At 37.7% G+C, this 230,141-nt stretch overlaps 3 protein-coding genes and 1 non-coding gene across 5 annotated transcripts in view; 2 read left to right on the forward strand and 2 right to left on the reverse strand.

Annotated features, from left to right (window-relative positions):
- Positions 1 to 40,907: 40,907 nt before the first annotated feature.
- Positions 40,908 to 84,093, reverse strand: SLTM (SAFB like transcription modulator). Of its 2 annotated transcripts, none has more exons than XM_068963894.1 (21): positions 83,932 to 84,093; positions 82,879 to 82,966; positions 71,998 to 72,062; positions 69,183 to 69,380; positions 68,215 to 68,262; positions 60,530 to 60,557; positions 58,750 to 59,164; positions 58,083 to 58,132; positions 55,833 to 55,951; positions 53,891 to 54,040; positions 53,402 to 53,505; positions 53,138 to 53,304; positions 52,584 to 52,669; positions 52,207 to 52,370; positions 49,346 to 49,526; positions 48,504 to 48,628; positions 47,474 to 47,644; positions 46,419 to 46,724; positions 46,167 to 46,311; positions 43,984 to 44,144; positions 40,908 to 41,920 (listed from the first exon to the last, which is right to left on the reverse strand). In XM_068963894.1, the coding sequence occupies exons 1-21, from the start codon at positions 84,091 to 84,093 to the stop codon at positions 41,812 to 41,814; spliced, it is 3,042 nt and encodes a 1,013-aa protein (XP_068819995.1). In that variant the 3' UTR covers positions 40,908 to 41,811. The 2 variants fall into 2 exon arrangements, with proteins under 2 accessions (XP_068819995.1, XP_068819994.1); XM_068963893.1 differs by having other exon boundaries at positions 58,750 to 59,218.
- A 13,023-nt stretch (positions 84,094 to 97,116) lies between these two features.
- On the reverse strand, positions 97,117 to 97,178 carry LOC138074721 (U7 small nuclear RNA). Its single transcript, XR_011144534.1, has one exon. It is a non-coding gene; the product is annotated as a U7 small nuclear RNA (small nuclear RNA).
- A 14,924-nt stretch (positions 97,179 to 112,102) lies between these two features.
- On the forward strand, positions 112,103 to 196,128 carry RNF111 (ring finger protein 111). Its single transcript, XM_068964871.1, has 14 exons — positions 112,103 to 112,391; positions 144,453 to 145,351; positions 159,889 to 160,015; positions 162,669 to 162,832; positions 165,953 to 166,147; positions 173,182 to 173,501; positions 177,065 to 177,326; positions 182,185 to 182,533; positions 183,921 to 184,046; positions 185,262 to 185,388; positions 189,553 to 189,645; positions 191,571 to 191,666; positions 192,681 to 192,808; positions 194,532 to 196,128. The coding sequence occupies exons 2-14, from the start codon at positions 144,472 to 144,474 to the stop codon at positions 194,647 to 194,649; spliced, it is 2,985 nt and encodes a 994-aa protein (XP_068820972.1). The 5' UTR covers positions 112,103 to 112,391; positions 144,453 to 144,471; the 3' UTR covers positions 194,650 to 196,128.
- A 14,488-nt stretch (positions 196,129 to 210,616) lies between these two features.
- Positions 210,617 to 230,141, forward strand: part of CCNB2 (cyclin B2) — a 23,383-nt gene continuing 3,858 nt past the window's right edge. The window contains exons 1-7 of the mRNA XM_068965565.1: positions 210,617 to 210,671; positions 212,526 to 212,654; positions 212,760 to 212,873; positions 222,130 to 222,300; positions 222,596 to 222,754; positions 224,586 to 224,822; positions 225,119 to 225,259. Coding sequence (XP_068821666.1) covers positions 210,648 to 210,671; positions 212,526 to 212,654; positions 212,760 to 212,873; positions 222,130 to 222,300; positions 222,596 to 222,754; positions 224,586 to 224,822; positions 225,119 to 225,259 — 975 coding nt within the window. The 5' untranslated portion in view covers positions 210,617 to 210,647. The remainder of the gene's footprint in view (positions 210,672 to 212,525; positions 212,655 to 212,759; positions 212,874 to 222,129; positions 222,301 to 222,595; positions 222,755 to 224,585; positions 224,823 to 225,118; positions 225,260 to 230,141) is intronic.

The following is a 230,141-nucleotide window of genomic DNA, read 5'->3' on the forward strand; positions in this document are numbered from 1 at the left end:
GCTTGAATTCCAGTTGTAGAATAATAAATAGCAGCCCTAGAGGTTGATAGAAAAGAGCACTGAAATACAGTTTTGGAATGAAAACACTTAAAAGCATCTCCCCAGCTTAGGGTTGAACTGAATTTTTAAGAAAATTATTGTTTTATATGCTAATTATGCTAAAACTTTTTGAATTTAAAAACTAAGTCTTAAGTTTCAGAAGTTTCACTTTTGGAGGATACTCCTATAAGGGGCATATTGAACAAAGATGAGAAAGTATAAAATATTTCTGAAGGAATTATTCAGTATTATTCAACTTTTAATTTCATGTTTGTTATTGTACCACAAAGATAGTGTCATTTTTGGATTAAAATGTTAGATTTTTGTTAATATACTTAAATCTGTAACCAGTGGTAACACTATTAGTATTTTTTATTATAGATTATATTTTATTTCAATAAACTTTGATATTTAGACCCAAAAGTATTTCTGCTATGTATATTCATCTCATTAAGCTACTTCTTATAAACTTAAAATAAGTGGGAAAATGGGAAATTAACATTAATTCACATTTACCTAGGATTGGCTCTTAACATACTTGGACCAACTCTTTTTTTAAAACTTTTTTTTTTTTTTAATCTTTTCCAATGTGTCTATTTTTGTGCCAGTACCATACTGTGTTGATTACTATGGTTTTGTAGTATAGTTTGAAATCTGGAAGGGTAATACCTCCACCTTGTTCTTATTTCTCTGGATTTCTTTGGCTATTCAGGGTGTTAGGATTGTTTTCCTATTTCTGTGAAGAAGGTCATTAGCATATTGGTGGGTAATGCATTGAATCTGTGAATGGCTTTGGGTAGTATGGCCATTTTAACAGTATTAATTCTTCCAATTGTAAGCATGGGTTATCATTTCATTTGTTTTTCTTCTTCAATTTCTGTGAAGTTTTATAGTTTTCATTATACAGATATTTCACTTACTTGGTTACATTTATTTCTAAGTATTTTACTGTTTCTGATGCCATTTAAATGAGATAAGTTCATTTCTTCTTCAAATACTTCATTGATTTGGTATGTTGATGTTTAGCATAGCAAGGCAGCCATGCTCATTACTATACTCCAGTGCTGCACTGTATATTGATTTATATATCCTGCCACTTTACTGAAATTATTGACTAATTCCAAGATTTTTTAGTTAGTTGGGAATTTTGAATTCTTGAGATTTTCTATATATAGGATCATGATCCTATATGACATTTTAACTTCTTTCTTTCTTTCTGATTTGGATGCCTTTTATTTCTTTATCTTGACTAATTGCTCTAGTGAGGATTTCCAGAACTGTACTGAAAAGGTGTGATGAAACTGGGCATCTTTGGCTTATTCCTGATTTTAGGGAAACATTTTCACTTTCTTTCCATTCTGTATAATATTAGCTACGGGTTTGTTGTATATGGCCTTTATTATGTTGAGACATGTTCCATCTATATCCAGTATGCAGTAAAATGATACTGCATTTTATCAAATGCTTTTTCTGCATCTATTGAGATGAGCAGGTGATTTTTACCTTTCATTTTATTGGTGTGATGTATTACAGAAGTCCTAAATCTTTTTAGCACCAGGGACCAGTTTCATGGAATACAGTTTTTTCATGGTCCAGTGTGGGGGAGGATGGTTGCCAGATGATTAAAGCACATTATATTTATTGTGTACTTTATTTCTATTATTACATTGTGATATACAGTGAAATAATTATACAAATCACCATAATGCAGAATCAGTGGGAGCCCTGAGCTTGTTTTTCTGCAACTAGACAATTCCCTGTGGGAGTGATGGGAGACAGTGACACCTTAATTATATTGCTTATGTCCAGTCTACTCTGTAATCTCATTTGGTCACTGTCACTACAGAAAACCCTGCTTTATAAAGATAGGATGTGGGGAAATGGAAGGATTTTCAGTCCTTTTGTGGCAGTATCAGGATATTCCACCTTGACTTTAATCCAAAATGTATGGAGAGTTGAAGTTGTCACAAATGTAATTTTAAGGCCACCGTCATATGCATTCTCAAACAGTGGATCCTCTTCTAGCACAAAGTTAATTCACCTGGCTTATTAAAAAATGGGTCATAGACCCATTCTTTCCCAGCTTGGGGGTCTTTTGTAGTTGGAAAGTAATGCTCAAACTCTTTTGAAAGCTGAGATGGGTGATCATGCACCAGCTGAGAGAAAGAAGGCCCTGGCTCAGTCTCTTTCTAAATCTCTGGTAATGTTTGAAATGTCAAAAATCCCAATGTTCATTTGTCTCCTCCACAGTTCCAGGTTGGCTTTGAATGTACCTTGAAAAAAGTTGTTGCTCTCCCCTAAAGTGACAGATCGAGTTTGTTGAGCAGGTTGAATATGTCACACAAGTAAGCAGGTTTTGCGACCTATTCTATGTCACTGAAATGTGCTGCCAGTGATAACTGGTTTTCTAGAAGAAATCTCTGGAGAGGCTCTCATAACTCAAAAACTCTGGCCAGTGATCTACCTTTAGAAAGCCATCTCACTGCTGTGTATAAGAAATGTATGTGTCCATCTCCTTTTAGAGCTGTGCAAACAGACATGAGTTAGGGCATGTACTTTCACATGCTTGACAGTTTTAATCACATCCTGCAAAACACTGTGAAGTTCAGGTGACATTTTTCAGCTTGCTAGCATTTCTCTATGGATGACACTGTGTGTAGATTCACATTCAGAAATAGTGAAACCAGAAAGCCATCCAGTCACAGCAGCCGCTCCATCTGTGCATATACCGACACAAAATGACCAACTCAATTTTCCTGATATGTAATCATTCAAAGACTTGAATAGTTCTACAGCTGTGATGTTGGTTGGCAACAGAAGTGCACACAACCTATTCTCATGCACATTCTCCTGAAAAACAGATCACACGAAAACCAGCATTGTGGCCTCCTTGTCAACATTGAGACACTCATCAACCTGGATTGCACACCACAGTGACTCATTAATCCTTTCTAACTTTTGTGCCTCAATATCCTCTGCTATTTTATCAGTTTGTCTAGTTACGGTGCTAGCCAAAAGAGGAGCGTGTGCCACCGTTTCAACTGCAGTCTCTTCTAAAAATTCATAACAAATGTCCTTAGCAGCAGGCAGGATCAACTCTTCAATAGTAAAGGGCTTCTTAGCTTTACCAATGTGGTTAGACACTAAGAAGGATGCTTTTGGCAGACACATTTGATTAAGTGGTGGCCTTCAATAATTGCTTCTGTTCTTTGTGTTCACAGTTTTTTCTTTTGAAAAACTCCAAAGGCTAGTCTTTTGATGGAGAGTGCTTGGTCTCCATGTGGTGAAGCAGTTTTAAAGGTTTCATGGCTTTGTTCAATAGCTGGTCACCACAGATTATACAAAGCAGACTTGGAGAAGTGAATCACCTGTTGCAGTGAGCCCATAATTTAAGTAGCACTCTTAGTATTTTCTTTTAAATGCAGCTTTCTTTTCTCAGCTTTTCTTTTGGCAGTCTTAGACTGTTCTGCTGTCTCAACATTGGGCCTTTCCACCTTTTCAAAGAAGTTCTTTGGCAACATTAGTTTTTCATTCATTTTGGCTAGGGTTAGCTTGTGGGCTTGTGGGCTTCAATTTCCCAGGTAGCTCAAATGGTAAAGAATCTGCCTGCAGTGCAGAGGACCTGGATTTGCTCCCTGGGTTGGGAAGATCATGGCAATCCACTCCAGTATTGTTGCCTGGAGAATTCCATGGACAGAGGAGGCTGGTGGGCTACAATCCATGGGGTTGCAAAGAGTCGGAGATGACTGAGTGACTAACACACACAGCTTTTGGACTTACCAATACTGTGGCTGAGACAAGTATACAGTGCAGGAAAGAGGCACGGACTGAAGTGGCAAACAGAATAATGGGAGGGCCATGCATGGACTAAAATAATTGTTGGATCTGATTTCAAGTCAGAATCATCATCTGCCTATGACCAGATGCAGCTGTCTAGTTGAAGTACATCAACTCAGTTGCCACTATAAAGCCTGCTACCAGATATAATTTAATTGTCACTTGTCACTCACTGATAGGGTTTTGATATGAGTCTGCAACCAGTTCATTTCTTGTGGTCTCTGTGTAGTCAAACTTTTCTGCTAATGATTATCTGTATTTGCTAATGATAATCTGAATTTCCAACTTCAGGGTAAATTTTAATGCCATTTATAATTTAGTTGCTTAGTATATAGTTACATTATCACTCTAGCTCTGAGATTTTATTTATATGCTGAGATACATATCAATCAAATAGACAAAAATTTTTTTTTAATATTAAAAGCAACAATAGAAAAGCAGCAAATAACATCAAAGGGACTCTTGATAAGGTTATGCTGATTTTTCACCAGAAAAAGCTCAAGCTCAATAGATACAGATAAACCTTTTGATAAAATTCACTATCATTTATAATAAAAACTCTCTGGAAAGTGTAACCTACCTCAACACAATAAAGGCCATATATGACAAACCAACAGCTAACATATTCAATGGTAAAAAGCTCAAAGCATTTCCTCTAAAATCAGAAACAAGACAAGGATGTCCTCTCTCTACTTTTACCCAACATAGTTTTGGAAGTCCTAGCCACGACATTCAGAGAAGAAAAAGAAATAAAAGGAATCCAAACCGAAAAAAGAAGTAAAACTAACTGTTTTTAGGAAATCTTAAAGATACTACCAGAAAAGTACTAGAGCTCATCAATGAGTTCGGTAAAGTTGCAGGATACAAAATTAATACAAAGAAATCCCTTCCATTTCTATTCACTAACGATAAAGGATCAGAAAGAGAAATTAAGGAAACAATCCCATTTTCCATTGCATCAAAAATAGTAAAAATAACCTACCTAAGGACGCTAAAGACCTGTATTCTGAAAACTGTAAGACACTGATGAAAGAAATCAAAGATAACACAAAGAGATGGAAAGATATACCAAGTTCTTGCATTGGAAGAATCAGTATTGTCAAATGAATATACTACTCAAGACAATCTGTAGATTCAATGTAATCTCTATTAAATTACCAGTGTAGTTCCCTCCCATACCCACCCCCTCTAAGTCACTGTGGTTTCTCTTTTTTTTTTTTCTTTTTTGCTGTGATCTCTCTTTGGAGAGAGCAGCTAGTCACTAGAGCCACTCACCCACTCACTGCCTTCAACCTCCTCCTCCTCTGGTCCCCAGTGAACCAACTTCTACCTTCTCTGCCATAACCACCTCTGCCACTGCTGGCTCCACCAGCACTTCCCTCACTCCACGGCCTCCTCTCTGTTCCAGTCAGGCACACACATGGATGGATCTCTCAGATGTCCTGCTATGCAGTGGTTTTTTTTCATGGATATCCAATTTGTGGTTCAGAGGGTAAAGCGTCTGCCTGCAATGTGGGAGACCTGGGTTTAATCCTTGGGTCAGGAAGATCCCCTGGAGAAGGAAATGGCAACCCACTGCAGTACTCTTGCCTGGAAAATTCCATGGACGGAGGAGCCTGATAAGCTATAGTCCATGGGATTGTAAAGAGTCACACACGACTGAGCAACTTCACTTCAAAAGGGAAGGAAAAAGGGAACAACTCACACTGCCATGAGGCTAACTTCCCTCAAGTTAATTTTTCTATGTGGTGTGAAGTAAAGATCAACTTATTTTTTGCATACAACCATTCCATTATTTCAGCGTTACTTGTGGAAAAGATGATCCTTTCCCCATTTTCTTGTATTGGTACCTTTGTCAAAATCATTAACCATGAATGTTTGAAGTTTTATTTTCTTGATTCCATTAATCTATTATTCTATCTTTATGTAAATATCATAACATCTTGATTTGGCTGTACAAAAAGTCTTGAAATAAGGTAGGAGGTGTAATTGAATTTTTCTCTGCCATTTTCAGGTTGTTCTGACCTTTATAGATTCTATATAGTTGCATTTTTATATAATTTAAAAAATCATTTAAAATCAATCTGCCAATTTCTACAAGAAAAGCCCTATAGAATTTTTATTTGGATTGTATTGAATCCATAGAATAATTTCTGAAGCAATGACATCTTAATATTTAATCTCTTAGTCTGTGGACATCATTGTAAATAAATTAGACTTCATCAAAACTTAAAACTTTTGCTCTGCTAGGGTTACTTAAGAAAATGAAAAAGCAAGTGAAATACTGAGAGAAAATATTTTCAAAGCGTATACTGTCAAAGACTTGGATTAATAGATAAACTTTTACAACTCAAGAGAAGGCAAAAAAAAAAATTTTACGTTGGCAAAAGTTTGAATAGACACTTCACAAAAGAAAATAAACAGATGGTAAGTTAAGTACATAAAAAGAGACTCAACATCTTTAGTCATAAGAAATTTCAAGTTAAATCATAATGAGATACAACTACACACGCACTAGAATGGGTTAAATTAAATAGACTGATAATACTAAGTGTTCATAAGGATGTGAAACAGTTAGAACTCTTAGACTGCTTGTATGAATATAAAACAGTATCACTTTGGAAAAAAGTTTGGCAGTTTCTTAAAACATTAAAAATATACCTACCATGCAACCTACCTATTTCGCTCTTACTTAACAAAGAGAAGTGAAAGCATATGTGCGCATAAAGATTTGTACACAGATATTCAGAATAACTTCATTTGAAAGAGCATAAAATTAAAAATAACCCAGATGCCCATTACCAGCTGAATGCATAAACAATGTCATTCATCCATACAGTGAAGCACTGCTCGTCACTAAGGAATGAACTATTGATATATGCAACAATGTAAATGAATCTCTAAGTATGCTGAGTAAAAAAAGCTAGATAAAAGTCTAATTTGGTCTTATTAGACCTAAGTGATGAATGAGTTTTTATTCCCACTGATTTTCCATTTGACAGCCCAGTTTTTCCTGTTCTTAAACCTAGAAAAAATCATGATGTCTCAGAGTGGCTTACAGCAGTCTTAATTCTTGTGGTCCTATCCATTAAGGCCTGCATACCCAGTACTGAATATTACTTAAATTACTAATGCCATCCAGAGGGAGAAGGCAATGGCAACCCACTCCAGTACTCTTGCCTAGGAAACCCCATGGGCGGAGGAGCCTGGTAGGCTGCAGTCCATGGGGTCACTAAGAGTCGGACATGACTGAGCAACTTCACTTTCACTTTTCACTTTCATGCATTGGAGAAGGAAATGGCAACCCACTCCAGTGTGCTTGCCTGGAGAATCCCAGGGACGGGGGAGCCTGGTGGGCTGCCATCTATGGGGTCGCACAGAGTCAGACATGACTGAAGCAACTTAGCAGCAGTAGCAATAGCAGCCATCCAGAGACTGGTAATTTAGCTACTAAAGATTTGACTAGCATGTTCTGTTTGGTGCCTATTTACACAACTTCTCAACCACAATTCACCTTCACCTTTGAAGGAACATAATACACCTTTACTGGGCTACCCATGAGGTCCCTCAACATCTTTGCCATCATACAAAATCTTTTCAAATATCTTAATTGCATTCACCTTTCCCCAGGAGCATCAGTATTAAATACATTGATGATGTCCTCCTTTCAGGAGTTTCACTTGATAGATTCATTAAGGACACACAAGTCCAACATCTTTTAGTCCTTTTGGAGCTCTAAAGACGTTGTATTACTTAATTTCAAGTTTTACTTAATCTCACTGATGCCACTATTTATAAATCAGGCCATCTTAAACGGGGCTCCCTTCAACAAAAGGCTCTAAAATCTGTCCAAACTAAAATCAAGGGCGCTTCCATCAGTGCCTTTAGAGACTCCTTTGCTGTAGAGGCTTTGACAGCTCCCCACATGCCCCCTGGGGTCTCTGGACCACCTATGATGACCATAAATTACCCACAGGCTAACCTCAGATTCATGCTAGATATCATTAGAGCAGAAATTGCTGGTCACATGCTGGGATATCCTGGAAATACAGGGTCTCAGATCCCAAGCCTGTGACTCTCTGTACCCATCTGCCAATTATGCCTTGAGCCTATGGAAGCAGCACGGCACAAGCCTGGCACTGCTACTGAGGCCTCCTTGATGCAGGGTGGATCCAAACCTGGGCCAGTGGGCATGTTCTGCCTCAAAGAGAATTGGCCTCCTTTGCTCTTAGTTCCTTGCCAGATGTCACGACCCCTCCAGATCCCTTGACCCCCTGAGAAGCCATTTGGGATTAACTGAGTGAACAGCAGTGGGGGAGCTCATAAGAGTGTATGGCGTTGCCTCCATCGTAAGTGAGGGAGCTCAGGGCAATGTTGCTGCTTTGTCTGAGATGTCCTTGATGAAGGATGGTATACAAGGGTCAGCAAAATTGGCCAAACTGCGGGTAGTTATCTTAGCACCAAATGCCCTAGTCAGCAAATTGCCCCATCTGCACATTTTTATAAACATTTGTAGTCTTGTTGAGCAAAGAACTGTTACAGGTATCTTTTATAGTCTTCCAGGGAATTGAATTTTTTTTCCATTAAGAGAATTTTGTAAAGACTAAAATAAATGGAAATCCAAAGATGCAGTGTTTGGTGAGGATGATGGAGGAATCAGAACTTCCCAGCCAAGCTATAAGTTTTTGCCAGGTCATCAAAGAAACATGCAGTCTCCTGTTACCCTGTTGGAAGACTATGCATTTTCTGTTGACTAATTCCAGATGCTTTTTGTGCTTTCACTTGGTCTAACTGAGAGCAAGACTTGTTGGAATTAATCATTTGGTTTTCCAGAAGGAGTTCATAATAGAAGACTCCCTTCCAGTCCTTCTATATACACCTCACCTTCTTTGGATGAAGAATGGCCTTTGCTGTGGTTGGTTCATTTCACTTATCCCATGATCTCTTCTGTTCCAAATTATTGTACAGTATCCACTCTTCATTGTGTATCACAGCTTGTTTTAAAAATGGGACATTTTTGTTAACATTTCAGTGGAGAATTGCATGTGGGAATACAGTCAACACTTATTTTGTTTTGTTTTGGTTTTTGCTTAACTTATATGGAAACCAAACATCAAAACGATTAACATAACCAAGCTGGTACAAATGACTTTTAATGCTTGATTGGGATATTTTGAGTATGGTGGCTATCTCCTATGTGGTATAATGTTGATTGTTCTCAATTAATGTCTCAGTTTGATCACTATCAACTTCAACTTGTCTGCCCAGCTGTGGAGCATCGTCCAGCGAGGAATCTCGGGCATGAAACTTCGCAAACCACTTTTGACACATTCAATCAGTCACAGCATCTTTTCCATATACCACACAAATCTTTTTTTGCATTTCAGTTGTATTTTTTCCTTTCTTGAAGTAATAAATAAAGCATAATATGCCCAAAATGTTACTTTTTCCTTCCATCTTCTATATTAAAATGGCTACACAAAAATCACCAATTTTGATAAGTTTTTTAAAAAAATGCACAGATATGACAGCTATCACAATACAATCTAACAAAATTGTTTCAAATGAAGTTAAAGACAACTAAGTGCTACTGGAGCCATCTTAATGGGAAAAAATGAACTTTCTGTCCAACTCAATACATAAAATGATGGTTCAGTTCAGTTCAGTTCAGTCTCTCAGTCGTGTCTGACTCTTTGCAACCCCATGAATCGCAGCACGCCAGGCCTCCCTGTCCATCACCATCTTCCGGAGTTCACTCAGACTCACCTCCATCGAGTCCGTGATTTTCATTTTATTGTCTTATGTACTAAAGTAATAAAGTCCATGTTTTTCAAAGCCTTGTATCATGTTAAATATCAAATTTTCCTTAATGATTAAATTCCTCCTGATCTTTTAAACAAACAAAAATATTTAACTGCCACAAAGTCCTAACCACCATCTGAGCCTTCACTGGGTTGTAGTAGCAACATCAAAGATCATTCATCACAGATAACCATAACAAATATAATAATGAAAAAGTCTGAAATATTGTAAGAATTACCAAAATGTGACAGAGACATAAAGTAAGCAAATGCTGTTGGAAAAATAGCACCCACAGACTTGCTCAATGCACAGTTGCCATGAACCTTTAACCTGTAAAAAAGCAGTATCTATGAAGCATGATAAAATGAGGCATGCCTTATGTAATAAAAGTATAAATATTATATCCTTGGAGAAGGAAATGGCATCCCATTCCAGCTTTCTTGCCTTGAAAATCCCATGCACAGAGCAGCCTCGTGGGCTACAGTCTCTGGAATTGCAAAAGAATTGGACATAACTTAGTGACCAAACAACAGCAAATATATATGTTCCCACCAATTCCACTCCTACATATTTACTCCAGAGAAATGAAAATGTGCACAGAGAATTGTACACAAATATTCATATGTTTTATTCATAGTAGCCAAAATCTCAACAACTCAAATTTTCATCAATAGGTGAATGCATAAAAAATTATAGTCCACCCATACAGTGCAATACTATACAGCAACAATAAGGAACGACAAAACAACATAGATGAATAGCAGAAACATTACACTGAACAAAAGGAGCCAGATACAAAATCAGACATTATTGTGTGATTTTTTTATATGAAACTAGGAAACAACATCTCCAGGTGACAGGAAGATCAACAACTGTCTAGGGCTGAAGATGTGACTTGTGATGACCAGAAAAGGGCGCAAGGAAGACCTTTAGTGATGAAAATATTCTGCATCTTGACCATGGTAGCGGTTACTTGGGTGTATAATGTGTCAAAACTCATTATACTGTACACTTCAAATGTGTGCATAATATTATTTCTAAATTTTACTTTAAAATTTTAAAAAACATTATTTCTATATACTAGCAACAAATGATTGAATATTGAAATTTTAAAATTCCATGTATAATTTATCAAACATACTAAATATAAATTTGACAAAATATGTATAAGACCTATTCACTGAAAACGTAACCTTGAGTTACCTCATTTCTGTCTTTGTCCATGTCCACCTTGAGATTTTACATTTAAATTTTTAAAGTTAGTTACACAGAGTGAGAATTGTAAAGTATAATATTTTTGTTTCTTAAGTACAAATTTTAGTTACTGCAAAAAATACTGAACTGTAGTAATATCTTGTAAATTGAAAATTCATTTTTAATCACTATTTTAAAACAAAGAATAAAGGAAATGCTTATTACAGAAAATAATTTTGTCATACAGAGGAGGAAGTGTTTAGAAATTATTTGCTTTGTGGTATCAAATATATTACATATTAAGTCACTGGTCTTATCTCCCCTACATGGATGAAATGACTGGAACTGATCTTTTTAGTACGTGCCTATGTTTGAATCTTGGTTCTACCACTTGCTATCTTGGACAAACTGTTCCTTAGCTTCCACACATTAAAATGGGAATAATATTAGTACCGAGATCTAACCCATAAGCCTGTTTCTGGAAATTAAATGAATTAATGCATGTTAATTAGGTCCATACCGGTTCTAAAATGTTATTGTACCAGAAATTACATCTTTTGTAACTATTTGAGTTTATGGTGAACATTTTGAGATGTCAACTTTAAAATATATGCAGGGTTTGTAGTTTTTCAAAATTCTTTGTAAGCAGTTGAAGAGTCTGTAAACCACTGTCCTAGACTTCTGTGTGTGTGTCTTCCCAAGTGATGTGCCCAGAATCACTGAAAGAGTTCATGGGGGGTAGAGTGGGGAGTGTGTAGTGAAGCAGCTAGAGGAGCTTCTGTCATTGCCCTTGAAGAATCTTGGGAAATAAAGGAAAATCAAAACTGGTGACTTTATAGGTTAAAAACATGAGTGGAGCTCACTGCAGTTCCAAATGGATGAATGCTGAGATCTCCAGCATCTTGATTCAGTAGTTTCCCATCCCCCAAATTCTGTGGATGCCGAGTCAGTGGCTCCATTGCCATCTCCCTCTCCACTTCTTTTTAGCCAAGCAGTGCAGCATGCAGGCTCTTAGTCACCCGACCCAGGGACCAAACCTGTGCCCCCTGCAGTGGAAGCTTGGAGTCCCAACTGATGGACCACTAGGGAATTCCCTCATCTCTCCTTTCATATTTACTTGGTTTTCTAAATATCATCTCCTCAAGTTCTAAGTGTTAAATTTACTCTGGAATCAACATAGCTATAGGGAAAAAAAAAAAGCCAAAAACTCATTCTGCTTTACCAGGAAGGCATTAAGCCTTTCTCTTCTAGGGAACCAAATGAACATTCTAGTATAAGCTTCATGGTACACTGAGGATACAATACGAGCTGGGAGCTAGTTCTAAGACTGGGCTGATGGACTAGTTGCAGAGGTGAGGCAGTGAACAGTGGCAACAGAAAACCTCCCTGATGCAGGAAAAAGGTGCTTGGTAACTTATCCAAACTGATTTTCACAATCCATCAAACTCATGAGCTGTAACTTAATGTTTCCTCTTTTAGAAGACAATATTCTGTACTTCACAGGGATAAACACAGTAGTTCTGTGATCTCTCTGGAATCTAATCTTCCCAAGAGTGAGTTAAGAAAGCTGAAACAGGTTGTTAGAATGTAGTCTGGTTGATAGCTCATAAGTTGCAAAAGTGCTTCTCAAGACTGGTAGAAGGACCACTTCACTTTTTCAGCTATCTTTTCCTCCAAATGTTGTTTATGCTAACAGGAGGCAAGGTAGGGAAAACTTTAATAAATAATGTTTCTTGGTCTATGAAATATGATGAAAGTCACTCAGTTGTGTCCAACTCTTTGCGACCCCGTGGAATAAACAGTCCATGGAATTCTCCAGGTCAGAATGCTGGAGTCAGTAACCATTCCCGTCTCCAGGGGATCTTCCTAACCCTGGGATCAAATCCAGGTCTCCTACCTTGCAGGCAGATTCTTTACCAGCTGAGCCACCAGGGAAGCCCAAGAATACTGGAGTGGGTAGCCTATCCCTTCTCCAGGGGATCTTCCTGACCCAGGAATCTATCTAGGGTCTCCTGCATTGCAGGCGGATTCTTTACCAGCTGAGCTACCAGGAAAGCCCATTTCTTGCAATGATTCCTTTCAAAAATTAGTTCATTTACTTATTTGGCTGTGCCAGGTCTTAGTTGTGGCATATGAACTCTTAGTTGTGGCACGTGGAATCTAGTTCAATGACCAGGAATTGAATCCAGGCCCCCTGCCTTGGGAGTGCAGAGCCTTAACCACTGGACCATCACTTACAAGCTGTGAAGCTTGGCCAGTGCGGAGTAGTGGTGACACTTCCTCCTCACAGAACTGCTGTGAAGAATCAGCAACGTCATGAGGACAAAGAGCTCAAGACATTGGGACACAATAAATGATGGTCAGTATTATCAGGATCATCACTCTCCTTTTGATTTGTAATTTGATTTCTAGATCGACTGCAGGAAAAAACCTATGTAGAAGACTGATACAAGTCTTTGGGTTATTTTTCTCTAGTTAGTCATGAGAAATTGATATACTGGTTTCAAATCACTACTGATAATTTAGTTACTGAGATCATTTCATCTGTTTGATTAATTATTTGTATGGAAAACATTAATAAGCATAATATCATTTAATTCACATAAAAACCTATGAATCAATCAAAATGAATACTATTAATTTTTTTCCCATTTAGGGAAGGGAAAAGGCAGATGGAGAGATATTAAATAGCTCATTTTTACTCTCCTTTTTTCTCTCTAGGAACTGCTCTAATCCCACTTCTATACACTAAAATACCATGCATTCATTGGAACCCATTTTAAGCTTTCCTTTCCCCTTTTCAGAAAAGAACTCCATCTTTTCTGACCTTCTCTAGCACTCAAAGTGTGAACCATATAATTTAGCACTGTATGCAGTGCAGTTCAGTTCAGTTGCTCGTCATGTCTGACTCTTTGAGACCCCATGAATTGCAGCACGACAGGCCTCCCTGTCCATCACCAACTCCCAGAGTTCACTCAAACTCATGTCCATCGAGTCGGTGATCCCATCCAGCCATCTCATCCTCTGTTGTCCGCTTTTCCTCCTGCCTGGAATCCCTCCCGGCATCAGAGTCTTTTCCAGTAAGTCAACTCTTTGCATCAGGCAGCCAAGGTACTGGAGTTTCAGCTTTAGCATCATTCCTTCCAAAGAACACGCAGGACTGATCTCCTTTAGGATGGACTGGTTGAATCTCCTTGCAGTCCAGGGGACTCTCAAGAGTCTTCTCCAACACCACAGTTCAAAAGCATCAATTCTTCGGCGCTCAGTTTTCTTCACAGTCCAACTCTCACATCCATACATGATTACTGGAAAAACCATAGCCTTGACTAGATGGACCTTTGTTGGCAAGGTAATGTCTCTGCTTTTGAATATGCTATCTAGGTTGGTCATAACTTTCCTTCCAAGGAGTAAGCATCTTTTAATTTCATGGCTGCAATCACCATCTGCAGTGATTTTGGAGCCCCAAAAAATAAAGTCTGACACTGTTTCCACTGTTTCCCCATCTACTTAACATGAAGTGATGGGACCAGATGCCGTGATCTTCGTTTTCTGAATGTTGAGCTTTAAGCCAACCTTTTCACTCTCCTCTTTCGCTTTCATGAAGAGGCTCCTTAACTCCTCTTCATTTTCTGCCATAGGGTGGTGTCATCTGCATATCTGAGGTTATTGATATCCCTTCCGGCAGTCTTGATTCCAGCTTGTGTTTCTTCCAGCCCAGCGTTTCTCATGATGAACACTGCATATAAGTTAAATAAGCAGGGTGACAATATACAGCCTTGACGTACTCCTTTTCCTATTTGGAACCAGTCTGTTGTTCCATGTCCAGTTCTAACTCTTGCTTCCTGACCTGCTTATAGGTTTCGCAAGAGGCAGGTCAGGTGGTCTGGTAGTCCCATCTCTTGAAGAATTTTCCACAGTTGATTGTGATCCACACAGTCCAAGGCTTTGGCATAGTCAATAAACCAGAAATAGACGTTTTTCTGGAACTCTCTTGCTTTTTCCATGATTCAGCAGATGTTGGCAATTTGATCTCTGGTTCCTCTGCCCTTTCTAAAACCCACTTGAAAATCTGGAAGTTCACAATTCACATATTGCTGAAGCCTGGCTTGGAGAATTTTGAGCATTACTTTACTAGCGTGTGAGATGAGAGCAATTGTACAGTAGTTTCAGCATTCTTTGGCATTGCCTTCTTTGGGATTGGAATGAAAACTGACCTTTTCCAGTCCTGTGGCCACTGGTGAGTTTTCCAAATTTGCTGGCATATTGAGTGCACCACTTTCACAGCATCATCTTTCAGGATTTAAAATAGCTTAACTGGAATTTCATCACCTCCACTAGCTTTGTTTGTAGTGATGCTTTCTAAGGCCCACTTGACTTCACATTCCAGGATGTCTGGCTCTAGGTGAGTGATCACACCATTGTGATTATCTGGGTGGTGAAGCTCTTTTTTTACAGTTCTTCTATGTATTCTTGCCACCTCTTCTTAATATCTTCTGCTTCTATTAGGTCCATACCATTTCTGTCCTTTATGGAGCCCATCTTTGCATGAAATGTTCCCTTGGTATCTCTAATTTTCTTGAAGAGATCTCTAGTCTTTCCCATTCCGTTGTTTTCCTCTATTTCTTTGCATTGATCTCTGAGGAAAGCTTTCTTATCTCTCCTTGCTATTCTTTGGAACTCTGCATTCAGAAGCTTATATCTTTCCTTTTCTCCTTTGCTTTTCACTTCTCTCCTTTCCACAGCTATTTGTAAGGCCTCCTCAGACAGCCATGTTGCTTTTTTGCATTTCTTTTCCATGGGGATGGTCTTGATCCCTGACTCCTGTACAATGTCACGAACCTCCGTCCATAGTTCATCAGGCACTCTATCTATCAGATCTAGTCCCTTAAATCTATTTCTCACCACTGTATAATCTTAAGGGATTTGATTTAGGTCATACCTGAAAAGTCTAGTGGTTTTCTCCATTTTCTTCCATTTCAGTCTGAATTTAGCAATAAGGAGTTTATGATCTGAGCCACAGTCAGCTCCTGGTCTTGTTTTTGTTGACTGTATAGAGCTTCTCCATCTTTAGCTGCAAAGAATATAATCAGTCTGATTTCAGTGTTGACAGTCTGGTGATGTCCATGTGTAGGGTCTTCTCTTGTGTTGTTGGAATAGGGTGTTTGCTATGACCAGTGCATTCTCTTGGCAAAACTCTATTAGTCTTTGCCCTGCTTCATTCCATATTCCAAGGCCAAATTTGCCTGTTACTCCAGGTGTTTCTTGACTTCCTACGTTTGTATTCCAGTCCCCTATAATGAAAAGGACATCTTTTTTGGCTGTTGGTTCTAGAAGGTACTGTAGGTCTACAGCTTCTTCAGCATTACTGGTTAGGGCATAGACTTGGATTGCTGTGATATTGAATGGTTTGCCTTGGAAACGAAGAGAGATCATTCTTTTGTTTTTGAGATTGCATCCAAGTACTGCTTTCGGACTCTTTTGTTGACCATGATGGTCCATTTCTTCTAAGGGATTCCTGCCAGCAGTAGTAGATATAATGGTCATGTGAGTTAAATTCACCCATTCCAGTCCATTTTAGTTCATTGATTCCTAGAATGTCATCCCCTGTTTGACCACTTCCAATTTGCCTTGATTCATGGACCTAACATTCCAGGTTCCTATGCAATATTGCTCTTTACAGCATCGGACCTTGCTTCTATCACAGCCTTGTCTAACTCAATGAAACTAAGCCATGCTGTGTTGGGCCACCCAAGACGGGCAGGTCATGGTGGAGAGGTCTGAGAGAAGGTGGTCCACTGGAGAAAGGAATGGCAAACCACTTCAGTATTCTTGCCTTGAGAACCCCATGAACAGTATGAAAAGGCAAAATGATAGGGTACTGAAAGGGACTCCCCAGGTTGGTAGGTGCCCAATATGCTACTGGAGATCAGTGAAATAACTCCAGAAAGAATGAAGGGATGGAGCCAAAGTGAAAACAACACCCAGTTGTGGATGTGACTGGTGATAGAAGCACTGTATTACTCTCTTTCATTTCTTCCCAGTGGTTTCTGGGTTTTTTTGTTTGTGTCATTGTGTGTGTGTGTGTGTGTGTGCGTGTGTGTGTGTGTGTGTGTGTGTGTATCTTTTTTATTTTAACTCAAGCCAGCAAGACAAGAAACCTGTCAAGGCTAGGAATCGAGGAACTTAAACACACTTTGAGTCTCACTCCCCAATTCGCTTCCCCTCACCCCTTCACACTCCCCAGCCTGGAACTGGACTCAGAGCAAGTGCCTGGTGCATATTTGATTGATTCACAGAGAGTTTCCCTGAAATGATGACCTAGAAAATCCATTGCAAGATAAAAATGGAGCATCACTCCTTGGGGACTGGCATCTAAGAAACAGGACAAAAATGCTCCTGCTGGGAAACTGAAATGCAAAAAGCAAACACAAGCAGCAAACACATCACTTTATACAACTTCTGATTCTGATTCTGGCAATCCCCATCATATCCCTCTAAGTTTATATGACCAGAACATGCCCTTAGTCACAGTGTCCCCTTCTTATAGCACTGTAACCGTGTGTAAGTAGGGACATCCTTCTGTGACTTTATGACACTCTGTTCTCCCTTCTGTGGTGATGAGAATCAACTCAATTGTCTATAGAAAAATTAAACAACTCTTAACCAAGGGAGGCTAAATAGCAACTGATATTTTTGGAGAGTCTCTTAAATTAGTACAGCTGAGTTTAATGGAAAAATAAGCATGTTTCGTACTGAATATCTGTTGCATATTGTTGCATGCTGAATATCAGCCTAGAGAGAATTTTCCCATTTGTTTCTTCCTTTTAATCACGTCTTCCTGGTGGTTTATATGAGTTATTATATAATCAAATAGATATTCCTTATAAATTCCAAATGACAAGACATCACTAGGATTCTTTTTGAACACAAAATTCTAGATTTTTTTCCAGTGGTTCCAATGACCAGGGTTCCTGCCTCTTGAACCACTGTTTCTTATCCAGGGGAAAAAACAAAGGTCTTCAAAAGTCTGATTCTGGTGGAGTCATGTTTGCCAGACAAATGCTTCTCAGTGTTTGAGATACACGTGAATCAACTGGAATCTTGTAAAGATGCAGATTCAGTTTGATAGGCTTGCGGATCTCCATTCTAACACAGAAATGGTGCTGGTGCTCCTGGTGCACAGACCACACTTTGGGTAGCAATGTTCTAAACAGAGTTAGGTCTCTGTGGAGAGGCAGTCCTTGAAAGCTTGACTGAAGTTGCTTGTGTGCAAGCAGATGTGGTCCCTAGGACTGGAGGTCAGAAAGGTCCTTAAGTTTTAGATGACCCAGTTTTTTTTGTTGTTGTTGTTAATTACCATTAAAAAAAATGGAGTATAGCTGTTTTACACTGCTGTGTCACTTTCTGCTATACAGCAAAGTAAATCAGTCATGCTTATACATATATTCCCTCTTCCGTGGATTTCCTTCCCATTTAAGGATAGCCCTGTACTGAAAGCAGAACAAGCTGAGGAAGACCTGAGTTTCTGGAGGAAAATGGGTAGCTTGTTCTTAGTAGGCAGAAATGCCTACTGGCTGGGAGCTCTCCCTGGTGCTGCTTGAGACTTCTCCCCAGTCTCCTTTCCTTGCAGGATCCCCTCCTGAATTTTAGCTCTTATCCAAAACATCAATCTAAATCCTTGTTTGAAAATGTGCCCTTCTTGGACTTTGATGCTTGACTATTCCTTGTGTTTATTTCTAGCTAACATCTGGAGCCTTTGGTCCTGCCTGGGAAAAAATATTGAGGTCTTTAAGCTCTTTCTTTGGGGATAGACTCTCTAAACCACGAAACCCTGATCATTTGTCTGTCTCTTGTCTATCTATCTTGTACTCATCCATCTACCCATCTATCCACCAATTTTCATCCATCTCTGCTTTAATTTGATGTTCTTGACCAACAAAGGAAAAGAAAGTTCTTTGTGGCTTTTCAAGGGGACCTTCCTGACTCAGGGATCAAACCTGGGTCTCCTGCATTGCAGGCAGTACCATCTCAAGCAGTACCATCTAAGGCACCACCAGGGAAGCCCACATTGTGGCTATATTTTCATGAACAAAATAAGATAGAGGCACATACACATAGTATGTGCTTTGCATATAGGAGGTATTCATTGCACACTTTTAAAAAATTGAGGTAAAATTCATGAAAATAAAATCAAGCATTTGCAAGTGTGTGATTCATGTATTAAAGTGTACAGTATACACTCATGTATTAAAGTATACAGTATACACTCATGCTTGGTGCAAGCATCTCTGTCTAGTCCCCAAAACAATTAACACTTACCTTTTCAAAGCTGTATGAAAGTAAAGATTACTTGGGTGATTCAGAAAAAAATTTCTGTCACTTATTGAATTTATCAGGCAAATTATTAACTCTGAAAATTGTAAATATTTTAACTACATGAATATTTTTAAATTTTGTTTATTTGCTTAGGTGGTAATGATAATATTAGCTGTTATTTATGGAATGCCTACTACATGCCAGACACTTTTCATATAGCTGCTTATTTAAGCTCAGAATAACCTAATGAACTAGGTATTATTATTAAGGATAGAAAATACCCCCAAAGCTCAGAGATTTTCGTTAACGCGTGTCAAGGCCACACAACTACCAGGTGGCAGTGCTGTGTTGTGCTTAGTGGCTCAGTTGTGTCCGACTCTTTGTGACCCCAGGCACTGTAGCCGGCCAGGCTCCTCTTTCTACGAAGTGGCAGAGCTGAGGCTTAATCCAAGCCAATCTGCAGCCAGGACTCGATCTCTTAATCACAACAAAATAATACCTCATGTGGACACAGACTTATTATCTGTGACAAATATGGATTATAAAGAAAGTTAAACTCTCAGAAAGCAAAAAAACTAGATACGTGTAAACTCAAGTTTAAATGCTTAAAAACAAGGGATGAGAAAAAGCTAAAAAAAACAACAGAAATTTTCGTGCGTGCATGTGATTACTCAGTCATGTCTGACTCTTTGCCACCCTTTTGGACTGTAGCCCTCCAGGCTCCCCTCTCTGTGGGAATTTTCAGGCAGGAATACTGGAGTAGGTTGCCATATCCTCCTCCAGGAGATCATCCCAACCCAGAGAGCAAACCTGAGTCTCCTGTGTCTCCTGCATTGCAGGTGGATTCTTTACCCAGAGAGACATCAGGGAAGCCCCAGAAATCTTCATAAAACTGTTCAAAGTTAGGGAGTTTTGCTGGAAGTTTTTCATGTAATTTAATGGACTTCTATTTAATTATTCAACTGTTAGGAGTCTTTTTTTTTTTTTTTTTTTTACTTTTTTTTAGTTGTACCCCATAGCATGTGGGATCTTAATTCCCCAACCAGGGATTGATCCCACACTTGCGTTGGGAAATGGTTAAGCTGGACTACGAGGGAAGTCCTGTCAGGATTTTAAAATCATGATTCTCTTACATCACCCAGGTGATCTTTTCCTGGATCACCACTATCAGAAAGGAAACTTGTTCTAATGTCTTCTGTTTTAAAAAAGAAAATAAGTCATTCTGGTTACTTTCCTGTTTTTCTGCTCCTCTTCACTGCAAGCCTCCTTGAAAGCATTGTCTGTGGTCACTCCTTCAATTATCTCCCATCTTTTCATCAACTTATTCAAATAGATTCCATCCCCACGACTCCATTGAAACAGCCCTCATCAAGGTCTCCTTTGAACTCCATACATCATTCTCTTTTGGGACCTTCTGAAACTTTTTGGCAGCTTTGACCCTGCTAACTGCAAGGTCAACACCCTCCTTGAAACTCCTCTGCCTTCTGCATCACCATACTTCCTTGACTGTCTTTCATCTACACAGGCTTCTCCTCAGTCTCCTTTCTGGATTCTTGGTTGTTGATTCCAGCATATAGTTTGTTTTTGTCTCAGGGCTTGGTTCCAGGACACAGACTATTCCTCATCTGCCTGTTAGTATTCCCTATATGATCTTATCTTGTCCCTTGACTGGAAGAACCAACCATATGCTAATGCTAATCCAATTATATCTTCTGCACAAACGCTCCCCCAGAGTTCAAACTCATAGTTCCAGCATAGTTCTTTCTTGGAGGTCTAATAGGCATGTCATACTTAACATGACTAAAACTGAACTCCTGATTTCTACCCCTAAACTTGATCCTCCCACAGAGATATCCATCTTATTAGCTCAGTTCAGTTCACTTGCTCTGTTGTGTCTGACTCTTTGCGAGCCCATGAATCGCAGCACGCCAGGCATCCCTGTCCATCACCAATTCCCAGAGTTTACTCAAACTCATGTCCATCGAGTGGTGATGCCACCCAGCCATCTCATCCTCTGTCTCACCTTCTCCTTCTGCCCCCAATCCCTCCCAGCATCAGGGTCTTTTCCAGTGAGTCAACTCTTCGCATCAGGTGGCCAAAGTATTGGAGTTTCAGCTTCAACATCAGTCCTTCCAATGAACACCCAGGAGTGATCTCCTTTAGAATGGACTGGTTGGATCACCTTGCAGTCCCAGGGACTCTCAAGAGTCTTCTCCAACACCACAGTTCAAAAGCATCAATTCTTCAGTGCTCAGCTTTCTTCACAGTGCAACTCTCACATCCATACATGACCACTGGAAAAACCATAGCCTTGACTAGATGGACCTTTGTTGAAAAGTAATGTCTCTGCTTTCAATATGCTATCTAGGTTGGTCATAACTTTCCTTCCAAGGAGTAAGCATCTTTTAATTTCATGGCTGCAGTCACCATCTGCAGTGATTTTGGAGCCCAAAAAAATAAACTCTGACACTGCTTCCACTGTTTCCCCATCTACTTCCCATGAAGTGATGGGACCAGATGGCAAGATCTTAGTTTTCTGAATGTTGAGCTGTAAGGCAACTTTTCCACTCTCCTCTTTTGCTTTCATGAAGAAGCTCCTTAGCTCCTCTTCACTTTCTGCCATAAGTGTGGTGTCATCTGCATATCTGAGGTTATTGATATTTCTCCCGGCAATCTTGATTCCAGCTTGTGTTTCTTCCAGCCCAGTGTTTCTCATGATGTACTCTGCATATAAGTAAAATAAGCAGGGTGACAATGTACTGCCTTGACATACTCCTTTTCCTATTTAGAACCAGTCTGTTGTTCCATGTCCAGTTCTAACTGCTGCTTCCTGACCTGCATACAGATTTCTCAAGAGGCAGGTCAGGTGGTCTGGTAGTCCCATCTCTTGAAGAATTTTCCACAGTTTATTGTGATCCACACAGTCAAAGGCTTTGGCATAGTCAATAAACCAGAAATAGACGTTTTTCTGGAACTCTCTTGCTTTTTCCATGATTCAGCGGATGTTGGCAATTTGATCTCTGGTTCCTCTGCCCTTTCTAAAACCCGCTTGAAAATCTGGAAGTTCACAATTCACATATTGCTGAAGCCTGGCTTGGAGAATTTTGAGCATTACTTTACTAGCGTGTGAGATGAGAGCAATTGTACAGTAGTTTCAGCATTCTTTGGCATTGCCTTCTTTGGGATTGGAATGAAAACTGACCTTTTCCAGTCCTGTGGCCACTGGTGAGTTTTCCAAATTTGCTGGCATATTGAGTGCACCACTTTCACAGCATCATCTTTCAGGATTTAAAATAGCTTAACTGGAATTTCATCACCTCCACTAGCTTTGTTTGTAGTGATGCTTTCTAAGGCCCACTTGACTTCACATTCCAGGATGTCTGGCTCTAGGTGAGTGATCACACCATTGTGATTATCTGGGTGGTGAAGCTCTTTTTTTACAGTTCTTCTATGTATTCTTGCCACCTCTTCTTAATATCTTCTGCTTCTATTAGGTCCATACCATTTCTGTCCTTTATGGAGCCCATCTTTGCATGAAATGTTCCCTTGGTATCTCTAATTTTCTTGAAGAGATCTCTAGTCTTTCCCATTCCGTTGTTTTCCTCTATTTCTTTGCATTGATCTCTGAGGAAAGCTTTCTTATCTCTCCTTGCTATTCTTTGGAACTCTGCATTCAGAAGCTTATATCTTTCCTTTTCTCCTTTGCTTTTCACTTCTCTTCTTTCCACAGCTACTTGTAAGGCCTCCTCAGACAGCCATGTTGCTTTTTTGCATTTCTTTTCCATGGGGATGGTCTTGATCCCTGTCTCCTGTACAATGTCATGAACCTCCGTCCATAGTTCATCAGGCACTCTGTCAGATCTAGTCCCTTAAATTTATTTCTCACTTCCACTGTATCATCATAAGGGATTTGATTTAGGTCATACCTGAATGGTCTAGTGGTTTTTCCCTACTCTCTTCAATTTAAGTCTGAATTTGCCAATAAGGAGTTCATGATCTGAGTGATAACGTCATAATTTACCCATTTGCTCAGATTTGGAAAAAAAAAAAAAAAACCTTAATTTTTTTTTTTTCTTCAGGATTAAAAGATGCTTGCTTTTTGGAAGATAAGCTATGACCAACCTATTAAAAAGCAGAGACATTACTTTGCTAACAAAGGTCTGTCTAGTAAAAGCTGTGGTTTTTCCAGTAGTCATGTATGGATGTGAGAGTTGGACCATAAGGAAAGATGAGCACTGAAGAATTGATGCTTTTGAACTGTGGTGTTGGAGAAGACTCTTGAGAGTCTCTTGGACTGAAAGAAGATCCAACCAGTCCATCCTAAAGGAAATCAGTCCTGAATATTCATTGGGAGGACTGATGCTGAAGCTGAAACTCCAATACATTGGTCACCTGATATGAAGAACTGACTCATTGAAAAAGACCCTGATGCTGGGAAAGACTGAATGCAGCAGAAGGGGCTGACAGAGGATGAGATGGTTGGATGGCATCACCAACTCGATGGACATGAGTATAAGCAAGCTCTGGAAGTTTGTGATGGACAGGGAGCCCTGGCAGTCCATGGGATCACAAAGAGTCGGACATGACTGAGTGACTGAACTGAATTGTTCTTTCCCTTATCCCTAACTAATTCATGATAAGTTTAACTCTATCTTTATATTATATTCCAAATCAGTAAAGTCCTATCTCCATTTCCCCGGCAACCATTGTAATCCACCCATCATCATCAATTCAGTTCAGTCGCTCAGTCGTGTCCGACTCTTTGCGACCCCATGAATCACAGCATGCCAGGACTCACTGTATCACCAACTCCCGGAGTTCACTCAGACTCACGTCCATCGAGTCAGTGATGCCATCCAGCCATCTCATCCTCAGTCATCCCCTTCACCTCCTGCCTCCAATCCTTCCCAGCATCAGAGTTTTTTCCAATGAGTCAACTCTTCACATGAGGTGGCCAAAGTACTGGAGTTTCAGCTTTAGCATCATTCCCCCCAAAGAAATCCCCGGGTTGATCTCCTTTAGCATGGACTGGTTGGATCTCCTTGCAGTACAAGGGACTCTCAAGAGTCTTCTCCAACACCACAGTTCAAAAGCAACAATTCTTCGGCGCTCAGCCTTCTTTACAGTCCAGCTCTAACGTCCATACATGACTACTGGAAAAACCATAGCCTTGACTAGACGGACCTTAGTCGGCAAAGTAATGTCTCTGCTTTGAATATGCTATCTAGGTTGCTCATAACTTTCCTTCCAAGGAGTAAGCATCTTTTAATTTCATGGCTGCAGTCACCATCTGCAGTGATTTTGGAGCCCCAAAAAATAAACTCTGACACTGTTTCCCCATCTATTTCCCATGAAGTGATGGGACCAGATGCCATAATCTTCGTTTTCTGAATGTTGAGCTTTAAGCCAACTTTTTCACTGTCCTCTTTCACTTTCATCAAGAGGCTTTTTAGTTCCTCTTCACTTTCTGCCATAAGGGTGGTGTCATCTGCATATCTGAGGTTATTGATATTTCTCCCGGCAATCTTGATTCCAGCTTGTGCTTCTTCCAGTCCAGCGTTTCTCATGATGTACTCTGCATATAAGTTAAATAAGCAGGGTGACAATGTACAGCCTTGACTTACTCCTTTTCCTATTTGGAACCAGTCTGTTGTTCCATGTCGAGTTCTAACTCCTGTTGCCTGGCCTGCATACAGATTTCTCAAGAGGCAGGTTAGGTGGTCTGGTATTCCCATCTCTTTTAGAATTTTCCACAGTTTATTGTGATCCACACAGTCAAAGGCTTTGGCACAGTCAATAAAGCAGAAATAGGTATTTTCTTGGAACTCCCTTGCTTTTTCCATGATCTAGCGGATGTTGGCAATTTGATCTCTGGTTCCTCTGCCGTTTCTAAAACCAGCTTGAACATCAGGAAGTTCACGGTTCATGTATTGTTGAAGCCTGACTTGGAGAATTTTGAGAATTACTTTACTAGCGTGTGTGATGAGTGCAATTGTGTGGTAGTTTGAGCATTCTTTGGCATTTCCTTTCTTTGGGATTGCAATGAAAACTGACCTTTTCCAGTCCTGTGGCCACTGCTGAGTGTTGCAAGAGGGCATCAGAGGGTAGACACGCTGAAACCATACTCACAGAAATCTAGTCAATCTAATCACACTAGGACCACAGCCTTGTCTAACTCAATGAAACTAAGCCATGCCCGCGAGGCAACCCAAGACAGGTGGGTCATGGTGGAGAGGTCTGACAGATTGTGGTCCACTGGAGAAGGGAATGGCAAACCACTTCAGTATTCTTGCCTTGAGAACTCCATGAACAGTATGAAAAGGCAAAATGATAGGGTACTGAAAGAGGTACTCCCCAGCTCGGTAGGTGCCCAATATGCTACTGGAGGTCAGTGGAGAAATAACTCCAGAAAGAATGAAGGATTGGAGCCAAAGCAAAAACAGTACCCAGCTGTGGATGTGACTGGTGATAGAAGCAAGGTCTGATGCTGTAAAGAGCAATATTGCATAGGAACCTGGAATGTCAGGTCCATGAATCAAGGCAAATTGGAGGTGGTCAAACAGGAGATGGCAACAGTGAATGTCGACATTCTAGGAATCAGTGAACTAAAATGGACTGGAATGGGTGAATTTAACTCACATGACCATTATATCTACTACTGTGGACAGGAATCCCTCAGAAGAAATGGAGTAGCCATTATGGTCAGCAAAAGAGTCTGAAATGCAGTACTTGGATGCAGTCTCAAAAATGACAGAATGAAAAAAAAAAACAAAACACGACAGAATGATCTCTGTTCGTTTCCAAGGCAAACCATTCAATATCACCATAATCCAAGTCTATGTCCCAACCGGTAATGCTGAAGAAGCTGAAGTTGAACGATTCTATGAAGACCTACAAGACCTTTTAGAACTAACACCCAAAAAAGATGTCCTTTTCATTATAGGGGACTGGAATACAAAAGTAGGAAGTCAAGAAACACCTGGAGTAACAGGCAAATTTGGCCTTGAATATGGAATGAAGCAGGGCAAAGACTAATAGAGTTTTGCCAAGAAAATGCACTGGTCATAGCAAACACCCTCTTCCAACAACACAAGAGAAGACTCTACACATGGACATCACCAGATGGTCAACACCGAAATCAGATTGATTATATTCTCTGCAGCCAAAGATGGAGAAGCTCTATACAGTCAACAAAAACAAGACCAGGAGCTGACTGTGGCTCAGATCATGAACTCCTTATTGCCAAATTCAGACTGAAATTGAAGAAAACAGGGAAAACCGCTAGACCATTCAGGTATAACCTCAATCAGATCCCTTATGATTATACAATGGAATTGAGAAATAGATTTAAGGGCCTAGATCTGATAGATAGAGTGCCTGATGAACTATGGAATGAGGTTTGTGACATTGTACAGGAGACATGGATCAAGACCATCCCCATGGAAAAGAAATGCAAAAAAGCAAAATGGCTGTCTGGGGAAGCATTACAAATAGCTGTGAAAAGAGAAGCGAAAAGCAAAGGAGAAAAGGAAAGATATAAGCATCTGAATGCAGAGTTCAAAGAATAGCAAGAAGAGATAAGAAAGCCTTCTTCAGCGATCAATGCAAAGAAATACAGGAAAAGAACAGAATGGGAAAGACTAGAGATCTCTTCAAGGAAATTAGAGATACCAAGGGAACATTTCATGGAAAGATGGGCTCGATAAAGGGCAGAAATGGTATGGACCTAACAGAAGCAGAAGATATTAAGAAGAGGTGGCAAGAATACACAGAAGAACTGTACAAAAAAGATCTTCATGACCCGGATAATCACGATGGTGTGATCACTCATCTAGAGCCAGACATCCTGGAATGTGAAGTCAAGTGGGCCTTAGAAAGAATCACCCATCATCATACCTCATTACAATATACACAATAGGTTAAAACTAGTTTCTCTGCTTTCTCTTTTGCCCTCTTGTAATTCATTTTCAGAACAGCCATCAGAGCAAATCAGATCAGGTTATTCCCTTACTTAAAACCATCCTTTGTTTCTCTTCTCAGATTAAACTCAAACTCTTTGCTGTGGCTTTCAAACTCCTGCACACAATGCCCTCTGAATTCATTCAGTAAACAACCCTCCATGTCCCCGCCCCTATTCTGCATTTAAGCCACACCAGTTTTCTCTTAGCCCCAAGCACAGCAAGCCCCTTCTGGACTGGCTGTCGTTCTGCCTGGAAATCTCTTCCCCTAGATCCTCACATACAGAGTCGGACACAACTGACACGACTTAGCAGCAGCAACAGCAGATCTTCACATAGCAGACTTTGGATTATCCAAGTGTCAAATACCAGCTTCTCAGAGAAGTCCATGCTAGCCCTATTTCTAAAATTGGCTGACATTGCTTCCCATTGGTCACTATCCTATGGGTCTTTAAAAAATGCATATCTATATATTTGGGTGCACAGGGTCTTAGTTGCAGTATGTTGGATTTTTAGTTGTGGCATGTGGAATCTTTTTTTTTTTTTCAGTTGAGGTATGTGGGATCTACTTCCCTGACCTACATTGGGAGTGCAGAGTTTTAGACTCTAGACTTCCAGGGAAGTCCCCCTATGGCTCTTTTAATTTTCTCCAGGAGCCTCATTACTCTAATATTGCTTTGCTTGCTTAGTATCTTCCCCATTTAAAATATGAACTTCGTGAGGGCTTAGACTACACATGACTACTGTACCCCCATGCTTAAAATAGTGCCTGTTACAGTCTAGGTTCTCAACAGATGAAGCAATTAAGAATCAAAAAAATTAAATGATGTGTCCAAAATCATCCAGTAAGAGATGAAGCCAAAATTTGAACCCAAGTCTTTCACATTGAATTCTGGAGCCCTTCTATTACATGATAATGCTTGTAATATACATTCAGAACGCAATTATTTTCATTATCTAAGTAATCGATAAAAGTCCCCTGGCTTTTTGTTATTTGTAAAGCTTATAAAAAGCTAACTAAAATAACTTTCTTCTTTTTCCTTGCTGTAAAACATTATTATATTCACACATACACAGACCTTAAATGAATACTCTTATGTATCTGGAAAATGTTTTGTGTTAATAAAATAGGCCTTACCTTGACTATCCTATTTTTAATGGGCTAAAACTGATAGGAAAAGCCATATACTGATTTGTCAGAAAGTTATTAAAACAAATTTAGAACAATTTACTATGCAGTCAATGAGTTTATGTTCTTTTGAACAAAATTGGCTTTTAACTTAGTGTCTTATGTCCTCTGAAAAAGGTTTCATAATGCCATTCTCAAAGGGAAGAATTGTGGTTGGCTAACCACACATTTTGAGTGTCTGAAATAGAAATACAGAAATTATGTCCTAGGAAGAAAGGCGGTAGTAAGACAAATAAATAACCTGAGGATTTTCAAAATAATAGGTACATGTATTTTTAAAATACTCTGTAATTTTCTCCTCATAACTCTGGATTTTTTCCTTTAACTTTTTTGCATCAAACAAATATATGTACTTAGTTTATAAAGTCAAAGATGCTTCAGCAACATAAATGGACTTAGAGATTGTCAGGCTGGATGATATCGCTTATATATGGAATCTTTAAAAATGGTACAAATGAACTTATTTACATAACAGAACAGAGTCACAGATGTAGAAAACAATCTTTTGGTTACCAGGAGGGGAAGGGAGAGAGGGATAAATTGGGAGCTTGGGATTGGTGTATACACACTGCTGCTGCTGCTGGTGCTAAGTCGCTTCAGTCGTGTCTGACTCTGTGTGACCCCATAGATGGCAGCCCACCAGGCTCCCCCGTCCCTGGGATTCTCAAGGCAAGAACACTGGAGTGGGCTGCCATTTCCTTCCCCAATGCATAAAAGTGAAAAGTGAAAAGTGAAAGTGAAGTCGCTCACTCCTGTCCAACTCTTAGTGACCCCATGGACTGTAGCCCACCAGGCTCCTCCATCCATGGGATTTTCCAGGCGAGAATATTGGAGTGGGGTGCCATTGCCTTCTCTACTATACACACTACTATATATAAAATATATAATAAGGACCTACTGTATACCACAGGGAACTCTACTCAATACTCTATAATGATATATATAGGAAAACAATTTAAAGAAGAGGGGATATATGTATATGCATAACTGATTCACTTTGCTGTACACCTGAAACTGCCACAACATTGTAAATCAACTACATTCCAATAAAAATAATTTTTTAAGTTGCTTATATGATGTTTCTTGGTCTTTCACAGTTGCCTATGGACTTTCTGCCACATATGCTTTTCCTCCAATCTTCCCAATTTGGCAATGTACCAGCTTTTGATTAAACTGGTAATCAATGTTTATATTATGTCTGTTGTTCACAGCTGAGCTATGTATGGTTGTACAACTTTTTTTCTTCTCTTCATATTAATAATTGCCTTCTTTGGCCACTGCTTTAGTTCTTTTTGCACTTCTCACTAATTCATCTATAAACTTTTTGATAGAATTATAACTCCCTTCACTGTGGTACAAACATACTAGGTAAGCTGTTTTGTCTTTCTCTCACACATTCTCTCTAGCTCTCTTTCATTTTCTTGGGAATATCTTCCCTGTAATGTTCTATTTCTTGCTTCAGTCTGCACTAATTGCTCTCCATAAGACCCGCTGGATATCAGTCCTGGGATAACTTTTGTCATAATCCTAAGAATTTTCTTTTGGAGTGGATTTTCTATTTCTTGGACCCATGTCTATTTCTTTTTGGGTTACTTTCTTTTAAAATTATTTTTATTTATTTAATTAACTTTTTAGGTGTACAATGAAGGGATTCAGTTACAGATACATATATGTGTGTGTATATATGTATATATATATACTTAGATTCCTTTCCCATATAAGTTATTACAAGATATTGAATACAGGTCTCTGTGCTGCATAGTAAATCCTTGTTGTTTATCTATTTTGTACATAGTGTGACCTTTTGGTTTACTTCTCACATGGTTTACATTTCTAAGTAAATTCCTTAGGACGTGTGCAGATGGGGTACATCTGTGGGAAGAAGCAGGTATGACAATGTCTTTGTTTCGCCCTCAGACTCAATGGATAGCTCATCTGCATGCGGAAGTTTAGAGTGGAAACACGCATCTCTCAGGATTTCACAGGTACCGGTCTTGCTTCCAGTGTTACTGCAGTGGTGGCTTCCTCAGCCTGAACCCAGATGCGATGGCCTTTCCCTGCTCCCGCCCTGGTACCAGTCTCAGTGTTCTGCTGAGGCAGGAGCTGCTGACCCGCTCCACCTAGCCCACTAGGCCAACCTGCTCCCACCACCCACCCACTAGGCAAGCGGGCAGGTGGGAGCTCTGCTCCAGGGCACCAGCTTCCAGGCCTCCTCGTTGGCACAAGCTGACTGCTGGGGCCAGTGGTGAGCTGATCCCATGGCACCCGCAGCCTCAGACAGTGATCCTGGTTAATAGGCATGTCCGCTGCCTCTGCATGGCCACTGTGGTCTCTGCCGCTTGTGTGCCTCTCTCCATGGAGGGCTGGAGGAGGACATTCTGCAAAAGCAGGGTCCTTCAGACCAGCCGCTTTCTGGAGATGCACCTTTCTGCTTGTCCTGCAGAGGCACTCAGCAATTGGTTGGTGCCCTTAGCGGTACTGCTCAGCCATTGGTTGGCGCCATAGTGGGCCTCACCCCTTCCCCTCCTGTATGTAAAAGTTGCCTGAATTCAGACTGAGGGAAGATGGTTTTTTGAGCTGCTGTCTGCCATCTTCTCCATCTCAGTTCAGTTCAGTCGCTCAGTCATGTCCGTCTCTTTGCGACCCCATGAATCGCAGCACACCAGGCCTCCCTGTTCATCACCAACTCCGAGTTCACTCAAACTCACGTCCATCAAGTCAGTGATGCCATCCAGCCATCTCATCCTCTGTCATCCCCTTCAACTCCTGCCCCCAATCCCTCCCAGCATCAGAGTCTTTTCCAGTGAGTCAACTCTTTGCATCAGGTGGCCAAAGTACTGGAGTTTCAGCTTTAGCATCAGTCCTTCCAAAGAACACCTAGGATTGGTCTCCTTTAGGATGGACTGGTTGGATCTCCTTGTAGTCCAAGGGACTCTCAAGAGTCTTCTCCAACACCACAGTTCAAAAGCATCAATTCTTCGGCGCTCAGCTTTCTTCACAGTCCAACTCTCACATCAATACATGACCACTGGAAAAACCATAGCCTTAACTAGGTGGACATTTGTTGGCAAGGTAATGTCTCTGCTTTTGAATATGCTATCTAGGTTGGTCATAACTTTCCTTCCAAGGAGTAAGTGTCTTTTAATTTCATGGCTGCAATCACCATCTGCAGTCGTTTTGGACCCCAAAGAAATAAAGTCTGACACTGTTTCCACTGTTTCCCCATCTACTTCCCATGAAGTGATGGGACCAGATGCCATGATCTTCGTTTTCTGAATGTTGAGCTTTAAGCCAACTTTTTCACTCTCCTCTTTCACTTTCATCAAGAGGCTTTTAAGTTCCTCTTCACTTTCTGCCATAAGGGTGGATACCTGAGGTTCTTGATATTTCTCCCGGCAATCTTGATTCCAGCTTGTGTTTCTTCCAGCCCAGCATTTCTCATGATGTACTCTGCATATAAGTAAAATAAGCAGGGTGACAATGTACAGCCCTGACGTACTCCTTTTCCTATTTGGAGCCAGTCTGTTGTTCCATGTCCAGTTGCTTCCTGACATGCATATAGGTTTCTCCAAAAAACATCTATTTCTGCTTTATTGACTATGCCAAGGCCTTTGACTGTTTGGATCACAATAAACTGTGGAAAATTCTTCTCCATCTGCTAGATATTTCTCATTAAAGTCATTATTTCCTTGTTCCAATAACAGAGTCTCCCAGTTTATTGGCCTGTCATGTGGTGAGCAGAATGAGCTTGGGCTTGGTAATATTACTACCAAAATGTGCTTCTGACTTCGGATTCTTTGTATGTGGTTCTTACAGCCTAAAAGGTTTTAGGATCTTCTATCTTTGGTGGCCTGATATTTCAAAATGAATTGCCTTGATATGAGTCTTTTTTATTCACTGTTCCAGGGACTTGATGAAAGTTGCTCAGTTATGTCCAACTCTTTGCGATATCATGGACTATATACAGTCCATGGGATTCTCCAGGCCAGAATACTGGAGTGGGTAGCCTTTCCCTTCTCCAGGGGATTTTCCCAACCCAGGGACTGAACCCAGGTCTCCTGCATTGCAGGCGGATTCTTTACTATTGAGCCACAAGGGAAACCGTTGAAGAGACTTGGTGACTCTTTTCAATCTAAATGATCATGTCCTTCAGTTATGAGACATTTTCTTGTGTAATTTCTGCAACTTTAAAGGGCTTGCTATGGGATATCTGGCTGGCCTGTCATCCAATACTAGTCATAAAAATGCCTGTGTTGAAGTTTTTTTAAAGATTTACTTATAATTTTCTCTCTTTCAATTTAATAAAAGGAAAGATGGTACTTCTTGTGAAAAATTTTCTACAGATATCATTATTTTCTCTCCTTGGAAAGAGAGTAAGCTCTTCTTTTGAACAAGAAATGTCAAACTTATTATATTAAGATTAGGTAATATGTTGAGAAGTAAATGGCAACCCACTCCAGTATTCTTGCCTGGAAAAGTCCATTGACAGAGGAGCCTGGTGGGCTGCAGTCCATGGGGTTACATGACTGAGCATGTGTGCATGGGGGTGGGAGATGGGTTGGTAGCAATAAACTGGGAGAACTCAAAAAAAGGATTATATACTATGTATGCTTGTGTTTTAAACTTATAATGAATTAGCAAGAAATTCGTATTTGTCAACTCCTCAGCCATTGCTGGCTACATTCAGCCTCAGCCATGTCCATTTTGAGCAGAATGACTTCAATCTGCAGTGGGAGAAAGGATGGACTAGTGATGCCATTTGCACATTTCCCACGGCACCAAATACATAGGCCTCTTTCCGTTTTTCAGGGCCTGGGTGTGTGCTTAATTTGGTCATATAGGTGGGACAGGAAGGATTCAGATAAATAAGGCAGAAGCTGTACTGTGACAATCTCACTCATTGTTCTTAGAGGAGACCTTGGCATTTGTATTAGGTGCAGCCAAAAATGATCTAGGATGTTGGAAATGTACATCCACTTGACTAGGACTTGATAGTTTCATGCAAGGGAGAGATGGTTTGGGATGTGGCTGACACCAGAAGGATAACTTAGAATTGTTCCAAGACAAGCAACATCAGAAAACAGTGTGGGGTGTGAGTCAACCAGATTAATTACCAACTTCTGTCTGCATATGTAAGATAAAATAGTTGAGCCAATATTAATTAGACTTCCACTCCTCTGACTGGGTCCTTGGAAAAAACAGTAATAATAAAACATATCATATTAAGTAGAATAAACATTAAAATAGTAACTTAAATGTTCTAAATTTTTTTACATGAATTAGTGCTTTTGCTCTCAATTAGAACCCAATGAAGTAAGCACAACATTACCCCCATTTTACAGATGATGCAACTGAGTCAAAGAGAGGTTAAGTAACTAGTCTAAACACATACCAGTAGTGTTCAGGAAGTTCAAAGCATGAATCCTCATAAAGAAAATAAAGTGTCTTCTTCAGCGATCAATGCAAAGAAATAAGAGGAAAACAACGGAATGGGAAAGACTAGAGATCTCTTCAAGAAAATCAGAGATAACAAGGGAACATTTCATGCAAAGATGGGCTCCATAAAGGACAGAAATCATATGGACCTAACAGAAGCAGAAGATATTAAGAAGAGGTGGCAAGAATACACAGAAGAACTGTACAAAAAGGATCTTCACGGCCCGGATAATCACAATAGTGTGATCACTAATCTAAAGCCAGACATCTTGGAAAGTGAAGTCAAGTGGGCCTTAGAAAGCATCACTATGAACAAAGCTAGTGGAGGTGATGGAATTCCAGTTGAGCTCTTTCAAATCCTGAAAGATGATGCTGTGAAAGTGGTGCACTCAATATGCCAGCAAATTTGGAAAACTCAGCAGTAGCCACAGGACTGGAAAAGGTCAGTTTTCATTCCAATCCCAAAGAAAGGCAATGCCAAAGAATGCTCAAACTACCGCACAATTGCACTCATCTCACATGCTAGTAAAGTAATGCTCAAAATTTCCAATCCAGGCTTCAGCAGTATGTGAACTGTGAACTCCCTGATGTTCAAGCTGATTTTAGAAAAGGCAGAGGAACCAGAAATCAAATTGCCAACATCCGCTGGATCATCGAAAAAGCAAGAGAGTTCCAGAAAAACATCTATTTTTGCTTTATTGACTATGCCAAAGCCTTTGACTGTGTGGATCACAATAAACTGTGGAAAATTCTTCAAGAGATGGGACTACCAGACCACCTAACCAGCCACTTGAGAAATCTGTATGCAGGCCAGGAAGCAAGAGTTAGAACTTGACATGGAACAACAGACTGGTTACAAATAGGAAAAGGAGTACATCAAGGCTGTATATTGTCACCCTGCTTATTTAACTTATATGCAGAGTACATCATGAGAAACGCTGGGCTGGAAGAAACACAAGCTGGAATCAAGATTGCCGGGAGAAATATCAATAACCTCAGATATGCAGATGATACCACCCTTATGGCAGAAAGTGAAGAGGAACTAAAAAGCCTCTTGATGAAAGTGAAAGAGGAGAGTGAAAAAGTTGGCTTAAAGCTCAACATTCAGAAAACCAAGATCATGCCATCTGGTCCCGTCACTTCTTGGGAAATAGATGGGGAAACAACAGAAACAGTGTCAGACTTAATCTTTGGGGTGTCCAAAATCACTGCAGATGGTGATTGCAGCCATGAAATTAAGACACTTACTCCTTGGAAGGAAAGTTATGGCCAACCTAGATAGCATATTCAAAAGCAGAGACATTACTTTGCCAACAAAGGTCCATCTAGTCAAGGCTATGGTTTTTCCAGTAGTCCTGTATGGATGTGAGAGTTGGACTGTGAAGAAAGCTGAGTGCCGAAGAATTGATGCTTTTGAACTGTGGTGGTGAAGACTCTTTGAGAGTCCCTTGTACTGCAAGGAGATTCAACCAGTCCATCCTAAAGGAGATCAGCCCTGGGATTTCTTTGGAAGGACTGATGCTAAAGCTGAAACTCCAATACTTTGGCCACTTCATGCAAAGAACTGACTCATTGGAAAAGACTCTGATGCTGGGAGAGATTGGGGGCAGGAGTTGAAGGGGATGACAGAGGATGAGATGCCTGGATGGCACCACTGACTCGATGGACGTGAGTTTGAGTGACTCCGGGAATTGGTGATGGACAGGGAGGCCTGGTGTCCTGCAATTCATGGGGTCGCAAAGAGACGGACACGACTGAGCGACTGAACTGAATTACTTAGTACAATGCTTAGTACATGGTAAGTGCTCAATAAATATAAACTTCTGTGATGACAAGCAAGGTTTGTAACATGCCCTATGATGTTACCCTTTAGTCTCCTGTGATTCGGTAGAATGAATAGAGTTGCCTATATTTGAATTTTTTTTAAGTTAGAGAGGAATCATAAAGGTCATAAATCTGTAGATAAAGAAAGTGGGGTCCATAAAAGTTAGATTATATGCTTCAGCTAGTAGGATCAGAACCAGACTCCAAGACTTCTAACTCTGGATCTAGTCTCTTACCCTTGGTATCAATCTATAATCCTTTTAAAAGGTGACTCTCCCAGTTAATATACTAAATATAAAGTACTGCTTATCTAAATAATATGCAGAATTAGTATTTCACAGCTTAACCAAGACAGTTTTAAAGCCCTAGACACAAGTTCCCAATGCTGAAGTTAACCTCCCCTATCCCACGTGGTTCAACGATATGAAATTATTATTCATCAGTTAACTGGAAAATTACATTATTCAGAGCATCTCATCCCACTGGCAAGATGGTGTTTCTAAAACTAAAATGACATGTTGGAGCAGTGATGAGGAAAACTCTACTAATAAAATTGGCAGCTGCTCTTCAAAGAACATTTGGTTCTTCCTACTCTGAGCTGTATCTCCATAATGATTCTCAACCCAGGCTGCACACGTGGATCCTTTGGGGAAGCTTTGGCAGACAAATATGCTAAAGTGCTGCCCTGAATGTCTTGGAGTAGGGTCCAGGCTTGAGAAGTATTTACTGCCTTATCTCACCAAATTAGACCTAAGATTTCATCAGCAACAGCTATACTATTTCAATTCTTATGTAACCAGCAACATTTACAGATGAAATTTTTTTATCATCAGAGAGCACAAGTTTGCTGCAAGAGAATGAGTGAGAATTAGTTCAGTATTCCATGCATGTTTTGACCGTTTAAATCCTTACAACAGCCCTGCAAGGTAAGCCAAGTTCATCATAGCATCTTGGACTTACAGATAAGCTGCCCATAATTGTACCCACCTAGTAAATGGCAAACTGCCACTTGAACTCCTAATTCCTGCATATCCCCTAAGTCTTTAGACTGGACAGTCCTGTAGGTTGTCCAGAAACGAGGGCCTTTCCTATGGTACAGTCTGGCCCAAGTGTGATTTGTTAAGAGTGGTTCTGTGGTAGTGAAATGTACACAAGGTGAAGCAGACCCAGTCAGGGTGCTTTTCCTGAAGCCAGAAAGCCAAGAACAAGAGGAACCAAGGATTGCAGATCATTTGGGAAATAGAGTAAAAGTAATTTTAAAAGCTCATAGGTATATGATAATTTTAAAAAAACTGGGATACTTCAGGGTTTTTATCTTACAGGATGTTTTAGAATTTTTAGTCTATCGTATACTTAAGAAATGTACTATATATCTTACTTCTCATGGTAACTGATCTGTCTCCTGTCCACTCCATCTCCCAAATGCCTGCCTGGTAGACCATAATGAGTAAAGTAATGAAGTTAATATATGTTGACAGAAATTTGAGACAGAAAACAGTCTTTATCCAAATGACTGGTTATTGTTTGAGCTTTTGATGTAAGCATTTTCTTAATAAATCAATAAAAATTTAACCACTGAGCAGATTTCATATTCTTGCTTCCTAACCCAGATGTCAAATCCAAGTGGGAAGTAAATATATGATTTGGTGAGCTTGGAACTGGAGCAAAGATGATTTGATGGTTAATATTCATGCCTAAGAGGCTTCTCAGGTGGCTCAGTAGTAGAGTCTGCCTGCAATGCAGGTGCAGGAGATGCCATGGGCTCAGTAACCTGGTTCAGGAAGATTGCCTGGAGGAGGGCATGGCAACCCACTCCAATATTCTTGCCTCAAAGAATCCCAAGGACAGAGGAGCCTGGCCGGGCACAGTTCACAGGGTTGCACAGAGTCGGGCACAACTGAAGCAACTCAGCACACACATCCTGCCTAAGGCAGGCATCTACTCTTTGTTTGGCTTAAGTCTGATGGTCCGGGCAACCTGTCTCTAAACAGTCCCATTTCTTGCTGCCGCAAAGGGAGCAGATGCTCGCCCTCCTCAAGTGCTTACCTCAATTTTCACCAGATACTCTCAAAGTTACAAGTATTCAATCTTAGAAAATGTGTTCAGTCAGTCAGTTCAGACGCTCAGTCATGTCTGATTCTGCGACGTGGACTGCAGTATGCCAGGCTTCCCCGTCGATCACCAACTCCCAAAGCTTTTGCAAACTCAGGTCTATCAAGTCGGTGATGCCATCCAACCATCTCATCCTCTGTCATCCCCTCCTCCTCCTGCCTTCAATCCTTCCCACTATCAGGGTCTTTTCAAGTGAGTCAGTTCTTTGCATCAGGTGGCCAAAGTATTGGAGTTTCAGCTTCAGCATCAGTCCTTCCAATGAATATTCAGGACTGATTTCCTTTAGGATGGACTGTTTTGATCACCTTGCCATCCAAGGGACTCTCAAAGAGTCTTCTCCAATACCACAGTTCAAAAGCATCAATTCTTCGCACTCAGCTTTCTTTATGGTCCAATTCTCACATCCATACACTGGAAAAACCATAGCTTTGACTAGATGGACCTTTGTTGGCAAAGTAATGTCTCTGCTTTTTAATATGCTGTCTAGGTTGGTCATAGCTTTTCTTCCAAGAAGCAAGTGTCTTTTAATTTCTTCTAATTAGAAAACCGTGTTGGTTACACCAATTCATTTGTACCAAGCCCAGACCCCCACCCCAACCGCTATTCCTACCAAACTGCAGCCCCTAAGTACCTTCTAGAAAAATTCTGAATTCTCCATATAGGTATTTACTTGACAATTCTTTATTGAGTAGCTACTAAGTGTGAGGTGCTCAGGATATGGAAGTGAAAACTAAACAAAAAAAACTGCAGACAAAACTGCTGCCCTCCTGGAGTGTACATCTAAGCTGGAAGAAATATATGATAAATGTCAGATGGGAAGGGGGAGGGAGAATATTGAGAATGGATAAAAGTATTATAAAAGTTATAAATACTAGGGAAGGCATCACTGAGAAAGTGACATTTCCACAAAGTGGATGTGGCGGGGGAGTGTATTCCAGATCAAGGCAAAAGGCCAGAGATGGGAGACTGTATTCAAGAAACAGGAAGAGGCTGATGTGGCGGAAACAAAGTTTGCAAGGAGAAGCAGGAAACAAGGTGATCAGAAGTAGCGCAATTCCAAAGGCTGGGTTTATTCCAAGGGAGATACGGCAATATTTGAAGGTTTAGAACAGAAAAAAGAAAAACATCTGCCATTTGGTGGGGGAGACATAAAAGTAATTGGTACAGAATACATACGTGAAAATTAACTGTTTGGAAGCTTACTCTTAAGCCTGGTTAGAAGCACCAAGTATAACAAAGAGAGAGGAAGGAAAGACAGAACCTTATTTTGCAGGAAGCACTTAAGGACTTCAGAAAACAGTTTTTTTCAGGTAAAAATAAGCTGATGCAGTTTGACTGATCTGTTTACATGATGCAATTTGACTGATGCAGTTTACATGATGTAGAAAAGAAAATTTTATGTATGAGCCTTATTGATTTTGAAGAGAGTGGCTTAACATTTGTGAGGATTAGCTAGTTTGTTGGGGGGTGGTGGTGACTGAAATGTTAAATTAGAGACACTGAGAGGAAAGCTAATTAAGCAGTTAGAGGTGTTGGAAAAGATTCATCTTTAGGTAACAAGCTAGATTAGATGAGGTTTGAAAGAATGCAAAAGTAATTTGACATTTTTGTAGTTTAAGGATTCAGTAAGTGTTTAATTGTTGGAACCGGCTTAAATATGGAGGAATTCAATACAGGGGATTCAATACAGACAGAAGGGTTTCTAAATGTTTCTATGCAATTCTGAAGTTTTTACATCTCTTTTACAATTATTTTGGGCAATTATTTGAAACTATAATTATTTGAAGTTTCTGACTTCAGTGTCTTGTCCAAGCTTATTAAGACTGGCTCTTTCAAAAAAAAAAAAAAAGACTGGCTCTTTCTTCTTTTTTAAAAACCACATCTTTCCTGAACCACTGTAAGCTGTCTGTTACTCCTCAATCACTGAAACCTTCTAACATAATGCTGAAACAGTTTTGGATTGTTTGATAAGTATATGGAGAGTAACAAAATTTTCTCTTTTCTCTTGGTTTTGAGGAACTCATCCTCGGATTTCACTACTGATCCTTAGCCAGCCAGATATCTAGTAACTGATGCCCCTGAACCCTGAGGGTTACTTCCAAACCCAGTGCCAAAACTTCAGAAGGCAGTTCTGTTAGGTTTTTTCAACTTAAAAATGCTATACTATGGCAACTTTGAGGAAAAAAATAACTACCTACCAGTCTGGACAGTTGTGCCATTCAGTGTTAGGTGTAGAAAAGATTATAACAAATCAAAGATCTAATATTTTAAGAGATTACTTCTCAGATCCATATCTGAAAATGGATAGAACAATAATCGTTACTTACAGCTAGTAGGATTCTTTTTGAGTATTAGGCAAGCAATGCATTTAAAATGCTTAGTACATTGCCCAGCAAATAAAGTGCTTAGCAATGTTAGCAACTGGGTAATCCATTATTGTAAGCATAGCTCCACTCTACCAGTAGGGAAAAAGATCAAAAGTGACCTAAAGACCCAAAGTTTACGAAGAGGCAAAGCAGAAAAGTAAGTTAGTTCACTGCAATACATAACTGAGACTTCTGTTGTACCATTGTACAATGTGCAGAGGGGATCAGGAAATGAAGAAGTAGACTTCTACACACAGACAGACCCCTGCTCCAAAACTACAGGGTTAGGAAAGGAAGAAAAGGGTATGAAATCCAGAACAATAGAAAAAGTGCCAGTTCCCCAAAGAGTCAAAGACAAAGGTACCCTGGCTGCCTTCAATAAAGAACTTCTATAAAGACTCCTCAAATCAAAAGGTGGCCTCTGGGCAATCCCTTGGCACCCATCTTTTACTTTGTACACGCTGCTGAGTTTTCTAAGAATCTAGACCATCTGAACTACTGATTCACATGAAGGAATATGGGAGGCTTTAAGAGGTGGTATTCAGAATTTTCCTTGAAGGACTTCCCTGGAAAAGATGCTTTAAAAAAATAAAAAGTCATAAGGTTAGTGCTTAAGTTTCCAACACTTCAGTAAAAGTGAAGAGTCAGTCAAACTTATATCTTAGGAAGAAGACCAAAACGCTGTCGTTAAAGCTCTAAACTTAGTCAATTACTTGGAGTAAGGAAAAGGGCTGGAGGACCAATACCTAAAACGCTGGAAACAAAGACACATACACTTCCAGGTGTGGATTTTTATTTTCACAAAGAGACAACAATGCCTTCCCACATACAAGTATTTACAAAACCCAACTGATTCACCAATCTAGAACCTGGGTTTTTGTTTTTTGTTTTTCCACTTCTCAACATAGTTGGGAATATGGAAACATTAATACCAACACAATTCCCAGAGATGGAATTTATCCATCAAACAGTGCAGATTACCTAAAAGTGCACTTACCTGCACAACTCAGTCTAAGAACCTCAGTGATACAAACCTCATGGCCAAGGTTTCATTAATCTATTTGGTTTCATACCATGCAAACCTGAACAAGTGTGCTGCTACACTAAACTGAAAATCGGTTTTCATTTTACAATTAAAAAGGTTCTCAACGCTTTAGCAACTATACAGAATATGAAGGTTTATTTCAAAAAAGAGTACATTTCTTAAAACCAGGATACACAGATGCACTTAATGTAACAGTACCTTCTGCAAAAATAGGTTACATAATACTCAGAAATGCAAGGAACAATCTTATTTTCTAAAAATTAAACAGCAGACTTCTTAAGCTTAAACAGCCTTCAAAATGGAGGCTGAAAATTCTTGTTGATAAGAAGTAACTCTAGAGCCTGACACCACAGAGCTAATGCTGCAAATTAAACCACTACCACACACCTGCAAACTACTCTTTATATTCACACAGCGTTAAACAAAATGGTTTTGATTCCTATCCTTTCCAATGTGTCTTGGTGCTGCAAGAAAAAAAGTTGAATGATACACAAAACTATTAAAAGTTACAACGGAACTATTTAAACATCTTCTCCAAAATTGAGAAAAGCAATCATGTTAAATTTTAAAAAAAGAGAAAAAGGAAAAGTCTGACAACTCTCAAGCAAGTCAGAGGTCCTCTTCATAAGTAGTCAAGTAAAGTTTACAGGAGATTTCAATAAATTATCTTGAAACCATGGCAGCAAGTAATTTTCAGAATCGTCGTGGAGGTCCACCCTTAAATGGCTTAAATCCAGAGCCACTTCCTCTTGGCATGGAATTGCCACTGATTTGTACAATTCTATTAATTGGGGATGCATTACTGAAAAAAGGTTTAAAAGAAAAAAATGTCAGAGAAGAAAATAACTACAGCTAATACCTAAAAAGTGATTATCATTTAACAGACACTGTTCATTGTACTTTACTCATATTAAATAATTTACTTTTTTCTACAGTTCTGTGAGGTATGTACCATTACTAACCCCGCTTTCCTGATGAAGAGTGATACAGCATTTAAGTTACCTGCCTAAGATCACAATGATTATCTGATAATAAACAGTGGTGTAAGGATTTCAGCTCTAACAGTCTTGTGTTAAACCCCTGCCTCTTAGTAAGCCATGTCATGGTCTGCATATGAATGGACTTCTCAAAGTGTGGTCCCCAGAGCTGCATCAGCATCAACTAGGAACTTGAACCTCTGAACTACAGGACATCATTTAAGAAATACTTTTGGAATTTCTTTTATATGAATAATGCAAAGTAGGTATGAATAAATAATATAGGAATAAAAACCCACCCCAAAAAAACAAATTTGGAAGATAAAAATCCATGGTGAAATGGTTTAAGGATAAAACCTGATTAAAGAAAGGCTTGGATGCCAGGCTAAGTAATCTAAAGAAGCTGCTTGTAGTTCTGCAGCAAGTAAATGGTGTACAAAAACAGTCTCACCAGTTAAATTTAGAAATAATGTGAAAAAATGGAGGAGAGAAAAATATTGGGAAGATCGACAGGAGCTGAAATGAAAAAGACAAAGCTACCACAAATTTTTTTTTTTAACTGAACCATACTTAGAAGTTTATGCTAGACAAGAAGAAAAATAAAGATGAGGCCCATATTTTTTCCAGTCCGGTACTGGCAAATTAAAAGAAGTTGGAGACAGAACATAAAGATCTGAAACAGGAGGGAAATGAGTTTCCTTGTGACCTTGAATTTATTGACTCATCCAAGCATCTACATGGTGATCACAATATAAAACAATAAAGAATACTGTCTAAAATCCAACCATGTGAAGGAGCCAATAAAATAAATAAAAATAAAATTATGGTACATTAGAAAACAGAGGAATGTTTCAAAAAAGGAAAATCAAAAGGGTTTAATCACCAAAGAGCGCAAGAACTAAAAATAAAATAAAGGAATCTGTATTTATCAAGAAAAAAGGTATGGGTGACCTTTAAAAACTAAGGATAGGGGAAGGAGAGGGTGGGAAAAATCTGACATATATACACTACCATGTGTAAGAGAGAGAGCTAGTGGGAACCTGCTCTACGGCACAGGGAGCTCAGCTAGGTGCTCTGTAAACACCTAGATGGATGGACAGAGGTAGGGGGTGGGAGGGAAGTTCAAGAGGGAGAGGATATATGTATACATATACCTGATTCATTTCCTTGTACAGCAGAAACTAACACAATATTGTAAAACAATTATCTTCCACTTTAAAAAAAAAGAATGAGTGATGAGGCTGGGCAGGCACAACTATAACACTCACTTAAATCTGATGGTGGAAGCAACCAATAGAATAGTAGTAATGTTACCAGGTCAGTGAGCTAAGCCAATGTCCCTTCTAAGATAGATGAATGGGAAAGAATGAATTGTATAGAAGAGATAAGCCAAATACTTGTCAGCTGAAGGGTCACAATGGATATTGGTATGAAGAGAAAATAAAGCTCATCTCTTAGCATCTGAACAGGGTTTGGAGTAAATGTCCAAAAATTCTGATACAGCTATTTGAGAAAGGAGGAAGCAGAACATACTTTCAGTTTCTTCTTCCTTTCTAAAAATTTTTGTAATGATAGTGAACAAGAAGATTGTTCCAATATGAAATTAATATTCCTGTCTGCTGGATTCTGACATGTATACATACCTATATCAAGATCTATGCCAAAATATCGATTAATTAACTTATAATGAGGAATATTAACATCAGAGCTTGAGCACAAACCCTGCATATAATCTCCTGGAGACTTTGAGTTAATATGAAGAAATATTCTGGGCAGACCTACGGTTGTTATTCATTATAATTCAATCTCTCAGAAACCATAACGACTTTTAAAGAAAAAAGGTTTGGTTGTATGCTGGCAGAAAAACTTGAACTGATTAATTACTTACCTCGTATGTTGCGTTATCATGCCTGCTCCTGTCCGGCCATCGCCCATTCGCCTTGTATCATGGTAGCCAGGCCCTTGGGAAGGTGGACCATGCCATTCTTTCCTTGGTCCACTTGTGTCCCGTCCATGGCGTTCAACTACATGTCGTTCTTCAGGATAGTGCTAAAGAATAACATATTAAAAGAAAACCTCAGCTTCAGGCCAATTTACTTATGCTGGTATACTTCTCATGTCAGAAAGAAATTAAGATGTCTGAGAAGATCAAAGAACGAATAATATGAGAAAAGGTTCCCATCTACTTTGAACTGGGAAGCTACTCAGGCTACAAGGGTAGAAAAGTAGAAAATGATTCAACATTGTTATTTCTATACCTTCTAACACCCATGTACTTTTTGACCCTTGAGTATTTCTGGATCTATATATAATGCCTAGATCTCTACATGTGTTAAGAAGGCATACTGAGAGATCAGAACCTTAAGACAATCAGGGTAGGGTATACGATCCACATGCAAGTACCACACAGAAATAGGAGCTGTCATCTTATTTTACATAGTAGTAGTTACTGTTATGGCTCTTACAAGGCCTTACATCCATGACTATTAAAAAAAAGAATTCTGAACATAAAGAAACAAAGAAAACTAAGGATCTGAGGGAGGAAAAAAAAAAAAAGTCAAAAGTTATGAAAGCCTACAGAAATCTGAAGGTGCTCTATAGATACATACTGCTGTCAGAACAGCTTACAGACCCAACACCATGAAAACGAAATTTCCAAGGGAGGAATAAGATCTTTTCCCTAAAGATACCTTTTGCAAAAAGGGTAACTGAATGCACAGGGGCTAGTCTATGAGACTGCATTAAACTTTAAATAAGGCAGAATATCTGGATTATATTAACCAAATTTTAAAAGGTTCTATTCAGGGTATATAGCTCAATGAATTGATCTACTGACTATTTCTACTTACTAGAAACACTGAAACTTATAAATCCCAGCAGGCCCAAATGTGTTTCAAAAATGTTTTATATGAAATGGAAAACACAAAGTGGTATTAACTAGAATGCCTAGAGATTAAAAAGTTTTCTGGTAAAAAGTTGTTACAAAACCACAGAGCACCAGAGGATAATAGAGGTTGAAGGATGGATACACACACATATATACACTTCCAAATTCTTTTCTGTAATTTAAGAATATTCTATCTTCACTACTGTCAACCTGTATCATGCCAGTTATTTCATCAACAAATCAGGTAAAAGGTTTTTGCTCATTTGAATTGCAAACAGATGTCCTCTGTTCATTAACTTACAAAATACTCAGTCAATGAAGTGTTGCAGGAGTAAAAAGCAATTAAAAAACACAAAATATTCCATTTACCTACCTCTAAAAATAAAAGAACAAAAAAGAGACAAGTGTTTTATTTCAGTTCTACACTTTATTTAATTAAGCAGGAGGAAAGAGAGAGTATTACTTAAAGGAAAAAAAAAAAGGAAAACGATGACAGAAACACACATACAGGTCAAAGATTTTCCACCCAGTTTGAAAATCTCAATTTCTTAAAAAAGAAATAAAGCCAAAGTCATCATTAAGAAGGTTCATCTACCAAATACAACAATTCTCAAATTTCAGCAGGAATTTAAATAAAAACTTTAGAGATTAAATCAAATTATTATGTTGTACACTTTAAACTTACATGGTTTTGTTTGTCAATTATATTTTTAAAAACTAGAATAAAAAAAAAAACTTCAGGGCTAGTATCCTGCTTCTCTGGACTACTATGTTCAACTACTGTCTTGAAAATACGAAAGGGACTCCCTGGTAGTCCAGTGATTGAGAATCTGCCATCCAATGCAGAGTACTCAAGTTCTATCCCTGGTGAGGGAACTAAGATCCCCCTTGCCACAGGGAAACTAAGCCCATGCACAGCAACTTCTCAGCCCGCCTACTCTGGAGCCTGCACACAACTAGAGAGGCCCACACGCTGCAGGCTTCAACTAAGACCTGATGCAGGGAAACAAGTAAATATTTTTTTAAAAAATACAAGGCGCATTAAGACCTTTCGTGAGAAACGAGTCTGCCAATCATGCCAATCTAACGAGGTCATGCCCAAATGATACTATAAATACAATGTCTCAATGAGTCCTCTAAATTTATTTCTGGAGAGTTGACAATAAACTCTCATAAGCACTTACCTGTGCTCCACTTCCTCGGTCAGTGATTACTGCTCTGTCTCCCTCCCTGTTTCCATAGCCAGAAGCATTACTGCGAGTTCCGGGAGGAGCCCCTCTTACACTGTGCCCTGATACTTCTCTCCCAGATCGTTCTGGCCTTTCAACTCTGTTAAACAAAATTCAAGAACATATACAATCAAACTCTAACCTTTTTTGAAAAACCCAAGTGCTTTATTACCACCATTAGCTAGGCATTAGAAACTATACAAATACCTTGTTTCCCGTTTGTCAGTGGACATGCCTCCTTCAGCCTTCCAGGAGGTTGGTCTAGATGGATTGGGCCCTCCTTCTCGAGGATGTCTAGGGTGGGTGGTATCAGGTCTGTCATGAATGATCACTGTTCTCCTCTCATCTCGTTCCCCTCGTCTGTCTGTTTCTCGAAGTTCGTTTCTTGGTGGTGGAGGCTCATTTCTTCTGGAATCACTGAAATTTTTGGGATACCTTTCAAAACCTAGATCTTCTCTTCGTGCAGAAGGACGTGGTTTTTTCCCTTCACTTTGACCAACAAAACGTTCTCTCCTGTTATCCAAAACAAAGAAAACAGGTTTTGAGAAGTACTTGGTCTGATTCTTCTTAACTTTATTTACATAACCTACAGTAAGAACACCTTCTTTAAAAAATAACTTAAGGCAAAGAACAAAATAGCCATAATTACTGATTGTAATGGGGCTTCCCAGGTAGCTCAGTGGTAAAGAATCTCCCTATCAATGCAAGAGAAATGGGTTTGATCCCTGGGTTGGAAAGATTCCTTGGAGGAGAAAATGGCAACCCACTCCACTATTCTTGCCTGGAAAGCCCCATGGACAGCGGAGCCTGGCGGGCTACAGTCCACAGGGCTGCAAAGAGTCAGACATGCCTGAGCACAATGATGACTGAGCATAATAACCTATGTTCTTTTAAACTGAACTAAATGTCTGGCATGAAGGGTGGTTTTTTGGCATACAAGGGAAATTACATCAAACACTCAAGTCACTACCAACCTGAAGGATATTTTACTATCCTTCACAAGTGAGACACATCCTAAGGTAACAATACTTTCACTTAGTTTTAAAGGTTAAGAAGATAAAGCCTACCTACTTAAGCATGTTATAGTGGCCTATAAAACTAATTTTGAATACAGAATCACATTCTCATTAACAAATAGAAAAACCAAACATGATTTGTTCTGAATACGCAGTTATGACCTGTACTTAAGATTTTAAGAGAACCAAACTATCACTAACAAGGCTCATACACCAAATACAGTAATTTTCAACATATTCATTTACCTATCAAAAGATGAAGACTGAATTGATGAACTCTCAGGAAACCTGCCCCTCTCTCGGTGGTCAAAGTCATTAAATCTATTCTGTTGCCGAGAGTAGTCAGATCCATGGCCGAATCGTGCATCTGTATCTAGAGACAACTTTTTATTCTCGCTCCAGTAAGGATCATCCCGCCTTGAAGAGAAATATTTGCTCGTTTATATAAATTAGTTTTACAGCAACAAAATAACACTTATTGGAGTCATACATACCACATGCTAGGAACTGTGGATACAGAGGGCTAATAAACTCAAGACAAAACATTCTTTTGTAAGAACAAGCTAGCAAAAAATTATCAAATTATATAAAGTTATATAGTATTAGAGGAATTTGACAGAAAATAATTGAAAAACTGTTTTCAAATTACTAAATGAAAAAGGCAAATAAGACAAATACTTGATACCATTCTAAAATAAAATTCTAACCAGGAGAATACAACACTTGTGGTTATACTTAACTGTGGAAAGGATAGAGAGGTTAGTCCCAAGCACAATTCATTCACTCCGCTCCACTTATTTCTCAACACAATCAACTAAATCTCACAGAATTTATATTAAGAAAATTAAATTACTATATTATATTTTGAAGTCTATTAAGAACTATGAATGCAAACAAATTACAGAATCTACATTTTAGTGTTCCCAAGTTTGTGACTTTGATTTCTGTACTGTCTGTACTACCCTGTAAGAATTTTCAAAATGGGTCCGAGTTTGAGAGCCATTATTAAAGTCTACCATGTATTCAGTACTTCAAGTCACAGTGGAAAACATTTGGCAAAGAAAGGAAAAAGGAGGGGGGCCAGTGGGTAGAATGGGGAAGAATTTGGTTCTACTTGAAAATCCACTGATGTCCAGTTCACTGCTGCAATCATTCCTATCCCTCGTGATCATGACCTTGTATTCCAGTGACAGGTGCCTGTACTTTCTAATTCTAAAGTCTTAGCATGAAAGGAATAAGACAGCAAGGTTAACTGTTAAAGAAAGCAAGCAACTACCTATGATCTACATCACGTGGGCGTTTCAAAGAATTCCTTTTTTCTTGTTCATAACGAAGCTGCTGCTGTTGCCTTCTCAGTTCCTCTCGTTCTCGAGCAATACGTTCAGCTTCCTTACGACGTTCCTTCAGACAACATAGAAGGAAGAACCAACCAATGCAAAATGAAAACATAAGGTAAGTATATGTGCAACCTTGCTTTAATCCTATCATTAAGAAAACATTATAAGCAAGCACCAGGCAAAAGACAAACCTGGGACAAAAAAAATTTGACTTCAGTAATTGCAATCTAAGCTATGACTACTGTTCTGTAGTAAAAATAACAGAGACTGGGTGGTGAAAGCTGGCAAGTAATATGGAAGGTCAGATTTAGTTTAATAATTTGAAACAAAAGCACCTAAAAGTAATTAGAGATGAAGTTATTAATAAGACCAAGTGTCCTAAAACCCTGGATGCAATTCTGCAGAGAGGCATTGTTTCCTTCCAGCCTTGGGGAATCATTCCCACTATAGTCAGTAAGGAAATAGTTATTATTTTCTAAGAATGGGATAGTGACAGAGCCTGGATTACAACTACTCTGGACTCATAGTCCTATGCTCAGACTATTAGGCTGCCATGATATCGCAGAGTTCAAGTTATTACCAATTGGCTAGAACAAAGTCATGACTAAATGTAGTTTTAATTAGCACCTAATTCACTGTTATCTCAGGGACACTTAATAGATGCTCATTAGCTGAACTTATTCTATAAAAGCTTTACAGCATGTAAAGCAAATTTTAGGGCAAAAATCACAGGGTTTGAAAAAGGTCAGTTATTTAAGATGAAAAGATTTTCTGACTGCACCTGTTCAATACGAATGCGTTCCCTTTCCAAGCGTTCGCGTTCCATTCTCTCTCTCTCTAGTTTTTGCCTTTCAATTTCTAGGCGCTCTCTCTCCCTCTGTAAGCGTTCCCGTTCTTCCCGTTCACGAATTATTCTAATGCGTTCTCGCTCTCGACGCTCTCTTTCTGCAATCTCTCTTCGTCTAACAAAAATCAGTATTTAGAAATACTTAAATTATGCTAGCACTGTGTGAAAGAGAATAGCTTTTGAATTTCTATTTTTCCCTGAGGTTGGCAATTTTATACTTCGACTCATTCTAAATAGTTTTAATGTAACTGGAAAGAGAACTCAAAATAAAACTTTAAACAGATTTCAATACTGTCACTTATTTAAGACTGTCAACTGAACAATTTTACAGAGTAGTTGCCGCTTAGATGATTCCTGTTTAAATAAAAATCCCACTATAACAGCCCATTAATTAGTCAACATCTTTAAAAGGATAGTCTACATAAATGAATTTACTGAACTACAAACTTCTGTTTTTGATAGAAAAATTTCAGGTATCTAGGATATATTCTATCTCCTTAAATGAAGTAAGCCTTAGTTTTGTTGAACTGGGATCATAGCCACCAACATGAATTACAGCAAATGCTATACTAAATGGCTGCCCTCATGGCCTCTTTTGGAGTGTTCACAACCCATAATAGATGGCTCTAAATAACACGCTTCTTTGAGTTCAAATATGTGCTCAACTAAATTATTATATCAAGACTTTTAAAAGTGGGTTATTTTTCTGTTTGTTTTTAATCATTTCCTCACTTTAAGGCACCCAGTGTGTTCTGTCAATCAGCACGTCTTCTCCTAGTAACCCAGTGGTTCTCAATGGTTCAGTACAGCCCCCGTGGAAAGGCATTTCTAATTATAACAATGACCAAGGGGGCTGTTACCAGCAATTAGTTAAAGGGACCAAGGATTCTACATATCTTTTGATGCATGACATAGTCAAGATAGTCCTGCATCACAAAGAACCATCCAACACTCCAAATACCTTTCAAATGCCATAATGTACTTCATGTCATCAAAACAAAATCATGTCTAGAAAAAAAAAAAATCTGGCCCTAGCATTTAACTCATTTTTAATAAATGCTAGTTTCATTTCCTTTGGCCTTTTATGTACACTAAAGTTCCCAGGAATGCAGCTCCATATAAAAAAAGGAAAAATTACACCTTCTTGAGAACTTTACCAAGAGTTGTTCACCATTTCAGAAGTCATTCCATAACATCAACACTACTCCTGGTATTTGACTCACCAATATGACAAACCGGTATCAATCTGTGTTTGTAGCTGTCACATTCTCACTGAGCCTTAAGAGAGGTGCAAACATCTGACTACTTCATTAGATCTTGTAGAGCGTCATGCCTAAACATTCATATCTGGAATATATGCTTCATTATAAATTACTTTATGTTTTCTTCATATTAGAGTCAAGGCTTTATATTGTTCTTTTTTGTATATTTGTATAGTAAGTATGTTACATATCAATTTCATTTCAGATTAGTAAAGAAGGTGCTACAATTTTTTTTGTTTTATTACTATGAAACGGGTGCTGGTCTGAAAGGTTTGAGAAGTGCTGCCTAATAACTCCCACTTTCACTCTTCTCTCAGCTGTGGTCATCTGAACAGGAAGCCAAGCATACTGAGACTTCATCAAAACAAAAAAAGTTCTGAGTATGCAAGAATTGGAGAAGACAACAGCAACCCACTCCAGTACTCTTGCCTGGGAAATCCCATGAATGGAGGAGCCTGGTAGGCTGCAGTCCATGGGGTCACGAAGAGTCGGACATGACTGAGTGACTCCGATTTCATTTTTCACTTTCATGCACTGGAGAAGGAAATGGCAACCCACTCCAGTATTCTTGCCTGGAGAATCCCAGGGAAGGGAGCCTGGTGGGCTGCCGTCTATGGGGTCGCACACAGTCGGACACAACTGACATAACTTAGCAGCAGCAGCAGCAGCATGCAAGAATTATTTCCTTTTAGTAAACTGTGTGGCAATCATAGTATTATTTAAGTTGCTAAAAGTATCTCTGGTAGTTCCTAGCACCCTTCTGAATGAATAGATGAAACTCCATAAGTGGCCATTCAACAATACAGGTTAATATTTGGAAATTTATATTTTGAAACACTTTCACAAGAAAATTTTAAGTGGCATCCAAAAATCGACAGCAAACTGGCAACTCATGATGAACTTGAGATACGGCCACTAAAAGTAGAAATGTTTTGTTCTCATTTTGTTTTAAAGAGGATGCCTGCTCTAGGACAGAGTTTGAACACAATAAGGTTCACAGGTTAAATCTTCCTTTACTTGGGCTCCAATTCAAAGTACAATAAATTTTCCCTAAAATGTCAATGTATTATTTGGCCACTACAGCTTACATTCAGACTATCTTATATCAAAATCAAAATTTGCCTTCAAAGTCATGTTTTTTTATGGCAGCAGCTTTGAAGTAGAGGAAAGAGCATTGGACTTGGAGTCAGAAGACTTGGGTCTGAGTCCCGACTCTGCCACTCATTAGCCATGTGGCATTGGAAGAGCCATTTAGCCTCTCTGGGCCTCCATTTTTTTCATTTATATAATGGACATAACTAACCTTATAGAACTGTTGAGATAGAGATAATAGATGCCAAGGTACTTTTTAAATTGTAAAATATTATGCAAACTAAAGAAATCATTAGGTTTTACTTCTTAGAAGTGACAAATATCTTTCTATAGAAATACAATTTCCAGAACTCTGGTTTATAACTAATGTTAAAGATACACCTATAGTTAAAAACATACCTATATAGTTAAAAACAGGTATAAAACAGACTCTTTCCCTACCTTCGAAGTTCCATTGCTCGCCGCAATCTTTCAAAACGAACTAAATGTTCTCTCAACCTTTGTTCCTTCATCTTTTCAAAAGGCAAGATGTCTTTCCTCCTGTAGTCTTTGTCCCTTTTTTTATCTAAGCTAGCCCTCTCCTTTTCCATGCTTCTTCCATGAATCTACAGGGAAATAAAAAATTGTTAACAGGACTAGAAGTTAAAATAATTCTCTTTTCAAGTTAAGCTGGTAATTTAAAAAGCTTAAATGAATAATGACATTCCCCTTTTCTTAGGTTTTCTATCATGGACACATGCAAAATGGTTAGAGATAACTGAATTATCTTCTTTTGGAAACAGGCAAAATAGTATACAACATCCCTATCAGGGACTTACTTTCTCATATCTTCCTCTTCTTGATGGCCTACAATGATCGCCTTTAGTTTGGTCTAGTATCACCATATGTCCTGGACTCTTTGAACCTAAGAGAAAAAAAATTAGATAAGCAAATGTCTAAAACTATTCCCATCAAAAAGAAAATATAATGTAAGTATGCTGAATTCTTAAGACAACCAAATATTTACAAACCAATACATGGTATAAAAAACTTATTCTATGAGAAATATAAAGAGTTATTAAAACTTGATCCCCTAATGTAAATGCTTTCAAAGATACCAAAAGATCAATTCTTCTATTCTTCTATTCTTCAATAATTCTTCTGTTATTCAATGACCATTTTCAGTCAGCCCAGATTTAACAGTAAATGGGCTTAGGTGGAAGAAGACAGCTGTTTCCCCAGTCCTATCAGATCTCATTTTCGACCACAGTGACATCTAACAACAAAGTTTAAATATTTATCTAGATTGTATTCTCAAGTTTCCCCTTTCACTGTAAAAATTAAGCTGTAGGATGCATTAGAAATGGACTGAGAAGAAAGACACATAGCATACTTATTCGTTTCTTTTCTTCACTTTTTTTAATCGATTCTGAAGTCTGGCCACTTGATCCATTATCATTCTTCTCATCTTTACCTTCTATTTTCTTAGTATCCTTGCCTTCTTTTTTTTCAGTTTTCTCAGACAACCTTTTCTCTTCTTTTTTGACCGAGGCTTGTGTCCTGACGATACCACCCCACACAAGAAAACAGCAAAATGAGAACTACTTCATCAATGTACCAAAAAGTCTATAGGCTAATTGACAAAATAAATCCTTACTTGCTACTTCTATCACTCATATTTTTTTTGTCTCCAGAACTTCTTGAACTACTCTTTTCATCAATTTCTTTCTTTAGTTCTTTCTTAGAAGGATCACCTTTAACCTGAAAAGTTTAAACAGGAAGAAAAAAAATATTAATTTTATTTTTTTTTCTGGAGTGCATGGGCTCTCTAGTTGAGATTCGTAGGCCCAGTAGTTGCAGCTTAGCTGCCCTGAGGCATGTGGAATCCTAGTTCCCAACCAGGGGTCAAACCCACATCCCATGCACTGGAAGGCGGAGTCTCCACCAGGGAAGTCCCAAATATGTAAGTTTTAAAGTTACATTTTTATGTTTGTAACAAGTATGTGGACGGTAAAAAAAAAAAAGGAAAACAGAAGGAAAATAATTAAAATGAATATATAAAAATAAAAGTCATTCCCAATTCTACTCCTTACTAGTGTAATACTGTTAAATTGAGAATTACTATCCTTCAGTTAAGCAAGCTTACTTTTTCAACAGAAATTAGCTGTCCATGCAGCTCAGTGCGATGAAGATGTGCAATACATCTGGACACCTCTGTGCTTGAAGACATAGTTACAATGCCATAGCACTTGGCCCCAGGACTTCGAGCATTTGTGACTACCTTTGCACTCAGAACCTATAAAAATGAGATTATCCTTTAGTTTTACAGTTTCACATACATTTCTAAGATAAAACTTCAGAATGCAGACTATTCAAATTAAAGGATATGTTCAGGATGTATAAATTGAGGACAATATATATTATTGTTTCATATTCTGGCACTCACCCACTACCTTGCCTATAATATTCAGGGGAACAATTTAAAATGTTAAAAATCAATATAACCTACTTTTTTACTTTTCTTTTTTTTTAAATACATTGCCAAAACACAGTCAGTCACATCAAGGAAGTAATGGCACAATTAACAAAAGCAAAGAAACAATATTTTCAATTAGATTTGGACCAAATTAATAGGGCCTTCCTATCAAAGGCCCATCCCTAGTCTCTTAAAGATATTAAAACGAAAAGGGTCTGGGTAAGTGTTAACACTCTTCTATAATGAGTCTCTCAAAAATAGTCTAATAGTCTCCCACACATGAAAAAGCAGCCTTAAAAATATACTCCACAAAACACACTCTAAAAAGACATATTTTCCATTTATGTACTTTTAAAATGTATACTAATATAAAAGTGACAAATACTTCAGCTCAATAAAATGAACAGCTAAGAGAGACAAGGCAGGGATGGTTGAGTGAGAAGAAAAATGGGAAAGAACAATCTAGTGCTGAACAAATAGGAACACAGACACAATGTCAGGAAGAGGAACAGAGGGAATCTGGTGTGAGTAGCTGGAAACTTATCAGCTTGTATCTCAACTCTGGGAAAGCATGACTTGCCCCAACAGCAATTTCATGTTATAAGTACAAGGTTTCCTTATATAGTTTTAGCCCTAATTAAATTGCTGGAAACAGAATCAAAAATATACCACAAACTGATCATGGGACCACAATTCTCAGTGTTTTGTATCTGACATCTACACAGAATCCTTACTGTGTAGGCAATTCTCCAATTAGAAGGAAAAAAAACAATTTCTAAAATCAACAGGATAGATTTTTATAACATTCATTAATGGCTATTTACTGATATTGGTGGTCATTAATTAAATAAACATTTGAAAGCCTATCATGTGCATACAAAGTATAGTAGTTAAGACCCCTGTTATCAAACAGTTGACAGCAGAGGAGGTTACATATATGATGCATACTGAAAACTACAATGTAAAGAGAAAATAGTGAGTGCCCTAAGGGATGCAGATCAACTACAATTTAATTCAACAGCTATTAATTGAATATTCAATTAATTTAATTATCAACTAGTTTTCTTTTTCATTAGGTCTCCCCTTATATGCCAGAAAAACTTCTGATCAACCAATCATAGTAAAGCCTCCTTTTCTGCTCTCTAAACCCTGCACTCTTCCTTCACAGCACATATCAAAACTTCTGATTAAGTCCATTTTACCAGTTTTACATTCTTCTGCACCACTGTACTAGAGTCTGTATAATAAAAGGGACCACATTAGTTTTGGGGTTCCACCCCATATTCTATATCCCAGTGCTTCTATTTTTCAGATGACCAGATCAGCCTCAGCAATTTTAGGTCCAAGATAAATCATGATGAATGTGATGAAACAAACTCAGTCCTTCCTTGGCTTTAATGGGCTCAAAAAAATGAACTTTTAATACAAAGATTCCCAGGGCTCAGTGAGATTATATGATATAGTAAAACTCATGATTACCACAGAACTAAATAATTATGCCTATAACAGTCCTGAGAGAGACAAGAAATTAGATTTTATATGTATTGTTTTGAATACCACCTCTGTTTAAAATGGACATAGAAATATGGATAAAAAGATAAAAAGAATGTACCTTTCCATATTTGCCAAAGAGGTTCTTCAAATCAGCAGCTTTGGTATTAGAGGAAAGTCCACTAACCCAGATATTTTTAGTTGAGCTTCCACTGCTACCACTAGCACTAATTGTACTTCCTAGAATAGATTTAATATCAGAAGTTTAAGTTTCTCAATTGGAAATTTTTTAAACAAAATTATTAGGGCTATAAACTTCCAAAATTATAAAACCCTCTAATTTTGACAGCATGACTTCACTACAGCAAAATCCTACACATCTACTATAACTAAAATTGAACACAATAACATAACACAAACATGTCTGAATTTGTACATTTTCTACTGCAAGAGTTTTAAGACAAAGTGGGTAAAAAAATCAATTATATGTCTTGGACTTCTGTTGTTTAAATTCATTCATTTATGTTCAACCACCGCACTATATTCAAGAAACCAGGAAGCAGCGGTATAGGAACGCACAGACTGCTTAATTACCTACACCTGTCGTGGGCTTTCGCTCCTGAGACATTGAGAGCACAAACAGAAAAGTCAAACAAAGGGATAAACTGTTTTCAAAAATTTAAATGTTTAGTAACAAAGACTAGCCACAGTTCATCTTCATTTTGTATTAGAGAAAGGGTAAGAGAAAGTGGAAATTACATGCAACTAGAAAACTCTGGATTTAAAAAAAAAAGTCTTCTAAAGCAAATCAGTTACAAAGATCAGAGACCCCAAAATTCTTTAGAAAAGGTAAATGGTTATATGAACTATTTCTGCACTATTTCCATACACAAATTATTGTTTCATACAGATAAATGCCATTTCTTAAAACACATTCCTGGTCAGTCACCCTTCAGTATTTTACTTCCAATGTGCTATTATAAAAAAGGAATTTTCATTTCATTATTTGGAAAACAATTCTTACCCACTTTAAGAGAAACAGTATCTAAGCAATAAAAGTAACAATTTTTATAATTTCACGGTATCAAATATAGAAAGAGTAAAATGTTTAATGCTTTAAAAACTACAAGCCACAAGTTTTAAAGAACTTCTATCAGTGTACTTATGAGAAGACAACACACATCTAACTCAAATATTTTAACTATTAATGACTACTGCATTTCTGTTCTTAACAAACATAATTATCAAAGGAAATGTTTTATCTTATGAAATGTTAACCAGAAGTTCGTGTATCTTTTATATTTTACCAGGAACACCTGGGCCCACATACTCCTCTTAACTTGAGAAAAAAAATTTTAATGATAGGAAGTTAATATTTAATTAAGACTACACTAAGCTTCTAAATTTAAAGGATAATATTTAATAAATTTATTATATCTTATCCATTAACCAAAACTGTAAGGGATATAGGTAATGCAATTAATTGTCAATTACTAAGTCAATCACTAAAATTTCTAATTATTAAACTATGCCAACAAAATATACTAAAAAAAGGTAAGGGACACATAACATTCCTTTTTTAGGCACTCAAGAGGCATTTTCGATTCTGTAGTACCCAAATGGCATTATTCTTCCCTTAGAATGCTTTTTTAAAACACTAGAAATATTTTTCACGTATACAGCACATAATAAGATGAAACTAAAGCACGTGACCAGGAGATAAGCAGAGACTTCCCAGTAACAAAAGACTAATCAAATAATGCACCTTTAAACTTACAAAATTTAAAAATAAAACTACTTTTCTACCTAAAACTCTCATCAATGCAAAGTAAGTCAATTAGGAAGTAAATTCTGAAGAATTAAAATCCTATAAACTGGCTATATTAACAGTTGTGTGCCCTGATTTAAAGAATCAAAAAAGTAAAACCAAATGTCAAGGCTAACTTGCTTTCAGCTCCACAAATACTATTTATATCATATCTCCTACTAGCCAGAACAAGAAAAAGATTGTGGTAGTGTGTGGGGGTTACAAGTGATAATTAAAGGTGAAATACTTCAGAAATTTTAAGAAATGAAATGTCTATTATATGAATATTCAATACAGATACTTAAAACACAATGTAAAAAATACATAGCAAATATATTTGACTCAAATTCATACCAGTTTATAAATTAAATAATTAAGAAAGTAATGCTTCAATCACACTTCAGAATTTGCTGTAATCTAACTCCACTGTTCACACAAAAGCCACCAAAAAATTTACTATGTCAGTTTTTAAGGACTAATTGTCAAAAGAAACCCTAGACAATTACTACTTTTTAAAGAAAACATTCAAAGTATCACTGAAATAAGCAGGAAAAAATACATTACCTTTGTCATCTTTGGATGATGTCTTGCTGTCTTTAGATTCCTTTGAAGAGCTACAGAAGCAAATCACCAGAAGAAAATTGAAAACAAAAAAGCAAAAACAGAAAGAACAAAAAGAACAAAAATCGAACAGCTTGATATTGACTATATTTCAAACCAGTGCTATCCATACAAATTAACAATTCCAAAAGCCTAGATTAGGTTATTTGAACAAATGATTCCCTTAGGATTCTTGCACTGATTTTCCCCAAGATTCCTGAAGATCTAGATTTTCTGACAATTCTATTCAGTGGATATATGGCCATCTTCTCCAGATTTCAGGACTGGGACTTGACTTCATTTGTGTTCTTAGGACTGATAGTTGTTCATTAACCATCATCACAAGGATTTTTAAAAATGAAACACAAAAAAATTGTCAATTTGAAAAAAAAAAAACAAAAAAAACCAAATATATGCTGACAATTCGACAATGCAATCAGTAGGACACACTGCATATTACGAAGATCTTGAAATTTTTTTTTTAAAGTAACTTATGACGGTCAAAAATATTATAGGCAGGATCATAAGTACTAATTACTGTACATGGTCTTGAAGCCACCCCCTTAATGTAGAGTGATCTTATTGAATGCTGGAATTCAGTATCGTAAAGAACTGACATAGAAAAACAAACCTCTTTGCTTGACCAGAGGCCCCAGTAGACGAGGGCCCTTTCTTCAAAGTATCCTTTTCTTTGTCTCCAGATTCTGCTTTCTTAGAACCTTCTCTGGCTTCCTTCTCGACAGGATCACCCTTCACGCAGTCTTCCTTCTTACCATCTTTATGGTTCGCATTCATCTCATAATCCTTGCTTTCCTTCTCCGGGCTCTGTGCAATGACGTCCTGCCCATCTTTTGGCTTACTTGCTTCAGAATCTGTAATTTTCACATTTTTACCTGTTTCTAGGAGGTCATCACCATCAAAATCCAGAGTGATGGCATCTTCAGCCTGGATTGTAACCGAGATGTTGTCATCCTCAGCTTCTTTCACAGTCGCATTAGCTTCCATCTCTTCATGAGCTGTGTGATCAGCCTCAGCTAGGTTCCCTTCTGAAGGAAGAGGTTTAGATACTTCTTGTGTACCATCACCAGAACCTGCTATATCTAAGAGGATTTAACAGGAATAAATATGGCAAAACAAGAAGTTTAAACAATTTTCATATTCATAAGCTAGAATAGGACCTAGAAAATATAAACCCAGTTATTAGCACTGATGGAAGGTTAGGAAGAAAAACACAAGGGTATTAACTAACATAAACAATCCTTTACCCAGGATCACTTATTCTTCATGGAAAAAATGATCTCTAAATACAAATACCAAACAATAAAAGTGAGGAGAGAGTTCCATCCTGAGGATACCAGCTCTTCATTTCTGGTTATAAGTTAATGGCATATGGAAGGTGTTTTTCCTCCATGAGAGAGAGACAAATGAGCAGAGTTGTTATTCAATGTTCAAATTATCTTGGGATTTAACCCTTGTGACCTTCAGAACTCCCATGGTGACGTCTTGAAAGGTCACAGTCTGAGGATACCAATCAGTCTTCAAAGTATTCAGGGCCTCATCTTTTTCACTCTTCTTCTTCTTGTGTAGTCCGAAAACTGCTACAAGAGGCTCCAAAGATGGCCTGCTCCATAATGTTTAAGAAAGTGGTCATTTCCAGGCTTCATCCTGTCCAGTCAGTCCTGCAATTACCATTTTCAAAGACGTCTTGCATTCACCCAAAAGCGAAAGGCCTCGAGCATCTGAGATTTTCAGTCGGTAGCTTTGCTTCATTCATTGCTTCTAGGTTTTTTATTCTGCCTGTTCCATGTCCTTTCTAGTCCAAAGTAGGAGGATCCTTGGACATCCTTCCAAGAGCTCTTCTATAACCTCAGACCAACCACATATATTGCTACTGATGTCCCTGTAATTGTATTGGATAAGATAGGTCTCCAGAACTACTGAAACTATCAGAAGACTGTACAAAATTTCTCCAAGCAGCAAACAAAAAGTCAGTCTCCTGGTCACCCAACAATTTTAGAACTAGTTATAAAATTAATTATCCATTCCATACTAGGATTACCAGTAAGCACGTATGAGTTACTGCAGTGCCAGTCTTAAGGATAATATCAACTTACCGTATGCTAGAAGTTGGTTTTAAAAATAAAACTTAAATTAGGTTAAACAAAAATGGCATTGTCCACCACAGTAACTGATATGTACCATTAAGTTAGAACATGTCTTCAAAGTGTTAAAAAGAAAATTAAACCAATTAAAAAATAAAATCAAGGTGCTGACTTAACTCACTAAATTGATAAATTTGAAAATAAACTCATTTCAAAAATAAGATTTTGAATAAGGAATGCTTTATTTTCACAGTTTACTGTTTTTCTAAATGTCACCAATTTTTAAACTCTACTTAGCATCAAACATACCTTTCTCATTTTCTTCTTCCTCAGCATCCTGAAAGTCAAAGAATAATCAAATGTAAAATGAATTCATTTAAAACTGGATTTCAGTAACAGTACAAGATCTATCAAGTTAAATTGTAGAGTAATATTAATTAGAGACACCTATTACTAACAAACACAAGATATTCCAATCAGAACCAAAACACAAAGAAATGTAGCATATGTCTAATATACATGACTTAGACAAGAAAACAGGCAAATGTATCAACAGTTATATCAACAATAAACTGGAATATTTAGTTTCACTACTCAAAGCTGGTTTTAATTACCCAAATCTTACTCATATCAAAAAGTTGCTAGGAATTCCCTGCCAGGCCGGGGTTCAATCTCTGGTCTAGGAACCAAGATTCCACAAGCCATGGGGCATGGCCAAAAAAAAAAAAAGAGAGAGAGAGATGCAAAAAGCCACCAATAAAAAGCCTGCTGTGATTATTCCGCATGACTCCGTTCGAAAGCAATTTTAGGACATACTATTCAAAATGTACCAGAAAATATAACACGAAGACATACTTTTTCAAGGGCTGAAATGCATATTAATAAACTAAGAACATTCCCCATTTAGGCATCTCAGAAGTAAGAAGAATGACAAGAGTAGTTTCAAATTCTTCATTCCTTTCTATCTGTTAACAGTGAATTCATATACTGTTTCATATATACACTGGTGGTCAGCCACTTTAAAAACAGTATTTGTGCTACAAGTAATCAAAACAAGTTAATAATTTTATTAAATTACTGATTTTAATTTTAAATATGTGCTATTTTAATTTTTATATATGTGACATCATGTAATCTAAAATTAAGCACGTAATGGCTTGAAAACAGGAATATCACAAGGAAGAAACTATTAACACCAAGCAAAATTCTGCAAAAATGACTGAAATTATAACAAGATAGAAACAACATTTCCCAAAATTAAAGATCATAACAAATATACATAGAATTCAGGTATGTTTTAACTTACAACTTTTAAAATAAAAGCTGAGTATAAGTAGATCATATTTAGTCAAGGTGGTGTGAAGCTACCAAATGCAAAGCCTTACAGTAGTGATTCTCAAACTTTGATTTAGTATCAGAATCTCCTGGAGTGACTGTTAAAACAGACTGCTGAGCACCAACCCCACAGTTTCCGATTTAAGACTGGAGTAGAGCCTGGAAATTTGCATCTCTGCAAGTTTTAGTGATGCTGATGCTTTTGGTCCAGAGACTACAAATTAAGAACTATGCCTGAGAGTGACAGCCTAGCAGTGAAATTAGACTTAGGGCAAAATTTAACTGTAAACAAAATTTTAAATGCCATATGTATCTCCTAACACAATTTTAGGTTCATGTAAGTCCAGATTTCTTAAATATAACACATATTTTATCATACGCTCAGTTACATTTGGATAACAAACATATTTCTAAGAAATCATTTAAAATAATTTTTCAACTTCAAGTTGACATATATGTGCCCCATTTAAGGAAAGACCAATTGTTTTACAAACTAAAGTAATATGAAGGAAACTGAAAGCACTGAAACAATTAAGCCACAAGCTTAGTATGTAGACTAGTACAAAAGAAGATTACTAATTGGTAGCAATGTGACTCCTATTGTATATGTCCATTATACTGTGCTCTAATAATCTCCTAATTGTTATACTGGAATTTAGTTTTAATCATTATATTTCTATTGTGCAACATTTGGAAAGGAAAGAAAAATGATTTGACAGGGTGGACTGGCAGGCAGTGGCAGCAAAGAAAGGATGAGTTATGCTGGAATTACTGAGAAGATCTTTTTCTCCCAAATTCTCTTTTAGTTTAGTAATTTATCTTAAAGGGATAAATAAACTGGAATATCTTCACTTTTACTTAAAAGAAGAACAAAAGAACTTAAAGAATGTAACTTGCTTCTTCATCTACTTGTAATTAAACAGCACACCACTTCTAAGTTATTCTTTTAGAGATTCAGTATCAATAAGATTCAAGAAAAAAAAGAAATAGTCAAAGTATTTGCTATTTTAAAAACAAAATGTTTTTAAATACTGTGATGTAAAAAACAAAATCTTTCTGCTGTACTTTCTGACAAGTAGAAATGTTATTTCTAGCTGCTAAAACCATCAGTAAGGTTTGCCTTACTTTTGCTGATTTTTAGATATCTATCCTAATCACTCAACAGGTCTTCTGAAGGGTTTCGTAACTTTAGTTTCTAAACGAATGGTAACACTAACCTTATTACATACATTTAAATGCCCCAAGGAAAAGAATCTGAGCCAATTTCTAGAAAACAAACTGATTACAATGGGGATGGAGCGCAAAAACAACTAGGGTTAGTAGAAAAGATGAGCCACACATCAGTGCATATTTGCATTATATTTCTATGTGTAATAAACATAGAACTACTAAGGTTAAATCACTTCTTGCAATAAAAAAACAAACCAAGAATACTGGGAAAATTCCCTGAATATGCACAGACATGATATGTGCCTTATTTCAAAATAATCTTCCTCCACTGAAAACATGTTTTTTCAGAATGAGGAATATGGTAAATAAGTAACCACCATGAAAAAGCATCCTTTTAATTAACTACTTTTTTAGTTTATCTTGAAAAAATATAATATTTCACATATGAAAATGAAGCAAACGCTTTATAATGTTCATGTTGTTTATCTTTGTAATGGGATTTACAACCCTTAAGTGCCAAAAATCATACAGGGGCGTATAGTTCAGAGGTAGAGCATTTGAATGCAAAAATCATACAGAAAGCTTCTCTATTTTTATTTCATTCTAGGAACAGCAATGACTAATGATAAAGACAAACCTAGGAGTTACTTTCAGTTAACAGAGTGTTAACTTTCTACCCATTCTAGTACCTTTCCCAAAGGTTAATCTTGCGATACATGTACAAGTGCTAAGTAAGAAGACGTATTCTGGAAGGCCTCCTCTCCCTTGACTTGTACATAAACACTGTATTCAGTCTCACTAATTTACAATAAACTGTCAAAATAACCCTAAACCACCAATTGCCTATTACCTTCCTGGAAATATGCTGAAGACCATAGGAAAGAAGAAGTACTGGCACATAATAAGTACTTAATAAATATTTGTTGAATGAGTTTACTGAATAAATGTACTGTAAGACACTGCTGTTTTTAAGTGGAGGGACTTAACTAACTGCTCATTTTATGTAGGCAGAGGGTTTAACTGCAGCACTGTGTAAGTACAATGGAATTCAGAAAACATTTACTAATGCAGAGTTACTTGTGAAAAGAATACAGACTAGGCACCAAGATATGTAGGTATTTATTCTATCTTTACCACTGAAACAGTTTTACTCTGTGATATTGTGATCTTCCTGGGTCAATAACATCCCCTGGAGAAAGAAACGGCAATCCACTCCAGTATTCTCATCTGGGAAATCCCATGGACAGAGGAGCGTGGTGAGCTATAGACCATGCGGTCGCAGAGAGTCAGACTGAGCGACTAGACAACAACACTGTCATCTACCTAGGTGAACTTTACCTATAAATTAGAGATAACATATGACCTAAATAGGATATACAGGATTATTTAACACAGTGGGTGTAAAAAGTTCTCTGTAAACAGTAAAACACTATGTAAGGGAAAGCTTTATGGAAGAGACAGAGATAAATCTGGCTTTGAGAGTTACACAGACTTCATATGGCAAAAAAGGGAAGGTACTTCAAGTTGATGAAACATTGGGGCAAAGGCAAATAGAAAAAATAATACATGATGCACTCATAGAACATTGACAAGACTGAAACTAGAGGAAATTTTTAAGAATTAAAGCATTACCGCAGTAAGACTTACAATGTTCATTTTACAGACACAGAAATGGACTAAGAGAACACACTTTGAAGTCACAATATTTTAAGTAACTAACAGAAGTAGAATGTGAACCAAATTCTACCTGTTTAAAAGCTAAAGCTCTAAGCTTCAAGTCAAAGCCTGAAGACTGGCTTTAAATGAATAGAATACCTATATAAATGCACTTGCCTATTTACTTAATTTTTAAAGACAAGGAATAAAACAATTAATCCTGAATTTTAAAAAATTCACCAATAAGGGGATGGGTAAAGGGGACTTTTTTGAATGTATCCTTTCTTAGATTTGACTTTGGAATCATGTAAATATTTTTAAAAATTATAAAACTTAAATATCTAACTATTTTGAAATAATTATAGATTCACAAGATGTTACAGATTAAAATTTAAAAAACTATATTGAACCTAAATATGTATTAGTTGATGATCATATAGAAAACTAATCTAAAACACACTGATTTGTTCATTCCTAGAGGGTATATCCTTTTAAGAGAGAGAACTTGAGTGGAAAAAACCTTACTTTCAGAAATCACACTGGTGATGGTGTTGTATTATCATCCTAGGACTACTGTACATATACTGTGAGATAAAGGAAATAATTAACTTAGAAGTATCCCTTATGAACTCAAAATCTATTTTATCTTAAAAGTAAGAAACCAACAAAAACAAATAAAAAACACATTCTTTAGCACTGTACATTGAAAAGGTCTAGAAAATACGAACAACCCAGAGGCAATGAACACCCCACTCCTACCATCAAGATTACTGTCTCAAAATACCATTTACCACTAAAAGGAAGAAGTGGCTAATTACAGGTCCAGAGCAGGAAACAGAAATCTGAACCAGACAGCAAGGAAGTAAAGACTACTTGGATCACGTTGAAAGGATTAAAGAGACAACCTGAAGAGACTCTCACTGGCTACAGACAGGACAGTCTGAGCATTAATAAGGATAGTAACTACAATGGCTTGAAATACACTAAAAATATTTAAATCCATGAGTTCAAAATGAAACAGAGGGACAAAAAGAAAAAAAAAATCAGTCATAATCAGTCTGATAGTGAAAATTGGTAAATAAAGGAAAAATAATCAAACATATATCCTGGCTTTTCTTTGTAAATGATACCACAAGGTAACCAAATAATAGATGAGAAGGTTTTTTCCCAAGGAACATTCCAGCTAATAAATAAAGAAAATAAAAGAATACCACCACTTTGATTCATTAAATCAGTGCAGTACAGATCATCAATGACTGGTACCATCACCAAAAAGATACAGTCAGACATTATGTGTATCCAAATAGAATACAACACTACCTATGAATTAGTTGTATCTCTTAGGGGGATAGGGATAGGGGTGTCGGAATCAGATAGCAAGCCTCAGGATCCTATAAACAACAACTTAAAGGAAAAATACTAAACAGAGAAACATGTTGACTAAATTCACAGGAACATAATCAGCAAAATACAGACGTTGGAAGCTCTATGAATGACAGGGGTGTCAAACTATGTAAGATGCTCTTTCTGTAGCTATTTTTATTGAAATAGCCATGTCCATTCATTTACCTAATGCCTGTAAGCTGCTTTTACACTTAGTGGCAGAGCTGAATAGTTGTAACAAGTCGCTCAGTCGTGTCTGACTCTTTGCAACCCCATGGACTGTAGCCTCTTTGCAACCCCATGGACTGTAGCCTAACGAGGTTCCTCCGTCCATGGGATTTTCCAGGTAAGAATACTGGAGTGGGTTGCCATTTCCTTCTCCAGGAGATCTTCCCGACCAAAGGATTGAACCCAGGTCTCCTGCATTGAAGGCAGATGCTTTACCATCTGAGCCACCAGGGAAGATCCCAGGCCCACACAGCTAACATATTTTCCACCTAGCCTTTAATGAAAAACTTTGCCACCTCTTGCTCTAAAAGATAAACAACTCAATTTCTTTAACAAATAAAGTGGAGGGGGGAGGAGATGAACAGAAAACCTATAGATTGAAAGAGGCCTAAAAGACATTTCAATCAATCACAATATCTCGATCTTATCTGCATCACACAAATAAAGATTCAAATAAAACTTTCTTAAAAAAAAAAAAGGATAACTGAGCATTTGAAGATATTTTTTAAAAATCATATATTAGGAATAAAATAATGTAAAAAATAAAATAGCTCTCTTTCAGAGATATACACTGGATTTTTAAGGCAAAATATGTCTGGAATTTGTTTAAAAATAGTGTAGAAAAGAAAAAGTGAATGGAGGAATAGATGAAACAATACTGCCCTTGAACTGCTAAAGCAGAAGCTGTGTAACTGGTATACTCTGTGCAGTATTCCTTAACATGCACAATAAGACAAGACATTCATTAGTCATGCTTAGAAGCATCAAAATCATGATGAAATGGAGTTATGTTCATATATATTTCTACATATTTCACCATACATCATTAAGGAAGAGGAAAAAAGGTCATTTTACTTCTTTGAAGATGTAACCTCCCTGACACAATAAGCAAAACCTGCCCTTTGATAAAAAGTAAATAAAGGTTCTTTCACTCTCATGATGGAATAGGAGAGCAAGGCCAAATCTAGCCCACAAAAATTTGTAAAAATTAAAAAAGGCACTCATTCCTTAAGATACTTCTGTTAGATTTTTATAATACATACATTATCTATTATGAGAATGGGGACATTCAGATGTAATCCTTCACACATTCCAACTTGTGCAACGGAAGGAGAGGCCTTTGATGAAAATTTTAAAACCTTTTGCCAATGAATATGAAGAGTTCAACTCTACCTTTTTGCAAATTAGTAATATCCAGAAAAGGTACTTCTCCAATTTGGGAGTTAATCTTCCTCATCTATTTTTTATCATTCAAAAATGAACATACCTGAGGATAGTATGGGGGGAAGTCTACAGACTTTCACTGTCCTAACATTTCCTTCCTGAATATTCCAAACTACCAAAAACATTTCCCCCAGAAATGCAATTTCTCCCATTACAATGAACACAGAGAACCAATATACAGCTTCACCAGCATTCCAAATGTAAGAGAGCTGGGGTAAAGAAGGAGTGACCAGAGGCAATCAGCTAAGCAGGCTATGAATATACACCGCATTATATACCCTTGCAGTAAATATTACAGTGAGGAAACAGCACACCTGATCACTATTTTTCCTAAATCTAGTAAACAGAGGGAATGGGAACCCCTATCTCTATTTGAAAGTATGCTATTTAAAGAGGGTACATGAACAAGGTACTCTTGGGTACACAAATGGGAAAAAGACAAAGGCTAATTTTTAATACAGAAATTGAGCTATAAATGTCTGTTTATAGCATCTGTACATCATGCTTTAAAATGTACACTATGCATATCACATAGACCAAAAACAAAATCTAATACACAACAGAAATCATTTTCTACACATACACACACACCCACATGTATACACATATCCCAAGTAAATTACTTAAAACAGATTTTTATCATTCTTATACTATATTTATCATAGGGGTGTTAAATTAACAAAATTTTAAAGCTTTAAAAGGCTATTAGTACTTTTAAATGATTTATTTCATACCAAAGTGACCACAAAAAAAAAAAAAATCAAGGAGTGTGAAGGCTTCCCAAAAAACTGATAACTAGACTTATGTATTAGAAAAAGGATAGACTTTTTATTTTTGAGAATGGTAGGAACCTTATTTTAATAACTTCCAATTATCTCCACAGCAAGAAAAATTTCAACCACCAATTTAAAGTATTTTGTATATACCATGTAACTCAGTATTATATTAAGCCCTTCCACCCAACAATATCATATTCATAGGACTAAATGTAAACTTACTTGGGCTGTTAGAAAGGTATCATCTTCACCTTCTTGAGCTTCAATTTCCTAAGTAAAAGGGTATACAATAGCTTTGCTTTACAAAATATCTGGGTAACACGAGAATGCTTTTATGCTACACCCGATTATCACTTGCCTCATGTTCTGTGCAGTGTCTATGGATACCATGGGTATTAAGCCAATGCTTAATAATTCAGACTATATTTTTATGCCAACATAAAAGCTTAGTCACACTGATAAAAGAATTAGAAACCAAAAAAAGAATTAGAAACAAGTCTTTCATGAGCCCTTCATTTATTGAGCTAGGTAGAACATAGGGTTCTAAGCATAAATACTGACCCCCTATTCCACTGATTTTCTTAAGTAGTACTAACATGCTTCAAAGCAGGACAAATGGTCTATTTCATTCAAAGTAAAGATTTAAAAATTATATCTTTAAAGCTTTTAAGTTAAACTTTCTTAAGTAATTTCCCCACCCTTGATAATAACCAAATAAATGCAAATTAATGTTTTTACATCTACTAAAGTGGGGAAAAAAAACTTACTATCTGGTAATGTTGGCAAGGTCAGTGTTAAATTGGTACACTCTTTCATAGTGGGATAGTAAACAACTTAAAACTTAAATATCCCAAATTAAAAGAGTAGCTATTGGACACCCAGAAAACAGTCTAGTAAATTACGATGTAATGTATGAATTTTGAAGTCATTATATATTATGTGAAAATATATAGACTAAATAGCAATTTGTAACATGATAACTACTAGGTAGAAACATATACATGTGTGGAAAATAATAAGCAAAAATTGAAAGGTCATCTTAGATTGCAGGATTCTGAGTGATTTATAAGTAACTTTAAATATGTATTTTTTGAAAGTTCTGTGACTTCCACATTGAACTAGAAAAATACTTTTTTATTATTTAGTACTTAGTTTAACTGTATCACGTTTTAAAAAAACTGGCTAAAGACCTGACTTTCGATGTCCTCTTTTTCTATATCTTCTACTGCTTCTGCCTCTATTAATTCATGGGCTGTCTTGTTCTCTTCTGCAGAAAGCAACTCCTTGGAATGCACGTTTTCTTCTTCATTTTCACCAAATTCTTCAGAGTCCTTCAGTTCGTCATTTCCATCTTGTTCATGTGCCTCTTGATTCTCCAATTCACAGTCCTTTTAATGGTAAGAAAATTTGATACAATTCGAGGCAAAGTACTGCAGGCTATCCACCAAACCTTTTTGTAATTTACATCTCTAACTGCTTTCACTTCTATCATATTTTGACATTACTCCCAAAGTCAAAGTTCAATAATTTTATATTACATACTAACTGTGCCTTTAAAATCAGAGGGGGGTCTAATACCAAGGTCATTATACTGTGCATCTGAGTTCCCAAATCACTTACACTGAAATAAATATATGCTAATTGGATTGCTCTCAAGTTCCAGTTATAATATTTACCAAGTCACATCCTATGAGCTTTCCTATAAGACATGGCTTCAAAGAAATGACTTTTTTCTACACGCCACAGTTTGGCTTACCTTCAAAGACTGTGGACATCTTATACGTGATAATATAAACTTTATTTCTAATTTATAATAAGGAATCCCAACTGTTACACCAATGTCTGTTCTTACAAATATGCAAATAACTAATCAGTTTTGAAATCTACCACCATGCCACAAAGCCAATTAAACAGGGGAACATAGATTAGGATTCTCTCTGTGAAGCAAAGAATATTGGTTAGCCTCTTAAAGTTTATGGATATAAGGGTACCTCAGTAGAAATAAAGAAAGGCAACAATCAGCCTAGTTCCCTCTCTCATTAACTGCAGACAAAGGGTTAAAAGCAATGGACATTCTTCCTCCTTTCCTACTCTCATGGTGAGATTTAAAGGAGTTAAACAACAGATTTAAAGGTTTCTGGGTTAAAAGGGGAAAAGTGTAGGGGTATAACTATTAATTATTCATAGAGGAACTGCAATGAGGGACTAGAAATTTCTGGGAAGGTAGGCACAGAGAAGAAACATGACTGTGTGGAATGTGCAGTGCTTGGGGAGCAGGTCATTGCTGGGACAGCAGGTCTAACCAGCTCATTATCTGCCTATGAGTGGGGGGACACTGGGAACTGACAGTGGAGGAGGTGGTTGGTTATATGATGCTACAAGAATTGGTACAGAACAAAAAACAAAACAAGGCAAGTCACTGAGGGAATTTCACCTACTTTCAAGTGACAATTTTGACTATTCTCCTTACCTACAGGTAGAAGTAATTTCTATAGTATTCACATATCTAAGCAATAGGTGATATTTACCCACCATCATCACTGTATAAATTCCAAAATTAACAACTCTGAGAAACAAGGCAAGTATATCCACTTTCTTTCTATCATATTTACCACAAATGAGGATACCTCCACAGGGAAAAAGGAATATAAAAGTAACGATACATTTAAATAGAATTTTGTAAAAGTTCTTTTGTTCTTTTAGACATTATGACCAGGTTCATTTAATAATTACAAAAAGGCATCCTTTGTGGTACATATAAGACAGCAATATTACATCTCCTCGTAACATTTTAAATGACTGAAACATTTTTGTGCACTGAAGAGCTGAAAGGAAGTTAGAAATTTGCAAACTAAAAGGGTTTTTACTAAGTCACAATGTTTTTCCAGCTTATGGATAGTTTTGACTTAATCATACACTCACTAGTGAAGACAACTAGAGAAAATGAGAGCAAAGGAATAAACCTAGTGGAAGATATACCACAAGGATAACAAAATACAAAGACTGAACACCCCTTAAAGGCTCAAAAAAAGCCGGTTACAGGCATGTAATCACCCATTTTAATGGATCCCTGAGCACATATTTCCTGAATTACCTGACTTCAGAGCTAACTCCTCAACCAAACATCTCTTTCTCTCTGTGCATGCCGTCAAAGTGCAAGATACAAAGAGTGAGGTACATGGTGCCTGTGCAGCCTGTGTGTGGGGGGAGGGTAGAGAGTTAGATGGTAGGAAATGAGTGAGTGAAGGGACATGAGCTGACTTCATGGCGGACCACACAGACATCCGAGATGTTATGGCAATATGACCTAACTGTACACAGAAAACAGAATACATGTGGTGTAAATGTATGTAATTTAAAACGAACTATGCTCATTAAATAATTTCTGCAAATGCCACACTACTTAAGACCTAATGATCAGTCAATAGATCACATTTCATTAAAATGAGAACAACAACAATAAAAACTATGATTAAAAGTAACAGTATATTGACCTGCCACAACCTCAATTAAAATTACATACTCTGTTCTCCTAGTTGGACATTCTTAAAATAAAATATATTTTAAACCAATAAAGACCTGGCTTATTTATCTTTAATGGGCAAAACACATTTCTTAATCTGATCTTCACTAAGTAGCAATATATCAGCAACTTTCTCCATTTTAAAGACTATATTAATCTGATTTCTGTATATTATTAATATATACAAAAGCTAAATGTGATGGGCAGTACCTTTTCCAGGAACTAAGGTATCAATTGTCCTGTACCTGTTCCTCTGGCCCCTATGTCTCCCCAAACAAACATTCTTTGCTTTGTCTCATTTAACTAAAGTTATTTACTATATTTCTCAACTATGAGAATTAGTAAGACTGACAATATTATTTTTCTCTATACCTATTTACCAACATATTTCAGTGTCTACTGTTAAAGCAAAATGCATGAATTCCTCATGCAAAATACTAGGCTCAAAACAGACATCTTAACCTGTGTAATTAACACTTTACCTTGACAAAAGCATCATCTTCCACAGAAGCATCTCCACTCAACTCATCTGCTTCCTGTTTTTTACCTGCGAAAGAAGGAAAATGGGCTAACAACCAATATTTTATTACTTTAAGAGCAAAAAAACATTCAGACACGTTTACCCCGAGGTATCACTCTCCACTCCCAATCATCTGACAAAGCAAATGCCAACTGCTATAAACCACCTGGCCCTAGCTGTCCCAAACCAAAAAAGAGAAGCTTTATGAACAATGTCATGCTGTTGTTGCATTTCACTGAAATAAACTGTGCAAATAATTAATCCTGCATACGAACCCATCACCTTCACTGACTTGACATGAGATCCATTTTTCTTTACACCAGTCAAATTCTCTACCTTCAATTCTCCCAGAAGTAGCATCAACTTTCAACAGTACTCTACTAACTGTATATATAACCAGACATCTGATAGCTAAATTCAAGACTCAGATCCCCCATAAAGCCTTCCCAAGTTCTTCTTGTCAACAAGCTTTCTCTAAAATAAAATTCTCACACTTGACACCTCACAATCCATGATCAGCTGATGATATACTGCCTTGTTCTGTCGGGTACCTCTTGCTCACCATTTAAAGAAATACCTTAAGTACAGTGACTGCTTTTATGCTTATTTTGTGTTTCTCCAAAGGCCTAAATATTAAGTAGTGCTTTAACATGATGACTGATTTAACTGATTTAAGACAAGTAGAAATTACTTCAGACCAAAAACTGTTAACAGCTTCCAGATAGACTACAGGCCTCCCTGACCCAACTCTCAACTTCAAAACTTTGAAAATTGGTGGTTGGAATTCTTTAAATGTTTTACACATACACACATACATTTTCCACAGATCCAAGGCTAAAAGTGCCTCACACACACACGTTTTCCACAAATCCAAGGCTAAACATGCCACACACACACAGATTTTCCACAGATCCAAGGCCAAAAGTTTGTGTTTTCAAGCAAGTCCATAAAAATCTACTTAGATAACCCATAATGTATGAGAAATGCTGTTTTAAAAAAATCACAGCTGTTAAAATTTTACTATTTTTTAAAAATTTATTTATTTTGAGATGCTAATGGATGTCTTCTCCTGAAGCCAACTAATCAACCTTTCCTTGGCCTAGAACAGGAACTGCCACATACCTATCTCAAGCTTCCATGACCCCAGAGGAGAGAGAGTTTGGCTGCGAGGTAACTCTAAAAAAAAAAGTTAGGTTAACTCCCTTTCCCATGTCTCCTCACCAGCTCCTATCTTCCATCTAATCCCAATTGGAAATCCTTTCCATGAATGAGAGATAAAAAGGGAACAAGATACTGGTTCTTCCAGATATGTGAAACGATGAAGAGTAAAGAGTTTTCTTTTATCCACTGAGGTAAAAGAGGTCTTCATATCCCTGAGGGCTTGAAACAAAAGAGAAACAAAATGTGGAACTTAGTGGCATTTGTATTTTAGAGAAAACACAAATTAGAAGTTACTACAAGGGCAATGAGGGAGATGTTCCTTCCTTAAAAAATGAAACAGTATCAGGTGAGAAAGAGCTTACTAAACTGTTCTATCACAGATCATAGTAAAAGCAAGAGAATTCCAGAAAAACATCTGCTTCTGCTTCACTGACTATGCTAAAGCCTTTGACTATGTGGATCACAATAAACTGTGGAAAATTCTTAAAGAGATGGGCATACCAGACCATCTTACCTGCCTCCTGAGAAACCTGTATGCAGGTCAAGAAGCAACAGTTAGAACTGGACATGGAACAACAGTCTGGTTCCAAATTGGGAAAGGAGTACGTCAAGGCTGCATATTGTCACCCTGGTTATTTATGCAGAGTACATCATGCGAAATGCTGGGCTGGGTGAAGCACAAGCTGGAATCAAGACTGCAGAGAGAAACATCAATAACCTCAGATATGCAGATGACACCACCCTTATGGCAGAAAGTGAAGAAGGATTAAAATAGAGCCTCTTGATGAAACTGAAAGAGGAGAGTGAAAAAGTTGGCTTAAAACTCAACATTCAGAAAACATGGTCCTATCACTTCATGGCAAATAGATGGGGAAACAATGGAAACAGTGACAGACTTTATTTTCTTGGGCTCCAAAGTCACTGCAGACGGTGACTGTAGTCATGAAATTAAAAGACACTTGCTTCTTGGGAAAAAGGCTATGACAAACCTAGACAGCATATTAAAAAGCAGAGACATTACTTTGCCGACAAAGGTCTATATAGTCAAAGCTATGGTTTTTCCACTAGTCATGTATGGATGTGAGAGCTGGACCATAAAGAAGGCTGAGTGTCAAAGAATTGATGCTTTTGAACTGTGGTTTTGGAGAAGACTCTTTAGAGTTCCTTGAACTGCAAGGAGATCAAACCAGTCAATCCTAGAAGAAATCAGTCCTGAATATTCATTGGAAGGAGTGGTGCTGAAGTTGAAACTCCAGTACTTGGCCACCTGATGCGAAGAGCCAACTCATTAGCAAAGACCCTGATGTTGGGAAAGATTGAAAACAGGAGGAGAAGGGGACGGCAGAAAATGAGATGCCTGGATGGCACCACCGAATAGATGGACGCAAGTTTGAGCAACTCTGGGAGTCTGTGATGGACAGGGAAGTCTGGCGTGCTGCAGTCCATGGAGTTTCAAAGAGCTGGACATGACTGAGGACTGAAATGAACTGAACTGATGCTAGGAAAGATTGAAGGCAGGAGAAGAAGAGGACGACAAAGGATGAGATGGTTGGATGGCATCACCAACTCAATGCACATGAGTTTGAGCATGCTCCAGGAGATGGACAGGGAAGCCTGACATGCTGTAGCCCATGGGGTTGCAAAGTCAGAAACGAATGAGTGACTGAACAACAACCACCACAATATAAAACCTTAAAGCTTTGAGAAGAAATAAGCTTTTTAAAGCTACAGGATTCCACCACCCACCCCCAACACCCACACCACCAAATAACCTATAGAGCAGAGCTTTTGAGTGATATTCCTTCAGATCATTTGCAAATACTATTTACTCTTTATAAATATAAAATGCATTACAATTTGCAAAGCACTTTAAAAAAAGTTCAGGTGATATTTTTCTAACACCCCACAGTACATAGGGCAAGTAATCACAACTTTACAAAACAGAAAATGAACCAAGGTTACACAGCCTGCCCAAGGCTAGTAAATGGCACTGTCAGACCGAGAAGCCAAGGCTTCTTCATTTCCAGGACTAAAATTCTTTCCACTTCATCTTACTATGACCTACTTAAAAGATATTATTTTAGTAAGAAGTGGTTAACTCAATGTACAGACACCATCTTTGAAATGGAAGCCCTCAGCATAACAACAAGCTACATATACTATGCACACTCCATGGCGAGTCTCACTTGCTTTCATTTACTTAAAGGAAAACTAAATTACACCACATCAACAAAAACAACAGACGCAGTCACTACCGCTGCTTAAGCAGCTTCCACAGTGCAGGCCCTAGGACACATGCTCCATATGTATCAATGCATGTCTTTTATCCTCTTAACTAGCCCCATTCTACAAAATAGTGAAAAGTTAATCAGATTACAAAGCTAGTAAGGGCAGTGCTTCAGTTTAAACCCGGCTCTACTCCACTCCTCAAAAATGACAAAAGCATTAGCTACAAGGTGCCAGCAGTTAAAAATGTCATCTCTTTTAGCATGAACAGAGGCTCCACAAGCCACATCTGTAAAATTTTAAAATGAGAGTCACAGAGATTATGTAACTTGTCCTATGACAAACAGGCAGCAAGAGGCAGAGATACAGAGAAAGGTCCAAATTGCTATCCTTTATTGTTTTTAACAATTGTATCACATGAAAGCACTGGACACAATGTGTCAGCAGCTTATAAACATAAAAACTAAAAGGACGAGATTTTTCAAACATACATTAATGAAACTAGTAATACTAACCTGACAGGCACATAATAAACTGACATTTTACACACTAATTTTTGACTGCTCTCATAATCTGTAACTGCATTTATTTACACATGCTCAATTAGCAACTATATTGTAATTTCTTCCTTTATAAAAAGTATCATCCCTCCCCCATACAAAGATAATTCACCTCTGAGACAGCTACTATGCTCATCATCCAGCCCAGAACCTACTACAGTGCTGTATAACAAGCATCATATAGGTCTTGAACGGCAATGATGCAGTTTCTAAGCTGGTCGCTAGCAGTAAACAGAGTTCAGACTTTTATTCAGCCCTCACTGTGACATGCCAATCAAATCAGCATCATGTACAACCCTGTATTGTCACTAAGGACTATAAACTTGGAGTTGAATGATACCACAAAGTATATCTACAGATTCCTAACTTTTATGATGTCACAGACAAGAAATAACTTAAAAATCAAATCCCACTTAATTCAACAAGCACCACCAGCTTAGACACATCTTTGTACAGTCAGTAACCATTTATACCTCATCTCCCATGTAAGCCTGTGCTATGAAATGTCCTATAACAAACTAATAAATGAATCTTTTGTTCTTCAGGGAATCTGGCATGTACCAAAGAAATACGAGCTGGTCCAAAGGAAAGCAGCACCACCAGGATGAGGAAGCTAACTGAAAGCGCAATGTAAACAGACACCTAACTAATGCTTTGAGGAACAAAACTAAAAAAGAAATTGAGTAAAAAGATAGTCTGAATAGCAAAATAAAAAATGGAAGCAAAATTACTTATCACATCTCAAACTATCATAACATACAGCTATCTTGAAATTACATAAAATACACTGCAATGTTCTTTGCACGATTATAGAGTCAAAAGTAAAAATACACCAAAGGAAGAAGATGCTAAAACACCTCCTTATTTATGCATCATAAGTTTGTATAGGTCCACAAACCCTTAATGAAACCACTGGGGCCAGACATGTTTTAGAACTGTCAGATTTTAAAAGAGTACAATAGTGTATATACCAATTATTAATTTAAACCTCCCAATGGCTTCTGGACCAGTCTCTCAATTAACCACGGAAATAACATTATAAATAGCTTCACTTTTGCCAAACTTTTCAGAATACTTGTGTTTCAGAATTAAGAATATAGATTTCAAGATAAAAATTTGGTTTTCTCCTTATGTTCTTAAAAGGGTTGGTAATTTTCCTCTTCAAGTTCAGAAATACCTCCAAAAACAAAAACAAAACAAAAAATCTACTTAGTAAGTAGAGTTTAAAGTAATTTGCCAAAAAACTTTGTGGCTGAGTAACTTTTCCACTAAATATTAACGAAAGTTATGAAACGCAGAAAAGGTTCAGTCACAAAATTTCTGTTAGAGAAGAGGGAATAAGACTCAGACCAGGCCAAACAGAACAACATTAACGTTTCCAGCAACAGCCTCTCCCCAACTGCACAGAATCTTAAAATAATCATGTACTACTGTCTTCTGTTAACTGTTTGCATATGTGTTTTAGCCTCTCTTGTATTAAAGAAATCAGATTTCTGATTTGCATATTGTCTTAAACATAGCAGTCATCCCATAGGTCATTTTATTATTTTTAAAAAGTCTACCATAAAGATAGTTCATATTCATATAATAAAATAAATCTGAAAAATACCAAACATATTTTAAAAATCTCTTAACTTTATCATCTAAAGACAACCAAACTGAACATCTACACACACCTGTGAACATTTGCACAAGATTTTCAAAGGCAGCAAAAATGTAACTGAGTTCTTAGTGGATTACTTTTCTATCCTATCAATTAGAAGAAAGTAGTACTGCTTAACTCTCAGCATTTTTGTGCAAATCAAGTAAAGCAATATGAAAGTTTTCTGAAAACTGTATAGAGAATTAATCACATATATATGCAAATAGAGACTAATTGTGTAAGGTATAGAGAACTAACCAACAGGCAGAAAGGGATGAATGAAAATGACGCTAAGTTTCAATGAGGCTAGAACACCCAGTGGTTCTTTAGCTGCTTGAGAATCACCTGGGGAACTTTTAGAAAATACTGATTCCTGGGGCCCCCAAAGAGTAAACAAAACCAACTCTCTGGGGGGGCAGGAGCCTGGTATCCGTTTTTAAAACTTAAATGACTCAAATGTAGGTTAGATTGAGTGTAACCAAAGAAGATGGAATAAGACTATGAGGAAGGTTACTATTTTCAGATTCTCCAGACTAGAGAAAATTTAAATTCTGCCTACCTTCCACAAAACAACTAGAGTAGATATAAACTTATATTAGTTCTCAAAAAGGTAAAAAACAAAAACAAACAAATCCTTAAACATAAACCTCTTACAAGTACATGCACATGTACATATACAGCTTAGATCAATAAAATGTAACTTCTGATAAAGTCAGAGTGGTGGAATTATGGGCCAATTTTCACTTTTTTGTACTTTTCTGGATTACCTAGTTTTTAAAATGAAAACATTTCACTTTTATGATCTGGAAAACAATTCTGTAAAGCCATAAGACAAACTATTCCAGGATACCAGAACTAGAGGCTAACTGGGACTGTGGAGTTTATGGTGTGAACAGTTAACTCCTGGAACTGCACCACACTGAGGCCCTTTTACTGTCATATGTGAGATATTAAATAAATCAGTAGATTTCAGCCTTAAATCCTAAGCCATTATTCAACCTCTTCATTAAAGTCATTTCTGATGCCACCAACTGGTAATAATGATTGCTTTTTCCTCTTAATTCCTAGACAATTCACACTTCATTTTACATGAGTTCATGAAAGAGAAAGTCAGAATCTTCTACCCTTGATTCAAAATGCCTGGAAGATGAATGACATGGGAGAAAGACATTTTCTTAAAGTACTAGAAAATTTTACCTCTCTCTCCACCAAGATTGTTGATACACACCATATTTGACACAATAAAATAAAAGTAAAAAAGTACTTTGATAATAAACATAATCTACCATATACAACTGCATAGTTCAAATGCTGGTTTTAAGAACAGAGGTAAAACTGCCTGATTTTGTGAAATGAAAATGACATACACAACTTTTGAGGTCAGACAATATTCTAGCAAAAGTTATGAGGCTTTCCAACACAGCAACAACTTGGTAAGGGAGAAAAGGCAGGTGCCCGTGATTCATGTGTTCTAAAAGTAACTGTATTTCACATATCAGTGTTTAAGGAGAAGCCACTAGTGTTTTTGAGAAAGGCACCTTAAAAAGAAAAATCATATAGAAGATAGTAAAGACTATTAATCTCTGATACGGTGCTTCCTACAAAGAAATATGCAGTTAAAGTAATCACCAAAAGACATATTTTTCAAAGCAGTTGTTAAGAAAGTCATCATATGACCCTTGGTATTCATTCAACAAGTATTTTCTGAGCACCTCTTGTGCGCAAAGCGAGCTGCTAGGCATTACAGAAACTAATGTAAATAAAAGACTGTCCTTACCCTCACAGAGCTTCTAGCCCAGTAGGTACCAAAAAAAATTTGACACTTTTGGCCTCAGAATGCTTCTCAATGCCACAGTTCTGATTACAATTTCTTTAACATCCAAACATACTACAGTTAAAAAAAGTTACAGTTTACTATGATACTATATTAAATTCATTTTATGTGGTTGATCACTGTATTTTTACTTGGCATACAAATTTTAGAAAGCTTAACAGAGTAAACATGTAATTAATTATACTGATTGTGTATACTGAGTATGGTACTTTACACACATTAATCAGGCATTATGTCTGGATAAACCTGTAACCCAAAAATATACTCTATAGTGGGAACAAATCAGATTTTAAAAAACTTAAAAGTATTGTGAATTTCAATTCAGTTAAATACTGACTATATATACTTCTGAATACTGCACTGATTAACTACTTTAAGTAACTTTTGCCAAAGTTTAGGTGACTCTAAAGGTTGAAAATCCGAAAGAATGATATGCTATTTACAAGTGAACCAAAAGAAAGTTTACATCTATCATCTCTAAAAGAGGCTAATGAGGAGTTAGTTCTACCTGTTTAACTGCTTTCTAACACACACCCAAATAATGACCATAAATCTCACTGGTGAAGCTTTCTTCTACATAGCAAAGAGAATGAGCAAAGGTTCAGAAGTGAGAACCAATCTAAGCTACAAATTTCACCATAACAACTACAAGTAGATAGATTTTTACAAATATGTTAGTCATAAATATTTGGACTCACTATAACATTATCAACATTTGTTACAAATTTGTGAGTTTGTGCTTATAATAACAGTATTTTTTAAATATCCCACAAAATACTTAAGAATGCAGATTCCTTTTCCTTTAATCTGTCAAAACACAATCATTTTGACACAAAAAATTTTCTTAAGAAACAGGGACTCTGCACTTGTAAGAGAACAAGCTTAATATTTCACCTAAGAAATGTTAAGACCCAGGAAGCTTCTCTCACCTTATCATTCAACACCATTTAACTTTTACTTGCTACATTAAGCCACATCATCATAAGAATTATTTATTTTGTCTAACAAGCTATTAAATGTTTTATCTTGGTCTTGTCTACATGACTGCCTCTAAGTAAACCCTTTTTTATTCTTTTCTTATTTTATTTTAGTATGCTCAGCTGAAGAAATCTATACAAACTGAGGAACAATGAGCTTTCCTGTTCCTTCCTTATATATCTATTTTAGCTCAACAGAAAGAATTTTTCTTCTGGATCCTGGTTACATATTATTATTAAATTTCAGAATTAAGAGACACTTACAGATGGTCTAGTAAATTTTCCACTTTTATAAGAAAGAAGTAGACCCACTGAAAGAAAAGTAATATGATCAAGATAAAATTATTTTCAAGACAGATACTAAGTGAAATAAGATGTGGCACAAAGAACCTTATTTTAGAATATTTCATTTAAAAAATCTGTTAATTACTGATATATTTAAAGTTTCCCTATTCAAATTTGATGCCTAAAAAGTTATTTCTAAACTTAAAATTTAAAATAATCTTATTTATAAGCATCTTAACTGTAAATTAATTCAAACCAGGTTCTTAAGTTTGCGGTTTACATTTTATTCTTTGTAATTCATAGGATTTTGAGAACAATGATAAATGGAACTCAAGGAGACAAGAACTATTTATCACACATGTCCCAGAATGAGTCTGATGAAGTCCTCAGTTGTAGTCTGCTGCAGACAAATAATTAATATTGCAACTCCTAACTAAATAACACAAGATATCTTAACATCAGGGTTATGGAAAAATTAAATTTCAAGTATCCTTATAATCTATACAAGAGGGAAAAATTAACATACTTATTTTATACACATACACATATATACGTATGTACATATGTATACTGAAAAACTTCTTAAAATGGTTTATTGCTGAATTTATTTCTAACAGTAAGATGAAGTTCCTAATGACTGAAAAAGGAAGGGATACACACAGAAATTAAAAGTAGGTGAAAATAAATAAATGAGATTTACTTTACATGCTAAGTCATTAATCAGCTTTAATAACTTGGGACCATAGTGAACATACAAATGACATGAATCAAAATCATTGTAAGAAATCACTATAAGAAACAGGGTTAATTCCTGATGTACTTATTCCTGAATTTTTTTATGCTTCCTCATTTTGAAATTGCCTCTGGGTTTGTCGGCAGAGGCTTCTCAACATGCTTCTCTAAGCACAGGGAAATGTATCTCTCTAACTGATATACTGAGCAAGAATTAATGGAAAGCCACATATCTTCAAGGTAATTTTCTAACTCCTGTAAACTCCATTTCCACCAGTCATTCCCATCCTATCCTGGAAATGCTTCTTAGCCCTTTTTAATTTCCTTTGGCACAAACAGGAGACTCTTGCAAAGGTAGGAAAACTCACATAGAGAGATACCATCAAGATGTCCCTGGTTCCGATACTCACACAGATTGTTTAAGCTCAAACTTGACTATTCCCTTCTTTTCCACGTTATTCCATTCAACCATTTTACTGCAGTTGTAATCAGTCTGGTCTACAGCAGAGAGTAGCAAATCGATCACTTCAAGCAGTAAAGAGTGTTAGGTTTTTAAAATGCTGCAGCTGCAAGGAAATTGTAGGTAGGTACCAGGATTCAGATACCCACACAATGCCCACCCTTTAACACTGTCCCTTATGGGACAAAGGAAGAAATCCATAGTCATTCAAATAAGGATTTCACCAGCTAGAACCTTTTAAACATATCTAAGCCCCACTTACATTGTTAAAATGTTAATTTAAAACCACCTTTACCTATTCACTAAATCACCATATCCCAGAAATATATTCTGGCCTAGTTTAAAAGTTAGAAAATTGACATCTTTAACATATATATCCCTGTGAGTTAAAACTTTTTTTAAAAGCTGATTAGTCATGGATTTTTGGGTTCTTTTTCCCCTACCTTGTTAGTATGATTGGAGAGGTCTTTTTGAGTTTTACTGAAAATTAGAATGTATAATGGCCTAAATGCAAATTAAGTTCACCAAGACAAACAAAATAGTAAACACAAAGGTTATAAAATTTTAATATACTAGAGGAAACAGCAAGGAGCCAAGGTGAAAGATTTGGTAGGAATTCCATCAATACTCTGCCAATTGTGGGGCAAGGTAGACATGTTTTAAACCATATTTTACTCTTCAGGTCTTCACACTATGAAGGAAGAAATATTATGAAACTTGACTTTGTAATTTATTCGGAAGCAATAAAGAACTGGTTTCACTTTCAGGACAACTTCAGCCAAATCTTAAGGGCTACTAGTCACCCAAAGCCTGGCAAGAGTACTTTTCTTCCTTGACCCAACAAGGCAGAGTGCCAGAGGGAAATAGCAAAGAGTAGCACTATATCAACAGGGCAAGTGGCATAAGAGCAGAGGCAAGTTATATAACCAAAATATATTTTAAAATATGTTTATAACTCGTAACAACCTTTGCCTTTGGTTGGTTTCTTGTTTGGAGTATCAGTTGAAACAGTTAATTCAATATTATCTGGATCGCCTCCTTCCTCTTCAATAGCCTACATTAGAAAGAGAAGTTAATATGCTACACAGTCTATCTAAACTTATTTTATAAAAACGAAATGAAAAAAAAAAAGCAAACCTCAAGCCTCAAGACATTAGAATTGCCAGTCATTTCATAAACCAACTTCACAAAGGAGCAATTAAACTAAACAAGTGAGATAAACTTTCAGGAGGAAATATCATTAGGTAGAAAAATCACATGGAGCTTTACACTTTACCTAGTCGAGAAAATTAACTATCACATATTATCATACTGAACAAAACTCTAAATATTCTCAATTGCAAAAAACTTGCTGGCTACGAAAGTAAAGAACGAAAAGGAGCTTCCCTAATGTCTATAATGCAAACTAAGTTCTCCTCTACTATAATTCCAACGCTCACTCAAACCAAAAAGATAATCAGGGGAGAAAAAGCAAATTATTGTGCTAATGCAAAAACTGAAAACCCAGCGGACAAACCTTTCTCTTACCCACCCATCAAATCCCACTACCAATTCCCCGCTAGTATGGGGAGAAAACGGTTGGGCACAATTAAACGGTAACTTTGCAGAAGTCACCAAAGTAACCAGTCCCTACGAGGCCAAGAAATGCACGCGCTCACCATCTCTAAAGACTGGGGACCGAGCGCCTCCCGGGTCTCCACGATCGCCCTTGGGAGGCCGCGCCGGCCGGCCGCAGCCCTCGGGAGCTTGGCGGGGACGTCCCGGGGGAGGCAGAGGCGCGCTCGGCTACGGCGGCCAGTCCCGGGCGGCTCGCGGGCCCCTGGCAGGCCCGGCCCGGCGCGCGGGGGCGGGGGTGCTGCGGGAGGGTCCTCACTCTCCCCGCGCGCGCGGGCGACGCCCGGGACTTCCCCACAGCACCGCACCGTGGGCCCCGGAGGCTGAGCGGCCAGGGGCTGCGGCGGTAGTCGGGGCTCCGAGGCGCGGCCTAAGCTCGCCTTCCCGGACCTCGCCGGGCCTCACCTGCTTGAGTCGGGAAACGAGCACGGTCTTGACTCCGGTGATATCCAGGTTTCGCCGTTTCAACTCGGACTTGAGATCGATGACCCGCAGATCGGTGATCTTTTTACCTTCTGCCTGACCTGAAGCGGCCGAGGCTGCCACAGCACCGGTAGCGGCAGCCATTTTAGAAGAGCGGCGCGCTGCCAAGGCAGCGAGTGAACTGCAGGGCGGCGGCAGCGGCTCCAACTTCGACTCAGGCCTCGCCGGCTGCCGGCGCCGCGCAGCGCTGCGCACAATGAGCCGCAGGCCCCGCCCCCTGTTCGCCACCCCGGCGCAACCTGCAGCCGCCACCAGCACCCGGATGACAGGCGCGCGTGCGCATTAACGGGGTGGAGAAGGGAAGGCGCTCGGCGCGCGCTGGGGAACGGATCGCGGCCACCTGGGCGGTGCGACCCCTTGCTAGGACTGGGAGATCGGGCGCGTTCAACCGCACCAACGTCTGCCGTGCCGCCGTTCCTCCGCCGCTTCGTTACACATTTTCTGGCAACGTCTCGAGTCTTGAGCAATAGCAGTGCGCCGGGCACTTTCGTCATAGATAGTTCGCGCGTTACTCAACCCGAACCAAGGGGCGTGTCCTTGCCCTAAACCTTTTCCAGGGAAATACTTTACCGGCCCTGCTGAATAATCGGAAAAATGTGGCCACCGTACGCGAAAGAACTAGGTTACCAGAGTTCCATTCAAAGGCAAGAAAGGAACTCGAGAGCGGTTAATATAAAGAATATATAGGGCTGGCCTGTGTAACAAGTCCCACTCTTGGGACGTCTCATGGGAAAACATGCCTTTTTTTTCCAAGGAGGTTTAGTTTATTCCAGGGCTGCCCATCTCACTGAAAACACAAAACAAAACAGGACACCTTCCCATCTGCGCTAGCCTTAGTTTGTTGTCATCTCCAGAGGTCCTGGCGGCTCAACACAAAGTTGATTACTGAAGAATGAATTTGGTTTGTAAGTACTTGTTACCGTTCTCGTATACCCTGTTCACTGTTTTCTCCCGTCAAATTTGGGCTTCCAGGAACAATGACCATCTTATGAGGGACTACGCTGTACAAGTAACTTTAGCCAATATGACTAATAATCAAATCAAAAGCATTTATGGATTAAAACTATTCTACAAACTCCATAAACAGAATATGACGCTTAGTTCTTAATTCTTCGCATTTCCTGGTTTTAAAAATTCAAATTGATGAAGTCTGGGTCGCTTTAGATTGCCTTTTCTCATTAGCTAATTAGAGCAAAAAGAGGAAAACTGGACATTATACAATAATACTTGTCAGGTAAGTATTTATGGTTTATATGACTTGTAATAACCCCTAATCCTTCTGATCCCTGTGAGGAAAATCTCTGTAAGGCTTAGAGAGATTAAGTGGTTTGTACATTTTCACATAGCTGGTATGTGGCTGAACTGGTGCTGAAATCCGGTCTCCTGATTCAAAAATCCACCTCTGTCTCTATTACAAGTTGACCCACAGTCATAGAATATTAGAATTCAAAGGATCTTTAGGAATCTTTTGGCTCAATCCTCTCTTTTTAATAGATGAAGTTTTTTGAAGTTTAACCTAAGGACCCACAATTAATTACTGACGGAATTGGCTCTAAACCTCAGTTCTCACGCCAGTGTCTTTTCCACTCACCACATTGCTTTCACCTTCTGTGGACACTTGTAAAGGGGGGGGTTACATTTGTGGTTGTTCAGTAACTCAGTTGTGTTCCACTCTGGGACCCCATGGACTATAGCACACCCAGGCTTCGCTGTCCTTCACTGCCTCCTGGAGTTTGCTCAAGCTCATGTGAGTTGATGACGCCGTCTAACCATCTCATTCTCTGTCACCCTCTTCTCTTCATGTCCTCAGTCTTTCCCAGCATCAGGGTCTTTTCCAATAAGTCTGCTGTTGGCATCAGGTGGCCAGAGTATTGGAGCTTCAGCTTCAGCATCCATCCTTCCAATGACTATTACATGTTGATTTCCTTTAGGATTGACTGGTTGGATCTCCTTTGCAGTCCAAGGGACTCTCAAGAGTCTTCTCCAACACCACAGTTCAAAAGCATCAATTCTTCGGTGCTCAGCTTTCTTTGTAGTCTAACTCTCACATCTATACATGACCACTGGAAAACCATAGCTTTGACTAGACAGGCTTTTGTCTGCGAAGTGGTGTCTCTGGTTTTTAATACACTCTCTAGGCTATATTAACCCAAAGATCATGTTATCTGTTGAATAAACGAGTTTTTGTCTTTTAAAAAATCTGACAGTGGAGTTATCTTAAAATGGAGACCTGTACTTTCAGATCTGAATCACTGGAGGACACATCACCTGCCAAATTGTCAAGAATGTTTAACTTCATTATGAGAAAACAATCAGACAAATCTAGCAGTAGAACATTGCACAGAATAACTCATCTGGATTCTCAAAGCAGTGCAGTTGTCTGTTGGTATCAGTGGGGGACTGGCTCCAGGAACTCCTCAGATACTCAGATCTGCAGATGCTCAAATCCTTTATATAAAATGGTATCATGTTGGGCTTAGTCATGTCTTACTCTTCGCGACCGACCCTATGGATCTTGCCTGCCAGGGTCTTCTGTCCATGGGGATTCTCTAGGCAAGAATATTGGAGTGGGTTGCCATTCACTTCTCCAGAGGATCTTCCCAACCCAAGGATCAAACCCAGGTTTCCCAGATTGCAAGCAGATTCTTTACTGTCTGAGCCACCAGGGAAGCCCAAGCATACTGGAGTGGGTAGCCTATCCCTTCACTGCAGGATCTTCCCAACCCAGGAATTGAACCCGTGTCGCCTGCATTTGAAGTGAATTCTTTACCATTTGAATCTGTATTTGTGTATTTGCGCTTTCTAGGTGATTCAGTGGTAAAGAATCTGCCAATACAGGCAGGAGGAGCCGCAGGAGACATCAGTTAGATCCCTGGGTAGGGAAGATCCCCTCAAGCAGGGAATGGCTATCCACCCCAGTATTCTTGCCTGGGAAATACCATGGAAAGAGGAGCCTGGCAGGCTACAGTCCATGGGGCCACAAAGAGTTGGACTCAACACACGCACATTTGCATATAACCTGTGCACATCCTCCTGCAGCTCTTACATCATCTTTAGATTACTTATAATATCTATGACAACGCAAATGATGTATACATAATTTTAAATACAATGTGAATGCTATATAAAGAGTTATCAGTACATGTAAAATTCAAGTTTTGCTTTTTGGAAATTTCTGGAGTTTGGGGGGGAATGTTTTTGATCCAGCATTGGTTGAATCCATGGCTATGGAGGTTCTGACTGTATCGTGAAAGTAAAAATAGTAGGGCACTTCTTGAATAAAGATAGCTAAAGAAATACGGTAACTAAATTTTATCTATCACTGTTGTTTGGATCCTGGATCAAAGACTGAAAAAGCTGCTAAATGGACAACTGGAAATTTTGGTTTTGTGTTGGATTATGTTATGGTATCAATGATAAATATCTGGAGTGTTATATCATGGTTACTTTTTAGAATGTCCAAGTTCTTGGGAGATACTTGCTAAAGTTCTTAGAAGTGAAGTGTAGTTCTGTCTGCAATTTATTTTCAAATGGAAAAGGTGGGCGGGAGTGCATTGTGAGAGAGAAGAAGAGAGAGAACATACAAATAAGTTACAATAACTGTGGCAAGATGTTAATAATTGGGGAGACGAATGTGACAAAATTAGGCAAAATAACAATTAGGAAATCTAGATGCAGGGCAGAAGGTTGTTCACTGTATACTGTTTATATTTTTTGTAAGTTTGAAATAATTCAAATTAAGTTGGGGGAAACCCATGTTGTTGTTATTCAGTTGGAAAGTCATGTCCAACTCTTTGTGACTCCATGGACGGCATGCAGCACACCAGGTTTCCCTGTCCTTCACTGTCTCCAGGAGTTTGCTCAGATTCATGTCCCATTGATTTGGTGATGCTATCTAACCATCTCATCCTCTGTTGCCCCCTTCTCCTCCTTCCCTCAATCTTTCCCAACATCAGGGTCCTTTTCAATGAGTCCACTCTTCACATTAGGTGGCCACAGTCTTGGAGCTGCAGCTTCAGCATCACTCCTTCCAGTGAATATTAAGGGTTGATTTCCTTTAGGATTGACTGTTTGATCTCCTTGCTGTCCAAGGAGTACCACAATTCTCCAGTACCACAATTCGAAAGCATCAATTCTTTGGCACTCAGCCTTTTAAGGCATAATCTTTTATTGATGATGTCTTTTTAAAGACATAATCTATCATGAAAACACATCTAAAATTGCAAATGTAGCTACGGGGATGAAAGAAATATACAGTGTTCTGAGAGCCTATAGTAGGAAAAGCTAACCCTTGTAGGGAAGATAGAATGATCCTTATATTATGAAAGAGAATACTGAGGTTCAAAAATGTTGATAAGGGACTTCTCTGTTGGTCCAGTTGTTAAAACTCCAGCTTCCAATGCAGCGGGCCTGGGTTTGATCCCTGGTTAGGGAACTAAGATCCCATGTGCTGTGCAGTCAAAAAAAAATGTTTTAATTTAAAGAAAAATGTCACTAAGTAGTCTAAAACATAGAGTTACTAAATAGAAAATCTAGGATGATGCCAAACCTATTGCAATTTTTTCTGTAACATCTGTTTTCCATCCAAGTTTATTTGCATTCCCTGAAAAGAGTGTTTTTTCCTTCCTCCTAATGCTAAGCCCCAATTAATCCTATTCACTGTTTTTTTTTTTTTTTTGGAGACATCTTACTCTCTGTTTACCATCTTCCTGCCCAAAGTCAATTGTTCCTTACTCCTACTTTCAAGTAGGCCTTTGTGGTGGTGGTTTAGTTGCAAAGTCATGCCCAAGTCTCCTCGACCTCATGGACTGTCTCCTACCAGGCTCCTCGTGGGATTTCCCAGGCCAAGAATACTGGAGTGGGTTGCCATTTCCTTCTCCAGGGCATCTCCCAACCCAGGGATTGAACATGGGTCTCCTGCATTGCAGGCAGATTCTTCACAAACTGAGCCACCAGGGAAGCCCTCAGGTAGGCCTTAAAACCTTTTGTATCATGAAATATCCTTGCTTGACCTCCATATTTACTGTTGGCTATAGTTGTATCATTGTATCCTTCTAATGGAGCTCTTCAGGTAATGACAGAGGAAGTAAATCAGATGTGTCCCCTCTGAAAATAATAAAAATGCTTGTTCCATACAAATACATAGTTTCAGTTCAGTTTAGTTGCTCAGTAATGTCCGACTTTGCAACCCCATGAATTGCAGCACGTCAGCCCTCCCTGTCCATCACCAACTCCCAGAGTCTACTCAAACTCACATCCATTGAGTCCGTGATGCCATCCAGCCATCTCATCCTCGGTCGTCCCCTTCTCCTCCTGCCCCCAATCCCTCCCAGCATCAGAGTCTTTTCCAATGAGTCAACTCTTCTCATGAGGTGGCCAAAGTACTGGAGTTTCAGCTTTAGCATCATTCCCTCCAAAGAAATCCCAGGGCTGATCTCCTTTAGGATGGACTGGTTGGACCTCCTGCAGTCCAAAGGACTCTCAAGAGTCTTCTCCAACACCACAGTTCAAAAGCATCAATTCTTCGGCACTCAGCTTTCTTCATATTCCAACTCTCACATCCATACGTGACTACTGGAAAAACCACAGCCTTGACTAGACGGACCTTTGTTGGCAAAGTAATGTCTCTGCTTTTAAATGTGCTGTCTAGGTTGGTCATAACTTTTCTTCCAAGGTGTAAGCGTCTTTTAATTTCATGGCTGCAGTCACCATCTGCAGTGATTTTGGAGCCCCCAAAAATAAAGTCTGACACTGTTTCCACTGTTTCCCCACCTATTTCCCATGAAGTGATGGGACCGGATGCCATGATCTTCGTTTTCTGAATGTTGAGCTTTAAGCCAACTTTTTCACTGTCCTCTTTCACTTTCATCAAGAGGCTTTTTAGTTCCTCTTCACTTTCTGCCTTAAGGGTGGTGTCATCCGCATATCTGAGGTTACTGATATTTCTCCCGGCAATCTTGATTCCAGCTTGTGTTTCTTCCAGCCCAGCATTTCTCATGATGTACTCTGCATAGAAGTTAAATAAGCAGGGTGACAATATACAGCCTTGACATACTCCTTTTCCTATTTGGAACCAGTCTGTTGTTCCATGTCCAGTTCTAACTGTTGCTTCCTGACCTGCATACAGATTTCTCAACAGGCAGGTCAGGTGGTCTGGTATTCCCATCTCTCTCACAATTTTCCACAGTTGATTGTGATCCACACAGTCCAAGGCTTTGGCATAGTCAATAAAGCATAAATAGATGTTTTTCTGGAACTCTCTTGCTTTTTCAATCATCCAGAGGTGTTAGCAATTTAGTTTCTGTTTCCTCTGCTTTTCTAAAACCAGCTTGAACATCTGGAAGTTCACGCTTCACATATTGTTGAAGCCTGGCTTGGAGAATTTTGAGCATTACTTTACTAGCGTGTGAGATGAGTGCAATTGTACAGTAGTTTGAGCATTCTTTGGCATTGCCTTTCTTTGGGATTGGAATGAAAACTGACCTTTTCCAGTCCTGTGGCCACTGCTGAGTTTTCCAAATTTCCTGGCATATTGAGTGCAGCACTTTCACAGCATCATCTTTCAGGGTTTGAAATAGCTCGACTGGAATTCCATCACCTCCACTAGCTTTGTTCGTAGTGATGCTTTCTAAGGCCCACTTGACTTCACATTCCAGGATGTCTGGCTCTAGGTAAGTGATCACACCATCATGATTGTCTGGGTCGTGAAGCTCTTTTTTGTACAGTTCTGTGTATTCTTGCCACCTCTTCTTAATATCTTCTGCTTCTGTTAGGTCCATACCATTTCTGTCCTTTATGGAGCCCATCTTTGCATGAAATGTTCCCTTGGTATCTCTGATTTTCTTGAAGAGATCTCTAGTCTTTCCCATTCCGTTGTTTTCCTCTATTTCTTGGCATTGATCGCTGAGGAAGGCTTTCTTATCTCTTCTTGCTATTCTTTGGAACTGTGCATTCAAATGGGAATATCTTTTTTTTCTCCTTTGCTTTTCACTTCTCTTCTTTTCACAGCTATTTGTAAGCCCTCCTCAGACAGCCATTTTGCTTTTTTTACATTTTTTTTTCATGGGGATGGTCTTGATCCCTGTCTCCTGTACAATGTCACGAACCTCGGTCCATAGCTCATCAGGCACTCTGTCTATTAGATCTAGTCCCTTACAAAATACAAATAGTTCAAACAAAAACAAATGTTTGTGTTTGTTACAAACAAATACATAGTTCAAATCTTCTATGTCCTTACTGATTTTCTGTCTGCCTGTTATATTAATTACTGTGAGAGGTGGGTTAAAATTTTTCCAAGTATGTGGATTTGTTGATTTTCTTTGTAGAGCTGTCAAAGGTTACTTTATATATATATATATATATATATATATATATATATATATATTTTTTTTTTTTTTTTTTTTACTTCATATATTTTAAATCTTTGGTTTTGGTTCATACAGAAGTACAGTTGTTAAATCTCAATCATTGTTAAGTGAGCCTTTTTTCTTTAATGGACTTTTTTTCCCCCTTTAATACTGTACTAGGTGTCTCTGGGGTCGCCCAGAGTCAGACACAACTGAAGCGACTTAGCAGCAGCAGCAGCAGCTGTCTCTTGGCTAGTGTTTACAAAGCTTTGCCTTCAGCCTTTATTGTGTGTTTCTTAAATGTGCTTTTCTAACTAACATACAGTTGGCTTTGTTTATTTAATCTAGGCTGACAATCATTTCTTTTACCTGAAATATTTAATACAGTAATAGTTAATGTAATCACTCTTAAATCTGGATGTATGTCAGAGTTCTCCAGAGAAACAGAACTATCATCCAATGTGTGTGTGTGTGTGTGTGTGTGTGTGTGTGATCTCCTCAGCTTCTTTCTTTTCATGAAATCCACCATGGTAATCATTGCAGGTATGTTATTAAGGATGCTGTTTACTGTTTCACAGTGCTCCTTAAATATTATCTTTTAATAATAATATTTGTTTCTAGTCTCAACATAAGGAAGATTCCTGATTCTTCTGAGCTATATTATCTTGTTGATACTTGTGAATCTTGTAGCTGATTGCATTTCCCTATTGCCTTTGGCTGAAAGGAATCTAAAGCTAGATTTGTGGCTCTTGTCTAGAATTTGTCCATAATTTTGTGGTATGTATTTCTGTATCACAACTATCTCTGGGTAAATTTTCCTATCCTCATTTATTTTTCATTGGTTCTCTACAGTCTAATTCTATTTAGGTTTCTACCCTGATATTACCTGTATTCATGTAAACTCTTGCAAATACTATTAGAGAATAGGACTGGCAATGTTTAAACACATAAGTAAATGTAATAAAATATGGTTCATTTAAAGTGGCACTTCGGGCTTACCTGGTGGCTCAGTGATAACGACTCTGCCTGCCAGTGCAGGAGACACAAGTTCAATCCCTAACCTGGGAAGATCCCACATGTCACGGAGCAACTAAGCCCCTGTGCTAAAACTATTGAGCACCCTGCCCTGGAGCCCGCATGCCACAACTGCTGAGTCCATGTGTTGCAGCTGCTGAAGCCTGTGTGCCCTGGAGCCTGTGCTCCACAACAGGACAGCCACAGTGAGAAGCCTGGGCACCAAAACTGGAGAGTAGGCCCTGCTCACACTATTTAGAGAAAGTCCATGCAGCAACGAAGACCCAGGACAGGACTGCCAAAAATAAAATGAATAATTATTTTAAAGATATAAATAAACTGGCACTTATGGCAAAGAATTAGTGTGTATTTCACATCGAAAATTCAGTTTCAGAATTTTAGATTGCATCACTGTCTCATTGTTAAGACAGGTTTTGTTGCGTAAACCAAAGGTGAAGCAGTGGAAAATATTTTTAACATGAATCATTTTGTCTTTATGTACAGCTTAACACTTAATATTGACCATGGTCAAGTAATTTAAACTTTCTCAGCCGTAATTATCTCATTTATAATGTGAATGAAGTTGACTTAATGATCAGTTCGAGGAGATGGTACCTCTTAGGTGAAAAAACAGAATAGATTATTACTACTAACTAAATTGTTCTGGGATATTGAAAAGCTATCTGATCTCTGTAGGGTTTACTTGACTCTGGTGGAAAATAAGATGACTGAACTGGATGATCCTTAAGAGCCTTTACAACTCTTTTTCTTTTTTAGTTTATTTTTGTGCTGAGTCTTTGTTGCTGTTCGGGCTTTTTCTAGTTTCAGAGAGCAGGGCCTACTCTCTAGTTGCAGTGTGCGTTCTTCTCATTGTAGTGGTTTCTGTTGTGGAGCTCTGGCTATGTGAACTTCAGTAGTTGTGATGCACAGGCTTAGTTGCCCTAGAGCATGTGAGATCCTCCCCAACCAGAGATCAAACCAGAGTCCTCGGCATTGCAAGGTGGATTCCCAACCACTGGACCACCAGGAAAGGCCCCCTTTACAGCTCTTAATTGAATTATTCAACAAATATTTATACAAAACTGAGTAAAACAAAAGACTTGACCTTTAGAAGGTCACAGTATGGTTAGAGGGTAAATGGATTAATTAAAATATTAAATTTATTAAGTAATGATTTATTATTAAATTATTAAATTATCCCTGAAATCCCCAGGTCAGTAGGTGTCCAATATGCTACTGGATATCAGTGGAGAAATAACTCCAGAAAGAAAGGAGGGATGGAGACAAAACAAAAACAATACCCAGCTGTGGATGTGACTGGTGGTAGAAACAAAGTCTGATGCTGTAAAGAGCAATATTGCATAGGAACCTGGAATGTCAGGACCATGAATCAAGGCAAATTGGAAGTGGTCAAACAAGAGATGGCAAGAGTCAACATCGACATTCAAGGAATCAGCGAACTTAAATGGACTGGAATGGGTGACTTTAACTCAGATGACCATTATATCTACTACTGTGGACAGGAATCCCTGAGAAGAAATGGAGTAGCCATCATGGTCAGCAAAAGAGTCCGAAACACAGTACTTGGATGCAATCTCAAAAACGACAGAATGATCTCTGTTCGTTTCCAAGGCAAACCATTCAATATCACGTAATCCAAGTCTATGCCCCAACCAGTAATGCTAAAGAAGCTGAAGTTGAATGGTTCTATGAAGACCTACAAGACCTTTTAGAACTAACACCCAAAAAAGATGTCCTTTTCATTACAGGGGACTGGAATGCAAAAGTAGGAAGTCAAGAAACACCTGGAGTAACAGGCAAATTTGGCCTTGAAGTACAGAATGAAGCAGGGCAAAGACTAATAGAGTTTTGCCAAGAAAATGCACTGGTCATAGCAAACACCCTCTTCCAAAAACAGAAGAGAAGACTCCACACATGGACATCACCAGATGGTCAACACCGAAATCAGATTGACTGTATTCTTTGCAGCCAAAGATGGAGAAGCTCTATACAGTCAGCAAAAACAAGACCAGGAGCTGACTGTGGTTCAGATCATGAACTCCTTATTGCCAAATTCAGACTCAAATTGAAGAAAGTAGGGAAAACCGCTAGACCATTCAGGTATGACCTAAATCAAATCCCTTATGATTATACAGTGAAAGTGAGAAATAAATTTAAGGGCCTAGATCTGATAGATAGAGTGCCTGATGAACTATGGAATGAGGTTCATGACATGGTACAGGAGAGAGGGATCAAGACCATCCCCATGGAAAAGAAATGCAAAAAAGCAAAATGGCTGTCTGGGGAGGCCTTACAAATAGCTGTGAAAAGAAGAGAAGCAAAAAGCAAAGGAGAAAAGGAAAGATATAAGCATCTGAATGCAGAGTTCCAAAGAACAGCAAGAAGAGATGAGAAAGCCTTCCTCAGCGATCAATGCAAAGAAATAGAGGAAAACAACAGAATGGGAAAGACTAGAGATCTCTTCAAGAAAATTAGAGATACCAAGGGAACATTTCATGCAAAGATGGGCTCCATAAAGGACAGAAATGGTATGGACCTAACAGAAGCAGAAGATATTAAGAAGAGGTGGCAAGAATACACAGAACTATACAAAAAGGATCTTCATGACCTGGATAATCACGATGGTGTGATCACTCATCTAGAGCCAGACATCCTGGAATGTGAAGTCAAGTGGACCTTAGAAAACATCACTATGAACAAAGCTAGTGGAGGTGATGGAATTCCAGTTAAACTATTTCAAATCCTGAAAGATGATGCTGTGAAAGTGCTGCACTCAATATGCCAGGAAATTTGGAAAACTCAGCAGTGGCCACAGGACTGGAAAAGGTCAGTTTTCATTCCAATCCCAAAGGAAGGCAATGCCAAAGAATGCTCAAACTACTGTACAATTGCACTCATCTCACATGCTAGTAAAGTAATGCTCAAAATTCTCCAAGCCAGGCTTCAACAATATGTGAAGCGTGAACTTCCAGATGTTCAAGCTGGTTTTAGAAAAGCAGAGGAACCAGAGACCAAATTGCTAACACCTCTGGATGATTGAAAAAGCAAGAGAGTTCCAGAAAAACATCTATTTCTGCTTTATTGACTATGCCAAAGCCTTGGACTGTGTGGATCACAATCAACTGTGGAAAATTGTGAGAGAGATGGGAATACCAGACCACCTGACCTGCCTGTTGAGAAATCTGTATGCAGGTCAGGAAGCAACAGTTAGAACTGGACATGGAACAACAGACTGGTTCCAAATAGGAAAAGGAGTATGTCAAGGCTGTATATTGTCACCCTGCTTATTTAACTTCTATGCAGAGTACATCATGAGAAATGCTGGGCTGGAAGAAGCACAAGCTGGAATTAAGATTGCCGGGAGAAATATCAATAACCTCAGATATGCAGATGATACCACCCTTATGGCAGAAAGTGAAGAGAAGCCTAAAAGCCTCTTGATGAAAGTGAAAGAAGAGAGTGAAAAAGTTGGCTTGAAGTCAACATTCAGAAAACGAAGATCATGGCATCCGGTCCCATCACTTCATGGGAAAGAGATGGGGAAACAGTGGAAACAGTGTCAGACTTTATTTTGGGGGGCTCCAAAATCACTGCAGATGGTGACTGCAGCCATGAAATTAAAAGACGCTTACTCCTTGGAAGGAAAGTTATGAGCAACCTAGATAGCATATTCAAAAGCAGAGACATTACTTTGCCAACTAAGGTCCATCTAGTCAAGGCTATGGTTTTTCCTGTGGTCACGTATGGATGTGAGAGTTGGACTGTGAAGAAGGCTGAGCGCCGAAGAATTGATGCTTTTGAACTGTGGTTTTGGAGAGGACTCTTGAGAGTCCCTTGGACTGCAAGGAGATCCAACCAGTCCATTCTGAAGGAGATCAGCCCTGGGATTTCTTTGGAAGGAATGATGCTAAAGCTGAAGCTCCAGTACTTTGGCCACCTCATGCGAAGAGTTGACTCATTGGAAAAGACATGATGCTGGGAGGGATTGGGGGCAGGAGGAGAAGGGGACGACAGAGGATGAGATGGCTGGATGGCATCACTGACTCGATGGACGTGAGTCTGAGTGAACTCTGGGAGTTGGTGATGGACAGGGAGGCCTGGCGTGCTGCAATTCATGGGGTTGCAAAGAGTCGGACACGAGTGAGCAACTGAACTGAACTGAACTGAGTAGGGGATATAAACATAATTTCATTGAGACAGAAAGGGAATTATGGGCTCTAAGTGCAAAGGCAGAGCGAAATTCGGCCTGTGATAGTGACTTTCTTTGTTCCTTATTTTAGGGGGAAAGTCATTAGTGTTTCAGTACTAAGGATGATATTAGCTGTAGGTGTTTTATAGAGTTTTTTTTCTAGATTGAGGAAGGTTTCCCCCACCTATTTTTCATTTGCTGTGAGTTATCATGAATGGATATTGAATTTTGTAGATTTTTTTCTGGATCATTTGAAATAATCATCTAGTTTTTCTTTCATAGTGTGAAAATATGAGTTACATTGACTGATTTTTGTATTATTATATAAATCATGCATTCTTGTGATTAAGCCATGATGTAGTATCCATGTTTATGTATCACCAAATTTGATTTACTAATATTTTGTTAAGGAGTTTTGTACCTATTTTCATGAGGGATATTGTTCTAAATTTCCTTTTAATATGTTTGGCGTTGATTTAGGGCAATGCTGGCCCCATAGAATGAGTTGAGTTACATTCAATCACATTTTTTTTTTTTTTAGGCTTTCCAGTGTGAACTCGAAAACCTGCTAGACAAATTCCAAAAGAGCTGTAACCCTCAGTCATCTATTTTCTACAAGAGTTTGTGTATAGAACTGGTATTATTTGTTCCTTAAGTGTTTTGTAGAATTCACCAATGAAGCCATCTGGACCTCATCTTTTCTTTAGGGAAGTTCTAAAACAATGAAGTCAATGTGTTGCTCTAATGTGATGTCCTCTCTCTCATTCTTGTTATTGACAATTTATTTCTTCTCTCTTATTTATATTAATCATAAAAAGTCTGGTTACTGGTTTATCTGTATTACTGACATTCTCAAAGAACTAGCTTTAGATACCACTCACTTTTCTTTTTTGTTTTTATTTTCTATTTCATTGGTTTCTGCTCTTATTTTTTTTCTATCTGGAAAATTAAAAAAATTTGTTTTCCACAGTGGAGTTCATAATATGTGTAAGCATAATGACACAGTACGTAGAGATGAACATAGTACTGACTTTTAAAAAATTGAAATATAATTGATTTATAATGTTGTGTTTGGTTTCAGGTGTACAGCAAAGTGATTCAGTTAGATATACATATATATTCTTTTTCAGATTCTTTTCCCTTGTAAGTTAGAACAGAATATCAAGTAGTTTCCTGTGCTATACAGTAAGTCCTTAGTGTTTATCTACTTGATGTATGGTAGTATGTATATGTTAATCTCAAGCTCCTACTCATTTATTCCCCCTTCCCTTTCCCCATTGGCAACCACAGGTTTCTTTTCTATGTCTGTGAGTCTATTTCTGTTTTGTATATAAGATCATTTGTATCATTTTTTAAAAAATTCTACATGTAACTGATATCATCCGGTATTTGTCTTTCTCTGTCTGGCTTACTTCACTTGTATGATGATCTCTAGGTCCATCATGTTGCTCCAAATGGCATTAATTCATTGTTTTTAATGGCTGAGTCATATTCCATTTATATGTACACCACATCTTCTTTATCCATTCTCCTGTTGATGGCCATTTAGGTTGCTTGTCCATGCCTTGGCTGTTTTACATAGTGCCACCATTAGCATTGGGGTGCATGCATCTTTCTAAATTATGGTTTTCTCTGATATAAGCCCAGAATTGGGATGGCAGGATCATATGGTAGGTCTAAAATAGTAGCGATTTTAATGGCAGCTGTTGTTCTTCATCAGTTTAACTTCATAAAAGAAGTTTATTAGCAGAGCTAATGTCTCACAGACTTACTAATTCACATTCTGTAACAAGTTAACTTGTTTCCTTTTTGTCACCTCTTCTCTCTGCCTCTAATTTATTTTCTAGCAGTTCACATTCATATTCCAGTGTGTGCTCCTCCAAAAATGCACTAGCAAAATGTAGATCGTTTACACTCATTCCAACGCAGCAGATCCTCTTTAGGAGAGATGTCATCATCCATGAGGGGTTTGTTTTCTTTTTCTACTGCTTTGTCAACTCAACTAGTCATTTCTCCTTTTGTTTTGGTCATACTATTATTTGCTTTTTGAGTGCCTCCTGATTGAGTCCACACAGATTTGAATGCACAGCAGATTTCACGATATTAGAGGAGGCTGTAGGTTCCCTTCGGAGAAAGCAATAGCAACCCACTCCAGTATTCTTGCCTGGAAAATCCCATGGACAGAGGAGCCTGGTAAGCTGCAGTCCATGGGGTCGCTGAGTCCAACGTGACTGAGCAACTTCACTTTCACTTTTCACTTTCATGCATTGGAGAAGGAGATGGCAACCCACTCCAATGTTCTTGCCTGGAGAATCCCAGAGACGGTGGAGCCTGGTAGGCTGCCATCTATGGAGTCGCATGGAATCGGACACGACTGACGCGATTTAGCAGCAGCAGCAGCAGTAGATTCCCTTAAGTCATTTTGTATGTAGTCTTCTTTTTCATCTGGGGTCCACAATCAGTAACTGCCAGTAACTAATCAGTCTCAGATGGAGCTTCATTTTGTCTCAAGCAAACACTATAGGCAACACACTCCTCAGGGTCTACTGAGACATCAAATGGTGCCTCATATGAACAGTGCTTTTCTGTAAGATGGTTAAATCCTGTGCTCATTCTGCTCAGCAAAAAGAGCTGTCTTCCAATACACACAGCAGGCTGAAAGGTCTAAAGTCAGAGAGACTTTGGAAACCTCACATTCAGGTAACAGATCTCTTGGCTCACATCAGAAGTGTTCAGAGACTCTGTGCTTTATAGAGGAGGCCATCCTAGGCCTTTAGTGCTCACGATCCTCCTCCTTGGTGTTCTTTGAAGTGTTCTTTGTTAGTAATTCCAACCTGAATGATTTGGAAGTAGAAATCCCAAGGAAAGACCTTCATACTAAAACATTTTTCTAACCAGTACTCTTCAAAGTATAAAGTTCAAAGTATAAAGACAGATGAGCATCGAAGAATTGATGCTTTTGAACTGTGGTGTTGGAGAAGACTCTTGAGAGTCCCTTGGCCTGCAAGGAGATTCAACACATCAATCCTAAAGGAAATCAGTCCTGAATATTCGTTGGAAGGACGGATGCTGAAGCTGAAACTCCAATATTTTGGCCACCTCATGCAAAGAACTCATTGGAAAGACCCTGCTGCTGGAAAAGATTGAAGGCAGGAGGAGAAGGGGATGACAGAGGATGAGATGGTTGGATGGCATCACCAACTCAATGGACATGAATTTGAGCAAGCTCCAGGAGTTGGTGATGGACTGAGAAGCCTGGTGTGCTGCAGTCCATGGGGTTGCAAAGAGTTGGACACGACTGAGCAACTGAACTGAACTGAACTCTTCAATTTGTCAAAATCATCAAAAACAAGGAAAACTTGAGAAACCACCATAGTCTAGAGGAGTCTAAAGTGACATGAACTAAATGGTTTTTGAGGAAAATTTCTTAAACAAGTTCTTGTTGCCACGGGGAACACAGGAGCCATACGAGCTTCCAGCCCAGCTGCTGGGTAGCCTCTGAGGCCCTGTGGGGGCTGCACAGCCCCAGCTGGTGCCCACATGCCTTATTATAAGTTTTTAAATTTTATTTCCTTCTTTCTGCTTGCTTTCAGTTTAAGTTGCTCTTGTAGTTTGTTAAGTTGGAAGAATAGGTCATTGATATTAAAGTTTTCTATTCCAATATAAACATTTGATGCTATGCGTTTCCTTGAAAACATAGCTTTAATGGGATCCCATAACTTTTGAATAATTGTGGTTCTGTTTTCATTCAGTCCATAACATTAGACTTTTTCTTTTGTGACCTTTGATCCATTGGTTATTTATGTGTTGTGTTTAACTTTTAATTATTTGGGGAAATTTGTTCAAATATCTTTCTGTTACTGAATTTTAGAATACTTTAAGTTGAGAGGATGCTTTGTATGAATTTAATCTTTCTGAACAGACTTGTTTTATGTCACAGAACATAACTGATATAGCTTGGTAAATATATCATGTACACTCAACAAGAATGTATATTTTGCTATCATTTTGGGGTTTTTGTTTAATTTTTTTATCCCTGTCTTGATTTACTGAAGTTTCATTTTTATAAGATGTGTTTAGTTGAGGATTTGTTTTGCTTGGGCTTTGTGGGGCATCTTGAATTAGTAGACTATTAATGATCATCTCTTCAAAATATTGTCTCAGATCCCTTCTTTTCTCTTTTTTTTCTGGGGCTTCAATTTGTCTTGTTAGGTTCCCTCACTGTATCTGATATCTCTCTTCAAAAACAAACAAAAAAGACATTAACTTTGAAGAAACTGCACTTAAACCCAACACTGACATTTCAATGACAAGAACTTCAGAAAACAGTGAAATGTTATCTCCAAGGTGCCTTGAGAAAATAACTACTCTTCTGGATATACTTCTATAAAGAAGGTAAAATTAATATGTTGTTAGAATATATTAAAAGAAATTATATTTTTGAGAAAATTAAAGTTATTCCAACAGGAGATAAGCATAAAGAATATTCTCTAAATCGTTCATTATGCAGAAAGAAAACCCTCTTGCATGAAAGAACAGATGCAGAAAGTGATGGAGACCAAAGAAAATTATAATTATGAGAATAAATCACATTGACAGTGAAAGGAGGTTTGAAGAAAGAACAATGTGGCATTTAAATTATACAGAATTACAATAATAAATGGTGAAAATATCGCAAAAGATGTGTGTGCATGTTGGGGGATGTATGTGGTAAATGCTTTTACACCATTCATAAATTCTTCCCTAAGAGGATAATAAAAGTAAGAATGGTTTTGTTAAGGAACTTTTAAAGTAACTAGTAAGAGAATAAAACAGTGAGGCTGCAATAAGATGCCATTTTATACCTACTAGGATGACTACTAGATGACCTACTAGTAAAGAAGGTTGACAGTAACACGTTGGCCAGGACATGGAGATATTACAACCCTCGAAAAGCTAAGCATAGAGTGACAGTATGACCCAGCATTTCCATTCATCCATTCATACGTATACATCAAAAAGAATTGAAAACAGGAACTCAAACAGAGACTTGTACGTCTATGCTTATAACATCATTATTCACAGTAGCCAAAGATAGAAACAACCTCAGTGACTCTGGAGAGATGAATGAATCAACAAGGTTAGAACTTCAGAAATCTTTGTTTTGGGAAATGTCTTATTACTTCTTTCATCATTTCTTCTCTCCATGTTCTTTGTTCTTCCTTTGTGGAACTTCTGCAAGAAATTTTACCTCTAGGAATGGTCCTGTATAACTCTTACCTTTTCTCTCATATTTCTTTCCTTTTTTGCCTTATATCCTGGAAAATTTTCTTCCTTTTATCTCTCAAACTTTCTATTGAATTTTAATTTTAGAAATCATCATTTTAGTTTCCAACCATTCTTTCTTGCTTTTATCATCACATCTTTTTTTTTGTTTTAAAGTATGCAGTGTCACTTTTAAAAAATATCTGAGGATATTAGCAGGAGGGTTAAAATATTTTCCCTCTCTCTGTGTTAAATTATCTCTATCTCTGCAGTTTTTCTTAATGTTTAACTTGATCTCTTTTGCATTACAGGTTTTTCTCAAATACCTAGCATATCTTGGTTTTCAATAAATGTTTTAAAATCATGTAGTATAAAAACTAAATGTTTAAAATTATATAATATAAAAACTTTAATGTGTAAAAGGATGATGTCTACTGCCAGGCAGATGTTGGCAGATGGACCTTTTAGTATTTAAAGTGAAGTAGTTAGTGTAGCGGAGAAGGCAGTGGTAATCCACTCCAGTACTCTTGCCTGGAGAATCCCGTGGACAGAGGAGCCTGGTAGGCTGCGGCCCATGGGGTTGCAAATGTCGGACACGACTAAGCGACTTCACTTTCACTTTTCACTTTCATGCATTGGAGAAGGAAATAGCAACCCACTCCTGTGTTCTTGCCTGGAGAATCCCAGGGACGGTGGAGCCTGGTGGGCTGCCGTCTCTGGGGTCGCACAGAGTCGGACATGACTGAAGCGACTTAGCAGCAGCAGCAGCAGTTAGTGTAAGCTATCACACCAACTACTTAACTAATTCAATCTGTTTTTTCTTTTTTTTCTTTTAGATCTCCCTGCCCTTGTTTTTAGCCTAGGACTTCAAAACCTAGATACTATGCATTCTATTTTTAAAAATATATTGTATTAGTATTTATTTGGCTAGGCAAGGGATCTTTTAATTATGTCATGTGGGATCTAGTTCCCTGACCAGGGATTGAACCCAGGCCCCTGCATAGCGAGTGAGGTGTCTTAGCCTGCCTGTGTGCTAAGTTATTTCAGTCGTGTCCAACTCTTTGCCTGTATCGACTGTAGTCTGTCAAGGTTCTCCCTCTATAGGATTCTCCAGGCAAGAATACTGGAGTGGGTTTCTATGCCCTCCTCCAGGGCATCTTCCCCACCCAGGGATAGAACCTGTGTCTCCTACAGCTCTTGCATTGCAGGTGGATTCTTAGCCACGGGACCACTGGGGAAGTCATGCTGTACATACTTCGTGTGCTGAAGAGAGGCATAGAGAGTTTTCATCGTGCCACATGTAGACTTACTCTCTTAGTTTTCATCTCTACATTTTTTTCTTGGCCTCTCTTGTCTTTGGCCTGAGTCCGTAGTCTCTGGTGTATTCGGCAAGGTGCACTAGCTGCCTAACTAGTGCAGCCCCTCCGGTAGTATTTCATGGTGTAGATTTTTCTTCACTCTGCTCAACAGTTAACAGCTCTCGCTCTGATTTCTGTCTTCCAGATATTTGGTGGAATAATTTGCTTGGTGATCACCTGCTCCCACTCTTGTTGTTTTGGGTTTGTACCATTTTGATTCCTTTGCCATTTGTTAGGTGATGTTGGGCATGATAAACACACATGACTAGTCTGTTATTCTTCTACTAGGAAGAAATATTTAGTTAAATAACTTTTCAGAGGGTATTTTCTGTATGAAAAGTCTCTAAAATGTACCTCTCTGATGCTAGAACTTTAGAGGTTCTGAGAATTGAACTTAATGTTGAGGTGTTTAAGTATTTTTGATTCAGTAGGTGGCACTCTTTACTAGTTTAACTCAATCCTAAATTAGTGTTTGAATTTCAGTTCAGGGTAGAAAGATTTTATTTATCCTTATAATCCAAATAAATATGTTTTCAGAATTGGGTTATCAACTCTGACCAATTTATATTTTCACAACTTAAAATGTTTGAGTTAAATTTCAAAGTAAAGATCTGAAAAAAATCAAAAACTAAAATCTTCAACATTTCCAAATTTCTAAAACAGTAGTGTTAATAGTGACTTATGCTCTATCAAAAGTTAAAAATAATTAAAATCTTACCAGAAGTACTGAGTACTAAAGACATTCAGATTCAAGCTGTTAAATATTTTTATTAACAGGTTCATTTCATTCTCTTTTCTTCTCTATCCTTCTTTCTGAATATTCCCCCAATGTATCAGTGTTTTAAATGTACTGATATATTTGTACAATCCGTAGAGTAAACAAAGCACAATGTCTGTTGTTGCTGCTGCTACTGCTGCTGTCGCTTCAGTCGTGTCTGACTCTGTGCGACCCCATAGACGGCAGCCCATTAGGCTCCCCCGTCCCTGGGATTCTCAAGGCAAGAACACTGGAGTGGGGTGCCATTTCCTTCTCCAATGCATGAAAGTGAAAAGTGAAAGTGAAGTTGTTCAGTCGTGTTAGACTCTTAGCAACCCCACAGACTGCAGCCTACCAGGCTCCTCCGTCCATGGGATTTTCCAGGCAAGAGTACTGGAGTGGGGTGCCATTGCCTTCTCCTACAATGTCTGTTAACAATCCTATAATCAAAAATCATAGTCAGGATACATGTTGGCAGTTAAGTAAATACTAATACAGTTTAGGGAAACATTGAGTGCTTTTGGAAAACTTTATATATTCTATTAATAACAAGCAAGTACAGAGAAACATCTTTACTTCCTGTTCTGAATTTGCAAATAATTTACCAGTCTGGAAATCATTCTTGAAATTGTAATATTCAATGTTCACATAAATCTTATTAGGTCTGAAGCAAACCATGAAATTTTAGAGCTTTAAGGGACTTCGGAGAGCATAAGTCTAACTTGTTTTATTTATTACTTACAAAAGTGAGCTCTTTAAAAACTATGGTTTTCAACAACATTGGAAAAATATTCTAAAAAGAATTAAAACAACTTACTGTAAAAGTTCACGGGTAAATCTGTGACCAGCTTTGACAAAATATGTAAAAAATATTAGTAGTGAGAAGACTAAACTGCTCTGAGAACTATTGTCAATTTGTCTGGAAACCTCAGTGTGATGCTAGGCTTACGTAACCGTGGGTGAATGGTGACTTTATCTTTTATTTTTCTACAGTTTTATTTTAAAAATATATTGTTAGGACTTTCCCAGTGGTTCAGTGGTTAAGACTCCGAGCTTCCAATGCAGGGGTATGGGTTTGATCCCTGGTGGGGGAACTAAGATCCCACATGCCACATGGTTTGGCCAAAAGATTAAAATAAATAAAATTAATATGAAGAGGAAATCTTAAAAAACTAAAAATAAATAAATAAAGACACTTTAAAAATACATGCTGCTGCTAAGTTGCTTCAGTCGTGTCCGACTCTGTGCGGCCCCATAGACAGCAGCCCACCAGGCTCCCCCATCCCTGGGATTCTCCAGGCAAGAACACTGGAGTGGGTTGCCATTTCCTTCTCCATACATAAAAATATACTTTCACAGAACCACATGGCCTTAAATATACACAGAATTTGGCCAGATAGCCAGAAATATTTCAAGATACTTTAAGTTTCAAATGCTTGTCTACAAACTTCCAGGCATATTATGTCTCCTTGTTAGTCCATAATTTGTTACTTTTGTTTTTCAATATCTGAGCCACACAGATAATATTAGTATTTGACCACTTCAAATATATCTTGAAGGTTGCATTCCAAAGACAATCAGAGAAACTTTAAAAAATGATAATACTCATGAAGATTATTCTATCTTTTGAAGTTGTCATTCCACCAAAGAGCTCCCCAATTTTTCAAAATTGATTCCATCGACTTCAGAACTGTTTAGTAGTAAGAAATAAGTGGAGTGCCTAATGACTCCTTATCTTTTGTTGCTATTTTTCTGTCTCTGTCTCTCTGTGTTTGTATAATAAAGATTGTAATCTTCAAACTAACCACAGTCTGTTTGCAACCTTATTGTCTGAAATCAAATTATATATATAGAATTTTAATGATGACTTGCAATGCCTTAACTAAATCAGCAGTGCTATGGAATTTATAAAATTTTCCTTTTAGTTTCAGATTCCAGTGATACCTTGGTGCATCAACAAAAAAGTAGAATGTTGTGAATCAGTAAATGTTCTGATGAGTGCATCTCTTAGATCCTTTTAATTCTTCCCAAAGCTTTTTATCTGAGGAAATATTTTAGTAAATATTTCAACAAGTTCCCCTAACCCCCTATCTCATTGCATTAAACCTCCAATCTTTGCTTCATTTTTTTTGAAAGAACTCATGAAGCTGACCACATAAGCATACTCTCACTTTCAAACTTTGTACAATTATGAAGTATTTATGCAATGGATGGCGGGCATACGAGCCTTTCCCTCTGACTTCAATAATTTGGAGAAAATTTCTTTTTTCCCCACTTATTGCAGCTGATCCATTAGCACAGTTCAGTATTTCCATGTTTAGAACCAGCTCCTCAAATTCTTATCTACCAGATATTAGGCACTACTAGCCCATGTGTGCAGGCTAATTTGGTAAATATAATTTTGCTGCAGTTCCTGACAAACAGAGTTTGGTTTGAAATGTATATGTTGGATAGCCCTGATCTTTCTATAGAAAGTAAAGTTAACTTTTTTGGAAGAGTTCAAAGATTTAAGACTAAAGATTTATGTTTTCTTAGTGTGAAATTGAGACTAGGACCCCAATCTTCTTTTTTTTTAATTTTTTATTGAAATATAAAATTTTTAAAAATTGAAGTGTAGTTGGTTTACCACATTGTGTTAGTTTCTACTTTTGTGTATATATGTAAGTGTGTATATGTGTAACTGTGTATAGGTATAAGTGACTCACTTATACATATATATATATATATATATATACACACACTTTTTTCCATATTCTTTTCCATTATAGTTTATCACAGGGTATTGACTCTACTTCCCTGTGCTGTACAGGAGGACCTTGTTGTTCATCCAGTCTATACACAACGGTTTGCATCTGCTAATCCCACACTCCCATTTTAGCCCTCTCCCAAACCCTCTCCTCCTTAGCAACCACAAGTCTGTAGAACTCCAATCTTCTTATTCAGTAAGTTCAATAAATATTTTAAGTGATATTTTTCTGCTAAAGAGAGAACATTATACACATATATTTGATCTTAGTTTTTTTGGGACAGACACATGTCTGTATAAATAATTATAATACTTCTAATAGAAATATATGCAAAGATTGAAGAGAGTACCAAAGTTGTAATGATTATTAGGTCTGTTGTGGGAGTGAGGAGAGAGGTATGGCAAAGCTTCATGAGGAAGGTTTTGAGGAATGGGTAAGAGTTTGGTGAGCAGATGAAAGTGGGGGTGGGGTCGGGGAAAGGGTGAGAATATTCTGAAATAATGGATAGTAGGTGCAAAGGCAGGAGAAGGCAATGGTACCCCACTCCAGTACTCTTGCCTGGAAAATCCTATGAACGAAGGAGCCTGGTAGGCTGCAGTCCATGGGGTCGTGAGGAGTCGGATACGACTGAGCGACTTCCCTTTCACTTTTCACTTTCATGCATTGGAGAAGGAAATGGCAACCCACTCCAGTGTTCTTGCCTGGATGATCCCAGGGACGGGGGAGCCTGGCGGGTGCCGTCTATGGGGTCGCACAGAGTCGGACACGACTGAAGTGACTTAGCAGCAGCAGCAGGTGCAAAGGCAGGAAGATACTGGAACTATAGACTTCTTCTACAGAATGCAAGGAGTTTGAGAAGTCTGCTTAAGTCTAAGTGTGGACAGGGAGTAGGGTCATAGAAAGAGGTGGTGTGAAATGACCCTGGAGAATCTGGATTTGGAAAAGTTTTATTTGCCAAGTTAAGGATTTTGGATTTTATCTTGAAGCTGATGGAGGGTTATTGAAGAATTTTAACTTAGTGTCTCAGTTTCTACCACTCTGATAGTGGTTGAAGGTGGAGGCGATGCTGGCAAGAGTAGACCCATAGAAACCAGGAAACTATTGTGTGTAATTCAGATGAGAGATACTTCCCACCTCTATGTGAAAATCGCTCAGTCGTGTACAACTCTTTGCAACCCCATTGACTATACAGTTAGTGGAATTCTCTAGGCCAGAATACCAAAGTGGGTATAATCTGCCACTATTCCCTTCAATGCAACCCCTGGCACCTGTCTTTCCTGTCAGTCTCACCCGTTTTCTGCTCTGGGCTTCCTGCCTTTGATCTGTTGCCTCTATTGTCTGACCTGCCATCATGTTAGTGACTATTCTGAGTTTTTTTTTTTTAATCTCTCTCTTCTAATTACTCTCCATTCAGCAATTTCCAAATCTGATGTCTTAGTAGATGGCCTTACTTCATGTTTTGCAGAGATATCAAGTCCATTCTTTGAGCAAGCCCTCAACTTGTTCCCTGAAGCTAACAAACTCAATTCATTTATACAATCACTTCTCCCTCTTCCCTACCTGTTTCAGTGAAAGGAATATCCCTTCTCTTATCCAAGGCTAATTCTCCCATCTGAGCTTTGAATCTCATTTCTTCTGCCTCAACTGAAAATTTGTTTATTTCCATTCACCTTTCTCATTTCTCCTTTCCCTTCAATTACCAACATGATTCAAGTCTCCCCTTTTTAAATTCCATATGCTGCTAGATATGTATCTTTCCTTTCCATTTACTACAAATTTAATTAAAAAGTACTGATTCTTGTATAATTACCCCATTTCGTCCTTTCTAAACCAGGACTTCTAAGTTGGAATATTATTAACATTTTGGTTTAGATAATTCTTTGCTGTGGGAGGCTGTGCTGTGTATTTAGCAGCATTCCTTGCTTCAGACCACTAGATGTCAGTAACATCTACCTAGTTGTGCTTATCTCCTGCTGCTGCTAAGTCGCTTCAGTCGTGTTCGACTCTGTGTGACCCTATGGAAGGCAGCCCACCAGGCTCCCCCGTCCCTGGGATTCTCCAGGCAAGAACACTGGAGTGGGTTGCCATTTCCTTCTCCAATGCATGAAAGTGAAAAGTGAAAGTGAAGTCGCTCAGTCCTGTCCGACTCCTCACGACCCCGTGGACTGCAGCCCACCAGGCTCCTCCATCCATGGGATTTTCCAGGCAAGAGTGCTGGAGTGGGGTGCCATTGCCTTCTCTGAAAAATATCTCCATATAGCATCAAATAATCCCTGGGAGTGAAAACCAACCCCAGTTGAAAACCTCTGTTCTAAAATGTAGACAAGTTGCTGAAACTGCTCCTACTTACTGATCTCCATACTGTGAAACTAACACATTTCATGTCCCTCACCGTTCACTTCTTTATTGAAACTTTTTTCCTCATTGGTGCTGTTTGTTACACGTTTATCCCTTTCTTTCTGGCCCACACATAAGCCTTGTGGGACTCTTTTTCATTTTTCAGCTCTTAAAATGTCAGGCTTCTCTGTCTCCTCTCACTTCTACTCTGTGTGGCCTCATCAGAACTATTCTGGCTGTCACACTCTGCGTGAATGAGTCCAGATCTCTGTCTTCGGCCCAGACCTCCCTCCTAAGCTTCAAACAGCTTATTGGAATCTCCACTTTGGGTAAATTCAACTTGCCCAACATAGGAAGTAATACTTTCCTTTCTCTCAACCTCCTCCCTTATCCTAACCAGTTGAAAGGTCCAGACCCCAAAGTTGGGTTTTTCAAGCCTGTGTCTCTTTCTTGAATGGTGCCACCACCCAAGCATTCACCATAAATCTGGAAGTCTCTGAGATTCCCCTCCTTCATCTTCTATAACCACATAGTTATTCATTCTTCTTATTGTTTCTGTCCCTTCCTGCTCATTTCTGCTACCCGCACCCCTTTTGACCTGCAATTCTGACTGGTCTTTGCTCCTCTCTTCTTGGCCTTCTCTGTCTGTCCTCTACTTGCCTTATAGAATGGTGTCTTTAATCAAATCTGATTATTTCCTCTCTGATTGATACCCTTTAACAGCTTCTCATGGTTTGAAATATAAAATAGTTAAAATTCCTTTTCCTAGCAAAAATCTTAATACATTTCTGTCTACTTTGCTTCCCTTATCTCCTGAGACATTCCTTGCAGGATACATTCAGTAGATTTTAGTAGAGAATTTGTTTCACGATGTTTCAACTAGAGGATTCTGTAGCTTAGCATTGCTAATTTTTCTGTGGGCAATGCCCTATTTGCTTTATGTAACTGTCTTATTTATGTTGCAAAATTTAAAGGTTACCTTCTCTTGGTTTGACTACAGTATTCTGTCTTTGTGTTCTCAGAGCATGAGTATGTCATCCTATACCTTCCACATTATATTGTAAATAGTGGGCTTGCTTTCTGGGTCTTCTCAAATACTTCAAGTAAAACAGTGGTCATGTATCTAGTATTCACAATGCTCAGCACAATGTCTAGCACATAGTAAGTACTTGATAAATATTTGTTATACAAATGAATAATACCAAATATACAAAAGACCTGAACTGGTACAGAGTACAGAGAGGAATGGGTGGATTTTCAATATTTGAAATGTTTCATTGGCAGAATTGGAAGTACTTACTGCCTGATTAGAGGTAGGGAGTGAGGAGCAGAGAGTTATCAAATATGACCATTATGTTCCTCGTTAGATAACTTGGTCCTATTGAAAGAGACAGTGAAACCTGAGATGGATGAGATTTAAACACTATATATGTACATTCATTTATTTATTTTGGACAAGATGCATTAGAATTGCCTGTGAGACATAACCAGTAAACAGCCATATGGGTCTGGATCCCAGTTAGCACTGTGCAACAGAAGTATCACATGAGTTACTAACAGTTTAAAATTTTTAACCTGCTTTTGATTTTTAAAACTTGAGGTATAATTGACATTTTCTTTCTTTTCTCCCCGACCTTCCTTTCTTTTTGGAAACAGATTTACAAAGTTCAAATCAATTAGACACCTGCTATTTTCATCACCGAAATTTTTTTTTAATTTTTAAAAATCTGCAGATGGTGACTGCAGCCTCCTTGGAAGAAAAGCTGTGACCAACCTAGACAGCATATTTAAAAACAGAGACATTACTTTGCCAACAGAGGTCCATCTAGTCAAAGCTATGGTTTTTCTAATACTCATGTATGGATGTGAGAGTTGTACCATAAAGAAAGCTGAGTGTGAAGAATTGATGCTTTTGAACTGTAGTGTCGGAGAAGACTTGAGAGTTCCTTGGACTGCACGGAGATCAAACCAGTCAATCCTAAAAGAAATCAGTCCTGAATATTCATTGGAAGGACTGATGCTGAAACGGCAATACTTTTGCTACCTGATGCAAAGAACTGACTCATTGGAAAAGACCCTGATGCTGGGAAAGATGGAAGGCAGGAGAAGGGGACGACAGAGGATGAGATTGTTGGATGGCATCACCTACTTGATGGACATGAGTTTGAGCAAGCTCCAGGAGTTGGTGATGGGCAGGGAAGCTGGGCATGCTGCAGTCCATGGGGTCACAGGGTTGGACTTGACTGAGCGACTGAACTGAATGGAAAGATTCTTTTTCCATATAGGTTATTACAGAATATTGAGTAGAGTTCCCTATGCTATTCAGTAGGTTCTTGTTGGTTATCCATTTTACACATAGTGGTGTGTACATGTCAACCCCAAACGCCCCATCTATCCCTATTCCCAACCCCCTCTAAGTTCACTCACTGGAATTTGAAAGGAAGTTTTACTGATTACAAGGCCTACATCCCTTTTGCCTACAGCCTATTAATGCACGTAATGAAGCATCTGTTGTCTCCTGATTTTTATAAAATAAGAAAACATATGATTGTACAGTTAGTTCCCAGGATATCTATTACCATTTGTTATCTGATTTTGAAAGCAAATTCACCTCAACGGTGATGATCTCATTCGTAAGGATGATTTGAGTACCATTTGCTGTGACAGACTAAACCATGGCGTTTTTGTTCGTTACGTTAAGTATAGTTATTAATTCTGTGGTTGTAACTTTCAGTTATGAAAAAAATCAACCAAGATGTAGTCAATATTTTGTTTAATACTGAACGCATTTCACAAATGAACATAAAACGAGCTTTATGACTTCGTTAGGTTTCGGCAACAGACTGATAAGGCGAGTACAAAGGGGGAGGGCCAGCGAAGAGGGAGCCGGACGGTGAGAAACAGGCATCTGAGCAAGCGCAGAAACAAACAGATGTTAATGGAGGATTGAAGGCTACTGCGCTCTCACTTTGCGAACTGTCGTAAAGCTGTGAGTGTCGTGCTTCCTCGGTAGAGGAGGGATTGGTTAGGCGGCGGCGACTGGAGAGCAGCAGCAGTGGCGGCGACGGTGGCGAGGTGTTCGGTCTGCGCAGCATAGAAACGCCCGCAGTTTCGGGGAACGAGTTCCCGTGGGACCAAATTAGGCATTCTGAACCCAAGCCGGGTCAGCTGGGCCGAACCAGGCGCTGCCGCTGGTACAGTTTTGGTGGCGGTGACAGACGCTGCTCTTGACCGTAGGGGCCTCTTAGGCCAACATCTGAGGCGCAGATCACTGGCTCTCGACGCATCCTCTTCCCCGCTCACATCTCCTGTCTTCTTTCCTGGGCCAGCGATTCCCAGAGCCTGGGAAGAGGGTGGCTAATGATTCAGGTGAGGGGGCCGGGGGGAGGGGATCGATTGGAGGCCGCGCGTGCGCGCAACGGGGGAGGGGCCGGGCTGGAGGGGAGAAAGAGGAAGGGCTGCGGCCGCGGAAGGCTGGGGTCGGCCGCCGGCCGGTTACTGCTGGCTCCGTTGTGGCTTAGGGTCGAGGTTTCCGCGGAAGATTTAATTGTGTTTGACAGAGCGTTCGTCTACAGACACACCCACCCTCCTCAGTAAAGGACGGTGGGTGAGGGGATTTCTTTCCCCTTTTTGACTCTCTAGAGTCTTAGGACAGGGGCTGAGGACTGAGGCGTGGGAGTGCGATTTGACAATGGAGTGATGAAGGTAACCCGCACCCGGGGAGTTGGAGGGCGCTAAGGCAGCCCTGACGGTTAGGGAGTTGCCTCCTTCTGTGATCAAGGAAACGTAGACCGCAGAACAGCAGAAATACAGACGCGTCAGATTTTGTAAAGAGTTGGTTGGCTGGCCATTAAAAAAGCTTAATATTTTTATTATTATCATTATTTTTTTTTTTTACAGAGTTTATCAGAGCCGGTAGCAATGTTGTTGTGGAAATATTTGTTCTGTGCTGCAGAAATGAGGTTTGTCACATAGTTCTTAAATAGGTTAGAGTAGATCTTTACAGATAAGTTCTTAACTCAGGTCTAAGTTTTAACATTTAAAAAAATACCAGGAAGTATAGGGTGTTCGTTTAATTTGTTCGTGTTTGTAGTGTGGGGTGACTCCATTGTATTGCATGCTTTCCTGTTTCTTGATATATGTGCAGGATGAATTTAGAGCTCTCTGGGGACGTAAGATGCCAGCTGACATAGATTTCATTTTATAGTTCATAACGCTTTTTGTACCTGACTTAATCCAAACTTTATTTCATTTGGTGTTTTATGTTTAATTTTCTTGTTTTAGGGATCTCTTCAACCAAAAAGCACAGACTGGGAAAAAGATAACTAAGGTTCCATTTCCTTTCCCATTTCTGTTTTTTTTTTTTTTGGTCATTGCTTTCAAATGTTAGTATGTGATTTGGATATCACATAGAAGTTTTAAAATACTGGTTTCACTAGAGTGAAAGTCTACATTTTGATACTTTGTTACTGTATGTTTTTGGTAAAAATTTTCATGTCAGTGTAAGCAATGTTATTTTTCATATCAAACAATAGCGTTAGTTGTGTTTATGAGACAGAACAAGTAGAGCCCTCTCACTCGGAAAAGAATCTTAATTATTTTTTAATGCCTTGCTTTGTTTTACTCTCGTCCATCTCTTGTCATTTTAACCTTGGACAAATGACATCTCTCCTGTGCATTTATTTGCCTCTACAATTCCTACTAGTATTCTAAGAACTGACAAGGGTATTTATGAATAGGTCTGAATAATATTGTAGGGAAACTAGGAAGAGTAGAGCCTCTTCTTGTTTATCAGGGTTGCTATATCTTATGTGTATGGATCTTTCTGTCACTTTCCCCCCTTAGTGTCTTTCGGTCACTTGCATGTTAGTTCTTCACTGGAGTTGGTTTTTGAAGAAAGATATAGTTAAGAAATAATTTCGTTTTGAATGCATCATAGTGGAAGTTTCACCTTCACAGGTTTCACATCAGTACTCAATTTCTGCAAGTAGTTGAAAAATAACTATACTGATCTTTAATATAAGAAGTCAACAATTTACTTGTTTAAAATGAAGGAATAATCAGCAGATATTTCTAAATAGTTATTTTCACTTTAAAATGTAAACTGGAATAGAAACTTGATTGAATCAAACCAGTTAGTTTTTTTCAGGCGTTTATTGTATTATTTTGTCAAAAAGGGGTTTCTATAACATGCTTTACTTAGAGTATAATTATAGGTGTCCTTGTTTTGACTTTTCCTCCGGTGACTAGGATTTCAATAGGAAAAAAAGAAGTGACATTACTAAAAATGATGGTAAAGAATATTATAACTTGATATTAGCATTCTATGAGTGACATTATCTTATGAAAGAGTATAGGGTTGGAGACAGGAGATACGGATTTTAGATGTAGCTTTGCTTTCTGTTCGTTAGGTCTGTGACCTTGTATGACCACCCTGGGCCTCAGATCTCTCTCAGCTGTCAAATGAGAAGTGTGGGGCAGATAACTCTAGTTTTCTCCAGGTCTCAAATTTAATGGTTTGCATTTTTAGTTAGGTGTTTTTAGTGTTAATTGTATTCATCATGACCCATTCCCCAGAAAGAAATGCTATCTGAAAATGTAAAATTCTTCCATGGTATATGTATATTAGAGATGGGGTGGGGGGAGGGAGAAGAAAAAAAGCGAGTGAGCTGTGGTCTAAATAATTCTTCTGTCCCGTTGTAGATATTAACTCCTAATTTAATAGCTCTCATATGATACTAAAAAACATGAAACTTTATTTTACTCCTGGTAATGTGCTTTAAATCATTCTGAGTACATTTTCTTTCAGAAACCTGTAATCATTGTTCAGTAAAAGTCCAGAAATGCTTTTGAATGCTTTATACCTCTAATCTTTATTTGCTGTATCCCATAGTGTCTTGGTAACAGCTGGCCTGAGTTTCTGCAGGTACTCAATTTATATCATGATGTGAGCAGTGAGCTACAAATGTTTAAAAAAATACTAAACTGAACTTTTACTGCTTTGCTATTTAATCATTAAGTAAGTATTATTGATTGTCTCATGTTATTGACATTATTCTTGGCCTTCAGTGAAGCAGGCACTCTGCCTTCTTGAAGTGGATGTTTTATTAGAGGAAATAATAAACAGAACAGCATTATGTAGTGGTAAGTGCCATGAAGAAAACAGGGGCATATAATGGAGAATGAATGAAAGTGGGATTCTACTGTGCATTGAGAGGTTAGAAAGGGCTTTTTTTTTTAGAGGTAATATTTGATTTGCAATCAGTGATTAGAAAGAATCAGCTATAGTGGCAATCTGGAGGAAGATGGCTGCGGACAGAGGGAATAGTAAATGCATTAGATTGGGTTTGATTCTAGAGAATCTGCAAGTGTGAATTAATTAATTGGTTTGTCTAATAGAGTTTTTCACAATTACTAATAGACAGTAGTAAAAAGGTTAAAAATATTTATGTGTAGTGACCAAATGTAATGTGTTGACATTATTTAAATCCTGACTCAAACCAATTGTAGAAAGTAATTTCTGAAACACTTAGGAGGAAATTTGAATGTAGATAGCTGTTAGATGATATCAAGGGATTATTGTTAGTTTTTGTGAAGGATACTAATGGCATTATATTTGTATAAGAAAATTCCCATTTATAGAGATGAAAACTGAAGAATGAGGAAGAGAAATAAGATGTCTGGTATTTGTTTAAAAGTATTTCAGAGCGAAAAAAAGATGTGAGAGATGAGTGTAGATGAAGCAATTGTGAAATATCCTGATAACTGTGTTGGAGTGGTAGGTATATGCATAGTAATATTCTGTGCTTTTGTGAGGTTTGAAAATGTTCATATTTTAAAATGCATTTAAAGTAATTGATACTCTATTTAGATGTCTTCTCCTTTTCTTTCTCTTTCTCTCAATTTTGGGAACATGTAGACTTTTATTCCTCTTTCTAAACATTGATCATTTATTCAACAAATATGTCTGCTGTATTTCAGGCCCTGTGTCAATGCTTGAGTTAAAACAAAGAGCAGGACCTTAAGGCCTGCCTGCAAAGGAGCTTATGGTTTGCTGGATGAATGGAGAATCCCTCATTGTGGTCTGTGTTGACATGAAGTCATAGATTTCTGTGTTTTCCTGAGGGTATACAGGATCAGCATCTTAGTGTTTATGTGGTTACTTAAAAAGCATTTTTCTTAAGACTTCCTTGGCAGTCCAGTGGTTAAGACTCCACACTCCCAATTTGAGGATGGGAGTTGGTGGAACAAGTTCGATCCCTGGTGGGGAAACTAAGATCCTACATGCCATACAGAACTGCCCCCCTCCCTCTCAACCCCCCAAAATTTGTTTTGTTTTGTTTTTCTACAGAATTGAGAGTTTAGGAAGTTCTGTATGCAGCAGTGTGCCAGTCTGAGTCACTGTTGCATTCATTTCTCCTGTTTGTATATGTTATAGGGCATCAGAATAAATAATTTTTTAAACTACCTTTTGACATCCAATATGCCTCTATTTAAATTTTTTAAATTTTGAAATAATTTCACACTTAGAGAAAGGTTTTAAAAAATGGTACTGAGAACTCTTCAGTATTCTTTAGTCAGATGTACCATTTTTAAAATTTTGTCTCATTTGCTTTAGTGCTCTTTTCTGAATCATTTGAAAATAAATTGCGTGTATTATAACCATGTCTCTAAATATTCTTTGTGTATTGTATTCTTTTGCATTATCACAATACAGTTAATGAGATTCAGATAATCTAACATTATACTATATCATTATCTAATCTCTAGTCTCTATTCCTGTCTTGTCCCTTTGTCCCAGTAATAATAGCATTTGTACCATTACACCATTGGCTGAGACAGTAAAGAATCTGCCTGCAATGCAGGAGACCTGGGTTCTATCCCTAGGTTGGGAAGATCTCCTGGAGAAGGGACTGGCTAACCACTGCAGTATTCTAGCCTGGAGAATTCATGGATGGAGGAGCCTGCCAGGCTAGTCCATGGGGTCGCAAAGAGTCAGACATGACTGAGCGACTTTCACACACACACAGCGTTTCCCCCATAGGATTTGCATCAGGATTGCCAGCTGCATTTAGTTGTCATATCTCTTCAGTCTCCTTTCATCCGGAACAGTGTCTTAGGCTTTCTCTTTCATTGTGTTAACATTTTTGAAGAATAGAGGCTTATATATGTCATAGAATATTTCTCAGGTTGGATTTGTGGATGTTTCCTCATAATTAGTTTTGGGCTATGCATCCTCAACTGGGGATTTTGTATCCTTTCCAGGGTATGATTTTGAAGTACATGCCGTTGGCCTGCCCCTCAGTGGTGATGTTAGTTTTTTAGTTTCTGATCATGGTGGTGTTTGGTTTCTTCACAGGGGTGTATAGTTATTATTTTTCTCTTCACCTAATAAGCAATCTTTGGGTATAACTTTGAGATAGTACAGATAATCCTGCTACTAATCAGATCTGTATCTTCATCAAATTGCCCTCCTGTATTAGCATCCATTGATGCTTCTTGCCTGTACTGATGTTTACACTGATGGTTGCAGAATGATTATTTTCTGACTCTGTTTCTTTTATGTCAGTAGGCATTCTGTTTTAAGGAAGAAAATCTTTTTATCTCATTGATATGGACTTATGTACTTCCTGTCTTACTCAATGGTTTATACTCTGTTACTGCCTTTATTTATTTTGTTGCTCAGATTGTCTTGGATTTGTCCTGTGGGAGCCTTTCTTCCCTGGCTTCTTTGTCTTTTTGATATACTCATTTTTTCTGGAGTATATTCTCTCTTTTTGCACAGCAAAATGTTCCAAGTTTAACTTAACATCTTTTCTATCTCAGTCCTGGATTCAGGCATTCTCCAAGGAGCCCTGGGTCCATATAGTGGGGAATGCAGTTTGCTTTTGAGTTACCTATTTTATATGTAGAAATAATCACTTCTTCTGATCAGGATATCTTATGAGACACTGTATTTAAAATTGACTTTGATAGTGGGTTTATGAAGTATTTACATAAGTCAGTGGCACCCCACTCCAGTACTCTTGCCTGGAAAATCCCATGGACGGAGGAGCCTGATAAGTTGCAGTCCATGGGGTCGCTAGGAGTCGGACACGACTGAGCGACTTCCCTTTCATTTTTCACTTTCATGCATTGGAGAAGGAAATGGCAACCCACTCCAGTGTTCTTGCCTGGAGAATCCCAGGGACGGGGGAGCCTGGTGGGCTGCTGTCTCTGGGGTCGCACAGAGTCGGACACAACTGAGGCGACTTAGCAGTAGCAGCAGCAGCAATTATATTTACCATAAAGCTATTCTTTTATTCTTTCATTTTCTTTTTCAAATAAATAAGTTCTGATTTGATTTTAATTGTGGTCAAATGAAATAGGAAAAAATGAAAGATTATTTTATGTTATTTGTGTATGTGTGTGGATATGGATATGTGGGGGGAAGGTTTAACCACTTAACTGTTAAAAATGACTCAAGATTTACATACTTAACTGTTTTTAACTGAGTTAGACATTCTGGTCTAAGGAAATTTTTGCTTTTGAACTAAGCTTTTAATTTTTTTAAACTAGCTTTTTAAATGAAAATATTTTTGTTATAATACACAATAATATTTATATAAAAGTGAAAACTCACAGGCACATTATTCCAGGCATTTGCTGTTACATCTTGGTGTATTTCATAGCCATTCTGTCACCTGTGCCTAGGTATTTGCTTTATTTGTCTTTTTAGCTTGTATTCTTCCATTCAGTATTTTGAATGATTTTTTATTTTTGAACCAATTAAAATGTACATGTTTAAAAGTTCCAAATGGCTTATTGTGAAAAAACAGCAGTCTCCTCTGCCACTTCTCCCAGTCTCCTAGTTCTGCTTCCTAAATGGGAATATTTTCAGCTCTTAAAAAAACTTTTTTGCGTATATTGACCTTTATATTTAGATAATATGCTTATATATATACTTAGCCACTGTAAGATGTCAGTTTACATTTAAAGAAAATAATTTTCTAAATTTTTAAGATAAAATACATACAAGGAATACCAAATTTACATAGTACAAAGGGTATACAGGGAAAGATGTCTCCTTACCATTCCTGTCTTCCTACCATGGAGTTCTTTCCCCTGGAGATTTAGTTCCTCTTCTTATTTTATATGTATCTCCAGAGCAGCAGTTCTCAAAATGTGGTCTGTGAAGTCTTGAGAGGATCATCAAATGTTTCAAATTACCTGTTGGTTTGAAACTATTTCATAATAATACTAAATTATTTGGTACTTTACTCTGTTGACATTTGAATTAGTGGTACAAACAGAGTGATGCATAAATCTCCTGCCCCTGCAGTGCATATCAAGACAGTGGCAAAAATTGTACCAGTAGTCATATTCTTCATTGCTTTTCATTTTTGGTTGGGGAGGGGAAAGCTGATTTCATTTAAGAATATCCTCCATGAAGCAGTAGAGGTTGTTAATTTCATTAATCCTGATGCTTGAGTAGATTTTTTTTTAATATTTGTTGTGACAAAATGAGAAGAATGTTATAAGACACTACTGCTGTATACCAAACTATGATGTTTGTCTTGAAGAAAAATATTTGTGTGATTGAGGTGTGAGCTGAACTAGCTAGCTGGTTGTTTTTTTCATGGAACACTATTTTTACTTGAAAGAGTAACAAACTATAGTTATTTAAACATGGATATTTGTACCTATTTTCTCAAAAACAAATGAAGTGAGCCTGTCACTTGGACCAGCAAAATTTATTGCCATATAAAATTAAGGCTTTCAAGCAGAAATTAGAATTTTGGAAAACATATCTGCCACTATGATCTTCGCAACTTCTTAGGACCTTGCTGATGAAATTGATGATATTAACATGTGATTTTTTTTTCTTTGCTATCTTACAGTGAAGTGTGTCAGTGTTTCGAAGTGTGCATAACGCAGTGGACCATCTGTTTTCAAAAGGTCCATGCATGATATTATAAAATCATGTTGTGGATGTAAGACCTACTTAAGTGAAAGATAGAGCAATAGATTTTAAGTGAAATGGTCTGAAAAGTTTAATTGATAAGGTTGCAGAGTCCTTTGCAACTTACTGTTATAGAATTACACTTTTTAAGTTTTGGCTTAATATCAAAGAAGGATAATATCCACACTTACCTGAAAATACTATTAAAAATATTCTTCCTTGTGACTTTCCTAGTTGTCCAGTGGTTAAGAATCTGCCTGTCAATGCAGGGGACAGGGATTTGATCCCTGGCCTGGGGATATTCCGCATGCCTTGGGGCAGGTAAGCCAGCACTGCAACTGCTGAAGCCTGTATGCCCTAGAGCCTGTGCTCTGCAATAAGAGAAGCCACTGCAATGAGAATCCTGTGCACTGCAATTAGAGGGCAGCCCCTACTCACCGCAGCTCGAGAAAGCGTGCACACAGCAGTGAAGACACAGAGCAACCAAAAATAAATACATAATAAAATTTAAAAAAATTCTTCCTTTTATCAGCTACATATTTGTGTGAAAATAGATTTTCATTTTAGATTGAATACAGAAGCAGATATAAGAATCCAGGTTTCTCTATTGAAGAGATTTACAAAAATGAGCAGCAGTGCCACTCAGTTTTTTTGGAAAATATATTCATAAGTGTTACTTATTAGCATGGAATGGGTTTATTGCTGTTTTTAGAATTAAAATTTTAAAACATTTGCCAACTTTTATAATATTATACTGATACATACAACCCACATAATAAAAGCTCTTTAGGTTCCTCAATTATTGTGTAAAGGGGTTCACAAGTCAAAAAGTTTGAAAACTGCTGCTACAACTGGTTAACGTGGAGGATTAAGCAGTTTTTTTAGCCTTTTTTTTAGAAAAAATTTGTCTACATTGGGTCTTAATTGTGGCATGTAGGAGCTTTGTTGCATCATCTTCCGTTGCGGTGTGTGGACTCTCTAGTTGTGGCTAGCAGGCTCAGTACTTGTGTTGTGGCTTAGTTGCCTCGAGGCATGTGGGATCTTAGTTTCCCAACCAGGAGTCAAATCCACATCACCTGCATCGCAGGGTGAACTCTCAACCACTGGACCACCAGGGAGGTCCCAGTATTAAGCAGTTTAAAGCCTTACCTTTTGACTGCTTATGGAAAAGGAGTTCACACTTCTTTCTTTACTGTTTCTCCTAATATAGTTGAATCACAATTTTAGATTATTTTGCTTTATTGTTTTTGTTTTTTTAAGAACATACTTCATATTCCCTCTTTTATTGTATAAATATCAGTTTAACCTTTTACCATAAGAATATAAATGTTTTAAGAGGACAAAGGCGGACTTCCCTGGTGACTCAGTGGTAAAGAATCCATACCTGCCAATGTAGGAGATGTGGGTTCAGTTCCTGGGTCAGTGAAATCCTCTGGAGAAGGAAATGGCAACCCACTCTAGTATTCTTGCCTGGGAAGTCTCATGGACAGAGGAGCCTGATGGGTTGCCGTCCATGAGGTTGCAGGAAGTCAGACACAACTTAGCAACTGAACAACAACAGGGCAAAGATAGCAAGGGTTTATGTTCTTCGATTTTAGGAAATATTTTTATGTTAGCTTTCATAACTTCTTAGTCGTTTTTTCCTCTATTCTGTTTTTGTAATTGCTGTAAAGTCAGATGATTGTGTTTTGTTGCTGTTCCATACTTCTTGTTAGTTTTGTGTGTGTGTGTTTTAAAAAATACTTTTACTGACAGTTTAGTGGGGATTGCATGGAAATTTGAGATACATATATGTGTATAATTTACCATGTTTAGGTGAACTTTTACTTTGGTAAATAATAACAGTATTACTAGGAGCAGGTTGTATTGTTGGTATGCAAATGGGCTTTTTTCTTAATTCTATTGGTTCAATCATATTTAAATATATGAATAAATAAAGCTTTTTAAAAATATATGCAGTAAATATGTTCATAAAACCTTTTTCTACTTTTAACATCTGTATTCTTTAATACAAAGTAGTCTTAGTAAAATCATGTGATAAAAATTTTTAATTACAGAATTTCTGCAGATTGTGATTCATTTTCAAGGATTTAATTATAATTTCTCTGAAATCACATTTCTTTAAAGACCTATATATAGTAACAGATAAAAGTGGTCATTTTATTTTCATAACCATCTTTCTGCCTGCCATTCCTCTATTTGCCATTATCCTTATTCTCCACTTGAGGAAATCTTATTTTTGCCTGTGTGCTCAGTCATGTCCGACTCTTTGCAACCCCATGGACTGTATAGCCCACTAGGCTCCTCTGTCCTTGGGATTTTCTAGGCAGGAAAACTGGAGTGGGTTGCCATTTCCTTTTAAGGACCAGCTCTTAAGCTTCTGTGGTTTCTCCTCCAGAATCTGTATCCTTTCCTTTTTTTCTTCTGTAGTATTTTGTGCTTTTCTTATCTTTATTTAGCAGTTATTTCATTTTATTAAAACTTAAGCATTCCCTCACTTTGGAGGCTGAGTTCTGAAAATCTTCATGATAAAGAGAAGAAATTGTGGTTGAGTAACTTGGCACCTCACTCCAGTACTCTTGCCTGGAAAATTCCATGGACGGAGGAGCCTGGTAGGCTGCAGTCCATGGGGTCACTAAGAGTCGGACACGACTGAGTGACTTCCCTTTCACTTTTCACTTTCATGCGTTGGAGGAGGAAATGGCAACCCACTCCAGTGTTCTTGCCTGGAGAATCCCAGGAATGGGGGAATCTGGTGGGCTTCCGTCTATGGGGTCGCATAGAGTTGGACACGACTGACGCGACTTAGCAACATAATGATTATTGGAGAAGGCAATGGCAACCCACTCCAGTAAGTACTCTTGCCTCGAGAATCCCATAGACGGAGGAGCCTGGTAGGCTATAGTCCATGGGGTCGCTAAGGGTTGGACACAACTGAGTGACTTCACTTTCACTTTTCACTTTCATGCATTGGAGAAGAAAGTGGCAACCCACTCCAGTGTTCTTGCCTGGAGAATCCCAGGGACAGAGGAGCCTGTTGGTCACATAGAGTCGGACACGACTGACATGACTTAGCAGCAGCAGCAGCAACATAATGATTATACGTAAAAGTAAGATCTCAGAACTGAAGCATTGAGTGAACATGTAAAAGCCCTCATAACAATACATTTAGTTTTTAAAAAGAGAGACCAAATCCAGCAATTTTTGTAGGAATTAAGATCCAAGTGTTTGTGTCAGACCTCTTTAGGCAAGTCATTTGACTTCCGTAGTTCTCAGTTCCCTGGAGATAATAGTTTTTAGTGAGAATAAAATGAAATAAAAAGATGGCCTGTAGTTTCTTATTGGCTTTATCTGACCTGGCCCTTGACCACTTCTGAGTGCCTTGTATGTCATCCTCTCTGGTTGATCCCACTCCTGTTCTTTGTACATGTTAAGTTTGTTCCTGCCACATGACCTTTCCTTACTATTCCCCCTGCTAGGAATGCTCTTCCTCCAGAACTGTGTAGCTTGGCTGACTGGTGGCTGGTTCCTTCTCATGATTGTGTCTTTTAGCTTCTTATCTAAGACAGTGTTGATAGTTAACCTTTACTATTTGTTTTGTTTCCTTAAGAGCACATATTTATAAAATTATCTTGATTATTTATTTGTCTCCTTGTGTCTTGTTTGTCCTCATTTGCATGCAGATTCCTTAAGAAACTTTCTATATTCCATTCACTGCTGATCCCTGTGTCTAGAACTTGTAATGGGCTCTCAATAAATATTTATTGACTGACCACAGTACATAAGTTAATGGTAACTAATATACTATCAGTGATATTGTATCTCTTAACATGTTAATAAACTGCTCTAAATTTCATTTCTATTACTTGGGAGTTGTTTCCAGATCCTGATCTGCTTCCAGATGTTTGGAATTAAAAAGTTTGGGTAGCCTAATCTGTTATTATCCTGAACTGAATTGGTCTTCCTAAAACCTTCTTCCTAGACTTGCGTTTACCCATTTTATTCCTGTGTAAGTGAATATTTTTCCTCATGGATAGCAGTTCTGGGTAGCAGTTCTAAGGCCTGGACTTATTTTTCAGTCATCTGCCTTTATTTTGAACAAATTTCAATTTAAAAGATTTTTGTTCTTTTGCCTTCCGTCATCTCTACTGATCCCTAGTTGCCTCTCAGTTGCCACTGTCTTCCATAACAGGAAGAACTCACAGTTTATGTACACTAAAGCTAAAATCCTGAAGATTGCCTCAAAAGTATATGCGTAAGTGAAGTTTAGACTTAACATGTATGGGAATCCATATTAGGGTTAGGATTTCTGTATTTGTAGAATGTGAAATTCTTGGAACAGGGTAGTGTTTTAACTATCTTTTAAATTATCACCTTGAGCAGTTACTGGTAGCAAAAAAAATTCAGAAGGTTCTTTTGAGTAAAGTGGCTGACATTAGTATACTGGATAGTAACTCCTTGGTTTCCCCAAACCAGTACTCTAGGATTGTTTAATAGCTTGCTAGTTTTGCTTTTTGCCACAAAAGATTTTCACTTGCTATCTGAATGCACAGATTCAAGGAAGATGAAAATGTCATTTAGTCCAAATAACCTTGGAAATCCCTAAAGTTGCCCATAAAATGTAAAATACAGATACACAGTCTCTAAAAGCCCCAAACATCCTATTTTTCCTTCAGTATTGGAACAAATTGTGTTTCATTGTTAAACACCAGATGAAGTAGTAGGCTGTGTTTATGGTCCATGTTCTAGGAAAAATAAATGGCTCTAAACATTAGAATCTGACAGCACAGCAAGATGCTTAGATCATGAGAGGCGCATGGAAAGTGAGACCAACTAGAAAGAAGTAAAATGTTTCGTTTTTGTGTCCATTTTGGGCATTTACTTGTTGAGCAGAATAGCAGGCATGATCAACATGGTCTAATTTCTTTTTCTTCATGAGGTTCAGTTTATATGATGTACACTCTAGAGGTGTTCCCCCATCCACTTTTCAGCATGTCTTTACCTTCAGTTGTAAAATGTCAGTTTTTCTCTTATGACTCTTTTTCTCATTCTTGAGAACATATTCTTTAATGAATATTCTCCAGGTTCCATATTTTGATCTAGATCACATCGATAAAGCAGAAACAACTTTTATCAAAGTATACATCTTGGAATTCACTCAGGGAGAAATTGTACCCTTGGATACTGTTGCTCAGGATGTTAGATCTTACATTCTCAATGCAACGGACATCTTTTCTAATCTAGTTTTCTGTTTTATTTTGTTACCCCAGTCCTTGTTTTCAGGCTTTAACAACTCAGGGTTTCAGTCTGATCAACGAGGAATTTGAGGTTCTCTCAAATAAGACTGACTTTTGAGGTGGGTGTACCTACAGAATTGAAGGCCTGCAAAAGAAAAAAATCATGGCAGGGAAAGATTGTGGACTTTTTCTGCCAAGATGATTGCTTAACATTTACAACAAAACTTTGAGGTAAATATTTCCATTATTTAGGTGAGGAAATTTAGGCACAGAATGGTTAGTAATTTGATGAAGGCTCATAGCAATGATGCGGTTGAAGGGATTTAAGTTCATTAGGTTTTGAGTCAACCTAAGAAAGAAATTCCAGAATTCAGGAGCTTGACGTGTATTTCTGTATGGCCTTTCAGGAAAACATTAAGCTGTATTTTTTCTCCACTGGGCATGGCTGTTGTCAAAAGAGAAGGAAAGATGGTGTGATTATGAGGGACTTAATTTTTCTGTGCTTTTTCTGTGTATTTCAGATTTTTTATAGTGAACACATTTAAAAAATCAATTTAATTGAAGTATAATTTTATAAAAGTATAAGGTACATATTTTACTGTACAGTTCAGTGAGTTTTGGCAAATATATACATCCATGTAACCAACACCCGTCAGGACATAAAACATTCCATTACCCTAGAAAGTGCTTTCTTGTTCCTTTGCTGTTAAGTCATCCCTAGCTCCTGTCCCAGGCAACCACTGATCTGATTTTTGACATTATAGATTAGTTTTGTTTGCTCTAGAATGTCATATACATACGAATTATATAATATTACTATTTTGTGTCTGGCGTCTTTTGCTCATCAAGTGTTTTCTCGCTAGCATTTTACTGGGGAAAATTTCAAGCATATTAAAGTTAAAAGAATTGTACAGCAAATGCCCATTTCCCTATTACCTAGATTCTACAGTTACCAATTTGCTTTTCTGTTTGATCACATATCCTTCCGTCTATCCATTCCTGTAATCATTTACCATTCAAGTCAGTTGCTGTTTGGCTTTGTATTTTAAATTAAGTTTCAAACAGTGCACTTTACCCCTAAACAAATTCAGCTTCCATGTCATTAACTAGAGTTGAATACTTATATATAGTTCTTTGTTTTTGAAGTAAAATTTACATATAGTTAAATGCACAAATATTAAGTGTACCATTTAAGTCTTGTCAAATGTATACATTTGTGTAATCAAAATCTTATGAAGAGAGAGTACATTACCGTCACCTCAGATAAGTTCCTTCATGTACCTTATGTTCAGTTCTTTCCCAGTCCTTTGTAGAATACAGCCACTGTTTTGATTTTTATCTTCCGTTAAATTTGCCTAACCTAGAACTTCATGCAGATGAAGTTAGTATAGATATTTTGTATCTGATTTCCTTCCCTTGGCAGGATGTTTTTGAGATTCATCTATTACCTTTACTTGTTTCAGTAGCTCCTTCTTTGCTGCTGTTACTGTTGCTGTTTGGTATCCCATTGTACCTATATATCGAAATTTGTTTATCTTTTCACTACTTGGAGATTTGTTTTTCCCACTGTTTGGTTATTATGAGTGAACATTTGCATACAAACATTTTTGTATACCTGTATTTTCCATTCTAGGTGTGGAATTACTGAATCATAGGTTAGATCAATGTCACTTTATTTGAAGCTGCGCTGAGTTGTATGTGGAGTTCCAGTTGTGCCACGTCCCTTAACACATGGTGTTTTGGTCTTCTTAGCCTGTTAGCCCTTTTTGGGTGTAGAGTTGTATCTTGTGGTTTTAATTTGCATTTCCCTGATAATGGAAAGTATTGAGCATTTTTTTGTGTACTTACTGGCCATTTGTATATGTATATGTTTAGAAAAATGTTAAATATTGTTTATCTGTTATTTGGTGGGCTTGTCTTACTGAGATGTAAGAGTTTTACATATATTCTGGATTCAAGTTGGCTGTGTATTTGTGTGATACATACATGTAAATTATGTGTTGTTGTGTTGTTCAGTTGCTCAGTCATGCCCGACTCTTTGAGACTCCATGGAATATAGCACACCAGGCTTCCTTGTCCATCACCAACACCAAGAGCTTGCTCAAACTCTTGTCTATTGAGTTGGTGGTGCCATCCAACCATCTCGTCCTCTGTCATCCCCTTTTCCTCCTACCTTCAATCTTTCGCATCATCAGGGATTTCCAGTGAGTCAGCTCTTCACATCAAGTGGTCAAAGTATTGGAGTTTCAGCGTCAACATCAGTCCTTCCAATGAATATTCAGGACTGATCTCCTTTAGGATTGACGGGTTTGATCTCCTTGCAGTCCAAGGGACTCTCAAGAATCTTCTCCAACACCACAGTTCAAAAGCATCAGTTCTTCGGCACTCAGCTTTCTTTATAGTCCAACTCTCGCATCCATACATGACCACTGGGAAAACCATGGAGTTGGAAAAAACCCTGATGCTGGGAAAGATTGAGGGCAGGAGGAGAAGGGGACGACAGAGGGTGAGATGGTTGGATGGCATCACCGACTCAATGGACATGGGTTTGTGTGGACTCTGGGAGTTGATGATGGACAGGGAGGCCTGGCGTGCTGCGGTTCATGGGGTCACAAAGAATCGGACGCGACTGAGCAACTGAACTGAACTCTCATCCATACATGACTACTCTAAAAGCCATAGCTTGACTGTACCGACCGTTGTTGGCAAAGTAATGTCTCTGCTTTTTAATATGCTGTCTAGGTTTGTTATAGCTTTTCTTCCAGGAGCAAGTGTCTTTTAGTTTCCTGGCTACAGTTACCATCTGCAGTGATTTTGGAGCCCAAGAAAATAAAGTCTGTCACTGTTCCCATGATTTCCCCATCTATTTGAGGTGAAGTGATGGGACCAGATGACATGATCTTAGAGTTTTGAATTATGTGTATGTACGTGTAATTTTATCTGTCTTAAGCTTGCTATCTTGACTTTTTTCTTAATGGTATTAATGGTATCTCTAAAGAGTAGGTTTTTATTTTGATAAAGTCCAGTTTATCAGTTAAAATGTTTAGTCTTTTTTGTGATCTATGGAATTTTTGCCCATGGTGTCATTATGTACATTTTCTGCCCATTTCTTTTCAGAGTGTTAGCTTTTAGGTTTAAGTCTGTGATCTGAGTTATTTTTTTGTCTCATGTGAGGTAGGAGTTGAAGTTTTCCCCATGTAATTCACTGGTTGTTCTACCACCATTTGTTGAAAAAGACTGTCTCCTTCCCCATTGTCTTGGACCTGTTGTTGAAAATCATTTGATGATATGTGTGAGGTTATTTCTGGACTTGCCAGTCTATCCGTATGCTAATAGCACCCTGTTTTGATACAGTTGGCTTTAATGTCATCTTGCTGTTTGTTTTCCACTTGTCCCGTCTCTTCTGTTCCTTTTTCTCCCTATTGCTTACCTTCTTTTGACTTTTTTGAGAGTCTGCCTTCAAGGAATAATAGTTTATTTAACGTATAATACAAGAAACTTACAATGGTTTATTCTGTTTGCTTCCCTCCTGTGCCTTGCACTATTATATTGACATGCATTTTACTTTTGCATGTTATTAGTTTGGGGAGAATTTCTTTGTTGAAATTTGGGAGTGATGGCTAGAGAATTATCCTTGTGAAGGTGAGTATCGATGAGGAAAATGCTGATAGAACTCACTTTTTCTCATTCTAATTTCGTAAAAGTGACCACACAGTGATGATTTATGAATATCATGAAAAATTGAAATTTGATCAATTCAGAGCAGAAAACTTTCACATTTAAGGCCCCAAAAAAGGATGGTTATATCATATATTCTTTTTGTAGAACTAGACCAGAATTACACCTTGGAGCATTTGTAAGTGACTATCTCTGAATTATGCAGTTATTGACTTTAGGGAAATTATTCGGTGAAAAGTGTAAAAATTCCTCTCCTGTGTTTTTAATCTATATATAAGGTAAACTTAGTTGTACTTTATATTAAAGTTTTTGCTTTTAAATAATTTTGCTCATCTCATTTTAAACTTTTATTTTCAGGTCTTTATTTTTGTTAGTCAGTTTATATTTAATTCTTTTTCAGCTTTGTGTCACTTGAGACTATGGTGAACATTCCATTTATGTTTTCATGTGAAATCATTGCTGAAAACAGCTTTTAGAATTCATGGTGTAGGCTAATTTTTAATTATACATCTCATTTTATGTTGCTGATTATCTGTACATTTCCAGACAAGTTTTGGGACTGCTCTTTATTCTGTTTTAAATGTGTTCTAGCTTACAGTTCTTCTCTGTCTACTGAAGGGTAATGAAGTTGAGACTGTGCTGCCTGATGAGAGTGGTAGGGAGCTTAGTGTTACAGGTAGAGGTTAAAGGAGAACATAGGGCTTTAGTTCTTGTGAGGTAGATTCCTCTGTCTCAGATTAAATTCAGAAAACTTCTGGGAGAAATTTTGTAATTCTGTGGACCTTTGTCTCTTCTTTCATATGGTGATAAGTATCCCAAGAAGTCATCTTGGACTTCCCTGGTGGTTCAGTGTTTGAGAATCCACCTGCCAATACAGGGTATATGGGTTCCATCCTGATCTAGGAAGATCCCACATGCTGCGTGGCAGCAAAGCCCATGTGCCACAGCTACTCAACCAGAACACTGCAGCTACTGAAACCCTTGTACCTAGAGCTGATGGTCCACAACAGGAGAAGTCACCATAATGAGAAGCCCAAGCACTGCAATGAAAAGTATCCCCTGCTCACCACGACTGGAGAAAATCTTCGTGCAGCACGGAAGGCCCAGCACAGTCATAAATAAGTAGATAAATAAATGAAGTCATGTTATTTTCTTCTTTTATTCTTAACAGTATTAATAATTCTAGACACAATTGTTTGAAGTGAAATGGCATCTTTGAAGATTATATGCTGTCTTTCAGAAGATCATGTGTTGTCTTTCAGATCACTGGTTTTTAAAATTTTGTAGGTGTGCTTCATCATTAAGTATGTAGTTCATTCAGAGAACTTCTACTGTGGAAAATAGGGTAATCAAGTCTCATTTCTTGCCATTTCACTTTTCCCTTTTATTCTTCTGAAAAACCTTCCTTGGTACAGCCTCCCCTTCAGAATTGAATTAGATTCTACTTCAATGTGCTCCAGTGCATACCTCCTTCATGACACTGTATTTTAATTACTTACTGATAGGTTTCTCTGTCTGCTGCACGTTTCTTGGACTCCAAAATCACTGCAGATGGTGACTGCAGCCATGAAATTAAAAGATGCTTGCTCCTTGGAAGAAAAGCTATGACAAACCTAGATAGCATATTAAAAAGCAGAGATATTACTTTGCCAACAAAGATCAGTACAGTCAAAGCTATGTTTTTCCAATAATTTTTCCAAAGTTTTTCCAGTAGTCATGTATGGATATGAGAGTTGGACCATAAAGAAATCTGAGCACTGAAGAATTGATGCTTTTGAACTGTGGTGTTGGAGAAGATTCTTGAGAGTCCCTTGGACTGCAAGGAAATCAAACTCATCAATCCTCAAGGAAATAATCCTGAATATTCATTGGAAGGACTGATGCTGATGCTGAAACTCCAATACTTTAACCACTTGATGTGAAGAGCTGACTCATCAGAACAGACCCTGATGGTGACAGATTGAAGGCAGGAGGAGAAGGGGACAACAGAGGATGAGATGGTTGGATGGCATTACTGACCCGAAGGACATGAGTTTGAGCAAGCTCTTGGAGTTGGTGATGGACAGGGAAGCTTGGTGTGCTGCAGTCCATGGAGTTGCAAAGAGTTGGACATGACTGAGTGACTGAACTGACTGAACTTCTTAAGGACAAGTCTATGTCTTATTCATCTTTTGGGACAGTCTAGCACATTAAGATATTTAGGAGATGTTTATTGCATGGTGTATTTGTTTGCTATGGCTTCCATAACAAAATACCACATTCTGGGTGACTTAAACACCAAAAATCTATTTTGTCACAGTTCTGGAGAGTAGAAGTCCAAGAACAAGTGTGTCCCTATGAGTGTTCAGATTTCCTCTTTTCATAAAGGACACTGGTCAAATTGGATTAGGGCCCACTCATAATGACCTCATTTAATCTTAATTGCTTCTAAAGAAGTAAAAGGGACCTATATATAGTCACATTTTGAGATACTGTGGGCTAGGATTTCAACGTATGAATTTAGATGGGACACAGTTCAGTCCATAACACATGAATTCTTTGATTTGGTATACATTCTAGCTGAAGAAGATTCATTATGGTCTAACGCCAAACCAAGCTTGTCAAGGTTGGGACCAAAGATTTCCTAGTTTGCATAAGAAGAAATGGCTTAATTCTGGTATTTTGTCTTAATGTATTGTAGAATCTATTTAATGATTAAGACACTGCAGTGTTTAGTACTTGGAAGTACCACCTAACTGTTCTCCTGTAATAAGTTTTCTTTCCTTTATTGTTTATATCACAAAAACATGATAAAACACACAGTCACACACAGTATATATTTAGTGATTAAGACACTGTAACATTTAGTGCTTGGAAGTAGCTCCTAGCTGTTTTCATGTGATATGATAAGTTTTCTTTCCTTTACTCTTTATATCACAAAAGCATATTAAAACACAGTCACACACACATCTGGACACATGTGTGCTTTGTGTATGTATTGATTGTTAATGTATGGTTGCTGAACACTTTAAGCCAGGAGATACATTTATTAATTGAAGTATTTGGCTTCCCTGGTGGGTCAGTGGTAAAGAATCCGCCTGCAGTTCAGGAAACCTGGGTTTGATCCTTGGGTCTGGAAGATCCCCTGTAGAAGGAAATGACAACCCACTTCAGTATTCTTGGCTGAAGAATACCCGGGACAGAGGACCCTGCCAGGCTATAGTCCATGGAATCACCAAGAGTTGGAGAATCGGATATGACTGAGAGGCTGAGCATGCACTTGGTAGTGTCTGTGTGTGTTGACTTTGTCTTCTGGTGTGGAGTTACAAAAGCAGCTTTTCAAAAGTACTTCTAAGTGTTTTTTAAAAACTTAGAAAGCTTTAAGGCATGCTTGTTGTAGGGCATCCAAATAGGGAAGAATCATTAGGTTCTTCTGTTCTATTCTGAACTTAAAAATGAACTCTCTGGATGCAAAAAGAAAGGGTATCATCAAGAAACCTGCAATGGACAAAGAAGTGTGTTTGAGAACTTCTGCTTACAGACATTGCAGTCTTCTTAGAGCCTGTTCCTCTCCATCGTTTTCATCTTTGTTGCTGTCATCATCAATAATATTTGTATTATTTTGCTGTAACTGCTGTTATTTCAGTCTTTTCCATAATGCTGAAATTTTGGGTAATGATTTGCAGACTGTCAGGGGAGTTAAAAGATTAGGAAGGTTGGAACCTTTTTCCAAATTGCTTTTACTGGACTTGGGTTCCAAGTAATGGAAATTGGAGCTTTTAAATCTATTTCTTCCTTGAAACTTTATTAAACATTTTAGAAAATGGATGCACCTGGATCATGCAAAGAGTTTATTGTTGAATTATCTTGGAAAACCTGATTTGAAATAGTAACTGTAGCTCTCTGAAAAGGTTTTAGTCAGAACAGCAGAGTTCATCCTTGTAACAGTTAAAGAAAGAGTCAGTGATACTCAACAGGTTTTCTGAACTCTCCAGTTTCTTGTCTTAAAAATTCTATAGTTCAGCCTTTGTTCTCCTACTTATACTTTGCAACTTAAATCTGAGGAATGATACCCACTAGGGATTAAAGTTTTTAAATAACAAAGCTGAATCTCTTTCCTTTTTTTTCTATTTGGTTATTTTGCTCTCTGAATTTCTCAAAAAAAGACATTATAGATAGAAGTCACCTGTGTTTTCTTTATCATTTGAAAATTTGCATTTATGAATATAGTTTCATATTTTGAAGATAATTTGTATTTTTAAAAACTTTATGCTTTTACCATTTTTGTGAATTTATTTGCAGTTTTTTTTGTACTATTGACATTGTCATCTTGTACATTTTCAATAAAAATTAAGATGATATTGTTAGTCACAGTTGACATGTAACCATGTTAACCATGGTAAGCAACTAAAAATTACCCATATTATTATAAATATGTCTGAAACTATGCTTCTTTTATTGAGAACAGTCTGTCTTCTGGAGGGCTCAGAATCATGATTCAGAACATGAGCTTTTATTCTTTGCTTTATTTCAGTATTGCCCTCAGAATCTTTTCACATAAATAATGTTATTTAATCTAGACAAACTGCTGACTCTTTAGTTATTGGGACAAGTGCTTTAGTTCTTCTGTCTTTTAATTTTTAGGTGCTGCCACCAGTATTACATCTGTTAAATCCAAACAGTACTTATTAATATTAGCTTATTAGCATTAAATATAAAATAATATAAAAGCTTATTAGTATTAAATATGAAACAATAGTTTCTGAGTATTTAATTGCCTGTGACCTTCCTGATAATTATTTTTAACCTTCATAGAATCTCTTCCCTTTAGGTTCTGTTCTCAGGAGTTAAAATTACTGTAAATCTGACTTCCAAATAAATGGAGTATTTATTTCTGCCTTATAGAAAGAGAAAAGGGGAGTTATTTTAACATGATAAAACTTGAGTATTTTATGCAAAGGAATTATAAGTTACTGAATTATAAAAGATATAGCATATTTTAACATGAGTATTTGCTTGGGTGGGAGTACGAAATTTAGGACCAAGTGTGGTATCAGCAAAAAACAACATTCATTGCAAAATAGCATAATTCTGTAGTGTTCTACAGTTTGTGGTTCTGGCTCGCTTGTTGACCAGTGCTCTGAAAAAAATGTTGAAAGCTTCAAGGTCATATTTTGGTATTTTGACTCAAGTTTGGTTGATGCTAGATACGCAACCCTTGTTTTGGTAAATAAGTTCTCCTTCCTTCACATGACCCTCCACTCCTAAAACCACCTTTTGCCCCCATCACTGCAAAGCATTCTCCCTGGTCTCTTTTTGTTTTCCTTACATGTTTTTTATTGTTGTATCTTATTTATATTCTGCCCACAGAACCATAAAGCCCATCATAGGTAGTGATTCTTGTGTATGCACTGTAACTGGTCATTGCATTTGCCTTTGACGTAGACTTCTAGTCATTCTTTAATTAATAGAATAACTGGGCATACACTGTATCAGTGAGAAATTTTCATTTTGACTTTCTCAGCCTACCATCATTTGAATCCACCCTACCTATCTTAAATAGTATTTCCTGCTTCTCACAAGGATGTGCTCACTGCTTTGTTGAGGTTCTCTTCAAAGAGTTTTGCATAAGTTACAGTAATTTTTATTTTTGTATTTTTTATTTCTCCTTCTTTGGCATCATTCAACATATGTGACTGTTTATTCATAAGTAAAAGACCAAATCTCTTAAAATTACTGACAAAAATTAGTTCAAAATGTTAAATGTGCTCTGATGAAGATTTCAGATCTTATTTAGCAGTATAGTTTAATTCTACATTTAGCTCTTGCATATTATTAAATTTTGATAAGATATTAGGCAAGTTAAAAGCAGATATCTTTCCACTTATATGTCTTTTTGTTGGCCTCTGTCACTTTAAAAAATAAAGAATTCTCAATTCACCGAGTTCCAATCGCCAAGGAAACCTGGAGGCCATTTGAAGTTCAGTTTTGGAAAGTAAAAGTTTAAATAATAGTAATCTCTAAGAGTAGTTTGTAAATTTGAAGCCTTTTGAAAGCTGACAGATTGATTACTTGAATGCAAGATTGTGGAGGTTTGTGTTCCTTGCACATTTTTTAACTTTTTACTGATACTTTTCATTTAACTCAATAATAACAGTTATTATACTTTAATTGGTGAAAGATTTTGTGAAATGCTTTGATGATGGATTATTATTTTCCAAGCATGAAAAGTTTCCTCATAGAGATAAGTTCAGAAACAACATGCCTAGGACTGTAGAGTAGTATCATTAACTAAAAAGGATAATCAATTCTCAAATTTGACAACTTCATTCAAATTTGCCAACAATTAATTAATTGCCATCTATCAGTTTCTGCCTTATTTTGTTATTAAATCGCCCAGGAAAGGTGGTCATTTCTGGTCACTAAGGAGAAATTTTATGCTTAGCCAAGATTCTCATAAAAATCATACTATCATATATTTGATTTATATAGAAATCTGCTAATAACAAAGTTGTGTCCTAGTCTAGAGGAAAAATAGAATATAGTCAGTTCTTATTTTTCACTCCTTTAAAAATTCTTGTACTTTGGTTTCAAAAGTGGCAAATGATCATTTTATAAAAATTCAAACCGTGCAGAAATTTGTAACATAAAATACATATGCTCCTAACCCGTGCTTTAAATCTCCATCCACAATTACAGTCCCAAACTAAGTGTATATTTCTCTGTATTTTCTCCATGCATGTATAAACATAAGTTGTTTTACAAAAAAGGACAACATTTTAACAGACTTATTTGCAATCTGCTTTTAAAAAATTATCGTACAGAGGCTGCTTCATTTTCAAAGCCTGCATAGCAGATTATTTTATCAACTTTAAAATAATGGCTGTATTTCCCTGTGCTGTACAGTATATGCTTGTAGTTTATTTATTTTATATAGAGTAGTTTGTACCTTTTAATCCCCTATGCTTGTCTTGCTCTCCCTCCTTCCCTCTCCCCACAGGTAATCATTACTTTGTTCTCTGTATATGTGAGTCTTATCTCTATTTTATTATATTCACTAACATTGTTTTATTTTTTAGGTTCTACATATAAGTGATAACAGAACATACCCTAATTTTGTCTTTGTTGTAAAATTATTGCTTGATTTTAGAAAAGGAAAAAAAAAGTTTGAGTTCAGATTTGCCCTTTTACTTCTACCCTCCTTAGTTACACACATAGCCATATAGTTGCTATTATTTTTAATTAAATGTTATTTGAAATTTCCAGTGAGCAAAATGATGAGAAACTGAATGTAGACAGTATGAATTTGAATTAATCTTTAGGTAAAATTTTTTAAATTTATCTTCTAATTTGTAACAGAGCCAATTTGGAGTTTTTGCTCATTTAGAAATGTGGTTATCTCTCCACTTATGAGGAGTGTGTTGTACAGTTCTATAGTTTATTGCATATAGGCCTTTTTTTGTTGATTCTTTCATTTTTTTCTTGATAGAATATATTTTATATAATAGGTAATTAGCAATATCTTTATATCTCACATTTCATGTTGTAATATGAATTCCAGAGTCCCAGCCAGCCATGTTAGACATTTGTGCATTGTACCCTATAATTTGCAATACTGCCTTCCTAACCAGTTGAAACTGACTGCCAGATATTCTTCAGACTTGGCAGGGTAGAGACACCCTACATTTTGCTACTGGCCATGATAATAACACAATCATGACTACAGCAGTAGACTCTCTATAATATATTGAACTCCACCCAGTTTGTACTGATAGGAGACCTAAATAGGTCCTAGCTGATTTTTTCTGTGATGACTAATACTTAGGGATTTTAGAGTACTTTAAACAAGACAAACAAGAAAATCATTAAGTTCACTGAGTAATAGAAACCTATTATTTGAAAGACATTTAATTTCTCTTTTTCCAAAAGTAGTATGTCTTGTATTAGGAATTAGGGAGCTGAAGCATCTTGCTCCTCAGCTAATCCTCCATAGTAAAGGAGAGTTTCAAATATTTTTTTCTTAAATTTATTTTTTAACTGGAGGAAAATTGCTTTACAGTATTGTGCTGGTTTCTGCCGTACAGCATCATAGAATTTTTAGCGTTCATAGGTTTTGTGCCAAAAAATCTTTGTCCTTTATTTCTACACTTTAAGGTTCTGTAGGAACAGATGATTTTATGCCTTTCTTTGACTCTGAGGATTTCATTTATTTTTGCTTATAAGGGAAGACCTTAAACATTGTGTACCTTATGTGTATAACTGCTGCTCTGAAAAAGGAATAACAGCCATTATGCTAGGCACTGTGGTAGGTACTCTCATTTAACCCTTAAAAGTACTTTCACAAGGTCAATACTACTATTGTCCCAATTTTATAGAGGAGAAACAGTGTTAGTTTAAATAATATGCCTTAGGTTACACAGCTAGTCACAACCAGAGACTTGAATCCAGGTCTTTGTAGTACACAAATGAAAACACTTAATTTTGGTTGACTATTTACTCCTTTTTGTCAGTGATCCCACTTAAATGTGGATTACAAGCTTCCCTTTCACTCAGTATCTTTTGTTGTTCAGTTGCTAAGTTGCGTCCTATTCTTTGTAACACCATGGATTGCAGCACGCCCTGCGTCCCTGTCCTTCACTATCTATCTCCTGCAGTTTGCTCAGACACATATCCATTGAGTTGATGATGTCATCCAACCATCTCATCCTCTGTCATCTCCTCCTCTTCCTGCCTTCAGTCTTTCCCAGCATTAGGGTCTTTTTTAATGAGTTGGCTCTTTGCGTCAAGTGGCCGAAGTATTGAAGCTTCACCATCAGCCTTTCCAGTGAATATTCACAGTTGATTTCCTCTAGGATTGACTGGTTTGATCTCCTTGCTCTCCAAGGGACTCTCAAGAGTCTTCTCTAGCATCACAGTTTGAAAGCATCAATTCTTTGTCACTCAGCCTTCTTCCTTTGGGCTTCCCTGATGACTCAGCTGGTAAAAAATCTGCCTGCAATGTGGGAGACCTGGGCTCAATCCCTGGGTTGGGAAGATCCTCTGGAGAAGGAAACATCTAGCCACTCCAGTATTCTGGCCTGGAGAATTCCATGGACTATACAGAGGGTCTCACAGAGTCAGACATGACTGAGCAACTTTCAGTTTCAGCCTTCTTTGTGGTCCAACTCTCACATCCATACATGACTACTAGAAAAACCATAGTTTTCACTATATGGACCTTTATCAGCAAAGTAATGTCTCTGCTTTATAATAGACTCTCGGTTTGTCATAGCTTTTCTTCCAAGGAGCAAGCATCTTTTAATTTCATGGCTGCAGTCACTGTCTGCAGTGATTTTGGAGCCCAAGAAAATAAAGTGTAACTGTTTCTATTGTTTCCCCATCTATTTGCCCATGAAGTGATGGGACCAGATGCCATGGTCTTCGTTTTTTGAATGTTCAGTTTTAAGCCAGCTTTTTGATTCCCCTCTTTTCACCTTCATCAGAGGCTCTTTAGTTCCTCTTTGCTTTTTGCCATTAGAGTGGTGTCATCTGCATATCTGAGGTTATTGATGTTTCTTCCAGCAGTCTTGCTTCCAGCATGAGCTTCATCCAGCCTGGCATTTCACATGATATACTCTGACTTCCCTGGTGGCTTAGAGGGTAAAGCATCTACCTGTAAATGCGGGAGACCCGGGTTCGATCCCTGGGTTGGGAAGATCCCCTGGAGAAGGAAATGGCAACTCACTTCAGTACTCTTGCCTGGAAAATCCCATGGACGGAGGAGCCTGGTAGGCCACAGTCCATGGGATCCCAAAGAGTTGGACATAACTGAGTGACTTCAGTTTCACTTTCTTTTCACTCTTCTAATAAGATAAATAAGTGGGGTGACAATATACAGCCTTGACATACAGCCTTGGCATACTCTGTTGTTCATGTCTGATTCTAACTGTTGCTTCTTGACCTGCATACAGGTTTCTCCAGAGGCAGATAAGTTCAGTTCAGTGGCTCACTCGTGTCCGACTCTCTGCGACCCCATGAATCACAGCACGCCAGGCCTCCCTGTCCATCACCAACTCCCGGAGTTCACTCAGACTCACGTCCATCGAGTCAGTGATGCCATCCAGCCATTTCATCCTCTGTCGTCCCCTTCTCCTGCCCCCAATCCCTCCCAGCATCAGAGTCTTTTCCAGTGAGTCAGCTCTTCGCATGAGGTGGCCAAAGTACTGGAGTTTCAGCTTTAGCATCATTCCTTCCAAAGAAATCCCAGGGCTGATCTCCTTCAGAATGGGTTGGTTGGATCTCCTTGCAGTCCAAGGGACTCTCGAGTCTTCTCCAACACCACAGTTCAAAAGCATCAATTCTTCGGCACTTAGCCTTCTTCATAGTCCAACTCTCACATCCATACATGACCACTGGAAAAACCATAGCCTTGACTAGACGGACCTTAGTCGGCAAGGTAATGTCTCTGCTTTTGAATATACTGTCAGTCACCATCTGCAGTGATTTTGGAGCCCCCCAAAATAAAGTCTGACACTGTTTCCACTGTTTCCCCATCTATTTTCCATGAAGTGATGGGACCAAATGACATGATCTTCGTTTTCTCAATGTTGAGCTTTATGCCAGCTTTTTCACTCTCCTCTTTCACTTTCATCAAGAGGCTTTTTAGTTCCTCTTCACTTTCTGATAAGGGTGGTGTCATCTGCATATCTGAGGTTATTGATATTTCTCCCGGCAATCTTGATTCCAGCTTGTGTTTCTTCCAGTCCAGCGTTTCTCGTGATGTACCCTGCATAGAAGTTAAATAAGTAGGGTGACAATATACAGCCTTGACTTACTGCTTTTCCTATTTGGAACCAGTCTGTTCCATGTCCAGTTCTAAGTGCTGCTTCCTGACCTGCATACAGATTTCTCAAGAGGCAGGTTAGGTGGTCTGGTATTCCCATCTCTTTCAGAATTTTCCACAGTTGAAGCGGACATAGATGTTTTTCTGGAATTCTCTTGCTTTTTCTGTGGTCTAGTGCATGTTGACAGTTTGATCTCTGGTTCCTCAATTTGATCTCAGTATCCTTTCAGTATATCTTTTTCCTTAATATTTTCCCGAAGTTCTTAAATTCACTATAACTTTTTTGATTATTAGTGTAATGCCTTTATTTCCTCTAGCTTCCTAGAATATTTTGGAGATATAAAATATCTTTGTGTTGAAATGTTCCTCTTGGTGGTTTGGTTAGTTGGCTAGTTCTCTACCCTAAGTCATTTGAGGTCAAGTTTGTACTGGGAGGGTGGGGCACAAGCCTTTTGCATTCACAGAGTAAGCCTTAGATGAGATAGTCAGACTGTGTGAACTCTAAATGTAAACTTGGTGCTCTCTGCGCTTCCTGGTTCCTCTTTACCCTTTCAGGGGAGATAGTGATCCTAAGCAGACCTCTCCTAAGGCAACTTTCAGTCTGACAGTTCTAAACTCCATTGTCCTATATCTTCATTATCCTATATTTCTTTCCTTTTTTTTCCCATTTAATTATATGAAAGGGGCTGCTGGGCTTCCCTGATAGCTCAGTGGGTAAAGAATCCTGCAATGCAGGAGGCCCCAGTTCAATTTCTGGGTCGGAAATATGCACTGGAGAAGGCTTAGGCTACCCACTCCAGTATTCTTGGGTTTCCCTTGTGGCTTAGCTGGTAAAGAATCTGCCTGCACTGCCAGAGACCTGGGTTGGGAAGATCCCCTGAAGAAGGGAAAGGCTACTCACTCCAATATTCTGGCCTAGAGAATTCCTTAGACTGTAAAGTCCATGGGGTCACAAAGAGTCGGACACGACTGAGCGACTTTCACGTATGAAAGAAAATAAAGAGCAAACTTGTTTCTAGTTCATTTTCTGAAAACTTCTAAAACTTTAATAGAAAAATCAAAATTATCTTATGTATTCCTTTTAAAATTTTGTTCCTTTAGAGTTCTGTAAAATTATTTTTATTTAAAAATTTAAAGTATTCTGTTAATCATAAAAAAGTATATTTATCATTGGTAGTGAAGGTTTGTACCAATAATGATGACTGTTTCTAAACTTTATCACTGTGTTGAAGTGACAGTTCCTAAAAGTTGTATTGATAAAATTAGTGGGTTTTTACCCCCATTATTAAACTTATACTGTCACATAAACTTAATTTATAATGTAAATTGCCAAATCCTAACCCTAATTTTTAGTTTTAAAAGTTAGCCTTTTTAGCTGTTATCTTCTTTCATGCAGGATTTACTACTCATTCTGTATCCTAAACTAATATCAGGAGTAATTGGTATGCTGCTGTTATGAATAGCAGTAACGTGATTAAATCAAACCAGTACAAAGAAGAACTAGTATTATGGTTTCAGTATTGAAACACTGTATAATATCAAGCCATTCATAATCGGGCCAAGGAACTAGATATATCTAGTACAAAATTACCTTTATAAATTAGATCAACCAATAATTTTTACAGAAATAAAATACTAGATGGTAACCTTATTAAATAAGTAGTTCAGAGCATTCTTTATTGATCTTTTGTGTCAATTTTGTTGCTTTTTTAGTTAAAAGATATAGAATTGATATTTATTTCTTTTTCTGACCTTGCTCCCCTTCTTTTTCTTAGTTCAAAGTAGAGCATACATTTGTACTCCCTTGGTGGGAACATCTTAGGTAATATGGAATGTTAATATTGCATCTAAGGACTGCGTGACAGTGGAGAGAACAGTTACTGGCAAACAAATGCACATACCACGTGCTGCACCATACTTTCTTCTCTCCCTTACTCCACACTTCTCTCCCTTACTCCCTTCCCACCTTGAGTTGAGCAGACAAAATTCACCAAAAATCAGAGCAGAGTTAACATAAAGAGTTAATTATTTTGGCCTTGGGGCATAAACTAATGGAAAAGAAATTGAATTTAGTAAATTATGCTGTGAATCATTTCTTTGTAGATTCTCCTACGGATTCCTGTTCTCAGAATTTATCTTGTTCTTTTGGCAGATTTTTTTGCCTCTCAGGATCTGCTTTACCAAGACCCAGAGGGTGATCATAACGGTCTGATGGCTTCTTAATTATGGCTTTACTTTTTGACAACAGCTTTATTGAGATATAATTCACATACCATACACATCTCACTTTAAGTGTACTGAACTCAGTGGTTTTTAGAATATTCACTGAGTTGAACAGTCATCAAAGGAGTCTTTAAATAAGTGGTCTTCTATGACTTTTTTTTTTTTAGCATAGTGTTTTTGAGGTCCGTATAATGTTGTAAAGTGAATCAGTATTTCATTTCTTTTGATGACTGAGTGTTAATCAATTTTGTGGACTTCCTTATTTATCAGTTGATGGACATTTGTTAACACTTTTTGGCTCTTGTGAATGGCTATAATGGTACTATTAATATTTGTGTATAAAGTTTTGTGTGGATATATATTTTCATTTCTCTTGGGTTATCCCTTGGAGTGGGAGTGCTGGATCATATGATAACTCTGTGTTTAATCTTTTGAGGAACTGCCAGGCTACTGTTCCAAAGTATATGTACCATTTTACATTCTCACCAGCAGTGTGTGAGGGTTCCAGTTTCTTTACTTCCTTGTCAACATTTGTTATTATCTGTAGTTTTTATTGTAGCTCTCCTAAGGAACCTGCTTGAATCTTGAATCGTATATACCTCTGCCTTACTGTGACTTGTTTTTCTTGCATTTAATTACGGTGATCCTTGTATGACTGGCTGCCTCTTACAGTTTGCTCATTGCTCTACACATATGTAAACCCATCTTTTGTTCCCCCTTTACTGCTGATACTGCTGAATTCCTGACAGGGCTTGATGACTGACCTTGGATACAACACTACCTGCCCTTGAAGAAGATAGAGATTTTGATAGCTTCGTATAGAAATAGGTTATTTCAATTTTTAATCGCTGTCTTCTCTTCATCTATTTGATAATAGTTACAAACAAAAACATATACCTGTGACATTGTTTATTCCTGTAACTGTCAATTGTGGAGAAGAAAACTCTTGCTACTAAATATCTATCTTGTTTTCCTCTTTTTTCTGGAAGTAGTTTACAAAGTGGGTGTTAAATACAAAAATCCATCTATGGTGTTAGAAGTTAGGATAATGGTTAAAACTCTTGGTGGGTGGAGTGACTGGAAGGGGATTTCTGGAATGCTAGTTATCTTATGTTTTTTGATCTTGGAGCTAGTTACATAAGTGTGTGAGAATTCATTGGCTGTAAACTTAGAATACATGTGTTTTTGTTATACTTCAGTAAAATCTTAGGTTAAAATTGTTAACATTTTTTAAATCATTTTTAGCACTAGTAAAGATCTTCATTTGTATTAACTACCTTTTAAATGAGTATATATACGTTTTAAAAAATTTATTTGTTTTCAATTGAAGGATAATTGTTTGACAATATTGTGTTGGTTTCTGCTATAATCAACATGAATCAACCATAGGTATGCCTATGTCCCCTCCCTCTTGAACCTCCTTCCCACCTCCCATCCCAAGAATGTATTCCATTTTGAGTCATGATATTTAATACCTTACATTATCACCATTCTTGTATATACACTGCTTTGGTATAGATGTTTTAATTTCAGGTTCTCTTGTTAGGGCTTCCCAGATGTGCAGCTCATGATTTTAGAGATACAGTGATTTAGGTTTTTAGATTGGCTGTAGAGAGTTTGATTTTTATGTTCTGCTGTGTTGCTTTAACTGAGTGATCTGAAGCAACTCAGTCTTGGCTTTTTTCTTTCTATATGTATCTACAATTTCATGAAATGTAGTAGTTGTGCCTGCTGTCTGTTGGTGAGTTGAGTCTCTTTAAGAGACTAGAGTAGTGTGAAGGAAAGAACCATGAAAGAGAAGCTATATTCATATTCATTATTTATAGTAATCCATCTATCACAGTAACCATCAAGATGTACAGAAAGTATTTGATATAATTATAATTTATATATTATATAGTTTATATATTATAATTTAAAATGTGATACCAAAAGAAAAACATTGACTAATCAAAGTCTTTTGAATTCTGATCTTTTTATCTGTTTTTACTATAATAGGGTTTGGAGAAGTTGTTTGATTTTGACCAAATACATTATGCTGATGATGTTAGGAAGATACAATAAGATCAGGTTTTTTGATATAAGTTTTGAAGTGGACTTATGTTCTATGGTCTTTACTCTGTTTCTAAAAATTGGATCTGTAAGAAGTATCAGAGAAAAAAGACTTGTTATAGCCATTTTATATCCTGATGAGAAAAAGGCATTTCTGCCCTGTTACAGGAATATTCGTGCTTCCCAATTGACGCTTGTGATAGAGAACCTGCCTGCCAATGCAGGAGACTTAAGAGACGTGGGTTTGATCCCTAGGTTGGAAAGATCCCCTGGAGGAGGGCATGGCAACCTACTCCAGTATCTTTACCTGGAGAATCCCATGGACAGAGGAGCCTGATGGCTACGGTCCATGGAATCACAAAGAGTTGGAGAGTCAGACATGGTTGAAGCAACTTAGCACGCACGCACAGGAATATTCTCAGTGGAATATGAGAACTCTTTAAATATTCTAATAAAACACATTAACAATCTTTTAAATATCGTGTTGTGTCTTCTAGGCCTTCCTTAAAGTTTCCCATGTCTCAATGGACTCCTAAATATAACAAGCTGTACACCTTAAAAGTGGATATGAAGAGTGAGATTCCTTCTGATGCACCAAAGACACAGGAGAGTCTGAAAGGGATCCTCTTGCATCCAGAGCCCATTGGGGCAGCCAAAAGTTTTCCTGCTGGAGTTGAGATGATTAATAGTAAAGTGGGGAATGAATTCTCTCATTTGTGTGATGATTCTCAAAAACAAGAGAAGGACATGAATGGTAACCAACAAGAGCAAGAAAAAAGTGTTGCTGTGAGGAAGAAACGCAAAAGCCAGCAGGCTGGCCCTTCATACATGCAAAATTGTGCTAAGGAGAACCAGGGAATATTAGGATTGAGACAACACCTAGAAACACCAAGTGATGAAGATAATGATTCCTCTTTTAGTGATTGTCTGTCTTCTCCTTCATCTAGTCTACATTTTGGAGATTCTGATACTGTGACTTCAGATGAGGATAAAGAAGTCTCTGTAAGACATTCCCAGGCAATTTTGAGTGCTAAAAGTAGAACTCACAGTTCACGGTCGCATAAGTGGCCTCGGACTGAGACAGAATCCGTTTCAGGATTGTTAATGAAAAGACCCTGTTTTCATAGCAGTTCATTAAGGAGACTTCCATGCAGAAAGAGATTTGTGAAAAATAATTCCTCACAGAGGACACAGAAACAAAAAGAGAGGATATTAATGCAGAGGAAAAAACGGGAAGTGTTAGCCCGAAGGAAATATGCATTGCTCCCCAGTTCTAGTAGTTCCAGTGAGAATGACCTCAGCAGTGAATCCTCTTCCAGCTCATCAACTGAAGGAGAAGAAGATTTGTTTGTTTCTACCAGTGAAAACCGCCAAAACAATCCAACTGTTGCCTCAGGTAAAAATTTTGTTCCTTAAATTTAGTATAGCATGGAAGCTATTGGATTGTGTTTGTCCTTATTTTCTTCTACATTTGGTGATTTCATTATATTTAAAAGGAATATGAGGCTCTATTTTATGTTTAAGCTGTACAAACAACCAACTTTATTTAGCCATGACTCCTCTTCTGAGATACAAATGTTTTTTCTAAAATTTTAAATAGAAAATTGTATATTTTTCAATTTTTCTGACGAAAATGAAGCAAGAGATTTTATTGAGGGTTGTTTTGAAAAAATTTTCATTTTATACTTATCAGATTATATTTTATGAATTGTTGATTTATGGTACAGTTTCTTTTTTTCTTCTATAGTGCATCTTTAATATGATTACCTTTTATGAGTGCCTTTTTAGATAGCTATGTGACAGATTTATTTTACATTCAGCCACAGTAGGGACAATTCTGGTCACTAAAAAAGACACTTATTTTTCATTAAGTACTCTATTCTTACTGTTTACTATTCTTTTGTCATGTTCTTTATAACCAAAAAATAATTTCAAGCATTTGAGAGGTAGCTTTTATTGTGATACTGGAACACAAACTTTTAGTCCCGACAGTGCTCAGTCAAGCCTGTGATTAGTCCGTTAAAAATGGATTAATCATTAGCTAGAGTGCACCCCTCACCACAGTAAATGTTACATTTAATTGGAATAAGTTTATGTATAGTCTCTAAAGTAAATGTTACATACAAACCATTTTTACACTTCATAGTCACTTAAGGTAGTTTGATGAAGTGAGCATTGAAGAGTGAAGTCTGAACTGAAGTAAAAGATTACTTTCTTGTGAAAGTATAAGGAAAATGCGATTTGAGAGAGCTTGATTTTTATGGGGCAAAGATCATGGTTTCCAATTACTGGCAGAACTTTCCCAGTCTTTGCCTGGTGTCTTCCTGTTGAGAGCAAAGCCTGCTAGCCTTCTCTGCAGATGACCATTTCTCCCCCTTCTCTCCTTCTATATGGGTCCCTTCCTTTTTTGAAAGACTCCCTTTCCTCTTCTATGTTTATTTTTCTATCCTTGCCAGAACACTGAAATCAGCAACTTTGTTCTTAATTTTAGTCTTAGCTATGGTTAGTTCGTTATTTTTTAAAACCTACCCAAATGCTTGTTTTTGAAAAAGTTCATTGAGATCACCTGAAAGAAGGTTACAACAGCCATTCCTTGAAGTTTCTTGAGAAAGAGGGAAGTGATGATAGGAATTGTCTTGCTTAAATGTCACATTTTACATTTTCTCAGGTAATTGGAATGTGAGGACTAGTTTGGGGAGTAGGAGTAACATAATCTAGTGTCTGCTTGAAATTAATGAGACAGCATGGTTGGTTATGTAAAGCAGAAGTTCCAAGGAACTGGTATTTGTAAGGAAGCATAAGAGGAGAGTAAACGTAGGTCTGGATCAGTGTCTTTATCTAGGAAGAAAGGAGTTCGTATACCTTCAAATACTCAAGATAAATTCAAACTCTAATTCATTTAAAGATCTTGTTTAGTACTGTTGTAGCATGTGGGTTTTTAAACTTTCTTGTAAGAATTTCATTATTTTCAAACATTACCCTTAATGGTTTGCCTCTGAAAACACAGATCCAAAAGTTGAAGCCAAGTACTCCTGATGTTTTCTCGTTTCTAGACCAGAATTTTATTTTATATTAGTTTTTAATAATAATATTCATTTGGTGTGAAATTTTAAAAGTTCCAAGAAAGTATAAAGTAACAAGTAAGCTTACCTCTTCTTAGGTTCCAGTCTTGCTACCCAAAAGTAATCAGTTAGCAGTTTCTTACTTCCTTCAAAAAATGTGGAAGTACATATAAATAAAGATAAGTAATGTGGGTTTTAAAAATATCAGTATGTATAGTTACTTCATTTTTTTAAAAAAAAAGCTACATAGTATTCCCTTTGTATACGTGTTCCACAGTTTATTTAATCAACTTATTTTTGTTGATATTTGCTAGTCATCAGTATTCAGCATTCTGCATGCATGTTTTACATGTCTAAGTAAGCATATCTTAAGGAATAATTTGAAAAGTATATCACAGGGTGTATGCACTTTAAAATTTGGTAGCCGTTGTTGCCAGGATGCCCTCCAAGGAGTTTGCCTCAAGTTCTTCACTCCCCAACAGTGGAGGATATCATGATAGTAAAAATACCTAGTATTGGGGACTTCTGGTAGTCCCATGGTTGGGATTCCGTCTGGCAATGCAGGGGACACGAGTTCAATCCCTGGTCCAGTAAGATCCCACATGCCATGGGGCAGCTAAGCCTGTGATCCACAACTACTGCGCCTGCAAGCCACAGCTACTGAAACCCAGGGCCCAGAGCCCGCTCTCCGCAGCAAGAGAAGCCACTGCCACGAGAAGCCTGTGCACTGCAACAAAGAGAAGCCCCTACTCGCCGCTACTAGAGGAAGCCCATGTGTAACAGTGAATTAATCCCATGGACAGAGGAGCCTGGTGGGCTACAGTCCACGGGGTCGCAAAGAGTCAGACACGACTGAGTGACTTCACTAGTCCAAATAAGTAAATAAAAATTTAAAACACGCCTAGTATTTGTTGGGTATTTACTCTGTGCTGGTAATGTTCTGGGCTTCCCAGGTGGTGCTAGTGGCAAAGAACCTGCCGGCAGTATTGGAGATATAAGAGGTGTTTGATCCCTGGGTCAGGAAGATCCCCTGGAGAAGGGTATGGCAACATACTCCAGTATTTTTGCCTGGAGAATCCCATGGACAGAGGAGCCTAGTGGGCTATAGTCCATAGGATCACAGAGTTGGACATGATTGAAGCAACTTAGCACGCGTGCACAGTAATGTTTTAAGTGCTTTATATGTCTTCTCATTTAATCCTCCCACTCTTTGGAGGTAGATTCTGTCATTATCATCTTCATATCATAGGGAAGCATTTAGAAAACCATTTTAGAATAATTTATATACAGAAGAGTTAAATATTGATAGGACTTAGCTGTATTGTCAAACATTTTTTTCTTTTTTCCACTTTATTGTATTTTTTATTAATCTTTATTTTCTAACTTTTTATTTTGTATTGGGGTATAGCCGATTAACAATGTTATGATAGTTTCAGGTGAACAGCGAATGGTGTATTGTCAAAAATTTTTAGTGCTCTCAAAAAATTGGATTCTTTAGATTCTTTGAGGTAGGATTTTCTTCTAGATGTATTTTTAGTCCTGGCTTTTTGACTCCAGGTCTAGTGTGTTTTAGTGTGTGTAAACGATTTGGGGAGGATTTATCTACTGAACTTAGGTAATATGATTTGTAATGTGGATGGGCATTATCTGGAGTACTGGGACAACTTTTTCATAATGCTGTTCATCAGCGCTTATTGATTATTACTGTAGTGAACTGATGGAAACAGTGTTTTACATGTTAAGTCTTTTGTTTAACCTTCAAACTCTCTTAAGGCAAAACTGTTGTAGATAATTAAGGGGTTTTGCCAGATTACCAAGAATGAGTTATTTAAGTCAGTACTTTATATTGTATAACAAATTAGTTCATATGTAGTCAGCAGATTTTTGTATAATCCCTATTTGCCTTTTGCTTTATCATTATTGTCTTTTAAATTTATTAGAGCTCTCTATTCAAGCCTAGAAAACCAAAATGATACACAACTTGAGTTGTTGGACATTGAGTTATCTCCCGTTGCCAATTGGGTAGAGAATTTATACATCCTGTTTTGTTCTCAGTATTTGCCAAGAACTTCATATATTTTAAAATAACTTAGTGGCAGCTAAGTTTTAGAGAGCTATTATTCAGTGTGCCTTCTCTGAACTGCTGTTTAAATTTTTATTATATAATACTATAGGCTTTGGTTTCTCCCAATTAATTGTGCTTTTGAGGATCTCCTTATTTTACTAACTTTAAATTAAATATTTATAGATTCTATTTCCTCGAGACTTGAAGGAAATGTAAATACCATGTATGTCCCCAAATAAGAGACCTAGAATATGTCAGTCCCACTTGCCTACTGAGGAGAAAAAAAAGTTTTGAATCTCTTGAAATATATACAGTTAGGTCTATAATTAAAGTAGTAGCATATCTAAAGTAGTAGTTTTAGTCTTAAAACTAAATCACTACTAATTTATTTGCACATATAAAATGTTGAATAAATATCAGTTTAGAAATATTGCATGTCAGTACCCATATTTCCTTATAGGAATTATAATAATAATAATTATTATTATTACTCACACAGGCACCTTAGGTACCAGTGACTTGGTAATTGCTAGCACCACATTTTAAGTTGGACAGTTTTCAAGATCATATTATTCTCATCTTTGTGTAAGATATAGCACTTGCTGACTCCATGAGTGATGCTGTACTGGAAATTTTATCCCAAACTACATATACCTTTTTTCCTTATATTATGATTGGAAAATCCCTTTTTCGTAGGTTTTTTTGTTTTGTTTTGTTTTATATCTCTTAGGTGTACATTTTATTTACAGCTTTTAAAAATGTATCCAACAGGTGTATGTTCATATTTTATGACTGTACTCCATACTGTATTGACTTAAGGGTTTTACAAGTGTACTCAGCTTGTAAAGATGCTCAACCCTTGGAATGGTAAAGTCCTTACACTGTGAATTATATCAAAATTCATGAATATTTCTTTTCTAAAAATAATAGTTTTTGTTGTTATTTTATAATTTTTATATGGGAATTTTCACACTTTTAATATAAAAATATATAAGTATACAATGAACTCCTACATATTCAGAATCTAACTTCAGTTTTCAACATTCTGCCATTCTTATTTCATCTCTTACCTCTCACTTTTTTTTTTAATGGAGAATTTCAGAACAGTTTCTGACATCATACCATTTAATTTGTTTTATATACTACATATTTCCTACAGATTGGTAGATCTAAAAGCTTGATTAGATTCAGGTTCAGTTTAGCAACATTTCCTTGGTGATGCTGTGCACTTTCTGTTGTATCACATGTTAAAATTGATGAGAGGGTTTAGATTGTATCATCCTGATCCTTCCACCATAAAATTTCCCATCAACATTTCATAAAATACTTTTAGCAGCTTTGATGATCTTATCTAGATACATTATTTCATTAAGGGTTCTAAAATGCTGACTTCCTAATTCTGTCATTCTGTTACATTTATTAACTGAGTTCTCTTAAAAGGAAGAATTTTCTCTACATCAACTAATCGGTTACTCTGAAATGTAGGTCATACAGGAAAGGTAAGACAAATGCTTGAATCTTAACCTTCATTTGCTATTTTTTCAGAATAAACTCTAGCAATATTTAAAGAGATTTTTCATTTTCAAGTACCGTTTTGAGATCATGGATTTTGGCATAGTTGATGTATTGCAGTCGTCTTCTTCTTTTTGATGTTCACATAGTTTCATCTTTGACCAGTGGGAGCATTTTCAGGTTGGTCTGTGTCCTTCTGATACCACTCAAGTAAACTTTGATAATTTCCTTACTCTCTGATTTCACAAGATAGTCCAGATTCATCCTTTTCATTTCCTGTCCCAAACCTGGAACTAGTCATTCCAAGTACTCCTGATTGCTTTTTATTGAGAAATCATATTTAGAAGCTATACACTGGGAACAAAACTGCTCATTTTTCTATTGGGTTATCACTGCTTTTCATCTTTCTTAATGAATGTGGTTTGTAAAGATTATAGAAAGATAAATCATTAATTCATGTGACTGTTTCCACTGAAAATTTAGGATTAGGGTTTTTATGTAAACTTGTGTTTTACTTTTTGATCTGTTTACTCTTACATTGAAAATCTTGATTCTTAACAATATTCACTTTTATTCTATACAAACTATAAATGCACAGAAGTAAACATTCATATATGAATTTAAATGAAAATACTTAAAATTATTACTAACAATAATTCTGTTGAATATAATACAAAATTTTTTCTGTGTGTTTCTTTGTTGCCCTTGGCTGGTTTACTGTATGGTTATGCCACCAATTTAATATGCATTTAGGATCATTTGTTTCATGGTTGCTGCAAGGTTTTGTTTTTTTCTTTTAAAGGATTTGTAAAAATTTTTAGTTTTGCTTTTTAATTCTTTGAAGCACATACCTGGTTCTGAAGTCAGAATCACTGCAGACAGTGACTGCAGCCACAAAATTAAAAGACGATTGCTCCTTGGAAGCAAAGCTATGACAGACCAAGACAGGGCATTAAAAAGCAGGGAGATCTCTTAGCTGAAAAAGGTCCATATAGTAAAAGCTGTAGTTTTTCCAGTAATCAGGTATGGATGTGAGAACTGAACCATAAAGAAGGCTGAGTGCTGAAGAATTGATGCTTTTGCATTGTGGTGTTGGAGAAGACTCTTGAGAGTCCCTTGAACAGCAGGGAGATCTAACCAGTCAATCCTAAAGGAAATCAACCCTGAATATTCATTGAAAGGACTGATGCTGAAGCTACCTGATGTGAAGAGCCAACTCATTGGAAAAGACCCTGATGCTGGGAAAGATTGAGGACAAGAGAAGAGGGTGACAGAGGATGAGATGGTTGGATGGTATCACTGACTCAATGGACATGAGTTTGAGCAAACTCTGGGAGATAGTAAAGGACAGGGAAGCCTGGCATGCTGCAGTCCTTGGGGTCACAGAGCATCAAACTTAGCGGCTGAACAAAATCAAAACTTTTAAATAAGATGCATTCACTGAGGTCTAGTTTTCCATCTCTGCCCTCTCTTCCTGTCTTTTTCTCGCTAATAGTCATTTCACACTATTTTTGTCTTCGTTTGTTCCATTTTTCTCTTCAAAAAGATGAGCAAATATATATATGTGTGTGTATATATGTTTACATATACACATCCTCCCCTTACTCACAACATAGCTCTTTTTTTCACTTAATATATTCAATTGTTAGAGTATAGATATATAATAGAGGAATAAAAAATGGATATGATATGTAGGCTTTCATTCCTCTCTGTTCATTCCTTTTCATTCCTCTTTTATTTTTTCCACAGGTCCACAGTACTTGTTGTATAGTTATATCCTAATTTGTTCAACCACTCTCCTATTGATGAACATTTTGCACACTTTTGCTATTATGAATCAGCTTGCAATGAATAGCTTTTTGTATATGTCATTTGATAGTTTATGCCATTGTATCTTTGGGATAGAATTCTAGGAGGGGATTATTGGGTCAAAGACAAAAGAGTATGTTATTTTTAAAATATGGCCAAATTTCTCTGTGAAGATTGTAACCATTTTGGATTCATCATCGTTGTATGAAAGTGCCTATTTCCCCAAAGCCTTTCCAGCAGCATCTGTTATCAGATTTTAATTTTTTGGTCCATTTGATAGGGAAAAAGTAGTATATCAGAGTATTTTAATTTGCATTTTTTTATGAGTAATGTTTGTGTGTCTTCGTGTATTTAAAATTATTTGCATTTCTTTTCTTGAGATCAGTCACTTCATTTGCCTGTTTTTCTCTCAGAAAATTGGTTATTATTCCATCCATTTTTAGAAGTTTTTTATATATATATTAGAGAGATGTATTCTGTATCACACATTTTCCTCAAATTTTTCTTTAGTTTTTGACTCTGCAGTGTCAAAAATTGTTTTGGATTAGTCACATTTATTGACTGTTACTGTTTCTGTGTTTCTGATCGTAATTAGTAAAGTTTTTCCCACTCCAAGTTTATAAGGGAACTAACCCATTTCCCTCTGGCCCCTGTATTGTTTACCTTTTTTTTCCCCCCTTACAAAGTGCAGATCTATTTGATGTTTACAGTGTGAAGAATGGATCCTTTTTTTTCACGTGACTATCCAACTGTCCCAAACCAAACCGTTTAAAATGTTCTTTTTCCTACTGACTTGAGATGTCACCTTTGTCGTATGTTAAATTTCCATAAGCATTTGGATCTATTTATGGAGCTTTCCTACTATTCCATTGGTCAGTCTGTCTGTCCATGCACTAGAAGCACAGTTTTAATCATAGACTCTTACATAGTTTCCTGATTATTTTCTCCTGTTTTTTCCTCCAAGTGAACGTATAATCAACTTTTTATTTGAGGATGGTGGTAGTGGGGAGACACATGACGATATATTTTTTGGAATTGTATTTGTAGGCTAAATTAGAGTGAACTGACATCTTTAAGATGTTGAGTGTTCCTATTCCAGAGTATGGAATGTCTTTTCATTTACTGAAATGTAATTTTGATCTTGCAGGGAATGTTTTGTAGATTTTTTATCAGCTTTATTGAGGTATAGTTTACCTATCATAAAATTTATCCATATTGAGTATACAGTTCAGTGACTTAGTAAACTTAAAGCTGTACAGCCATTGCCACAGTACAGTTTTAGAACATTTCCATTAATCTCAAAAGACCCCACCTACCTGTTTACAGTTAGTCTCTGTCCTACACTTACTTCCTCATACAACCTCTAATCTGCTGCTGTCTCTATAGACTTGCTTTTTCAGGACATTTCATAATACTATATGTGATCTTTTGTATCTGGCTTCTTTCACTTCCCTTAGTGTTTTTGAGGTTCATCTGTGTTGTAGCAGATATCAGTAATTAGTTTCACTTTGTTTTTATTTAATTCTATTCATTTTATTACTTAGTTCCTTTATAATATGCCATTGTATTGATAAGCCGCATTTTGTTTACCATTTGTCAGGTGGTGGACATTTAATTGTTTCTAGTATTTGACTGTTGTAAACAATACTATTTGTGAACATTTGGGTACAGATTCTTTGTGTATGTATATGTTTTCATTATTTTGAATAGATACCCAACAAAAGCTCCCTAAGAAGAAGAGTCAAAGGTATTAAAACTTAAGTAACTTTGTGACTACAAAAGACAGGAGCAGTAGCAATGGCAACTGTAACAGGAAGATTCTTTTGATAGTAACTAGCATCAGCTTGTTGAGTATGTGTTACATGATGATATATTTTATATAAAGAGTCTGAGTTCAGATTTGGAATTAGGTGTTAATTCCAAGTGTTGCTTATGTTTGTTTGACAAGTCATTTAAACTTTCTAAGTTTCAAGTTCTTATGGAGCTAGACAACGTAGAATATTAAACATGGGACAGAGTATATGCTCACAAATTGGAAGCTCTTCTTGTTATTTGGCATCATACCAGACTTAAGACACAGGGAAACGAAAATAACAAGTGATATGGAGGGATTCTTGAAGAAGTCTGTGAGAGCAACCATTGTTTTTGTTACCAGTGTTACACTATCCAGGTTGTTACATTTTATTTTTCTCATGAAATACAAATAAAATAAGTAAACTTAAAAGAAACAGCTAAATCACCTACAGTCCCATCACTTTTAGTTAAACTAAAATTTCTTGTCATTTAATATTTCTATGTGTAAAAGACAACATAAAAATGAAATTGGTATAAGAAGTGACCTGTTGATTTTTTTAAAGCTTTCTTAGGGTTAACTTCATAATTTCAGGGATATTTCCTTTAAATTTTGTTTTAAATAATAGTCATTCTAAAGATACCCAAATCTTGCCTAATTGTGATGTTATTTAGTTGCATGGTTTTTGTGTAGTGTGTTCAAGTAATGCTTATAAAGGTTCTTTTTGGAAAAATTACATTTAAGCAAATAGAGGAGCAGTGCCTAAATGAGTTACTTATATAACTTTTAGTTATACAACCTCTATATTCATAAAAAATGATACAAATTGAATTTTAATACAGTAGCAAAGCTAGCTTTGTATCATTTGTCATTGGATCTGATATTTGACTTTGCTTAACTATGTGAAAGGTGTCTAATATTACCTGTCAGCCTGCAGTCCATGGGGTCGCAAAGAGTGGGACACAACTTGGTGACTGAACAACAATGTTAGGTGATTTCTTTACAGGCTTGTAAAGAAATTTCATATATACATACCATGGAGAGAACACCAATAAAGTTGATATGCAGATGTAGCTTTTCTCCATGTAAAATGGTAATGTCTACTTGATAGTTTAAAATAAGGGAGTTTTTTTTTTTTAATCCATGGTGTTTTATTTTTATATATAATACTTTTAGTTCTAAATATATGATTGCTGGGAGCTTTTGTCTTAATCTGTATCATGTATGAGATTATGAAGAATTAGAAAAGTATTTTGGAAATTGAATTGAGAATATTAAGTAGACACTTAAGTGCCACCATTTTGTTGTTCTCTGTGTATAAGATATTTATGATGTTAAAAATACAGTTAGGGACTTCCATGGTGGTCCAGTTGGTATAAGACTCTGCCCTCGCAATGCAGGGGACCTGGGTTTGATCCCTGGTCAGGGAACTACATCCCACATGTTGCAAATAAAGGATCCTGCATGCCGCATCTAAGACCTGGTGCAGCTAAATAAATAAATTGAAAACAATTAAAAAACAAAGAGAGAGAAGGCATCTCCTGGTTTCCCAAATGTAAAACAAAACAAGCAAACCAGAAACAAAAAAACATTTGACCTGAACATGTCTATGTGTATAGTCTTTAGGACTTAGAAACTACTTTAAAATTTTGCACATCTCATAGTTTTCAAATCTTAATTTTTTTTTCCTATTTAGTGGATAGAACAATTTACAAGTATTCCAAAATAGAAATGTTAAGGAATATTTTTAAAATAACTATTTCTCTAATCATAACATCTTTCATTGTCTCTATGATTTACTAGTGCTTGCTTTGTTATCCTCCTTGGAGTATCAGTATCAGAGAATATGTTATATATCTAATCATGGACTTGTAACCTCCTCCAAATACTGGCCAGCTTTTGAAGTAGTGCAGGTATTTGATGATACAGCTATATTACAGATGAAATTCTAGGTCTAGAAATGGTGCCTCAGGTGAAGGAATGTAGACTGTGTAAACTCCACACTGAGAAAAACGTTGAGCCATTTGTTATCATGTGGTAAGCAAGCGTTCTGTCAAAACTGGATAAAATTGAATATAACTATCAATGGAATACCAACATACTAGTAGAAAATACAATGAGAAAAAGGTAACATGTTTACAAAATCAGCAAAGAGAATACAGTGTCTAAGAATAATCTCAATGTGAGTACATTTGGCTTCTCTGAAGAAAATTATGTAACTTTATAGAATTACATTTATAATCAAACCGTATTCTCCGTTGTTTTAGGGGTTTATAATTATGATATTGGTAGAAGTCAGGATAGGATCTTGGATGGAAGTATATATGTTTTAGAGATATCAGCGCTTTTAAAGTGATGTCTAATGCCACCATTCCAGTCCAAATCTCAGGAGTTTTTCTCTCCCTTTCATTTACAATCCTGAAGAATAATTAAGAAAACCTGAATGTACTAGGTATCAAAATAGAATTATTTTAGTCCTTTCATCACATGATGTTGGGACAATTATAGATCTACATGCTCAGAAGGTGAATTTAGACCTTTTGTATCATGTCAGACACAGAGATTAACAAAATGGATCACAGACATAAATGTTAAAAGTTAAATTACACAATTGCTAAAGAAACATACAAATTCTCAGTCACCTTTGGTTATGCACAGGTTTGTTTAAACAGTCACTAAAAATGTGATCCATTAAAGAAATTGCTGACTTGGTGTTTCATCAAAATGAAAGACTTCTTTTCTTTTTAATTTTGTTTATTTTTTAATTGAAGGATAACTGCTTTACAGAATTTTGTTGTTTTCTGTCAAACCTCAACATAAATTAGCTATAGGTATCCCCTCCCTCTTAAACCTCCCTCCCATCTCCATCCCCATCCCACCCCTCTGGGTTGATACCAAGCCCCTGTTTGAGTTTCCTGAGACGTACAGCAAGTTTCCGTTGGCAATCTGTTGTCCATATGGTAATGTAAGTTTCCATGTTACTCTCTCCATACATCCTACCCTCTCCTCCCTTCTCCCCATGTCTGTAAGTCTGTTCTCTGTGTCTGTTTCTCCATTGCTGCCGTGCAAATAAATTCTTCGGTACCATCTTAAAATGAAAGAGCTTCATAAGACACCATTAAGAAAATGAGTATATAAAGAGCTTTTATAATCCAACACAAAAGTCCAAGTTAAACATGAATGAAAGATCTGAATTGATATTTTGGCACAGTGGCTAATAAGCATTTGAAGAAATGCTCAACATCATTAGTTATTATAGAAATGAAAATTAAACCACAATAAGATACTACTATATATGCACTAGAACAGTTATAAAAAAGAGACAATAATAATTCATGGCAAAGATGTAGACAAACTGGAGCCCTCATTTTCCTGGCAAGGATGTGAAGTTGAACAGTCTCTTAGGAAAACAATTTGGTACTTCATTAAAATGCTAAACACAAATTTATGATAGTATTTAGAAATTACATTCCTAAGAATTTACCCAAGAAAAATGAAATCACATGTATACAATGAAGTACATGCATTTATTTATAATAGCCAAAAGTGAGAAAAATTTAGGTGTCCATCAATGACAAAAGAATGGATAAACTGATATATTCATATGATAGGATGCTTATTCAGCAGTAGAAATGAACTGTTGGTATGCTAGAAAGATGAATAAATCACAAAACAAGTATACTTAGTGAAATAAGCCAGATATGAAAGTATCTATAATATATCACTCCATTTATATTGAGCTTTTAAAAATACAAATCAATCCATAATGACAGAAAGCAGGTCAGTTGTTGTAGGGGTGGTTCAGTCACTAAGTTGTGTCCGCCTCTTGCTACCCCATGCACTGTAGCCCACCAGACTCCTCTGTCCGTGGGATTTCCCAGGCAAGAATAGTAGAGTGGGTTGCCATTTCCTTCTCCCTGTTGTAGGGGTGTAGGGATGCAGATAGAGGGATGGTGATTGACTGGAATAGGGCTTGTGGGATCTTTTCAGGGTATTGGAAATATTTTAAAACTGGACTGTGGTGATGGTTATGTTTCATGAATGTACTAAAGTCAGTGAAATGTACACTTAAAGTGGATGAAATTTTAAGCTCTCAGTATCCTTATTATTGGAAAATTCTTATCTCAAACATGTCTTAGAAATTGTTGGCTGACCTTTAGACAGGTGATAGTAATGAAGAGAAAAGACTATTTTAAAAAAGATAGTTTAGCCCTAGATTTGTGGAAAATACAGCAAGAGAAGAAATGGAGCGTAACTTTTATCCTCTTTTTTTTTTTTTTTTTTTTTGACCATCTTAACCAGTTTAAAGGGTCCAGTTCAGTAGTTTTAAGAGTATTCACATTGTTGTGAAATGGATTTCTGGAACTTTTTCTTCTTGCAATCTGAAACTCCATACCTAATTAACAGCTCCCTTTTCCTTCTTCCCCGCTCAGTCCTGGTAACCACCATTCCACTTTTGAATTTGACTACTTTAGACAGTCATCCATAAGTGAAATCATACTGTGTGTGTGTGTGTGTGTGTGTGTGTGTGTGCGTGTGTGCACGACTACATTATTTCATTTAGCAGGGCCAAATTCTAGTAATAATCTTATCTAATGCCATAAGTAAAAATTAGTTCTAGGTGAAGTAAATACTAAGGAAACACACTGAACCCAATATAATGTCTTCTAGATAAGGAAGCACTTTCCAAGTAGAATACTTTAGGAAAGATTGTGTACAGAAAAATTAAAGATTTTGTAGCATAAAACTAAAAAGTCACTGTGTTTCTTAAAAAATACCATATCACACAAATAAAAACAACCCTGAAGAAAGTGTGCAGAGAGTGTAGTGTCTTCATTTTATATGTTAAAGGGTTAATATCTTACAAAATGTGAATATCTTACATAAGATCTTAAATGACTACCTAATATTACAGTGTTAATGTCCTTATATGATTATGCAAATTCATATGGAAACTACTGAAAGTTTGTAAAGCATAAACAAAAATCATAAGAAGAATTAAAAATGAATATGTATAGATTAAGAAAGGGAATTCTCTAGTGACCCATTGGTTAAAAATCCACCTGCCAGTGCAAGGGGTTTGATCCCTGGTCTGGGAACATCCCACATGCCTCAGGGCAAATAAGCCTGTGCTCCGCAGCTGCTGAGCGGGCACTCTAGAGCCCACATGCCACGGTTCCTGAAGCCTGCGTGTCCTAGAGTCCTGTGCTCTGCAACAGGAAGAGCCCCCGCAGTGAGAAGCCTGCGCACTGCAACTAGAGGGTAGTCCCTGCTTGCTGCCACTAGAGAAGGCCTGCGCGCATCAATGAAGACCCAGCATAACCAAGAATAAATACTAAATAAAATTTTTAAAAAAGAGTAAGTAACTTTTCACTATGTGTGGTGAATTCTGGTTTTAAATACTTTGATTTGACAGATAAAATTTTTACTTTTGTGACTAATTTCTGTCAAAATTTTTTGTCTATAAGTTAGCTGACAGGCATATGCCCTTAATTTTTAAAATTGAAGTGTAGTTGACTTACAATGTTGTGTTCATTTCTTCTGTTTGGCAAGTTGATAACATTACACATGTATATACATTCTTTTCTTTTCTTCTTCTCCATTATGGTTTATCACAGAATACTGAATATAGTTCTCTATGCTGTACAGTAGAACTTTATCTCATATACCCTTCAAATGTATTTTCTTTCTAGGAAATATTGATGAAGATGTTGTGGTGATAGAAGCTTCCTCCACTCCCCAGATCACTGCCAATGAAGAAATTAATGTTACCTCAACTGACAGTGAAGTGGAGATAGTAACAGTTGGGGAAAGCTATCGGTAAGATTTTAATTCCTAGTTGTATATTTGAAGTTTTAAGTATAAATATTTAGATACATTTGTGCTGCAGATATTTTCATTGTTTTACTTTTTTTTTTTAAAACCTAGTGTGAGTATGTGGTTGTTAAACCAGGCTGAGTTAGATTCATCTGGGAAGATTATAAAATACATATTGTTGCTGGATCATGGCCCAGACCAGTTGAACCAGAATCTTAGGAATCAGTATTTTTTAAGCACCCCAAGTATACAGTGAGAGTTGAGTCATTGCTCTGGATAAATATTGATTTTACTTGGTGTTTTATAAAATTGAGTTTGTTATATGATTCAGAGTTCACAAACTCCTGGTTTCTCATTAATACCACTGATGTTTATGCTTTTATATTAGGACAACTTTGTATGAAACCTCTTTTAAAATTTTTTTGTCCTTCACTCAGTAATTTGTTATAAGCTCTGTAATAAAAAATGAGTGGGATATCCTTGTTTGTTTTGATAAATAATTGAAATGACATTGTCCTTTTGAGAATCACTTTGACCAAAAAAGAGAGAGAGAGACCCTAATACTGTATTCATTTTGGGCTTTAGATGGTTACAGATACTGGTAAAGGAAGCAGTGAACTGCTCCTCGCTTTCATTTCATGCACAAAACTAATCTATGGATGAACCTTAATTTTTGTGTTGGAATGAAATTAGAAATGGATTCTAAAATGAATTTAGAAATTTAGAATGAATTAAAAATATATTTTAATGTTACTGATTAAAAAAAAGTTCATGTTGCAGTCATATCTGAACTGCTTCTTAACACTTTCTCATTGGAGTACTGCTCTAATGGCATGGAAGAGAGCACTCTATAACATGTCCTTGTTTAAATTTAAATGATTTTCCCATACTTGGAGGAAAATTGATACTCCATGGTATGTGCCATTGATACCTGTGACTGCCCATAGTGCTTGATACAACATTAACTTGATTTTTATGAGCTATAATGATTGTTGAAACTAAGAACCAGTTTTTTTCATGGAATTGAAGAGCTTTCTTACCATGCAGATGTTTAAATATTGAAGCAAATGCATTCACATAGTGGTAGACAGTGCTCTTGAAAAAGACATGCATGCTCATTACTCATATTTATTTTCCTTATGGTTACATAGAACACGAACTTTGTTACTTCAATTGGCTCCTCACCCTTCCTCTCTAAGAGAGAATGTATCCGTGTTTCAGATCTCCTTGCGTCAGGATTTGATAATTGCCACTAAGACCTCTCTGAAACTGTCCTTATACATCAGGCTTTTTGCTGGTACTTCACTCAACATTATATTTGGAGTTAGTATATCCTGTGAAGTTTTCACCAAAGTACTGCAAAGACCTGGAAGTTTCTTCAGCTATTAACAGTTTATCAGAAATAATAGACTGCTCAGTTTCATCAAAGACTCTTGGTTTCTCAAGAATTCATTCTCCTTATCTAAAACTATTTCATCTTGACACATTTGTTTATCCTCATGCCTTAATATGTACAATTCTTGCTGGAATACACTGTCTTTTTTTCTTTTTTCTTTTAATCTGTGTCTCAGGATTTAACCTCTATACTCCTATTACTTGAAAATTTAATTTTACAATTTGAAGTTCTTTCTAAACTTCTAGGCTCTATGATTGCTGAGGCCATTTTCAGCTCAGTTTGAACTTTGGAGTTCTTCTCTGAACTTCTCTGTATGAACTTTGAGTGATCAATCTCATACACATATGACTACATGTTAGTGAATCTGGCTCACTTTTTTCCATACATGCTGACATACATGCATAGAAGCATATAGGCAGTTTTACATTCATTTGGGGCAGGAGGAAAAACCAACTTTGTAATAAACCCCACCTTCCTAAAACATTTATTTTTTTCTCCTTGGTTCCTGAGAACTGCATATTTTATATACTGTCTCTATACCTTTAATCCAGATCATTACAGTGAATCCTTTACAATTTTTTAATAATAAAATATATGCCTATAAGTAATTTAGTACAGTACACATAATTAAAAGATGATAAAAAGCATTCAGTATTGAGGGTTTGTAGTTATATGCCTTTAAAGCATAAAGTGGCTCAAACAATGATGTTATATATAGCTGCCAAAGTATAGTTAGCTGCAGTAAACTAGCTACAGCTATCCTTACTTCTCCTGATAGCAGGAAATCTCTCTTGTACTTCAAATCTCTTTTAGGACAGTCCCAGAAACAACTTGGTTCTGGACTCCCAAAGCTGAAGATCATGTGAATGTTATTAAATGTTTAGAGTGTTGATATTTTTGTTACTATATCTATGGTGAATAATTTAGGTATTAACATAAAATGTAAATGATTGATTATAAACCAGGTGACTGTTCAAAGTACACCTTGAAAAGAGAGTAGCATTCTTGAAACAGAATCCTATATTTTTACATCAATGATAGGCCTAACATATTTTTTGTTTTCTTAGGTCAGTTGGTTGGTGAACATTTATTAAATATTTAATTCAGTAGGTGTTTATTGAGTGCTCGGCATTATGCTAGTCTTAATTTAAAATTCTGTTGTGATTATCTCTCTGGAGAATTCTTACATGAAGAATTTCATAACTTATTTTATAAGAAAGGCTTATGATTTCTTAGGTGACTAAAAATTTTGTTATTTAGGTCTCGGTCAACCCTTGGACACAATAGATCTCACTGGAACCAAGGTTCAAGTTCTCATACAAGTCGACCACAGGAGCCACGGAACCGCAATAGAATGTCTACTGTTATACAGCCCTTGAGGCAGAATGCAGCAGAAGTTGTGGACCTTACTGTTGATGAAGATGGTGAGTTGGAGTGCTGCTGCTGCTGCTGCTAGGTCACTTCAGTCGTGTCCAACTCTGTGCGACCCCATAGACGGCAGCCCACTAGGCTCCCCCGTCCCTGGGATTCTCCAGGCAAGAATACTGGAGTGGGTTGCCATTGCCTTCTCCAGTGCATGAAAGTGAAAAGTGAAAGTGAAGTTGCTCAGTAGTGCCGAACTCTTAGCGACCCCATGGACTGCAGCCTACCAGGCTCCTCCGTCCATGGGATTTTCCAGGCAAGAGTACTGGAGTGGGTTGCCATTGCTAGCAGTGTGAAATTATGAAGACAGTTTAGTAAAATGAAATATCTTAATATGTTAGAAACTCTTATTGCTACTTATTATTGATAATAATAATATATCAATAATATTAAATTACAGAGAAGTTGGCAGATATCCTAATGTTATTTTTCAATTGATAATATAACCCCAGTTTGTAAGTTGTGTCTAAAAGTTCTTTCTGGTTATTGTTTCAGTGCTTGGAAGTTGTTTTCTTAGAAAAAATTATTTTTACAAGTGGTAGTTTGATCTATTCTCAGACTTATGTGTTACTTCGTTTATAATATTGCTGTCATACTTTACTGTGAAAAATAGAAACAACAGTTTTAAAATACAGAACAGAAAAGCAGTGTAACTGAGTTTAAATGATTAATACTAGTCATTTGAGATGTTGAATTTGCTTTTATAAGTTACGTTATCTTTCAGTGTAATAATATGGTTACTTTATGTGCTGCTTAGCTTTAGCGTTTCGTTTTGGCTTACAGGGCTTCTGTAGCTCAGATGGTAAAATACCTGCCTGCATTGCAGGAGACCCTGTTCAGTCCCTGGTTCAGGAAGATCCCCTGGAGAAGGGAATGGCAACCTACTCCAGTGTTCTTGCCTAGAGAATTCCATGGACAGACCATGGGGTTGCAAAGAGTTGGATATGACTGAGCGACTAAGATTTACACTTCACTTCTTTGACTTACATACAGCTACACCCAAGTAACTGAGGAAACAATGCTAGAGTTGGAAAGCAGAGGTTAGGAAATGTGGTAAGCAGGTATGAATATATGAATACATTTGTGAATTTTCCCTCAAATTGAGAATTTTCTTCAGATACTGATAGTTACATCTTAGAAGGAAATGGTTGGGAACTCTGCTTAATGAACTGTGATAACCTGAATGGAAAGGAAGTCCAGGAGGGATGAGATATATGTATATGTATATGTATATGTATGGCTGATGCATTTTGCTGTACAGTGGGAGCTAATACAACATTGTAAAGCACCATACTCCAATAAAAAATAAAAAGAAGCCCTCAATCATAATGTCCATAATATTTGGTAAGCTATATATGGATTGGATTCTTTACCGTCCGAGCCACAAGGGAAGCCCATTAGTTTTGGCAGTTAGCTATAAATTAGATGAAGAATACATTTGCTAGGTCAGAAGAGTTAGGGGCCTTGTGAAATCAACTCTAGTATTGGCTGTTGGCAGTTTGGATGATCATAACTTTCAGAGTACCAGTACTTTGGAGTTAAGGTGTTTATGAAGAGAGAATTTCTTCTCAGTGTCTACATTTCAGTTAACAATGTCTTGGTTTTTATTTTGGAAGTACCATAAATCATCTGTAAGAAGTGGTTAATATAATAGGGATTTATTAAAGATTACCCAGTTAAATATTGATGACTCTTTTGGAAACTTTTTGTGTTTACCCATGTGACACCTGCCATCTAAGTAACTTTTTAATCCACTTGAATTTAGTTCAAACAGAATACTTTTATGTTACAAGTATTCCAGTGATTAGTAGACAGACTCCCTTCTCTCAGGGTAAGGCTTCCATCTTACTAAAAGTAAATCTAAAACATAAGTTTAGTGGTTCTTACCTGGTGACCATTTTGTGTGCCTGGAGACATTTGGCAGTATCTATACACTTTTGATTCTCAGAGTGGAGGGAGAGTGCTACTAACATCTAGTGGAGGCCAGAGGTGCTGCTAAACATCTTATGATGCAAAGGACAGCCCACCTCTAAGCCACTCTCACCTCCAGTCCAGAATTATTCAACCAAAAAAGTCAATACCTCTGATTGAGAATCTGAGATAAACTATTGGCAAATAAACAGAAGTTCCTTCCTCTCCCTTTTATGTTTAGGCAAATATATTTCTTTAAGCATCTGAAGTATAGGGTTCCATATAGACCAACAGGCACTATTTGTGCTTCAGTAATCAGTCTCCTGTACTGTATGGTATAGAATGGTTGTCTTCACATTCTATTCTGTATCACTTTTAAATATCTTCTTTGCAAGTCTAATTATTGTGACTATGCTTTGGACAGATTTATTCCCATTATTGATTATTAGTCATGTAACAGTTGGAGTCTAAAATAGAACTCATTCATAAGTTAAGGTCTACCTGAAATTTCTTTCAGTTTCTACTACAGAAACTTTAATTTTTATTAGAAAGCACTGATAAAAATATTTGCAAAAAAATTGGGGGAAAACATACAAAAGACATGTGAAAAGTTAAACATATTAAAAATCACAGCTAATGTTTATTAAATAACTTCCATTTGTAAAGCATCATCTATAAGTACTTCATATGTGTGATCTCTGTTCATCCTAACAACAGTTCTATGAAGAAAATTTTGTACTTTACTAGTTCTGTAGATGAGGAAATGGAGAGTAGTTGAGTAATTTCTTCTGGATCAATCTGTCAGTGGTGAAATCAGAATTTCTATCCAAACCGCTTGACTCTAAAATCCATAGGTACCAGAGAAAGTACAATTTGTGTGCTGTTCTAACAGCCTGTGACAATGTGTGTGAACATAGCAGAGGGACTTTTCCTTTACCTTTCTGTGATCAGAAAACTTACGTGGTCCTTACCCAAAAAACTATGTTGGTCCTTTGAATTATTGGAATATGCACACATGTGTTTAAAAATACAGTAACATTTCATTTTAATGTTGATTTAATTTTACGAAAGCTTTTCTTTTTAAACTATATATTTATTGTACTTACAGAGGGTTCACATTTTAATAGCTATAAAAATATTAACTTTCATTACAATATAACCCGTTGCCTAATTTGTTTTGAAATGCTAAGTAACCATTTTGTATTTTGTAGAACCTACTGTAGTACCAACCACTTCTGCGAGAATGGAATCACAAACCACAAGCGCTTCCATTAACAATTCAAATCCATCTACCTCTGAGCAGGCCTCTGACACTGCTGCAGCTGTCACTAGTAGCCAACCCTCCACAGTGTCAGAGACTTCAACTACTCTCACAAGCAATAGTATGACTGGTACTTCTGCAGGAGGTATGTTTAAAAAATAAAAAGGGGCGGGGAGGGACTCTTTGTTAGAAAAAGAATTGTTGTTATTAAGATTTTAGCTGTGTTAGCAAGAGTATATCCTTAGAATAAACATCATATGTTAACAAAGTGGTCTGTATTAGAATTAGATTATGACTTCATATTTGAGTTTCTGTGTGCTGTGTTACCAGAGTATTATAGCTCAGCTGAAAGAGATGGGGGAGAACTGAATGGCTGACACCAAAAATACAATCAACAAAAGAAGAAAATGAATAGGACTTGATCAAAATTTAAAATTATTGTAAATTAAGGGTAATTATAAGAAAGTGAAAAGATAGCCAACAGAATGGGAGAAAATATTTGAAAATCATATATTTGATAAGTATCTGGTATCCAGAATATATAAAGAACTTGCACAGCTTAACAGTAAAAAGAAAAACAGCCCAGTTTTTAAATGGGCAAAGAATGTACGTAGCCATTTTCCCAAAGAAGAAGGTCATTCATATAAATGACCAAGAAGCACATGAAAACATTAGTTATTAGGGAAATGCAAATCAAAACCAGAATGAAATTCTACTTTACTCCTACCGGGATGCCTATAATTAAACAAAACAAAAACAAGAAACAAGAAATCAGAGGATGACCAGTGTTAATAAGGATATTGAGAAATTAGAACCTTTATTAACATCTGGTAGGAGTGTAAAATGATAGGAGACACTCTGATGGTTCCTTAAAAAGTTAACTACGAGGTTACCATAAGACCCAAAAGTCAACTCCTAAATACATATCCAAAAGAGTTGAAAATAGGAGTGGGAGTTTTAAGAAGCTTGATGATGTCCATTTCCCCAGTTTTATTGTTTATTCTTTTGGTGTCATGTCTAAGAAGCTATTGTTTAACCCAAGGTTGCAAAGATTTACTCTTATGTTTTAAGAGTTTTATAGTTGTAAAAAAAGGGAGAAATAAATGCAAGAAGGGCCCTCTAGGAAGTTAAGGGAATATGATGGTGCTGATTGTGTGCAGTAGGAGCTGATGGTCTTCTCACTAGTCCTAGAACAATTTCCTTCTTGCAGCTTCATGTTTCCTCCTTCATCCCTAGGAGTTTGGGATTAAAATATATACACTTTGATATATAAAACAGATAACCAACAAGGACCCACTGTATAGCTCAGGGGAACTATACTCAATATCTTGTAATAATTTATAAGGGAAGAGAATGTAAAAAAAGAGGACGTGTGAAAGTGTTAGTCACTCAGTCGTGTCTGACTCTTTGTGACCTCATGACCATAGCCCACCAGGCTTTCTCTGTCCATGGAATTCTCCAGGCATCTGAGCCACCAGGGAAGCCCACCCACTCCACACCCCAGAAAAGAATATATATATATGTAAATAACTGAGTCACTTAATACCTGAAACTGATCAATAAAAATTTTTTAAGAGAGAATTTTATAGTTTCAGCTTATAGATTATTTCTTAAGTTTCAGTTAGCAGTGCTATCTCTGATTCTTTCCTATCAGCTGTTTGACTAGATCTTAAACTAGTCTTTTTTCTCTCCTGAATGATGGCACAGAGATAGGAACTTGCTGTTTACTAACAGAGACATCATAGACCCTATAGGTCGTAGATTGCCTCTATCACCAGTAATAATAGTAATCACCATTAATAATGAAACCACCATATATTTTATATCAGTTTTTTTTGCTTTTAATAATATGTTTAATTCTTATATCCTTATAAATTAACATTGAGCAGATTGGAAAACTGTGTCTGGTTTAGATCTCCCTCCCCTGGAAACTAAAGGTGAACCTTGAAGAAACAAGATTTCCTAGGGATATCTTTTAAATACTGCATTTTTTGAAAAAGAAAATGTAGGCAGAAGCGAAGTGGGCTTTTATTTCATTTATTGACTGCACACTCTTTTCTGGTTGCATTCTGTACCTTGTGTTTAACTAGATGTTATGTGAAACAGTACCAACTTTATTTCAAGACAACTTTGAAACAGTCCTAACTTTATTTCAAGAAAACTTTATCTCAAAGCTTTTATTTATGTACTTATTTTTTTAACACACTTGTTTAGTTAGGATTCACATTTACTCTATTAAGTAGTAACATCATTGCATGAGTGGACCCTCTCCATGATATTTATTCTATCTTTTTATGATGGCCCTTTTGATAGACTTAATCATGTTACATTTCTCTAGACTAGGAGAATCTTTTTCAAGGCCAAGTTGTTCCTCTGTATAAATCTGATAAAAGCACATACAGATAGACTGTATTAGGGGCATTCAGTTCTGCTGGCTTCATTTCCTTCCAGGACTGTAGAATATCATTCATCTATTTTCTTCATATCCTGTCTTTACTTTGCACCTTCTTGCATATGTCCAACCTTGAATCACTTGAGCTGTCTAGCTTCTCTCTTATTCAGGTTTTCTAAATGGGGCTGATAGAAATCATAGAACCATGCAGATCAGTGCCTCCTGAATTTATGGATTCAAATCTTGGGGCTGTTGGTAATAAGTTGTGATAGTATGATACCTCAATTAGTTCCCTTCCCTTTCCTTCCCCTCAGTGTCTATTCCAAAATTGTCTTTTTTTCCTTAAGATTCTCATTTCTGGGGGTGGAAGGAGGATTAAAAAAATAAATGAAGGTTCTCATGCATGAATACTTGTAACTTCTAGCCCCTTTAATAAAAACTTTTGTATGTGTATACCTATCTATATCTCCTAACTGCTGGTCTCTTAACTCCCTTCCTGTAGCTTCCAGTTTCTTTATCTATGCTCTTCATGCTATTCTTTTTTGTGTCCTTGACCTTGTTTTAGTCTTGCCTGTGTGTTCAGCATCTGTGCTGGTTTCATTCCTTTCATACATGTACATGTGCATTTGTGTTAAGTCTGTGTACACCTAAGGGATCTTCTTTACCTTAAACTCCCTCATTTAACTTTAACTCCTTTTAAAACAAACATGATGTTTAAAATCTGGCAGTAAATTTTCTTCTTATCTTCTTTTCTCCTAGAACTCTATTCTCATCCCTTTTTTTCACTGATCCATCTTATAAGTGTAGGTGTTTTCACCTGCCACCAGTAGTCGATGACTCACCATTTTGTGCTTCCAGAGTGCTCTCCTTGTTTTAAACTTTAATATCCAGCTTCCCCTCCTCTGGGCCATTCTGCAGTCACCTCAAACTCAGCATGCCTCCAATCAGCTTATCATCTGTATGATTTCTCAATGTGTTCCTAGTGTATGCGTACATATCTTGTGTATTCATTTATTCAGCAAACTATTTATTGATTGCATGCTATGTATCAGGCGCTGTTCTAGACACTGGGAACACAACATAAAAAGAGCTAACAATTGTAGCGGATAATAATAGCTAACACCTGTTGAACTCATAATATTGGTTAATTATTTATAGTAGCTCTGACTTTTGTAATAACCAGGGAAGCCCCATGAGACAGATTCTATGATTATTCTCATTTTGCAGGTGAAGTAACTTATCTAAGGTTTTATGACAGTAGAGCCAGAATTCAGACCTACAAAGTCTAGCTTGAATCCTGTATTCTTCTTTATGCCAGGGTATCTCAACCTTGGTACTCTTGTCTTTGGGCTGGACAGTTCCTATAGGGGCGGGCAGGCTCTCCTGTGCATTGTAGGATATTTAGCATCCTTCTTGGCTTCCACCCACTGAATAACCATTAGTGCCCCCTCCCCTCCAGTTGTGAGAGCCAAAAGTATCCCCAGTTGTTGCTGGATACTCTTTGGGGGACAGTGTTGTTCTATACTGTACTAGAACCCATTGCTTCTGTGACAATACTGGTTGATTTCTTTTTAAATTTTCTCTGTGCTTGATGATGAGCTCCTTGAGGACCAAAGATCAAGTCTTCCTTTTTTTAGCACTAAGCTGCTCCCATGCAGGCATGCCTCTTTTCCCTTGTGAGGTTAGCTTAAATTTAGCAAGTGCTTATTGATCTGCCTATGTTGTAGTTTGTTTCTAGTTGCTAGAGATAAAACAACAAAAGCAGACAATATCCCTAAATTATTTTAATGATCAAGACTTTCCTTTTTACTGTTGTATTTTCCAGTATCTTTATAGATCCTTAGCCATGTTATTATTATATGTAAGACTTGCCAAATAAATGAATAAATGCATGAGTACATCTCAGTATTCTTTCTTGAATTACAGTAAAAATACTTTAACCAGCTTGATGTCACTGTGATGTGGAGTTAATTTCTCTGATGTAGATTTGTGATGATCTATTTTTAGTGGACACTCAGTAGGCTAATTTTAATTTTTAAAAAGGGCAGGGTTTATTTACTTAATCAGATATCTTTGTATTTCACTTGCTCTGGCAATTTTCTTTGGTTATTAACTCTTGAACAACAGGAGATTCGGTTGTCTTTACTTTGGATTTCTACCTTGTTTGAGCAACAAATAGCTTCTGGACTGTAGGAAAACAGATATTAATTTAATTGGAAGTCAAAACTGTACCCTAAGAAGTAGAGCTATAAGGTCAGTCCTCTTTTGAAGGGCATACTGTTAATCATTTAACCCCTTAAATATATATTCAGGCTTAAGGATATTATAGTTACTGTGCTTCCTCTTCTCTCACTCTGTCCTTTGTTTTTGGAATAATTGAAGACCAAGAGGGCAGGTCATTTTTAAACAGATAAATGTCGTATCTATCACTTTGGTCATGCAGTCCCTAGGTCTCTTGCTCTGGTTACAGACTCATCTCCTGAGTCTTAGAGTTTTTCGATTTGTAAAATTAATGTGTCACAGCTGGAAGGAACCATGAAGGTCATTTAGTCCATCCACTGAATGGATTTAGTGTCCTAAAGGTATTTTATTTTCTTTTCTGAAGTAACACATAATAAATGACATTTACTTGTGTAACATTTTGACATGGAGACGGAGATATAACCCCAGAAATGTTGTAGGAAGTGAAGATCGGATAATAATGATGTTGCTGTAAATATTACAGCCTATAGAAAATAGCTACTTTTGATTCAGCATAACTAAGATAGCTGTTGTTCATAGTCAGTTTCTAGTATGCCAGTTGTGATTCTGTCCAGGTTACTCAAGAAATTTGAAATGCAAATGAATGAAAGGGATGTAGTTATCGAACTGACTTTGAATCTGCTATCACTTATGTTTTAAAAGTGAACAACTTGTTTTCTTTTTATCTTTTTTGTTTTTCTTACAAATTACTTGTGATATTTAACCTCTCAACTTGTGATAACAAGGTAGTATTAATTCCAGGAGGCTACTGGAGATTACTGTAATTCTTTTCTATCTGAGTTTACAGACTCCTGAATTCTGGTTCTCAGGTTAAGAACCCATACTAAAGGGCTTAGGAAGTTAGCCCAAATAGGCCAGAATAGGAACTTGAGGGGGAAAAATAAAATAATATTCAGAGATTTAGAATAGAGATACTGCCTAACAGGGTTTAGGAAGAGTTTAGGTTTGCCCAGAAGAGACTCAGCAACAGCAGAATAGGACATGTATAGGAGGGCAGACCCTGGAGAATTACAGGAAGGTGTCATCAGTCAGAGCCACCCAGATTCGTTTATGTGAGTCTTTAAATTCCCTTCATTGTTTTAGCCAGTTTTGGTTAGATTTTTTGTATTGTTTATAAATAACTATAAGATTCCTAATTGGTACATTGACCCAGAAGAGAATAGGTTTGTATTGTGAGCCAAATAGGAGTAGGGTATCCCTGGTATTGGTTATTCTAGAAATATGACTGGAACACAGGTGTACTCTAGAATCCTAAGAATTCTGAGGAGATGCCTCATGATTCATGTGAGGGAAAGGAAGGACAAGGCTTTGGGTTTTCTATTCCTCTAATGTTTATTTTTTAAGTAAAAAATGTATCTCCATTTTTATCTTTTTTTAATTTGCACATACATAGTTTGAGGAAAGGGTGCTTTTTCTTAGAGGAGTTTGAAACACTAGGATAAACCTTCTGGGGACACATTTGCTTTTCTTCTGGCCTGGAAGAATGTACCTTCAAAGTAACTCTGGGCATGCAACAGAGCATAATTAGGACTCAGATGTTTTGTACCTAGAAGATTATTATCTTTTCTAAGAACAACCATGCAGGATAGTTACTGCTACATATAATAGGTGAGAAAGAGATTAAATAACTTTCTTAAGGTCGCATTACTCAGATTAGACAGGCTCAGGATTAGAATTTAAGCCCATCTGACTTCATGCTTTTATCCCACTATTCAACTTTGATTCACAAAATTATTACAGGAGACTTTTAATTTTCAACCAGGTAGAATCTTATCATTTCTTTTGTTCTACTGGGTTTGAGGTTAGAGACCAGAGAGAGGGAAAAAAATTGGAAGTTAGTAAGACTTAGCTAGATATGCTCTGAGTTGGATGGTTATATCTTTTAGAAGTTAAGATTTTAAGAAGTGACATAGTAGTCTTCATTATATAGGAATGATTTATAGTATTAAGAGTATTTGTTGTATATAATGGGAGGAGTCCCATGATACTTTGGAGTTTTTAAAATGCAATTTAAAACTAATAACTTATTTTTAAAAACTAATAATTTATCGTGACCTAGGAAAAGGTGATTTATTGCCATATTTAAATGTCTTGGTAAATACAAGCCTCTTGAAGCTTGGAAGAAAATCCCAGTGAAGACCACTGCCTAAAATTATAGGATATACATGTTAAGAATGTGATTATATCACATTATTATTTACAGATACTTGAATTCACTAATCACTTATTATTCACCTGTTTTTACACATTTATACACAAGGTTGCTCAGTTGGTAAAGAATCTGCCTGCAATGTAGGAGACTCGAATTGGTCCATGGGTCAGGAAGATCCCCTGGAGAAGGGAATGGCTACCTTACTCCATCCAGTATTCTTGCCTGGAGAATCCCATGGACAGAGAAGCCTGGTGGACTACAGTCCATGGAGTTGTGAAGAGTCAGACATGACTGAGCAGATAAGCACACACACGTATTTTTTACACAGTGATACTTGATCATTTAATTGATCTGTGCATTTTTTCATTTCAAGATGACTCGAGGAGAACTGCATCTAATGCTGTAACAGAAACTGGCCCTCCTGCAATGCCTAGGTTACCGTCCTGCTGTCCCCAGCACTCGCCCTGTGGAGGGTCATCGCAGAATCACCATGCATTAGGACATCCACACACAAGTTGCTTTCAGCAGCATGGCCACCATTTTCAGCATCATCACCACCATCATCATACTCCCCACCCAGCTGTCCCAGTTTCTCCTTCCTTTAGTGATCCTACTTGTCCTGTGGAAAGACCTCCACAAGTACAACCACCTTGTGGAGCAAATAGTACTTCTAGTACCAGCTACCATGACCAGGTATGTGGAATTTGATGAGTTCTTCTTAATTTTTTAAAATTGCAGTTCCTGCCAGAGAAAAAAAATCTAGTGATAAAGTTTATATACCAAATAAGTCATTCTTTTTGCCCCTGCAAGAGTGGCGTAATTTAATGATCTGTGATTTTTTTAAATTAAATATTTAGGATTTTCTCATTTTTTAAATGATTGCAACCAATTGAGGAGACCAGGGATGTGGATAGTTGAATACTATTTTTTATTCTGGAATGTTTTTCAGTGTTTTTACTTAAAAATAAGTGGATTTAATGTTTAGGATTTCATTTCAAAGGTGTTGAAACTGTAGTGTCAGCCTCATTCATGAGAAATTGGGGAATTCTCCCAGTTTTTTCCTCCTCTACCTCCTCTTCTGGAGCCTCCTGGTAATCTCCACTCATCTAGAAATAAACAGACTTCTCAGCTGCAAAACCATACAGGGAGGAACCTCTTGTTTCTCAGGAGCAGATTAGGTTTTTAGTTTCTGGGAAATTGAAATATCAGCAGAAAAAATTATCAGTAATTTTTTTTTGCTAATTAAGTAAATTGGTTGATATTATTAGTGAGTACTTAAAATGTCAATAATGTTAAATTCGTATTGGTGATCACATGGAGTAACTAAAGTGAGGTATTATGTGCTATTTTAATTTTTGCTGTGTTGTTTCTGTATATAATTGTGATGTAAACCTGGGTGGTGCATACTTTAAAAAACAAAATGGGTAATATAAAATGGTAAGTGACACATGTGTTTAAAAAAAATGGGCTAGAAAAAGTTAAAGTGAAATTCAGAGTAACTGCTCCACTGTACCCTCTCCTCTTTCCTCAAGTACTTTACTTGCTTCGTCTTTTAAATTTTTGATGATTATCTCTTCTGGTTCTGACAAATTAAAATTAAGAAAGTGAAGTGTTCCCTTAAGAAGAAGAAACTAGCTGCTGATATTTAAAAAAATGGAAAGGGTTTAGTAGGAAATGTGATTAAAGAGATTTTAGGTGATGTTTTGGCTCTGGTAACAGCAGTTTTAAGTACTAACATCTGTTGGTTGACTACACCTGTTCTACCTTTTGGGCCTAAAAAAGCACCTGAGTGACTTAATTATAGGTAGAATCTCTTTTGTTTTATGTCAAATATAGGTGTGACCTACTGATCTGTTTCTCTCTCAAGTGTTAGTTGCTCAGTTGTGTCTGACTTTTTGTGACCCTGTGGACTGTAGCCTGCCGTGCTCCTCTGCCCACAGAATTCTCCAGGCAAGAATACCAGAGTGGGTTGCCATTTCCTTCTCCAGGAGATCTTCTCTAACATCTATCTCTAAGTAGAAGTATTTGGACTATACACAAACCTTGAGGAAAATCAGCAGGACCAGGCATTCAATAGTGATAATGGATATGACGCTAAAGAGTGAGGTTTTGGAGATACGAACAGTTTGAGATTCGTGTAGCTCTTTGTAGGACTCTGAAATTAACCGCATGTACATGAGATAGCCTCATATAGTCTACATTTGAGACCTGTGTGGACATAGTAGGAAGCTGAGGAGAAGGAGATTGATCTTAGAATTTATAATTGTGTGGTGTCTCATGATTGTCAAACTGTAGATAGGCAGAGAAAGATTGGGGAGGATTAGTCTTAACAACAGAGAAGTTTTAGTAGTCACTTAACTCTATCATACTACTCCTTTGGGTGTAGCTTTCTCTTTCGATAGAATAGTTTAATTAGTGTTATGCATTATTTATGATGTAAAGGGCTTCTCTGATAGCCTAAGTTGGTAAAGAATCTGCCTGCAATGCTGGAGACCCTGGTTTGATTCTTGGGTTGGGCACATCCGCGGGAAAAGGGATAGCCTACCCACTCCAGCATTCTTGGCCTTCCCTTCAGGAAGATCCCTTGGAGAAAGAAATGGCAACCTACCCCAGTATTCTTGCTTGGGAAATCCAATTGACAGAGGAGCCTGGTGGGCTACAGTCCATGGGGTCGCAAGGACTTAGTGACTGAACAACAAAAAAGTAATATTTGCTATTTCTGTACCATCTTGCTTAACTGCTCTTTTCCTTCTAGAAGAAGAATTGGGTGAACTCTTAGAATTGTGAAGAAGAGGGTTCTCTCTGTTGGTTTTTTCCCTCTTTTTATTCTCTACTGTTAACTTTACCCTCGGTTGCTTCTACGAGGACCTTCACCCTACTTTACTCACACTTTGAGAGTTTTCTTAATCACTGACGGGAGAAGAAGATAGAAAATTTGCTCACCTTGCTAGTATGTTAATATTCCAGTCCATTTGCCAAATTTTAACCTAAATAGGAAATACACAAAGGATTTGAATCATCAGTAATAATTCACAATCTTAAAATATTGTTCTTAAACCTTATTCAAATTAGAAGCTGATATTTGCCAATGTACTTAATTGATTGTAGACACGTAATATACAAGAGGAAAGTAGTTCTATTGTCCTTCCCTCATTCTGTACCGTCTTCCTTCTTCCCTTTTAATATCCAGAGTTTCTTATGTTTCTATTATCCTCTGAACAGGGTGGCCATTGAAACCACAAAGACCACTCTGTCTCTAAAAATAATAATAATAAAATAAATTTTTAAAATATACTAAGACCGCTATGGTTCCTCACTGGACTGGGTGACCTGGGCCTCTAATAAATGCATTACCCTAGCTTTCCTCACCTCTAGCCCCTCAGCTTTCAATAGTGAACAATCCCTACATATGATTCTGTATATAACATCTTCATTTTCTTTAATCATATTTTAAAAATTGCAGCTGTACTGAACACTAAGCAAAGGCTTATGCTTAAAATACTTAAGACTATAAAGAAGCAATTCTGTTTCTGTTATCTGCTCTAGAGTAGAAGGTAAAGTGTTTTCCTTAGGACTTTTCAAAGTGCTGTAGTAGGGATGGAATTTAGACTCTTTGATTTTTCAACTTGGTAAATGATCCTTCCCTAAAATTACCTTACTAATAAAAGTAATCATGGCTTAATTTTTTTTAAGTGAAAAAGATGGTGAGGCAAAGCTAACTAATGGTTTTAGCTTGAATAATCTTAGACCCTCTGTTATCCTGGATGTTTTCACTATTTGAGTTTTAGTTGAATCCTTGCTATGTACAGTTTAAAAATGAGACAGATTTTTACCTGAAACCTTAAATGTTTTCAGTGGCATGATTATATGTTTTCTGAAGGAGTCCTAAATTACCAGTGAAGAGTTTGGTGTAAAGGAGGATATCAAAGTATGATTTAAAAGTTTTTTTCTTAAGACCTAGTATATAGAAGATAAATAGATCTTAAAATAATACATTAGCTTTTGTTCAAGCACTATCACATGCTTGGTTATTTAAAATTGATTATAGTTTTTAAGTGGATAAGCACTATAATTTTTACAATCCAAGATACACACAGTATATTTTGGTGCTCAGTAGGTCTTCACACTCAAAATTTTACCAGTTTCAAATTTACTGATTCTATTTTTCTAGATTACGTTGAGTACATTTACAGTATACCATAAACAATGTTTTGACCAAATTTTAGAAAGATAAAACATAGTTCCTCTTTATACAGCAGGCATTGCCAGTAGACCTGAGCAGCAGTGGTATCAGAAGTCATGGAAGTGCTGGTTTTCATGGAGCATCTGCATTTGACCCCTGCTGTCCTGTTTCTTCTTCCCGAGCTGCAATCTTTGGCCATCAGGCTGCTGCTGCCGCTGCCCCGAGTCAGCCATTATCAATAGATGGTTATGGATCAAGCATGGTTGCCCAGCCCCAGCCCCAGCCCCCTCCACAAGCCTCACTGTCATCTTGTCGACATTATATGCCACCTCCTTGTAAGTATAAATTTAATAGGCAAAGAACTTAGAGGCACATAAACGAAGCATTGTACTCTCCTCCATTTAATAACCTTTCAGTAATTCTAATTTATAAATTTCTAGTATTTCCTTGACCAAAAAGTGGAGTGTATTTTTCCCATTTCATCCTTCCTTCACCTCATATACCTAAAGCGGTCTTCTTAAGCAAAAACGGCAGATGTTGTTTTAAAAGGTCTGGGAAAATAATAAAAAGTGTCATATTTGTCTGATATACATTTTAACAGTTATGTTTTAATATCTGTCTATTAGAAGTACATTGAATGGCACTTTAGATTCCTATAAAAGGAAAATTTAAGGAATTTATATCTATCCTTTAGTATTAAAAAGAAATTGGAAGGTTTAGTAGTTGTTTCTATGCATAGGAAAGTAAACTTTTAAGAATTCTGAAACTTAACTGAGATACAGGAGAAAATTCCTTGACAGAAAGTCGATTGTAGAAAGGTTATCTGTTCTCTTTTCATGCAAGCAATTAAAATAGAATCAGATATAACTTTTCTAAGAAATTGAAATCTATAAGATACAAGAAATGAGAAGTAACCTTAGGCTGTGTATTTATTGCTTTGTTAAATCATAGGCTAATAATCAGATGGAAACTTATTAAATATTTAGATTTTTTAAAAAAGCACTGAAAATTCATGCCAGGAGTAAAGCAAAACATTGGCAAGGAAATTTGCTTTTGTCCCCTGATTACATACGAGGGATAATGTTCAGTTATTTATCTTCTTACAATTCCAGTCCTATAATTTCAAAAATCTGTGTCCTGCATATACAGCTAGAGTCAACCCAGAATTTGTACAGTGAAATCTGGTGATACATCATTTATCTTTTCAAGAGTGCAAGTTTTTGCAAAGCATTAACCAGCGGACGAATTCGTGTGTGAATGCTGGAAGGATGTGCAGGCTGCTCTGTAATAGTTGTTGATATTCATCTTTCATTTATCATCTTTTATTGGAAATTCAAAATGTGTGGTTTTCTTCCCCTCCTCTTTAAAAATAATATACTGAAGCAGTTTATAAGTGTATCCTTTGCTTTTTTATGTCCTAATCTAAAAAATTAATGTTTTCTTCTCATCATAAAAGTAACTTGTGTACACCTTAAGAAATTCAAATCACAGAATAATATAAAATAAGAAGTTAAAAGTCCTTCTCCATTCTTCCCACTAATCCCAAAACCTCAGTGGTAGCAACTGTTTTATAGTTCATTATAAACCCTTTCAGAAATTTTCTTTCTCTGCACATGTTATTATGATACATCTCTTATTATGACATATCTTTCCTTTTTTAAAAAAAAATGGGATCATATCAAACAGTATTTCCCTCTTTTTCATTTTTTATTTTTAAAAAATTTAACAATATGTCTCAGATTTTTGTAAAATATAAAATTCTGGCTCATTGTTTTTAATATCCTCATAATATTCCATTGTATATTGAATTATTCCTCAGTTGATGAACATTTAAATTATTTGTAGTTTTCTACTAGTCTGTAGGGCAACTTCTAGGATTGATATTGCTGGGTTAAAGTGACATGCTAAACTTTTAAGAAACAATATCAAGAACAATTTTGTTTGTTTATTTTTACTGGCAAGAACACATAATACAGAGAAGAAGGGAAATGGTCTGTGGGAATGCAGAATATATCACCTTTATACAATGATTAGTAATTATTTTGTTTAGATAAACAGTGCATTATAATGATGGCTGACGTTTTCACCACACACAAAAATTGGCAACTATGTGAGGTGATGTATATGTTAACTAAACTGATTGTGGTAGTCATTTCATGTGGTATATTGTGTCAAATTATCATATTATACACTTTGGATATATTGTTTTAATTGTTAATTATACCTCAGTATACCTCAGTAAAGTTGAAAAATGATTAATGAAGGGTTAAATAAATTGATTCGTTCCAAAGCAAAATTTTAGCATTTTGTGATATTTTTGAATATTATTTCTTGTATAATTATGTATAGAGTTAGAGAACCTTGCTGTGAAACTGGGCAAAATGCTCTAAATTTAAGGAAGAATAGTTAACAGTTAGAGAACTTAGTGTCTTCTTTTTTGATGACTAAGAATTACTGAGCTTTGTGACTTCTTAGAGTAAAACACTGATTTGAAAATACAACTTTTAAAAAATTAGTTGAAAAATATGTCTCACAAATTAAATTGAGCTCAGTGAAAGTTTCCTTTAAATATATGCTAACACGTTTTCCTTTGAAGTATGGCTGAATGAGTCTGTGGTTACCTAACTTTCACCCCTGCTGCACGAATCAAAGCAATTAAAAATTGAAGGTAATCTTTCTGTAATGAAACTAGAGAAATGCTATGGCTCCATACCAGGCTACAAAGAAAATCTTACAAATAAAATGAAATTAGGGCTGAAATCCATGGAGGAGACAAACTTACTTCTAGACCTCAAACTGATGCTTATCTCTTAAGAGTAAGAGAGAAAAGTATTCCTTTAAGGGATCTTTCAACAGTCATTTTGGAACATAAAGATTCAGATTGAAGAAATGGGTGAAACCATCTTGATAAAGGCTGATTTTCATGGCAAGTTGCTAGCAAATATGCCCTCTACTTAATATATAGCACAGGAAAAATAGCATGGGGCAGGGAGAGAAGTGCAGTGGTGAAAATACATGTTTACAGGCGTGCCTGGGACTTGCAAGTTCCTTTCCTCTCTATAGTGCTATATAACCATTAATGATGAAAGAAAACATGGTTTATGTGTTTATAAATATATAATTTATACATTTGATTTTACAAAAGCAAAACACTTATGGCAAAGTAAAATTGCCAAGAGACAATTTGGAAAAATGTTTACAGTATGACAATGTTTATACTATACTTTTTCTTAAGACAAAGCTCCCATGTATACAAGGAATACTTATAAATCAATAAGAAAAAGGTGAATTATAAGCTAAGAATGTGAATAGATAATTCTGGGAAGAAATATAATTGATTAATGAATACAAAATTTTTTTCTGATTAGCATATAAAAAATGTGACAGTATAATTAGTCAGGAACTCTCATGTACTGTTGATGGTAATTAATTATGGTAAACTTTTGGGAAAGGTGTTTTGTCAACTAGTATCTGAATTTAGATCAAATGGCCAACATCCGCTGGATCCTAGAAAAAGCAAGGGAATCCCAGAAAACATTTACTTCTGCTTCATTGACTACACTAGTGGATCACAACAAACTGTGAAAAGCTCTTAAAGAGATGGGAATACCAGAGCACCTTACCTGCCACCTGAGAAACCTGTATGTGGGCCGAGAAGCAACAGTTAGGACCTTACAAGGAACAACTGACTGGTTCAAACTGGGAAAGAAATACGTCAAAGCTGTATATTATCACCCTGCTTATTTAACTTATATGCAGAGTACATCATGCAAAATGCTGGGCTGGATGAAGCACAAGCTGGAATCAAGATTGCTGAGAGAAATAACCTCAATAATCTCAGATGTGCAGGTGATACTACTCTAATGGTAGAAAGCAAAGAGGAACTAAAGAGCCCCTTGATGAAGGTGAAAGAGGAGAGTGAGAAAGCTGGCTTGAAACTCAGCATTCAGAAAACTAAGGTCATGGTACCTAGTCACATCACTTCATGGAAATAGATGGGGGAAAAAATGGAAACAGTGACAGACTTTATTTATTTCCTTGGGCTCCAAAATTGCCGTGGATGGTGACTGCAGCCACGGAATTAAAAGCACTTGCTCCTTGTAGTAATAGCTATGACAGACCTAGACACTATGTTAAAAAGCAGAGACATCACTTTGCCAGCAAAGGTCCATATAATCAAAGCTATGGTTTTTCCAGTAGTCATGTATGGATATGAGAGTTGAACCATAAAGAAGGTTGAGCACCAAAGAATTGATGCTTTTGAACTGTGATGTTGGAGAAGACTCTGACAGTCCCTTGGACAGCAAGGATATCAAACCAGTCAATCCTAAAGGAAATCAACTCTGAATATCATTGGAAGAACTGATGCTGAAGCTAAAGCTCCAATATTTTGGCCACCTGATGTGAAGAGCCAATCTTTCCCTGATGCTGGGAAAGATTGAGGGCAAGAGAAGGGTGCAACAGAGGATGAAATCGTTGAATGGCATCATTGACTCAGTGGACATGAATTTCAGCAAACTCTGGGAGATAGTGAAGGACAAGGAAGCCTGGCGTGCTGCAGTCCATGGAATAACAAAGAGTCGAACATGATCAACAACAGTAATCTGAATTTAAATTATTCTTTCAGACTCAGAACTGCTCATAGGAATTTATGCTATAGAAACTTTCTGTGAGTGGTGTGTATGAATGTGTGCCTTTGTGTTCAGACACTCGTGTACATAGGCATGTATGAAAGAGCACAAGAGGAATTATACGCAGAGATGTTTATTGCAGCTTTGGTCTGCTTCCAGTTTTTATCAATGGCGATTTCTTCAATAAATTTTGGTGCCTTCTTGTAATGAAGAGAAGGAAATGGCAACCCACTCCAGTGTTCTTGCCTGGAGAATCCCAGGGACGGGGGAGCCTGGTGGGCTGCTGTCTATGGGGTCACACAGAGTCAGACACGACTGAAGTGACTTAGCTTAGCTTAGCTTGTAATGAAATGCTGTGAATGAAGTAAAGCTATATATATTGACTTGAGAAGATACCTATGATTACTCAAAGAAGAAAGCAGGTTGCCAAACAAGACTAAGCAGACTCAAGCATTGATAAAGTATTTATAAAATAAAATACCCTAATATGTTTGTAATGTATAACATGAATGTGTTATGGCAATATATGTTTAAGGTTGTGGTGCTTGTGCTTTTCTTACAGATGCTTCTTTGACAAGACCACTTCATCATCAAACCTCTGCCTGCCCCCACTCTCATGGAAACCCTCCTCCTCAGACTCAGCCTCCACCTCAAGTGGATTATGTTATTCCTCATCCTGTTCATGCTTTCCATTCTCAAATATCGTCTCATGCAACATCTCACCCCGTGGCACCCCCACCTCCAACTCATTTAGCCAGTACAGCTGCACCAATCCCTCAGCATCTTCCTCCCACACACCAGCCAATTTCACACCATATTCCAGCCACAGCACCTCCGGCACAAAGACTGCACCCTCATGAAATGATGCAGAGGATGGAAGTTCAAAGAAGGAGAATGATGCAGCACCCAACGTATGTTCTACGTTTTTAGAAAGATAATCACCCTTTATTCTTTGCTTTCTATTTCCATTGGCTTTTAAAACTGTGAAGTCTTCAGAAGCGATATAGCTATACTTAATCCTCAGTTCACTAGGAAATTAAGTTTTTGCTAACCAGAATGTCTTATCCTGAGTTGTAGGTGCTGACATAAAAATTTTATATCAGGTTATTTCATATGAAAAGACTATAAAAACAAAAAGAACTTTTTGTTTTCTTTGGAAAACTCAGGATCTGATGTTCTAATTTGGGGCAGTGTACTTTGTTGGGCTTATTCTGCCTGCCTATTAAAGTTATGCAGGAAAATGGCTACATTGGTTCATCTATATATTGTCTGTAGCTTCTTTTACACTACAAAAACCAAGTTGAGTAGTTAGAACAGAAACCATGTGGCCTATAGAGCAAGCAGTGTTAAGTATTTGGCCCTTACAGAATGTTTGCAGACTCTTGATTTAATCAATGATCTGGCTCTTGTGTAACTTCTTTCTTTAGTTATATCATTTAAGGTTATATTTAGAATCTGTGACTATTTTTGTCATTTTAATACAGTGCCTCTTTATATAGAAAGTTGCCGATTAATATTTCTATCTTCCAGTATCTAGAAAATTACTTGTTCTGAATCATTAAGGTTAAACATGAAAACTCTGTATATGTGTTTGAAACTAGTAGAAAATGAGAATTAGACTATAAAAATGAATCCCTAGAACTGTTTTTTTCTCAAGTGCCATTTGTTTAGAACTTCGTTACCATTTACATTTGTAAATTTGACAGACTTTAGAAAGAGAAAATACAGTAAGCTGGACTGATGAATAAAGAGTGTGAATAGAAGTAATACCAGTTTCCCAGATGTGTTGACATGTATTTGCATGTGTTTGAAGAAAACGCACAGGTTAAATTTTTTTCCTTAGAAGTTTTTTTTTTTAACTTAGAAGTTTTATCCATTAAAATGGATGAGTATTATTATAGCAAAAAGATGAAGCAAGATAGTTTCCATTTCTTCTGTTTTATATGTTTATATAAACAACTTCCTTGTGTCTGAAGCATATGCTGGAGTATTAATTTTTTAAATTTTATTTTCATTTAGTTGCTGTTATTCTATTTAAAATATCTGCCATATTATAAAGATACTGTTTTTTCCCTAGGATGATATTTGGATTGGAGACATTGAAATAAATGAGTAGTGAGAATTTGTGGGACTATGGTTTCTTGATTTATTGTTAATCATTAAGTTTATTGTTACAGTTAATTTCAAGACTAATCTATAGATGTTTATAATATTAATACTAGATTGTTTTTTTCTACATTAAGAAATAACCAATTATTCAATTATTTCCAGTGGTCTTTTTGTGTTCTGTGTTTCCAGGCGGGCACATGAACGCCCCCCACCCCATCCACATAGGATGCACCCAAATTATGGTCACGGGCATCATATTCATGTGCCTCAGACTATGTCCTCACATCCTCGACAGGCTCCGGAGAGATCTGCCTGGTCAGTATCTTATTTATTTCAGAGCTGTGATCAGTTTCTTGTGGTAGAAAAGGTTGGAAGAGATACTTTATAGGGGAAGGGTAATGTGGGGACTTGCCTGGTGGTCCAGTGGCTGTGACTGGACTTTCAATGCAGGGAGTCTGGGTTCGATCCCTGGTCAAGGAACTAGATCTCACACGCTGCAACTAAGAGTTCGCATTCCGCAAGTAAAGATCCCACATGTCACAATAAGATTGAAGATCCTGAGTGTTGCAACTAAGACCTAAGCACAGCAAATAGCTAGATATATAAATTTTTTTTTAAGGATAATGTAGAGAAACAATTACAGCTTAGCTGTGACTCACTGTCTCTGGGTGAGTCATAAGAGACTTGGGGAGGGAAAGAGTAGCAACTTGAGTTATAGGGCAGGGAACCCTGTCAAACTGGAATAGAACTTTTTTGTTGTTGTTTCTCAGAGATCTACCATCAAAGTAAAACCCCTAAATTTTTCATCTTCTTTATCCAGCACCCCCACCTTTGTACTCAGGTTTGCTGTACCTCCCTTAACCGCTGCTATTGATAAGGGAAATTCAGCCTGGATCCTCCAGGCTTGAGTTATTTCCTAGAGAAATGGAGGCAAATTTGCATTAATTTTCTTTCTGAATCTGTTGTCTATAGGTAGCTATTGAGATCTTGATCCACAGTGACTTTTCAGACAGAATATAAAATGAGAATAAATAAATGAAGATTTGATACTTACCAGTTTTACTTTCTAAAATTTTGTTTACCCTTGCTTTATAAGGTACAGAAGTGTTTACTCTTCGAATTATCCTTGATGCCAACAATCCAGAGGCACTATCCAACAAACAAAAGACCTGGGGGCAGTATTCATATAAACCAAAAAAGTAAACTCAATTGTATATGCTTCTTATGAAAAATCAGACTTTTAGATTGGAAGGAACCTTAGGACCACTCATATGTCCTTCCTTTGTAAGGTGTGAAACTGGATACAGATGCCTTGCTCCTCATGGTCACAAAGTTGAACCTTTGAATTTTGGTTTCTAAAATGAACTTGAAATTATTAGTTATATCTTTTGGGCTAAATTATCTTTTTTTCTCAGCTAAGTAAGATAAGAATCTTCAGATGACATTAAAAAATGTAAACATACTCCTGCATTTCTGTTGATAATAGACACTGTAAGGATGTCTAACATTTAAACTGTTCTCCTTTGTCAGGGAACTGGGAATTGAAGCTGGAGTAACTGCAGCTACTTATACACCTGGAGCATTGCATCCTCACTTGGCCCATTACCATGCACCACCTCGGCTTCATCACCTGCAATTAGGAGCTCTACCTTTAATGGTAAAATAGGAAGATTTCAAAATTCTGACATAGTTGCCTTCAAAAACTGTTCTTCCTTTTCTAAGTTACTTTTTGGAAATATTTTAAATGTATTAGTTGTTAATAGGTGTTTCAGTAGAGGATTAGAATTATTATTATTAGATTGAAATTGTGCTATAAGAAGGTATTAGATACAGTAAAATATGTTTGTATCTGCAGTGTTACATATACTCTTCTTGATGTAAAAAATGACATTTTTATACCAACAGTTTATACCAACATGATAATCTTTATCCGCTTTTAGTGGGATATCTGCTTTATCATCATAAATGGTAATGGGTCTGTTCTGATGCATTCATACTTTATTTTCTGATCAGTAGAAAGACTCTACTAATTCTCTGTAACTGATTTGAGCAGATTCAGATTTTGTTGATACCAGTTTGAGTTCTAAAGAGCAAATTCAGCAAAAATTGAGTTTTCTTTTCACATAATACATATTGCATAATACAGAGAAGTGAGTAGTTTTGTAGGGGTAGAAGTATTGCAGAGAAGGTTTCCAAGACACTTTACTATACATGCAACTTCTAAGCAAGCTTTGAAATTGAGAATGGTACTCTTAAAGTGACTACATCATGTAAAGAGCTTTCAGATAGCATATTGCTATTGCTATTGCTATTGCTATTGCTAAGTCACTTCAGTCGTGTCCGACTCTATGTGACCCTATAGACGGCAGCCCACCAGGCTCCCTCATCCCTGGGATTCTCCAGGCAAGAACACTGGAGTGGGTTGCCATTTCCTTCTCCAATGTATGAAAGTAAAAAGTGAAAGTGAAGTTGCTCAGTCGTGTCCGACCCTTAGCGACCCCATGGACTGCAGCCCACCAGACTCCTCCGTCCATGGGATTTTCCAGGCAAGAGTACTGGAGTGGGGTGCCATTGCCTTCTCCGTCAGATAGCATAAGCACAGGGAAATCCAAGTTGCTGTTTCTAGATCTTAGGGGTGAAGGTTACTCAGCAATGAAATATGTGCACTGCCAAGAAACTAGAACTTAGGCTTCATTGAAAGAGTAATGTCTTGATCATGTTTATGTTGTTAGAATGATTTAATCAGATTGCACCTAAATAGACCATCTCTTCAGTTGTGTGGAAAATAGGTTTCATGATGGAAGCAAGGACGCATTATAGTAGAAGAGATGAAAGTTGATGAATGCTTGAACAAAGGCAGTGGCAGTTGACCTAAAAATGATGGGCTCTGTTTGAGTAATGTTTAGGATGATTCCCAGATATCTAACTTTGGTTGTTAGGTGTATGTATGGTGCAGCCATTCACTAATTTGGAGAACATTAGATGAGGATTTAGGGAAGGGGTTAGGTGAGTTAGATTTTGGACATATTGAATCTGACATATATGTGTCAGGGTGGACTGTCCAGTAGGAAGTTGGGTTTATGGTCTGGATCTCCAAAGAATAAAATGGTCTTTGAGTTAACGATAGGTTGTGATCTGTCAATATAAAATATTACATGTGTCACATGTCTGTCATATTACACGAATCCATGGAAGACGATTAGATTTCTAAGAAAAATGTGCAAACTGATGAGAGATTGAAAGAACCTTGGCCAATAATAATACTGTATTTAAATGATAATACTGTATTTCAGGGCCTCCTGGGTGGCTCAGTGCTAAGAGGAACCTGGCGGGCTACAGTCCATGTGGTCACAAAAGAGTCAGACACAACTTAGCAACTAAACAACAACAACAACAACTGTACTTCAAACAAATAATTTCAAGAATTGGCTAGGGTAATGAGGAGAAACAAAGTTAGAATAATGTCAAAATAATATGGTCAGTAGTGTTTCATCACAAAAAAGTGAAGTTTGAAAAATGTTGAATGCATTTGGCATTAGAGTGGTTTCTGGCAGCTTTTGTCACAGTGATTTCAGTAATGGTGAGTGATGGAGGCTGGGGTGCCTCTTAGATCACAGTAAGGTAGGGAAAGTTAAAATATGTGGAGATTGAGTATAAACTACTTGCCTTATAAACTTGGCTGTGAAGGGAAAGTGGGAAATAGCATTGGCGTTTAGTCCACGATTGATTGTTCCTTGGTGGCTCAGATGGGTAAAGAATCTGCCTGCAATGCTGGAGACCTAGGTTCAATCCCTGGGTAGGTGCAATCCCCTGGTGAAAGGAATGGGTACCCACTCCAGTATTTTTGCCTGAAGAGTTCCATGAATAGAGGAGCCTGGTGGGCTCTAGTCCATGGGGTGGCAAAGAGTCGGACACAACTAAGTGAGTAACACTCTCTCACTATTAGGATTAGAGAGACAACCTGGGTTTGGAGAAACTTGAAGGTAATTTTAGGCTTAAGACAAAACAGTGGTAACAGGGAGGACTTGTTTGAAGACATACAGGAAAAGGGTGGGTAGCAGTTAAGGATGGTCCAGGTTGGGGAAACAAGAGAAAGAAGGAGCAAATGATAGAGCTCACCTTTGGGTAAGAGAAAGAGGAAGCTTATCCCTAAAAGTTAGAGAAAGGAGGCTAGAGAGGGTTACAAGAGATGTGCAGGTTTTAAGTAATTTGGAAGGCCTGAGTTCCTTTCTGATATTTTCATTTCTCTTGGAGATGTGTAGGAAGATAGGTTATCTGCTTAGAGCTGGATACTATTGATCTTGATTATAAGGAAAGTTGCAGATACTTAAATAATAGACTATTTAAAGGGTAAAAATTATTGCTTATTTTAAATGCTTTTCCATGTGTGAATGGTCTTTTAAAGCTGTAAAACATGCTAGAAGTGTATTATGATTTAGTAGAAGCCACATAATTCTGGAGATTTGTTTATAAAAATGCAAGAATGGTCTTAGAATATCCCTTTCCTAACACTACGGTCAGCTCTTGTTATTCATGGTAGTTAATGTACTATAGAGTTACTGTGAATGCTGACAAAATAGATATTGAACCATTATTCCCAGGGTAAATACAGCCCTAGGTTATTGCAAACCTCCCATCCCAACAACCAATGCATAACCTTGTTTTAATGTATTTTTCTGGTTAGAGACACCTTGTTTGGTATATACTGTTGATTCATTGACATTGAGCACATGGCCAAGCTCATGATACCATAACTCATGCCTGAATGAAGCTTATGTACACATATTTTCTCCATAAGGCACGTCACAGCCTTCTTGCACTTAGGAACCCTAACTAATAATTAAGCATTATGTTTGGGGATCAGTTTAAACAACAGAATGACCTATACAAAGTACAAAAATGTGAAAAACATTGCACTTAATACATTGCAAAAAAGACACTTGTTTACAGTGTAAGAACTGAAACAAGTGGGCAGGGTCTTGTTCTTCCTCAGCTGGGAGCATGTATTGGGTAACTTAGATTTTTTTGCTGCTCTGTGCAGGTCTATGAATGACTTGTGAGAGCACAGCTATTGATTTTGGAGTTACAAACAAATTCTGTCAAGTAGGTGAGCTCACAAATGATTGTGAAGATTGACCTTAGCTAACAAAAAATTAGAAACTGTTAAACTTTCACTAATAGAACCAAACCAAAAGAGCAGCCAAAGGTGCCTTTGTTATTCATGGTAGTTAATGTACTATAGAGTTACTGTGAATGCTGACAAAATAGATATTGAACCTAGAGAAAGGGAAATAAAACTTTTATCCTGAAATTAAGTTTTGTTAGAAAATTTTATGCATTTCTATTTCTTAATACTGTATAATAAAGCTCTCTGAAATTGACCAGATCTTTTTTTAATATAAATTTATTTATTTTAATTGAAGGCTAACTACTGTATAATATTGTATGAAATTGACCAGATCTTATGAAAATTTTGCTCTGTATATGTTTAGGCTACTAAGAGCATCATTCTTAGGTTTGAGTATTCCCTACTTAGGATTCTTTGTGCAAAATAAATCAAGTAGAAGAGAATCTGTTATCTCATGGAACTGCTGTTTCTGTTTTTTTCCTTCTGATGATAATTTAAAAGTTATTATAAATGAGATCATTTTTGAAGAGGAACCTGTTAACACAGTGCCTTTTTAGGAGTTATGTATACTTCCTGAAGTTGATTTTTTTGAGAAGCTATGTGGAGAAAATTGAGTATCTGAATTATTCGATGGCAGCAATAAAACTTGAGCCTGTTCTGAATTCATTTAGCTTACCTGTTCTCTTCAAATAGGTTCCTGACATGGCAGGCTATCCTCACATTCGTTACATTTCATCAGGCTTGGATGGAACATCATTCAGAGGTCCTTTCAGGGGCAATTTTGAGGTATGTAATAGCATTAATGAAGATATTTGCCACAGTATCTGTAATGTAAAAAGAGAGTATGTGTAATATTAATAGTTACAAGTATAGGATTGCTGCAGTGACTGAGGATCAAAAGGCAGTAACACATCTATATTGATTCTAGGGATTATTATAGAAAGATTTATTAGTAATATTAATCTTAGCATCAGAAATTACCCAAATATTGAAGAAGAGTAATTGAAAATATCTAATAATAGAAGAATGTAGAAATTTATTTAGTTCAGTCGCTCAGTCGTGTCCGACTCTTTGCGACCCCATGAATTGCAGCACTCCAGGCCTCACTGTCCATCACCAACTCCCAGAGTTCACTCAGACTCACGTCCATCGAGTCCGTGATGCCATCCAGCCATCTCATCCTGGGTCGTCCCCTTCTCCTCCTGCCCCCAATCCCTCCCAGCATCAGAGTCTTTTCCAATGAGTCAACTCTTCGCATGAGGTGGCCAAAGTACTGAAGCTTCAGCTTTAGCATCATTCCTTCCAAAGAAATCCCAGGGCTGATCTCCTTCAGAATGGACTGGTTGGATTTCCTTGCAGTCCAAGGGACTCTCAAGAGTCTTCTCCAACACCACAGTTCAAAAGCATCTATTCTTTGGTGCTCAGCCTTCTTCACAGTCCAACTCTCACATCCATACATGACTACTGGAAAGACCATAGCCTTGACTAGACGGACCTTTGTTGGCAAAGTAATGTCTCTGCTTTTGAATATGCTATCTAGGTTGGTCATAACTTTCCTTCCAAGGAGTAAGCATCTTTTAATTTCATGGCTGCAGTCACCATCTGCAGTGATTTTTGGAGCCCCCCAAAAATGAAGTCTGACACTGTTTCCACTGTTTCCCCATCTATTTGCCATGAAGTGGTGGGACCAGATGCCATGATCTTCATTTTCTGAATGTTGAGAATTTTATTAAATAAATATAAATATCAGATAAAGAATCATACCATTAAATGTGCTAGAAGAACCTTAATGCTTTTTTTTTTTTTTTTAAATAAATGTAGTACGTGAAACTGTGCTCAGTGTTTGTGGCAGCCTGGATGGGAGGGGAGTTTGAGGGAGAATGGATACATGTATTGTATGTGCCGAGTCCCTTTGCTCTTCACTAGAAACTATCACAGCATTGTTAATTGGCTCTACCCCAATACAAAATAAGAAGTTAAAAATTTTTTAAATGCACTAGACTTATATGCTTTACTTAACCCATGTGATGCTTGTAATACATTAGAATTTAGTGATAACATTTTTTCTATAAATTTACTCTTTGCAATATATCTGGGAAATAAGTACTATCAGTTTTTTGACTAGTACATTGTTTTTGATAGTTCTGATATTCTCATGGGTAGATGAATATAATTTATTTAACCATTCTTCTAGGAAAACATTTAGGTTTTTAAAATATTTTTTCTACTATAATCAATGCCTAATGCTTTTTGACTAAGCTTAGTTTTTAGAGAAGCATTGCTATAGAAAAACAAACCTAAGTAATTCAGTTTTTTGCTAAATATCTTTGAATTTTCTGGAAGAACAGATCATTTAGATATGATTAAAGTTTTGTTTCTTCATGTCAGTTTGGAATTTGGAATCAAGAATTATTGTTTGACTTGTTTCCCTATTTTACTGCAGTGACTTCATCTTCTAGATGCATACATGCTTACTGACTTAAATGGGATCATGTCGTAATACGTTGCTCTAGTCTACCAAGATAACTTTGTCATACCACTTCAGTTAGCTGAGAATTAAACAGCCATTTGCCTTACCATATATGGGTTTTGAATACTCTATTTACATTGCATGTTTATAAATATGGTACTTTATTGCTTTTACAATACTGATTGTGCTGTTCAAGGAATAATAATGCTGGCTTTTAATACTGGTTATTCTTCTTCTTCAGGAACTTATTCATTTAGAAGAAAGATTAGGAAATGTTAATCGTGGAGCATCCCAGGGGACAATTGAAAGATGTACATATCCACATAAATACAAAAAGGTAAGCATTTATTCTGTGAAACATCTACATTATTGTTGAAATGCATAACATTTAATATCATGGACTTTTTTCAAGTTTGTGGAATCTATCAACTACATTTTTTTATTATTAAAACAATATATGCATATGGTTAAAAAATCTAAAACTATAAATTGAAGTCTGTTACTCTAATGATCCTAGTTTTCCTTCCCAGAAGAAAAATCATGCTTAAAGATTTCTTAGGTAATCTTCCAAGTATTTTTAATAATGTGCATATATATATATTTTTTCTTCCACTTTTGAAAATAACTCAAAGGGGCTAATATGCATACAGTTTTTGTCCATTTTCTTTTTATTCTATATCAGCACCTACGGATGACCTGTATTCTTACTAATAGCTTATACAGAATTCCATCCTATAGTGGTACCATAATTCAGCTAGTCAGTTGTTTGGATGGGAACTTAATTGACCTACATTTCTTACATTCTACCCTTATATCCTTATGTAGCGTTACATCTAGAAGATGTGCAGTAGGCATGTTAAATAAATTTCTTTCAACAAACCATGTTCTATACTGTAGAGACTAATGAAGTTTGAAAATGACTGTTCGTTGTATTTTTCACCCTTTTCCTAAGATTATTAATGGGGTATTACCATTAAATGTAAGTCCTCTCAACTGTTTAAGCTAAATACTATAACTAGCATTCATTTTTGAACATTATCTGAAACATTAATGAAACGAAGTGTATCTGGCTGTGCCTCATGATGGGACAGAATAGTATATATGATCCTGATTGTGGGTTAGAAATGATAGATTTCAGACTAATGAATATGTTACTTTTAATTTTGATGCTGATTATTTAAAGGTCTTATGAGAACACTTTGTTGATAATAGTCACTTAATTCATCCTTTAATTCATGGCAATTTTATCTGGGAAATATGTTGTGGGTGAATGTATGGTTTTGTTTGTTTTGTTTTTCAAATAAACACGAACTTTACTCAGTTGTTCAATAATGTCATCTCTACTAACAAGGTAACAACTGATTGGTTCTCACAGAGGAAACTGCACTGCAAACAAGATGGGGAAGAAGGGACTGAGGAAGACACAGAGGAAAAATGTACTATCTGTTTGTCTATTTTAGAGGAAGGTGAAGATGTGAGGTAACTAACCACTAATTATCTAAAATTCATTGTCAAAACTGGACAAGAGATTTTATTTGAGGGAATTCTCTTGTCGCCCAGTCGTTAAGACTCTGCACTTTGAGCTGCTTGAGGGTGCTGATTCAGTCCTTGGTCGGGGAACTAATCTCCCACAGACCTGCAATACAGCCAAAATAAGAGGAATTTTATTATAAAGCAGACCAGAAACCAAATAAAGATTACTCCTAGCGTACCCTGTTACCAGTCTCTGATATGTAGAATTGCCTTCTAATAGTGAATAAAACAGTGAAAAGATTAAGTTTCTGTATTAACATCAAAGAGAAATATACTACCTGTTTTAGGGCCACACCAAGACTTGGCCAGGGGGATTTTGTGGTCAATATTGTCTTATCTGAATCTTGTAGGACGGAGAACTTGAGAGATGAGAGACTTTGGAGGCCAAAACATGTATTTAATGTTTCTCCAAAGCTTACAGAGAGGGATCCAGAGTAGCTTCATGCAGTATGTTTTGCATCATCATTTATAAAGTGATCTTGTCCTAAAATTTCCTCTCAATTTGTAGACTGTTTTCTTCTTGCAACTATGTGATTTAGAAAATGTTATTATGCTAACCAAATATTTTAGACTTTTCTTTTTATAATCTGTTAAGTAACTGTTTTGTTCCTATTCTGTTTTTGCTAATGTAACATAATCCCATATGAAGCAAGTTCTATAACATATATAACAACTGTATCCTATTTCTTCAGTTGACTAAGAGAGAAAAAAAAGTTATAAACTTTTATTGTCTACTATATCACATAGAAGGTTGTTTGGACACTGTATTTCCAATGAAGATTTATAAATATAGATAATTGTTTTTTACAGTATTGACAATACTGTACAGAGAGTAATTAGAACACTTCTTTTTAGCTGTTTTTACAAAATATGAAATCTGAAATGTACAACAACTCAACAGTGGTGGAAGTTGAAATTGACACTTAAGTCAGTAACCTTTATTCTACCATTAGGTTTGATGTTAGCATGTTAGTGCATGGAAGCTTTATTTATTTCTCTATTTCTAATTGATAGTGTAGTGTACTAAAGCAAACATATCTCTTTAATCTGCTTTTAGAAGAGTAGCATAGTACGATATAACATGAAAATAATCTCATGAAACAATATTAATAACCTTTAATCAATCATGTACTTTAATGTGTTAAAGAGATCCTCTAGAGAGAAAATAATATTGCATATTAAGACATTCCTTAATTAGTATGATATGGCTGCTGTGTGTTTACAGAATTCTTTTGAGAGAATTAAGTGAGAATTTTTTGGAAAGTGCTTCATAAATACAGTGATTTGATATTAAAAATATATTTACAGTATTATGTTGTGGGGAACATATTGCCAACTCTAATAAATTGGCAGCTCATGTATAGAAACAAAGTTGGAATAATTGTTACTGTGGTTGTTGTTCTTAAAATTCTTGAGATTTTATATAATTTGATTCTTTAGCTGTGACAGTTAATTATCTTGGTCATTAATACATTACATTGCCCAAAGTATTAATTTAATGTAGGTATATAATCTTGAGTAGGGAGGGTTTGTTTTTTTTTAATAACAGAAGAGAAAATGTTTAGTAACTTCAGAACATTACTGAAGTATTGCATGTATCATTTGTTTAAATGCCACTGCACTTGTCATAAAATTAACTTTTGCTTTTTGTTTTGTTTACTTATAATAGACGCCTTCCCTGTATGCACCTTTTCCACCAAGTGTGTGTTGACCAGTGGTTGATCACCAATAAGAAGTGCCCCATTTGCAGAGTGGACATTGAGGCCCAGCTGCCAAGTGAAAGTTGACACCATGTTTCAGAACTCTTACCCTCCCTCTCATTCCCACCCTCCTGGTACTGCAGTCAACCAAAGATGGCATGACTTACCTGCGCAGATTCGGAAGCCTTGAACTTAAGAGTGCTGGCTCTGCTACATGGTACAACTAATGCTAGACCTACAGTTTATGTATACAGTTGATTTTGATGTATTTATAAAAGCTTTTTTTTTTTCTAGATTTGACATTTTTCCTGTATCATTTTACTGTATTTTTGCATGGTTCCTTGTATTGCATTTCTTTGCACATATTATGGGCTTGTGACCCTAAACTTGCAGGCAAGATTAGCTGCTTTAGTAAGTAGAATTTTGTGGTCTTTTTGGTTTTTACATAGTACCAGGTCTTGAGAATTATGAATTTTTTTATCCATTACTAACGTTTAATTTAATCAATCATGTACTTTAGTTTAATGTATAAAGATCCTCTAGAAAATGATAATATTGTGTATTAAGACATTCCTTAATTAGGACAAAATGGCTGCTGTATATTTACAATATGGAGTTCTGAGTTCAATACCATCCTTGATACCGGGAACAGAATACAAACCATTTTCAATCAGATGCAGGTGGTACTCACATCACCAGAGTGATCAATAGAATTCTTCTTGGTGTATCCTTTTCCTTTTAGCACAATGCAGATAGAGTTGACTATTAATACCATACATTTAGACTGCTGTTCCTATTGTATTTATCTTTTTCCTCCATCATTTAGAACTTTATTTCCCAGATTCAATTTTTGCTGCTGTGAAACAGCTCTGATGAACACTAAATATTAATTTCAATTAGCTGGATTGTATATACTTGCAGATTTAACAAAATTTTAGGGAAATTGAAGAAGACATGTAGAATTCCATTCAGTCTTCTGCTAAGCACGCATAGTAAAGATATCTGCTTACATTGATTTTTGTAAACACATTTAGTCAGGATTTAGAATTGCAGTCATTGGCAGGTATCTATGCATTCATAGAACTTCTAAAGGTCCCAGAATCACTTTTAAAGGGATTTTTATTAGTTTAAAGATAAATAAAGTCAGCTGAATCTACATGTCTCTTGTTTTATTTCTCTTTAAGCTTGAAAACAGTAAATCTGCAGATACTGTGAGGCACAAATTATACTGTCAACCTACTGTTGCTCTGGTTTTAGACTCCCACTTCATACATTACCAAGAGTCGATCACTGATTTAAAATTTTTAATTTCTATAGTTACGATTTACTGCATAATATAGAATATTAAAGTTAAGTTAATGTACTAACATTTCTCTTTTGGAGAAAGTTTTAATCCACTTCAGGATGCATATTATCAAGATACTTTCATATACAGGATAGCCTAATTTTATTTGTCTAAATATGCTTAATATGCCCCAGATTGCAAATGCATCAGTCAGTAACATCACTGTCTGTATGTGGAAGACATGTTCCCATGGATCATATGTGAAGATGTCGATAAGCTTGCATTAAGCCACCTGCTTTGTAAGTGGATTGATTAATAAATAACTTATATTTCTATTGTCTTTGTGTTTCATAATTCATTTTTATAAAACTGCCTACATTGAACATTATGGGATTCAAAAACAGTGATCTCACTCAGGTTGACATTTGCCTAATTTTGTTTGTATTCATTCAGTTATGGCTACTTGCCTTTTTTTTGTATTAGTAAATGTTACACTGAGTAATTGTCAATATCAACATGCTTCAGCATAGTTGGTGTTAGAGATCAAGGGTGGATTATGGTTAAGAAAATTGGATATAAAATAATACAATTAATAAGAATACTAGCAGCAGTTGTGGAAGGGTTGTGGGAGGGGTGGCAAGACAGAATGAGAAAGAGAAAGAGAGACTTTGCATATTACTGGGGAGAAGAGCTAGTAGCCCATATTCTGCTGGCCTAGATGTAGGACTTTACCACTGGAAAACCTGTGGTCCAGGCCAAGGGATAAAATGGGGAGAATTCTATACAACGAAGTCCTCTTGATGCTCCCCAAAACACAAATACATACAGATTTCTCTATTTTTTTATTATATCAGATTTAGATGCACAACTAAATTGTTGATTTGTTTAATGTTTGCTACTGATTTTTAAAAAATATAAACTATCATTACTTTAAAATTTACTTTATGCAAGTATTTGTGGCATATACCTGAACTATGTAGGAGCTTATTAAGCTACTACAGTTGGTTGCAGAAAAATGTGATTAGTATTGAACCAAATATGGAAGGAAAGTTTTAGTATTTTACCTTTTTGTGCTTTGTTTTGGTGTCTTCCATATCCTGCTACATTTTATGTCAAAGTGAAAATTTCAGTGATAGCTATCCAAATTCTTTAAAACTAAAATTCTTTTGTCAGCAAATCCTAATGTTCATTTTTGTTAATGTGGAAGTGATAAAGTGATACTTGAAGCTTTTTTCTTATCTGGTGATTTTTAGCTGCTAGCATGTTTCATCATTTGAATCATAACAATTTGACAGGAAACTAGCTCTGTTTTAAAAATGCGAATTAACATTTGTAACATTAAAATGTCGACTCTGGACATTTCATTATTAGTTTTTCATCAATGAGAATAACTTAGTTTTGTAGCAAATGCATCTTGATTTTTTTTTAATTTTTATTTTATATTGGAGTATGGTTGATTTACAGTGTTTTGTTAGTTTCAGGTGTACAGCAAAGTGATTCAGTTATGTGTATTACATATATCTATTCTTTTTCAAGTTCTTTTCCTATTTAGGTTATTACTGCATCCTGATTTCTAATTTAACTTTCCAAACTTCTGGAAACACAGTAAATTTTCTTGCTTATTCAAGACTTAACATGTCACAATATTGGATGTATTAAGGTTGAAATATTTTCTCTCAGTTATAGATTTCACTCATTTCCTTGAAATAAGAGTTACAAAAATAAATGTTATCAATTCTGTGATTGTGCCTTCTGGACACAATCTCATCTCTCTCCTCTGTATCCTGTACAGATTCACAGGTTACACAGTTGATCTTTTGAAATTTTGAAAAGAATATAGTCTTTGGTGTCAGAAAGACTTGGGCTTTGAATTGTGCAACTTTAAAAAAATTAAGCTTTCTGAGCTCCATCATTCTTAGCTATAACAGAAATAGTTTGTTATTAGAATTGAATGAGATGAGTATAAAGAGCTTAGCATATATGATATACTTAAGAAGTAAGTTCTCCCAATGCTTGCTCCATTCCACCCCACCACCCAGATTCGCTTGCCCTTGATAACAAATAATAGCAAAGGCAGGTGCTGGACCGTAGATCAGTGTTTACTGCGATCTTTCTCTTACTGGGTTCAACCAACTGATTACTAGATAAGAATGAACAATCCTTTTCAGCCCTTCTCTGATAGGTTGGCCTTTTTTCTTCTACCAGAGGAGTGGAAGATTCAGAGCACGTGTGCTTTCTTCCTTTGCCTTGAACTCACATGAGGCACATAGTTGCCCATAAAAACCATCTAATGCTGTGTTTTAGGTTACTGCCAGTGGATCAAAATTGGCACAGAATATGAAACCATTCACCCTTTCTGAGCTAAAAGAAAATAAATATTATGGAGAAATTAACAATTCCTCAATCTCTCCTAATTTTTCCCATCAAATTGTGTTAAATAGAGATCTGCTGCCCACTAACGGTTAACTAAGCACACTACTGAGCCACGTATGTTGTATTAACTGCTTCTAAGCTTTTTTCTTATGCTGAGAGCTATGACTGTAGAAGGTGTAGGTTTCCAGGGGAAGCTTTTGATTAGCCCAGACAAACTGCATGTCTCTTGTAATCCTTTATCATCACTACAGAGAATGGTTCACTTCAGTTCAGTCGCTCAGTCATGTCTGACTCTTTGCAGCCTCATGGACTGCAGCATGCCACGCTTCCCTGTCCATCAACAACTCCCAGAGCTTGCTCAAACTCATGTCCATCAAGTCGGTGATACCATCTAACCATCTCATCCTCTCGTCCCCTTCTCCTCCTGCCTTCAATCTTTCCAAGCATCAGGGTCTTTTCCAGTGAGTCAGTCCTTCACATCACGTGGCCAAAATATTGGAGTTTCAGCTTCAAGCATCAGTCTTTCCAATGAATATTCAAGACTGATTTCCTTTAGGATTGACTGGCCTGAAATCCTCCTTGCAGCCCAAGGGACTCTCAAGAGTCTTCTCCAACACCACAGTTCAAAAGCATCAATTCTTCAGCACTCAGTTTTCTTATAGTCCAACTCTGACATCCATACATGACCACTGGAAAAACCATAGCTTTGAATAGACAGACCTTTGTCAGCAAAGTAATATCTCTGCTTTTTAGTATGCTGTCTAGGTTGGTCATAGCTTTTCTTCCAAGGAGTAAGTGTCTTTTAATTTCATGGCTGCAGTCACTATCTGCAGTGATTTTGGAGACCAAGAAAATGAAGTCTCTTACTGTTTACATTGTTTCCCCATCTATTTGCTATGAAGTGATAGGACCGGATGCCATGATCTTTGTTTTCTGAATATTGAGTTTTAAGCCAGCTTTTTCACTCTCCTCTTTGACTTTCATCAAGAGACTGTTTAGTTCCTCTTTAGATCTGAGTATCTGAGGTTATTGATATTTCTCTTGGCAATCTTGATTCCAGTTTTTGCTTCATCCAGCCCGGCATTTTGCCTGATGTACTCTGCATTGTTACATAAGCAGGGTGACAATATACAGCCTTGATGTACTCCTTTCCAAATCTGGAACCAGTCTGTTGTTCCATGTCCGGTTCTAACTGTTTCTTCTTGACCTGCATACAGATTTCTCAGGAGGCAGGTAAGGTGGTCTGGTATTCCCATCTCTTGAAGACTTTCCACAGTTTGTTGTGATCCACACAGTCAAAGTCTTTGGCATAATCAATCAATAAAGCAGAATGGTTAGATTCACTGATTTTCATTGTGTGCTACTCCAAGTCAGTTTTACCTTAGGTGGCAATGTTCAATATGTGTGCAGGGTGGGTGGGGAGACTTTTAAAATGAAATTCTTTAGATTTTTACTGATCTATTTTGTTATTTAGAAAGAAAGAGATTGGCTTCTGCCAAGGCCTATGTGGCTGGTAGAACAGGTCAAGACACTCAGATTTCCAAGCTGGCCCATAGTATGGGATGCTCCAAACCTTTTATCCTAAGGATTCTGTTTTTTAGATTCTCAGGAGCCTCTTTAAGAAGAGTTTTGACAAGAGAATTGGAAGAGATGTGGTAGTCTCCCAGCTTGCCCTTAATAAGGGATGGATGTGTTTATTGAACTATCTAGACTACCATTCTATTAGTGTTTGCTTAGAGAATAAGTTATGATGTTCCTAAGGTCCTCCTTTACTGTTAGCTACACATGCCCCAAATCCCAAAGCTTTGTATTACCATCTATTGCTTGGTAACCATAAAACTTAGTGGCTCAACCTTAAACATTTTAGTTTCTGTGGATCAGAAATTTGGAAACAGCTTAGCTTGATGCTTCTGGCTCAGGGTGGCTCGTGAAGTTACAGTCAAGGTGCTAGCTGGGGCTGCAGTCATCTGAAGTCATTACTGGGTCGGGTTGATCTCTTTGGAAGATGGTTCACTCACATGGCTGATGATGGGAGACTTGGTTCAGTATTGGTTGTTGGCCAAGGGACCCCACCCCACTTCCTTGTTATAAGAGCCACTTCATAGGGCTGCTCAAATGTCTTCACAGCAGGGTAGCTGGCGACCACAGAGAAAGAGCAAGGAGGAAGCCACAAAGAGATTTTTCGTCTAGTCTGATGTAATATTCTCATTTCTGCAATATTATATTCATTAGAAGCAAGTTACGAATTATAGCCTCTACTCAGGAGAGTTGACTGGGTTCCAAAATTTGAAGGAAGGTATAGCAAGAATTTCTGTACATATTTTTAAAATACTACAGTTAGTAACTGTCTTATCCCCTATATCAAGACCCAGTCTCCAGACCTTGGACTTCTGTGGCCAGAAATTCTATGAGACCAGTTCAGTGCTTCCTAGGCTCTCAGTTACATCTGATCCATGGTTCAGCACTAAGTAAACTGTGCCCTCAGAAAGCCAAATGCAAGAACATGGCTCAGGCACTAAAGTTTCCTGTGTGAAAAAATTTCCAAGAATAATGTTTTTGAGATTCAGCCTTTACAAATAATTGTAAATCCTACCTATTGTGCTTTGTTTTCCTAAGCTGTGACACCATAGTAAGCAATAAGATACAAGACTATTCCAGCAAACAGAAAAGCTTATTTGATATAAGGATTGCGAATACTGCCAGGTAAATATATCTGTTACCTGTTATGTAACAAACCACACCAAATCTTAGTGACTTAGACACAGAATTTATAATTGCTCATCGTTTTAAAATGTGGGCAGAGCTGGGCGAGGATAGCTCATATCTCATAGCTCAGTGTACTGTGACTTCTGTGTTCATGTGACTGCATTCATTTGGGAGCTCTACTGGGATGCAGTGTCCAGTGTGGCCTCCCTTCAATGTCTGATGCTTTAGTAGGGTTGGCTGGAACAGCTGAAGACTCACTGGGCACTTCTCTCTCTTGATGTGGTCTCTCTAGTGAGGGATAGCTAGAGCTCTGCACATGGTGGGTCAGAACTCTAAGAAGAAACCTCCAGGCTTCCTAAGACCTCGGTCTGGAACTGCACAGTATCATTTCTGCCATTATCTGTGAGTCAAAGCAAGGCTAGTCCAGATTCAAGGGAAGGGGAAATAGACTGTGTCTATTAATAGCAGCAGCAGCAAAAAAAAGAATTATGAGCATCTTTAATTTATCACAGTGAGATAAAACTTGCTATTGCTTTGTTAGAATTCCTAGTACAAACTTCCTGAACACATTTATTTTTTCCCCCCAAGTCGAAGTTTAGCATATGTGGTGGTGGTTTAGTTGCTAAGTTGTGTCCGACTCACGTGACCCCAGGGACTGTAGCCTGCCAGGCTCCTCTGTCCATGGGATTCGCTAGGCAAGAATACTAGAGTGGGTTGCCATTTCCGTCTCCAGGGGATCTTCCTTCCCCAGGAATTGAACCCGGGTTTCCTGCACTGCAGGCAGATTCTTTACCAGCTGAGCTACGAGGGAAGCCCGACATATGGAGAAGCCATATATGCAAACGGTCTGTTCTCTGAAGTGTAATCATGAGAGGAATCAGTGGTGGAGGAACTTTGACTTCCTTATGCTGATAATTGAGAAAAAGAAATTGGAGATAGCTAGGTGCTTCTTTTCCTTTGACTGCCCTATCTTTGTGTAATTTAGAAATTATTTCTGCAGTGTTCTTGATAGATGGTTATTGTGATAGTTGATTTACTGTATCAGTTTGACTGCACCATTGAGTGCCCAGACATTTGGTAAAACGTTCTGGGTCTATCTTTGAGGGTGTTTCTAGATGAGATCAACATTTGAATCTGTAGACTATGTAAAGCAGTTTGCCCTCCCTAATATAGAGATGGACCTCATCCAATCGGTTGAAGGTCTTAACAGAACGAAAAGACTCTCCTCTTCTCCCCCCGCACCCCGTGAGTAAGGGGGAATTCTCCTCTTCACTACTTTTAAGTTGGGACACTGATTTTCTCCTATCTCTGCACTCAAACTGAGACCTAGGCTCTTCCTGGATTTCTAGTCTACCAGCCTTTGGGCTGCAACTACTGCATGGGCTCTCCTGAGTTTCCAGCTTGCAGACAAGATTGCAGGACTTGTGAGCTTTCATAATTGTGTGGGCCAATTCCCTATCTTTCTGAAGAACCTCAACTAATCCAATTATGCCTGTAGTTATATTCTTCCAGGGCTGATGAGGTCACTACTTATTGTAGGAGCACATTTTTTTTTTTTGTAAAGTGTTGAAATCATTAATTATTTTAAAAAGTCATTAATTCTTTTCCTTTGTTAGGTGTTCCTACAATGTAGGATCCTATCCTATATTTTGGAGCAGTGTAAAAATAAGTGATTTCTTGCTATATGCTAGCTCTTCAGATACTAGCCATCTTGATTGATTTGGGTCTTTTCCAAGTGGAATATCCTTAGAACCCTTTTGTTTAAACTGGATCATAAGCCTCTTATCTATTGTTACCATTTTGGGGGGTATTTCTAGTGGTAAAGAATCTGCCTGCCAATGCAGGAAATATAAGAGACAGCTTTGATCCCTGGGTTGGGAGGATCCCCTGAAGCAGGAAATGGCAACCCACTCCAGTATTCTTGCCTGGAGAATCTGATGGACAGCGGAGCCTGGTGGGCTACAGTCTACACACAAACATACAAAATGATACCTGAAAGTGATCATCACTCCAGATGTGACCTGAGCATTAAAGAAGTACAGAATTAACCTGAACTTACTCATGCTAATGAGTTAGGTCTTAGAATGGTGGTATTTTCTAAGGGTGCACAGGTTTCCTAAACAACAGGTGTGAAAATGGAAAGAATGAGTTGAAAAAGGAATACAAACTGAAGTGAAATGAGACATAGTCTTCACTCTTTCTACCTTCTGGGTGAGAGTGGGATTGGCTCTCATGTCCCAATTGGCCTGCATACCCCACAGGCACAGTTTAGCCCAACATGGGGTGGGTTAGTGAAAAGAAAGCTTGATATGCCAGCTGGGACATTCTCTGCATTCTGTAGCTCCTCAAGATTTCACCAAAGCTGATTAGGATATGAGACAAAAATTAGAGTGTCTTACAATGTTTATCTGGAATAACAGAAAAGAGAAAATGCATGAATAATTGAACAGTATATTAAAACTTGAGTCAGTGGTTTATTATCTTCAAGGGACTTCATTTTTATACTCACCTTCTAAAGATGAGTAAATTATACTGTTATCCTTTCATGGACCTTATACCTTAAGCACCATGAAGGCAGGAACTCAGGTTTGTTTGTTTCAATCTTTTGACAGCATCACACAGCATGTGGGATCTTAGTTCCCCAACCAGCGATTGAACTGCAACCCCTGCATTGGCAGCGCAGAATCTTAACTAATGAACCACCAGGGAAGTCCCAGGGGCGCAGTTTTTAATGACCACCCTTTTTTTCTTCTAATTAGCATGCTCAGTGCCTTGCTTATACAAGGCATTTAGTAGATTAAAAGAACAAAACAAACAACAACAAAAAAGCTTGGATAATCCACAAGCTTGAGGTCCAGATTTTAAAGAATCCTTTTGAGTGGAGGCTCATAATAGAAAGGTGTTTATTTCTACCTCTCTGGGTCTCCCTGCTACTGAACAGACAACAGACTGGGACATAACCATACACCCTGCCAAGCCATCAACAGATTCAGTTCAGCTCAGTTCAATCTCTCAGTTGTGTCTAACTCTGCAACCCCATGGATTGCAGTATGCCAGGCCTTCCTGTCCATCACCAACTCCCAGAGCTTGCTCAGACTCATGTGCATAGAAATGTCTCTCATACCTGTTTTTTTTTTCTCTACATTCATACAAATCAGATTTTTAGTTACATGTCAGCTAGGAAAACTTTTTCCATAGTCCATTCTTTATGCTGCCCCAAGGGGCAGCTTTCTAAAACAAAGTTCTAAGCAAATCATCATCCTTCAAAACTTTCCATGGTTTCTCATTTTCTGGATCTTTAACATTTAGCAGCGTTATCTTTCAGTTCAGTTCAGTCGCTCAGTCGTGTCCGACACTCCGAGACCCAAAGGGCTGCAGCATGCCAGGCCTCCCTGTCCATCACCAACTCCCAGAGTTTACCCAAATTCATGTCCATGGAGTTGATGATGCCATCCAACCAGCTATTCCTCTGTAGTTCCCTTCTCCTGCCCTCAATCTTTCCCAGCATCAGGGTCTTTTCAAATGAGTCAGCTCTTTGCTTCAGGTCGCCGAAGTATTGGAGTTTCAGTTTCAACATCAGTCCTTCCAATGAACACCTAGGACTGATCTCCTTTAGGATGGACTGGTTGGATCTCCTTGCAGTCCAAGGGACTTTCAAGAGTCTTCTCCAACACCACAGGTCAAAAGCATCAGTTCTTCAGCGCTCAGCTTTCTTTACAGTCTACCTCTCACATCCATACATGACCACTGGAAAAACCATAGCCTTGACTAGACAGACCTTTGTTGCCAAAGTAATGTCTCTGCTTTTAAATATGCTGTCTAGGTTGGTCATAACTTTCCTTCCAAGGAGTAAGCATCTTTTAATTTCATGGCTGCAGTCACCATCTGCAGTGGTTTTGGAGCCCCCCAAAATAGTCACCAACTGTTTCCACTGTTTCCCCATCTATTTGCCATGAAGTGATTGGACCAGATGCCATGATCTTCATTTTCTGAATGTTGACCTTTAAGCCGACTTTTGTACTCTCCTCTTTCACTTTCATCAAGAGGCTTTTTAGTTCTTCACTTTCTACCATAAGTGTGGTACAATCTGCATATCTGAGGTTATTGATATTTCTCCCGGCAATCTTGATTCCAGCTTGTGCTTCTTCCAGTCCCGTGTTTCTCATGATGTACTCTGCATAGAAGTTAAATAAGCAGGGTGACAATATACAGCCATGACACACTCCTTTTCCTATTTGGGACCATTCTGTTGTTCCATATGTGGTTCTAACTGTTGCTTCCTGCCCTGCATACAGGTTTCTCAAGAGGCAGGTCCGGTGGTCTGGTATTCCTATTTCATGAAGAATTTTCCACAGTTTATTGAGATCCACACAGTCAAAGGCTTTGGCATAATCAATAAAGCAGAAATAGATGTTTTTCTGGAACTCTCTTGCTTTTTTGATGATCCAGTAGACGTTAGCAATTTGATCTCTGGTTCCTCTGCCTTTTCTAAAACCAGCTTGAACACCTGAGGTTCACGGTTCACATACTGCTGAAGCCTGGCTTGGAGAATTTTGAGCATTACTTTACTAGCATGTGAGATGAATGCAATTGTGCAGTAGTTTGAGCATTCTTTGGCATTGCCTTCTTTGGGATTGGAATGAAAACTGACCTTTTCCAGTCCTGTGGCCACTGCTGAGTTTTCCAAATTTGCTGGCATATTGAGTGCAGCACTTTCACAGCATCATCTTTTAGGATTTGAAATAGCTCAACTGGAATTTCATCACCTCCACTAGTTTTGTAGTGATGCTTCCTAAGGCCCACTTGACCTCAAATTACAGGATGTTTGGCTCTAGGTGAGTGATCACACTATCGTGATTATCTGAGTCATGAAGATCTTTTTTGTACAGTTCTTCTGTGTATTCTTGCCACCTCTTAATATCTTCTGCTTCTGTTAGGTCCATACAACTTCTGTCCTTTATTGAACCCATCTTTGCATGAAATGTTCCCCTGGTATCTCTGATTTTCTTGAAGAGATCTCTAGTCTTTCCCATTCTATTATTTTCCTCAATTTCTTTGTATTGATTGCTGAGGAAGGCTTTCTTATCTCTCCTTGCTATTCTTTGGAACTCTGCATTCAAATGGGTATATCTTTCCTTTTCCCCTTTGCTTTTCGCTTCTCTTCTTTTCACAGCTATTTGTAAGGCCTCCTCAGACAGCCATTTTGCTTTTTTGCATTTCTTTTTCTTGGGGATGATCTTGCTCCCTGTCTCCTGTACAATGTCATAAACCTCCATCCATTGTTCATCAGGCACTCTATCAGATCTAGTCCTTTAAATTTATTTCTCACTTCCACTGTATAATCATAAGGGATTTGTTTTAGGTCATACCTGAATGGTCTAGTGGATTTCCCCACTTTCTTCAATTTAAGTCTGAATTTGGCAATAAGGAGTTCATGATCTGAGCGAGAGTCAGGTCCTGATCTTGATTTGCTGACCAGATAATCAGATAATCAGTCAGATAATCAGCCTCATTTCGGTGCTGGCCTCTGGTGATGTCCATGTGTAGAGTCTTCTCTTGTGTTGTTGGAAGAGGGTGTTTGCTATGACCAGTGGGTTCTCTTGGCAAAACTCTTATTAGCCTCTGCCTTGCTTCATTCTGTACTCCAAGGCCAAATTTGCCTGTTACTCCAGGTGTTTCTTGACTTCCTACTTTTGCATTCCAGTCCCCTATGAAAAGGACATCTTTTTTGGGTGTTAGTTCTAAAAGGTCTTGTAGGTCTTCATAGAACTGTTCAACTTCAGCTTCTTCAGCGTTGCTGGTCAGGGCAGAGACTTGGATTACGTTACTTACTTGTATTACTGTTAATTACTTGGATTACTGATATTGAATCGTTTGCCTTGGAAATGAACAGAGATCATTCTGTCATTTTTGAGACTGCATCCAAGTACTGCATTTTGGACTGTTTTGTTGACTGTGATGGCTACTCTATTTCTTTTAAGAGATTCCTGCCCACAGTAGTAGATATAATGGTCATGTTAGTTCAATCCACCCATTCCAGTCCATTTTAGTTCGCTGATTCCTACAATGTCAACATTCACTCTATCCCAGACTGAGGAATCTTAGTGTTTGAAGAGTTCCTGTTTGGCAGTCCAGGACCTAAACATTTGTGTAGGAATCTCAGAATCTCTCTCAGACTTCCTTTTGATGGTTGGAAGATACTAGGCAACACCTACCTAGAAACATAATAACTCCTGCCAAACCAAGCCACTCACCATGTCTTCAATCATGCCAGTCCAATATTGGTGGTCTGTGCTTTTGCTTAGGGTGCATTCTATGCCTGGAATATTCTTCCACACTCCATATTCACCTGATATGCATATATTTGAAGCAGTACTTGACCAAGAAATGAAATAAAGCGAATTGATCATGTAGAATTTTACCATACTGCAAAAGACCGGCCTTCAGGAAATTTATCCTCGGTTAATTTTCTATTCAATTCTCTTTGATGACTCTTTCAGCTTTTGCCACTCTTTCTGCCAAATGTAAATAGGGAAAGTGAAAGTCACTCAGTCATGTCCGACTCTTTGCCACCCAACCCAAGGACTATACAGTCCATGGAATTCTCCAGGCCAGAATACTGGAGTGGGTAGCTGTTCCCTGCTCCAGGGGATCTTCCCAACCCAGGGACTGAACGCAGGTCTCCCACATTGCAGGTGGTTTCTTTACCAGCTGAGCCATCAGGGAAGCCAATGAGAAGACAATGGTAAATACAGAGGAAAGACTTTGAAATCAGACTTGAGTACACACTCTAGCTCTGAAACCTATAAGGACTGTGATTGCAGCCAAGACCTACAACTGTTCTGAGTCTTAGTTTCTTTATCTGTTAGATTGGAACACATGACAGATGTTAGCTAGACTCATTGTGATCCTTTTGGAATATATACAAATATTAAATGATTATATTGTACATCTGAAGCTACTATATATCAATTATACATCAATTTTTTAAATGCCCCCCAAATTAGGATAATACTAAAAACTGGGATCTAAGGACTAAGAGGATTCTATGAGAAAGTTTATTTAAATTAGTTCATAGGAAGAGTGGTCAATGTTATCTAAGATAGACAGGAATAGGAAATAAAAATACAGGACTACAATGCATTAAACAAGAGATTGAATCAAAAAGTTTATTTGTAAGGTTCTAGGTTAGCTGCAATGAGGGATAAGCCACAAGAAATAGTACCTCTACTTTATATGAAAATACAGTATCTCTAATATAAATTAAATTATTAAATTTTAACAGTGTCAAATCAGTTTATAAAAGTGCTTTACCATTCATAACATTTCTGTTTACAAAGCCCTAAGAGTTGATAAGGATTGTTTTATAGTTGTAGCTTTTGATATCACCACAAAAATATAACAATAAAGAAAAAGTATAATTTTACTCACAACCCCAGTGCCCTAAACATCTATTTTCCCTTCCCAATACTTTTTCACTGGATATCTAATTTTTAGTTTTAGGACGACGGATACATTAACATCTTCTCATGCCACTTAGTAGCTGCAATTATTTCTGTTTTACCTCAGATATTCAGATGACACCATCCTGATGGCAGAAAGTGAAAAAGAACTAAAGAACCTCTTGATGTAAGTGAAAGAGGAGAGTGAAAAAGTTGGCTTAAAACTCAACATTCAGAAAACTGAGATCATGGCATCTGTTCCATCACTTCATGGCAAGTAGATGGGGAAACGAAACTGTGAGAGGCTTTATTTTGGGGGGCTCCAAAATCATTGCAGATGGTGACTGAAGCCATGAAATTAAAAGACACTTGCTCCTTGGAAGAAAAGTTATGACCAACCTAGACAGCATATTAAAAAACAGAGATGTTACTTTGTCAACAAAGGTCCATCTAGTCAAAGCTGCGTTTTTCCAGTAGTCATGTATGGATGTGAGAATTGGACTGTAAAGAAAGCTGAGTGCTGAAGAATTGATGCTTTTGAACTGTGGTGTTGAAGACTCTTGAGAGTCCTTTGGACAGCAAGGAGATCCAACCAGTCCACCCTAAAAGAAATCAATCTTGAATATTCATTGGAAGGACTGATGTTGAAACTGAAACTCCAATACTGTGGCCACCTGATGTGAAGAACTGACTCATTTTAAAAGATCCTGATGCTGGGAAAGACTGAAGGCAGGAGGAGAAACAGACGACAGGTGGATGGCATCACCAGCTCAATGGACATGAGTTTGGGTAAGCTCCGGGAGTTGGTGATGGACAGGGAGGCCTGGCATGCTGCAGTCCATGGGGTCGCAAAGAGTTGGACACGACTTAGTGAGTGAACTGAACTGAAGAGGAAACAGGTGTAGTCATGTTAGATCCAATAGAAGGAATTTAATTCAGATCACTTTATTTAAGGCTCATTAGTACCTCAGTTGGAGAAGGAAATGGCAACCCACTCCAGTACTCTTGCCTAGAGAATCCTGTGGACAGAGGAGCCTGGTGGGCTGCTGTCCATGGGGTCTCACAGAGTCGGACATGACAGAAGTGACTTAGCGTGCATGCATGCATTGAAGAAGGAAATGGCAACCCACTCTAGTATTCTTGCCTGGAGAATCCCAGGGACAGCGGAGCCTGGTTGGCTGCCGTCTATGGGGTCGCACAGAGTCGGACACCCCTGAAGCGACTTAGCAGCAGCAGTACCCCAGTAACAGAGAGATAAACCATTTTTTAAAGAGTAGGAGTGATGGGAAATCTTGCTCAAATTCTTAGATGGAGCCTATCATCAGAAGTCATTTCACTACCTTTACTGTGAGCCTTTGACCCTTCCTTTCCTCTCCTCTTTCCCCTTCCTCTCCCTTTTTCTTTCCTCTTTTCTTGTCTTGACCTGATCCTCCCACCCTGCTGCCCAAAGCTGGATCACACTTCAATTGTCTTTCTCATTTTAAAATCTTCAGCACATCATAATTTATTCGACAAATATTTACTGAGCAACGATCACAACACACACGAAACAATGTGCCAGGTTCCGCAATACAAGGAAGAGCTTACTTGAATCACAAGTCACATAAACCGCATTTATCATTTTTTCCCATCTCCTAAGAATCTTTGCTTTAGAGTTAACGCCACAATTCCCGCTCCTTAAGCACACGTTTGCATCTCAACCACCTAACACAGCGCAGCCCTAAATGACCCATAGGCGCCTGTTCCACCACCTAGGCAGGCCAATCCGACCTAACTTCAACGCAAAAGTTATGGAAGAAGAGGAAATATCAGAAATGGTATTTTAAGGGTGTTCCCTAGAACCAACTTCCGCGCACCCTGTACAAACGCAGACATCCATAATTGAGGTCGCGTCAAAATCCAGACAAGGCGTCCTAAGTCTGCTTTTCCAATGAGGCATTTTATTTTTGTTTATCTTAGGAGCCGAGATTTTTTTTAAATACACCAAGCAGAAAAAAAAACATGTTGTTATGACAACAAACGGGTCTGGAAAATTCAGCCAATCTGCATGCGGAAGGGCCTCTTGACTAGCCAATGGGAAGAGTGCGTGGTTCGTAGGGCCGCCCAATGGGGGCGCGAGCGGCGCGGTATTTGAATCCTGGAACTAGGCGACTTCTCGAACATCCCCAGCTTGCGGGCCCGGAGCGCAGTCGTAACTGCGCGGCGGAAGCTAGTGCTCTCTGTGTCCAGTCCGCGTCCTTCCCTGGGCGGGGCCGCCACTCTTGCCTGTCCGTTTCCTCATGGCGCTTCTCCGACGCCCGACGGTGAGTGGGCCGGCGACCCTCCGCACGGTCCTGGGCCCGGCCGCGCTGCCTGCTCTGCCGACTCTCTCTTCTCTTTCTCCTCGGCTTTGAACTTCGTCCCAAGCTGCGCCGTTTTCCTCTTCCTGCGGGCGGCCTGGGCCCTAGGGCCTGGCCGGCCCTGAGGCCTATCCCCGCCGGCTGACTTCTCGCCATGCTTCCGCTCTCCCGGTGCTGGCTCCTGGCCTGGCCGTCCCTTCCGCGGGGCGAGGGGAGTATAGGAAAACGCCTCGGGCCTGGCACTTGTCAAGTGAGTCCTGGAGCGCTGGGCCTAGGACTGGGCAAGCGGTCCCCGAGAGCGCTTTGTTGCTGAATTATCTAAATACAGCTGCTTGGGGTTTTCTTCCTCTTTCAGTCCTTGCCAGCTAAGGAATCAGCTGTGGGGAAGGGGAGAAAGACGAAGAAATTCCGCAGGCTGAAAAATATTTCAGATGTTTAATCAAGCAACAGCTATGGCTGTTTTTCAAATGTTTGCACATTTCACTTTGTATGAGTTTCCTGTTTATTTCTGCACACGAAGTCTTACAAGGCTAAGTTCGCCAATGTATGGGCTTGCCCCTTTAAAAAAGTAATTTCCTTTACTCAAGTGTAATAGAGATATTATTTGGAGCCATATGGCAGACTGAAAGAAGGTCCAAATTCATTTGTTTCATCTTTGCAAAAAACAAAGCGTTAATAGTAGTTTGGAATTTTCTATGGGTTTGAATCGTACCTGGATCTGTTTTTTTCCTTGCTGAAAAGCAGAGGGCCCTGACACACCTGAGCTCCATCCTCCTGGCTGTAGGCTTGTTAAAAGCTGCTGATTTCCCCTTCCAAATGGATTGACCTAGATTACCACTTCAACCCACAGGAAATTTAAAACACTTTTTAAAACTGGCAGTGACTTGAACAGTGTGACTTTTGAGGATCCTAATAAGTTGAATACATTCTGTATTTAACTGTAACACTTTTGTGAATCTGAGTCAAACTGTTAAGTAATTTTTGTCTAAACTACCCCATAAAGTGCTTTCATAGTTAAATTCCCTTCTATTCAGGTAAGGCTTGCATTTTCCCCTGCCCATTTGTCTATTCTGGTAGGTCCATTCAAATCCTCTGTTGGAAAATATGTTAAGATTAGGACCCCTGATTATCAAGAATAGTACATGCTGTTTTTTTTTCTCCTGAAATGTTTATCACATATAATAAACTTTTCTATGTAACACTTTTCTTGTTTTTACTAACAAGTTTCTGTTTCTAAGTGCATTCTGTCTAACGCATGTTAACAATTTTTATTTCATACAATTCACACTTTCTCTGAATTTGAGGTAAAACTATTTTACCCATGAAAACTTTTCTTTCTAAATATCCCTAATAAAAGAGAGCTTACATGCTATGGCACCCTCACAGCTAAAAGGCTGTCTTTAAAGATGTTGCCAATCTGAGCACTTATTTGTAGAATCAAAACCTAGTTTAGGTTTTAAACGTCTGGCTTTTAAACAGCTTTTTAATATTGCATCTTAATTGCACCTGTTACTCATCTCTGTCCAGGAAGTTTTTTAAATAGATGCCATTCATATACAGGGTCCATATAGGAAGCTCTTAGTGGGATTAAAAAAAAAGTGAATGAGTGTATTTGCCTAATTTAGAGTGATGTTATAAATAGAAAGTAGCATTTTTAGGCTTCCTAAAATTTACCTTTCCCTCTCGCAGATAGACCTCAATAAATTCACCATTGCCAAATCAATTCTGAACCTGAGGATCTGACACCAGCAAAGTATTGTAAATTATCTCAACTTTGAATAATTTTTTTCCTTGTGTTTTTTGTTTTTTTTTTTTTAGGTGTCCACCGATTTAGAGAATAATGACACAGGAGTTAATTCTAAACCTAAAAGTCATGTGACTATCAGGCGGGCAGTTTTAGAAGAAATTGGAAATCGGGTTACAACCCGAGCCATACAAGTAGCTAAGGTAACAACTGTGAGGGCTGCACCTCTGCACACTAGGCTGACCCTGTAGAGCACTCAGTGGCCACACGGGTTGTCTTGCCCTCTTCACATTTCTTTTTCATTTCAGAAAGCCCAGAACACTAAAGTACCTGTTCCACCCACCAAAACAACAAATGTCAACAAGCACCCAAAACCTACTGCTTCTGTGAAACCAGTGCAGATGGATGTGTTGGCTCCAAAGGTAGGAAGTTCTGAATTTACAAGCATACTTAACAGAGTAGCCAGTTTGGGGCTACGGTGTAAGGGCACCTTTATCATCACTGCCGCTTTTGAAGAACATTGATAGCAGGAGCTCTGCTTTAAGACAACAGTGTAGAAAATGAACATCTTTGTAGTAATTAACATAATGTTATGACCTTGAGTAACAAAGTTAAATACCTTAATACCTAAATAAATTTCATGATCTCAGAGGAAAATTTGATAGATTTTATTAAAAATAATTCACTATAAGAATGAACTTGCCTGCAAAGGTGGTGGAAGCTTACAATTATGAGACCTTCACTCATGGAAGAACAAAGCAATGCCAGGATGGTATTGAGAGATTGTAGTCTCCATGACTGGTTAGTTCAATTAAAGTTAGAATGGTAGTGGACGCACTGGCCTGTTCATCTTCCACCATCTTCTAGTTCATGCATGCTCTCATTCATAGATTACACAAAGTCATATAATTACAGTGAAGCAAGCACTGTTGTAAGTGCTGACGATACAACAATGACTACTCTTTCTAGTTCAAGATATTTATATAATTGTTTGCTTGAAATATTTTGGTAAAACATTGGACATATTGGAGAAATAGGTTGAGTACTTACTATACACATCCAGTTGTGTTAAGGCTGTGTTAAGACATCTTGCCTTGAGGAGACTTATCTAGAGGGGGCATTTGTACCTGAAAATTAAATCTGTAATCCGAGGGCACGATGCTTGGTACCCAGAGGCAATGGATGACTGAATGCAGTGTCCCGTCTAAAGGAGGGAGAGAATCATGGGGGATGGAGTGGTCAAGGCAGACTTGCTGAAGTAAGGGGGATTTTTAGGGATAGAGAAAAGCTGATAGGAAAGGTGGAAACAAAGCATCAGTGGGGATCAAGGCACCAAAGAGGGGATAGGCCTGTAAGTTATGTCCTTCAGGGCAAAGAGTCAGCAAGTCTAAGTTGGATCAGAAGGTTTGTGTGAGGAGGCAGGCAAAAAGTTGGACAGAAGATTGCAGTTGGATTTGAAGGCCTTGGAATTTGGGTTATATCCCATTAGGCAGAGGGGAATGTATGGAAAGTTTGGAGGAGGAGATGAAAGCAGTGATGAAAGCAGTGTAGGGTGACCATGGAAGGGATATGTTGGGTGTCTTGGGCCGATGGTGTCTTAAATAAGCCTGGATCTCTCCTAAGTGCCCGCCCATTTACCAGTGTCAGTGTGGGTGCTAAGAAACAACCTCAACATGCTGGGATGTCCCAGAACTCCTTTCAGGGACATCATCCTGTATTCAGAAGGAATCCTTTGGGTATGCTGCTTGGAGTGGAGTGAGACCCTTAAGCACTAGAGTAGTTAATCCTGAAATTTTGGGAGAAAACTATGTTTTTGCTGACTCATGAGGCTTTGGCAAACAGTATTTGAAGGAAGGAAACAGGCTTTCTGCTAGTCTCTTGTTTGCTGGGCACTGGGAAAACAAGGTGAGTGAACCAGCTTCCTGTTCCCAGGAGGCTCCCAATCAAACCCGGAACATCAAAGTGAAGGTGTGTGCTGTAATACATTGTGGCAGAGGCAGATGCGGTCTTAGGAGACATACTGGGGAGTGGCGGCTAGAACTTCGGAGGTGGCTTTAGATTTACAAATCTGCTTGAAACACTAAATGTAGTGATGGTCATTATTCACGGATAAGAATAGTTTATGGTCTAACTTTCCCTAAAACAAAAACTATATATAAAAGGAAATGAGCATGACTATTCATATTAAAAGAAGTGTCTTTTATTTTTAATTATACGAGAAACAGGGATAAGCAAGACAATACAGACATGGTAGAGTGCATAGAATAACGGGTCAGTTCAATTTTACTATTCTCCCCACCCTCAAAATTCTACTCCATTGCATTCCCTAAAGGTAACCTCAGTAGTTGACTTTGTCTTTCTGCAACTGAGTGTGCTTGTGTATGCGTATATATACAGTTACTGCTGCAAATCGTGAACTCTGATTGGAATCAACAGGTTTTCTTGGAGTCCTTCCTTATTGCACTGAGTTGACATTATCTATTATAAATCTAGCAAATAAAAGAACCCTGGGGCTTCTCTGGTGGCTCAGTGGTGAAGAATCTTCCTGCCAGTGCAGGATGTGGTGGTTCGACCCCTGGGCTGGGAGGATCGCACGTGATGCGGAGCAACTAAACCTGGGTACCAGCAACAAGAGAAGCCACCACAGTGAGAAGCCTGAGCACTGCAGCTAGAGAGTAGCCCTAACTCCCTGCAGCAAGAGGAAAGCCCGCGCAACGAAGTCCTAGCGCAGCTCAAAGTAAAGTATAATTTTAAAAAATAACTCTGTTTCAACAAAACTTGTGTAAATACCTATATATTTGCATGTTTATATTTTATTTATTTATTTGGCTGCATTGGGTCTTAGTTGTGGCTTGTGGTATCTTTTGTTGCTGCGTACAGCCTCTCTAGTTGTGGCAGGCAGGCTTAGTTCCCCCTGGCATGTGGGATCTTAGCTCAGCAACCAGGAATTGACCCACATCCCTGCATTGGCAGGTGGATTCTTAACCACGGGACCATCAGGGAAGCCCTGCATGTGCATGTTAATCGCCTCTCTTAACAGACTGACTCATTAACTGTTGGTGCTGGGAGAACTCCGGTAGCCTTTTTTCATCTCCATACATCCTTTGGCAAAGAACCACATCTCAAGTTCAGCACAGTCTCACAACTTTATTATTTCTGAGCCTGCTTTTCAGTTGTCTCTGACAACTCACGGAACTCATTCATCAATCTAATGTGAAGCTTTTGCTCTAGGACCACTTTTGTGTTGGACAACCAGTTGATCCATGTTATATTTGCATGCAGCAGACACTGGACAGTTTGGCCAGTGCACAGTTGGCTCACAGAACTTAGGTTATTATCTCCACAGGCAAACGAGATCTTAGGAAGGATTTTATAATAATTCAATTATGTTGGAGTCCAAAAGGAATGCTTTCAAGAAATTCTAAATTAAGGCCCAGAGCAATTATCCTTGTCTTATCCTGGTGGCTTTATGGATATGACTAAACTTAGGTGTGCTTCTGAGTAGAAACAGGTGAATATTCAAGCTGCTAAGGCATCTGAAGTACATAACTTCTGTCTTCTTCTTTAAAATTTATTTTTATTTGTTTTTAGCTGGATGATAATTGCTTTGCAATGTGTTGTTGGTTTCTGCTGTACAACAGGTGAATCAGCCATAAGCATACATATATCCCCTCTGTGCACCTCCCTCCCACCTCCACTCCACCCCACCCCTATAGGTTGTTACAGAGCGCAGGGCTGGGCTCCCTGCGTCACATGGCAACGTCCCGCTAGCTGTCTCTCTTTCCCGCATGGTGATGTGTACATTTCAGTGCTATTCTCTGTTTGTCCTGTCCTCTCTGTTCCCCCGCTGTGCCACAAGTCTGTTCGCTACGTCTGTGTGTCTGTTCCTTCCCTGCAGACAAGTTCATCAGTACCATTTTTCTAGATCCCATATTTATGCATTAATATGCGATGTTTGTTTTTCTCTTTCTGACTTATTTCACTTTGTATAACAGGCTTTAGGTTTGTCCACCTCTGTTCATCTGACTCAAATTCACTCCTTTTATGGCTGAGTATATTCCATTGTATATCTGTACCACAGCTTATTTATCCATTCATCTATCAATGGACATCTAGGCTTTTTTCATGTCCTGTTCATTGTATTAATAAGTAGAGCTGCAGTGAACATTGGGGTATACATGTCGTTTTGAATTGTGGTTTCCTCAGGGTATATGCCCAGTAGTGGGATTGCTGGGTCACACAGTAGTCTTATTTCTAGTTTTTAAAGGAATCTCTATATTGTTCTCCATAGTCCCTATGTCAATTTACATTCCCACCAACAGTGCAAGAGGGATACCTTTTCTCCACATCCTCTCCAGTATTTATTGTTTGTAGATTTTTTTGACGATGGCCATTCTGACTGGTGTGAGATGGTGCTTCACTGTGGTTTTGATTTGCATTTCTCTAACAATGAGCGATGTTGAGAGCATCTTTTCTTGTGTTTATTGGTCATCTGTATGTCTTCTTTGGAGAAATGCCTCCAAAGAAGGTCTTCGCCAGTTTTCTGATTGTATTGTTTCTCTGATATGGAGCTACAGGAGCTGCTTGTATAGTTTGGAGATTAACTCTTTGTCAGTTGCTTTGTTTGCAGTTATTTTTTCTCATTCTGAGGGTTGTCTTTTCATCTTGTTTATTTCCTTTTCTGTGCAAAAGCTTGTAAGTTAAATTAGGTCCCATTTGTATAGTTTTATTTCCATTAGTCTAGGAAGTGGGTCAGAGAGGATCTTGCTGGTGATTTATGTCAGAGTGTACTGCCTATGTCTTCCTGTAAGATTTTTACATTTTCTGGTCTTACATTTAGCTCTTTAATCTATTTTGTGTTTATCTTTGTATATGGTGTTAGGAAGTATTCTGATTTCATTCTTTTACATGTATCTGTCCAGTTTTCCCAGCACCATGTGTTGAAGGGGCTATCTTTGCTTCATTGTATATTCTTGGCTCCTTTGTCAACAATAAGGTGCCCATGGGTGCGAGGGTTTATCTCTACACTTTCTATCCTTTTCCATTGGTCTGTATTTCTGTTTTTGTACCAATACCATACTGTCTTGATGCCTGTCGCTTTGTAGTATACTTCTGTCTTCTTAAACCAGGCTTCCTGGTACTGATTGCCCCTCCTGGGGAGAGTAATGATGATTATCCCTAAAAAGGAAACCTTAAACTGAAGCTGCACATACTTATTAAAACGCACATCTGATTCCAGTCACTCTTGCTCAGTGCCTTCAGGGTATTCGCTTCCCTTTGGATGAAATCTAAACTCCCTAGCCGGGTTCTCGCTCACCTTTCCAGTCTGTTTCTGTCACCTCATATGCTACGCTCTCCATTCTCAAATCAGTGCTCAGTCCCCAGACTTGCCTTTATTTCTTGGCTTCCCCTGGGACTTTGTACTCATGTGCCTTTGCCTGCTCAGTGAGTTCTGCGCTCTCTAAAGAGCTTACTAGTTTTCTTCCTAGGACCTCAGGTAACTTTTCTTATTCCTTCTAGTAGTTCTTAAATTCTTAAGTAGATGAGGTATACCTGTATACCTCTTGCTCACCTGGCCCTTCCTCAATTCAAAACCTTTTGTTTAAGAGGGAAGGGCATGATTTGAATTGCTACATATCCTGTGGCTGTTACTGTTTTCTTCTCTAAGACTGGAAACTGTAACCGTTGAGCTTTTATGTAAGTTAAATTTATTATCCTGCCTTCTCTTTCTTTCTATATTTTATTGTTTTAATATATATTCTTACAGCCTAGCAGTCCTAGGCTATACTTTGAGAAGTACCTCTTATCCTTAAAAAAAAAAATGATGGTTTATTTATGCTTCATTAGTAAATGCTTGTTTTAACTCCATACAATTTTAATTTGTGTTTTTTTTTTTTTTTTTATAATCACCCAGTCATGATAAGAAAATAAAATACTGGGTGTCTACTTGCTCAGTCTTTGCTTCCTCCTGTTTTATTCATAGGCTGGAATGTGCTTTCCTGCTTTTACGTTGTCAAATAATTTCTCAATTTAGAATAAATTAGTTGATCAGAAGAAAACATTACACTTGCTCAAGAGGGCACTGCCAAAGTGAACTATCAGTTCTAGGAATCTCACATGACTATTGGAAGAACCATAGTCTTGACTGTATGGACCTTTGTTGACAAAGTGATGTCTCTGCTTTTTAATACACTGTCTAGGTTTGTCATAGGTATTCTTACAAAAAGCAAGTGTCGTTTAATTTTCTGGCTGCAGTCACTGTCTGCAATGATTTTGGAGCCCGAGAAAATAAAATCTGTCACTGTTTCCACTTTTTTCCATCTCTATTTGCCATGAAGTGGTGGGACTAGATGCCGTAATCATAGTTTTTTGAATATTGTGCCAAGTTTTTTGAATGTTTTAAGCCAACTTTTTCACTTTTCTTTTTCACCATCATCAAAAGTCTCTTAAAAGAAGAAAGTCTCTTTAGTTCCTTTTTGCTTTATGTCATTAATGTGGTATCATGTGCATTTCTGAGGTTATTGATATTTTTTCCTGCAATCTTGATTCCAGCTTGTGCTTCATCCAGCCTGGCGTTGTATGGTTTACTCTGCATATAAGTTAAATAAGCAGGGTGACAATATACAGCCTTGATGTACTCCTTTCCCAATTTGAACCAGTCCGTTGTTCCATGTCCAGTTCTAACAGGTTTCTGAGGAGGCAGGTAAGGTGTTCTGGTATTCCCAGCTCTTTAAGAATTTTCCACCATTTGTTGTGATCTACACAGTGAAAGGCTTTATTTTAGTCAATGAAGCAGAAGTAGATATTTTTTTGGAAATCCCTTGCTTTTTTTTGTGATCCAGTGGGTGTTGGCAGTTTGGTCTCTGGTTCTTCTCTTTTCTAAATTCAGCTTGAACATCTGGAAGTTCTCAATTCGCTTATCATTGAAGCCCAGCATGAAAGATTTTGAGCATTACCTTGCTAGCATGTGAAATAATTGCAGTTGTGCAATAGTTTGAACATTCTTTGGCATTGCTCTCTTTGGGATTGGAATGAAAACTGACCATTTCCAGTCCTGTGACCACTGCTGAGTTTTCCAAATTTGCTAGCATATTAAGTACAGCATTTTTACAGCGTCATCTCTTGGGGTTAGAAATAGTTCAGCTAGAATTCCATCACCTCCACTAGCTTTGTTCGTAGTGATGCTTCCTAGGGCCCACTTGACTTCCCATTCCAGGATGTCTGGCTCTAGGTGAGTGATCATACCATTGTTGTTATCTGGATCATTAAGACCTTTTTCATACAGTTCTTCTGTGTATTCTTGCCACCTCTTCTTAATATCTTCTGCTTCTGTTAGATCTATACCATTTCTGTCCTTTGTAGTATCCATCTTTGCATGAAATGTTCCTTTGGTATCTCTAATTTCTTGAAGAGATCGCTAGTCTTTCCCATTCTGTTGTTTTCCTCTGTTTCTTTGCATTGTTCATTTAGGAAGTCTTTCTTATCTCTCCTTGCTATTCTTTGGAACTCTGCATTCAGATGTGTATATCTTTCTTTTCCTCCTTTGCCTTTCGCTTCTCTTCTTTTCTCGGCTGTTTGTAAGACCTCCTGAGGCAACCACTTTGCCTTCTTGCCATTTCTTTCTCTTGGGGATGGTTTTAATCACCGATCCTGTACAATGGTATGAATTTCCATCCATAGTTCTTCAGGCACTCAGTCTGTCAGATTTAGTCTCTTGAATCTATTCGTCACCTCCACTGTATAATCATAAGGGATTTGATTTAGGTCATACCTGAATGGCCTAGTAGTTTTCCCTACTTTCTTCAAATTGAGCCTGAATTTTGCAATAAGGAGCTGATGATCTGAGTCATAGTCAGCTCCCGCTCTTGTTTTTGCTGACTGTATAGAGCTTCTCCATCTTCAACTGCAAAGAATATAATCAGTCTGATTTTGGTATTGACCATCAGGTGATGTCCTTGTGTAGAGCTGTCTGTTGTGTTGTTGGAAGAGGGTGTTTCCTATGATTGGTGCATTCTCTTGGCAAAACTGTTAGCCTTTGCCCTGCTTCTTTTTGTACTCCAGGGCCAAACTTGTGTGTTACTCCAGATATCTCTTGACTTCCTACTTTTGGATTCCAGTCCCCTATGATAAAGGACATTTTTTTGGTGTTAGTTCCAGGAGGTCTATGTAGGTCTTCATAAAATAGTTCAGCTTCAGCATTAGTGGTTGGGGCATAGACTTGGATTATTGTGATTTGAATGGTTTGTCTTGGAAATTAACCAAGATCATTCTGTTGTTTCTGAGATTGCACCCAAGTACTGCATTTTGGACTCTTTTGTTGACTATGAGGGCTACTCCATTTCTTCTAAGGGATTCTTTTCCACAGTAGTAGATAAAATGGTCATCTGAATTAAATTCGTCCATTCCCGTCCATTTTAGTTCACTGATTCCTAAAATGTAGATATTCGCTTTTGCCATCTTCTGTTTGACCACATTCAATTTACCTTGATTCATGGACTGAACATTCCGGGTTCCTATGTAATGTTTTTTTACAGCATCAGACTTTACTTTCATCACCAGACACATCCACAACTGGGCGTTGTTTGCCTTTGGCTCAGCCACTTCATTCTTTTGAAGCTATTTTCTCTGTTCTTCTCCATTAGCATAATGGACACCTACCGACCTGGAGGGCTCATCCTTCATTGTCATATCTTTTTGCGTTTTCATAGTGTTCATGGCGTTCTCAAGGCAAGAATAGTAAGTGATTTGCCATTCCCTTTGCCAGTGGACCACATTTTATCAGGCCCTGACTTGCAGGGACATGCCCTTCAGCCACCTCATGTAGCTGGATGACATGCCCTGTGCCCTGGTTGTCCCCCTGCTGGTCGTCGTTGAGTGTGTAAATCTTCACTGGCCATTGAATGTTGGTCAATGTGCCGTCCAGGGGCCAAAGCAAAGGCCCTGCTGGAGTCGCCAGGGAGGGGCTCTGGGAAAGGCTGGAACTGATGCTGAAGGACGCCCAGGAGTGGCGGGCACCCCCACCTCACTGCTGCCATTGGCCACCCTGGGGCTGTTCCATCACCCAGGAGCAGAGGGCACCCTGGCCTCTCCTCTGTGGTATATTAGGAGGTTATAGATTGGTTGGGTAAAACACTAGAGAGAGGAAACGTGTGTGTGTTGGGGGGGCATTGTAGAGACAGATGGCAGTTTTAAATAGGATAAATCTAATTGAAAAGGTAACACTTAAGCCAAACTTGAGGAAGTACGTGAGGGAATTACCCATGTGGCTACAAGGACTGAGCCTTCCCGGAAGAGGGAGCCTGCTTGTGGTGAGGGAGGCCTGACCAGCAGGCTGGTGAGGAGCAGACAGTGGGGAGAGAAGTAAGAGATGGATTAGCAAGGGAAGAGGGAAAGGCCTACACTGTGAGGACCTGGGTTTTCATTTTGAGTGAAATTAGAGCTTTTTTTTTTTTGCCTAAAGTACATTTTTAACTGAAGGATGAGACCATTTTTAAACAGAAGAGTTTATCTCCAAACACTTCATCTACTTGAATTATTCACCTCTTACTCTGAAATGTTTTTGTTGGGGCTTTATTATTTATAAAAATGCATATGATGCTTTTAAACCAGTTGCCCCTGCATTTGTGATCAAGTCTCCTCCTAAGGTAGTGACACATGCGGTTTCCCCTGTGGATGCAGGGTCCTTCTCCCACACCTCAGGACATCTCCATGAAGGAAGAGAACCTCTGCCAAGCTTTTTCTGACGCCTTGCTCTGCAAAATTGAGGATATTGATACTGAGGACTGGGAGAACCCGCAGCTCTGCAGCGACTATGTAAAGGATATCTACCAATATCTAAGGCAGCTTGAGGTGAGGGGGCCTTTGTGGTTTGGTTGTACAGCAGTGTGGAATCTGCCACACAGCTGGGAAGGAAATGAAATTCGCTTTTTTTTTTAAAACTTAAATTTATTTTTTATTGAAGGTATAGTTGAATTATAATGTATTAATTACTGCTGTACAGCAAAATGACTTGGTTATATATACATATATGTTCTTTCTTGTAATCTTTTCCATTATGGTTTATCACAGGATATTGACTATGGCTAAAGCAGGACCTTGTTGTTCACCGAAGTCAGGTTTTTAAACTTTTCAATTCCACCAACAGGTTCTGCAGTCCATAAACCCACATTTCCTAGACGGAAGAGACATAAACGGCCGCATGCGTGCCATCCTGGTGGATTGGCTGGTGCAAGTGCACTCCAAGTTCAGGCTGTTGCAGGAAACGCTGTACATGTGTGTTGCCATCATGGACCGATATTTACAGGTGAGCACGCTGTGGGTACTCTGCGCAGAAGAGAAGACCAAAGGCCAATTTATGAGATGCCAAAGAACTTCAAGTGCTAGGAAAGGCTGTAGTTCAAGCGTGTCACACTTCCAGGAATGCTGACCATTGCTGTTAGGTCAGCATGCTGAAAAGTGCCCAGAGGAGATGCTGTCTCACCACAATCATTCATCAAAGGAGATAAACCAGCAGATGGTCTGAAAGTCCATCTGAAGCCCATGGTGGCTTTGGAGGCTGGTTCTCCAGGCCCACTTGCACAATTTCCATAGTTCAGTACTCTTTGGTGTTAAGCTCTCTTATATGAAAAATAAAGAGTTTTACTAGAGAACTTAATAGTTTCCAGCCAGTTGTAGCATTGAATCACTGTAGAAGAGGGAGGAGACAGTTTTCTTAAAAGGGTTGGAGGGATCTGTGGGGAGTATACTCAGAGTGTGAGGTCTAAAGCAAAGAGGAAGGTAAGAAATGAAGCTGAGAGGCAGAAGTAACCATCAAAATATCTACCAGTAATGCAAGAACACTGACTGAGAAGAAATGCCAGACCTTAACCTCTAGTGTGTTATCTACCAACTGGTAGTCCTGCAGGTAAGGATTTATTGATTTATTTTCAATTAATTTATTTGGCTGCACCAGGTCTTAGTTGCAGCATGTGGGATCTTTAGTTGGAGCATGTGGGGTCTGGTTCCCCAACCAAGGATTGAACCTAGGCCCTCAGCATTGAGAATTTGGAGTCTTAGCCACTGGACCACCAGGGAAATCCTAAGGTTTTATTTATTTGAAGTCAACATTTATAATATAGGTGTAGGTCAAATACAATGCTGCCCAAACAATACAGTAATAACTGTCTTGATAATAATGACCCTGAGAGTCTGCAAAATGCTAAGCAACCATAGAGCCATTGGTTTTCATTGTCCAAAAATCCTCAGTGGTATAGAAAGCATTGTCATATTTTTGTCAGATTTTCAATAGTGAGAGTTAAAGCAAAACACACAAATTCCTAGTTTAAAAATAAAAGTCAAGAGAAGCACTTACACTCTAGATTTAGATTTCCTCTGACACTGAAGCATCTCTGGAAGGGTCTTCAGGCTGAATAATAAGTGTACTTTTGGTGAGGATTAAAGGAATGCTTGACAGCATGCTTGGGGCTGGTGCATGGGGATGACCCACAGAGATGTTATGGGGAGGGAGGTGGGAGCGGGGTTCATGTTTGGGAACACATGTAAGAATTAAAGATTTTAAAATTAAAAAAAAAAATAGAAACTGAGATGAAATTAAAAAAAAAAGAAGAAAAAAAAAAATAAAGGAATGCTTGAGGCCCCCCTTCCTTGGTCCTCCTCACCTGTTAAACGCCTGCTTTTTCGGTTGGCCTCATCATGACTCAGACTATGCTGAGTGCCACATTGGGGCTTCCCCAGACACTCAAGCCAGGATGATGCTTGCAGAGTACTGCCTGGGAGCTTGGTCATCAGGCTAATTCTTCCCTGTTAGCAATTCACCGATCTAGGGCTGGTGTCTGCATCTCTTCTCAGGCCGTCTAATTGTGAGGGAAAAAATATGTACTGCCCAGGATTTTTGTGAGGATTCCATGAGATGATTGAATCTCAGCCCTGTGCCTGGCACAGAGTGAGCGCTCCATGACAGGCAGGTGCCACGGGCTGTGGTGGTAACTGTGGTCAGTGCTGAGGTTCCTGGGCTTTAAGAGAGGTGTGAGCAGGGCTGATGTGGGCTTCTCCAGGATTTGGTTTCCTCTCACTTTCCTCCACCCAGAGCCCCCGTTCTCCTTGGTTAAGACTTCTGACACATTTTTCTTCTTTAGGTTCAGCCAGTCTCTCGTAAGAAGCTTCAGCTGGTTGGCATTACGGCACTGCTCTTGGCTTCCAAGTATGAGGAAATGTTTTCTCCAAACATCGAAGACTTTGTTTACATCACTGACAATGCTTATACCAGTTCTCAAATTCGAGAAATGGAAACTCTGATTTTGAAGGAACTGAAATTTGAGCTGGGTCGACCATTGCCACTACATTTCTTAAGGCGGGCGTCGAAAGCTGGGGAGGTAAGTGCCTCCAGTTCTCTAGGAGACTTTATTTTGCTCTTTGTTGTCTCATCCCAGAAATGATCCAATGAATGGAAAGCTTATGAGTTGATAGGAAGCATTTCTTAGATAAGTCCTAACACTTGTCAGTTCTTCAAAGACTTTATGTTCTGTGTTTGTAACATGCTGTGGAACAGAGCAGTGCCTGGGAAGGAAAAGAGAGTTCAGTGGCTTTGAGTTCCTAGGTCTTCACCCAGAATTTTGCAGGAGAGTAATAACAGCTGTGCTTCTTTCCATTTCCGGCTGTTTTTTTGGAGGTCGATGTTGAACAGCACACTTTAGCCAAATACTTGATGGAGCTGACTCTCGTTGACTATGACATGGTACACTACCACCCTTCCAAGGTGGCGGCAGCTGCTTCCTGCCTGTCCCAGAAGGTTCTAGGCCAAGGAAAATGGGTGAGTATTGAGTTTAAGAAGAAATGTATTAGCTATATTTTAGGGCCTCTTGATATGAAATGTATTAGCATTTTCACAGTGCTGTCCTTGAAACAGCTGTTAAAATTCCACAGGCTTAAAAGAGCCGCTGGAATGATGCAGGTGGAGACTGGAGGACTATGCCGTGGTATTTTACACATGTTGTGTTACAGCATCGTCAAGAGTGAGGAAGGCCACTGAGAACTGATACAATAAGATTTCTGGGTTATTTTGTTAAGTGAAACAAGCAAGTTGTCAAGCACATAAGACAAAGTAGGGCCAAGACCTGACCTTGTTTAGATGGGTAAAGATGAACTGAGCCACTTTCAGGTTCATTCAAGTAGTCAAAGATGTCAGCTGCTCCTTGGGTTCTTGTTTCGAACACCAAAAAGGATAGCAGTGAAACATAGGGGGCGTTGCCTGTGGTGAGAGTCAGAGGAGTGCTTTTGTGGACGAGCCCGCTCTTGACCACCACTAAACAGTTTTATTTATTTATATATATATTTTAAAAGCACTTATTTATTTGGCTACACCAGGTCTTAGTTGCAGCATGTGGGATCTAGTTCCCTGATGAGGGATCCCCTGCACCTGGGAGCACAGAGTCTTAGCTGCTGGACCACCAGGGAGGTTCCTGTTAAGCAGTTTTAGAGTTCACAGACAGCAGAGCAAACACATTAGCTGAACCCAGGAGGCGATAAGACCCCATCTTATCACAAGATCACAAAGCCAAGGCAGATCCATGTGGTTCCAGCCTTTGTCTGCATGGCCTGTGATGGATACGTGCAAGATTGCCAGGGCACCATGGTGAACCTGTTCCTCTATACAGTTGATAGAGTTTACATTTTATATAAGAAAGAATGGAAATAAGAGAGAGGGGTTATGTATGTGTGTGATGTATTTGCTCATTTTTCAAAAAACATATAAATGGAAATGAATGAAGATGGATACCTCTGAGTGTGGGTATCAGAGTAGAAAGTTGAGGGTGGGGAAGCAGGACTCCTGGTTGTAATTTTTTATTAGCTTGTATACAACAGTAATGTAACTATTTTGACTTTTGAATATTCTATGCAAATCCTGAACTGGAATTAAGCAAAAAAATGTTACTATATATTCAGAGTGGTAACAGAGAGAATAATTAATTCTGGTAGCTTTAGCATTCTGACTGTGCATCTATAGTGGGATGTGAAGGTCAACAAAACGAACAAAAAAGGTCACATATTTAAAGCTTTCTTAGGAGGTTTACTAATCTGTTAATAGGAGATTAATAGTAGTCTGTTATAATTCTGAAACTATGTTGTAGGATAAAGCAAATAAGAGTAGAGCTTCCTTGGTGTCTCAGACAGTAAAGAGTCTGCCTGCAATGCGGAGACCCAGGTTCGATCTCTGGGTCGGTAAGATATCCTGGAGAAGGGAATGGCAATCCACTCCTGTATTCTTGCCTGGAGAATTTGACAGAGGAGACCATCTATGGGATTGCATAGAGTTTGACATGACTGAGCGACTAACACTCAAAGCAAATAAACATTCATGTTATTAAGGATGAAAACTCTCACTGTAAGAAGATAAAATGTTGTTAACAATTAAAAACAAAAGGAAAACCCTATAATATTAATTCTGTTTTAGAAACATCAATAAATCCATAATGAAAGGACCAGAAAGAGTGATAACTCAGTAGCAATGAAGATGCCTAGTGCTCACATCTTGGATACTCAAGGCATGACCCATTAGGAACTAGAGCTCCTTTGAGAAATAATCTGATTTCACAACTATGGCAGGGGGAAGTACACGGTGAGCCTAGAGCAGTTTATAACAGGTAGCAAGCAAATTCTCAAACATCAGTGGGGATACATCAAAAGAGGACATAGAAACTTGCTTGGAAGGTTTCCTTCTGACTACAGTTGAGCATTAAAAAGAATTATGATCCAATAGATTATAATGTATTAAAAAATGCATGAGTCCATAATGATAAAAAAGGAAAGAAGGAAGATGAGGAAGGGAAGGAGGGAGTTTAAAAAAAATTCAGTAGAAAGCCAGCTAATTAGAAATAATGGTAGAGATAGAAACCCACCATTTTTAAACCCCCAGTGATAACTGATTCCAGCAAGGATCATCAATTGATGATTATAAGCATTAAGTAAAATAATTTTGGAGAACAAGATTCATATTGTTCTCCAAATATCACCCCTCAGTTGCATAGTGATTCTGAAGAAAACCTGTATCTTTGACAACCTGACTTGACCTCCTTCTCATGCAGTAGGAAGTATGCATTTTCCCCTATAGAGAATTCATGTCCAAAATGTTGGATATGAATCTAGCCATCAGGAAACAGACAAATACAGAATGTGGGATATTTTCAAACCAACTGGCCTGGATCCTTCAAAAAAGTCAGTGTCATTTAAAGCCAAGAAAATGGGAGTTTGAAATTAAACACCAAAGACAACAACAGCCAAATGGACTGTGTGTACCTTGATTGGACCCTGGATATATATTTTTAAAAAAAATCTGTAAAATATATTTTTGCAGCAATTGGCGAGATTTGAATATTGACTGTATGGTATTATGGAACTGTTGATGTTTCTTATGTGATAAAGTTATTGTGGCTAGGGAGGAAAATATCAATACTTTTTAGGAGATGTGAAACATTTAGAAGTGATGTGTCACGGTGTCTGCAACTCACTTCCTTTTTATAATTTATTTTTGTTTATTTTTGGCTATGCTGGGTCTTGTTGCTGCATGCAGGCTTTCTCTAGTTGTGGTGAGTGGGGGCTACTCTATAGTTGTGGTGTGCAGGCTTCTCATTGCAGTTCTAGGGTGCACATATTCCAGTAGTTTCAACTTGTGGGCTCTAGAGCGCAAGCTCAATAGTTGTGGCACACGGGCTTATTTACAACACAGCATGTGGAATCTTCCTGGAACCAGGGATCGAACCTATATGCCTTGTATTGGCAGGTGGCTTCATAACCCCTGAACCACCAGGGAAGTCCTACGACTCACTTTCACATGGTTCAGCCATTTGATGGCTTAAAAAATCACATACAACTTTTGCTGAACCATGTGAAAGTGAGTTGCAGATGCTATGAGTGAGTGGCAGGGGAGGAGAAGAGGAGGAGAGGAAGTGGTGAAGTATTAAGAGCTGATGAATCTGCACAAAGAATATACAGATATTCATTATTTTATTCTTTCATTTTTTCTATAGATTTGAGATTATTTGACATAAAAATAGGAGGCAAGGATGGGGAGGTGGGAGGGAGGTTTAATAGAGGGGCATATATGACATGAGTTTGAGCAAACTCCAGGAGATGGTGAAGAACATGGAAGCCTGGCATGCTGCAGTCCATGGGGTTGCAGAGTCGGACAACAACAATGGTTTATTAACGCTGTTGTATAGCAGAAACCAACAAAACATTGTAAAGCAATTTTCCTCCAATTAAAAAAAATAAAAAATAAACACACACGAAATTGGAGACAAAAAAGTCACCGGTCCATGTAGGACACATGATCTTGGTACCAGTGGCCCATTTTAGTCAATTAGAGCTGCTTCCTTGGCTCTCAACCTATCAACTGTAGGCCTCCCTGTTTACTGGCAGTTAATATCAAAATGCCAGTAGCTATGTGTTACATCAGATTCACTCTTGCTTACTACTTTTTGCCTTTAAACTATTTTAGGATTAAGGTTATTGTGGTTTATTAAGGATATTGTGGTTTATTTTCCCAATTGTACATATGAAAGTGGTGTGTTTTAGCTTTTAGAATTTTATCACAAACTGAAATCATCAGGTTACATATCTTCATGCAAAATAAGTCTTACTGTCAGTCAACAGCTGTCTTTTTTGCTTAAGTTTTGTTCTCTGGGAGGCTGGGTGTACATGCTTCTGAGTGCTGTGGGTTTTCTCGTTCTTAACTATGAGGGCCCAACAAGAGAGCCCTGTGTGTTGTGTGCTCAAGTTGCTTCAGTAGTGTCTGACTCTTTTGCAACCCTAACCCTATGGGCTGTAGCCCGCCAGTCTTCTCTGTCCACGAGATTCTCCAGGCAAGAATACTGCAGTGGGTTGCCATGCCCTGCCCCAGGGGATCTTCCTGACCCAGGAATCAAACTTGCGTCTCTTGTGTCTCCTGCATTGGCAGGTGTTCTTTACCACTGGTGCCACCTGGGAAGTCAGTTCTTTTTGGTTTCATAGCTTAGATTGCTGCTTATGGCCCAGTTTATTTCTTTTTTAAAAAGATTTATTTATTTTTGGCTGTGCTGGGTCTTCATTGGTGAGCGTGGGTTTTCTCTAGTTGCGGCAAGCAGGGCTACTCTCTAGTCCCTGTGCATGGGCTCCTTATTGCAGTGGCTTTTCTGGTTACAGTGCATGGGCTTAGCTGCCCTGTGTCATGTGAAATCTTCCTGGACCAGGGATTGAACCCGTGTTCCCTGCATTAGCAGGTGAATTCCTTTTTTTTTTTTAATTGAAGGATAATTGCTTTATAGTATTGCCTTGGTTTCTGCCATACATCAACAGGAATCAGCCATAGGTATACATATGTCCCCTCCCTCTTGAACCTCCCTTCCACCTCCCACCCCATCACACCCCTCTAGGTTGTCACAGAGCCCTGGTTTGAGTTCCCCGGGTTGTAAAGCAAATTCCTACTGGCTCTCTGTTTTACATACGGCAGTGTGTATGTTCCCATGCTTCTCTCTCCGCATTTGTCCCGCCTTTTCCTTCCCCGCTCGCTGTGTCCATAAGTCTGTTCTGTATGTCTGCATCTCCATCACTGCCCTGCAGATGGGTTCACCAGTACCATCTGTCTAGATTCCATATGCATGTGTTAATAAACGATATTTTGTTTTTCTCTTTTTGACTTACTTCACTCTGTATGATAG

This window comes from Capricornis sumatraensis, chromosome 2 (assembly GCF_032405125.1).
Source record: "Capricornis sumatraensis isolate serow.1 chromosome 2, serow.2, whole genome shotgun sequence".
NCBI classification, from domain to species: domain Eukaryota; kingdom Metazoa; phylum Chordata; class Mammalia; order Artiodactyla; family Bovidae; genus Capricornis; species Capricornis sumatraensis.

Bases quoted from the DNA above. Each gene is read 5' to 3' on its own strand.
- SLTM (XM_068963893.1), bottom strand. From the start codon at position 84,093: ATGGCTGCCGCTACCGGTGCTGTGGCAGCCTCGGCCGCTTCAGGTCAG. The intron at 47,645-48,503 runs GTAGTTGCTTGC...TTTCTCTTCAAG, and splicing joins CCACGTGATGTAGATCATAG to GCGGGATGATCCTTACTGGA. The intron at 46,725-47,473 runs GTAAATGAATAT...TTTGGATAACAG, and splicing joins CAGTCTTCATCTTTTGATAG to GAGAGAACGTTTTGTTGGTC.
- RNF111 (XM_068964871.1), top strand. From the start codon at position 144,472: ATGTCTCAATGGACTCCTAAATATAACAAGCTGTACACCTTAAAAGTG. The intron at 160,016-162,668 runs GTAAGATTTTAA...TTTGTTATTTAG, and splicing joins ACAGTTGGGGAAAGCTATCG to GTCTCGGTCAACCCTTGGAC. The intron at 185,389-189,552 runs GTAAAATAGGAA...CTCTTCAAATAG, and splicing joins TAGGAGCTCTACCTTTAATG to GTTCCTGACATGGCAGGCTA.